Raw genomic sequence first — 288,358 nt, forward strand, 5'->3', positions numbered from 1 at the left:
TTCTGTTTAAAAATGGAAAAAATGTTTCATCTTTGTAACAACTGAGCTGTGCAAATATTGGGGGAGCATTTCTATTATTGGGGTTCATTAACCTGCGTTATTGTGAGTTGTGCTCAGGCAGCCCATTGAATTGAATAGCCTAACAATACACCCGAGCATGCTGAAAATCAAACCACAACAGCAGGGTCCCTCCTTACATCAGTGTCCTCAGCAGAGTCCCTCCTTACATCAGTGTCCTCAGCAGAGTCCCTCCTTACATCAGTGTCCGTGTCCCCACCAGGGTCCCTCTTTTCATCAGTGTCCCCATCAGAATCCTCCTTACATCAGTGTCCTCACCAGCATTCCTCCCTTCATTAGTGTCCCCATCAGAGTCCCTCATTTGTTCAGTGTCCCTCCTTACATCAGAATCCCCCTTACATCACTGTCCTCGCCAGAGTCCATCCTTACATCAGTGTCTTTCCTTATATCAGTGTCCCCAACAGAGTCTCCTCTTTCATCAGGGTCCCCATCAGAGTACCCCCTTTCATCAGGGTCCCCATCAGAATTCCCCCTTACATCAGAGACCCCACTGGAATTCCCCCTTACATCACTGTCCTCGCCAGAGTCCCTCCTTACACCAGTGTCCCCTTCAGAGTCCCTCCCTGCATCAGTGTCCCCAACAGAGTCTCTCCTTACATCGGTGTCCCCAACAGAGTCCCTCCTTACATCAGTGTCCCCAAAAGAGTCCCTCCTTACATTAGTGTCCCCAGCAGAGTCCCTCCTCATGTCAGTGTTCCCAACAGAGTCCCTCCTTATGTCAGTGTTCCCAACAGAGTCTCTCCTTACATCAGTCTCCCCAACAGAGTCCCTCCGTACATCAGTCTCCCCAACAGAGTCCCACCTTACATCAGTGTCCCCAACAGAGTCCCTCCTTACATCAGTGTCCCCAACAGAGTCCCTCCTTACCTCAGTGCCTCTGCTTATATCAGTGTCCCCATCAGAGTACCCCCTTTCATCAGGGTCCCCATTAGAATCCTCCCTTTTTTCAGTGTCCCTCCTTGCATCAGAGCCCCCACTGGAATTCCCCCTTACATCACTGTCCTCACCAGAGTCCCTCCTTACACCAGTGTCCCCTTCAGAGTCCCTCCCTGCATCAGTGTCACCATCAGAGTTCCTCTATACATCAGTGTCCCCAACAGAGTCCCTCCTTATATCAGTGTCCTCATTAGCTCATCAGAGTCCCTCCTTACATCAGTGTACCCATCAGAGTCCCCCCCTTACATTAGTTGCTGGTTGGGGGTGGGGGAAAAGTGAAGCCTGTGCACATCAGCTGCTGGTAAAATATGCAGTTTGGAGACCACTAATTTAAAGCGAATGGCACTGCAATGCATGTAATTCCTTAACGTGTGTGTGACCCCAACACAGAGATGTAATTGGGACTTGCATGTTATTGACAGGAAAAGTAGCTATTTACAGGCCTCAATGCTGCAGAAGTTGTAGACGGAATGGTGTTTCGGCTTAAAAAAAACCCCCAAAAATAAACCTTTGCATTATATACAGTAAGAGACCAGCTTATAATGTAGCTGTCTATTGGTGCCGGTCTGTTGGATTCTACCCATATCTGCTACCCCAGGTTTTATTTTAATTTTTTTTAAAGATACATTTGGGTACCATAATATTTAGCCTTTTCATGCAGTTTTAAGATTTGACAAATTTAATATCCATTTATTCTGCATCTCATCTTTTATATGTACAAATTGGGGAATAAATTGTGTTTGTGCGCCCTAAAATTCATTTAGTGTATATTTTCCTATTTCCTATGTATTGCGCAAATTTCGTTTAACAGTAACAATTTCAACAACCACTTTTTTTTCCCTTTCTACCGGGTCTCTGCTTTCATAAAATATATAATGTTCTCGGGGTTTAGGTAATTTAAGCGAAAAAAATGCAGATTTTAATGTGTGAAATATGAAAAAAAAAAAAAAATGCTCGGAAGTAATTAAAAGAGGACCTGTCTTGAGACAAATGTGGCGTCGTCCATCGCTCCGCCTCCTTCCGGGAAGGCCAGCTCCCTGGCTGTCATCCTGTAATACTTCACAATCTCTGACCCTGAATGAATGGAAAGGAATGCTGACTTTTTCTCCAGCCTTTTACGTGCTGTATAAATGTTTGGGGGTGCCTGACATACTACAGTGTTGGTACCGGGCACAGCCAGGCAATTGGCATTTTTCAAGAAGGCCAGCAATGGCAGCACTGACAGGTACACTTGAAAGCAAAAACAAAGTTGCCTGTCTAAATAGTTCCTGACCCCCCATTTCCTTGCGGTGGACGGTTTGTTCTCCCTGGTTGGGATGAAGCATGTAATTCCAAGGTTAATGGATTAGCAAGACTGTATGACAATTCAGGTGACGGGCGTGATGGGCATTTGTGGTTTGCCAGGAAGACGGAATTTTATAATTAGATGTGACAGGTGTCTAGACCCCCTAGGGTGACACCAATCAGCAATATATAATTATATGTGGCATGAAAACAGCTGATTGGGTGTTTGTATTATCCTCTGTTAGACAATCTGCCTCTTAATGCCTTCTGATACCTAATTGGATACATGTTAGAATCACTTCCAGCGATACTTTGTTACCGAAATATTGTACAAAAACTTTATATTACACTGCATGTCATCCTGATTCCTGAACATCATAGAGAACATAAATGAATTAATTTAAATAATATGTATAAAAAAAAAAGAAAAAGTGTGTATGTATGTGTATATATATATGCATGTATATATATATATATATATATATATATATATATATATATATATATATATATATATATATATATATATATACACATATATTTACTTACATACACATATATATATATATATATATATATATATATATATATATATATATATATATCTATATATCTATACACACACATGTGTATATATATATATATATATATATATATATATATATATATATATATATATATATATGTGTGTGTGTGTATATGTATATGTATATATATATATTATTATTATTATTAAGGATATATATATATATATATAGATATATATATAGATATATATATATATATATATAGATATATATATAGATATATATATATATATATATATATATATATATATATATTATATATATATATATTACACATACATACACACACACACACACACACACACACACACACACACACAGTGCCTTAAAAAAGTATTCATACCCCTTGAAATTTTCCACATTTTCGTCATGTTACAACCAAAAACATGAATGTATTTTATGTGATAGACCAACACAAAGTGGCACATAATTGTGAAGTGGAAGGAAAATGATAAATGGTTTTCAATTTTTTTTTTTTTTTTTTTACAAATAAATATCTAAAAAGTCTGGTGTGCATTTGTATTCAGCCCCCTTTACTCTAATACCCCTAAGGGTCCGTTCACACAGGGGCGACTCAGGTCCGACTTCAGGTCACCCCTAGTCGCCTCAGGTCGGACAACATGTAAAAATCAATGTAAGTGAATGAGAGCCGTCTTAATGCACACTACTGAAGTCGCTCCGACTTCAGAAAAGGCTCCTGTACTACTTCAATCCGACTTGTAGGCGACCGGTACTCGTTGATTTCAATGGAGGTCGTCTCCAAGTCGGATCTCCGTCTATACGGAGGCAGCTCTCACAGAATTATCAGCTCTCAAGAGGGAACTCCACGCCAAATTTATGAAAAAAATTTGGGGTGGGTTCCCCCTCCGAGAGCATACCAGGCCCTTAGGTCTGGTATGGATTTTAAGGGGAACCCCCCTACGCCGAAAAAATGCCATGGGGGTCCCCCCCAGATCCATACCAGACCCTTATCCGAGCACACTACCCGGCCGGCCAGGAAAGGGGGTGGGAATAAGGGCCCCCCGCCCGCAGACCCCGACAACCAACGGCCAGGGTTGTCGGGAAGAGGCCCTTGTCCTCATAAACATGGGGACAAGGTGCTTTGGGGTGGGGGGGGGGGCGCTCGCTCGTCCCCACCCCCTTTCCTGGCCGACCAGGTAACGTGCTTGGATAAGGGTCTGGTATGGATCTGGGGGGACCCCCACGCCGTTTTTTCGCCGTAGGGGGGGTTCCCCTTAAAATCCATACCAGACCTAAGGGCCTGGTATGCTCTCAGAGGGGGAACCCACGGCAAATTTTTTTCATAAATTTGGTGTGGAGTTTCCCCTTGAGAGCTCATTCTCTGATTGGCCGCGACAAAAGTCGCCTGGCCTGGGGCGACTTTAAAGTCGTGTTGTAAGTCGCCCCAAGTCGTGTTCAGGTCGTGTCCAAGTTGCCTCCAAAAGTAATGTTAAAAGTCGTGTTGCCCCTGTGTGAACGGACCCTAACTAAAATCTAGTGGAACCAATTGCCTTCAGAAGTCACCCAATTAGTAAATAAAGTCCACCTATGTTTAATTTAATCTCAGTATAAATACAGCTGTTCTGTGAAGCCCTCAAAGGTTTGTAAGAGATTCTTCGTGAACAAACAGCATAATGAAGGCCAATAAACACACCAGACAGGTCAGGGATAAAGTTGTGGAGAAGTATAAAGCAAGGTTAGGTTATAATAAAAAATCCCAAGCTTTGAACATCTCACGGAGCTCTGTTCAATCCATCATCCGAAAATGGAAAGAGTATGGCACAACTGCAAACCTACCAAGACACGGCCATCCACTTAAACTGACCGGCCGGGCAAGGAGAGCATTCATCAGTGAAGAAGCTAAGAGGCCCATGGTAACTCTGGAGGAGCTGCAGAGATCCACAGCTCAGGGGGGAGAATCTGTCCACAGGACAACTATTAGTCGTCTCTCCACAAATCTGCCCTTTATGGAAGAGTGACAAGAAGAAAGACATTGATGAAAGAAAGCCATAAGAAGTCCCATTTGCAGTTTGTGAGAAGCCATGTGGGGGACACAGCAAACATGTGGAAGAAGGTGATCTGGTCAGAGGAGACCAAAATTGAACTTTTTGGCCTAAAAGCAAAACACTGTGTGTGGCGGAAAACTAACACTGCACATCACTCTGAACACACCATCCCCACCGTGAAACATGGTGGTGGCAGCATAATTTTGTGGAGATGCTTTTCTTCAGCAGGGACAGGGAAGCTGGTCAGAGTTGATGGGAAGATGGATGGAGCCAAATACAGGACAATCTTAGAAGAAAACCTGTTAGAGTCTGTGGTGAAGATTCACCTTCCAGCAGGACAACGACCCTAAACATACAGCCAGAGCTATAATGGAATGGTTTAGATCAGGGATATGCATTAGCGGACCTCCAGCTGTTGCAGAACTACAAGTCCCATGAGGCATAGCAAGACTCTGACAGCCACAAGCGTGACACCCAGAGACAGAGGCATGATGGGACTTGTAGTTTTGCAACAGCTGGAGGTCTGCTAATTGCATATCCCTGGTTTAGATCAAATCATATTCATGTGTTAGAATGGCCCAGTCACAGTCCAGACCTAAATCCAATTGAGAATCTGTGGCAAGACTGTAAAATTGCTGATCACAGACGCTCTCCATCCAATCTGACAGAGCTTGAGATATTTTACAAAGAAGAATGGGCAGAAATGTCCCTCTCTAGATGTGCAAAGCTGGTAGAGACATCCCCAAAAAGACTTGCAGCTGTAATTGCAGAGAAAGGCGGTTCTACAAAGTATTGACTCCGGGGGGCGCCATACAAATGCCCCCCACACTTTTCACATACTTATTTGTAAAAAATGTTGAAAACCATTTATCATTTTCCTTCCACTTCACAATTATGTGCCACTTTGTGTTGGTCTATCACATAAAATCCCAATAAAATACATTTATGTTTTTGGTTGTCACATGACAAAATGTGGAACATTTCAAGGGGTATGAATACTTTTTTTAAGACACTGTATGTTTGTATATATAGATATATATCTCTATATATAGATATTTTGATATATATCTATATATACGCTCATCTGAGTATTTCAAAAACTTTTCACACACAACCATCTCTTGTGGTTTACAGAGAATGGTCAGAAAAAGAGAAAATATCCAGTGAGCGGCAGTTGTGTGGAGGAAAATACCTGAGGTCGGAGGAGAATGGGCAGACTGGTTCCAGATGATAGAAAGACAACAGTAACTCAAATAACCACTCGTTACACCCAAGGTGTGCAGAATACCATCTCTGAACGCACAAAACATCCAGCCTTGAAGCAGATGGGCTACAGCAGCAGAAGACCACACCGGGTGCCACTCCTGTCAGCTAAGAACAGGAAACTGAGGCTACAATTGGCACAGGATCACCAAAACTGGATAATAGAAGATTGGAAAAATGTTGCCTGGTCTGATGAGTCTCGATTTCAGCTGCGACATTCAGATGTTGGGGTCAGAATTTGGCATAAACACCATAAAAGCATGGATCCATCCCGCTTTGTATCACCGGGTCAGGCTGGTGGTGGTGGTGTAATGGTGTGGGGGGGATATTTTCCTGGCACACTTTGGGCCCCTTAGTACCAATTGAGCATAATTTGAACACCACGGCCTACCTGAGTATTGTTGCTGACCATGTCCATCCCTTTATGACTACAGTGTCCCCATCTTCTGATGGCTCCTTCCAGCAGGATAATGCACCATGTCACAAATCTCCGATCATCTCACCACTGGACAATGAGGTCCCTGTCCTCCAAAGGCCTCCACACTCACCAGATCTCATCCAATAGAGCTCCACACTCACCACATCTCATCCAATAGAGCTCCACACTCACCACATCTCATCCAATAGAGCTCCACACTCACCAGATCTCATCCAATAGAGCTCCACACTCACCAGATCTCATTCCAATAGAGCTCCACACTCACCAGATCTCATCCAATAGAGCTCCACACTCACCAGATCTCATCCAATAGAGCTCCACACTCACCAGATCTCATCTAATAGAGCACCTTTGGGATGTGGGGGGCATCATGGATGTGCAGCCGACAGATCTGCAGCAACTGCGTGACGCTATCATGTCACTTTGGAGCAAAATCCAAGAATGAAGGCAGTTCTAAAGGCAAAAGGGAGTCCAAACCGGTACTAGCTAGTTGTACTGAAAAACCGGTGAGTGCAGGTCCACCTGTTCCCACTTACATCCACCTACCTCCAGGTCTGAGAAAAAAACTGAGATAGCACTGCAAGTCTGTTTCCATCTGGCTGCCCACAGATCCAACACAGGTCCGCTGTCACAATGTGGGCCAAAACTGAAGGACAGAGATCCTTGATCTCTTCACCAATCCCCTGCAGAACGGAGTGAAGCACACTTTTGTGAAAGGACCCTTATTTCAAAATCAAATAAAGTGAATGGTCACCAAGCCAACGCGTTTCGGAAGGCCAAAGCAGCACCCTATGAAAGCGGACCTTCACTAATTTTTTCAACTTTCCATCTATTAAATATTCTGCCCTTGTTGTCGTTTTAGCTTTGGATAGTAAAACATTTTTTTTCTCTGCCAGTAAATCCCTTATACAGCCCACTTCCTGTTTCTTGTCTGGTCATTAGCCTAGGCTTATGACATCATGCAAAGCTCTCTCTCTCTCTCTCTCACTCTGGTGAGAGTTTTCCAGGAAGGGGGGGGGGGATGAGTCATAAGAGGGCCAATGAGAGCTGCAGAGCTGGAGGTGTGTCTCTGTGTAAATCCGGGAAGTGAACAGGCAGCAGCTTCAGCTGCCCACAGTTAAAATGGCTGCGGCCAGACTCAGTGGAAGGAGATTTTGGCAGCATATTTGGCAAGTACAGAATAACAGTATATATAAAATAATATGCAAAGTGATTGGAGGGAAGCTTCAGAAAGGCAAAGATGTTTTAATTACAAATTATGTGAGCAGACCGCAGCTCCTCTTTAATCAGGGCTTTAAAACTGAGCTCTGAACTGGAAAGTGCAATTGCTGTGAATGTCGGTGATTTTCATCCAATTTAATATTGGAATTCATAGTCCGTCAGCAGCTAGTTTAGGCTTCATGCACATTTGCCTGCAGTTTTATTTAAAAATCAGATAAAAAAAAACAAAGGTCAACGCGTTTAAGGGGCTAAAACAAAAGCCGCTTATTGTTTTATAATTTGCTCATAATATTTCGGCCTTGCAAGTTCACAATTTGTAGAAGAGTAGTAGTAGAAGAGCCTGATGTCTGCATTTGAAGGAAATCAACATTGTGGCACGACACCAAAATTTTGCACCTCCGGATACAGTTTTATTCCCAAGCCAATGCGTTTTAGGGACCAAAATACAGAAAGGCACTCAAGGCTTTGTACTAGAGCTGCACAATTAATCGTTAAAAAATCGTGATCTCGATTCAACCCCCCTGACTATCTCTATTGCCGATTCTTTCATATAACAAGTGGAGAGACTTATCTGCTCACTCAGCCGTCAAAAGAAAACATCTGGGCAGTCTGCCAAGTTTTTAACATGAAACATTGTAACTAACTCTTCCTTCTTAGATCAAAGGGATAACCTTCTGTGTGTAATGAAAACATCCAGGCAGTCTGCCAAGTTTTTAACAACGTGTAAATGCAGGAAGTTTAACCACTTAAAGTCTAATGCCGCGTACACACGATCGGAATTCTGGTCAGAAAAGCCTTGGATGTTTTTTCTGACGGAATTCCACTCAAGCTTGTGTTGCCTACACACAGTCACACCAAATTCCGACCGTCAAGAACGCGGTGGCGTACACCAACACTACGACGACCCGCGAAAATGAAGTTCAATGCTTTCGAGCATGCGTCAAATTGATTCAGAGCATGCGTCGGAATTCTGCGTGTAGGAATTGCCACAGACGATCGGAATTTCCCTCGGAAAAAAATTGAGAACATGCTCTCAATCTTTTGCTGCCCGAAATTCCGCCAGCAAAAGTCAGACGGACCGCCTTTAAAAACGTCCATGACAAAACGCGTAGGATGGAGCTTCGCACTTACGTCCATTTCCGGTACGCAAGGAGGGAGCTTGGAACGCAGATGGAGCGCACGCCGCAAACCAGCCCCTCTAGACGCTCTATGTGCTTGAGTGTAGATGTTTCGGGACCTTACCCAATTTACTGGGAAGGTCTTTGTTTTTACTGCGTTTATTTTTAATTGTTTTACATAAATTTTTTACGGTAATCACTACACTATGGGAACTACATCTCTTCCTTATGAGGACCTATCCCTGGGCAAGCTCGGATTTTCTCCCTGGATATTGCGAGTGGGAAAGTGCACAAGAGGAGATCGTTGTGGATATCTCGGGTTTGCCGAGGGAGCTGGAGAAACCAGTGAGAGTGGCTATCGCTAAATGAGCCACTAAGAGAGACCACCTAAGGTTATCCTTACATGCCCATCACCCCTGTAAGGGTAACAGGAGCTGCTGAGTGGGGACCCTTGAGGGGAAGCACAAGCGTCACCTGATCTGCTGGGCACAAGCAGGGCCGCTGATAGAAATCATGGGGCCCTGTACAGTCGATCTGACGGGGCCTCCTTCATCCCCAACCTGGTCCCACCCCTGGCCCCTCCTTCAGCCCCACCCTGGTCCCGCCCCTGGCCCCTCCTTCAGCCCCACCCAGGACCTGCCCCAGATGGTCAGAGACTGCAGACATAGTACAGCAGGAGATGATCAGAGACTGCAGATATAATATAGGAGATTATCAGAGACTGCAGACATAGCACAGGAGATAGTCAGAGAATGCAGACATAGCACAGGAGATAGTCAGAGACTGCAGACATAGTACAACAGATGATCACAGGCTGCAGACATAGTACAGGAGATGGTCAGAGACTGCAGACATACTGCAGACATACTACAGGAGATGATCAGAGACTGCAGACATACTACAGGAGACAGATCAGAGACTGCAGACATACTACAGGAGATGATCAGAGACTGCAGACATAGTACAGGAGATGGTCAGAGACTGCAGACATAGTACAGGAGATGGTTAGAGACTGCAGACATAGTACAGGAGATGGTTAGAGACTGCAGACATACTACAGGAGATGATCAGAGACTGCAGACATAGTACAGGAGATGGTTAGAGACTGCAGACATAGTACAGGAGACGGATCAGAGACTGCAGACATACTACAGGAGACGGATCAGAGACTGCAGACATACTACAGGAGACGGATCAGAGACTGCAGACATGCTACAGGAGACGGATCAGAGACTGCAGACATACTACAGGAAATGATCAGAGACTGCAGACATAGTACAGGAGATGGTCAGAGACCGCAGACATAGTACAGGAGATGGTTAGAGACTGTAGACATACTACAGGAGATGATCAGAGACTGCAGACATAGTACAGGAGATGATCAGAGACTGCAGACATAGTACAGGAGATGATCAGAGACTGCAGACATAGTACAGGAGATGATCAGAGACTGCAGACATAGTACAGGAGATGATCAGAGACTGCAGACATAGTACAGGAGATGATCAGAGACTGCAGACATAGTACAGGAGATGATCAGAGACTGCAGACATAGTACAGGAGATGATCAGAGACTGCAGACATAGTACAGGAGATGGTTAGAGACTGCAGACATAGTACAGGAGATGATCAGAGACTGCAGACATAGTACAGGAGATGGTTAGAGACTGCAGACATAGCACAGGAGATAGTCAGAGAATGCAGACATAGTACAACAGATGATCACAGGCTGTAGACATACTACAGGAGATGGTCAGAGACTGCAGACATACTGCAGACATACTACAGGAGATGATCAGAGACTGCAGACATAGTACAGGAGAAGGTCAGAGACTGCAGACATAGTACAGGAGATGGTTAGAGACTGCAGACATACTACAGGAGATGATCAGAGACTGCAGACATAGTACAGGAGATGGTCAGAGACTGCAGACATACTACAGGAGACGGATCAGAGACTGCAGACATACTACAGGAGACGGATCAGAGACTGCAGACATACTACAGGAGACGGATCAGAGACTGCAGACATACTACAGGAGACGGATCAGAGACTGCAGACATACTACAGGAGACGGATCAGAGACTGCAGACATACTACAGGAGATGATCAGAGACTGCAGACATAGTACAGGAAATGATCAGAGACTGCAGACATAGTACAGGAGATGGTCAGAGACAGCAGACATAGTACAGGAGATGGTTACAGACTGTAGACATACTACAGGAGATGATCAGAGACTGCAGACATAGTACAGGAGATGATCAGAGACTGCAGACATAGCACAGGAGATGATCAGAGACTGCAGACATAGTACAGGAGATGATCAGAGACTGCAGACATAGTACAGGAGATGGTTTAGAGACTGCAGACATAGTACAGGAGATGGTCAGAGACAGCAGACATAGTACAGGAGATGGATCAGAGACTGCAGACATACTACAGGAGATGATCAGAGACTGCAGACATACTACAGGAGATGATCAGAGACTGCAGACATAGTACAGGAGATGATCAGAGACTGCAGACATAGTACAGGAGATGATCAGAGACTGCAGACATAGTACAGGAGATGGTTAGAGACTGCAGACATAGTACAGGAGATGGTCAGAGACAGCAGACATAGTACAGGAGATGGATCAGAGACTGCAGACATACTACAGGAGATGATCAGAGACTGCAGACATAGTACAGGAAATGATCAGAGACTGCAGACATAGTACAGGAGATGGTCAGAGACAGCAGACATAGTACAGGAGATGGATCAGAGACTGCAGACATACTACAGGAGATGATCAGAGACTGCAGACATAGTACAGGAAATGATCAGAGACTGCAGACATACTACAGGAGATGATCAGAGACTGCAGACATGATACAGGAGATGATCAGAGACTGCAGACGTAGTACAGGAGATGATCAGAGACTGCAGACATACTACAGGAGATGATCAGAGACTGCAGACATAGTACAGGAGATGATCAGAGACTGCGGACATAGTACAGGAGATGATCAGAGACTGCGGACATAGTACAGGAGATGATCAGAGACTGCAGACATAGTACAGGAGATGATCAGAGACTGCAGACATAGTACAGGAAATGATCAGACACTGCAGACATACTACAGGAGATGGTTAATAAAGTATATAAACGCAGGTAGTGATGAAATAAAGTCCATAAATTAATGTGCAGACATAAGTCCCAGCTAAATATGATGAAAGCCGGGATCCCAATCAAATGTAGCTGTGAAAATTCAACCACCGTGCAATTCCCACCACCTTACGAAGCGCAGGCTTACCAAATGGAATTGACCCGAGTAGACATATATCTAAGGGGTCAACAATCGCTTGTAGTTCCACCTGTTGCAGTGCTGGCTCCTCATTTCATGGTTGTATGAATTCCAAGGGAAGACTCTACCACTGCCTATTTTTCCTGATATGCTCGTTGTTAACCACTGGAATGTGAGTTTGATATTTTATTTTTATTAAAAATTATTTTAAACGTTATCACACCATTTTGGCTCTATCCTTCCATTTTCATGTCGGGGTTGATGCCGGAGTTGTCTCTCTAAAAATTGTTACTACACATAATCGATTATATTGAAAGAACCACTTGCTTCTTGGAATTCATACAACCATGAAATGAGGAGCCAGCACTGCAACAGGTGGAACTACAAGCGATTGTTGGCCCCTTAGATATATGTCTACTCGGGTCAATTCCATCTGGTAAGCCTGCACTTCGTAAGGTGGTGGGAGTTGCACGGTGGTTGAATTGTCACGGCTACATTTGATTGGGATCCCGGCTTTCATCATATTTAGCTGGAACTTATGCCTGCACATTAATTTATGGACTTTATTTAACCCCTTCCCGCCGAGCGTACGCACATCTGCGTACTCGGCTTCCGGGGGGTATACCGGGATGATGCCCGCACCTGCAGGCATCATCCCGGTACCGTTTTGATCAGCGGGCGATTGGCTATCCAGCCATAACAACCGATGCGGCTAAAAGCCGCTCGGCTGTTATGCCGGAGGAGCGGAAGGGGACGTCCCCCCCTTCCGCCGCTGTTACCGGTGCTCCCGCTCGATCGGGAGCACCGATTCCTTCTGCGCTGCCTCCGGCCGCTGGGGAGGAACTGGAACGAAGCCGTAATCGGCTTCGTTCCAGTCTCCTCATAGTAAACACGGAAGCGACGTCATGACGTCACTTCCCGTTTACTCGGCTGCCAATGGCGCCGGTTTTTAAAAAATATCCGGTATTCAGAATCGCCGTTTTCGGCGATCTGAATACACTGAAGTGTAAAGGAGGGGTGGGGGGTCTTTTAGACCCCCGATCCCTCCATAAAGAGTACCTGTCACCACCTATTACTGTCACAAGGGATGTTTACATTCCTTGTGACAGCAATAAAAGTGATCAAATTTTTTTTTTTTTATTTTAAACAATTTAGTCATTTTAAAATAAATAAAAAAAATTTTTTTAAAGCGCCCGCCGTCCCCGCGAGCTCGCAAAGCAAAGAAAACGCATACGGAAGTCGCGCCCGCGTATGTAAACGGTGTTCAAATCACACATGTGAGGTATCGCCGCGATCGTCAGAGCGAGAGCAATAATTCTAGCACTAGACCTCCTCTGTAACGCTAACCTGGTAACCGTAAAAAATGTTTAAAGTGTCGCCTATTGAGATTTTTAGGTACCGTACTTTGTCGTCAATCCACAAGTGCGTGCAATTATAAAGTGTGACATGTTTGGTATCTATTTACTCGGCGTAACATTATCTTTCACATTATGCAAAAAAAATGGGATCATTTTACTGTTTTGTTTTTTTTTAATTCATGAAAGTGTCCCTTTTCCCAAAAAGTTGCATTTAAAACGCCGCTGCGCAAATACCGTGTGACATAAAATATTGCAACAATCGCCGTTTTATTCTGTAGAGTCTCTGTTAAAAAAAATTTATATAATGTTTGGGGGTTCCAAGTAATTTTCTAGTAGAAAATATGGATTTTAACTTGTAAACACCAAATTCCAAAAATAGGCTTAGTCATGAAAGGGTTAATCACTACCTGCGTTTATATACTTTATTTTACATCGCTATGTTTATGGTTATGCTTCACAAAAAGTTCATAGACATATGAACACACCGTATAGTTTTTTTTTATCTTTTTTTCCAGTGTATAAGGTTTTTTTTCACATTTTATCCTTTGTCTGCACTTTATAGTTTTATCATGGTGACATATGTTTAGCGCTTACACTTTTCATTTAACATTTCTGTGGCTAAAAAAATCCCAGTTTTAGCGTGTTGGCAGCTTTTTTTTTGTTATATATTTTTGGATATTGCGCAGTGTTATTGTGTGTATAAAGCTTCTGGCCTAAACCAGCAGTAAATCCTCAAAAAAAAAAAAAAAAAAAAAAAAAAAAACAATCTGTGCAGCACACACAGAGCTCTGGCTAAATAGCTGATTATAAACTGAAATGGTTAACAGCTGCTGCAGAGTCTTCCAGAGATCATATCATTGTGATCAGACAATGTGCAGGTCAGGTTAGGCAGATAAAAGAAAAATAAAGTAACCAGCAAGACAAGAGGGAGGGGAGGCTGATCTTCCTGTTCACTGACACAGATATCTGGAAGACACTGCAGCCGATTAGCGTTACTGTGGTCCCGACTACCCTGTTTCCATTCAGCCACAGCTGCGTGTCCTTGCAGAACTTGTATTGCTGTTGTCATACCTCATATGTCTCCCTCCTCGCTCTCACATTCAGCCCCACTCCAGCACTGTTTAGAGTGAAATGTGAGCGGGCTGTAAAAAGGGAGGGAAACACTTTTTTTTACTTTGCATTCTTTTATTCCCTTTTTACAGTATATTGCCGGGCCCCCCTGCTGGCCAGGCCCGGTACTACAGGGCCAGTTGTACTGGCATATCAGCGGCCCTGGGCACAAGGGTCGCTTTTAATTTTTTTCTACTTTTTTCTTTTTTACTGAACACTTGGTCATTTTTTCACTTTTTCGTTTTTTTCAATGTGATTGAACATCCGGTCATTTTGGAGCTTCACTATTTTTTACAAAATTTTTATTGGTTCTTTGGACTTATTTATGGTTTTTAGGGGCTAACTCATTTTTCTAACTGGTGTGGTTGGCATTACTCACACACCACATTTGTGGGTGGTATATTTATCACAAATTTGGTTGGATACATATTTTCTGTATTATTGTCCGGACTGGAATTTTCAGTTATTATTTTTTGTTATTATTTGTTGTTATTTTTTTGGTATACACAGTGTTATTCACAGTATTAACTAGATACATGTGTATGTATACTCATGTTGGTTTGGGTACTTAGTATTAATCACTTATGCTGTTTTGGAATTTTTTTTTCTTTTTTTTCTTGCACGTTATAATTAATTATTGCACGTATAAGGTATCATCCTATTACGTCACATTATAGCCCTTTATTATAATTTCAGAGGGATATTATTGGTCAGGGTAAGTTGTGGTCCCCAACCTATAGGTAGCGCCATTCACCCCATTTATTTTTTTATATATTTTTTATATTAAAAGTCAGAGCATACACACGGTCGCATTTTCCGATGAAAAGCTCTCATCGGTCTTTTGCTGGCCGAATTTCCGATCGTGTGTACGCGGAATAAAGATCTTTTTCTGACACTTGTCTCTTAAGTTAAAAAAATCTATATTTTTTGCTGGAAAATTACTTGGAACCCCCAAACATTATATATATTTTAGCAGAGACCCTAGGGAATAAAATGGCAATTGCTGCAATATTTTATCTCACACTGTATTTGTGTCAGGGCTGGCTTAGCCCTTCCTTCTCTGGGCTGGCTGCTCAGCTGTCGGCTGATTGCCAGCTCTCTTCTCTCTCCACAGTTACTCAGCTGTTCATGATCATGCTTGTCTGACCTGCCTACTTAAGCTGGCCATACACCATACAATTTTCTTATTCAATTTCCTTTAGATTTACCTTCAACTGTGTAGTACAAGGGCCTGCCTGATTGCACACAATCTGAAAGTGTTTAGATTTGACCTCATATTATATGGATTTGGTAAATCTAAAGGAAATCTATAGAAGAAAATTGTATAATGTATGGCCAGCCTTAAAGTTGTCCAGCTCACTTCACCTCTGCCTTCGCCTTGGTCACATCACAAGAAACCATCTCCTGCGGTTCTGTTTAAAGACTGGCTTGCTGACATCCCTTCTGGCTCCTTATCCTGCTTGCTGTGGCTCTACTTGGATCCTGGCTGACTACCCAATCTGGTTATTGAACTCTGGCCTGGCTGACTACTCGATCCGGTTACTGGACTCTGGCTATGCTTTGGCTACGCTTTTTCTATTTACCTTTTTATTTTTATTAATAAACGAGTGTGATTTAATTGTACATCTGTCTCGGTCTGATTCATGGTTTCTGACAATTTGCCCAGCGTTCTTTCAAACGCAATTTTTTTGGGAACAAACACACTTCAATGATTAAAAAAAAAAAAAAAAAAATACGAAAGTGTAAAGTTAGCCCAATTTTTTTTCGTTTTAATGTGAAGATGATGTTACGCCGCGAGGATCGTGATCTATCTTCTAAGCAAAAAAAAAATTGTGATTCTCATTTTAGCCAGAATCGTGCAGCTCTACTTTGGGCACAGGGGCACATTAGTCAGCATGGCTGACATTCCTGGTGCCCGGGATATCCTGAAGATGCGTATAGCCATCCATAGACATGAGTGGGTGACGGCAGCTATACCTTCACCTTCGCCCATCTATTGGTTGCTGTACGCAGCATTAGGACATCCCAGGCACCAGAAATGCGCAGTTTCCTCATTCTGCATGGACTAATATGCCCATGTGCACAAAGCCAGCAAAAGGGCTTTTGTTTTGACCCTCCTGAAACGCGTTGGCTTGGTGGCCTTTGCTTTTACCTGATTTTGGAATAAAACTGTATCTGGAAACATTTCGCTGTCATGCCACAATCTTGTTTTTTTGGTTGTTTTTAAAACACAGACATCGGGGCTCTTCTAGTAGTTGGAAGCTTGTAGCAGATTTACTGCAAATTGTGAACTTTTGCAAGGCCAAGAAATGATGAGCAGATTATGAACCAAATGGATTTTACAGCCAGACGCTGGAGTCAGTCTGGGGGAGGGGACGCCGCCAGTAATGTCTTCTGCTGAGACCCCGGAGGAACCTGTGTGCTGGGGGAACGGGGCGCGGGATCCACGGTTCATATTTATTGTCTCATCAAACAATAGAGGAGCCGGACTGTGCCGGCGATAAAGGTCATCTTCGTTCGGTCTCTGGGATGATCACGCGCTTCAAAGTTTCATCTTAAAATAATGACAGAGGAAGTCAACAATGTCAGCTGAGCAGGAGGATCCAGTGTTAAAGAGGACCTGTCACAATGAAGCCCCCCTATCCAATACTAAAGGCTGGCAATGTTTTCCTCCCGGGGCAATGCTAGATCCAGGATAGACCTGGGAGTGGTAAAGGGAACGCCTTTAGAACTGGGTCTGAGCGGCCGGGGACATATTTATTTTAACCCTTTCCAGTGGCGGCTGGTGCTCAAAATTTTTGGGGAGGCGCAAAATATTTTTGAAAAAAAATCATCAATTGCAGCCACTGTGCCATCAAACACTGCCACTGTGCCATCAATTGCAGCCACTGTGCCATCAACTGCAGCTACTGTGCCATCAATTGCAGCCACTGTGCCATCAACACTGCCACTGTGCCATCAACTGCAGCCACTGTGCCGTCAACTGCAGCCACTGTGCTATCAATTGCAGCCACTGTGCCCATCAAACGCAGCCACTGTGCCATTAAACACTGCCACTGTGCCATCAAATGCTGCCACTGTGCCTATCAAACGTTGCCACTGTGTCCATCAAGCAAACGCTGCCACTGTGCCATCAAACGCTGCCACTGTGCCATCAAACGCTGCCACTGTGCCCATCAAACGCTGCCACTGTGCCCATCAAACGCTGCCACTGTGCCCATCAAACGCTGCCACTGTGCCCATCAAACGCTGCCACTGTGCCCATCAAACGTTGCCACTGTGTCCATCAAACAAACGCTGCCACTGTGCCATCAAATGCTGCCACTGTGCCCATCAAACGTTGCCACTGTGTCCATCAAACAAACGCTGCCACTGTGCCATCAAATGCTGCCACTGTGCCATCAAACATTGCCAGTGTGCAGGGCCGCCTTTACTATTGATTGGACCCTGGGAACACATTTTCTTGGCCCCCCTCACCATGTAAATTTTGTGCTCCACCTGCTCTGAGACATACAATAGCAGATAGACTCAAAATCGGTTTACTAAATCAGATCAGGCAGTGATTGCTATTGGTTGCTAGAGGATACAACATATCATTACCACTCACTGACTGGCTGCTAGAGGTCACAGCACACATTATGGATCACTGATTTGGTTGCTAGAGGTTACAGCACGTGACTTCTGCTTGTTAATTGGTTGCGAGAGATTACTGTACATCAATACTGCACTTTAGTACTGCTCACTGATTGGTTGCTAGACTGTACTTAGGGAGGCATGATATACATATGAATGCCGCCTCTATTTACATATCAGTGTAGACGGTCCAGCGCTATTACCATATTAATACTGCCGCTATTTACATGTAAACACAGGGTCTGCAAGTGAGTCATCTGTACATGACAATAGGGCAGAGCTGGGCAGCATTAGTAACAGAACTTCACACTGAGATATCAGGACACAGTACAGGACTAAAACCTCAAGGGACAAGGGAATTTAAACTGGGATAGTTGGCAAGTATGAGGCAGCTGCTTTGCCCTGCCTTAAAAACGGCCCTGCCAGTGTGCCCATCAAATGCTGCCAGTGTGCCCATCAAATGCTGCCAGTATGCCCTTGAATGCCCCCAGTGTGAACCCCTCCCGCTTTCCATCTGCACTTACCCTGTCTTGGTGGGGCAGCGGGTGACGGCGACGAGTGGGGTCCTCCATGCGTCTCCTGCTGTCCTCACCTTCTTCCTCTCCTCCTGATTGGCTGAAACGACAGGTGCCGCTATTGGACACCTATCAGGTGACAAGTAACAGACCCGAGCATCTGATTGGCGGAGGGTTGGTTTAGTGTTAGGAAAGTGAATATTAATTCGCTTTTCTAACACAACTGAGTGACCTGCGAGTCCCCAGCATGGCGCTCACAGGTCACCTTTTTTGACGCCTGTGGCTCTAATCAGGCACTTCAAAAACACCCCCCGCCGCTGTGATTCAGGCGCCCTGCGCCCGAAAAGGGTCCGGGGCGCCTGAATAGGGGGTGGCAGTGGCGGCCATAGATAGATTCATACAATGCATGAATCTATCTATTGGTGATAGAGGGGTGGCAGGAGAGAGGGGGCGGCGCCCGTGCTCCCTTAATGCACGGGCCGCCACTGACCCTTTTGCTGCCAGAGCTATTTTAGCATTATTATTTTTTTTTCCATGCATATTTAAAAATTATTTCCAAGATTACATTTTTATATGTCACATAATATTAGCACAACAGTTTATGAAATGCAAAATTTCAGTAGAGAATACATTAACCGCTTAAAGACCGGCCACTGTCGTTTGATGGCGGCACAATGGCTCTACTGCTCGAATCGCTGTAGGTGTACAGCGGCTCGCCCAGGCTCAGTTGCGGGCGCGCGCTCGCTCCTGCTGCGTGCTGCGGGAGCGTGCCCGCGGGTCGGGAGGACTCAATGTCCTCTGGCAAACCGCGATTGCACAGGTAGAACGAGGAAATGCCTGTGAACATGGCATTTCCTCGTTCTGACAGGAGACATGACCCAGTGCTCGGGAACAGTGATCGCTGTCATGTAAGCCCACCCCCCCCCCCAGTTAGAGACACCTCCCAGGGAACACAGTTAACCCCTTGATCGCCCTCCAGTGTTAACCCCTTCCCTGCCAGTGTCATTTACACCGTAATTAGCGGCTATTTTTAGCTCTGAGCACTATATAAATGTCACTGGTCCCAAAAAAGTGTCAAAAGTGTCCGATCTGTCCACCGCAATGTCGCAGTCACGATAAAAATCACAGATCACCGCACTTAACCCCTTGATCGGCCCCTAGTGTTAACCCCTTCCCTGCCAGTGACATCTACACAGTAATTAGTGGCTATTTTTAGCTCTGATCGCTGTATAAATGTCACTGGTCCCAAAAAAGTGTCAAAAGTGTCCGATCTGTCCGCCGCAATGTCGCAGTCACGATAAAAATCACAGATCACCACCATTACTAGTAAAAAAATAAAAATAAAATAATCAAAATGCAATAAATCTATTCCCTATTTTGTAGGCGCTATAATTTTTGCACAAACCAATCAATATACGCTTATTGCAATTTTGTATTTATTTTTTGCCAATATATGTAGAAGAATACGTATCGGCCTAAACCGATGAAGAAATGTGTTTTAAAATAAATAAATGTGGGATATTTATTATAGCAAAAAAGTAAAAAATATTGTTTTTTCTTTTTCAAAATTGTCGCTCTTTTTTTGTTTATAGCGCAAAAAATAAAAACCTCAGAGGTGATCAAATACCACCAAACGAAAGCTCCATTTGTGGGACAAAAAGGATGTCAATTTTATTTGGGTACAGCGCCGCGCGACCGCGCAGTTGTCAGTTAAAGCGACGCAAGTGCTGTTTTCGCAAAAAATGCTCAGTCATTAAGGGGGTAAAACCTTCCGGGGCTGAAGTGGTTAATTAAAGTGAAATTTAGGGCACAAAAACGCAAAATACTACCATTTCAAAAAAAAATTAAAAATAAAATTAAATATAAAAGTTGAGGTAGCAAGGAGTAAAAAGATACCAAACATGTTACGTAAACCCCCCAAACATTATATCTTTTCTGAAAGCACACACCCTAGAGAATAAAATAGTGGTAGTTCCAAGTTTTTAGGTCGCACAATATTAGCGCAAAAGTTTATGAAATGTGAAATGTCCGTAAAAAATACACTAAAGTGAATTTTAAGGCACACAAACGCAAATACTATCAATTTTTTTTTTTTTATGAAATATAAAAACAGGAGGTTGCACCGAGTAAATAGATACCCAACATGTCAAGCACAATTACGTGCAGTCAGTGAAATGGCAACAAACTCTGGTACCTCTCTTTAAAGCCTTAAAATGTAAAGAGGAACTGCAGGCTGCTCACATAATTTGCAATAAAAACATCTTTGCCATTCTGAAGCTTCCTTCCAACCACTTTGCATATTATTTTATATATACTGTGATTCTGTACTTGCCAAATATGTTGCAGAAATCTCCCTCCACTGAGTCCGGCTGCAGCCATTATAACTGTGGGCAGCTGAAGCTGCTGCCTGTTCACCTCCTGGATTTACACAGAGGCACACCTCCAGCTCTGCAGCTCTCATTGGCCCTCTTATGACTCATCCCCCTTCCCTTCCTGGCAAACTCCCAGGAGAGTGAGAGAGCGAGAGAGAGCTGTGCATGATGTCATAAGCCTAGGCTAATGACCAGACAAGAAGCAGGAAGTGGGCTGTATAAGGGATTTACTGGCAGAAAAAAAAAAAATGTTTTACTATCCAAAAGTTCAAACAACAACAAGGACAGAAGATTTAATAGATGGAAGGATGAAAAAATGACTGCATGTCTGCTTTGAATGCTTCAAATTTAATTAAAAAAATGCTAAAATTATTTCATTATAAGATATAAATTATTAAAAATATATATATATATTAAAATAAAGGAAATATATGTTAAATACATTTATAAGTAATTTAAAATGGAAATGTTTTAAAGCCTTTTAAATTGTGTGCGCCCATGAAATGGCAACAAACTTATTTTTTATTTTTATTATTTTATAATTATATTATTATATTTTATTATTATTTTTATTATAGTACCCTATATTTTCCAGAGGAGTTGCTTTAACCCCTTCGCGCTGACCCACCTCCCGGCCCTTTAAGAAAAAAAGCCAGGAGGCGGAGGTGGGCATTTGGCTCAGCGTTAAGCTCCTACAGGTCATCAGTTTAGAGTTAAAGTGGTAGTAAACTCTGTACTACCAGTTGCACCTACAGGTAAGTCTATAATAAGGTCTACCTGTAGGTACCGTGAACATCTCCTAAACTTGCACCGTCTAGAACAGTGATGGTGAACCTTGGCACCCCAGATGTTTTGGAACTACATTTCCCATGATGCTCTTGCACTCTTCAGTGTAGTGGAGCATCATGGGAAATGTAGTTCCAAAACATCTGGGGTGCCAAGGTTCACCATCACTGGTCTAGGAGATATTCAGAGTATATGCAGCCGGAAATGGTGGATGCCGCATACATGCATAAGATAGACGGGGGGAGGGGGAACATGTCAGCCCTCTCAGCGGTGACTTTACAGCGCTGGAAGGCTTCGTTCCAAGGTGAGTACGAACCCACGCACCCCTGACATCACTGCAAGATGGCTCTACCTAAAAGGGTCTAGCACCCGTGGACCTCACTTACTGCAACATGACACCATTCTGGTACAGAAAGTTGATAACTGCACCTTCCTTCAATTTCCGCCCCTATAACTATGGCATGCCCTTGTGCCATGGGGGAAACCCACACACCCCTGACATCGCTGCAGGAGTGCTCTACATAAAAGGGTCTAGCACCTGAAGACCTTACTTACTGTAACATGACACCATTCTGGTACAGAGCCACCTAGTGGCAAAGTTGCTAGATGCATCTGCCTACAGCCCTCCCCTTTAACTATGGCACATCCTCATGCCAAGAGGGAAACCCACACACCGTTGATATCACTGCAGGAGGGCTTTATCTAAAAGAGTTTGGCACCTAAAGATTTTACTTACTGCAACATGACACCATTCTGGTGGAGAGCCACCTAGTGGCAAAGTTGCTAACTGCATCTTCCTTCAATATCTGCCCCTATAATTATGGCATACCCTTGTGCCGTGGGGGAAACATACACTCCCCTGACATCACTGCAGGAGTGCTCTACCCAAAAGGGGCATAGCACCTAAAGACCTCACTTACTGTAACCAGACACTATTTTGGTACTGAGCCATCTACTGGCAAAATTGCTAACGCCACCTGCCTACAATTCTCCCTCTTTAACTATTGCACACTCTTGTGCCCTGAGGGGAGCCCACACACCCCTGGCATCACTGCGGGAGGGCTCTACCTAAAAGGGCCTAGCACCTGAAGACCTTACTTACTGTAACCTGACACCATTCTGGTACAGAGTCACCTAGTGGCAAATTTGATAACTGCACCCGCCTACATTTCCGCCCCTTTAACTATGTCATGCCCTTGTGCTCTGAGGGGTACCCACACACCCCTGGCATCACTGCGGGAGGGCTCTACCTAAAAGGGCCTAGCACCTGTAAACCTCACTTATTGTAACCTTACACCATTCTGGTACAGAGCCAGCTAGTGGCAAAGTTGCTAACTGCTCCCACCTACATTTTCCGCCCCTTTAACTAGGGGGGAAACCCACACACCCCTAACATCACTGCAGGAGGGCTCTACCTAAAATGGTCTACTGTAGCATGACACCATTCTGGTACCTAGTGGTAAGTGGTACCTAGTGGCAAAGTTGCTAACTGCACCTGCCTACAATCCCCCCCTTTAACTATGGCACATCCTCATGCCAAGAGGGGAACCCACACACCCCTGACATCACTGCAAGAGGCTCTACCTAAAAGGGCCTACCACCTGAGGACCTCACTTACTGCAACATGACACCATTCTAGTACAGAACCACCTAGTGGCAAAGTTGCTAACTGCACCTGCCTTCAACCCCCCCCCCCCTTTAACTATGGCACGTCCTCATGCCAAGAGGGGAACCCACAAACCCCTGACATCACTGCAAGAGGGCTCTACCTAAAAGGGCCTAGCACCTAAAGACCTTACTGTAACCTGACACCATTCTGGTACAGAGTCACCTACTGGCAAATTTGCTAACTGCACCCGTCTACAATTTTCGCCCCTTTAACTATGTCATGCCCTTGTGCTCTGAGGGGTACCCACACACCCCTGGCATCACTGCCGGAGGGCTCTACCTAAAAGGGCCTAGCACCTGTAAACCTCACTTATTGTAACCTTACACCATTCTGGTACAGAGCCAGCTAGTGGCAAAGTTGCTAACTGCTCCCACCTACATTTTCCGCCCCTTTAACTAGGGGGGAAACCCACACACCCCTAACATCACTGCAGGAGGGCTCTACCTAAAATGGTCTACTGTAACATGACACCATTCTGGTACAGAGCCACCTAGTGGCAAATTTGCTAACTGCACCTGCCTACAATCCCCCTCCTTTAACTATGGCATGTCCTCATGCCAAGAGGGGAACCCACACAGCCCCGACATCACTGCAAGAGGCTCTACATAAAAGGGCCTACCTCACTTACTGTAACATGAAACCATTCTGGTACAGAACCACCTAGTGGCAAAGTTGCTAACTGCACCTGCCTACAACCCCCCCTCCCCTTTAACTATGGCACATCCTCATGCCAAGAGGGAACCCACAAACCCCTGGCACCCCTGCAAGAGGCTCTACCTAAAAGAGCCTAGCACAGGAAGCCCCCACTTACTGTAACCAGACATTATTCTGGCACAGAGCCACCTAGTGGCAAAGTAGCTAACAGCACCTGCCTACACGCTGCGCAAAAGACAAGATATGAACAAACCCTAAAAAAATCTGAACCCCAATTAAAAATGAAAATCTTTTGTAAGCAGAAGAGGAACACAAATGAGTTACTCTCCCAAGCCAAAAATAATGATGTACTGTATGTGTTATGTGGCATTTATACTTTATATATCTCTGTATCTCTACTGGCGGGAGCAGGGCTCCTCTATCCCTCTTGTTCTGAACTGTACTGTTGGTATTGTCTCCCTTTTTACGTTGTAAAGCGCTGCACAAACTGTTGGCGCTGTATAAATCCTGTATAATAGTAACGTTAAAGTCATTTAGGTGCAGCCAGGTTCCAGAATTCTCAGCTTTGGTTAATTTTGCTCAAGGCCGTCGGTAAATAACGGTAAACCTATTGAGCCCGTTTCACACTCCTGTTTCGCAAAGGGCTCGCGGCACCGACTCCCACCAGGGTTAGCGCTTTTTTTCTTTTTTTTTTTTTCCGATGGAGCCAAACTCCTGCCAAAAGGTGTGAAAACACTTGCGATCACCTCGCTAACAAGTAGTCAGCGGGGAACCCCCGGCGTGTCAGCAAAAAAGGGTTTTCAGAAAACGGCGACCTTCTCAAGGTCATTGCGGAACGCAAACCGTAACGTGGCTCTCGGCGGCCGATACCATGTAGCGTATTTTCGCAAAGCTAACACCGCAACGTCCTTCTAAGAAAATGTTATTATTTCCCTCGACCTCGCGTTCCGGCGCTCAGAATTACATTGGGTGGGTTTTTTTTTTCCTTAAAAACCTTTGACCTCGCCGGACGCGTTCTTTTTTATTTTTACCCTACCCATGCCTTTACATCTGAGCCGGATTAAAAGTAATTACGTTTTTTTTTCCTTTCCTTACGGCTACATTGATCTTAACTGGATGCGAAGACTCGGAGGAATCAAAGTTCTCTTTTTTTTTTTTTTTTGATGAAAAAGAAAAAAGTTCCGTTCAAAAGCTTGATGAATTCCGTGTGTGTATTTAATAAATAATTCAGCGGAATACAAAACAAGCCGCCTCGCTGTAACAAGCTGTTTGTGATATTAAGATCTAAAATGCTAACATTTAGAGACAGGAAGCCGTCAGCGGGACGACGTCGGTGGCAATGCCCCCCCCCCCTCCCGGCAATGGGCTCCCCCTCCCCCTAATTTGTATTGCCTGCCATTGCCCGGGCATTATTGTCCGGTGCCACCGACGTTGCCGACTGTCTCTGCGGTCCAACAGAAAGGTTACATTTGTTGTTCTACAATATCACCTCTAGGTAGAATTTTATTCCAAGCCAAATAACCTTTTAATTCCACCCCCCTCCCCCCTCCAGCCCCTTCCAAAGAGCAGGTCTTAAAATAGACTCGGTGGCGGGGCGTCCACTATGACTTGCCGCGCGATGATTGTGCTCTTCTCCACTTTCCCGAACATTTTGGCATTTTCCAAAAACGGAGTGGTCGATCAGGTTGGATACAATATGCACTGTATTGTCAAAAGTATTGGGACACCTGCCTTTACACGCACATGAACTTTAATGGCATCCCAGTCTTAGTCCGTAGGGTTCAATATTGAGTTGGCCCACCCTTTGCAGCTATAACAGCTTCAACTCTTCTGGGAAGGGCATAGTTGCCAACTGTCCCAAATTTCCCGGGACATTTCCGGGATTAGGACATTTGTCCCGGGAAATGTCCCGGGAAATTCGGTTTGTCCCGGGAAATTGAATTTCCCGGGTTTTTGCCGCCGGCCGCTAGGGGTCGGCGGCCGGCGGAGACAATGTCTCCGCCGGCCACCATTTTTAAGAAGACCAGAAGTTGGTCTACACCTGTGGCGCCGCCCATCCCCGCTGCCAGTGTGTGTTTGTGTCAGTGTAAAGTGCGGTGGGCGGCGCCACAGTTAAATGTCTCCGCGCGGCAACGGCGGCATGTCGGGGGCCAGTCTGTCAATGTGGATGTCGGGGCGGGAGCCAGTCGGATGTCGGGGGCCAGTCATGGTATGTGGATGTCGGGGGCCAGTCTGTGAATGTATGTGGGGGCCAGTGGTATGTCGGGGGCCAGTCTGTGGATGTCGGGGGCCAGTCTGTGGATGTCGGGGGCCAGTCTGTGGATGTCGGGGGCCAGTCTGTGGATGGTGGGGGCCAGTCTGTGGATGGTGGGGGCCAGTCTGTGGATGTGGGGGGCCAGTCTGTGGATGTGGGGGGCCAGTCTGTGAATGTGGGGGGCCAGTCTGTGAATGTGGGGGGCCAGTCTGTGAATGTGGGGGGCCAGTGGTATGTCGTGGGCCAGTCTGGAGATGTGGGGGCAGGTCTGTGCAGGATGTGGGGGGGCGGTCTGTGGATGTGGGGGGGCCGGTCTGTGGATGTCAGAGGGGCACCAGATGTAAGGAGGGGCTCCGCTGATGGACACAGATGTGAGGAAGGTACCTCTGATGGGGCACCTGATGTAAGGACAGATTCCGCTTGGGACACCTGATGGCAGGCAACGTGGCTAGTGACGCGCTCATGGCTCCCACTGATTCTGCATTATGGTGAGTTGAATGGTTTCATTTTATATTACAATGTAATAATAGAAATAATGCGCTTCAATCATCCTGACACCATAACAATCATGGCGCCGGGATGATTGAAGCGCCAACACCAGGTATTTGGAGTATCTTTATCTGCTGATTGTCAAACTCTGGAAAACACATATTGCTATTGTGGTGTAGGATCGGGGGGCTGCTGTCCCTCCTTTCCCTCTCCCCCCCTCCTTTCCCTCTCTCCCCCCTCCTTTCCCTCTCTCCCCCCCTCCTTTCCCTCTCTCCATCCCCCTCCTTTCCCTCTTCATCCCGCATTCATCTCGCGTGCCGTATTTTTACCATTTTCGATGCCACACCTATAAACGCATGCCCCGCCCCCTAATTATACCATGACTCCGCCTACTGACAAAAAAGTGTCCCGATTTTTTTTTTTTACAATGTTGGGAACTATGGAAGGGTTCCCTAGGGTGTGGACTCTAAGCCCCAGCCTGCTGAGGCCAACGTTCACGTGTGAATTTAGGCTAAAGCCGCGTACACACGGGCGGACTGTCTGGCCAACTTAGTCCGTCGAAACACATTTCAGCGGACAGTCCGCTCGTGTGTGGGCTTCAGCGGACTTTTTCAGCGTGCAGTCTGGCGGACTAAGTGTTTCGGAATTTCCGTAATATTGTCCGTCGTACTTTGGTTTCAGCGGACAATCCGCTCGTGAGTAGGCTAGTTGGACAGACTAAGTATGGCGCATGCTCAGAAAGGATTTACACGGCGAAAGGTTGCATTGCTGTGTATTGGACTTCCTATTTCTAGTCCCGTCGTACGTGCTGTACACGTCATCGCGCAAGCTTTCGACGGACTGTTTTGCATCCGTGTGTGGTCAAGTCCGTTCATTCGAAAGTAGGACGGACTGTCCGTCGGATTGTCTGACGGACTAAGTTGGCCATACAGTCCGCCCGTGTGTACGCGGCTTTAAAGTGATTGTAAAGTGTCATTTTTTTACCCTATAAAAATAACAAACATATTATACTTACCTGCTCTGTTGCAGTTTATTTGCACAGAGAAGCCCCGGATCCTCCTCTTCTCGGGTCCCTCCTTTGTGATCCTGGCTCCTCCCTCCTGTTCAGTGCCCCCACAGCAAGCAGCTTGCTATGGGGGCACTCAAGCTGAGTCACAGCTCTCTGTGTCCATTCAGACATGGAGCCCTGGCCTGGCCCCACCCTCCCTCTCCCCTAAATGGCTAGCTGACTTTGACTGACGACAGCGGTAGCCAATGGCAGCACTGCTTTGTCTCAGCCATTCAGGAAGGAGAATCTGGATGGCTGAGACACTCATGGACATCGCTGGACAAAGCGTGACTTCAGGTAAGTGTTGGGGGGGGGGGGGGGGGCTGCTGCACACAGAAGGCTTTTTATCTTAATGCAAAGAATGCAATAAAGTATTACATTGTTACACATGTTACATAGCAGGTGAGGTTGAAAAAAGACACAAGCCCATCAAGTCCAACCCATGTGTGTGATTATATGTCAGTATTACATTGTATATCCCTGTATGTTGCGGTCGTTCAGGTGCTTATCTAATAGTTTTTTGAAACTATCGATGCCCCCCGCTGAGACCACCGCCTGTGGAAGGAAATTCCACATCCTTGCCGCTCTTACACTAATGAACCCTCTACACAGTTTAAGGTTAAATCTCATTTCTTTTCATTTTAATAAATGGCCACGTGTCTTGTTAAACTCCCTTCCGCGCAAAAGTTTTATCCCTATTGTGGGGTCACCAGTACAGTATTTGTAATTTGAAATCATATCCCCTGTTGGAAAGCAACATGGTTTAATATCATATTTCTGGAGTTTCTCTTTCTGGTTGATACCAGGTGACTGGAATGCAACAAGTTGCACATCAAAGCTTTGTAGAACCAAAGCTTGGCTCCTGACCAACTGGTGTGATGAAAATCCCTGATTAGCTCTGCAAGCAAGCTTCAAATAGGACCATGGCTGACAAGATGATTGATGAATGTCCTGCTACAGAAGATCAAAGGGCAAGCTAAGAACTGCCCCTGGAGGCCAATACAGCAGGATGGACAGAAATATAATATATTAAAAGGACTACCTCTTGGTAATATCTCATTGGGCAGGAGGGTAGTGGGGTGTGGTTACGAGTGGGTCTGAACGAATGTGTAAAAAATGCACACAGAAGGGAAAATCTTAATTTTTCCGCTCTTGGCTTATGCCTGATGGCTCTCTGAGCCTCATGCCTCTCTCTGCTACCATCATCTTCAGCCCAGCTGATGAGACCGTGTCTAGGGGGACAGCCTTGCGATAAGTATCTTTGATGTTCTTGTGCTATATGCTCTATAGTATTTTCATGTTAGCATCTTCCTATTTTCTTGGGAAATAAATAAGACATTGTTTTATTAAGCAGTAGGGGTGCAACGGATCGTCACTGATCCGCTGAGCGCTCCACTGTCTCGGCCTTAGGAAAGGCCGCGGCTTCGGCCTAGTTCCGAAGCGGCGGCCATCTTGGTGCACCTGTCGGCATTTACAATGTGATTGCTCCGTCAAATGAGGGAACGATCACTTGTAAACAACCGGCGCCATGATGACGCCGGTTCCTCTCTCCCCTCTGTGTACAGATCTGTACACTGGAAGGGAGAGATCCGATGCCAGCAGCGCTGTGGGCTGGATCTGTAGTGCCCACAGTGCTGCTCTGTGACAAGTGCAGTCACATCCATCCATACTCTGCAATACCGTGCCAATACTCTGCAATACCGTGCCAATACTCTGCAATACCCTGCCAATACTCTGCCATACCCAGCTAATACTCTGCCAATACCCAGCCATATCCTGTAATACCCAGCCATATCCTGTAATACCCAGCCATACTTGGCGATACCCAGCCATGCTCAGCCAATATTACAGTGGGGGAGATGACGTGGATATTACAATGGGGGAGATCTATATTGCAGTGGGGAGATTGTGGATATTACAGTGGGGACTATATGGTGGTGGAATTTTCACAATTTTCAAAATGATCCGATCCGTGACTCTGATCCGAGGAACGATCCGATCCATGAGTTTTTTGATCAGTTGCATCCCTATTAAGCAGTGTGTTTGTTTTCATAGCTAACCTTATATTATTGTGCTGTCAACAGTAACTATCAGAGTTTTATAGACTAGCTAACTATAGGAATAGACAAATTAATACATATATGGAATAAATAGAGGGAATCCGTAACCACCCTCAGATATACTTATTTTAGAAGGTATTTCATCCCATCTCAAGCGTCTCTTCTCCAGAGAGAATAAGTTCAGAGCTCCCAACCTTTCCTCATAACTAATATCCTCCAGACCCTTTATTAGCTTTGTTGCCCTTCTTTGTACTTCGCTCTATTTCCAGTACATCCATCCTGAGGACTGGTGCCCAGAACTGGACAGCATACTCCAGGTGCGGCCGGACCAGAGTCTTGTAGAGCGGGAGAATTATCGTTTTATCTATGGTTTAATGATTGGCCCATCACAGAACCCTGGGGGACCCCGCTACCCACCCCTGACCATTCCGAGTACTCCCCATTTATCACTACCCTCTGAATTCGCCCTTGTAGCCAGTTTTCAATCCATGTGCTCACCCTATGGTCCATGCCAACAGACCTTACTTTGTACAGTAAACGTTTATGGAGAACCGTGTCAAATGCTTTTGAAAAATCCAGATACACCACGTCTACGTGTCTCTCTTTATCTAGATGGCAGCTCACCTCCTCACTAAAGGTTAATAGATTGGTTTGGCAAGAACGATTCTTCATGAATCCATGCTGATTACTGCTAATGATACTGTTTTCTTTACTAAAATCTTGTATATAGTCCTTTATCATCCCCTCCAGGAGCTTGCATACTATTGATGTTAGGCTAACTGGTCTGTAATTCCCAGGGATGTATTTTGGCTCTTTTTTAAATATTGGTGATACATTGGCTTTTCTCCAATCAGCTGGTACCATTTCCGCTAGTAGACTGTCAGTAAAAAATAGGAACAATGGTCTGGCAATTACTTGACTGAGTTCCCTAAGGACCCTCGGGTGCAAGCCATCTGGTCCCAGTGACTTATTGATGTTAAGTTTTTCAAGTCTATCTCTAATTCTGTGCTCTCTTAGCCATGAGGGGGCTTCCTGTGCTGTGTCACGAGGATAAACCCTGCATTTTTGGTTACTGAAACCCATGTCCTTCATGAAGACTGAGGAGAAGAATAAATTTAATATCTTCACCATCTCCTCATCCTTTGTAAACAGATGTCCTTCCTCATTCTTTATGGGGCCAATATGGTCTGTCCTCCCTTTTTTACTGTTTATATACTTAAAGAATTTCTTGGGATTTCTTTCATGTTCTATCTTAGCCACCCTAATTGCACCCTTACATTTCTTGTTGCATTCTTTGTAAAGTCTGAATGCTGATGATGATTCCTCGGCTTTGTATTTTTTGAAGGCCTTCTCCTTTTATATGCATTTTTACATTGGAGTTAAGCCATCCAGGATTTTTGTTCGCTCTTTTACATTTATTTCCCAATGGGATGCACTGCCTCATGCCCTTTATTTAATATACTCTTAAACCAAACCATCTCTCCTCCGTGTTCCTTGTTCCTAAGATTTTATCCCAATTTATATCTTCTAGCAAGGTTTGTAGTTTAGGGAAGTTGGGTCTTTTTTTAAATTCAACGTCTTTCTATTCCCCTTTTGTTTCCTATTTGTGTGATTTATACTGAAGCTAATTGACTTGTGATCACTGTTTCCTAAATTGCCCTTTATTTCCACATCTGTAATCAGTAGGTCTAGTAAAGCTTTGGTTCTAGTTGGTGTGTCTACCATCTGGCCCATGAAAATTGTCATGCAAGAAATTTAGGAACTGGCGAACCTTAGCCCTTGTACACACGGTCGGACATTTCGACGACCAAATCCGTCGGATTTTGTCCGTCGGATCTTGTCCGAAACTGTTGCATACACACGGTCGGACAAAGTTGTTGAAAAATCCGATCTTTCATAACGTGATGACGTAATTTCGTTACGATGGAACTACGTTCAGGCTAGTAGCCAATAGCTTTGATGTAGGAATTTGATCTGAGCATGCGTGGCACTTTGTCCGATCGGAATTCTCTACACATGATCGGAGTATGTCCAATCGGACCAGTTGGTCGGAAAATATTTCCAACATGTTGGAAAATTTGGTCCGACGGATATTACGACGGAAACAGTCCAATGCATACCACACACAGTCGGATTATCCGACAAAACGGTCCGATAGGACACATTCCGACGGATTCTCCGACCGTGTGTACAAGGGCTTAGATGAATGCGCTGCTTCTTCCACCCAGTCTATGTCTGGATCATTAAAATCCCCCCCCTCCCCCTTTTTTACTCTCTCTATCCCTGCGATAAAAGGAATACCCTTGAATGGTTGCCAGCCAATTACGAGAGTTGTTGAACCAGGTCTCTGAAATTCACACAAAATCTAAATCCTCCTCGTACAACAGTATCTCTAGTTCTCCCATCTTGTCCGCCAGGTTCCTGGCATTGATGAACATGCCACGTAGTTTAGACCTGTCGCATACTGTCCTCTTATTGGGTGTTCCGAGATTGCAAATAGGACTTGTTACTATACTTACCCTGGGTTTGTGTGCTTTAGGCAACGTACCACTAATGCCCCCAATGCTACCCTCTGGAATATGTTGTGCGCTGACTATCTCTACCTCTGGACCCTCCCCCCGTCGCCTAGTTGAGACTGAGAAGTCGTTCCAGTTCTCCAGGAACCCAAACCCCTCCTTACTACACCAGCTCCTCAGCCACTTGTTTACTTCCCTAATCTCCCTCTACCTTTCTGGTGTGGCTCGATGTACCTCTAGTATTTGTGAGAATACTACCTTGGAGGTCCTTTTTCTCAATTTAGCTCCTAAATCCCTAAAATCGTTCCTTAGGACACTCCATCTGCCTCTGACTTTGTCATTGGTGCCAACGTGCACCATGACAGGCAGGTCTTCCCTAGCCCCTCCCAGTAATCTGCCCATCAGATCCGTGATGTGCCAAACCCGAGCGCCCCATAGACAGCAGACAGTTCGGCGCTTCAGGTCTTTGTCAATAAGCCCACTACAGTAAAATATGTCTGTATATGCAGAATGGCATGCTTATTATTATCACTGTGGAACTTAAATGCATTCTGTAAAAATGGTCTTTGATCCTGTATGGAAACATCCTCCCACTCCTGCAGGGTCACTCTGGGCAAGGCCAGATAAGACACAGTCAGAGTAGTCCTCCTGCACGTGCTCAGTTTGGTCTCTATTGCTGGAGAGAACATTTCCTTGTTGAGCTGTACAGGTCACATGATCTTGACATCACACATTTGGGAGTGAATACAGATCCTAAATGACAGCTCAGTCCCTCCCTCCCCCTCCATGCCCAGTAACTAAAAAAGAACACAATGGGTGGGATGTCCCATCTTGATTCCCGAGGACGCGGGCTGTACTGGAAATCTCCTCCTACCTGAACACTCAGCACTCAGGTGGACCCTGCAGGTTATCACGTGGTCATGGTATACAGATCAGCCAAAATGGTATATAGTGGCAGTATTTTAATTTATAAGCTGTGGGCACTGTGGGGGGTGAACTATTTTATTATTACTGGGCTTAGCAAAACTTTAAGATAAAACACCTTCTGCCTTTACAACCCTTTAAAGCTGAAATCCAGCCATAACAACTTAAAGCTGACCTCCAGGAATTAGACAAAATCTACCCATGCAGTGGGGGCCCCCCACACTTCAATAGTTAAATGCCCATTTAGTCTTTGGGTGCAAGGATAAGGTGTACTTCTCACCCTATTGTGGGATCTGATCAGTAAACTCGTACGTGCGGGGTGATGTCACAAGCATCTGATGATGTCATATTTCACAAAATACATTGGGCGGAGTTACCACTATATCTATCTGGGCACATTTTGACCACTCATGTGTAGCACCCTCTAGTGCTAAAATAGGTGTAGGAAAATTTACTTCTCTTGAAGTAGTTGCATGAGTCTGTTAGGTTCAGATTCAGGTCAGATTGGAAGGCTCAACAGACCAGGCCTCTATCGCCTCCCCCTGGTTCTGGAGGTTTCATGGAAACTTCTAGAAGCTAGTGGGCGTGCATATAGGGGTAGGGATCTGAATATTTATGGAAATCTGGGCAATTTCCAGGCCAGAGGCCTGGCAGGGGGGCTGAACCAGCCCAGAAATATTGTGGAGCCTGGCCAGTAGGTGAGTCTGGGGGAAGATGGAGTGCTGAAGTGCTGCTGCTTGTGGCCAGGGAGGGTGCTCCGGAGAAGGGGGTTCTGCCTCCAGGCTGGAGGTTGGAGGAAGGAATCTGAAAGAAGGATCTTTAATGCCCTGTCCACCAGGGGAAGGACAGCCTGCATAGCCAGGAAAGAAACTAGCCCAGCAAAAGGCCTGAAAGCAGTTTCACCCAGAGCTGAAGGACAAGGACAGTGTGAGTACTTCTACATCCCCAGGGCCTACAAGGGAGGGGGCTGCAAGGTGCCATACCCAACCAGTTCTCACCAGGACAGTGCTGCAAGTATGTTTTGGAATCCGATGCCTTAGAATACTCTTTGAGACAGCCAGGTGGATGGGCAGTTTCTACCTGGGGTCTCACGAGGTTAATTTAAAGGGGACCAAGTGCTCCGTGCTCCTTACAAGGACTGCGCTACTGATCCGCTAAAAGACTGAAACCACTCCGGAGGAAGTAGAAAGTCCAGGATCCATCTTTGTGGGGTTTTTTTTGTATAGAAATAGGAAGTTTTGTCCTCAAAGTTGTGGTTTCCCACATACCCCTAAACCCTATCCAAGTTGTTTACCCCCAAATAAAACAACAAAAACAAGCCCATGGACTGGCTACTGACTATGAAAGCAATTTGGAAAATGTGTGTTGCTTGGCTGTTGAGACTGTAGGCGGACCCAAAAAAAATCAGCAGTTCCTTAGAGGGTAACATACATGTATTGGGGGGGCCATGTTTTTTCAGTAAGCCTATATATGTGGCACGTAGGTAGACTGGAATTGTGTGGTGGAGCACATATAAAGATCTAATTCTGTTTTCCATGTGGTTATACACGAGGACTCTCTATGATTCATGCATGGACTTTATTTTTAAATTATTGCTTATTACAGATTTAGGACCTTGATCCGGCACGTTACACCGTTCCCCCTTACCCCCCCCATCTATCTTCACACAATAAGCTCTAACCCCTCACCAGTATATTCAATACTAAACCAAAAAACTGTCTGGTTTTGGATTAAGTTTTAGGGCTCGTTCACACTCGCGGCAGCCTCTGCTGCTCCTCTGAACGGTGATCTGTGATCTGGATTGCTTTTTGTAGTGTGGTTAGCAAAATATGGGATAACATTTGTGTCATTTAAAGTGTAACAGCGCTGAAAGCTGAAAACTGGCCTGGGCAGGAAGGGGATGAAAGTTCCCAATATTTAAGTGGTTAAGGTGGGCAATTGGGGCAACAAAACTGCAGCTCAATCACCTCTTTTTTTTTACTGACCCCCCCCCCCCCCCCGAGCCGCAAATGTGAATAAGGCCCGGTAAAGGCAGAAGAGGAGATAAAATGTGGCTACAGAAAGACAGCAAAGCAAATGAAAGCAAACTTATCCTAAAATATTTTATCAGACAGGAGAAGAGTAAGAAAGATGGCTACACGGTGACACCGCAGGGCACATTTATACCGCGGCACAGACAGCCATTACTCCTGAATATTACTTATCCCTAAAGGATGTTCTGGAAGGTGGCGGGCAATGAGCGGGAGAGATCCATCATTTCCTGTTATTGTAAGTAAGTCCGAACACAACGATCTGTTTTCTATGAGGAATCAGTCACCCTACCCCCCCCCCCCATTACAGTTTACTGATCAGACGCTCGTCAGTCCTGGGAGACGAGGCTCATTCCTTACAGAGTCCCCGGCGCTGTCAGGGGCCCCAGCGCTCGTTCATAACTGTCTTATAACTGTCCATCCCATAAAAGTACAAAAAAATTGAACTCCAGCTTACAGGCAGTGCAGAAACCGCAATTTTTTTTAAAATTATCTTAAAAAGATTTTAAGTCGCTTGATGGATTGGTGCCGACACAAGAATCTAAAAATCTGGCCAAGGTTAGAGCAGCCACAGGGCAGTGTTCTATGACATCGAGCTCCTTGGTGCTTCAGGGACCTCCTCCTTATTATTAAGACACATTCATTGATAGGACCTACCTGTCAGGACTGGGCTCAGCCCTACCTTCTCTGAGCTGGCCGCTCAGCTATCGGCTAATCGTCAGCTCCTATCTCTCTCCACAGTTACTCAGCTGTTGATGATATCCTGCTCGTCAGTCCTGCCTACTTAAGCCGTCCAGTCCAGAGGAGCTCTGCCTTCGCCTTGGTCAACATCACAGAAACTATCTCCTGCGATCCTGTTCAAGACTTGCTTTGCTGACATGCCTTCTGGCTCCAGATCCTGCTTGCTGTTCCACTACATTGATCCCTGACTTCTGGCTTGGCTGACTATCCGTTCCGGTTAATGAACTTTGGCTATGTTTTGACTATGTTTCTTCTTTTCACTTTTGTTATTAAACAAGTGTGATTTAACTGTACTTCTGTCTCGGCCTTATAATTTAGACACATCCATTGATAGGACCTACCTGTCAGGACTGGGCTCAGCCCATCCTTCTCAGAGCTGGCCGCTCAGCTATCGGCTAATCGCCAGCTCCTATCTCTCTGCACAGTTACTCAGCTGTTGATGATATCCTGCTCGTCAGTCCTGCCTACTTAAGCCGTCCAGTCCAGAGGAGCTCTGCCTTCGGCGCCTTTCATGGTTTCTGACAGTACCTTACGAGTGTTCTATGAGCTCATTTCTAGAGGTAAACTATCATCAATAGAATCTCTTTGAGCTAGGTTTGGGGGGGGCAACCTTTGGGGCATTGTTGGTTCAGGGGGTTCTTGCAGGCCTCTCATTTTATGACAATGGGAACATGGCCCACGTTGCAGGAGTTGACATCTGGATCAAGCCCCTATCAACTGGACATTTGGCAGGCGGTGCGGTTGAGACATTTTCTTAAAAAATGTATCCCTTCTGACAGATTTGTGCATAATTTAACTCCATTCAAAGAATACTATGCTGGGAGAGAACCACTTTCACAAGATTCTTCCAAAGATGCTAGCCGGATATATCCAATAGCTGTTGGCTCTGCCGGAAGCAGTGTGGGACAATCGCTCTGAAATTAAGGGTTTTTGGAGAGGGGTCCGGAGACTTACTCAAAAATGTAGTGACCATGATATTCCTGAAGATCGGGCTTTTTTCTTAATACACGATTCCAAAATCCCTGTTAAAACGTATAGGAAATCTATTTTATGCCATTGTGTGAATGCGGCTAAGTCCTGTATTCATCTTACCTGGAAGCAGACACAACCCCCTTCTGTGGGATTGGGGCTCAAAAAAGGTGGAGGAATTGAACCATATGGAAGATCTGGTTTGGACGACCCGGCAGAAAACAAGAGATATATCTGAAAACATGGTCCTTATGGAATCTTTTTATTAATTCAGAGGAGGGAAGGAAGGACTCTTAGCCCTTGTACACACGGTCGGAGAATCCGTCGGAATGTGTCCTATCGGACTGTGTTGTCGGATAATCCGACTGTGTGTGGTATGCATCGGACTGATTCCGTCGGAATATCCGTCGGACCCAATTTTCCAACTTGTTGGAAATATTTTCCGACCAACTGGTCCGATCGGACATACTCCGATCATGTGTAGAGAATTTTGATCGGACCAAGTGCCACGCATGCTCAGATCAAATTCCTACATCAAAGCTATTGGCTACTAGCCTGAACGTAGTCCCATCGTAACGAAATTACGTCATCACGTTCTGAATGATCGGATTTTCGGACAACTTAGTCCGACCGTGTGTATGCAACAGTTTTGGACAAGATCCGACGGACAGAATCCGACGGATTTGGTTGTCGAAATGTCCGACCATGTGTACAGGGGCTTATAGATGTGGGTTCCAACAATTGAAGAGATAAGAGTGTTTAGCCCCCTGATTGTGACTGATTGCTCAAGTGAGTAGGCCCCTGGTGGCTGGCAAGGGAGGAGATGAGATGGGAAATCTTTTTTTTTTTTTTTTTTTTTTAGTAAAATGGGAGGGAGGAGATGGTTTGACAGTTTTCAATTATATTATTCTTCATGGGCTGGGACATAAGATCCTGCACATAGTCATTTTTGGAGGACCAGGTCGATACAGCTGTGCTCATAAGTTTACATACCCTGACAGAATTTATGATTTCTTGGCCATTTTTCAGAAAATATGACTGATAACACAAAAACTTTTCTTTCACTCTCGGTTAGTGTTTGGCTGAAGCCATTTATTATCAATCAACTTTGTTAACACAAAGGGGTTTAAATGGCTAGTAAAGGTAACCATCCTCACCTATTATCCGTTTGCTTGTAAATAGTGTGTGTATATAAAAGGTCAATGAGTTTCTGGACTCCTGACAGACCCTTGCATCTTTCATCCAGTGCTGCACTGACGTTTATGGATTCTGAGTCATGGAGAAAGCAAAAGAATCGTCAAAGGATCTGCGGGAAAAGCTAGTTGAACTGTATAAAACAGGAAAGGGATATAAAAAGATACCCAAGGAATTGAGAAAGCCAATCAGCAGTGTTCAAACTCTAATCAAGAAGTGGCAAAATGAGGGGTTCTGTTGAAACCAAACCACGGTCAGGTAGACCAACTAAAATTTCAGCCACAACTGCCAGGAAAATTGTGGCCAATGAGCGCTCTAGCTCTGCAGCTCTCATTGACCCTCTTATGACTTATCCCCCCCTCCCTTCCTGGCAAACTCTCACGAGAATGAGAGAGAGAGATCTGTGCGTGATGTCATAAGCCTAGGCTAATGACCAGACAAGAAACAGGAAGAGGGCTGCATAAGGTATTTACTGGCAGAAACAAGATGTTTTACTATCCAAAGATAAAAAACAACAAGGGCAGAAGATTTAATAGATGGAAAGTTGAAAAAAATTACTGAAGTTCTGCTTTTTATTGTAAGGTTTTGTACCATGTTAATGTTCTGTGATGATGGTCGGCAGTGCCTGTCACTCCTAACTCCCCCACGTATTGATTACCCATTGATTCCATGTGTAGGGACCCTGCCTTAAAGAGGAGCTTCAGCCCCTATTTTTAGTGTCTCTGCTCCCCCACTTTGACACCATTATCATGGTGCATGTGGAGCAATGCAGAAGACCTCTGCCCAGTTATTGGGTGCTGTCAGAAGTCTTAGCCCTTGTACACACGGTCGGAGAATCTGTTGGAATGAGTCTTATCGGACCGCGTCATCGGATAATCCGTGTGTGGTATGCATCGGACTGATTCCATCCAAATCTCCGTCCGACCCAATTTTCCAACATGTTGGAAATATTTCCCGACCAACTGGGCCGGTCGGACATACTCCGATCATGTGTAGAGCATTATCATCGGACCAAGTGCCACGCATGCTCAGATCAAATTCCTACATCAAAGCTATTGGCTACTAGCCTGAATGTAGTCCCATTGTAACGAAATTACGTCATCACGTTCTGAAAGATCGGATTTTTCGCCAACTTAGCCCGACCATGTGTATGCAACAGTTTCGGACACAATCCGTCGGACTAAATCCGATATGAAAAATCCGACGGATTTGGTTGGCAAAATCTCCGACCGTGTGTACAGGAGCTTAGGCACATTTCCACATGCACAGGATTTTTCCTGCATGTCCGCAAATGTGGTAAAGTTTTGGGACTTCCGTGCTACCTGTCTTTGCGCATTGGCCAGGAAAACCCCAATGCTTGTGCAGATGTACAGGGCAATCCATGTGATGGGGAAATTTTATATTAAATTTTATATTTCCCTATGAAAGTTGTCTCACAATATCTAAGCCCTTGTACACACGGTCGGAGATTCCGACAACCAAATCCGTCGGAGTTATTCCGACGGATTAATTCCGGAAGTGATGTTGCATACACACGGTCGCACTAAGTTGTCGGAAAATCCGATTGTACATAACGTGATGCCGTTATTTCGTTATGACGGGACTACGTTCAGGCTAGTAGCCAATAGCTTTAGTCTATGAATTTGATCTGAGCATGCGTGGCACTTTGTCCGTCGGAGTAGGCTACACATGATCGGAGTATGTCCGATAGGAGCATTTTGTCGGAAAATTTTACCGGCAAGTTGGAAAAGTTGGTCCGTCGGATATTCCGATGGCAACTTTCCGATGCAGACCACACACAGTCGGAATATCCGACAAAACGCTCCGATAGGAAACATTCCGACGGAATCTCCGACCGTGTGTACAAGGGCTAAGAAAGCCTTTAATATCCTGGTTACCTGAGCTCACTTCATACCAAAGGAATATCATTGCAAACTGACCAAGTCCTTAAAAAGGTCATATTGTTGCTTGCAGTGGGATTTGACCATTTTCTTACATTCAAGTCCTATATACAGTGCCTTGAAAAAGTATTCATACCCCTTGAAATTTTCCACATTTTTTGTCATGTTACAACCAAAAACGTAAATGTATTTTATTGGGATTTTATTTGATAGACCAACACAAAGTGGCTCATAATTGTGAAGTGGAAGGAAAATGATAAATGTTTTTTTTTTTTTACAAATAAATATGTGAAAAGTGTGGTGTGCATTTGTGTGGCGCCCCCCGGAGTCAATACTTTGTAGAACCGCCTTTCACTGCAATTACAGCTGCAAGTCTTTTTGGGGATGTCTCTACCAGCTTTGCACATCTAGTGAGGGACATTTTTGCCCATTCTTCTTTGCAAAATATCTCAAGCTCTGTCAGATTGGATGGAGAGCGTCTGTTAACAGCGATTTTCAAGTCTTGCCACAGATTCTCAATGGGATTTAGGTCTGGACTGTGACTGGGCCATTCTAACACATGAATATGCTTTGATGTAAACCATTCCATTGTATCTCTGGCTGTATGTTTAGGGACATTGTCCTGCTGGAAGGTGACCCTCCGCCCCGGTCTCAAGTCTTTTGCAGACTCTAATGCCCTGTACACACGACCGGTTTTCCCGTCGGAATAAACTCTGAAGGTTTTTCCCGACGGAATTCCGCTGAAGCTGTTTTGCGTACACACGGTCACACCAAATTCCGACTGTCAAGAACGCGGTGACGTACAACAGGACTATAAGACGGAAGTTCAATACCCAGTGCACCACCCTTTGGGCTCCTTCTGCTAATCTCATGTTAGTAGAAGTTTGGTGAGAGAAAATTTGCGCTTTTCAGACTCGTGCTTTTCAGATCGTTTAAACTGCTGTTCAGTTTGTGATCATTTTTCAACAATCCAAAAAAAAAAGGAGATCTTGATGGGAAAAAAGAAAAAAAAAAGATATAAAATAAAATATATAAAAAATAATTCTAAACATTATTATGGAGATCTGGCTTTTAAAAAATAAAAGATTATTCATGAAATCGCGAGAAATAATAAAGAAATACGCTTGTGTGAATATCAGCAGCAAAACGACTTCATTATTCTAGCATTATAAAGAACAAAAGAATGCGCTGCATTAAAAGATCACAGAATTAGCAGCGTGAGGAATGTGCTATCTAAATTTACGAACACTTGTTTTACAACACTGAGAGCTTCTGCCTCGTACTCGCTTCAGAGCATGCGTCGTCTTTGGTACGTCGGAACAGCATACAGACGGGCGGTTTTCCCGATAGGAATTTGTTCCATCTGAAAAATATAGAACATGTTCTCTAAGTCCATCAGATTTTTCGACATAAAAAGTCCGATGGGGCATACGCACGGCCGGAATATACGATGAAAAGCTCCCATCTGACTTTTTCTTTCGGAAATTCCGACCGTGTGTACGCGGCATAACAGGTTTTCTTCTAAGATTGTCCTGTATTTGACTCCATCCATCTTCCCATCAACTCTGACCAGCTTCCCTGTCCCTGCTGAAGAAAAGCATCCCCACAACATGATGCTGCCACCACCGTGTTTCACAGTGGGGTTGGTGTGTTCAGAGTGATGTGCAGTGTGGGCGGTTTAGGTGGCCCCGATCAGTTTAGGTGGACAGCCATGTCTTGGTAGGTTCGCAGTTGTGCCATACTCTTTCCATTTTCGGATGATGGATTGAACAGAGCTCTGTTAGATGTTCAAAGCTTGGGAGATTTTTTCATAAACTAACCCTGCTTTAGATTTCTCCACAACTTTATCCCTGACCTGTCTGGTGTGTTCCTTGGTCTTCATGATGCTGTTTGTTCACGAAGGATCTCTAAGAAACCTCTGAGGGCTTCACAGAACAGCTTAATTTTATACTGAGATTAAATTACACACAGGTGGACTCTATTTACTAATTAGGTGACTTCTGAAGGTGATTGGTTCCACTAGATTTTAGTTAGGGGTATTAGAGTAAAGGGGGCTGAATACAAATACGCACCACACTTTTCACATATTTATAAAAAAAAAATGAAAACCATTTATCATGTTTCTTCCACTTCACAATTATGAGCCACTTTGTGTTGGTCTATCACATAAAATCCCAATAAAATAAATGTATGTTTTTTGGTTGTAACATGACAAAACGTGGAAAATTTCAAGGGGTGTGAATATTTTTTCAAGGCACTGTATACTACAGCTAGAATTTGCAATAATTGTCTCGTATCAGAGCTGCCATCATGCATGCGTCTGATTTTGGTCATCTGGGCCATGCCATATCATGGAGGGATCCATGGTGGAAACAGCATCTTTAGTTAAGTATTCTTGGTATATTTTCTAATATTATTTGTACATTTGTACATGTCATTACTTGATTAAATGTTATACTTATAAGTATTTGTGTGAACTCTCAAATAAAACCCCCAAAACATAAACTATTACGTATCCATGATTTAATACCATGCTGTTGGGACCCGAAGCCCTGCGACGCGTATGCGCATTCACTAGGGGTGCAACGGATCAAAAAACTCACGGATCATTCCTCGGATCAGAGTCACGGATCGGATCATTTTTCGGATCAGCAAATAATTGAATTTGCAAAAACCTGTGAAAATTCCACCACCATATAGTCCCATACTGTAATATCCACAATCTCCCCACTGTAATATCCACGTCATCGCCCCCACTGTAATATTGGCTGAGCATGATGGCTGGGAACGGCTGTTTATCGCTGGGTATGGCAGGGTATTGCAGAGTATTGGCAGCGTATTGCTGGGTATTGCATTGCAGAGTATTGGCAGGGCATTACAGAGTATTGGCAGAGTATTGCATTGCAGAGCATTGGCAGAGTATTTGCAGAGTATTGGCAGGGTATTGCATTGCAGAGTACCGTTGGCAGAGTATTGGCAGAGTATTGCATTGCAGAGTATTGGCAGGGTATTGCATTGCAGAGTATTGGCAGGGTATTGCATTGCAGAGTATTGGCAGGGTATTGCATTGCAGAGTACCGTTGGCAGAGTATTGGCAGAGTATTGCATTGCAGAGTATTGTCAGGGTATTGCATTGGAGAGTATTGTCAGGGTATTGCATTGCAGAGTATTGTCAGGGTATTGCATTGCAGAGTATTGTCAGGGTATTGCATTGCAGAGTATTGGCAGGGTATTGCATTGCAGAGTATTGGCAGGGTATTGCATTGCAGAGTATTGGCAGGGTATTGCATTGCAGAGTATTGGCAGGGTATTGTATTGCAGAGTACCGTTGGCAGAGTATTGGCAGAGTATTGCATTGCAGAGTATTGGCAGAGTATTGCATTGCAGAGTATTGGCAGGGTATTGCATTGCACAGTATTGGCAGGGTATTGCATTGCACAGTATTGGCAGGGTATTGCATTGCACAGTATTGGCAGGGTATTGCATTGCACAGTATTGGCAGGGTATTGCATTGCACAGTATTGGCAGGGTATTGTATTGCAGAGTATTGGCAGGTTATTGTATTGCAGAGTATTGGCAGGGTATTGAGGGATGGCTGTGACTGCACTTGTCACAAAGCAGCCCACATCTGCTTCCATACGATCTCTCCCCTCCACTGTACAGATCTGTACACAGAGGGGAGAGAGGAACCGGCGTCATCATGACGCTGGTTTGTTTACAAGTGATCGCTCCGTCATTGGACGGAGCGATCACATTGTAAACCCCAACGGGTGCACCAAGATGGCCGCCGCTTCGGAAATAGGCCGAAGCAGTGGCCTTTCCTAAGGCCGAGATTGTGGAGCGCTCCCCGGATCGCGGCTTGTGTCGATACGAACGGGGTGACCCATTCGGATCACGGATCGGTGACAATCCGTTGCACCCCTAGCATTCACAGAATCCGGGAGGGACAGGGGTACAGATGTTATTCTTGCCTCTGCAAGAAATGAAAAAGTGCTGCTTTGCAATTGTAGCGCTGTCTCCTGAAGAGTGTGTTTTTGAAATTTAAAGTTACACCTAAACTGCAGTTTGGTTTGGGTATTATTATTACAAATTTTATCCTCAGCATCAGTCTGACTGAACTATAGGGTGTTCAGCCTGGCCATAGGGGGCGCTGTCTCCTCTGGTAGGCATGGAAACACAGTCTGGTTGGGTGCTTTAAGGTTACTTTCTCTGAGAACCAGCCCAGTGGGAGTGTCACTCTTGCTGTGCTTTCTGGGAGAGGGTACTTAAAATGCGGATATCACATGGTTCGGGGTTCCGGTCCAGAAGTATGTTCTGACTCCATGGTCCTGGTCCTCCTGACCAGCCCCCAGGACGCCTATGGCCTGGGTTGCAGATCCACCCGACTTTACATCTCGGGGGCTGGCTAGCCTGAGGCGAGGAGACTAAGGAAGGGATTCGGAGGAGGTCCGGTGCCGTCTCAAGTTGTGGATAGGCCCAGCAACTTCATAGTTATCCAGGGGAGAAATCTTCAGAAGGAGGCCACGCGAGGGTTGGCTTCTTAGCAAGAGCCTGGTAAAGCTGAAGGACCTAAGTGAATCCAATCTCATGCAGTATTGCCGGACCGGCTGTAAGATACCGGTACCACACGAGTGTTCTACAAGTTTTCAAGTTTCCTTGTTCATGTTTTACAACAACTTGTTCTTGACTCAACACCTTGTTGGCTGCTAGGCCTTGTGAGAGAAGGACTATCCAACTAGAGTGAACATCCAGCTGTGAATGGCGATTCTCTGGATTTATTCAAAGTAAGAAAGTTCTTTATACTGGCTTTGACACTACAGCCCTTGTACACACGGTCGGAGATTCCAACGGAATGTGTCCGATCGGACCGTTTTGTCGGATATTCCGACTGTGTGTGGTCTACATCGGACTGTTTGCATCGGAGTATCCGACGGACCAAGTTTTCCAACTTGTTGGTAAAATTTTCCTACAAAATGCTCCGATCAGACATACTCCGATCATGTGTAGAGAATTCCGATTGGGCAAAGTGCCACGCATGCTCAGATCAAATTCCTACACCAGAGCTATTGGCTACTAGCCTGAATGTAGTCCCGTCGTAACGAAATAACGTCATCACGTCGGATTTTCCGACAACTTTGTCCGACCGTGTGTATACAACAGTTTCAGACAAAATCCGTCGGACAAAATCCGACGGATTTGGTTGTCGGAATCTCCGACCGTGTGTACAAGGGCTAAGAGTACCTGGACTTTTTACCTAACCCTCTGATCCTATACTGAGAGACTGTTGTTAACTACGTTCTTGCAAATAAAAATCCCTTTGAGCGGATTTGTCGTCAGTCTCTAAAGTTTCTGGGCCATCTACCACGGGAAACCCCTAGACGCAAATTGAGGCGAAGAAGGTAACGGTAAGCCCATTAAAATCAGCCGCTCCTTCGGGAGTCAGTGCTACACAATGAATCTTAAAAAGAAAAATAAAATACACAAGTATATTGGAAGAGGAAAGGAGAAGGAGGCAGGAAAAATGGAGATTAGGTTTAGGAGGTCAGTGGAACATTGGTGGGCAATGTTCCCCTTAGCCCTTGTACACACGGTCGGAGATTCCTTCGGAATGTGTCCTATCGGACCGTTTTGTTGGCTATTTCCGACTGTGTGTGGTATGCATCGGACTGTTTCCGTCGGAATATCCGTCGGACCAAATTTTCCAACTTGCTGGAAATATTTTCCGACAACCTGCTCCGATCGGACATACTCCGATCATGTGTACAGAATTCCGATCGGACAAAGTGCCACGCATGCTCAGATCAAATTCCTGCACCAAAGCTATTGGCTACTAGACTGAACGTAGTCCCGTCGTAACGAAATTACGTCATCACGTTCTGAAAGATCTGATTTTCTGACAACTTTGTCCGACCGTGTGTATGCAACAGTTTCGGACAAGATCCGACAGGCAAAATCCGACTGACAAAATCCGACGTATTTGGTTGTCGGAATCTCTGACCGTGTGTACAAGGGCTTACAATGGTGGTCAGAATGCCACCTTTAAGGTCAAGTAAAAACACCATTGGTGTCCTGTTGGCTCTGCCAAGTGGCATTGCAGGCACCTTTAAATGGGAGGTGAGTCAGCCACAGCTCAAGGAACCTCTAGCAACCTTTGAAGAAACCCTAGTTGCTGCCCAAGACAACTGAGCCAATAAAATTAGCAAAAAGAAGATTGGAGACCTGAGATTGGTGCTAAAGAACCTGAAGGTGAAAATGAACACTGGAGGTTGGGGGGGATGGGGTAAGGATTGGGTGCTCTCGATTGGTGGTCCTATTCCTTATGTTTCAGGTGGATGTGGTTTGGAGAGAACTTTTTTCTGGTTAAAGTGAAACGTTAGCCCTAAGTTTTATAATGGGCGGACAGGCAGAGATTTGAATGCAGAAGAGACATGCTTTGTCTCTTCTGCATTAAAGTTACTTACCTGCCTGTCCACCGCTTTACAGTGAGCTGTGCACGCATGTGCGGGAGTGATGTCCTCCACGCCCCGGTCAATAACAGCGTCTGGAAATCGAGACTCGAAAGACGGCCCTTGAAGAAGTCAGCAGCCGGGCAGGGAAGCTTGGGGATGCTGCATCGCTGGATCCTAGAGGAGTATTGTTCCGCGTCAAGCTCATGGGTTTATTTATGAAAGATTCACTGGGTACCCAAGAAAGTGTCAATTGCATTTGCGCAGTCACATTCACCCTATTTACAACAACACATATATCGACTAGAGAATGCCGCAGCCAATGAATGTCTTTGAAAGCCAGAGGTACAGTAAGCTGCACAAGTAGCTTTTTAAAGGTCCCCCCGTTTAACTCACCTGAGCCCGTTCGCTCCCTCGCCGGAGACGCGCTCTCCCTCTCTGCCTGGGGTTCTCGGCTCTTGATTGGATAGATTGATAGCAGTGCAGCCATTGGCTCCCGCTGCTGTCAATCAAATCCAATGACGTGGGCGCCGGGGCCGAGTCCAGCATTCTGTGTCTATGGACGCAAAATGCTGGACTTGGGAGCATGCCCGCAAGGTAACCCCCAGGGAGAGCGCTTCTCCTAGGGGGTTTACCGTTGTGAGGAGGAGCCGCAAGCGCCGTTGGGGGACCCCAGAAGACGGTGATCGGGGCCACACTGTGCAAAATGAACTGCACAGAGGTAAGTATGATATGTTCATTATTTTAAAACAACGAGGGTTTACATCCATATTCTATAGTTACATTTTAACTTTGACCTACAGGTAAGTCTATAATAAGGCCTATAATAAGGCTTACCTGTAGGCAAAAAGAATATCTCCTAAACCTGTACGGTTTAGGAGATATTCCCCTCGCAATAAGCCACTGACTTCACCGGCGCCTGCATACTGGGGATTTTCGGCTGAAAGTCCGGCAGACGCCAGACCCTGCCGGGAAGAAAACTCCCGTGCGCATGCACGTGAGTGACGACATCGCGGCTCCGGCCACTCACAGCACCGGAGCCCTGATACCCGGAAAGACACACCGAGGGAACATGTCAGCTCCCTCGGCGTGGACTGAGTGAGATGCCGGCGCCTCGTTCTAGGGTAAGTATTTCATAATGAGCTAGTATACGGTGCATACTAGCTCATTATGCCTCTTCCTCTGTCCGGGGTTCTCGGCTCTTGATTGGATAGATTGATAGCAGCGCAGCCATTGGCTCCCACTGCTGTCAATCAAATCTAAAGACGCGGGTGCCGGGGTTGAGTCCGGCATTCGTGTCTATGGATGCAAATGCTGGATTCGGGAGCGCGCCCCCAAGGTAACCCCCCTGGGAGAGCGCTTCTCCTAGGGGGTTATCTGATACGGGGAGGAGCCACGAGGCCCCAGAAGAGGATGTTCAGGGCCACTCTGTGCAAAACGAGCTACACAGTGGGAGGTAAGTATGATACGTTTGTTATTTCAAAAAAACGAGCCTTTACAACCACTTTAAGTCAGTAGGACAATTTGCCAGCAGTAGGAGCTCTCCATAGTGCTGAAACTGGGTTTATATACCATTTCAGCGTTAGGACAGCACCCTGCCCCGGTACTCCTCTCAAGAACCTTCACCCCAATGCAAGCAGTGGGCCTTGAGTTATTCAAATATCAAAATGCCTTGATGGGTGGGATAATCCTTGTGAATACACTTAAAGTGGTTGTAAAGCCATTACAACCACTTTAACCTACAGGTAAGCCTAGATTAAGGCTTACCTGTAGGTGCAAGAAATATCTCCCAAACCTAAAAGGCTTAGGAGATATTTACAGAAATAGCGGCACCGTGTCTACGGCGCACTGAGCGTGCGGTTTCTAACGGCGATCATGCCGTTAGTGGCAGCACTAGCGCGCATGCGCGGGAGGGATGTCATACCCATTAGTCACTCCAGGATAGATTGCGGCGTCGGAGGAGGTGAACGAGGGCCAATGCAGGGGCTTCGATCTCAGGTAAGTGATTCATAATCAGCTACCCTGTTTCCCCCAAAATAAGACCTAGCGTGATTGTCGGTGATGGCTGCAATATAAGCCCTACCCCCCCCCCCCAAATAAGCCCTAGTTAACGTTCTTGTAGGTCTTATTTTCAGGGTAGGGTTTATTTTCAGGGGAAGCAGGGTAGGGCTTATTTGGGGAGTAGGGTTTATATTTCAGCCATCACCGACAATCACGCTAGGTCTTATTTTGGGGGAAACAGGGTAGTATGCTATGCATACTAGCTCATTATGCCTTTGTCTTGCAGGGTGTATTTTTTTTCCAGAGGCTTTACTTCCTCTTTAATCGCGAATCCTGTGCAGGAAATGAAGTGACACTCGTGCCCCTCTTCGGTTCCACACTCACCAGATCTTTGTGCCCCTGCAGTGGTAAAGCGCGTGTAATCAAGTTTACTCTAATAATAGCAGTATCCAGATCGATCGCCTCCTCCGTGGCACACCAAACCGATGGGATATCCTCATATTTGACTGCAGCTTTCCAGGTGCATCCACTTCGGGGTTGGTTCTTTCTCTAGGGTGTTTATACAAATACCTCGGGTGCCAGTCACTTTGTAAAACAAACTAGAACAACTTTATTACAGAAGTGTGGTAAATGGGGACAAGAGTGAGGATACCCCAAATCACACACCTTCAAAATGAAGCCTGATTTCTCACCAAATACTCATGAGGTTGATTTACAAAAACTGGAGAGTGCAAAAATCAACCCCAGTAGGTATTTGGGGTTGTAGCGCTGCACGATTGTGGAGGGGAGGCTGAAGGTCAGATTTGAGGGATTATCAGGTGTCTGTGCAGGTAAAGCTCAAAAAATAACCAAAAAATCAGTTACTTTGTTTTGGATTTTCGGATTTGGCGAATTACTATAACAGACTTTAACCCCTTCATTACCGTGCTATAGGCGAAAGGTGGCTGCAGCGCGACTCTGTTGTTCTGGGAGGGCGTCCATGTCCGTCCTCAGAAAACAACTTCTCACCCCCACAAACCCCTTGCATTGCTGTGTACTTCGGACACAGATGATCACAGTTCGCAATAAAGGGCCAATCACAGCGATCCTTTACCATGTGAACACGTTAACAGACTTGCTGGTTATTGGCAATACTTTCTCACGTGTTGTCACAGTGTGAGGAAAGCAGAGCCGATAACTGGCAAGTGTGACAGAGGACATGTGCACAGATAAGCAGGGCACTGATCATCAGTGCAGCCCCATCAGTGCTGCCTATAAGTGCCCATCAGTACTGCCAATGAGTGCCCATCAGTGCAGTCCTATCAGTGCCTCCTCATCAGTGCTGCCCCATTAGTGTCCATAAGTGCAGCCTCGTCAGTGCCATTCAGTGCCGCCTATTAATGCCCATCTGTGCCGCATAGTGGTGCAGCCTCATCAGTGCCTCCTCATCAGTGCAAATTAGTGCCACCCTATTAGTGTCCATCTATGCTGCATATCAGTACCACCCCTTCAGTGCTCTTCAGTGCCTATCAGTGCCTCCTCGTCAGTGCCGCCTCATCAGTGTCACCCCATCAGTGCCGCCTATCAGGGCCGCATATCAGTGCAGCGTCATCAGTGTCTCCTCATCAGTGCAGCGTCATCAGTGTCTCCTCATCAGTGCAGCGTCATCAGTGTCTCCTCATCAGTGCAGCGTCATCAGTGTCTCCTCATCAGTGCAGCGTCATCAGTGTCTCCTCATCAGTGCCGCCCCATCAGTGCTCTTCAGGGCCGCCCCATCAGTGCTCTTCAGGGCCGCCCCATCAGTGCTCTTTAGTGCCTATCAGTACCTCCTCGTCAGTGTCGCCTATTAGGGCCCATCAGTGCAGCGTCATCAGTGCCTCCTCTTCAGTGCCCATCAGTGCTCTTCAGTGCCTATCAGTGCCGCCTATTAGTGCCCATCAGTGCAGCGTCATCAGTGCTCTTCAGTGCCCATCAGTGCCGCCCCATCAGTGCTCTTTAGTGCCCATCAGTGTCTCCTATTAGTGCCCATCAGTGCAGCATCATCAGTCGCTCCTCATCAGTGCCACCTCATCAGTGCTCTTCAGTGCCCATCAGTGCTCTTTAGTGCCCATCAGTGCAGCCTCATCAGCGCCCATCAGTGAAGGAGAAAAATTACTTATTTGCAAAATTTTATAACAAAAACTAAAAAAAAACTTTTTTTTTTTCAATATTTTCGCAAACTTTTAGCAAAAAACAAAAATCCCAGTGGTGATTAAATACCACCAAAAGAAATCTCTATCCGTCGCCCAAAAAATTATAAAAATGTCACATGAGTACAGTGTAGCATGACCGCGCAATTGTCATTCAGTGTGTGACAGCGCTGAAAGCTGAAAATTTGCCTGGGCAGGAAGGGGGTGAAAGTGCCCCAGTATTGAATTAATTATTGGTTAAAAAAGTTTTCTCGCTCCGTTCTGTCTATTGGGAGGTTTGTGTGTGTGTGTGTGTGTGTGTGTGTGTGTGTGTGTGTGTGTGTGTGTGTGTGTGTGTGGGGGGGGGGGGGGGGGGGGAGGGCACATAAATCTTGTTTTTCGGTACCTCCTTATAGAAATAGTTGTAGTTGTTCTAGAACAATTCATTAGATAGAATTAATGCTGAGTGCGTTTCCTCGTTCTCATTTCCAATTCTTCCCGTGATGTCGCTCGCCCTTAATTTGGAGTACAGCTTCTCCTCAAATACCTTTTCTGCTTAATTACAGCTCAGTACGCGGTAGATGGGCTCTGCCGATAGTCGGGCGGAGTGCCTCCTGCTCGTACAAGGAAGTCCAGCTGTGCGCGCACATTATTACGCGGCGATAAAGCAGAGGAAAGCAGATGGCAGGTGGAAGAGGCTGGCGTAATGTTTTACCTTCTTCCGTACGGCGAGGACTATGTGAAGGCCAAATCCAATTTGGTGTCTGTCCCGAGCTTCACCACCTTTCCCTGGTAGTTGACAAATTAAAGAGAACCTGTAAGGCCAGAAATATTGGGGCTGCCATTGTGTGCTATCCGGATCCGGCCATCACTACCAGGGACAAGCATGCAGCCAGTGAAAAAATCTAAACTCTAATCCTGCATGCTTGACTTGGGCTGCGCTAGAGGCCACGGGGGAAAGGGGCCAGATTAGGAGCATCATGCGCTTGGTGCTGAGGATTTTGGTGGACCTTTTACTGGGCACCCTTCTGCGTTCCCAAGAGCCTGTGCTGGGGTGCAGCCGCTCAGGCGCAACTAGACATGGGCGCCGTAAAAAAAATCGTTTTGTTTCGTTCCGTTTCCTATGAAAAAAAATTTGCATTTCGTAATTCGTGTACGAAATGCAATTCAGATTCGTATGAAATACAAATTTTCGTTAGATTCGTAAACTTTAAAATAACGTTAAAATAACGAACGTTCGTTATGATGAATTTATCATTATGTGGGGCTCCCACCATCCCTGTGCTGTGCTGACTTCCTCTGATTGGTGAACCACACACCAGACACAATTCTGTTAATTTGGGTCCAAAATTTCGAAATTCAGAAATTCGTTAACGAAATTTCATATTTCATCTAAATTCGTAAGCATAGAAATTCCCCATAGGGTTCCCACCATCCCTGTGCCAAGTTCCCAGGTCTGTAACCTTCTGTGCCCATTATGAGGGGCTCCCACCATCCCTGTGCTGAGTTCCCAGGTCTGTACACCCGCTGTGCCCATTATGAGGGGTTCCCACCATCCCTGTGCTGAGTTCCCAGGTCTGTACACCTACTGTGCCCATTATGAGGGGTTCCCACCATCCCTGTGCTGAGTTCCCGGGTCTGTACACCCGCTGTGCCCATTATGAGGGGTTCCCACCATCCCTGTGCTGAGTTCCCAGGTCTGTACACCTACTGTGCCCATTATGAGGGGTCCCCACCATCCCTGTGCTAAGTTCCTTGGTCTGTATACCCGCTGCGCTCATTATGAGGGGTTCCTCACTATCCCTGTGCTGAGTTTCCAGGTCTGTATACCCGCTGTGCCCATTATGAGGGGTTCCCACCATCCCTTTGCTGAGTTCCCAGGTCTGTACACCTGCTGCACCCATTATGAGGGGTTCCCACCATCCCTGTGCTGAGTTCCTGCGGTCTGTACACCCGCTTTGCCCATTATGAGGGGTTCCTACCATCCATGTGTGCTGAGTTCCCAGGGCTGTATACCCACTGTGCCCATTATGAGGGGTCCCCACCATCCCTGTGCTGAGTTCCTTGGTCTGTATACCCGCTGCGCCCATTATGAGGGGTCCCCACCATCCCTGTGCTGAGTTCCCAGGTCTGTACATCCGCTGTGCTCATTATGAGGGGTTAATTTTGTTTATTGAAAATCTTACAAACAACAACTTATATACAATAAAACCATAATAAATAAATAAAACATATTTACAAAATAATTGAATATGACTATACAAAACAAGAACATAATAAATGATGCAAACCAAAATGCATACAACATAATCCCTATGGGAGAGCCAGACTAAGAAACATCACCGTCATCATGCATGGAGCCTTCTATAGAAACGGAGTGGGAACTGCCATTAGGGTAGTTGAGGCAGACGCTTCTTAGCCTGACTACTCCCTCTGCCGGGAGAACCAGCGCGCTTCGTTGCACCCTGACACTCATCGTTCATAGAGGACGCTGAACTGAACGAGTCCCACTCATCATCATCGGGCAGGACCTCAAACTTATTTTCTACATGCAAAACCTCAGGACTTAAGGTAACTGCACCTCTTTTCTTCCCCTTCCTTTTGCCCCTCTTCCTTTTATCCTCCAACCACTCCATATCATCCTTGGACAAATCAGAGTCAACAGCCTCCCCACACCTATCCTCCCCTTATCTACCACCAGGCCAGCCTCTTCACCATCCACCCCACTCCTCTGCACCCCATGACCCATAATAGAGACCCTGCAGCTTCGGGGGAGGGGGACTGGCACCGCACTTGATGCACCTGCCTCAGCACCTCTGCAATTTTAGAAGACAGAAGGATTGGACACATTCTTGGCAACTGAAACCTTACCTACAGACTGGGGAGACACAGACACATTGGGTATTGGCACAGACTGGGGAGACACATTGGGTATTGGCACAGACTGGGGAGACGCAGACACATTGGGTATTGGCACAGACTGGGGAGACACATTGGGTATTGGCACAGACTCAGATGGACTCACAGGCCCTCCAGCTGATGAGCTCTGTGCATCCTCCATGTCCAGGTGGAAGAACTCTCTCATGAGCTCCGACTTGTTGTGCATTGCCTCAGGACATTGACTGTAAGGATGTCCCACTGCATTGCACAGATTACACCTTATAATATTACAATCCTTTGCCAAATGTCCTATACCCTGACACAGAGAGCACTTCATCACTGGACAGGAGGATGCAAGATGCCCTTTATCTCCACATTTATTGCAGAGCTTTGGCTGGCCCGGGTAGAAGATGGTCAGCCTGTCCCTCCCCAGGAAAGCTGAGGATGGCAGATGTTGGACAACATTGTCAATGACCTTTAGTTTCAGCTGCACAGACCATCCCCCTGTCCATATTCCCCGATCGTCCAAAATCTTTTTTAGGGGGCTCAGGACGTCCCCATACCTCCTCAACCATACAGTCAGATCCCCTTGTGGTATAGATTCATTGCGCACAAGAATTGTCACCATTTTAATGAGGGGCTGGCGCGAAATAAGTTTGGGGATGAGCCCTTTCCAGTCCGGCAGGCCCCTACACACGTGTTCAAACTTCTCCCAAAATATGTCCAGAGACTCGGGACGGATAAAGGACAAATCATATTCATAGGAACCTGCCGGACTGATCAGGGCGAAGATATCTGCAGGCCTAAACCCCATCTGCAGGATTTTATCCACCACTGTCCTCCTTTGTGGGGGGTTTCCATCACCTTCCCATTTCAACTGGACAACATTCCTCCTTTTAAACAGGGAAGATAGAACGTCCCCATGCTCCCTCCCTGCTTGTTCCCCCTTCCCAGATCCTGTGGCAGCAACACCAGCAAAAGTTTTTCTTCCACCCCCAGCATTTGCAGTCTTGTCCTCAGATACATTCAAACCTGCTGGCAGAGAGTCTGAATCAGCTGGGATAGCAGTCTTCTGATTAGCAGGACCCACCCCCTCCCCCAAACACTCTGCTTCAATCCTGGGAGCCATCACAGTCTTGGCTGCTGTAGACTCCTGGAGAGTTGTAGCACTACTACTCCCAGCATCTCCTCCACCATTCACAGGAACAGCCTCTGTGCCTGGTCCAGGCAAAGTCACTGTATTGTCCATGGACCTCTCTGCAGACTGAAGCTGACAGTTATTAGCAGATGTTATAGCTTGATGTACATTGTCTATGGGTCTGGGCTGACTGTCTGAAGCACTACAACCCTCAGCAGGCCCATTGTCATTAAAGTTCACACCATCCTGCACACACACTGTACCTGCACCTGCTCTCTCCACGGGTCTTTCTTCCACAGGGCTGGGAACGGTGTCCATCTTCTCACCTTCCTGGGGAGCTGCATTAGGACTGGTCTCCAGTTTATTGATGAACTCCAACATTTCAGAACCTTCATCCTCCTGCTCAGATGTTCCACATTGCTGGGGAGGGAAGGGGACAGAGGCCTCCGCCATTGAGGGCTCAGCAGGTGTCTGAGGTGTTTCAGATCTGCTTCAGCTTCCCAACAATCCTCTGTCTAAAGGCAGGCAGGGACTCGTCACTCCTTTGGCCAGGCCCAGAATCTTCCACAGGCCTAGCCAGGGGGCCCCCGCCGGGGTCCTCCCCAGGATCCAGCATCCCTCCTGGGGCAGAGAAGCAACTCTAGCCCCTGGTCTCTGGAAGCACAGGAGCAAAGGGACTAGCAACCTCTCACCTCGCTGTCAAGGAGAGGAATGGCAGTTTCCCACCATCCCTGTGCTGAGTTCCTGCAGTCTGTACACCCGCTGCGCCCATTATGAGGGGTTCCTACCATCCATGTGTGCTGAGTTCCCAGGGCTGTATACCCACTGTGCCCATTATGAGGGGTCCCCACCATCCCTGTGCTGAGTTCCTTGGTCTGTATACCCGCTGCGCCCATTATGAGGGGTCCCCACCATCCCTGTGCTGAGTTTCCAGGTCTGTACACCCGCTGTGCCCATTATGAGGGGTCCCCACCATCCCTGTGCTGAGTTCCTGGGTCTGTACACCTTCTGTGCCCATTATGAGGGGTCCCCACCATCCCTGTGCTGAGTTTCCAGGTCTGTACACCCGCTGCGCCCATTATGAGGGGTCCCCACCATCCCTGTGCTGAGTTTCCAGGTCTGTACACCCGCTGTGCCCATTATGAGGGGTTCCCACCATCCCTGTGCTGAGTTCCCAGGTCTGTACACCTACTGTGCCCATTATGAGGGGTTCCCACCATCCCTGTGCTGAGTTCCCGGGTCTGTACACCCGCTGTGCCCATTATGAGGGGTTCCCACCATCCCTGTGCTGAGTTCCCAGGTCTGTACACCTACTGTGCCCATTATGAGGGGTCCCCACCATCCCTGTGCTAAGTTCCTTGGTCTGTATACCCGCTGCGCTCATTATGAGGGGTTCCTCACTATCCCTGTGCTGAGTTTCCAGGTCTGTATACCCGCTGTGCCCATTATGAGGGGTTCCCACCATCCCTTTGCTGAGTTCCCAGGTCTGTACACCTGCTGCACCCATTATGAGGGGTTCCCACCATCCCTGTGCTGAGTTCCTGCGGTCTGTACACCCGCTTTGCCCATTATGAGGGGTTCCTACCATCCATGTGTGCTGAGTTCCCAGGGCTGTATACCCACTGTGCCCATTATGAGGGGTCCCCACCATCCCTGTGCTGAGTTCCTTGGTCTGTATACCCGCTGCGCCCATTATGAGGGGTCCCCACCATCCCTGTGCTGAGTTCCCAGGTCTGTACATCCGCTGTGCTCATTATGAGGGGTTAATTTTGTTTATTGAAAATCTTACAAACAACAACTTATATACAATAAAACCATAATAAATAAATAAAACATATTTACAAAATAATTGAATATGACTATACAAAACAAGAACATAATAAATGATGCAAACCAAAATGCATACAACATAATCCCTATGGGAGAGCCAGACTAAGAAACATCACCGTCATCATGCATGGAGCCTTCTATAGAAACGGAGTGGGAACTGCCATTAGGGTAGTTGAGGCAGACGCTTCTTAAGCCCCATACACACGGTCGGACTTGTACAAACTTTTCCGTGGACTTTTGTACAAAGTGTGTTGTCCACAAGTTTGTATTGCATACACACGGTCGGACTTTTTGACAACAAACACGAACGTGGTGACGTCACAACGTACTGACGCCGCTTCAAAAGAGGACGTTCAATGACTCCAGCGCCACCTTTGGTCAACTTCTGTATTGTAGTCTGATCGTTTGCATTGGTTCTGAGCATGCGTGTTTGTACCTTGTACAAAAGTCCGATGCTTTTGCATACACACGGTAGGACTTTGCTCCATCGGACTTCTGTTGTCAAAAAGTTTGTCCGTTCGCAGAGCCAACAAAAGTCCGATGAAAACAGAAAAAGTTTGTCCGATGGAGCGTACACACAGTCGGATGTTGCTCCAAAACAGCTAATTTGCATGTTTGTTGTCAAAAAGTCCGACCGTGTGTACGGGCCTTTAGCCTGACTACTCCCTCTGCCGGGAGAACCAGCGCGCTTCGTTGCACCCTGACACTCATCGTTCATAGAGGACGCTGAACTGAACGAGTCCCACTCATCATCATCGGGCAGGACCTCAAACTTATTTTCTACATGCAAAACCTCAGGACTTAAGGTAACTGCACCTCTTTTCTTCCCCTTCCTTTTGCCCCTCTTCCTTTTATCCTCCAACCACTCCATATCATCCTTGGACAAATCAGAGTCAACAGCCTCCCCACACCTATCCTCCCCTTATCTACCACCAGGCCAGCCTCTTCACCATCCACCCCACTCCTCTGCACCCCATGACCCATAATAGAGACCCTGCAGCTTCGGGGGAGGGGGACTGGCACCGCACTTGATGCACCTGCCTCAGCACCTCTGCAATTTTAGAAGACAGAAGGATTGGACACATTCTTGGCAACTGAAACCTTACCTACAGACTGGGGAGACACAGACACATTGGGTATTGGCACAGACTGGGGAGACACATTGGGTATTGGCACAGACTGGGGAGACGCAGACACATTGGGTATTGGCACAGACTGGGGAGACACATTGGGTATTGGCACAGACTCAGATGGACTCACAGGCCCTCCAGCTGATGAGCTCTGTGCATCCTCCATGTCCAGGTGGAAGAACTCTCTCATGAGCTCCGACTTGTTGTGCATTGCCTCAGGACATTGACTGTAAGGATGTCCCACTGCATTGCACAGATTACACCTTATAATATTACAATCCTTTGCCAAATGTCCTATACCCTGACACAGAGAGCACTTCATCACTGGACAGGAGGATGCAAGATGCCCTTTATCTCCACATTTATTGCAGAGCTTTGGCTGGCCCGGGTAGAAGATGGTCAGCCTGTCCCTCCCCAGGAAAGCTGAGGATGGCAGATGTTGGACAACATTGTCAATGACCTTTAGTTTCAGCTGCACAGACCATCCCCCTGTCCATATTCCCCGATCGTCCAAAATCTTTTTTAGGGGGCTCAGGACGTCCCCATACCTCCTCAACCATACAGTCAGATCCCCTTGTGGTATAGATTCATTGCGCACAAGAATTGTCACCATTTTAATGAGGGGCTGGCGCGAAATAAGTTTGGGGATGAGCCCTTTCCAGTCCGGCAGGCCCCTACACACGTGTTCAAACTTCTCCCAAAATATGTCCAGAGACTCGGGACGGATAAAGGACAAATCATATTCATAGGAACCTGCCGGACTGATCAGGGCGAAGATATCTGCAGGCCTAAACCCCATCTGCAGGATTTTATCCACCACTGTCCTCCTTTGTGGGGGGTTTCCATCACCTTCCCATTTCAACTGGACAACATTCCTCCTTTTAAACAGGGAAGATAGAACGTCCCCATGCTCCCTCCCTGCTTGTTCCCCCTTCCCAGATCCTGTGGCAGCAACACCAGCAAAAGTTTTTCTTCCACCCCCAGCATTTGCAGTCTTGTCCTCAGATACATTCAAACCTGCTGGCAGAGAGTCTGAATCAGCTGGGATAGCAGTCTTCTGATTAGCAGGACCCACCCCCTCCCCCAAACACTCTGCTTCAATCCTGGGAGCCATCACAGTCTTGGCTGCTGTAGACTCCTGGAGAGTTGTAGCACTACTACTCCCAGCATCTCCTCCACCATTCACAGGAACAGCCTCTGTGCCTGGTCCAGGCAAAGTCACTGTATTGTCCATGGACCTCTCTGCAGACTGAAGCTGACAGTTATTAGCAGATGTTATAGCTTGATGTACATTGTCTATGGGTCTGGGCTGACTGTCTGAAGCACTACAACCCTCAGCAGGCCCATTGTCATTAAAGTTCACACCATCCTGCACACACACTGTACCTGCACCTGCTCTCTCCACGGGTCTTTCTTCCACAGGGCTGGGAACGGTGTCCATCTTCTCACCTTCCTGGGGAGCTGCATTAGGACTGGTCTCCAGTTTATTGATGAACTCCAACATTTCAGAACCTTCATCCTCCTGCTCAGATGTTCCACATTGCTGGGGAGGGAAGGGGACAGAGGCCTCCGCCATTGAGGGCTCAGCAGGTGTCTGAGGTGTTTCAGATCTGCTTCAGCTTCCCAACAATCCTCTGTCTAAAGGCAGGCAGGGACTCGTCACTCCTTTGGCCAGGCCCAGAATCTTCCACAGGCCTAGCCAGGGGGCCCCCGCCGGGGTCCTCCCCAGGATCCAGCATCCCTCCTGGGGCAGAGAAGCAACTCTAGCCCCTGGTCTCTGGAAGCACAGGAGCAAAGGGACTAGCAACCTCTCACCTCGCTGTCAAGGAGAGGAATGGCAGTTTCCCACCATCCCTGTGCTGAGTTCCTGCAGTCTGTACACCCGCTGCGCCCATTATGAGGGGTTCCTACCATCCATGTGTGCTGAGTTCCCAGGGCTGTATACCCACTGTGCCCATTATGAGGGGTCCCCACCATCCCTGTGCTGAGTTCCTTGGTCTGTATACCCGCTGCGCCCATTATGAGGGGTCCCCATCATCCCTGTGCTGAGTTTCCAGGTCTGTACACCCGCTGTGCCCATTATGAGGGGTCCCCACCATCCCTGTGCTGAGTTTCCAGGTCTGTACACCCGCTGTGCCCATTATGAGGGGTCCCCACCATCCCTGTGCTGAGTTCCTGGGTCTGTACACCTTCTGTGCCCATTATGAGGGGTCCCCACCATCCCTGTGCTGAGTTTCCAGGTCTGTACACCCGCTGCGCCCATTATGAGGGGTCCCCACCATCCCTGTGCTGAGTTTCCAGGTCTGTACACCCGCTGTGCCCATTATGAGGGGTCCCCACCATCCCTGTGCTGAGTTTCCAGGTCTGTACACCCGCTGTGCCCATTATGAGGGGTCCCCACCATCCCTGTGCTGAGTTTCCAGGTCTGTACACCCGCTGCGCCCATTATGAGGGGTCCTCACCATCCCTGTGCTGAGTTCCTTGGTCTGTATACCCTCTGTTCCCATTATGAGGGGTTCCCACCATCCCTGTGCTGAGTTCCCAGGTCTGTACATCCGCTGTGCCCATTATGAGGGGTGCCCACCATCCCTGTGCTGAGTTTCTGGGTCTGTACACCTGCTGTCCCCATTATGAGGGGTTCCCACCATCCCTGTGCTGAGTTTCTGGGTCTGTACACCTGCTGTGCCCATTATGAGCGTTTCCCACCAACCCTGTGCTGAGTTCCCGGGTCTGTACACCTACTGTGCCCATTATGAGGGGTGCCCACCATCCCTGTGCTGAGTTCCCAGGTCTGTACGCCTACTGTGCCCATTATGAGGGGTTCCCACCATCCCTGTACTGAGTTCCCGGGGTTTTAACTTTTCGGAACAATTACAAATTTTCGTTATGAATTTGGATCCGAAATTCGTAAACAAAATTTCGTATTTCGTAGGAATTTTCGTTTCGTACAGAAGGAATCGCACATGTCTAGGAGCAACTCTAGGGAAGTCTGGCATTAGATTTGGAAGGCTGGGCCTATATTAATGTAGGAGCCTGGAGCCGTAACTCCAATAGCCCCGAGATGAATCCAGCCCTGGGACTTGACAAAGCTTTGCTGCGATGAAGGGCCAGGATCTGTCTGCCGGGGGAGGGGGGCTGCTTGGATCGTAAAACGAGCTGAGCTGAATGACAAATCCTTTGGAAGGTGAAGTAATTGCTGTCTGTGAGCTTCAACCATCTTTTTACCTGTTGGCTGCCTGGAGTCTAGCTTCGCAGAAAGGCTAAAAATCAATAGTCAGTATCTCTTCGGGGCTACCCTAGCACAGCCATGGAGTGCCAGCATAGGCGTGCACACAGGGTGTGGTGGGTGTGTCTGGGCACACCCTAATCACCCTGTGTGGTGCAGATTCCCCCTGCTTCTTGGCGCCCCCCCCCCCTCCCCCGCAGTGCTGCCAGCTTCCCTCCTCTCCCGCCAACTGCTGTGGGGGAGGATGTTTCAGGATGGATGAATGAATGAATGAACACAGTGAGTGATCTGTACCGACCACTCTCGTATTCATTCTTAATTGAAGCATGGTAAACCATTTGCTATGCTTCAGTTTGTAAATGAACAGGAAAGCCGCTCAGCACCGAGAACTTCCTATTCACTCACTGTGCAGCTGAGGCTGCAGAGAATGGGACTCGGGAATCTCTGTCCTCAGTCCCGTTTTCTCTGTTTCAAATCAAATTCTCTATCAAAAGTCAAATATAATCAATTCGAATTTGAATAGAATAGAAAAGAATAGAGTAGAATAGAAAATAACACAATAGTATAGAAAGAAAACAACAGAATAGAATAGAATGAATATAAACATCTTCCTATTCTAATCTATTCTAATTAAATTGATTCTATTTGAGTTTTGGGAAATTATATTCTTTCTATTCTAATCTATTTTAGTCTATTGTTTTTTTAAATTATATTGCTTTTTTATTTGTTTATTCTATTCTTTTCTATTCATTTTTTTTCTATTATTTTCTATTCTATTCTATTCTATTATTTTCTATTCATATGTATTCTATTTTAAATTCGAATTTTGGAAGATGGTTATATTCTTTATCACTTTATATATTCTTTCTATGCTGTTTTTTTTCTATACTATACTATTCTGTTATTTTATAGTCTATTCTAATCTATTCTTCTCTATTCTATTCAAATTCGAATTGATTATATTTGAATTTTGGGAAATGGTTATATTCTTTCTATTGTATTCTTTTCTATTCTATTCTTTCTATTTTATTTCACATGTACTCTACTTGAAGTTTGAATTTCAGAAGATGGTTATGTTCTTTCTATGTTATTCTATGTGTTTCTATTATATTCTAGTTTATTCTGTTCTTTTATATTTTATTCTATTTTGTTCTGTTTTACCATATTATATTATATTCTTTTATTTTCTGTTTTATGCTTTTTTAGTTATTTTTTTCTATTCTATTCCTTTATTTTTTATTCTATTTTATTCTCTTTGGAAATTAAAAACTTTTTATTGAAAAATAAATTCTTTATTTTACATTTTATGTGTCACAAGGAAAACAATACAAAATTCAACCCCCCCCCCCCCCCCCTTCCAACCCCCTCCCCTATGTATCAGCAAAAATCCCCTCCCCTAAAAAATAAAAATAAAAAAGAGCATTAATCTGCATGCTTGCCTCCTAAGCATACATCGTTCTCCCAATAAAAATCCACCCCCTGCTGAAATCCCATTCCCAGTACAAGTCTTTTGCCCCCCCCCCCCCGCTCAAATCCTACCATTTCAAATATACCTCCAGCATAAGTCCACCTCCCCAAAATAAATCCCCCCCCCCCCCCAGTACAAATCCTCTACCTCTCAAATTTCCCCTCTGAGCTCAAATCCACCTCCTCAATACCCCTCTTTAAATGCAATAAACACTTTGTGGTGTGATAATAAAAATATGCAGAGCTTTTCCTCCTTTGAAACATCATCCACATTCATTCTGTACAAATGGGGCAAATCAGATGTTACTACGAGGCTTTTTTCTTTCTAGGTTAAAAGTTATTCATTTATAACAATAGAATGGTTATGGAATTAACTGCATTATGGCCTCCAGAAAACAATGCCTCAAGCTTAGTGTTCAGTGGGAGTAATCACATATTGCCTGTGGTCGTTAGGAGGAAGAGAAAGTGATCCTTTGTTGTGGGAGGAATAGTACCCCATTGTTGGTGTCAGTGGGAGGATTAGTACCCCATTGTTGGTGTCAGGGAAAGAAATTATGCCTCATTGTTGGTGTCAGTGGGAAGAATAGTGCCCCATTGTTGGTGTCAGTGGGAGGAACAGTGTTCCATTGTTGGTGTCTGTGGTAGGAATGGTTCCCATTGCTGGTGTCAGTGGGATGAATAGGGCCCCATTGTTGGTGTCAGTGGGAGGAATAGTTCCCCATTGTTGGTATCAGTGAGAGGAATAGTACCCTATTGTTGGTGTTAGTGGGAGGAATAGTGCACCATCATTGGTATCAGTGGGAGGACTAGTACCCCATTGTTGGTGTCAGTGGGAGGAACAGTACCCCATCGTTGGTGTCAGTGAAAGAAATTATGTCTCATTGTTGGTGTCAGTGGGAGGAATAGTACCCTATTGTTGGTGTCAGTGGGTGGAATAGTACCCTATTGTTGGTGTCAGTGGGAGGAATAGTACCCTATTGTTGGTGTCAGTGGGAGGAATAGTACTCCATTGTTGGTGTCAGCGGGAGGAATAGTACCCCATCATTGGTGTCAGTGGGAGGAATAGTACCCCATCATTGGTGCCAGTGGGAGGAATAGTGCCCCATCATTGGTGTCATCATTGATGTCAGTGGGAGGAATAGTGCCCCATCATTGGTGTCAGTGGGAGGAATAGTGCCCCATCATTGGTGTCAGTGGGAGGAATAGTGCCCCATCATTGGTGTCAGTGGGAGGAATAGTACCCCATTGTTGGTGTCAGTGGGAGGATTAGTACCCCATTGTTGGTGTCAGGGAAAGAAATTATGCCTCATTGTTGGTGTCAGTGGGAAGAATAGTGCCCCATTGTTGGTGTCAGTGGGAGGAACAGTGTTCCATTGTTGGTGTCTGTGGTAGGAATGGTTCCCATTGCTGGTGTCAGTGGGACGAATAGGGCCCCATTGTTGGTGTCAGTGGGAGGAATAGTTCCCCATTGTTGGTATCAGTGAGAGGAATAGTACCCTATTGTTGGTGTCAGTGGGAGGAATAGTGCACTATCATTGGTATCAGTGGGAGGACTAGTACCCCATTGTTGGTGTCAGTGGGAGGAACAGTACCCCATCGTTGGTGTCAGTGAAAGAAATTATGTCTCATTGTTGGTGTCAGTGGGAGGAATAGTACCCTATTGTTGGTGTCAGTGGGTGGAATAGTACCCTATTGTTGGTGTCAGTGGGAGGAATAGTACCCTATTGTTGGTGTCAGTGGGAGGAATAGTACTCCATTGTTGGTGTCAGCGGGAGGAATAGTACCCCATCATTGGTGTCAGTGGGAGGAATAGTACCCCATCATTGGTGCCAGTGGGAGGAATAGTGCCCCATCATTGGTGTCATCATTGATGTCAGTGGGAGGAATAGTGCCCCATCATTGGTGTCAGTGGGAGGAATAGTGCCCCATCATTGGTGTCATCATTGATGTCAGTGGGAGGAATAGTGCCCCATCATTGGTGTCAGTGGGAGGAATAGTGCCCCATCATTGGTGTCAGTGGGAGGAATAGTGCCCCATCATTGGTGTCAGTGGGAGGAATAGTGCCTCGTTGTTGGTATCAGTGGGAAGAATAGTGCCCCATTGTTGGTGTCCATGGTAAGAATAGTGCCCCAAGGAACAGTTAAAGGCATGCTAAGGGCCACATCTGGCCAAGTTTGAGACAAGTGATATACAGCAACAGAGAATGTTTTCAGGAAGGGCTCCACCTTTTATCACTAAAAAGCCATTCTGGAGCTCTAGTCCAGTGATTTTTCCTAGGCTGAAATGATCAGTGAACTGCAGGCAGAAGGAAACATTTCCTCAGCCCCCCCAGTGTTCAGATTGCTACATTGTAACTTCATAGAAGTCAAGAGGAAACATTGGACTGCAACATTGTAATGTTTTAGCAAGTCACGAGGTGAGAGGCTTCAGCAGACGCTGATCTGTGTCAGACATTTGTGAACACAGCTAAGAACACAGGCACCATGTTTGAGCTGACTCCTCAGTCCAGAAGGTAGACGGTGACCCTGGATGACGCCTGAACAAAGATGGCGCCATCCTTCTGCATTGTCAGGGGGAAGTACTGTGATCTCTGTGGAGGTAATAAATACCTGTTACACCTCACATGCACCTTGCATCACATCTATTTATATTATGTTCCACTTGAGCAATGATCGGCCCAACAAATTATATTTGATATCACGGCAGACACTGAAATTGGGGTTGTTATCCCTGAAAAGTTGGACGCAAATATTTTTCTGAAGACAAGCCAATCGTGTCTCTTGAGATACCTTCAAAAAACATCTGAGCCTTTGAATCCGTCTTCCCGGCACAGTTGGGGCCACAATTATACAGCCGCCCGGTGTGAGGGGGGCCTCTGCCAGCAGACGGGGACGCAGATAAATAAGCAGGTGACGTGTAGCGTGCAGACAGGAGGGTCGGAGGTCCGGGATCACCCTGTGATCACACAGGATGCGGCGAGGTTCACGGAAAGGCAATTAGTTTAGTATTTGAAAATATCAGAGAAACTTTCATCGGAATTCCAGCAGGCAGCATGAAAAGGCCAACCCATGAATGGGGAGGGAGCCGCTGTGATCTTATAGATTACATTCTACATGGGATGGATACCCAGAATTCTCAGCTGTCCATCACAGTTTGCTCTGACTCTGGGATCCGAGCGCTGTTTGGTTTTCGGAGTGTTTGCAGCGCAGGAAGGGGGGGTGCTGGAGGCGGATGGAGTGAGCATGCAGGACAGATGCAGAATAGGAGTTAGAGCCCGTTCTCATAAGCGCTTGGATCGCTTTTCAGAGGACACAGGCATCTCCTGCCACCTAGAGTTCATGGTTGCTAGGATGCAGACAGCCCCTGTTACCTGGTGTTTTAGGTTGTTAGGAAATAGCAAGATCCTACCTAAAATCTTGTCCATAAGCTGTGCGCATGCAATGTTTCTGCTAATATTTACATAGAATAAATGTATCCTTTTGGTTGCTAGGACACCGGAGGCTCCTGCCATCTAGGGTTCATGGTTGCTAGGATGCAGACAGCCCCTGCTATCAGGTGTTCTAGGTTGCTAGGAAATAGCAAGATCCTACATAACATCTTGTCTATAAGCTGTGCATATGCAATGTTTCTGCTAAGCTTTACATAGAATAAATGTATCCTTTTGGTTGCTAGGACACCAGGGGCTCCTGCCACCTAGAGTTCATGGTTGCTAGGATGCAGACGGCCCCTGTTACCTGGTGTTTTAGGTTGTTAGGAAGTAGCAAGATCCTACCTAAAATCTTGTCCATAAGCTGTGCGCATGCAATGTTTCTGCTAATATTTACATAGAATAAATGTATCCTTTTGGTTGCTAGGACACAGACTGCTCCTGCCACCTAGGGTTCATGGTTGCTAGGATGCAGACAGCCCCTGTTTTCTGGTGTTTTATGTTGTTCAGAAGTAGCAAGATTCTACATACAATCTTGTCCATAAGCTGTGTACATGCAATGTTTCTGCTAACATTTACATAGAATAAATGTATCCTTTTGGTTGCTAGGACACCGGAGGCTCCTGCCATCTAGGGTTCTTGGTTGCTAGGATACAGACAGCCCCTGCTATCAGGTGTTCTAGCTTGTTAGGAAGTAGCAAGATCCTGCATAATCTCTTGTCCATAAGCTGTGTGCATGCAATGTCTCTGCTAACATTTACATAGCATAAATGTATCCTATTGGTTGCTAGGACACCGGCGGCTCCTGACACCTAGTGTTCTTGGTTGCTAGGATGCAGACGGCTCCTGTTACTGGGTGTTCTAAGTGGTTAGGAAGTAGCAAGCACCTACATAAAATCTTGTCCATAAGCTGTGCACATGTAATGTTTGTGCTAACATTTACATAGAATAAATGTATCCTATTGGTTGCTAGGAAGCAAACGGCTCCCGCCAGGCAGAATCCTTGATGGCTAGGACGCAGGCAGCTTCTGCAGGCTAGTGTTCTTGGTTGCCAAGATGATTACATGTTGTTGATATTTACATGTTAGCCCTGAGCAAGCCAGTAGATTTACATTTGTTCTGTACATTATACATGTCAGTGTGTAGGGGTAGGGTGGTGGTTGTTTGTCACGTCCTCCATACTTCCCCATTAACTCGTTGGGCCCCGAGTAGTGGGTCACATACACCTCTTATCATGAGATCTTCCAATCGGGGATGGAAACCCTTTTCAGGAGCTAATTACAAAACAGTCACAAGTTGTTCACGTGAAAAATTGCCGGGCAAAGTCTGGACAAGTTCTAACGAACTAACTAATGCCCTGGCCTGCAAAAGAGACCCACGATGAAAATGTCAAACTAAAGATACCAACATCCCAAACAAAACAGAGAGAAGGGGCGCAGACGAGGCTGTAAGGTAACCAGCCTCAGGGACTTTTAACGGTATCAAATTGAACTTCTAACACATTCCATAAGACCCCTTTCACACCACACTGCCCATTGCGTCGGCGGTAAAACGCCGCTATTTTTAGCGGCGGCGGATTTGCAGCGCATTTCGGCCGCTAGCGGGGTGCTTTTACCCCCCGCTAGTGGGCGCGAAGGGGTTACAACCACCGGCAATACGCCGCAATATCGGCGTTTTGCCGGCGGTAATACAGCGCTGCCCCATTGATTTCAATGGGGAGCAGCGGTGGAGGAGCGGTAAACACACCGCTCCTCCACCGCTCCAAAAAAGCTGCTGGCAGGACTTTTTTCTGACGTCCTGCCAGCGCACCGCTGTAGTGTGAAAGCCCTCGGGGCTTTCACACTACAGACAATGGTGCAGCTTCTTTAGGGCGGATTGCAGGCGCTATTTCTAACGCTATAGCGCCTGCAAAACGCCCTGGTGTGAAAGGGGTGTAATAGAAATGTACACAATTCTTTTTATTTTGAACACAAAATTCATTAAAAACATACACCAACAAGGACATAATGAAACATCCAAACAACTAATTAGTGTATTTATACAGACATGAGTATGTTAAGACACTACCACTCTCAACATGTTTCGCTCAAATTAGAGCTTCCTCAGGAGATTTGTGGTGCAGCTTGTTCCTGCTCTCTTATGCCCGCAGTGGGCTGCTATTGGAGTAAATAGAGCACAAAATCCCCCCCCTCCAGCAGTCATTCATATAAATCAACAGAAAGTTAGAGAACTGATAATGACTCCGGGAGAGTCATTTAGATAAGTCAAGAGGACAACTCCAGCCTAAAGCCAACAACCTTCCAGGTATAAATATATGGGGGTTTTAGTGATGAGTTTACATCTGCTTAAAACGGCCTAAAAAAAAACCCATTCTGGGCTTTCTACATAAAGAGACACTTGGGGGGTCTATTTAAAAAATATTTTGCGGACCCCAGATCGCGGAGATTGCTGTCATATGCTGACCTTCAGTCCAAATTCGACCTCCCGAGACAGAGCTTTTACAGCTATCTGCAGATACGACACTACGCCCAGACCATATCCTCTGACCTGCGCTTCTCCCCGCCCACCGCTTTTAGAGACCGTAATCCTCGAGGGCACGGCCCAAAGGGGATTGATATCTGCTATATATAAAATACTCAACGCCCCCCCTATAGCTCTAAATGGCAAACACGCTTATATGCTCAAATGGGTGGAGGAGCTGGGTGAGGAGATCACGGAGGAGCAATGGCAGACGATATGGTCCCAGGCCTCAAAAAGCTCTCTATGCACGCTCTACAGGGAGAACGCGTACAAAATCATATTTTTCTGGTACATGACCCCGGACGTTCTTCACGCCATTCACCCCACCACTTCCGACAGATGCTGGCGGTCCATGGCCCACAGGGGTACGCTGTTCCATATTTTTTGGCAGTCTCCCCTTATAGTTCCCTTCTGGGAAGGGGTCCGGCACCTCTTGTCTGATCTCTTGGATCGGCGAGTGGTGCTGGACCCTAAGACCTTCTTGTTGGGCATCCCCTTCCCTAAGCTGACGAAGTCCCGTAAGAAATTTGTCACGACACATTCTGACAGCGGCGAGATGTCTAATAGCCCTACATTGGAAGAAGGTGCTGCCCCCCACTCTCGGTGCACTCCATACTAGAGTCAAGGACGTGGAGTTGATGGAGAGGATGACCGCCAGGATACAGGACCAGCTCGAGGCCCATGATGCTGTCTGGAGTCCATGGAACTCCCGGGAGGACCGGATGTGATCGAACGCAGGGACCACACACGGTGATTGCCCCTTCTTCCCTTCCCCTACCCTCCCCCTCCCCACCCCCTCCTCCCCCCCTTTTTTTTTTTTTTTTCTTTTCTCTTTTTCTCTTTCGATATGTTCTCTCTCTCTTTCCTTACCCTTCCTATCTCCTATCCTCCCCACCTTTGTTTTCTCTTCTCTTCTCTCCTTACCGCTCAGTTTTACTATTCCGTTTTGTTTGCCTCTCTTTCCTCTATTCTCTCTGGCTTGCGCTTTCGCATGCTTCATTGCTCCTCTAGAATGCTGCTTTTAGGATAACGCTTGGAATGAGAGGTTAATATCATTTGTAGATGTTTATATCTAAGTATTGGGCTACCCTACTGGACCCTACGATGGGCAACGCCATTTTTCTACCTCCAGGGTCGGCCCGGATGTTCGCGGAGGAGCCCCCCCTGGCCTGGTCTGTGCCGGCCCCGGGAGGCTCCCTGTGATGGGCCATTGGGCGGGAGGTCCCTAAAGTCTACTCATTTATTTTCTTGCTGATTTAATGTGACGCAGTAATGCATGATGTGTAATGCACTGTTTGAAAGAATAAAAAGTTAATTGATAAAAAAAATATATATATATTTTGCATGTAGCGCATCCCCAAAGGAGCTGCTGATAGCAAGTAGATTCCTCCCCCAAACTCTACAACACACACAGCATTTTCTCCTTCACACTACCTCGAAAAAACAGTCTAGGGGTGTGTTTTTACATTTTATAAAAAAAAAGAAAAGAAAGAAAAGGGGGCGCACCAACCTAGTGCATTACCACTAATAGGGCTTTATTCAATAAAACACAGCAAAATATATACTCACAAAAGGAGTATTGATAGAAGGCATAATGAATAAAGCAGGGTCAATTTTTCCGAACATCGACAAGCCTGGACCTGACATCGAGTGGATCAAATGATACCCCAAAAAATGGCTGACGCGTTTCAGGGTAGAACCCCTTTCTTCGGAGCCTGCATATAAATAACTCAAGGGGACTTATTTAGAATGACTCCCTTCAGAGAAACCATTGCATAGACCAATAAGCATAGTGTTACAGAAATACAAAAATACAAAAGAAGAAGAAATAATAATAAAAAAAAGAAAAAAAAAAAGAAGGGGCTAGTGCGAGATCTGTTTTGTGATTTTTGATTTATTTATGCACTATTACTATTACTATTATTATATTATATACACAAAAATGGTCCTATTGCCATATAATAATAACTTTTTACAATTTAATTTAGTAAATTAATTTATTTAATACAATTTTTTTTTTTTTGGGTGTGGCCTGTAGGGGTGGTTCGGGTGGGGTTTGGGGCATGTGACAGCACACACACTGAGACACACACATATATATATAGGGCTGTCTTTATGTGAGAAACCATTGCCCGTTTAGGCTCTGAAGAAAGGGGTTCTCCCCCGAAACGCATCAGCCATATTTGGGGTATCTTTTGATCCACTCAACGCCAGGTCCAGGCTTGTCGATGTTCGGAAAGGTTGACCCTGCTTTATTGATTAAGCCTTCTATCAATACTCGTTTGTGAGTATATACTTTGCTGTGTTTTATTGAATAAAGCTCTATTAGTGGTAATGCACTAGGTCGGTGCGCCCCCCTCCCCCCCTTTTCTTTTTTGTTTCTTCTAGTATCTGAATACCCATTATTCTGAGGAGGGCTGCAAGACGATAGACATTACTATGTGAAAGCTGGTTACACCACATACTGAGGACCTAGACACCAGAGCGCAGGAGAAGTTTGTTCTTTTCCTTCTTTTGCTTTTTACAATTTATTGCAGATTTAACTAGAATGGGGTGAAGGGAGCATGGAATACCCCAGAAACGCTGAACTGAGTATTTGAGAAGCCTTCGCTTTCCACTGATCTGATAGAAATTTCCTTCAGGATTCTCTACTGGTTGAGGCCTAGGACCTCCTCTTGCAGAATTGACCACAGTCACTAGGTCACAGAATTTAGGATGGTACTCACTATGCCACAGGATCATTGGTTGCCTTCTTCTGATATCCACCTCTTCAGTGGGGGGAGATACAGGCTCACAATACCACAGGACAGCCAAATACTCTCCCCAAACATCCACTGGGTGCTCTCAGGCATGTACTGGCCATTGGGACTACAGGGAGTTTCCCGGTGGGCCGATGGCTCAGTGGGCCGGTCAGGTGCAGTCCTGGAGCCGCTCCTCTCTGACTGTGAGTGATCACAATTTCACTTCTGTTAGGCGGAGCAGCTGCCGTCACTTGCTGGAGAGAGCATTAGGCTTTCTGCTCCCTCCAGCGTGCAGGGGGAGATAGACAGCTGGCAGACGTTCCATCCTCTCTCCCCTTATCACTTGTCACTTATCAAATGGCTGGAGAGAGGAACGAGAAGCTGCCTTCAAAACTGTGAGTACAGGTGGGAGGGGGAGGAGAGGGAGGACACTCTGATGCAAGGGGAAGTGCTGATGGAGACACTCAAAATGAAAGTGGGCCGTTCATGATGAAGTCCAGGCCCAAATTTTGTCCCAGTCCAGCCCTGGGTACTCTTCAGTGAGCTCTCCAGACCACAAAAATCCCAGACCAGACTTCTTGAAAATAGGCCTCCGAGCTAAACTACAGCTGGGACCTCGATGACCTTCTGGCAGCATTTCCAGAAGACTGCCCTTGGGGGCAAAGACCCTAGGAAGGGGATTCCTCTAGCAGGACCCAGGACCTGCGCACATAGCTCCAGGCCTCAGGCTATTTATGGGCTTTCCAGCCACCTACTTAACACACCGACCCCAGAGAATAAACTGGGTCCCCATAAATTTTCAAGCTGTCTTTATGTCTTTTCTCCCTCTGTGCTTCTAGAATCCTCCAGAATGCAGGAGAAAATAATCAGATCAGCAGCCTGAGAAACACTGGGAAGACTAAAGCAATCAACCACTGCTACAAAGAAGCCAAACTAAATTCGCCTAGCAACCTACACTAACCAGGAACAATGGCCTGGTCCTGTCAGTGCTATTGTGGATAATACCTGTAATGTATCTAAAAGTTTCCCAACATCTTCAGCTCAATCTAGTGGCCATGATGCAGTATTTTCCTGAAATACTGCAAAAAAAGAAAATACTTTGTTATGGCCACTAGATGGAGCTGACTATCTTAGGATATCATCATATTACAAACAATTCACACAGTCAATGCTTTATATACAGACCACTTGATCTTTCTTTCTCGTATATATAATATATATTATACAGTGCCTTTGCGAAAGTATTCGGCCCCCTTGAACTTTTCAACCTTTTGCTATATTTCAGGCTTCAAACATAAAGATATAAAATTTTTATTTTTTGTGAAGAATCACCAACAAGTGGGACACAATTGTGAAGTGGAACGAAATCTATTGGATTTTTAAAACTTTAACTAATAAAAAAATGAAAAGTGGGGCGTGCAAAATTATTCGGCCCCCTTGCGTTAATACTTTGTAGAGCCACCTTTTGCTGCGATTACAGCTGCAAGTCGCTTGGGGTATGTCTCTATCAGTTTTGCACATCGAGAGACTGAAATTCTTGCCCATTCTTCCTTGCAAAACAGCTCGAGCTCAGTGAGGTTGGATGGAGAGCGTTTGTGAACAGCAGTTTTCAGCTCTTTACACAGAATCTCGATTGTATTCAGGTCTGGACTTTGACTTGGCCATTCTAACACCTGGATACATTTATTTGTGAACCATTCCTTTGTAGATTTTGCTGTATGTTTGGGATCATTGTCTTGTTGGAAGATAAATCTCCGTCCCAGTTTCAGGTCTTTTGCAAACTCCAACAGGTTTTCATCCAGAATGGTCCTGTATTTGGCTGCATCCATCTTCCCCTCAATTTTAACCATCTTCCCTGTCCCTGCTGAAGAAAAGCAGGCCCAAACCATGATGCTGCCACCATGTGTGACAGTGGGGATGGTGTGTTGAGGGTGATGAGCTGTGTTGCTTTTACGCCAAACATATCGTTTTGCATTGTGGGCAAAAAGTTGGATTTTGGTTTCATCTGACCAGAGCACCTTCTTCCACATGTTTGGTGTGTCTCCCAGGTGGCTTGTGGCAAACTTTAGACAAGACTTTTTATGGATATCTTTGAGAAATGGCTTTCTTCTCGCCACTCTTCCATAAAGGCCAGATTTGTGCAGTGTACGACTGATTGTTGTCCTATGGACAGACTCTCCCACCTCAGCTGTAGTTCTCTGCAGTTCATCCACAGTGATCATGGGCCTCTTGGCTGCATCTCTGATCAGTCTTCTCCTTGTCTGAGCTGAAAGTTTAGAGGGACGGCCAGGTCTGGGTAGATTTGCAGTGGTCTGATACTCCTTCCATTTCAAAATGATCGCTTGCACAGTGCTCCTTGGGATGTTTAAAGCTTGGGAAATCTTTTTGTATCCAAATCCGGCTTTAAACTTCTCCACAACAGTATTACGGACCTGCCTGGTGTGTTCCTTGGTCTTCATGATGCTCTCTGCGCTTTCAACAGAATCCTGAGACTATCACAGAGCAGGTGCATTTATACAGAGACTTGATTACACACAGGTGGATTCTATTTATCACCATCAGTCATTTAGGACAACATTGGATCATTCAGAGATCCTCGCTGAACTTCTGGAGTGAGTTTGCTGCACTGAAAGTAAAGGGGCCGAATAATTTTGCACGCACCACTTTTCAGTTTTTTATTTGCTAAAAAAGTTTAAAATATCCAATAGATTTCGTTCCACTTCACAATTGTGTCCCACTTGTTGGTGATTCTTCACAAAAAATTCAAATTTTATATCTTTATGTTTGAAGCCTGAAATGTGGCAAAAGGTTGAAAAGTTCAAGGGGGCCGAATACTTTCGCAAGGCACTGTATATATTCTATCTTTATATACAGTATGTGTGTGTGTGTGTATATATATATATATATATATATATAAAAATATGTGTGTGGATTAGTAAACTTTAAGAAAAGGACTTAATTTATGACATTGTGTAAAGGAAAGGACATCTAAGAATTCAACGAGATTCAGAAAGACTGTAAGACCTTTGGAGGACTCCTGTCATTCTCTAGAAAAACAAAAGTGAAAAGAAAAAAAAAAGAATGAAAAAACCTCCATCAGACATCTGTCACTTTGCGGACCACATTGGACAGAGATTTAGTCATACAGTTGAAGAGGCGGCTCATCGAAATTCAGAGAGAGTGAAGTCTGCAGCACACGACAAAGACAGAGCTGCTGTTACCTTCAATATCGAGCAAGGCGAAGCTTCAAGTGAAACTTTTCAGGGGCCTCAGAGATAAAACGGAAAGGTCATCTCCTTACGCAGCTTTCAGCCATTGCGCCATCAACTAAAGCAGCAAATGTCACATGGGAAGCCGCTTGTGTCAGCAGAAAATTAAGTTGGACGTTTTTTTGGCATTCGTCTCAGCAAGTCCAGCTGATGAGAGCGTTCGCCGGAGACGTCAGCTCGTTGGCGGGATGTGGACCTTGGCAAGGGATGAGGCCGAAAAGTCAATGCATGGTGCATAACTTATGTTGAGTGGAAGAATTTAAAGTGGATATTGCATAACAGCACAAGGTTGGCTTATTCTGGTTAAAGAAGAAAAAAAAAAAAATTGGAATAAAAGTAAAAAAATATTACCTTGTGCAATCCAGCTTCTGGATGCTTCCGGTAGGTGAGGATGACATCATTGGATCTTCTACCAGGATCCTGGAAATGCTGTATTGTGTGTTCTTATGGGATTGGGAATCCTTAGCCTTTCCAGGATCATAAGAAAAGGCCCACTTACATCATCCATTGCTTCAGGGTACATAAGAGATGCTAGATCTCCTATTATTGATATCCAGTGTTATGAAAGACCATATTCTCAGTCCAGTAAGGTTACTCACATATACCAGAGCATCCCCAAGGAGAAAGGGGTCCAGAGAGTAGTCCAACTATGTAAGCAGCAGAAAGAGAGCATCACCAATGGTCAGAGTCCAAAAAGGTAATTAGATAATCACTAGAAGAAGAGAGCCAACACATTTCAGGGGTTCAGACACTCCCCTCCTCCATCACGTCAAGTGCACTAGAAGTCAAGGAGTAATATAATTAACATCCAGTTTTGTGAAAGTCACTTAGGAGGTGGGTGTCAGGAATTGGTTCACCTGCTGGTGGCACTGTGGCTCTCAGACCTATAGCATGCAGTTCCGGCGTCCACCAGTGGGTGTCTCTCAACAGCCAGAAGCTAATAGTAATCAGTCATCACCTGATGCTTGTTGCTGAAAGAGTATTTAGTCCGTCGTGTTGCCTTGGTGTTCTTCCCATGAACCCCTGACCTGCAAACTGTGTACTTGTACTCTGATCCTGATCTGTTCCCGTTCCTGATCCACCTTCTGCCTCCTCGCTTCTGTTCCTGTGTACTATCTACCTGTTCTGGTTTGCCCCCTTTCTCCCTCTGCCTGATTGCCTGTGTATGACACCGGCTCTGACACTGACTACACTTCTTGCCCATATCCTACTGTCTGTATATATTTTGTTTAGGTTGTTGCTCATTGTTTGTTCGTTCACTCATTAGATTCTCTAGTTTTGGTTCATGCAGTTCTGGTATATTGGGGGTGCGTTTATATTGTTGTTGTTAACTTTTAGTCTTAATAAATTACATTATTTTATATCATATTTGTGCCTGGTGTTCTCCGTGCAAGTCCACACATTTCTGGTTACGCCTGTTTAACAGGATACCTACTCTCAGTATCCTTGACGGTGGGGCTGCTCACTAGTACCAGAGCATCCCCAAAGGAGAGGAGCTGTAGAGAAGTTTAATTATGTAAGAAGCAGTAACAGAGCCAAACCAATGGCCAAAGATTTCAAAAGGTTCTTAGATAACCAGTAGAATAATAGACCCAATGCCTTTCAGGGGTTCAGACCCTTCCCTTTTATCAAGTCGAGGTGTAATATTATTAAAATCCAGTGTTGGAAAAGACCATCTTGTCAATCGAGCTGAATCACTTTGCTGAAGCTGCTCACACGTACCAAGAGTAAGGGGTCTAGAGACACATCCAACTATGTAAGTAGCAGTAAAGTTGTCACATCAATGGTCAAAGAGTATACAAAGACTGGTGGACAATGAGTAGAAGAGAGTCAATATATTCAGGGGTTTAGATGCATTCCCTTCCATCAGGTCAAGCGCACTAGAAGTCAAGGAGCAATATTATTAACATTCAGTGTTTGGAAAGATTGTATTGTCAATCAAGTTGAGTCACTTTGTTGGGGCTGCTCATACGTACCATAGCATGCGTGAGTTTTTGCGCATCGGAATTGCATACACACGATTGGAATTTCCGATAGAAAGTTTTTCCTTCGGGAAAATGAAGAACATGCTCTCAATTTTTTGCTGGCGGAAAGTCAGACAGCTAAATTGGAGCATACACACGGTCGCATTTTCCGATGAAAAGCTCTCATCAGTCTTTTTGTGGCCGGAATTCCGATCGTGTGTACGCGCCATTACATATTTTATCTATGTCATTTTCTGCAAAGTTCTGCTTTGTGTAGACCAGTCCATAGCTCCCAACCGTGCCTGATTTTGAAGGTAAGGAGGTCAGGAGAAAAGTCCAATGTAAGAAGCAGTAAGGTCACCACAACTATGGTCAAATAGTCTGAAAGCACTATTGGGTAATCAGTAGGGGTTAGGCTTGGAGACCAATAGCTATAGCAATACAGAGGCTCCCACCAACCAGCAAGACAGGTATACAAGCAGGTCAGATACAAACAAACCCAAGGATAAACCGAGGAAAAAAACAAGCTTTACTTACCACCAGGGCAGGACTTAGGGTGGTGGGGGCCCCTGGGCTTGAGTCACTTTCGGGCCCTACCTTCTATACATTACCGTATTTATCTGCGTATAACACGCACCTCAAGTTTAGGAGAGAAGTTTAAGGAAAAAACTTACATACCCATCAATGCAGCCTTATCAGTGTCCATCTGCAGCCTTGTCCAGTGTCATTGCAGCCTTGTCAGTTGCAGCCTTGTCATTGCAATCTTGAAGTTTCAAAATGGCGCAGCCGAGATACAGAGTTCTGTGTATCTCGGCGGCTCTCGGGTCCTCTCAGTGGCTATCTGGTCCTCTCTGCAGCTCTCGGGTCCTCTTGGCGGCTCTCGGGTCCTCTTGGCGGCTCTCGGGTCCTCTTGCAGTCCCGAGCAGAGCCAAGAGTAGACGAGTGTACACGGCTCAGCTCACAGTCATGCCCTGTCCCTGTGTTATGTCCATCATAGGGAGTGACTGGGCGTGACTGTGAGCCGAGTTGAGTGCACTTGGCTATGTATCCCGGCAGGGCCCACGGGGCCCCCTATTGGGCAGGGCCCATGGGCTTGAGCCCAGTCAAGCCCAATGGTAAGTCCAGCCCTGCTTACCACCAGCCCACAGACAACCAAATAACCTGTCTAACAATATGCATTAAAAACAGGTGTTTAGTCTGCACACATTTGCAAATGCATGCATAAGCCACAGAGCCCCGCCAAGGCTCCCTGGTATCTGTGGTATCTGTGGTACCTAACACTAACTTATGAGTGTCCCCACAGTGGAGGCACATGCATTCTGATGGATAGGTGAGAGCAGGTGGACTGAAGGGGAGCCACCCCTTCTTAAAGGTACAGGAGCACACTGAACACCCAGCACATTGGCAACACAGGTGTCAGTGAGATGCCTGACCAAAAAACACAACAGTGATACAAAAAGATGCCACCTGCTCACACCTATAGCTGGCTATCGCAGTAAGAAGCTTGGAAGGCTAACAACAGATACAAACAAACCCAAGGATAAGCCGAGGAAAAAACCAAGCTTTACTTACCACCAGCCCACAGTCAACCAAATAACCTGTCTAACAGTATGCGTTAAAAACAGGGGTTTAGTCTGCACACATTTGCAAATGCATACGTAAGCCACAGAGCCCCGCCAAGGCACCCCAGTATCTGTGGTACCTAACACTAATTTATAAGCAGGTCACCCTAGCAGATGACGCAGGCTCACCCGAGGTGCGAGGTCTAAGCAGTAACCGATATTCATCAGAGCTCTTGATGGTAGATGGGTTTTGCTGTGTGTTAGTACCAGGTCACAGCCCACAGGATTGCCCTACAAGGAGGTGAGCAAGTTGGGGGGCAGTAGCAAATATTGCAGGTAAGGATCCAGCAGAAGTATAGTTGGTAAACAAGCCAAAGCTTGGTAGCAAGTGGTTGCAGGTTGGGATCAAGCTGAAGTTTAGACAAAGAACAAGCCAAAGGCCAGTAGCGAGTGGTAGAGAAGATATGAACCACAGCAAGAGTTACAAGAGTAATATATCAGCTGGAGAGGACACGGTATTCTGGCAAACAGAAAGTGCAAAGGCCAGGGGCGGACTGACAACTCATGGGGCCCCCGGGGCAATAGGAGATTATGGGGCCCCCAGGCAATAGAAGATTATGGGGCCCCCTGGCAATAGAAGATTATGGGCCCCCGGTCAATAGAAGATTATGGGGCCCCCGGTCAATAGAAGATTATGGTGCCCCCGGGGCAATAGGAGATTTTGGGGCCACACAGTATACACACACATACACACAGTATACACACAGAATACACACACTGAAAAGGTACTGGAGAGGCGGGGCAGCTATAATCCTGGGAATTTTGAAAAAAAACACAGATTTTTACATACTGTCCCTGATTTTATTGAGGCTGGCAACCCTGATGGGGCCCCCTAGTGGCATGGGGCCCTCGGGCAGTGCCCGAATGCCCCAATGGTCAGTCCACCCCTGGCAAAGGCATGGCTTATCTGGGAAGTTCATGAGAGGAAGAAAAAATGTTAAAGGTTCACAAGAAACAAGGTTCAAGGCAAGGCTGTCCAAGGAGCTGTTTAACATCACATGTGGCTCAACAAGAAGGGATACTGCCAGACACAGCAGAGGTTGCAGATTCAGATTTAGGTCCTGACAGAGGTTCAGAGAGGTCTAAGGCACTACATGCTAAGATGAAATATTATTTACATCCAGTGTTGGTAAAGATCATCTTGTCAAGCTGACCCGTAGAACAAGAGAGCCAACATGTTTCAAACACTTCCTCCTTCATCAGGTCAGTGCTGGGAGTACACAACTGGGCATGCTCCCAACACAAAATGCTCACGGAAGCAAAGCATAAAACCCACTACCGTGCGACCACATATATATGTAAGGCCTGCAATAACAAACAAAACCTGAAATACAGAAAAAACAGGAATTTTATAATACAGTCGATGACTTATAAGGGTTATACACACATATATTAAGCCCTGAATTCTCCCAAGTGATTGGTGTTAGCTATAGCACCCCCCTCCCCCTCTCTGCTGCAAAATAAGAGATCTAGCCACCATCCTCTCCTTTGCAGTTTAGCAGGTTGCATTAAGCGGAATGCTTTTTTTGAGTATTTTCTTGTGTAATTGCGGAAAGTATTTATGTAGCTCAGAGGCAAAATAATTTGCAGCTGAATAGATCTCTCTCCCGCATTTTCCTCTTTGTACGTTCACAGAGTGCCATAATGGGACGGGTATTACATGCATTACATCCTCTGTTCTGATTGAATAGATCAAAAGACGGGCAATCTGGTCCCTCCGGTGAATTGGGGGGGGGGGGGGGGGGCAACAATGGAGGAGTCACCGAGGTACGAAACCTTACTCACCATACACTTTGTATTTGCTGTTTTTGTTTGAGGTTTCCATGAATTTGTCTTATAGAGCACAGTATGATAATATCGACAAATCAACGCCAGTAAGTCTATGATGGATGGACAAGTGATTGTAGTTTTTCATGCTGAAAAACATTTCCATTAATGATAAAATGTTACTGATTTTTGTGGTTCCTAGATAAAAAGAACAACATACAACCCAATGTTCAAAGAGGCCCTGTCCTCGGGTTATTCGTTTCAACAGCAATCTCCCCACAAGACTATATGTACATCTTATGTCGCGTACACACGATCGGATATTTTGGTCGGAAAAAGCTCTGATGGTTTTCCCAACGGAATTCCGACGGGATTTCGCTCAAGCTGTCTTGCATACACACGGTCACACCAAATTCCGACCGTCAAGAACGCGGTGACGTACAACACGTACGACGAGACTAGAAAAAGGAAGTTCAATAGCCAGTAGCCAATCGCTTCCATCTCCTAGTTGAATCTGAGAATGCGTGAGTTTTTGCGCATCGGAATTGCATACACACGATCGGAATTTCCGATAGAACGTTTTTCCGTCGGGAAAATTAAGAACATGCTCTCAATTTTTTGCTGGCGGAAAGTCAGGCAGCTAAATTCCGATGGAGCATACACACGTTCGCATTTTCCGATGAAAAGCTCTCATCAGTCTTTTTGTGGCCGGAATTCCGATCGTGTGTACGCGCCATTACATATTTTGTCATTTTCTGCAAAGTTCTGCTTTGTGTAGACCAGTCCATAGCTCCCAACCATACCTGATTTTGAGGGACTGTCCCTGATCTGGAACAAAGTCCATCTGTCCCTCTTTTCTCCTCATTTGGGTCTGATCTATTTAGTTGTATATAAAATGTACTATTTATCTTTCAAAAAGTGTTTCCCAGTGCTAAACCTTTAATCCGATTTCTAAATTGCTGCAACTGTCAATTCCAAAAGCCAATATAAAGGAATATAAGTGGTATATGCACTGGCAAGGGGTGTGTCCCATGCCTACATACGTTTGCTAATAGGTGTTCCTCATTCCCATCTCAGTGAGTTGGGAGGTATGCCAATGGTCTCCAATTTGCAAATTTGCAGAATGAGGGGTCAGATGTGGCCCTTTGGCCACCATTACATTGCCCATGGGGCACTATTTCTTTAACTGACACCAACTACAGGGCACCATTTCTCCCACTGACACCAGCAAACGGGCACCATTTCTCCCACTAAAACCATTGGTGGGGCATTGTTTACCCCCAACAACAATGGGGAATTTTCTAATTCCACTAGCCCCAATCCGGCCCCAGGGCTGGTGCAAGGATTTTTGATACCCTAGGCGAAAGCTCATTTTGCCGCCCCCCCTGGCTCCACCCCTTTTTCCTTGCCCATGTGAACCCCACCTTTTTAATGATGTGCCCATCAAAGCAGCCTACCGGTGCCCATCAATGAATGTTTGCTTGCTTCCATTCATTCAGGAGTTGGGACACAGACACAATCCTTCCCCCGCCGCTGTGCCTCTGACACTATGTGCGAACGGTGTGCTGCTGCCTGCTGATGCTGAAACTTAGTTGCTTGCTGTAGAGAGAAGAGAGTAGGAAAACCAGTGGCCAGGCGCCCTAGGTAGCACGGCGCCCTAGGCAGCTGCCTAGTTGGCCTAGTGGTAACACCGGCCCTGTCTGGCCCCCTAAAGCTCAAAAGACAGTAAACTGGCCCTTTGTTTGGAAAGTTTGGAGACCTCTGCTGTATAAACCCAAATGGCGCCATCTTTGATGTGGTGTCTGCAACCCCAGGAAACTCAGAGTGGTCATCAGGTTACACCCTATAGTATTCCCCTTCACTAAGGTGACCAGATTTTCAAAATCTGGGGACACTCTACTGACCAGATTTTCAAAATATGGGGACACCCTACTGACCAGATTTTAAAAATCTGGGGACACCCTACTGACCATGCCCACTTACAATCACATCCACAAAATCAGAAACCCATTTTAGAACCCACTCAAACAATTGGTCATAAACTTTTGGAACAAAGGGCAGACATTCAAGATGAAAGATAAGCATTTATACCGTAGTAAGGAGGGACACCTTAAAGATATATAGAAGAAAAACAGTTAATTGTTGCTGCCGGATCCAGGTGGGGGACCTAGCTGTCACCGTGTAACAGTCATATACCAGTCAGGCCAGGGAGTCATTTTTATAAATGGGGACACATCTGAGGATGCGTTTTTGCGGGGGGACAACCTCCTCAAACCAGGGACTGTCACCAGGAATTGGGAATGTATGGTAACTTTATCCTTTGCTCCTCTCCTGGCAGCTACATTAAAGGGTATTTGGGGAGGTGGGGGGAGAGGCGAAGGAGCTGGGCCAGCACAGAAAGTAATTAGACACTCCCAGAAGAGGAGAGGACTAGGAGGAGGGAGGGGGCTGTACTCATTGAGTAGCCACATTTTCCAGAAACTTCAAAGGCACATTTCAAGTGAATAGAAAATAATTTACAGAAAGGAAAACCGCTACAAGTAAGCATTTAATTTCATTCTGTTTGTTGTTTTTTCTTGTCATAGTGCAAAAAATTACAAAACTATATCAGGTATGTAAACAATTAACATACTGTTAAAGGGGTTGTAAAGGTTCATTTTCTATTTTCTACGTAGGTTCCTTTAAGCTAGTGCATTGTTTCATAGTTCATAGTTAGTTAGGTTGAATAAAGACACCAGTCCATCCAGTTCAACCTGAGTGAGTGTCTACAATTGTCCCTATCCTTGTACATTGTACACTCACATCGGTCCCTACCCTCAAGGAGCCCACAATCCAAGGTCCCCATTCATATACTAGGGCCAATTTTGGACAGAAGCCAATTAACCTACCTGCATGTCTTTGGAGTGTGGGAGGAAACCGGAGTACCCGGAGGAAACCCACACAGGTACAGGGAGAACATGCAAACTCCAGGCAGGTAGTGCCGTGGTTGGTATTTGAACCAGCGACCCTTCTTACTGCTAGGTGAGAGTGCTAACCACTACACCACTGTGCTGCCCTTGTTGGTTCACTTACCTTTTCCTTCGATTTCCCTTCAAATGTTTTTTTTCTTTGTCTGAATATCTCACTTCCTGTTTCTCCTCAGTAAACTTCACACCATCATCCGAGCGGTGGTTAGTCAGTCAGAACAGCTTACTGAGGAGGAACAGGAAGTGAGAAATTCAGACAAAGAAAACAAAGAAAAAAAACATTTAGAAGGGAAATCGAAGGAAAAGATAAGTGAACCAACAATGCACTAGCTTAAAGGAACCTATTTAGAAAATAAAAAATGAACCTTTACAACCCCTTTAATAAGGCATATAGAGAGAGAAAACACATCAAAGATATGAAACAGTCAAAAGCCGGCCATAGATGGTTGGAATTATGGCTGGTTCAGCAGGGAATGGCCGAGGTCGAAACGTTTATGGGCAAGCTGAATGTACCCAAGTTGATGGAATGAAGTTGGCTTTTGCTGTGTTTTTAAACAATTTATGGACTTTTTTTTTTTTTGAGTCAATATTAAAAGAAAAGATCAGGTGTTTCTACTGTTGTGGAGGTCATCAAACCGCTCAATAGGGAAGCCTTGCCATCTGCTGTTGAACATTTGCCATTGAGCTATATACCTGTAGCACTAACCCCCGAAGGAGCTGCCGGATAGATTGGGCTTACCGTTACCTTCTTTCTTCTCACTTCACGTCTAGGGGTGTCCCGTGGTAGATGGCCCAGTAACTTGAGAGACTTACGATAGATCCACTCAAATGGATTTTTATTTGCAAAAAACGTAGACAATGACCAGTCTCATAAAATGGGATCAGAGGGTTGGAAAGGAAGTTCAGGTACTCTTCATGTCAAAGTCAATGTTGAAGAACTTGGATACTTTGACTGCATCCAGAGAATAGCCATTCACAGCTGGATGATCACTCAAGTTGGACAGTCCCTCTCTCACAAGGCCTAGCAGCCAACAAGGTGCTTAATTCAGGAACAAGTCTCTGCCACAGATGTTGTTGTAGAACATACAAGGATAAGTCTCTGCCACAGACGTTGTTGTAGAACACGTAGGAAAACTAAACTTGTAGAACACTTGTGTGATACCTGGATCTTTCAGCCAGCTTGGCGATATCCACGAGACCGGATTCTCTTGGGTACTTCAGCCCTTCCAGGCTCTTACTAAGAAACCAACCCGTACGTGGTCTTCTTCTGAAGAGTCCTCCCCTGGAAGGCTTGAAGTCACTGGGTCTCTCCCAAACCAGAGACGGCACCCAAACACCTCAGAATCCTCCTTTAGTTTCCTTACCTCGGGCTAGGCAGCCTCGAGACAACAAGATCAGGTGAATCCACACCCCAGGCCATAGCCTTCCTGGGGGCTGGTCAGGAGGACCAGGACCATGAAGTCAGTACATCCTTTTGGACCGAAACCCTGAAGCACGTGACATCCGCATCTTAAATACCCTCTCCCAGAAAGCACAGCAAGAACGCCACTCCGACTGGGCGGGCACCGAGAGAGAGTAACTTAACCACTTCAATACAGGGCACTTTCGCCCCCTTCCTTCCCAGCCCAATTTTCAGCTTTCATCGCTCTAGCGCTTTCAGTGACAATTGCGCGGTCGTGCTACACTGTACCCAAATGAAATTTTTATCATTTTGTTCGCACAAATAGAGCTTTATTTTGGTGGTATTTATTCACGACTCCGTTTTTTATTTTTTGCGATATAAGCGCAAAAAAGCGGAAATTTGGAAAAAAAACAATATTTTCTTTTTTCGATTTTAAAAGGAATCCAATAAAATCAAATTTTGTCATAAATTTAAGCCAAAATGTATTCTGCTACATGTTTTTGGTAAAAAAAATTCCGTTAAGTGTATAATAATTGGTTTGTGTGATCACGGACATATGTACGCAAATGATCATGTACATATGTGTGCAGGTGATCACGTACATATGTGTGTAGATAATCATTGGAACATGTGATTTTAGTGGGACATATGTGGGGGACATGTTTTTATTATTAGGGACATGTGTTTTTATTTTTTGGGGATATGTGTGTTATGGGGACATATGTGGGGACATGTGTGTTTACACTGTGTGGTGACACTAGACTGCTGATCAGTGAGTAAAAAGCTGTAAAAAGCAGCCCATACTCACTGATCATCAGCCGGCTGCAGCAATCTGCTCTCCTCTCCTCAGCGATGACTTGTGTGTGAGGAGAGGACGAGCCGATTGCCTAGCAACCGGCTGTTTGTTCACATCACATGACGGCCGTGATTGGACACGGCCGTCATGTGATCAGGAGGGCCAATCACAGAGCCCTCCTGCCGATCTGAGATGCGCCGTGTCCCGGTGATCCCGCTCCTCCTGATGGACGTTCCTGAACATCCTATCAGGAGTAGACGGCTCCCACCCGGCCGTATATGTGCATTGGCCGGGTGGGAAGTGGTTAAGTACCCAACCAGACCATAGTTCCATGCCTGCCAGAAGAGACAGTGCCCCCTGTGGTCAGGCTGAACATCTCATAGTCCAGTCAGACTGATGCTGAAGTCCAAATTTAGACAATTGTACCCAAACTAAACCTTAGTTCAGGTGTAACCTTAAATTTGAAAAACACATATCGCGTGCTCTTCAGGAGCCAGCGCTACATACCCCTATATTTTTCAACAGTTTTTGTGAACATTTTTTTTTTTTTTTTTAAGATTCATATCTTTGGATACATTTTAAAGAAATAGATAGGATTTTGTTGAAGAGGTGATAACAAACCTTGCACATGGGTCTTTTGATCTGCGATAAAATGTTCTGACTTTAAACTGGGCTTTATACATTTCAAATTCTTCTTTGTTTTTATGGAGCTGATTTCTGAAATATGGGTGATTTTGCTTCCAACCGTCATCGTGGACTTTATGTGGAACCTTGTTAAGAGGCACTCAGACCTGACTATTGACATCCAGATCTCTGAACTATGACCACTCTTAGCCAATAAAGATTTTTATGACCCGTTTTTTAATGGTCAGTTTTAAAACAGGTCAGCAGTGGCATTGCTAGGGGGTGGCTTTTGGGGCTATAGCCCAGAATCTGGGGGCCATAGCCCAGAGTCTCTGCAGGGGTCTCCAAGGGGAGGGGAGCTTCTCTTGCGGCCCTGATTATGTGGGGGGCTTTATGGGGACCCTGATTTCAAGGTGAGGCTTTCTGGGGACCCTGATTTAAGGGGGAGGCTCTCTGGGGACCCTGATTTAAGGAGGAGGCTCTCTGGGGACAATAATGTAAGGGGGACTCTTTGGGAACCCGGATGTAAGTGGGGGGCTCTCTGGGGACCCTGATGCAAGGGGGAGGCTCTCTGGAGAATCTGATGTAAGGAGGAGGCTCTCTGGGGACCCTGATGTAAGGGGGGCCCTCTGGAGACCCCTTATGTAAGGGGGGGTGCTCTCTGGGGACCCTGATGTAAGAGGGGGCTCTCTGGGGACCCCGATGTAAGTGGGGGGCTCTCTGGGGATATATACACACACACATGTATATTACTGTATATACATGTGTATGCCTGCTCAAACGTATGACTTTCTTTAACATGCTGCTATGGGCTCTAAGCCCTTATCTTTTGTAGACCCTGCAGGTCAGACATTTGGATTTCTGACCAAAACCCCATCCATGTGAGGGCTGAGCTAGATTTGAACTGGGTTTTCTCCATTTGCATTTGAAATGTCTCGTTATTTAGGCTTCTTCTGCATGATCCTTTTTGGGCCAATTTGGAAAGAGTAGTCTCTACCTCGTCATGACGTCTTGGACCTTTTGAGGGTCTACTTAGGTGTGTATCTCTTGAAGTTCTGTTCAATGCTTCGCTTCTTCTTAGCTTTTCTTCTTCTTCAAGCTATTTCTGCCCTTCTTTTATTGTTTTTTGGATCAGTTTCCAAAGGCTGATGCCTGGAATTTTTCATTCTTAGTGTTATCACAGAGGGGAATCGCCAAAAAAGCTAAATCGGGGACCCCTTGATCTTCAGTAAAAAGGTCTAATACCGAGTTATAACCCTTACATTTTTCAAGCTTCAAATGCAATGTCTTTAATTTATTAAGAATGACCCTCTTTGTGCCAATTGCAGAAAAAAATATTAATGTTTCATTTCTATCAACCACAAACGACTTGGTGAACCTAGTGAAGGGATACATGGATTTAGGGCAAGAACCTTTATAGGCTGTCAAATGTACACCTACTTATTATTTATTTTCCCAATTATTTTGGAACGAGGTATCTAAAGGGTAAAACCAAAGCTCGTGTACAAGCCAATGTTTATGTTTGAGAGAAATGAAAGGGGGCCATCCACTCCTTAATTTTAATGTACTAATTTGCGTTGTTGTAACATAGCCCATTTACTTTGTGTCTTTATTGAGTATGAGAACATGAAAAAAAATGAACCCATCCTAATTTGGGCAATGGAGGGCATCGTAACACGCAATTTCACATTGCGTTCTGGTGTGTTGTAGTACAGGGGCTTGTGTTCTTTGCTTTGGAGGTCCATTGGGAATGAATGGCAGATCACCACAACACACATGTAGATTGCACTGTAGTGTTTCACTGCAAGTATTTAGGTGCAGAGACAAATTTGTGGGGTGTGGGGTAAATTGTATTACTATTGTTTCGTTTTTTATTGTTGCCATGTACCAGGTTACGAGATGGGCTCTCTGTGGTTTCCAATGGATGGTGCATACTTACTTAGATACACAAGAATTAAGGTAAGCCTTGTCTTCACACTGAAATGCCATTTAGGGTGTGGTGGATTCCCCAAGGAAATGAACCCCAGGCCTGCCCCTCTGGAGACAGATGACAGCGATCACAATGCAAAGACTATTATCAAATCACTTGGCAGATGTAGAGTCAGTGACAGGCCGGAGGTCAGGGTGGGTGGAAAGCAAGCATAGTTGGTAAGCAGTAAGCACAAACAAGCCTAGCTGACAGCCCCCCCCCCCCCCCCAGGTGTGTGGGTGCAGGTCTATAGCCACAAACACATGTCTGCAAGTGTGCGCCTGCGCATGTTGAGTTTCTAACTGCACCCTTAAATCTCCAAGTATGCCCTGTGTGCCCATGACTCTAAGTGCACCCTTGTGCACCCCTATGTCTCCCAAGTGTGCCCCATGCCTCTAAGTTCACCTCTGTGCACCATGAGCCTCCAAGTGCACCTCTGCACACCATATGTCTCCAAGTGTGCTCCATATCTCTAAGTACACTCCTTTGCACCCCTAGTCTTCAATTGTGCCCCTATGTCCCCCAAGTCTCCAAATAAGCCACTGTGTGCTGCAAGTTTTCAAGTGCACCTCTGTGTGCTCCATGGCTGAAAGTGTGAACCAGGGTTCCAATATGGATAGTTGAAATGACAATAAAAACCCCCCTATGAGTGGGACTTTAATGGCACTACCAATACACATATAACCAAAAGGAAATGTACTATATATAATTAAATTTTATTATACACAATAGAAAAACACATAGAAAAATAGTTATATACAAAAACACGGATGCATCAAAATACAGACAAAAGAAGTTAACCGGATAAAGTACAGTTGCCTGAACCCAAAGACGTTTCGGAGATACAACATATTCTCCTTCATCAGGGGTTAATTGCAGGGAAGAACTGTCTATAAGATTCAAATGTACAGTAATTAGCCCAAAAAAATTCTTTATACACATATATGATTGTTTCATGATCATTCGAATAACAAACATAGTTATACTTACATCACAATCACTTAGCAGGGTGTATCTAAGCAACAAAAGTGGTCCCCTCTGCAAACTATGTTTTCAAGTGTGTCCTGTTTACCCCATGTCCCCAAGTGCACTGCTTTGTGCGCAAAGTCTGCAAGTGTGCTCCTGGCCACATTGAGTCTTTAACTGCACCCCGTATCTTCAAGTATGCCCTGTGTGACTCATGTCTCCTCATGTGTGAACCTATGAACCCCATATTTCCAAGTACTATATGTCCTGTGCACCCTGTGTCTCCAAGTGCACCCCTGGGCACCCCGTGTTTTTAAGTGAGCCTTGTTTGCCCCTTTTTCCCCAGTGTACAGCTTTGCACATCGAGTCTGCAAGTGTGTCATTGTGCATGTTGAGTCTCTAACTGCACCCCTGTGCACCCCATATCTTCAAGTGTGCCCTGTGTGCCCTGTGTCTCTAAGTGCACCCCTGTGAGCCCCATATATCCAAGTATGCCCTGTGCAGTCTCCAAGTGCACCCCATGTTTCCAACTGTGCCTCATGCCTCTACGATCACCCCTGTGAACCTTGAGTCCACAAATGCACCCTTGTGTATCCCATGCTTTCAAGTGTTGTTTGCGTGCCCCATGTCTCTAAGTGCACTCCTGTGAACCCTAATGCCCTGTACACACGGTCGGACTTTCCGACGGAAAATGTGCGATCGGATTGTGTTGTCGGAAAATCTGATCGTGTGTGGGCTCCATCTGACTTTTTCTGTCGGAATTTCCGACACACAAAGTTTGAGAGCAGGATCTAAAATTTTCCGACAACAAAATCGGATCGTTTAAATTCCGATCGTGTGTAGACAATTCTGATAGACAAAGTGGCACGCATGCTCAGAATAAATTACAAGGCGAAAGCTATTGGCTACTGGCCTGTTTATAGTCCCACTGTACGTGTTTTACGTTACCGTGTTCAGAATGATCGGATTTTCCGACAACTTTGTGCGGCCGTGTGTATGCAAGGCAAGTTTGGGAAAAAATCAGACGGATTTTGACGTCGGATTTTGTCGTCGGAAAGTCCAACCGTTTGTACAGGGCATTAGTCTCCAAGTGAGCCGCTGTGTGCCCCAAGTTTACAAGTGCACCTCGGTGTGCTACAAGTCTCCAGATGCACCCCTGTATACCCTGTGTTTTCAAGTGTGCCCCTGTATGCCCTGTGTCTTCAAGTGTGCCCCTGTATGCCCTGTGTCTTCAAGTGTGCCCCTGTATGCCCTGTGTGCCTTTATGACTACTGTGTCTTCTCACAGCCTTCCGTACATCTTTGTATTGTCTAGTCTGCCTCCGTTGGTACCCTCTCTTGACTTTCTACCCTAAGGGGTGCAATCACCACAACTACCCTTCTCTTTGATTTGATAGACTAATATAAAATAATATAATGTCTATCACATTGGGGAAAAACAGTAAAATCTACAAAGAATATATAAAATTTGTATGAAACATATTTACTTATCCAGTTAAAATGTTGTTGTTTTTTCTTTATATATAAAATAATACACTATACTTTAATTTTTATGAAAAAGCTGACCATGAAGAGCTAGCTGTACTTTTTAACCCCTTGTGTCCACATTGGGAACATCTCTTGGTCTTTTCTGGTTCTCATAGGGGGTAGTACAGATTAGAAAAGAATGGTCGGGACATCACTTATTAGCAATGAACAATTTCCTCCCCCCTCGGGAAATGTGCGACAGGTTTATAATTCCCCCCCCCCCCCATCTTGGCACGCTCCTCTCCTATTGTTAGCAATTATCTAGTTAACTTACCCAGAAGACCTTCGAAGTTCAGGAAACAAAATGCTAATTGCTTGTCTGATCCCAGCGGTCGGCTTCATTCCTGAGCACTAATTGGTAGGACGTTTTATTGTCCTGGAATAAACACACAAAACATCCTCAGCGACCTCCAAAGCGAAAATGGATATTTTTAAAGATATGGGCCAAATTTTTTGCGTTTTCTTCCATCTGGTAAGATGACATTGATGGGCTGATTCATCATCAGTAGGGAACCTTCTTGAACTTGCTTTGCTGATAAATCCAAAGCTGCATTCCACCACACAAGTTAGATTATCTGCTGAGAATTGACGGTGTTAAAGCCGAACTCCGGGAGAAAATTGAAAATTTCCCTTGTAGTCAGGGCCGTTTTTAAGGCAGGGCAAAAGGGGCAGCTGCCCTGGGCCCTGTCATATTTGTGGGGCCCAAAGCAGCTGACTCATACTTGCCAACTATCCTGGTTTAAATTCCCTTGTCCCTCGAGGTTTTAGTCCTGTGCTGTGTCCCGATATCTCAATGTGAAGTGCTGCTACTAATGCTGCCCAGCTCTGCCCTTTTGTTGTGTACAGATGACTCACCTGCAGACCCTGTGTTTACATGTAAATTACCGGCATTCATATGTAAATAGTGGCGCCCGGCGGCATTGATATGTATATCCTGCCCCCCTGAGGTCATATCCACAGTAATCTCTAGCAGCCAATCAACAAGCGCAGATCATGTGCTGTAACCTTTACCAACTAATCAGTGAGCCGTAATGTGTGCTGTAACCTCTAGAAACCAGTCAGTGAGCGGTAATGATACACTGTAACCTCTGGCAACCAATCGCAATAGCTGCCTGATCTGATTCAGTAAACAGATTTTGAGTCTAGCTGCTATTTATTGTTTGTCTCAGTGCAGGTGGAGAGCAAAACTGATTGGGGGGGCCCCAGGAAAAGTTTTGTCCTGAGTCCAATCAATATTAAAGTCGGCCCTGCTTGTAGTGGGGCTATCCCATGCACTGCACAGGTTCAATTATCTTTTTTTGGCTAGGGTACCTTTAAATGCAGCTTTACTTACCTTATCCCTCAGCCCTGCAGGATCCTCCTCTCCGTGAGACTGGTCCTACAAATTCTCTTTTCTTCAGGCCGCCGTAGGCCAAACTCTGATGTAATCCTGCAAAATGCAGGGCTGGTAGCCCTGCATTGTGAGCATAAATGCAGAGGGCATGGCCGCAAACCAGGCCACCGGAGGGAAGAGGAGAACACAGACTGTGAGGGGATCAAGGGGCAAGGTAAGAGAAACTGCTTTTTAACGCTACCCTAGATTAGAGGTCTCCAAACTACAGCCCCTGGGCGAAATCCGGTCAGCTACAGGATTGTATGTGGCCTACAGAAAGGGTCAGGTACCATCTGCTATGCTGTCTTTCCTCCTGTCAGTTGGTTGATAGGACCGATGATGTACAAAGGAAAGAGAATGGACAAGCGCAGAGACCATGGTGCACTTTTTCCAAGACAACAAGTAAATTTAGGCTAAAAGCTAGGCCTGTTTGTTTATGATCTGTGGGCTGGGAGTGGCCTAGATTAGGCTGGTGACTCACAGCTAGTTTCACCTTTTCAGTTACCTCCCTTCTGCTTCTAGAGGCTTTCGAGAAGGAAGGTGGGGAAGAAAAGTGGAGCTGTCTGGGGTGTTTTAAAGAGCCCTCACCAATCCCCAACTTGGATTGGCAGGGGGCAGGCCTCCTTAACCACTAGAGATCCGCGCTATGACGAATGAGACTCGCTGGATCACAGATCGGAGTAAGGGGTCGATCCTGACCCCTTAGCACATGATCAGCTGTCAGCCAATGACAACTGATCATGTGATGTCAACACAGCGGCTATTTTTTCTCCTTGCTCTGTCAGCACGAGGAGAAAAAAAAAAAAGCTGATCACCGGTGGCAGTGAGAGGGACATCAGTCCCGATCACTGCGATGTGCTGCCAGCTCCTCAGTGCCCACCTGTGCCCCCTACAAGTTCCGCCTACCAGTGCCCACCAGCACCATCTGTCAGTGCCCACAGCACCATCTGTCAGTGCCCACAGTGCCCCCTGTCAGTATCCACAGTGCCATCTGTCAGTGTCCAAAGTGCCACCTATCAGTGCCCACAATCAGTGCCTGAACAGTGCCACCTATCAGTGCCCACAATCAGTGCCTGAACAGTGCTACACATCAGTGCCACCTATCAGTGCCCATCAGTGTCACCTACCAGTGCTCATCAGTGTCACCTATCAGTGGCCATCAGTGCCATCTATCAGTGGTACCTATCAGTGCCCATCCGTGCCACCCATCCATGTCACCCTTCAGGGCCCATCAGTGCCATCTTATCAGTGGCCATCAGTGCTGCCTTATCTGTGCCCATCAGTACCGACTTATCTGTCCCCATCACTGCCACCTTATCTGTGCCTATCAGTGCCGCCTTAACTGTGCCTGTCAGTGCCCATCAGTGCAGCCTATCAGTGTCCACCAGTGCTGTCTCATCAGCGCATATCAATGAAGCAGAAACATTACCTGTTTGCAAAATTTTATAACAAACTATTAAACAAGATTTTTTTTTTCTCAAAATCTTCCATCTTTTTTTGTTTGTTTAGCAAAAAATAAAAACTCCAGCTGTGATTAAATACCACCAAAAGAATTTCCCCTATTTGTGGGGGAAAAATGATAAAAATTTAATTTGGGTACAGTGTTGTATGACTGCAATTGTCATTCAAAGTACGTCAGCACTGAAAGCTGAAAATTGGTCTGGGCAGGAGGGGGGTTTAAGTGCCCAGTAAGCAAGTGGTTAAATACCTAGATTCAGCCCGGGGGGAGTTGTTGTACGGGTGGAAAAACTGGAGATGGAGTATTAGGCTGTCGGGGCCTTGAAGGGAGCCCCCCAGTCTGGGGCGAGGGAGACTTTGGGCCAGGGGCTCGGAACTGAACAGGAACCCCATACAACTCAAGGGGTGTCCTGAACAGGAGCAGGAGAGGCAGCTGGGAATACTGCTGGGCAAGTCTCCAGGAGGGATCCATCAGAGGTCAGTGAGTGGCAGGCACCGTTGGGAAAGACATGGCGGAGAGGACAGGGAGTGTGCAGTCAGAGATGGATGTAGAGCCAGCGGGAGAGACTGTGATGTTACAGGCAGTGAAGTCAGCCCGCTGCAGTCAGGAGGGCTGTCAGGGTTTGCAAAGGGCTGACTGGGATCATTAGTCCACCAAAGAGGGCGGCTAGCACCGGAACTTTATTTTGCTACACCATAGGGGCCCCTGGTCCCTGCCGGTAATAAGGAACTTTGCTAAGGCCTGGTTGAAACCAGAGTTAGGCCCAACCATGTGCTAGCTGCGCTCGAAGAAATTGTGCTGGAAGGAGAGATAGTCTGCAGCAAGTGTTGTGCAGGAGGAGAATATCTAAATTGTCCCAAACCATGCAAGATTAGTTTTCCTGGGCATGCTATGAATTCCTTAACCCCATCCAAGTTCTAATCCCTCAATAAAAAATACAAAAAACAAAGCTGATGGACTTCATTGTCTTGGAGTGCCTGGAAGTGAATGCCGGGCTGGGCAGGGTGACAGGCGGGCCACATCCCTCAGCAGCCCCTATGGGGGTACGGCTACAATAAGATAAAATACGCTCACAAAAGTAATTGACAGTGAGAGCGGGTAGCACAGCAGCGGGGAACAGACACCCTAGTGAGGAGGATCCTCACATCCAGCACAGCCTATAGGTGGTGACGGTGCTGAATGACACTGTGTTGAAACAGGTCTCATCCATCCAACCAGGATACAGCTGTGATGGCAGGCACAGCCCATATCTGACGCCACTCCTGGAACATGTGCAGTCAAGACGTGTTTCGAGGCTTACGCGCCTCTTTCTCAGCCTGGATGCTAGGAGGTTACTCACTCATATATATACACACACACACACACACACACACACACACACACACACACACATAATGGCATCCCATTCTTAGTCCGTAGGGGTCAACATTGAGTTGGCCCACCCTTTGCAGCTATAACAGCCTCAACTCTTCTGGGAAGGCCGTCCACAAGGTTTAGGAGATGTGTCTATGGGAATGTTTGACCATTCTTCCAGAAGCACATTTGTGAGGTCAGGCACTGATGTTGTATGAGAAGGCCTGGGTCGCAGTCTCGGCTCGAATTCATCCTAAAGGTGTTCTATTGGGTTGAGGTCAGGACTCTGGGTAGGCCAGTCAAATTCCTCCACCCCAAACTTGCTCACCCATGTCTTTATCGACCTTGTTTGGTGGACAGCTTTCCCAGAAGAGGTGAAGCTGTTATAGCTGCAAAGGGAGGGCCAACTCAATATATTGAACCCTACGGACTAAGACTGGGATGCAATTAAAGTTCATGTGCGTGTAAAGGCAGGCGTCCCAATACTTTTGGTAATATAGTGTATATATAAGGGAATTTATCAGATGGGAGCCCCTGGTGGTGGGAGGAAGAACAGCAGCACAAACAGGAGCTCCGAGGTATGACATGCTTGTACGGAGACCCTGGTGGCTAAAGATGGAAACACAGCGCACTCAGGTCGTCGAAGGTCACGCCATAAAGTACACCCTATTGCCTCGCACACACGGTCGGACATTCCGACAACAAAATCCGTCTGATTTTTTATGACGGATTTTGTCTGAAACTGGTGTTGCATACACACGGTCGGACAAAGTTGCCGGAAAATCCGATCGTACGGAACGTGATGACGTTCGGTCGTTATGACGGGACTACGGTGAGGCTAGTCGCCAATAGCTTTGCTCTCGTAATTTTGATCTGAGCATGCGTGGCACTTTGTCCGATCGGAATTCTCTACAAACCATTGGAAAAAGTCAGATCGGATCATGTTGTTGGAAAATTTTATATCCAGCTCTCAAACTTTGTTGGTCGGACATTCTGACGGAAAAAGTCCAATGGAGCCCACACACGGTCGGATTATCCGACAACACGGTCTGATCGGACATTTTCCGTCGGAATTTCCGACCGTGTGTACAAGGGCTTAGGGTGCAAGGAGATCAAAAAGAGATTAAAAAATACTTATGCCGCGTACACGCGGTCGGACTTTCCTGCAGAAAAGGTCAGACGGAATCATTCCATAGGACAGTGATGGTGAACCTTGGCACCCCAGATGTTTTGGAACTACATTTCCCATGATGCTCTGGCACTCTGCAGTGTAGTTGAGCATCATGGGAAATGTAGTTCCAAAACATCTGGGGTGCCAAGGTTCGCCATCACTGCCATAGGATATTCCGATCATGTGTGGGCTTCAGCGGACTTTCTTTTTAAAAAGAAAATCTGACGGATCTAGAAATAGAACATGGTTTAAACCTTTCCGATGGAATCAATTCCTATCGGGAAAACCGTTCGTCTGTGTGCTGGTCCGACGGACCAAATACGACGCAAGGGCAGCTATTGGCTACTGCATATTGAACTTCCTTTTCTAGTCCCGTCCAGGCCCGGACTGGCCATAGGGCATACCGGGCGTTTGCCCGGTGGGCCGCGGTCCCTGGGCTGCATGTTGGAGCAAGAGTGGCCTCTTGATGACTGGGCGGCACGGCGGGAGTTAAGCAGCGACCGCGGTCAGGACGGGGTTAACACAGACCGCGGCCGCCGCTCACCTCGCGCTATACGTACATTCCTAAAGGAGGAAGAGAAGGCTCCTGTCATGTGACATCCAGGAAGTGCCTGCAGGGGACAGACACCGCGCGGGCCGGCCGCGCTGGAGTTGTATCTACAGCAGCAGCCTCTCTCCTAACACCAGCCGGGACACTGTGATGGCTGCACAGGGAGGAGCGGGGTGAGTGGTGGTGAAATGGAGTAGATTGGGGCTGCCTCTTTACTGGTATGGGGATGTCTGTTTGGGGCTGTCTCTTTACTAGCATGGGGCTGTCTCGTCACTGGCATGGGGCTGTCTCGTCACTGGCATGGGGCTGTCTCGTCACTGGCATGTGGGCATGTGGCTGTCTCGTCACTGGCATGTGGCTGTCTCGTCACTGGCATGGGGCTGTCTCGTCACTGGCATGTGGGCATGTGGCTGTCTCGTCACTGGCATGGTGCTGTCTCGTCACTGGCATGGGGCTGTCTCGTCACTGGCATGGGGCTGTCTCGTCACTGGCATGTGGCTGTCTCGTCACTGGCATGGGGCTGTCTCGTCACTGGCATGGGGCTGTCTCGTCACTGGCATGGGGCTGTCTCGTCACTGGCATGGGGCTGTCTCGTCACTGGCATGGGGCTGGGGCTGTCTCGTCACTGGTATGGGGCTGTCTCGTCACTGGCATGGGGCTGGGGCTGTCTCGTCACTGGTATGGGGCTGTCTCGTCACTGGTATGGGGCTGTCTCGTCACTGGTATGGGGCTGTCTCTTTACTAGTATGGGGCTGTCTTTTTACTAGTATGAGGCTGTCTGTATGGGGCTGTATTTTTACTGGTATGGGGCCGTCTTTTTACTGGTATGGGGCCGTCTCTTTGCTGGTATGGGGCCGTCTCTTTGCTGGTATGGGGCCGTCTCTTTGCTGGTATGGGGCCGTCTCTTTGCTGGTCTGGGGCCGTCTCTTTGCTGGTCTGGGGCCGTCTCTTTGCTGGTCTGGGGCCGTCTCTTTGCTGGTCTGGGGCCGTCTCTTTGCTGGTCTGGGGCCGTCTCTTTGCTGGTATGGGGCCGTCTCTTTGCTGGTCTGGGGCCGTCTCTTTGCTGGTCTGGGGCCGTCTCTTTGCTGGTCTGGGGCCGTCTCTTTGCTGCTTTGAGGCTGTCTCTTTGCTGCTTTGAGGCTGTCTCTTTGCTGGTCGGGGGCTGTCTCTTTGCTGGTCTGGAGTCATCTTTGCTGGGGATGTCTCTTTGTAGAATTGGGGATGGTTCTGGGGATGAATATCTGGTCACCAACCACCCCCGCGAACGCCTGCCCCACATCTCCGACCTACTCCCCCCAGGGACTGGGCTGCCCAGTTTAAAATGCCCGGGCCTATTTCTTGTCCCAGTCCGGGCCTGGTCCCGTCGTACGTCATCGCGTTTGAAACGAACAGACTTTGGTGTGATCGTGTGTGGGCAAGTCCGCTCAGTCGGAAATCCGTTGGCAACTCCATCGGAAAGACCGCCAGAGTTTATTCTGACGGAAAGTCCGGTCGTGTGTATGTGGCATTATGCAGGCAGTCCCCGAGTTATGAAACTGGTTTGTTCTGAAGTCGGATTTGTTAGTAATCCAGACACGCATGCGCAGAACGGCGTTTCTGATGTTTTCAGCTGTTTTCCGACGTTGTTTTCCGCTGTTTTCCGATGTGCCCGCCGGCGCCACCTGCCATTTATAAGTAGGAGTCGTTCGCAAGTCTGATGATCGTAACTCGGGGACTCCCTGTAGATGGTAATTCTCAAAGGAAATAAAAAACATAACACACATAACAGTAAAATAGTTAATAAAAGATATATGTATTAAGTTAATAAAATACCTCTGTACTTGTGGTAATGAATATAATTCATATATAAAATTCAATATTGAAATTATATTACTGAATAGTACATAAAAAAGGATGAATCACTAAAATGACCTCTATGCCAACCATAAAGATACCGATGTGTGTACAACCCTGTGGGCATGTGTGTTTCCAGCCAATGATGGGATAACCCCACCAGGAGGACCAAACTTCCACTTCCACCAAGGTTCCCCTCCTACTGCTACACTGGCTACAGCCACTCTGTAAGCAAAGTACCTAATACCTGTCCTAGGCAGAGCCCAGAGCCACCATGATCAAAGCCACCCTCACCTGCAATAACCAAGGCAAGCCCCAGCTTTTGTAGTGTTGCCCTCAGGACCCCTACAGACACTAATCTGTGTTTCCTTTTTGCTTTGTTATAGATGTGAATTCTAGCAGTCTCATGTAATGTGTCTCCAGCCTATGACTGTCTCCTGAAGCATGTCCCCTGTCTCCAAAACTTCTAAAGCATATTCACAATCTGTGACCATCTCCTGTAGCATGTCTGCAGTCTCTGATCATCTTATGTATCATTTCCGTAGTTCCTGACCATCTCCTGTATCATGTCTGCAGTCTCTGACCATCTCCTGTACTATGTCTGTAGTCTCTGACCATCTCCTGTATCATGTCTGCATTCTCTGACCATCTCTTGTATCATGTTTGTAGTCTCTGACCATCTCTTGTATCATGTCTGCAGTCTCTGACCATCTCTTGTATCATGTCTGCAGTCTCTGACCATCTCCTGTACTATGTCTGTGGTCTCTGACCATCTCCTGTATCATGTCTGCAGTCTCTGACCATCTCTTGTATCATGTCTGCATTCTCTGACCATCTCTTGTATCATGTCTGTAGTCTCTGACCATCTCTTGTATCATGTCTGCAGTCTCTGAGCATCTCTTGTATCATGTCTGCAGTCTCTGATGATCTATTGTATCATGTCTGCAGTCTCTGACCATCTCCTGTATCATGTCTGCAGTCTCTGACCATCTCCTGTATCATGTCTGCAGTCTCTGACCATCTCTTGTATCATGTCTGCAGTCTCTGACCATCTCTTGTATCATGTCTGCAGTCTCTGACCATCTCTTATCATGTCTGCAGCTCCACCCACCTTCTACAACCTCCGCAGTGGCGGCCCCCCTGCTCAGAAAGGAAAGGGAAGTGGATTTGAGAGTCTGAGGTCAGGCCGGAGATGGAACCTGAGGGAGCCGGGCAAAGATGCAAGGACAGAAAAGATGGCAGCTGAGCTGGTGCTGGATGACCTTGGAGGGATAGAAAGGGGAGGAGGAGGTCACATCCTTAGATCTCAGGGGTTCATGCTGGGTCTTGTAGTCCTTCACTTTTCAGTGATGTGACCACCCAAAAGTGAAGGACTACAAGTCCCAGCATGAACCCCTCAGTGCTGAGGACGTGACACTCCCCCAACTAGTGAAGGATATACTGAACTTTGATTCTGATGATTTCATCGACAGAGTTGCAGAAACCAGTCAACTTCTACGAAACTTGCTGAATCCATAGTGCAGGTATTCTGTACTGCGATTATAAATATAAAAAAATATATGCCAAAAACTGTAAGAATTTTGCTATATTTGTTATTGTTTTGAATTGTTCATTAACCACTTTCAGACCGGACCATTTTGCTGGTAAATGACCAGAGGTCTTTTTACACTTTGGCACTGCGCTGCTTTAACTGGTAATTGCGCGGTCATGCAATGTTGTACCCAAACAAAATTTGCGTCCTTTTCTTCCCACAAATAGAGCTTTCTTTTGATGGTATTTGATTGCCTCTGCGATTTTTATTTTTTGCGATATAAACGTAAAAAGACCGCAAATTTTGAAAAAAAATGATATTTTCTACTTTTTGTTATTAGAAAAATCCAATAAACTCAATTTTAGTCATACATTTAGGCCAAAATGTATTCAGCCACATGTCTTTGGTAAAAAAAAGTCAATAATTGTATATTTATTGGTTTGCGCAAAAGTTGTCACATCTACAAACTAAGGTACGTTTTCTGGAATTTACGCAGCTTTTAGTTTACGACTGCCTATCTCATTTCTTGAGGTGCTAAAATGGCAGGGCAGTACAAAACCCCCCCAAATGACCCCATTTTGGAAATTAGACCCCCTAAGGAAATTGATAAGAGGCATGTTGAGCCCATTGAATATTTTATTTTTTTGCCTCAAGCGATTGAATAATGACAAAAAAAAAATTTTTTTTTTTTTTTACACAAAGTTGTCACTAAATGATATATTGCTCACACATGCTATGGGCGTATGTGAAATGACACCCCAAAATAAATTCTGCTGCTTCTCCTGAGTACGGGGATACCACATATGTGGGACTTTTTGGGAGCCTAGCCGCGTACGGGGCCCCGAAAACCAAGCACCGCCTTCAGGCTTTCTAAAGGCGTAAATTTTTGATTTCACGCCTCACTACCTATTACAGTTTTGAAGGCCATAAAATGCCAAGATGGCACAAAACCCCCACAAATGACCCCATTTTAGAAAGTAGACACCCCAAGCTATTTGCTGAGAGGCATGTTGAGTCCATGGAATATTTTATATTTTGCCACAAGTTGCGGGAAAATTACAAACTTTTTTTTTTTTTTTTTCACAAAGTTGTCACTAAATGATATATTGCTCATGCATGCCATGGGCATATGTGAAATGACACCCCAAAATAAATTCTGCTGCTTCTCCTGAGTACGGGGATACCACATATGTGGGACTTTTTGGGAGCCTAGCCGCGTACGGGGCCCCGAAAACCAAGCACCGCCTTCAGGCTTTCTAAAGGCGTAAATTTTTGATTTCACGCCTCACTACCTATTACAGTTTTGAAGGCCATAAAATGCCAAGATGGCACAAAACCCCCACAAATGACCCCATTTTAGAAAGTAGACACCCCAAGCTATTTGCTGAGAGGCATGTTGAGTCCATGGAATATTTTATATTTTGCCACAAGTTGCGGGAAAATTACAAACTTTTTTTTTTTTTTTTTTTTTTTTCACAAAGTTGTCACTAAATGATATATTGCTCACGCATGCCATGGGCATATGTGAAATGACACCCCAAAATAAATTCTGCTGCTTCTCCTGAGTACGGGGATACCACATATGTGGGACTTTTTGGGAGCCTAGCCGCGTACGGGGCCCCGAAAACCAAGCACCGCCTTCAGGCTTTCTAAGGGCGTTACAGTTTTGAAGGCCATAAAATGCCAAGATGGCACAAACCCCCCCCCCAAATGACCCCATTTTAGAAAGTAGACACCCCTAAATTTAGGGGTACACTAGTGAGACTAGGTAATAAATGGCGGGTGCCCTGAAACTATAAAAAAATAACTAACCAACCAGCGTCACCTGTAACAGTTATATGGTGATCACTGGTGAAAGGGTTAACTAGGGGGCAATCAGGGGGCTTTATGCGGTAGTATATGGGGGTCCCTGGCGCTATAAAAAGCTGCGGCGAACCTAAATACCTACCTGCCTAACTAGCGTCACCTGTGACACTAATACAGCGATCAGAAAAACGATCGCTTATTAGGCTGGGTTCACACTGGAGCGATGCGGGAACGCCACGAATGCGCGGCGGGTTCCCGCATCGCATGCCTCCCGGCGGCAGTTCACACTGCCCTATGCGAACTGCTGGGAGTGTCAGTGAAATGTTAATGACACCCCCAGATCAGTTTGCATATCGCAGTGCGATCTGCAAACTTGGATCGCATGGTGTGAACACCCATGCGATCCGATTCTGCTGCGGACCAAAAAAAGGGTCCCGTGCGAGTTTGCGGCGGGTGCGGCGGGTGCGACACGAATTCAGCCATACTATCTGTATAGCTGAACTCGAATCGCACAGAGATCGGATGTGATTTGCACTGCAGTGCGGTGCGAATCACATCCGTTCTCATAAACCGCTGCAATGTGAACCCAGCCTTAGTGACACTGGCGACGGGGGGTGATCACGGGGTTAAACCTTTATTGGGGGGGTTAGGGGGGTACCTTAGAACTAAAGGGGGCTAACCCTAACTGCCCTAACAGTTCTTAGTCACAAATGACACCCGCCGGGTGATCAGGGGGTTAAACCTTTATTAGGTAATAAATGGCGGGTGCCCTGAAACTATAAAAAAATAACTAACCAACCAGCGTCACCTGTAACAGTTATATGGTGATCACTGGTGAAAGGGTTAACTAGGGGGCAATCAGGGGGCTTTATGCGGTAGTATATGGGGGTCCCTAGCGCTATAAAAAGCTGCGGCGAACCTAAATACCTACCTGCCTAACTAGCGTCACCTGTGACACTAATACGGCGATCAGAAAAATGATCGCTTATTAGGCTGGGTTCACACTGGAGCGATGCGGAAACGCCGCGAATCCGCGGCGGGTTCCCGCATCGCATGCCTCCCGGCGGCAGTTCACACTGCCCTATGCGAACTGCTGGGAGTGTCAGTGAAATGTTACTGACACCCCCAGATCAGTTCGCATATCGCAGTGCGATCTGCAAACTCGGATCGCATGGTGTGAACACCCATGCGATCCGATTCTGCTGCGGGCCAAAAAAAGGGTCCCGTGCGAATTTGCGGCGGGTGCGGCGGGTGTGGCGGGTGCGGCGAATGGCTGAACTCGAATCGCACAGAGATCGGATGTGATTTGCACTGCAGTGCGGTGCGAATCACATTCGTTCTCATAAACCGCTGCAATGTGAACCCAGCCTTAGTGACACTGGCGACGGGGGGTGATCACGGGGTTAAACCTTTATTGGGGGGGTTAGGGGGGTACATTAGAACTAAAGGGGGCTAACCCTAACTGCCCTAACAGTTATTACAGTCACAAATGACACCAATGCAAAAAAAAAAAAAAAATGACATTGGTGTCACTGTGACTGGGGGGCAGGGGTAATTGGGGGGGTGATCGGGGGGTAAAGGGGGGGTGTGAGTGTGCCTGGCATGTTCTACTGTGTGTGGGGTGTGTTGGTGCAACTCACCGATCCGCTCTCCTCTGTGTCGGAACTAAAAATACCGACACGGAGGAGAGAATACATCACTTCCTCTCCTGTGTTTACATTACAGGAGAGGAAGTGATGTCACCGGGGATTTCCATTCGTCGGGAGCGATCGCGAGGGGGTGGCCATGAATGAATGGCCGTCCCCTCGTCCGGGATCGCTCCCGAACGAAAACCGACCGCCGCAGGCACCGGGCGGGGGCCCGATCGGGCCCCCGACCCGCGGGAGGCAAAGGACGTACATGTATGTCCTTATGCCTGCCCGTGCCATTCTGCCGACGTACATCGGCGTGCGGCGGTCGGCAAGTGGTTAATGATGTAGCACTTTATATGTTGCTTTCATCCTTTCATTTATTATCATATATTTACATCATTCCAAATGAATGATAAATGACAGTGACTGAAGCAGGCTAAATATAACTAAAAGACATCAAGAATAGTGATGGCCGAACGGTTCGCCCGGCGGTCGCTTCGCGGCGAATTTCGGCCGTTCGCGGTCCGCTCGTTCGCTCGCCTATTGCCGTCGTTCGCCCCGGCGGACTTACGTGTTTTTACTGTGTAAAGGAACTTTGACCTGATGACACATCCATCATGGGGTACAGGACAGCCAATTGAGACATGACAGCACATGGACACTTGGACATTCCCCCTAACCTATAAATACACCCGATCCGGTGGCCATTTTACATTCTTTCTTCTGTCACTATAGGGAAAGGTTGCTGTGTGGAGTAGGGACAGATAAAACGCTAGCTATTTGGTACACAAAAGTTCTTTTCAGGACTGGCATAGGTGTTAGGTGTATATAGGTTTGCTGTGCTACTGATTCTTGCAGCAGCCTGAGTGTCTTTTGTCAGTTTAGAGAAAGGAAAAGGACGGTGTGTGCTACAGGGAGAGTCAGTTTAGTCGTCATCATCATCATCATCATCATCATTAGCTGTTACTATCAGGTCCACAAAAGAGCTATTCCAGTAACCACTAATCGTTCCAGTCTCCTCTGTTTTGCCACTTTGTATAGGGACAGGAAGGAAGCAGTGTGTCAGGCAGTGAGGGTCAGTTTAAAGACTTGCTGTTACTATTAGTTCCACAAAGGTTCTTTTCAGGACTGGTATCAGTGGTATGGTAATAGGCTTGTACACGTATAATATTCTTTCTTCCAAATATAGAAAGAATATTATACTTGACTGCTGCCCTTCTGCTGCAGTCTGCTAATCATTCACAACTCACTTGTTCCACAAAGCTCTTTATCAGGACTGGTAACTTGGTCTGTGTAGGGTGCTACAGTACATAGGGTTGAGTGAGGTACAGTCTGCTGTTCTGTAAGGACCGCTATCGGTCCACAATAGATAGGGTTGAGGTGCACCACTGCTGACCGCTGCCCTATACTGCAGCAGTCCTTCAGCGGTATAGGGACTGAAGTACAGTCTGCTAATCACTAACACACAACCTGCTTGGTCCACAAAAGTTCTTATAAGGACTGGTAACTTGGTCTAGGGTGCTACAGTACATAGGGTTGAGTGCGGTACAGTCTGCTGTTCTGTAAGGACCGCTATCGGTCCACAATAGATAGGGTTGAGGTGCACCACTGCTGACCGCTGCCCTATACTGCAGCAGTCCTTCAGCGGTATAGGGACTAAGAGTTTTGTCACAGGGTGATTTAAAAAATGACAGGCAGAGGAAGAGGCAGGCCCTTCCGCAGGGGTGGTAGGGGTAGGGCAGGAGCAACAGCCTTGAGCCAAAGTGGGAAGTTGCAGAAGGTGCGTTTAATTACTTTAAAGGACGCACCAGACTTGGTTGAGTGGCTCACTCAGCCTTACTCTTCTGCACCCTCCTCATCCTCTCGATCTGCACCCTCTTCTTCACTCTCTGCTATGTGCACCCCCAAAGACACTACCACCAACAACACCACCACCACCACCACATGCCTTCCGCTTGAGTCACAGGAATTATTTTCCGATCCATATCAAGAGGACATTTCTGATGCGCAGCCACTCTTGGTATTGGATCAGGAAGAGGAGGTAGCAACAACCGCTACTCAGCAGTCTGACGACAGTACCCAGATCAGCCCAAGGAGGAGGTTGGTCCCCGGTGTTGCTGTCTACTCCGAGATCTCTACTTATAGGGGTGGGGAAGGTGACGTTGATGATGACGTGTCTAGTGATGTCACGTGGGTGCCCACAAGAGAGGAAGAGGAGGGGAGTTCAGAGGGAGATGGACCAGCAGATAGGGAGGAGAAGCAGGAATAACTTACATTGCACAGGAGGGACAAAGCAGACTGCAAATGTATCAGGAGCGAGTCATCGACCATGTACGGTCACATCTGGCGCTCCCAGGACACCGGCACATGGCTCCGCAGTGTGGGCTTTTTTTAACGTGTCCGCTGCTGACAATAGCGTTGCCATCTGCAATCTTTGCAGTCAACGCATTAGTCGCGGTAAGCCCAACACTCACCTAGGGACGACCGCCTTAAGAAGGCACATGAGCAGCCATCACCGAGCCCAGTGGGAGCAACGGAACACACAAAGCCACACTGCAGGCTCTCACCGTCCAGCCTCGTCTTCTACTTCTCCTTCTCCTCTCTCCTCACAATTATCCTCCACTCCACCTTCCATCGCGCCAAGCTCACGTTTTTCTGCAAAAAGGCAGGCTTCCGTGGGCCTAATGTTCGAGCGTAAAAAAATGATGACGCCGGATAACCCTCTTGCCCAACGGTTGACGGCTGGCTTGTCAGAACTCATTGCCCGCCAACTACTGCCATATAAACTGGTGGACTCGGAGGCCTTTCGCAAATTTGTGGCCATTGGAACACCACAATGGAAGGTCCCAGGAAGGAAGTATTTCTCAGAGAAGGGCATCCCAGAGCTATATGGCCATGTTCAGCGGCAAGTGAATGTATCTCTGGCACACAGTGTCGGTGCCAAGATACATCTGACCACAGACACGTGGTCTAGCAAACACGAGCAGGGAAGGTATATCAGTTTTACTGCCCACTGGGTGAACCTTCTGACGGCCGTCAAGCATGTAACCCGTGGCACCCGTGTAGATTTGGTTTTACCGCCACGGATTGCATGCAGGCCTAACTCTTCTTCTCCTCCTCCTCCTACTCCATCCTCCTCCCTCTCCTCCTCAGCTGCCTCCTCCTTTTCCGCTGCTAGCGTCTCTTCCGCTGCACCGCCCAAGCTCCCCAGAACCTATTCCACATGCCAGGTGAGATGTTGCCATGCGGTGCTGCGTCTGTTGTGCCTGGAAGCCAAGAGCCACACTGGCCCGGCACTCCTTTCAGCTTTGCGTTCACAGGCAGATCAGTGGCTAACACCGCTCAATTTGACAGTTGGTAAAGTGGTGTGTGACAACGGTGCCAATCTGCTTAGCGCATTGAAACAGGGCAAAATCACGCACGTGCCATGCATGGCACACGTCTTAAACTTGGTCGTGCAGCGATTCCTTGTCAAATACCCTGGGGTCCAGGACATCTTGCGGCAGGCAAGAAAAATCTCGGCCCATTTCAGAAGATCTTACACGGCCATGGCTCGCCTTGCTGACATTCAGCGGCGACACCATCTGCCGGTCAGACGTCTTATTTGCGATTGCCCGACGCGATGGAACTCAACCTTCTATATGCTTGATAGGCTGCTCCAGCAGAAACGTGCAGTTAACGTCTACCTGTATGAACTCTGCGAAAGAAACGGTTCTGGGGAGCTGGGTTTTTTTTCACCGCGCCAGTGGCTGCTCATGCGCGATGCATGCAGACTTCTGCGGCCATTTGAGGATATCACCAAACTGGTCAGTCGCAGCCATGGCGCCATCAGTGACATGGTACCTTATGCCTTCTTTATGGAGCGTGCATTGCGTCGTGTCATTGATCAGGCTGTGGAGGAGCAGGAGCGGGAAGATGAGGAAGTCGCAATGCTGGATGAATTCCCAGGGGGGGCTACTCTATCTGAGACAAGTCAACAACAGGAGTCTGATGAGGAATCAGAGGAGGATGGTGCCGGGGCGGATGAGGAGGAGCAAGAAGAGCATGCTTTAAACCTTTCTGGGATCCCTGTTGTGCGTGGATGGGGAGAGGAGAATGAAGAGGACGACATTATCCTGGATGATGAGCAGGAGCCAGGCCACCACACCGCTTCCACTTTAGTGCAAATGGGGGCCTTCATGCTCCAGTGTTTTAATAGGGACCCCCGTATAAAAAGCATAAGGGTCAAGGACCAGTACTGGCTGGCAACGTACTTAGACCCCCGGTACAAACACAAAATGGCAGAAATGTTACCGCCGTCGCAGAGGGCTGTCAGAATGCAGCACTTCCAGGCCTTGCTTCCAGAAATGCTGCATTCTGCTTTTGCGTGCGCTGGCAGAGGAGCAATTCCCACTCCCAGAGAAGGATTTGCGGGTACCAATCCAACAGCGCCTGCAAGAAGAGGCCGGTTTGAAGATGTGTTGGTGACTTCGGATATGAGGTCATTCTTTCAGCTGACCCATCGACAGGTGTCATCCGGATCCAGCATCAGGGAACGCCTAGACCGTCAGGTGTCCGACTACATTGGGTTAACGGCCGATGTGGACGCTCTGAGGAGTGATGAACCCCTGGACTACTGGGTGGGCAGGCTTGACCTCTGGCCAGAGCTTGCCCAATTTGCAATCGAACTGTTGGCTTGCCCCTCATCCAGTGTCCTGTCCGAAAGGACGTTCAGCGCAGCAGGGGGGATCGTGACCGATAAGCGTACTCGCCTAGCTCACGACAGTGTTAACTACCTCACATTTCTAAAAATGAATGAGGCATGGATCTCGGAGGAATTCAACACATGTGACCAGTAGACCATGTATATGTCTATAAACAATTTTTTTAATCAAGCACACAGACCTTCTTTCTTCATTTGGCTCACTTCCTTGTCCCAAAAAAGCACACCGTACTATATGCCCCTACCCTCCTCTTTGAAGAGGTTGAGCGGTGTCATATTTCTACTGGGGCTGCTTATGACATCTCTGTGCTGTGCTGACTTCCTCCTGGGGGTTCTTATTATGAGGGGATCACACCATCCCTGTGCTGTGCTGACTTCCTCCTGGGGGTTCTTATTATGAGGGGATCACACCATCCCTGTGCTGTGCTGACTTCCTCCTGGGGGTTCTTATTATGAGGGGATCACACCATACCTGTGCTGTGCTGAGTTTCTCCTGGGCCTGCTTATTATGAGGGGATCACACCATCCCTGTGCTGTGCTGACTTCCTCCTGGGGGTTCTTATTATGAGGGGATCACACCATCCCTGTGCTGTGCTGAGTTTCTCCTGGGCCTGCTTACTATGAGGGGATCACACCATCCCTGTGCTGTGCTGACTTCCTCCTGGGGGTTCTTATTATGAGGGGATCACACCATCCCTGTGCTGTGCTGACTTCCTCCTGGGGGTTCTTATTATGAGGGGATCACACCATCCCTGTGCTGTGCTGAGTTTCTCCTGGGCCTGCTTATTATGAGGGGATCACACCATCCCTGTGCTGTGCTGACTTCCTCCTGGGGGTTCTTATTATGAGGGGATCGCACCATCCCTGTGCTGTGCTGACTTACTCCTGGGGCTGCTTACGGTGCTGCTGTCAGTGCTGTATATCACGGTGCTGGTGTGAGTGCTTAATGTCACGGTGCTGCTGTCAGTGCTGTATATCACGGTGCTGATGTCAGTGCTGTATGTCACGCTTCTGATGTCAGTACTCTCTATCACGGTGCTGCTGTCAGTGCTGTATATCACTGTGCTGATGTCAGTGCTTAATGTCACGCTTCTGATGTCAGTACTCTCTATCACGGTGCTGCTGTCTGTGCTGTATATCACGGTGCTGATGTCAGTGCTTTATGTCACGCTGCTGATGTCAGTGCCCTCTATCACGGTGCTGTTGTCAGATGCCTCTATCACGGTGCAGATGTCATTGCTGTATGTCACGCTGCTGATGTCAGTGCCCTCTATCACGGTGCTGTTGTCAGATGCCTCTATCACGGTGCAGGTGTCATTGCTGTATGTGACGCTGCTGGTGATCATTTCCTGCACCCATTCTTTGCCTACCCTGGTCCCTGACCTTCCCTCTCCTCCATTGCCTTCATGCGCTCCACAGTCCTGAATTGTCAGAACAATTTCCCATATAAAAAAAGAATGCTTGTAGTTATCGATCCCAAATTCACCTCATACATGTATTATGTCATTGGCCATGTGGTGGGACTATGTGTGCCCAGCTAATAATTATCTTGTGGCTGCAAATTTGACCTAAAGGTTGGCGAAGTTCGCCTCCCATTGAAGTCAATGGGGCCGGCGGCGAACGTTCGGTTTTGCGAACGGTCGGCCTCGTTCGCGGTCCGCGTTCGCGAAACGTCCCGTCGGAAGTTCGTCCATCACTAATCAAGAAACCGGTAGTTGTTATTAGTTGTAATTTGGTTTAACCACTTGCCTACCGGGCACTATTACCCCCTTTCTGCCCAGGCCAAATTTCCTCTTTCAGTGTTGTCGCACTTTGAATGACAAATTAAGCGGTTATGCAACACCGTACACCAATTACATTTTTATCATTTTTTTCACACAAATAGAGCTTTCTTTTGGTGGTATTTAATCACCATTGTTTTTTTTTTGTCTGTTTTTTTTTTTTTGCAAAATAAACAAAAATTTTTTTTTGAAAAAATAGAAAAGTTTTTCATAATTACTTATAACATTTGGAAAACAGGTAATTTTTTTCCTTCACTGATGTGCGCTGATGAGGCTGCACTGATGTGAGCTGATGAGGCTGCACTGATGGACACTGATAGGCTGCACTCATGATGCTCCACTGATGGGCACTGATAGGCAGCACTAATGAGGTGGCACTGATGGGGCTGCACTGATGGGCACTGATAGGTGGCACTGATGGGCACTGATATACGGCATTGAAGTGCACTGATAGGCGGCACTGATGAGGCTGCACTGATAGACGGCATTGGAGTGCATTGATAAGCAGCACTGATAGGGGGCATCGATAGGCAGCACTGATGAGGCTGCACTTATGGGCACTGATAGATGGCATTTAAGTCCACTGATAGGTGACACTGATGAGGAGGCACTGCTACACTGTACCCATATAACATTTTTATAATTTTTTTCACACAAATAGAGCTTTATTTTAGTGCTATTTAATCACCACTGGGGTTTTTATTTTTTTGCTAAATAAACTAAAAAAGTCTGAAAATTGAAATAAAAAAAAGTTTGTCATAGTTTGTTATAAAATTTTGCAAACAGGTTATTGTTTCCTGATGGCCACTGATAGGCTGCACTGATGGGCACTGATGAGATGGTACTGATAGGCTGCACTGATGAGGTGGCACTGATGAGGAGGCACTGATGAAGCTGCAGTGATGGGCACTGATAGGCTGCACTGATGGGCACTGATGAGGAGGCACTAATGAAGCTGCACTGATGGGCACTGATAGGTGGCACTAATGAGGCTGCACTAATGAGCACTGATAGGCTGCACTGATGAAGTGGCACTGATGGGCACTAATGAGGAGGCACTGATGAGGCTGCACTGATAGGTGGCACTGAAGTGCATGAATAGGTGGCACCGATAGACGGCACTGAAGTGCACTGATAGGTGCCACTAATCAGTGGCACTGATGGACACTGATAGGTGGCACTGATTGGCGGCACTGAAAGGTGATACTGATTGGCAGCACTAATGGGCACTGTTGGTTCTGCACTGATAGTCAGGAATCTTATAATCAGTGTCCTGATTATCAGTGTAGATGTCCCTTTCACAACAGCCAGTTACCGGCTTTCCTCTCCTCATGCTGTCAGCGTGAGGAAAAGAATGCTAATAACCGGCTTGTGTTTACATCATAATCAGCTGTGATTGGACACAGCTGATCACTGTGATTCGCCCTTTACGCGATCAGAAAGCGCACTGCAGGCACACTACAGCGGGCACGATCCCGGGAGGATGTGATATGATGCCCTCCCAGAACTGGCCGACTGAGCTGTAGCCGTCATTTGGCTATAGCGCGGTCAAAAAGTGGTTAAAAAAAACAAAACAATGGACTGTTCAGTCTAAAATATCCGGGCCTATTTTTTGTACCAATCCGGCCCTGTTTGACACAGATCAGCCCCTGCTGCATTCTGACTTGGAAGTTAGAATGTTGCAGTGTGATCCGGAGTGGGGAGAGGAGACTGAGGAAATGCTTCCTCATGACATCATCTCAGCCTAGGCACCTAAGGCCTCATGCACACGAGACGCAGTTAAACGCGCGTTCAGATGCAGTTGGACAGTTTTTTCAACTGCACCTGAACTCATTCAATGTTATCCTATGTGTCCATGCACACAGTCTCGTTTTTTTCCGTTTATATGCAGTTGCGTTTAATCTCGTTTTTCCAGAAGCAAAAAAATGCGTTCAGAAACAAAAATTTCTGCGTTTCAGACGCAAAACGCGGCTAAACGCGGCTAAACGCGGCACCCGCGTTTAGCCGCGTTTGCGTTTATATGCGTTTTTAAAGGTGACCTTTTTTTTACATTAAAAATCTCAAAAATGATTGCAAATGATGAAAAACCATTAGAAAAATATTTTAAACAATTGCAATTGCAAGTGGACAATCCACAACTTGTGGCAAGTGACGTGGCAAGTGGACAATCCACAACTTGTGGCAAGTGACATGGCAGGTGGCAAGTGATGTGGCAAGTGGACAATCCACAACTTGTGGCAAGTGACGTGGCAGGTGAAGTGGCAAGTGACGTGGAAAGTGGACAATCCACAACTTGTGGCAAGTGACGTGGCAAGTGACCTGGCAGGTGACGCGGCAAGTGACTTGGCAGGTGACGTGGCAAGTGGAAAATCAACAACTTGTGGCAGGTGACTGGCATGTGACGTGGCAAGTGGACAATCCATAACTTGTGGCAGGTGACGTGGCAAGTGACGTGGCAAGTGGACAATCCACTTGTGGCAGGGGACGTGGCAAGTGATGTGGCAAGTGGACAATCCACTTGTGGCAGGTGATGTGGCAAGTGACGTGGCGAGTGGACAATCCACAACTTGTGGCAGGTGATGTGGCAAGTGATGTGGCAAGTGGACAATCCACTTGTGGCAGGTGACGTGGCAGGGGACGTGGCAAGGGACGTGGCAAGTGGACAATCCACAACTTGTGGCAGGTGATGTGGCTGGTGACGTGGCAAGTGGACAATCCACATCTTGTGGCAGGTGACGTGGCAGGTGACGTGGAAAGTGGTGTGGCAAGTGGACAATCCACAACTTGTGGCAGGTGATGTGGCTGGTGACGTGGTAAGTGGACAATCCACAACTTGTGGCAGATGGCATGGCAGGTGACGTGGAAAGTGGACAATCCACATCTTGTGGCAAGTGACGTGGCAGGTGATGTGGCAAGTGACGTGGCAAGTGGACAATCCACAACTTGTGGCAGGTGACGTGGCAGGTGATGTGGCAAGTGATGTGGCAGGTGATGTGACAAGTGGACAATCCACATCTTGTGGCAAGTGACGTGGCAGGTGACGTGGCAAGTGACGTGGCAGGTGACGTGGCAAGTGACATGGCAAGTGGACAATCCACATCTCGTGGCAAGTGACGTGGCAGGTGATGTGGCAAGTGACGTGGCAAGTGGACAATCCACAACTTGTGGCAGGTGACGTGGCAGGTGATGTGGCAAGTGACGTGGCAGCTGACGTGGCAAGTGACGTGGCAGGTGATGTGGCAAGTGACGTGGCAAGTGGACAATCCAAAACTTGTGGCAGGTGACGTGGCAAGTGACGTGGCAGGTGACGTGGCAGGTGACGTGGCAAGTGATGTGGCAAGTGGACAATCCACAGCTTGTGGCAAGTGACGTGGCAAGTGGACAATCCACAACTTGTGGCAGGTGACGTGGCAGGTGACGTGGCAAGTGAACAATCCACAACCTGTGGCAGGTGACGTGGCAAGTGACGTGGCAGGTGATGTGGCAAGTCACGTGGCAAGTGGACAATCCACAACTTGTAGCAGGTGATGTGGCTGGTGACGTGGCAAGTGGACAATCCACAGCTTGTGGCAGGTGGCATGGCAGATGACGTGGAAAGTGGACAATCCACATCTCGTGGCAAGTGACGTGGCAGCTGACGTGGCAAGTGACGTGGCAAGTGGACAATCCACAGCTTGTGGCAAGTGGACAATCCACAGCTTGTGGCAGGTGGCATGGCAGATGACGTGGAAAGTGGACAATCCACATCTCGTGGGAAGTGACGTGGCAGCTGACGTGGCAAGTGACGTGGCAAGTGGACAATCCAAAACTTGTGGCAGGTGACGTGGCAAGTGACGTGGCAGGTGACGTGGCAAGTGATGTGGCAAGTGGACAATCCACAGCTTGTGGCAAGTGACGTGGCAAGTGGACAATCCACAACTTGTGGCAGGTGACGTGGCAAGTGACGTGGCAGGTGACGTGGCAAGTGATGTGGCAAGTGGACAATCCACAGCTTGTGGCAAGTGACGTGGCAAGTGGACAATCCACAACTTGTGGCAGGTGACGTGGCAGGTGACGTGGCAGGTGAACAATCCACAACTTGTGGCAGGTGACGTGGCAAGTGACGTGGCAGGTGATGTGGCAAGTGACGCGGCAAGTAGACAATCCACAACTTGTGGCAGGTGATGTGGTAAGTGACGTGGCAGGTGATGTGGCAAGTCACGTGGCAAGTGGACAATCCACAACTTGTGGCAGGTGATGTGGCTGGTGACGTGGCAAGTGGACAATCCACAGCTTGTGGCAGGTGGCATGGCAGATGACGTGGAAAGTGGACAATCCACATCTCGTGGCAAGTGACGTGGCAGGTGATGTGGCAAGTGACGTGGCAAGTGGACAATCCACAATTTGTGGCAGGTGACGTGGCAGGTGATGTGGCAAGTGGACAATCCCCAACTTGTGGCAAGTGACGTGGCAAGTGGACAATCCACAACTTGTGGCAGGTGCCGTGGCAAGTGACACGGCAAATGCAAGTGTACAACTGCTCTCTATGCTGCTGCTGCTCACTCTGATCAAAATAGCAGAAATAGTTAAAAAAAATGCTTTGAGAGCTTGGGGAGGGTCTACATGATGTTATCTTTATAAACGCGTTTAAACGCAAACGCGTCTAAACGCGTCTAAACGCGGCATGCAAACGCGGGAAAACGCGCGTTTCTAAACGCGCGTTTCAGCTTTTTTTTAACAGAGGTTTCATCTGCGTCTCGTGTGCATGAGGCCTAACTGGAGGTCTTTCTGAAAAATGATGATGTTGCTTTATATTGTAACATTTTTAAAAAATGTATGTGTTTTTATTTTTGTGTTTTTTTTTAAATAGTCTAATTTTAACACATGGGTAAAAATGAAACAAATGGTGAAGGGGAAAAAAATGTAGCATGTTCTCCCACCGGTCACCTCTGTCGGCCTGTCAGATGTTTTGTACGTTCTGCTTTCTAGTGGTGAAGCCAAGTTCTAATGAAGATTCCATGAATTAGTCTGCTGGCAGTCCCAGAGCCCCTCCAGGGGAGGCACCTGTCATGCAGGCATCACCTTTTTAATTAGTGCCCGTGTCAGATCACGTTGGGAGGAGCACCGGGGCACACATTAGATGGAAGCTTCCAAACGCCAGTCGCTTGGTGTCGGCAGTGCTGGGATGGAGCCTGGCGCACAAAAACCGCACAGAGGTGTGATGGATTCGCCTCGTCGCCTGCGGAGTTCACGTTAAAGTCGCTCGCACATCCACTTAATTAGACCTCAGACAAGCAGAAAAGGTCATTGTCGCAGATTAATACGAGGTGCCGGCGGTCTTTAGCATGATCACTTAGACGTCACCGCTATCATCAATGTGACATGTTAAACTAAGTGAGATGACAAGCCGCGCGGCACCCGACGCGGGAAAGAAGGAGCATGCAAAGGGGCTTAGTGCGGATCTACGGCCTTTCCCTTTCCTTATACACAGTAATGCGATCAGCTTAACCACTTACAGACCGGAAGATTTTCCCCCCCTTGATGACCAGGCCAGTTTTTTTTTTTTGCAATTCAGCACTGCGTCGCTTTAACTGACAATTGCGCGCTCGTGCGACGTTGTACACAAACAAAATCGACGTCCTTTTTTTCCCCACAAATATAGCTTTCTTTTGGTGGTATTTGATCGCCTCTGCGGTTTTTATTTAACAAAAAAAAAAGTGACAATTTTGAAAACAAAAAATCTTTTTTTATTTGCTATAATAAATATCCAAAAAATATTTGAAAAAATTCATCGGTGTAGACCAATACGTATTCATCTACATATTTTTGGTAAAAAAAATAAAAAAATCACAATAAACGTATATTGATTGGTTTGTGCAAAAGTTATAGCGTCTACAAAATAGGGGATAGATTTATGGCATTTTAATTTTTCTAAAATTTTTTTTTACTAGTAATGGCTTCAAATGCCATTTTTAGCAGGACTGCGACATTGCGGTGGACAGATCTGACACTTTTTTTTTAACCAGTGGCATTTATACAGCGATCAGTGCTATAAAAATGCACTGATTACCAGTGTTCATTTTAACGACTAAAACATTTTAGTAGACTAAATGAATACTATTTTACTAAAACAATTGAGATGACCAAAATACGACTAAAACTAAAATGGCATTTTAGTCAAAAGGCTATAATGGGACTAAAACTAAAATGCCATTTTAGTCAAAAGACTTATGCCGCGTACACACGATCGGAATTCTGGTCGGAAAAAGCTCTGATGGTTTTCCCGTCATAATTCCGATGGAATTCCGCTCAAATTGTCTTGCCTACACACGGTCACACCAAATTCCGACCGCCAAGAACGCGGTGACGTACAACACGTACGACGGGACTAGAAAAAGGAAGTTCAATAGCCAGTAGCCAACAGCTTCCATCTCATAGTTGAATCTGAGCATGGCGTGATTTTTTGCGCGTCGGAATTGCATATGCGCGATCGGAATTTCCGATAGAAAGTTTTTCCATCGGGAAAATTGAGAACATGCTCTCAAATTTTTGCTGGCGGGAATTCGGCCAGCTAAATTCCGATGGAGCGTACACACGGTCGCATTTTCCCGATGAAAAGCTCTCATCGGTCTTTTGCTGGCCGAAATTCCGATCGTGTGTACGCGGCATAAGACTAAAACTAAATTGAAATTTGACTTCAAAATGAACACTGGTCTGTAGTGCATGTTCATACCTCGATGCCATAAATAATATATGAGATTTTTCACTCCAGCCGTATATAATGAGTTTGGAAATTGTAGAGAAATGTTAACTAATGCATTACAATTTAATTACACCCATTCGATTTTAAATGACTAAAATGAGTTTTAGTCGACTAAAACGTGCTGGAGGTTTATTCGCCTAAATACGACTAAAACTAACACAATTGCAGAAGACTAAAATGGCTAATGACTAATGCCATTTTAGTCCTAAGACTAAAACTAAATCGAAATTTGCTGAGAAAATTAACACTGCTGTTTACTGTGTAAATGTCACTGGCAGGGACGGGGTTAACACCATAGCTCCCAACTGTCCCTGATTTCAAGGGACTGTCCCTGATTTGGAGCAATGTCCCTCTGTCCCTCTTTCCTCCTCATTTGTCCCTCATTTTGGTCTGATCTATATAGTTGTATATAAAATGCACTTTTTATCTATCAAAAAGTGTTTCCCAGCGCTAAACCTTTCATCCAAATTCTAAATGGCTGCATTTGTAGATTTTAAAAGCCAATATAAAGGCATGGTAGTGATAAATAAAAAGCCCTTGTGGATGTAAGTAATCTTTTTTTAGGTAATTCTCCTTTAAGGGGGTGTGGCAGGGGGCGTGTCATATGCCTACATACTTTTGCTAGAAGGTGTCCCTCATTCCCATCTCAAAATGATGGGGGGTATGGTTAACACTAGAGGGCGATCAAGGGGATAAATGTGTTCCCTGGGAGGTTTTTCTAACTGTGGGGGGGAGGGCACTGAATGGAGGAGGAGAGAGATCGTTGTTCCTAATCACTAGGAACAGCAGATCTCTCTCTCCTCCCCTGTCAGAACAGGGAGTTGTCTGTTTACATTGACAGATCCCCATTCTGGCTCTCTTTCCCATGATCGTGGGTGGCCGGCGGACGTCGCGGCCGCCGGCCACGTGCATCGGGCCCCCCGCCGTGCAGCAGGCACACGTGAGAGCGCCTGCTATGGCTCTTGAAGGAGTCGACGTACACCTACGGCGATTCGCAGAAAACGAGCCAACCTGCTGCAGTATAATGATAGCGGCTGGTCGGCAAGTGGTTAAAAAGAGATTAAAATATATTTTCCGTGTCCACATATTGTAAGATATTTTAATGGCAACTGCAAAGTCATTTTTGATGTTTTTTTTTTGTTTTGTTTTTTACAAAAAGATAAAAAAAGCATATTGTCATGCACCCTCATCCAATTCGCACTAGTGTGAACCCAGCCTTAAGTGGGTTTAGTGATCCTAAAACCCTCTGCTGGATTGCGCGGCCGTGTGACGTGGCTGCCAAACAAAATTGACGTCCTTTTTTTCCCACAAATAGATCTTTCTTTTGGTGGTATTTGATCACCCCTGCGGTTTTTATTTTTTGCGCTATAAACAAAAATAGAGCGACAATTTTGCAAAAAAAAAAACATTTTTTACTTTTTGTTATAATAAATATCCCCCAAAAATATATAAAAAAAACTTTTTTTTCCCTCAGTTTAGGCCGATACGTATTCTTCTACATATTTTTGGTAAAAAAAAAATCGCAATAAGAGTTCATTGATTGGTTTGCGCAAAAGTTATAACATTTACAAAATAGGGGATAGATTTATGGCATTTTTAGTAATAATTAGTTTTTTACTTGTAATAGCGGTGATCAGTGATTTTTATTGTGACTGCGACATTGCGGCGGACACATCGGACATTTTTGACACATTTTTGGGACCATTGTCATTTATACAGCAATCAATGCTATATAAATGCAGTGATTCCTGTGTAAATGACACTGGCAGTGAAGGGGTTAACCAGGGGGTGGCAGTGTAGGGGTTAAGTATTCCTAGGGGTGTGTTACTAACTGTGGGGGGGTTGGGCTTTCATTTAATGAACACTGATCTCTGCTCCAATCACATGGAGCAGAGATCAGCGTCACTAATTGCTAGGCAGAATGGGGAAATGCTGTTTACAACGGCATTTCTCCATTCAGCCGCCCCGTGAGACAATTGTGGGTATGCCCGCGGCGATCGAGTCCACGGGACTCGCGACCGGACTCACGGGGGTCCCGACCGACACGCGAGTGCGCAAATTTAAAGGGATGTACATTTGCCTGCCCGTGCCATTCTGCCGACGTACATCGGTTAACCGGTTAATATATAATAATATATATATAAAACTAGTGAGAAGTAATTTAATATATAAATAAGTAATATATATGTACTAGTCAGAAGTAATTTCCTTGTTCCTCATTCCTGCCATTTTTATATGGACAACCACCTCTACATATCATCTTCTTTAATAGAGAAGCTATCTTGTCAATACTAGGTTTAGTATATTGTATATGCATAGTATATTTTTATATAGTATGTTTTTTAATTCTGCTGTAGTACAATGCACAATCAAAAAATAAAGCCCACATCTTTGGCTCAAAAAGAATCTCACTCAGAATTGTCCATTAGGTCACTTGTTTTACATATGTTAAAAATTGTGTTTTTATATGAAACTTGTACATAAGGCCGCGTACACACGCGCGGACTGTTCGCCCAACCTTGTTCGGCAAACAGTTTGGGCAAACAGTCCGCTCAAAATTTGCATGAGCGGACTTGCCCACACACGAGCGGACTGTTTCAGCGAACTGTTTGCCAAACAGTTCGCTCAACTTTTGAAATGAACGGACTCGCCCACGTAAGGAGGAGGCAAATCCGCCCATTTCGAGCGCGTGTACAGGTAGGCGGGGCCCGCGAAGGAGACGTCGCGGGCTCCGCCGCCTGGAATGGGCTTAAAGGGGAACCCCAACGCCGAAAAAAATCGGCGTGGGGGTTCCCCCCAAGTCCACACCAGACCCTTGTCCGAGCACGCTACCCGGCCGGCCAGGAAAGGGGGGCGAGCGAGCGCGCCCCCCCTCCTGAGCCGTACCAGGCCGCGTGCCCTCAACATGGGGGGTGCCTTGGGGAAGGGGGGGCCGCGCGGCCCCCCCACCCCAAAGCACCTTGTCCCCATGTTGATGAGGACAAGGGCCTCTTCCCGACAACCCTGGCCGTTGGTTGTCGGGGTCTGCGGGCGGGGGGCTTATCGGAATCCGGGAGCCCCCTTTAAGAAGGGGGCCCCCGCATACCGGCCCCCCACCCTATGTGAATGAGTATGGGGTACAATGTACCCCTACCCATTCACCTGTGAAATAAAGTACAAAAAAAAAAAACACAACACAGGGGAAAAAATATTTTATTGCACAGCTCCGGGGGTCTTCCGTCTTCGGGGGTCTTCTCGCCGGACTCCTCCGCTATGTGTGTGTAGCTCTTTTGCTAGCGGAGGAGTCCGGCTTTCTTCCTCCCCGCCGCCGGCCTCTTCTCCCGACTTCGGGGGTCTTGTCCCCCTCTTCGGTTCTTCTGCCGGGCCACCGCGCCTTCTTGTAGCTCTTTTGCAGGCGGTGGCCCGGTCTTCTGTCGCCGCTGCCTTCCGTTCTTCTGTTGCCGCCTTCGGTTCTTCTGCCGGGCCACCGCGCCTTCTTGTAGCTCTTTTACAGGCGGTGGCCCGGTCTTCTGTCGCCGCTGTCGCCGCCGACTTCCGTTCGTGTTCTTCTTCTTATTCTTCTCCAGGCGATGTTGACACGTCGCTCCCTCCGGCCGGAATGCCAGGGACACGCTCCGCTGCCACTTATATAGTGACAATGGGGCGGTGTCACATGGTATATGTCACGTGGGTTGGTCACATGGTGACCCCGCCCCCTTACGATGTCATAGTCCCCATGTGACATCAACCCATGTGACCAACCCATGTGACATATACCATGTGACACCGCCCCATTGTCACTATATAAGTGGCAGCGGAGCGTGTCCCTGGCATTCCAGCCGGAGGGAGCGACGTGTCAACATCGCCTGGAGAAGAACAAGAAGAACAAGAAGAAGAACACGAATGGAAGTCGGCGGCGACAGCGGCGACAGAAGACCGGGCCACCGCCTGTAAAAGAGCTACAAGAAGGCGCGGTGGCCCGGCAGAAGAACCGAAGGCGGCGACAGAAGAACGGAAGGCAGCGGCGACAGAAGACCGGGCCACCGCCTGCAAAAGAGCTACAAGAAGGCGCGGTGGCCCGGCAGAAGAACCGAAGAGGGGGACAAGACCCCCGAAGTCGGGAGAAGAGGCCGGCGGCGGGGAGGAAGAAAGCCGGACTCCTCCGCTAGCAAAAGAGCTACACACACATAGCGGAGGAGTCCGGCGAGAAGACCCCCGAAGACGGAAGACCCCCGGAGCTGTGCAATAAAATATTTTTTCCCCTGTGTTGTGTTTTTTTTTTGTACTTTATTTCACAGGTGAATGGGTAGGGGTACATTGTACCCCATACTCATTCACATAGGGTGGGGGGCCGGTATGCGGGGGCCCCCTTCTTAAAGGGGGCTCCCGGATTCCGATAAGCCCCCCGCCCGCAGACCCCGACAACCAACGGCCAGGGTTGTCGGGAAGAGGCCCTTGTCCTCATCAACATGGGGACAAGGTGCTTTGGGGTGGGGGGGCCGCGCGGCCCCCCCTTCCCCAAGGCACCCCCCATGTTGAGGGCACGCGGCCTGGTACGGCTCAGGAGGGGGGGCGCGCTCGCTCGCCCCCCTTTCCTGGCCGGCCGGGTAGCGTGCTCGGACAAGGGTCTGGTGTGGACTTGGGGGGAACCCCCACGCCGATTTTTTTCGGCGTTGGGGTTCCCCTTTAAGCCCATTCCAGGCGGCGGAGCCCGCGACGTCTCCTTCGCGGGCCCCGCCTACCTGTACACGCGCTCGAAATGGGCGGACTTTCCGAGCGGGAACAGTCCGCTCATTTTGAAAGTACAGCGGACAGGCCCACACACGGGCGGACTGTTCGCTCAAACACAGTTTCAGCGGACAGTTTTTCGGAATTTCCGAAAGACTTTGTCCGTCCAACTGTCCGCCCACACACGAGCGGACTGTCCGCCCAAACACTGTTCAGCGGACAAGGTTGGGCGAACAGTCCGCCCGTGTGTACGCGGCCTAAGTGCTAGCTGATGCAATCACAGTGATTATCACACTGACCTGCACTATAATTAAATGCTATTTTATCAGGGAATAATGCAGAGGACACAACTACCACTGACTATAAATGTATAGGGTGCTATTTACAAAGTATATTAAAACCCTAAAACTGATCCATTGCACACCCCCATATCTGGCATGTTAAGTGGCTATTCTCATCACCATTCAAGTGTCCATATGTTGGCATTGTGTCCACTGATTTAGATGTTAAAATACTTTGTTATTAGTTTGAAGTTCAAACTTTGAACTTAGTTATTTTCCCCCTCAGCAAGGACTACATTTTTTTCAGGCTTGTTGGCTATTTAATTGCTGAGTGTTCTGCTCCTTGTCTGCTGTTTGGGCATTCAAAGTGTTTCTTTAACCACTTCAATACAGGGCACTTAAACACCTTCCTGCCCAGACCAATTTTGAGCTTTCAGCGCTGTCGCATTTTGAATGACAATTGCGCGGTCATGCTACACTGTACCCAAATGAAATTTTTATCATTTTTTTCCCACAAATAGAGCTTTCTTTTGGTGGTATTTGATCACCTCTACGGTTTTTATTTTTTGCGCTACAAATAAAAAAATACCGAAAATTTTGAAAAAAAAAATGTTTTTTTTTGTTTCAGTTTCAAAACTTTGTAAATAAGTACGTTTTCTCCTTCACTGATGGGCACTGATGGGGCTACACTGATGGGCACTGATAAGGTGGCACTGATGGGCACCAATTTGGCACCAATGAAGTGGCACTGATAGGCGGCACTGATGGGCGACACGGATGGGCGACACGGATGGGCGACACGGACGGACACTGATAGGTGGCACAAATTGGCACTGATAGCTGGCACAGATGGGCGGCACGGATGGGCGGCACGGATGGGCATGGATAGGCGGCACAGGTGGGCATGGATAGGCGGCACAGGTGGGCATGGATAGGCGGCACAGGTGGGCATGGATAGGCGGCACAGGTGGGCACTCAGGCGGCACAGGTGGGCACTCAGGCGGCACAGGTGGGCACTCAGGCGGCACAGGTGGGCACTCAGGCGGCACAGGTGGGCACTCATAGGTGGCACAGGTGGGCACTCATAGGCGGCATCGATGTTATAGTAATGGATGCCAATCAGTGCCAAACAATAATGCATGCCAATCAGTGATGCCCATTGTGGCCACTGATTGGCATCCATTATGGGCACTGATTGGCACCCATTGTGCTGACTGGCACCCTGGTGGTCTAGGGAGGATTATGGATTTTTATTACCTTTTCCCTGGTGGTCTAGTGGTGTCCCTGGTGGTCCAGTGTGGGCATCCTCGGGGGGGCTGTGCTGATAATCGATCAGCACAGACCCCCCCTGTCAGAGGAGCAGCCGATCGGCTCTCCTCTACTCGTGTCTGACAGACGCGAGTGAGGGAAAGCCGATCACCGGCTCTTCCCATTTACACTGTGATCAGCCGTGATTGGACACGGCTGATCACATGGTAAAGAGTCTCCGTCGGAGACTCTTTACTGAGATCGTAGTTGCCGGGTGTCAGACTGACACCCCGCAACAACGATCGCCGCGATGCGCGCCCCCGGGGGCGCGCAGCGGCTCATAATCCTAATCACGTCATATGACGTCCGGTTAGGATTATGAAACCACTTTGCTGCCGTCAATTTGTAATAGGGCGGGCGGCAAGTGGTTAAAGCGGGATTCCACCCTAAAGTGGAACTTCCGCTGATCACAACCCTCCCCCCCTCCGGTGTCACAATTGGCACCTTTCAGGGGGGAGGGGGGGGTGCAGATACCTGTCAAAGACAGGTATTTACACCCACTTCCGGGCATAGACTCCCGTGGGAGTCTATGCCATTTCCTGTCCTGCCGCGCTGTCTGCTGGGACACACACGGGTCCCAGAGACAGCGTGGACAATTCCTATTGCGCTGCGCGACTCGCGCATGCGCACTAGGGAACCGGGAAGTGAAGCCGATTCGCTTCACTTCCTGATTCCCTCAGCTAGAATGGTGGCAGCAGCAGCCGAGAGCCGAGCGATTGATCGGCCTCGGCTGCCGGCATCGCTGGAACCCGGGACAGGTGAGTGTCCATTTATTAAAAGTCAGCAGCTGTAGTATTTGTAGCTGCTGGCTTTTAATATTTTTTTCCGCAGTACAGTCCCGCTTTAATATGCCAAGAAGAAAAGCACAAAGCAGTTTTGTTTTGAAAATAAAACAAAATCTTTCCTGAACACTGACTTTTAACTCATTTAACCACGTGCTTACTGGGCACTTAAACCCCCCTCGTGACCAGACCAATTTTCAGCTTTCGGTGCTCTCACACTTTGAATGACAATTACTCAGTCATGCAACACTGTACCCAAATGAATTTTGTGTCCTTTTTTTCCCACAAATAGAGCTTTCTTTTGGTGGTATTTGATCACCTCTGGGGTTTTTATTTTTTGCGCTATAAATGAAAAAAGACCGAAAATGTAAAAAAAAAACGCATATTTCTTTGTTTCTGTGATAAAATTTTGCAAATTATAATTTTTTTTTCATAAATGACAGATGGGGCTGGCAGATGGGGCTGGCAGATGTCGCTGGCAGATGGGGCTGGGGCTGGCACTGGGGCTGGCACTGGCAGATGGTGCTGGCTATTTGCTCTGGCTAATTGCTCTGGCAAATGGGGCTGGCAGATGGCACTGCGGCTGGCAGATGGCACTGGCGCTGGCAGGTGGCACTGGGGCTGGCGGCACTGGGGCTGACGGATGGCACTGGCGCTGGCAGGTGGCACTGGCGCTGGCAGGTGGCACTGGCAGGTGGCACGTGGCACTGGCACTGGAGCTGGCGGCACTGGGGCTGACGGCACTGGGGCTGACGGATGGCACTGGCAGGTGGCACTGGCGCTGGCAGGTGGCACTGGCAGGTGGCAGGTGGCACTAGCAAGTGGCACTGGCGGCACTGGCACTGGCAGCACTGGTGGTGGCAGGTGGCACTGGCAGGTGGCACTGGCGGCACTGGCACTGGGGCTGACGGATGGCACTGGCGCTGGCAGGTGGCACTGGCGCTGGCAAGTGGCACTGGCAGGTGGCACTGGCAGGTGGCACTGGCACTGGCGGCACTGACGGCACTGGGGCTGACGGCACTGGGGCTGACGGATGGCACTGGCAGGTGGCACTGGCAGGTGGCACTGGTGCTGGCAGGTGGCACTGGCAGGTGGCACTGGGGCTGACGGCACTGGCGGCACTGGGGCTGACGGCACTGGCGGCACTGGGGCTGACGGACGGCACTGGGGCTGACGGACGGCACTGGGGCTGATGGGCGGCACTGGGGCTGACGGGCGGGACTGGCGCTGGCAGGTGGCGCTGGCAGGTGGCACTGGCGGCACTGGGGCTGACGGTACTGGGGCTGACGGCAGGCGCTGGCAGGTGGCACTGGCGACACTGGCACTACTGGCAGATGGCACTGGGCTGACAGATGGCACTGGCACTGGGGCTGACAGATGGCACTGGGGCTGACACAGGCACTGGGGCTGACACAGGCACTGGGGCTGACACTGGCACTGGGGCTGACACATAGATCGCTCTCCCTCCTCACACGCTGTCTCTGTGTGAGGAGGGAGAGACACGGCAATGGGAGATGATCTCATATGTTTACATATGAGATCATCTCCCATTGGCAGCTGCGATCGCGCTGTGAACGGCCGCTTTGATTGGCCGTTCACGGCGATCTGTATTTCCCTGTCTCCGGGATACACGGCAAATACAATACTTCAGCGATGCGCGCCACCGGCGGCACGCATTGCGGAAGTAAACACAAGGCCGTCCAGGCGAAGGAAGCCGCCCGCTCTAAGGCCGTCATTCGGCTATAGGGCGGGCGGGAGGAGGTTAAAGGTGGAAATGGGGTAGATCAGTATTTTGACTTGATTTGTGACTTGACCAAAATAAATGTCTTGACTTGACTTGCTTGACTTCTAGCAGGGACTCGACTTGACTTGCTTGCTTTTTCGCCACAGTAACTTGGGACTTGTTTGAGACTTGAAGGTTAAGACTTGAGACTTGCTTGTGACTTGCACATGTGTGACTTACTCCCATGTCTGACTTAAGTCATCCAGTCCAGAGGAGCCCTGCCTTCACCTTGGTCAACATCACAGAGACTATCTCCTGCTCTCCTGTTCAAGACTGGCTTTGCTGACATCCCTTCTGGCTCCAGATCCTGCTTGCTGTTCCACTACATTGTTCCCTGACTTCTGGCATGGCTGACTTTCCGTTACGGTTACTAAACGTTGGCTATGTTTTGACTACATTTGTTCTTTGTACTTTTATTATTAAACAAGTGTGATTTAACTGTACTTCTGGCTTGGCCTGATTTCATGGTTTCTGACACAACCACTCTGCAAATCAAGGGGGCGCCGCTCACAGAGATCAACCAACTCTATAAAGAGGCGGTATGGGGGAGCATAGGTGATAACCTATGCTGGGCCCAATCATAAGGAGGTTTTGACAACCTTATCAGCAGCCATCTGATCTTGCTTTTAGTTTAACAAGGAAGAAAGGTCTACAATTTCTGGAGGTGGCAGCGCCTCTTCGGAAAGCTCAACCAACGTGGTGTGTCAACAACCGCACTAGAAAAAAAAAATGTGGACTTCTGGCCAGACCTGATGGTAAGAGTTCCATTTATGGTCTTTGAACCGGTGAAAAGGTCAGAAGTGCCCCCAGGAATTAAAACAAACAATCAGTTGATCCTTCTCACTAACAGATAATCAATACCCCCTCAAATACGATAGTGCGTATAATGCTCACAAGACAAAAGAATCCATCAGCTGATTATGATACAAGATTAAAGTAACTGTCCAGGAATTACCCAAATGTACCTCCCAGAGCTCCCTCTCTCTCCCTCTAGATCAGCCTTTCTCTATCTTTTCACCCCAGAGGAATCTTTACAAATCATTTTTAGGTCTCGGGGAACACCTCCTAAAATAAACAAATCAGAAGACAATGGGGAGGAGTGGCTTCCCATTGCCAGTGAGAAGAATCCACCCCTCACAATGGTGGTCACAATGCCAGCCTTAAAAAACATATAAAGGTGCAGTGCCAAAAAAAGCATGAAAAGAGTCCTTATCGTGGCTCATTTAGAACTTCAAGGTGAAGAATCCAATAGGTGTAGATTTCAGGCAAAAAATCTTGTGAAAGATCTTCCACCGACAAAAGTGCACATACTGACTTTTACCATAAGGGGTGGATCACTACATATGGTGGTCAGATACCCTTATTACAAAACCCAAATGGCAATAACGCCTGGTATCAGCAATCTTCCACGCTATAAAGGACTCCACTTCATATGGACCTCAATGTTTAACAGGGTTCAGGGATAGGCAAAGAAACACTTCATTGTGTAGTATTAAAAATAATCAAATGTATTTAAGATCCAGCAAACACACTCCCCAAACATCAGATAAAATCTTGCATGTAGATCAGTATTATGAAGGAATATTTCCAACCATCAAAATGGACAACCTCCATGAACGGCGACGTCACGTGATCTACCTCCACTCAACGCGTTTCATCATACAGATGTCATCAGGGGAAGTCAATGTATCCAAGTAGAGAGGGACAAAGAGTGATAGGGGAGTTCTGTAGTCCAGCAGGCAGGGCGGACAACACTGCTTTGGATTTCAGTGCAGCAGAGGAACATCCAAAGAAAGGTGGTGCTGCGTTGTTCCGATGGTAGCGTAGGAATAACTATCCACTTCATAGCAGAGGAACATTGATGTCAGCCCAAACAGGACACTGGATTTCTAGCAGATCAACGGTATTTTTTTGTACTTACAGTGTAATGCAGACAAAATGTGCATGTATTGCAGAGATGTACTGAATATGTATTTTGGCCAGACATACACTTTTAGGCTCCTGTGGTCTAGCATGGCTAGCCCTCTGTTTTGTCATATATGGCGACTCATCACATTTGGCTACCCGCTGGACTGCACATGCGCGACGCCGCCATATGCTTTCCAACACTGTGGCGATCTGTGCTTGCTCAGAATTTCCCACCGTCCAAGTGGAAATAGAGCTAGATTATAATTATGCCGAGGGAAGTGAGGCCACGCCCAAAGCGTGGCGAGCGAAGCGAGGCCGCGCCTGAATCGTGGCGAGCGAAGCAAGCCTGCGAAGGGCTCTGTGTTGGAATGCATGTGGCAGCGCCGTGCGTGCGCACTCCAGCGGGTAGCAAAATGTGATGGGTAGCCGAATGTGACGTGACACCTGCACCAGGCAGCTTGCCCATGTAGAATCTTCTAGCTCACAGTACCATGGTGCTTTTGCTTTTCTTTCCCACCCATCACAAGCTTTGTACACGTTAAAGTGGACCTTCGCCCAGGACAAAAATTTATTTTTATCTTGCTATCAGTGAACAGGACAAATAGAGAGGGGAATCGCCCTCATAAAAACAGCAATAAAATCCTCACGGGGGTTCTAATCCCTCTCCACTTCATCCAAAACAAAAAATATGTTTTTCCTTCAGTTATACTTTATTTAGGGCTGATAAAGATAAAATAATGCCGTGTACACACGTTCGGAATTCCGGCCAGAAAAAGACCGTTGAGAGCTTTTCATCGGAAAAAATGCGACCGTGTGTATGCTTCATCAGAAAATTAGCTGTCCGAATTTCCGCCAGCCAAAAATTGATAGCATGTTCTCGGAAAAACGTTCTATCGGTAATTCCGATCGTGTGTAGGAAATTCCGACACGCCAAAAATCACGCATGCTCAGATTCAACTACGAGATGGAAGCTATTGGCTACTGGCTATTGAACTTCCTTTTTCTAGTCACGTCGTATGCGTTGTACGTCACCGCGTTCTAAACGATCGGAATTTGGTGTGACTGTGTGTAGGCAAGACAGCTTGAGCCGAATTCCATCGGAATTTCGTTGGGAAAACCATCAGAGCTTTTTCCGCCAAGAATTCTGATCATGTGTACGCGGCATAAGGGGTTTGTAAGAGTTTAAAGTGGTTGTATAGTCAAATTGGGGACTTTTACCTACAGGAAAGCCTATAATAAGGCTTACCTGTAGGTAAAAAAAATATCTCCTAAACCTGTACGGTTTAGGAGATATTCCCCTCGCAATGCGCCGCTGACTGCAGCGGTGCATGCACACAGGGGATTCCCAGCTGGAAGCTCGGCAGACGCTGGACCCGGCCGGAGAAAAATCTCCCGCGCACATGCCCGGGAGTGACGATATTGCGGCTCCGGCCACTCACAGCGCCGGAGTCGCGATACCCGGAAGAAACGCTGAGGGAACATGTCAGCTCCCTCGGCGTGGATTGGGACAGATGTTGGGGCCTCGTTCTAAGGTAAGTATTTCATAATGAGCTAGTATGCGGTGCATACTAGCTCATTATGCCTTTTGCTTTGCAGGTGAGCAAAAAATAAAAAATTTCAGCGGGTATACAACCGCTTTAACTAGAAAAACATTTTAATTAAAAAAATCTTTCTTTTACTTGTCAGGTTGTTTTAACTGGTGTCATATGAAGATGATCTGCAGGTGAATGAAATGAAATGAAAACTCAAAAGTAACAATGTATTTCCAGTCTGATCAATGTTTATAAACAATGTTACTTTGTATCTCTCTATCTCATGTCTGATCAATGGTTATAAATTACGTTACTTTGTATCTCTCTATCCCCTGTCTAATCAATGTTTATAAACAATGTTACTTTGTATCTCTCTATCCCCTGTCTGATGAATGTTTTTAACCACTTCAATACCAGGCACTCATACACCTTCCTGCCCAGACCAATTTTGAGCTTTTAGCGCTGTTGCACTTTGAATGACAATTGCGCGGTCATGCTACACTGTACCCAAACTAAATTTGTATCATTTTGTTCCCACAAATAGAGCTTTCTTTTGGTGGTATTTGATCGCCTCTGGGATTTTTATTCTCTGCTAAACAAATAAAAAAATCTGAAAATCTTAAAAAAAAAACATGTTTTTTTTGTTTCAGTTACAAAACTTTGTAAATATGTAAGTTTTCTCCTTCACTGATGGGCACTGACGGGGCTGCAGTGACGGGCACTGATAAGGCGGCACTGATGGGCACCGATGAGGTGGCACCAATGAAGTGGCACTGATAGGTGGCACTGATATGCGACACAGATAGACACAAATAGGCAATGATAGGTGGCACGGATTGTCATGGATAGGTGGCACGGATTGGCATGGATAGGTGGCACAAATGGGCATGTATAGGCGGCACAGATGGGCATGGATAGGTGGCACGGATGGGCATGGATGGGCACTGATAGGCGGATAGGATGGGCACTGATAGGCGGCATTGTAATTTAAAGTTTTGTAGGGATGGATGCCAATCAGTGCCAAACAATAATGCATGCCAATCAGTGATGCCCATTGTGGGCACTGATTGGCATCCATTATGGGCACTGATTGGCATTCATTATGGGCACTGGCTGGCATCCCTGGTGGTCTAGGGGGCATACCTGGTGCTGGGCATACCTGGTGGTGGTCTGGTGGCGTCCCTGGTGGTCCAGTGTGGGCATCCTCGGGGGGGGGGGGGGCTGTGCTGATAATCGATCAGCACAGACCCCCCCTGTCAGAGGAGCAGCCGATCGGCTCTCCTCTACTCACGACAGACAGACGCGAGTGAGGAAAAGCCGATCACCGGCTCTTCCTATTTACAATGTGATCAGCCGTGATTGGACACGGCTGATCACGTGGTAAAGAGTCTCCGTCGGAGATCGTAGTTGCAGGGTGTCAGAGTGACATCCCGCAACAATGATCGCCGCGATGCGCGCCCCGGGGGCTTAATATCCCGATCACGTCATATAACGTCCGGTCAGGATATTTCAACCACTTTGCCACTGTCATTTTGCTATATGGCGGGCAGCAAGTGGTTAAACAATGTTATTTGTTACAGGAGCCAGGAGGTGGCGGTGGTGGGGGTGCGCAAGGTCTCTAACATCCACCAGCACCGTGATGTTGTCATGGAGGAGGGGAAGAGGACTCCAGTGGTAACCTGTGAAGCTCTGGTGAACTCCATACCCAAGAGGGTTAAGGCAGTGCTGGAAAATAATGGTGGCCACCCAAACTATTGACACTTTGGACCCAATTTGGACATTTTCACTTAGGGGTGTGCACAGCGTCGGGCTGTCTCCCAGGGGCATGTCTCCCAGGGGCATGTCTCTTTGTTTCATCACACATACATCTATCTTTAGCTGCTGACTATGCTGACTGGTGTACATTACCTGTTACCAGTATCTGCTAAGCTCCACTTGGATGGGAATCTGGGCTTTATGGGCTGTTCCTGTTGATGCTACAATGTGGAATGAGACTCTTTTTGCCCCTGCTATAAGCAATTATTAACTATTTTCTTGAACGTGCCACGTGCGGTTTATCTTATCACAGCTTGGCAGACTCTCCCCATATATTTGGACTTGTCCGGGTTGCCGTGACATTTGTACTTGAGGCATAGCCCATTTGAAGATAGTGAGATTTATTCTGCTCTTTCTTGTTGTGTCTTTGAACCTTTTTCCATGTCCTGAGGAAGCCTTTAAGGCGAAACAAGTAGACGCAACGCACAGGGGCTCAATGTACAAAATGTATCATTTTATATGATTTTTATTTATTTTGAACACTGTTATGATACTATGTATTTTTCATTAATAAACAATTTTTTTGCTACTTTCTCATTTGTTTCCATGCCTTAAAAGTCCGACCTGTTGGTACCTATTTGGTATCCTTTTTGCTTCCCTTGATATATACGGATGTGGCATTGTGGGTACTGCTCCCTTTTTCCCTATTTCTCACGTAGGGGTGTACTCACTTTTGTTGCCAGCAGTTTAGACGTTAATGGCTGTGTGTTGAGTTATTTTGAGGGGACAGCAAATTTACACTGTTATACAAGCTGTACACTCACTACTTTACATTGTAGACAAGTGTCATTTCTTCAGTGTTGTCACATGAAAATACTTGCAAAAATGGGAGGGGTGTACTCACTTTTGAGAGATACTTTATATATGTGGTTTTCCACTTTCGGGTTGGGGGGTGAGCGTGCGCCACAAGCGCCGCTTCTACTGTGATTAGTCACCGCAGAAGCCAGTCAGTGGGTGACGGTCAATGGATGTCTGCCAGCACCTGCTGTTTCCTGTCTGAACAATGTTTATAAACAATGTTACTTTGGATTTCTCTATCTCCTGTCTGAACAATGTTACTTTGTATGTCGAGTCTGAACAATGTTTATAAACAATCTTTGTTGTTTGTTCAGAGACAATGTTACTTTGTATCTATCTATTTCCTGTCTGAACAATGTTTAAAAACAATGTCACTTATACATTCTCCATCTGAAAAATGTTTATAAACAATATTACTTTGTATCTCCTATCTGAACAATGTTGATAAACAATCTTACTTTGTATCTATTTCTTGTCTGCACAATGTTTAAAAAACATTACTTTGTATCCCCTTATCTCCCATCTGATAATTTTTTTAAAAATAATGTTACTTTGTATCTCTTAATCTGCCGTTTGTTTATAAACACTGTGTCTGTTTTTCACCGTAGCAGCTGTTAAAACTGCTGTATTATACAGCAATTCCTGGCTGTCATTTTGACAGTCAGGAATAGCCGACAAGTGGGGGGAAGGGGGAAGCGGAGGGACAAAATATAGGACATAATACTCACACCCTGTGTATTTCCATGAAGATTTTTGGGTGTGTCTGGTTAAGAACAGTTGACACAAGTTCAGTTAGTTTCAGGTTGGTCATAGAAAGGTACAAATCTAGATATAATAAGCCATAAAATGTATTTATTTTCACAGAAGTGTCATAGCTATTGTGCAATCATAGGGTGATGTGTGATGAGGCTATTTTAGATGTAAGTAGTGCTTAGAGGAGTTAGTGACATCACTAGGGCATGAGGCAGTGCTGGAACTACCAGTGTCGCAGCAGTCGCACTTGCGACTGCGGGCATAGGGATCACATATCCCTATCCCCACCACCTCCACTGATGTTATCCCTATCCCAACCACCACCACCTCCACTGATCACTGATGTCATCCCTATCCCCACAACCACTGATATAATTCCTATCCCCACTGCCACTAATGTCACCCCTATCCCCCATCACCACTGCCACCGATGTCATCCCTATCCCCCATCACCACTGCCACTAATACAATCCATATCCTCCCCACTGCCACTGATGTCATCCCTATCCCCATCACCACTGCCACTAATATATTCCCTATTCTCCGCGCTGCCACTGATGTCATTCCTATCCCCACCACCACTACCTCCACTGATGTCATCCCTATCCCCCATCACCACTGCCACTAGTATAATCCCTATCCTCACCACTGCCACTGATGTCATCCCTATCCCCACCACCCCTACCTCCATTGATGTCATCCCAATCCCCAATCACCACTGCCACAGATGTCATCCCTATTCCCTCCACTGATGTCATCCCTATCCCCACCACCACCCCCTCCACTGATGTCGTCCCTATCCCCATCACCACTGCCACTGATATCATCCTTATCCCCACCACTGCCACTGATGTCATCCCTATCCCCACCACCACCCCCTCCACTGATGCCATCCCTATGCCCCTATTACCATTGCCACTGATGGCATCCCTATCCCCACCCCTGCCACTGGTCCCATCCCTATCCCCACCACCATCCCCTCCACTGATGTCATCCCTATCCCCACCACTGCCCCCTCCACTGATGTCATCACTATCCCCCTATTACCATTGCCACTGATGTTATCCCTATCCCCACCACCACCGCTGCCACTGATCCCTTCCACCCCAAGTGAACTGATATCATCCCCACTTCCACTGCCACTGATTCCCCCCAACACCCTCAGTGGACTGATCCTATCCCCCCCTCATCACTGCTGCAACTGATCCCATCCCCCACCACCATTGGTGGATTGATCTTATCCCCCCACCACCACTGCTACTGATCACAACCCCCACCACCATCAGTGGACTGATCCTATCCCTTCCCCCACCACCACCGCTGCCACTAACCCCATCCCCCCACCATCAATGGACTGATCCTATCCCCCCCACCACCTCTGCCACTGATCCCACCCCCCCCCCCCCCACCATCAGTGGACTGATCCTATCCCTTCCGCAACCACCACTGCTGCCACTGATCCCATCCCCCCACCATCAATGACCTAATCCTATCCCCCCCATCACCTCTGCCACTGATCCCATCCCCTCCACCACCATCAATGGACTGATCTCACCCCCCTCACCTACACCACTACTGCTGCCACTGATCCCACCCCACCCATCAATGGACTGTTATTATCCCCCGCCACATCACCTCTGCCACTGATCCCATCCCCTCCACCACCATCAATGGACTGATCTCACCCCCCCTCACCTACACCACTACTGCTGCCACTGATCCCACCCCCCCCCCACCATCGCAGCCACTGATCCCATCCCCCCACCACCCTCACTGGGCTGATGCCATCCCCATCACCACCACTGCTGCTGATCTATTCCCCCTCACCACCATATCAGTGGACTGATCCCACCCCCCTCACCACCACCTCTGCCACTGATCCCATCCCTCCCACCACTGCTGCCACTGATCCATGGAGGGTAGGGGGCCTTCATGGTTTCTTGCTCTGGGGCCCTGAAGGTTCTAGTTACGCCCCAGGCATGAGGTCCAGAGTGCCCCATACCTCAGTAGCTCCCAATGAATCCAGAGCCTGAATGTTGGCTCTGTGCATTCTATCCAGCCATTATATTCTCTGATCGTTTTACTTTACTAAGCTGTTCTATTCGGATCCATCCTTAGCTCTGTCCTAATTTATATCTTTCTCCAATAAAACAAATACCATGAAGGGCTCAACCCCCCTCCCCCCCCACGGATCAATCCATTTCACAGCAGATAGAAACCAAACGCGCCGTTTCCAAAAGACAAAAGCCGAGCGAGAGATCTTTATCAGCGTGATGGAGAGGCTCGATTTGACGAACTCCCATCAAAATTAATTGAAGGAATATAGATCGCTCACCAATCAGCGTCCAAACCGGCGCAGGACAACAACAATCGAAAAGCAAAATATTGATTGCGTCCCGCAATCCCGCCATTATTCACCGGCCGCTTTTACTACCTTTAGTGCCATTAATCTCCAGACAATATTTTTGCCATTTCCAAAATGTCCAATCCTGCGAGACGCCGGGCACAGACAATCTGCAGGTAGATTAGACCGGCTGTGTTTTTAATAGTATTTTATTGACTTTTCAATTACACGGCGGTGATAAAAAGAGGAACACACTGCAACAAACTAACAGAGAGCCCATTATATCAAGAAGGCGGCCGGCGCGGGACGCCGCAGCTGCGTATTTTACTGAATGCTAAAATAAATAAATAAATAAATCAGCTGACAACAAAATCAGACAAAGAACATGAGATTTACCAGAGGCCATAATAGGAAATGGAGGTTGGTGGCCCATTCACGCCATTGTGGCGCGGTGACCCACGCGTTACGGCATCGTGCGCTAAATGCATTGGCGTGATGCAGTGCCTTTCATTCGGACTGGCACCGCAACTAACCTTGCCAATGAATATGCATTTCAGGGCAACATGCAACTATCGTGCATTTAGAGGTGGTGCGCTGCCAAAAAAATGGTGCGTCCCTTTTTTTGACAGCGCCCCCCTGCAAAACCATCCATCGTTTTACAATGCTCAGCAACAAATGTTAGTGTGCTGTGACACAATGTATATCCATCGCAGTGCCATTCAGAATTGATTTAACATGCATTGCGGTAAAGCGGGCGCACTTCCGCCACGCGCTGCACAGTTTCATTTTATTTTATTGTTAAAGCGGAGCTCCACCTATTTTGACATGTTCTTGTGATTGCAATGCGCACCTGCAGTACAGTCAGTAATATAAAAAATTAAATAAAAATTATATTTAAATAAATATACAGTGCAACCGGAAAGTATTCACATCGCTTCATTTTTTCCACATTTTGTTATGTTACAGCCTTATTCCAAAATGGATTAAATTAATTATTTTCCTTAAAATTCTACAAACAAAATACCCCATAATGACAACGTGAAAGAAGTTTGTTTGACATTTTTGCAAATTTATTAAAAAAAAAAAAAATTCCATGTACAGAAGTATTCGCAGCCTTTGCTCAATACTTTGGTGAAGCCCCTTTGGCACCAATTACAGCCTCAAGTCTTTTTGAGTATGATGCCACAAGCTTGGCACACCTATTTTTGGGCAGTTTCTCCCATTCTTCTTTGCAGGACCTCTCATGCCGCGTAAACACGACCGGACTTTACGGCAGACTAGGTCCCACGGTCTTTCTGACGGACTTTCGGCGGAGTTCCGACGCACTTTCCAAACCAATTGATCGCCCCCCTAGTGTTAACCACTTCCCTGCCAGTGTCATTTTTACATTGATCAGTGCATTTTTTGTAGCACTGATCAATGTAACAATGTCACTGGTCCCCAAAAAGTGTCATTTGGGGTCAGATTTGTCCACCGCAATGTCACAGCCCCGCTAAAAATCACAGATTGCTGCCATTACCAGCAAAAAGAATAAAAGTCCCTAAATCCTACCCTTTTTTTGTAGACGTGATAACAATACTTTTGCGCAAATATATATATATATATATATATATATATATATATATATATATATATATATATATACATATATACACACACACACACATATATATATATATATATATATATATATTATCAATATACGCCTATTGTGATTTTTTTTTACCAAAAATATGTAGAAGAATATATATCAGCCTAAACGGGTGAATAAATTTGTTTTTTTTCCATATATATATATATACATATATATACATATATATATATATATATATATATATATATATATATATATATACATACATACATACATATATACATATACATACATATATACATATACACACATATATATATTATTTTTTTGGGATATATATTATAGCAGAAGGTAAAAAAATATATATATTTTTTTTTTGGGCTCCACGTCACGCGACCATGCAATTGTCAGTTAAAGCGACGCTGTGCTGTATTGCAAATAATGGCCTGGTCATTAGGTGGGCAAATCCTTCTGGGGCTGAAGTGGTTAAGTGCAATATAAAAATCTAAAATAAAAAAGTGAGCATGGCATCTTTATTCTATTTACTGTATTTATCAGCTTATAACATGCACAGACGTATAATACGCACATTCATTTTAAGAGGGAAGTTTCAGGAAAAAAACAAAAATTTTACATAAGGAACTTTGAAGAAAAATAAGGGTCAGTGTCCATCTGCAGCCTCACAAGTGCCATCAATGCAGCCTCATCAGTTCACATCAATGCAGCCTTACAAGTGCCATAAATGCAGCCTCATCAGTCCACATCAATGCAGCCTCACCATTGCCATCAATGCAGCCTGATCAATGCCCATCTGCAGCCTCACAAGTGCCATCAATGCAGCCTCATCAGTCCACATTAATGCAGCCTCACAAGTGCCATCAATGCAGCAGCCTCACAAGTGTCATCAATGCAGTCTCATCAGTCCCCATCAATGCAGCCTCACAAGTTCCATCAATGCAGCAGCCTCACAAGTGCCATCAATGCAGCCTCATCAGTCCACATCAATGCAGCCTCACAAGTGCCATTAATGCAGCCTCATCAGTCCACATCAATGCAGCCTCACCATTGCCATCAATGCAGCCTCATCAGTCCACAACAATGCAGCCTCACCCTTGCCATCAATGCAGCCTGATCAATGCCCATCTGCAGCCTCACAAGTGCCATCAATGCAGCCTCACAAGTGCCATCAATGCATCCTCATCAGTCCACATTAATGCAGCCTCACAAGAACCATCAATGCAGCAGCCTCACAAGTGCCACAATGCAGTCGCATCAGTACACATCAATGTAGCCTCACAAGTGCCATCAATGCAGCAGCCTCACCATTGCCATCAATGCAGCAGCCTCACCATTGCCATCAATGCAGCAGCCTCACTATTGCCTTTAATGCAGTTGCCATCAATGCAGCCTGATAGATCCCCATCTGCAGCCTAGAGGGGACAGGGAGGCGCTGACAGATTACATACAGTGAGGATCTCCTATGATAGACAGAACAGTGGTCCAATGCGACCCAGGAGACGGGACTTCCTATTATAGAGGCCACCAAGTAAACAGGAGATTCTCACTGCATGTAATCTGAAGGCGCTCGTCCCACCCCCCTCACTGTCCCCTTCGAGGTAGCTAAAATCGAAGTATTGGCGTATAACACGCACACACTATTTGCACCCGATTTTCAGGGTGAAAAGGTGCGTGTTATAGGCCAATAAATACAGTATCTGTATATCAGAGCTGACGGCGGCACGTAGCAGTTTGCGGACTGCAAATAACTTCTTCCCCATTCATAGGCCCCGCTCCTGCGTTGGTATTGGCAGGGGAGTCGGTAGGGAATGTCAAAGTTTTCATTAGGTCTCTATTGGGCGCTGACAGTGGATAAGGAGCGATAACGATCGCCTTTGGTTAATATGTGAAAGAATTTTCACCTGCAGCCTATTCTGCTGATTTATCCGTCACTTATTTTGAATTAAAGTCTCTACAAGCCTCTTTCCCTCGGCCGTTTGTATCGCCGTCACGTTAAATATTAATGCTTTGACATTTACTATGTGCGTTCCTAACGCTTGCCGGGCTATGAAGGAGTATTCTGTTTTTCTTATCCTCTCTTAAATTTTCTTATCTGCGGGACTAATGTAATCACAAAGGATTTTATTAACCCGTATTGGGATTTTGGCAGGAATCGGCTCTGTGATTAAAGGTGTTGTGTCAGGCATAATAGACAGTTTAACAGTTTAACTTATGATTTTATCAGGCGATGACTGTCAGATGAATATCAATGAGTGGAAAGCTCGGAGAGAAAGCAAATACCTTTTTTTTTTTTTTGATGTTCTGCTGTATAATGAATAACATTATTCTGCAACATATGTAACTGGGCAAAATCTGAAATGATATACAGTATATGATGTAGCCTGTCATTGACATTAACATTAGCAATTTCTATTTATATAAGTCCCCCTGTAATGGTGGAGGCTGGTGATAAACTTTTTTTTTAGGGGGGCAGCAAACAAACCCTCCGAGGTGCACACTCACCCCTCCAGGGTCGCGGCGCCGCGGCTTCCCCGGCTTCTCCTCCGGGTTGACCCGGTCTTCTTTAGATCCGACTCCTGTCCTGATTGGCCCAGGAGGATAAGCTAGGAACCGATAGTGTCATAAGTGGGTGGCTCTAATCGTGCTCTTAAAAAACAAAAAACAACCTCATAGAAAGCTGAGTCCGGTGCCCCGCATGCAAACTAGGGGTGCGGTGCCCTTGCACCCATTATGGACTGCCCTCTAATATATTTTTTATTGTTTGTTGATCCTGCCAGTAAATCATTTATTTTTCCTACTTTCTTTAAATGGCCAAATTTGACTAGGGAAGCCAGATAACTTACATCCCCACCAATACATGCATGCACTTACTGTTACCTTAAAATGAATACACGGACACCTGCTTGGATGTAAATGGCCTCAACGGCCTTTATTAATAACAATAAAAAACTAAACTTTATTTTAAATATTTTCAAAAATTAAAAAAATTGTAACATCTTCCAGTTACCCAAAAAACACTAATGCCGCATACACACGACCGGACTTTTCAACATCAAAGGTCCGACGGAATGATTCCGGCAGACCATTCGATCGTGTGTGGGCTGCAGCGGACTTTTGATTTGCAAAAATCCGACAGACTTTAGAAATGGAACATGTTTCAAATTTTTCCGCCGGAACTCCGCTGGACCCAGTTCCTACCAAGAAATCCGCTCGTGTGTATGCTAGTCCGACGCACAAAAACCGTCGCGAGGGCAGCTATTGGCGTTCAAATCCATCGGACTTTGGTGTGATTGTGTGTGGCCAAGTTCGGAAAGTCCGTCAGAACTCTGTCAGAACTCCGTCAGAACTCCGTCGAAAGTCTGTCGGACCTAGTCACTCGAAAAGTCCGGTCGTGTGTACGCGGCATAAGTGATTTTCCGGCTGGTCCCTGACGACCCCTTATTACTTTGAGCCTGTGATCCCTCTTCGTCAGCATCTCCCCAGCCGCCAACTCGCCTCGGGGACTCACTAACTGACCACAGACCCCCCAACACATATTAGCCATTAATCTGGACTGACACCAGACCAAACATAATGACTCCATATCTGGTATGGGTCCCAACCTTTTCAAATGACCCATGGATTTCTATATATATATTTCCATATATATATATATATATATATATATATATATATATATATATATATATATATATATATATATATACCAGTCGTCAAAGACCCAACGCCACACCTCGCAGCGACCAGCCCCACCAAACCAAACCAGTTTATTTAGGGAGGGAGGGCAGGATTGTTTCTCCTCGCTTGCTGACCCCCAACTGCTAACTTGCTCCACCCCAGCACATGGAAGAAACAACCACACTCCTCCCCTCTGTGACCATCCACCAATGGGGTAAGTACATCTGCCTCCTAACCACCCCCACGCTGCCTTTTTCCTCTAACACTCTAACCCTGTCATGTATGTCCTGCGCTTCCTTTTCAATACAGCTGCGTACATGTCTGTCCAGCTAAAGTGACAAGCAGAGGTGTAACTAGAACCTTCTGGGGGCGCCAGTGCAAGAAACCATAAAGGGCCATGCTGACCCCCACGCTGACCCTACGGTGGCGGAATTCCAGGGCCCAGTCATAAGTGCGACCTTTGCGACCCTGGTAGTTTCGCCACTGGTGTCAGTATTTTTTTATTTTTGTTATTTCATTCTTTTAATTATTACCATTTTATATATATATATATATATATATATATATATATATATATATATATATGTGTATATATATTAGTGCTGTTACTGATTAAAATTTTCGTGTTCGATTAATCGATAATCTAAATTAGTCGATTAATCGATTAAAAATATAAATTATAACGCACATACAGATCCAACTACTTTTAGCTGATCTCCTTGCATTGCAACTCTGCATTAGTCAGTGGTAAATGTGGTATACACTATATACAATAACCTGACACTAGTTAGTTTCCACAATCCATGACTTAACTTCACAGTTCACACAAATACATTTTAAATTCAAACTGTAGCACTGACGTAAGTCATTTTTTTTCCCACAGTAGCGTGACAATCCCTCCACCTCCGGTCTAACTAATCACTCTCACCTTATGGCATGGACCCCTGTGCAAACAGGAGGTCATGCATGCGGGTATCAAAAGGGTTAACATGGACCATAAACTTCTCTCACGTCTCCTTAGATCTCAGCAAGGACGCCAGGTCATGGGTAGAAAGAAAAGATCGAAGTGCTCACCGCTTAAGTATAAGATTTCATTTTTGTGTTCAAAACACAAACTACTCACATAAAGATGATAAAAACGCAGCATGTAAAGCCGACAATCGTGTTAGTTCTGTAGGGCAGCAGCGGGGGACGTCATGCGTAGCTCCTCCCCCGTACGCGTTAAATTCAATCAGAACTTCAACGACACCGGATTCCTCCCCCCTTCCCTTTGTTAGCAGACGGAGGCTCTTGGGGAAGGGGGGGAGGAGTCCGGTGATGTCGATGTCTGTGACGTCACCGGATCTTCGACGGAACTCTCTGAAGACCCGGAAGGCGGCGGAGAGGTGAGTACCGATCAAAAGAATTTTGATAAATCCAAAAAATTCATAGATTAATCGAGGAATTCATCTTTAATTTCCACAGCCCTAATATATATATATATGCCCCACAGATGCTCAATAGGATTTAGGTTTGGAGACATGCTTGGCCAGTCCATCACCTTTACCCTCAGCTTCTTTAGCAAGGCAGTGGTCATCTTGGAGGTGTGTTTGGGGTCATTATCATGTTGGAATACTGCCCTGCAGCCCAGTCTCTGAAGAGAGGGGATCATGCTCTGCTTCAGTATGTCACAGTACATGTTGGCATTCATGGTTCCCTCAATGATCTGTAGCTCCCCAGTGCCGGCAGCACTCATGCAGCCCCAGACCATGACACCCCCACCACCATGCTTGACTGTAGACAAGACACACTTGTCTTTGTCCTCCTCACCTGGTTGCCCCCACACACGCCTGACACCATCTGAACCAAATAAGTTTATCTTGGTCTCATCAGACCACAGGACATGGTTCCAGTAATCCATGTCCTTAGTCTGCTTGTCTTCAGCAAACTGTTTGCAGCTTTCTTGTGCATCATCTTTAGAAGAGGCTTCCTTCTGGGATGACAGCCATGCAGACCAATTTGATGCAGTGTGTGGCGTATGGTCTGAGCACTGACAGGCTGACCCCCCCACCCCTTCAACCTCTGCAGCAATGCTGGCAGCACTCATACGTCTATTTCCCAAAGGCAACCTCTGGCTATGACGCTGAGCACGTGCACTCAACTTCTTTGATTGACCATGGCGAGGCCTGTTATGAGTGAAAACTGTTAAACTGTTGTATGGCCACCCTGCTGCAGCTCAGTTTTGGGGTCTTGGCAATCTTCCTATAGCCTAGGCCATCTTTATGTAGAGCAACAATTCTTTTTTTCAGATCCTCAGAGAGTTCTTTGCCATGAGGTGCCATGTTGAACTTGTATGACCAGTATGAGAGAGTGAAAGCGATAACACTAAATTTAACACACCTGCTCCCCATTCACACCTGAGACCTTGTAACAAACTGAACACGTCACAAACTGAAGCATAGTAAACACCGTTTACTATGCCTTAGTTATGAATGGATAGAGTCAGTGGTTGGTACGGATTGCCATTAAGACAAGGAAGGGGCAGATAAATGTGTAATTTACCGGCCCTTTCCCCACTTTCCATCCTGACATCCCTGCATTAAGGGGATAGGGGTGGGGAGGGGGGACACAGCAGCACTGTGGGGGATGGGGGGGGGGGGGCAGGGGAGTACAAAAGTGCTGAGGGCAGCAGGAGGTGGATAGGTTGGGCGGCATGTAGAGGAACTGACCCTCTCCATTTTTTTTTTGTACAGCTGCTGAAAGGCTGCAGAAGGAAAATGGAGGGGAGCGGTTTCTCTCCCCCACCACCCCTCCTATCCAGGTGTACTGGGGGTTGAATGGCAATCCTGAAGCATGGGGCTGGGCTGTTATTGTGTCCCCTATGCCCACTAAACGTACATCCCTGGTTACAAGTACATGTTTGGGAGAGACCATATGACACTGTCAGGGGTGCTTACAACAGCCTTCCTTTAATATTCCTACTTCAGTACCGGCCTGTATATACCCCTTCATTATCAGACCATTGTTCATTTTCCAGTACTGTGATGGTTTGACTGCTACTGACTTGGTCATGCAACTCTGTAACCAAATTAACTTTCTATACTTTTACTATGTTGCTGTAGATGCGAGGGGGGACAAGCAAGGAAAATAAAAAACAGCATTTTAGCTTGCACATGATTGGATGATAAAATCAGCAGAGCTTCCCCTCATTTCAGATCTACCCCTCAGATTTACAGCAACTGCACTTCCAAGTGCACTTTCAGTGCAAAGTGGTTTTGCCTTTCGTAAATAACCCCCATTGTGTCACAAAAGGCGCATTCCTGTGCGCAGAGTACCAAGAAGCTCTGCCCATATCCAATTTGCAGATGCGTGAGCGGGCCTGCTATTGAAGCTGCACTATGGCCTCGAGTCAATGCCTTTTGGTCTGCTATATTTCCTAAGTATCTGCTACCTCTTCCTGTGTTGACTTCCTGCTACCGACTCGATCTGCTCCTGACTCTGCCTGAATGCCACATGTACCGACCCTTGGCTTGTCTTTGGATTTCGTCCCTGCCTGCGCCTTCTGCTCGAGGGTTGCCACCTTTTCTTCAAGTCAAATCCAAACACATTAGCGCCGCACAGCAATTTTTTTTTACAGTATAAATTATACATATATTTAGCTATTAAATAACATTCCGAATCATATCAAGTTAATAACAAGAGTCCCCCTTTACATCAGAGTCCACAGAGTTCCCCTTTACATCAGAGTCCACAGAGTTCCCCTTTTACATCTGAATCTACAGAGCTCCTCTTTTACATCTGAACCCACAGAGTTCCCTGTCACTGTAAGGGGTGGACTCTGCAGACTCTGATGTGAGGGAGAACTCTGGGGACTCTAACATAAGGGATCCTCTGGGAACCCAGATCTAGGTGCCCCAGACAACGTCATCTTAAGACGAAACGCGCGTCGGGTAGACAGGGTGTGCTGACGTTATCGCATTTGATCTTCTGAATGAACGGGCGTTCGCAAGTCGGCCGGCTATCCGTGCTATTTTATTCTTATGTTTGTAAGTGAGCTTTTAACCTTTTTTATTAAAACGCTTATGCCAGTTTTACACTATGGGAGGTTCCCTTCTTTCTATTTCTGGGTGACATCTGTTACACACTCGAGAATTTTCGCAATATCCTATTTCTGGTCCACCGGTCGCATTGTGTTCCTGTGGTTTGGTGCCCTCTGAGCTGTTTTCCCCAGACTCTCTAGGACAGTGATGGGGAACCTTGGCACCCAAGATGTTTTGGAACTACATTTCCCATGATGCTCATGCACTCTGCAGTGTAGTTGAGCATCATGGGAAATGTAGTTCCAAAACATCTGGGGTGCCAAGGTTCGCCATCACTGCTCTAGGACAAAGGCTCTGTACATTGTCTTTGATCGAAACCATTCAATACCGGTTAGTTTCAGCCAGTCATAAACAGCAGATACACGGTTAAACTTTTTTTCCAAAGAAAAAAAAAAGAACCACGGCTTAGTGTTATCTGGAGTTAGGCTGTATCTCTTATGTAATGTATATGTGTGGTCACAAAGAGGGTGGGCTCTTATGCTCTTCTGTGCTAAGGTGCTCACTCACTGCATGCTCCTAGTACAGTGACCAAGTTGTCATAGACAGCTCCCAGACAGTAGTAATGATCGAGAGCCAGTTGGATGCACCAGCCAATCACAGTGGTGACATGACGACATTCTTTTCCAAACTTCTTTGGGAGTAGAGACCTAGTTAAAAGGATGCTGAGCTGGGTGGAAAGAGGTTGAAGTCCATTTAAAACCAGAATGGGGACAAGGGGTGGACAGGAGGGGTACTGTGGTACCATGTAAGATGGGGGGGGGGGGCACGAGGAGATTGAAGGGATGGGTATTTATACTTGGAGGAGGAATTTGGGTGGCAGCAGAGGATAAGAATTGTTATCGGAGGGGAATTTTTTGGGGGGGGGGTGCTAGGAGTGGTGATTTAGGGGGATTTGTTTTGGGAGGGAGATGGGGAGGAGGATTTGTGCTGGGGTGGGGGATTTGGGGAGTTTCTGCTGAAGAGATGATATGGTAGAGCGGATAGGGCAGGGGAGTTGCTAGGTCTGCAAAAGATCTGGGGCTAGAGCCCATAGCAGCGTTCACCAACCATTTTGCATACCCGCAGGGGAGGGGGGAGAGACCGGTGGTAAGCAATTTTTCATGGTCGATGGCTGGTGTTGGCACTTCAATCATCATGGCGCCTCTCTCAGACAGCCTGCCCGCCACAGCAGCCGCAACCCCCTGGTTAGGCAGGGACACTGCGGCAAAAGACTCGGGGCTATGGGCCCCAGATTCGGGGCTATAGCCCCAATAGCCACCCCCTAGCAATGCCACTGGGATAGGGGAATTGTGCTAGGAGGGGACATTTTTTGGAGTAAGGGACTTGTGTTAGTAGGCATTATTGGGATTTTTTTGTTCTAGGAGGGGTGGAGGGGGGTTTGTGCTGGTAGGTGGATTTGGAGGCAGGGAGAGGATGTGTACTCAAAGGGGAAATTTGAAGGGTAGAGGATTTGTGCTAGGAGGGGTGATTTTTTTTTTGGGAGGGGCGAATTTGTTTATTGGATGGGGTATTTTGTTCTGGGATGGAGGATTTCGGCAGGGGGGTGGATTTGTACTGGGAGAAGGAGGGATTTAAGCTTAGGGGTTAGCATGCAGATTAGTGTTCAGTTTTTCTTTTGGGGGTGGGGGGGGGGATTTGCATGAGCATCTTGGGGCTGGGGGAGGTGGGGGCAGGGTGGGGGGTGCAGTTTGGCATGTTCGCCCTGGGCTCTGGATGGCCTTGTCCCAGCACTGTTTAAAATGATATTTCCATCTTACTCTGTCCATATGATGAGTGATAAGCAGGCATGTACTGGCCATTGGGACTACCGGGAGTTTCCCGGTGGGCCGATGGCTCAGTGGGCCACTCTGATGTAAGGGGGCTGGTGATGGGCCACTCTGATGTAAGGGGGTGCTGATGGGACATGCTAATGTAAGGGGGTGCTGATGGGACTCTCTAATGTAAGGGGGTGCTGATGGGACACTCTGATGTAAGGGGGTGCTGATGGGACACTCTGATGTAAGGGGGCTGGTGATGGGCCACTCTGATGTAAGGGGGTGCTGATGGGACACTCTGATGTAAGGGGGTGCTGATGGGACATGCTAATGTAAGGGGGTGCTGATGGGACTCTCTAATGTAAGGGGGTGCTGATGGGACACTCTGATGTAAGGGGGTGCTGATGGGACACTCTGATGTAAGGGGGCTGCTGATGGGACATGCTAATGAAAGGGGGTGCTGATGGGACTCTCTAATGTAAGGGGGGGCTGATGGGACACTCTGATGTAAGGGGGTGCTGATGGGACACTCTGATGTAAGGGGGTGCTGATGGGACATGCTAATGTAAGGGGGTGCTGATGGGACACTCTGATGTAAGGGGGCTGCTCGTGGGACACTAAAAGTAAAGGGGTGCTCATGGGACACTCTGATGTAAGTGGGCCGGTCTGGATGAAGTCCAGGGCCAAATTTCTGTCCCAGTCCAGCCCTGGTGATAAGAGAAGACTTCTACTGAGCTGAAACCTCTCCCCCTTCTTCCCTTTTGCTCCCGTTACATTGTATCTCTGCTGATATCATCTGAGAAGTTTTTAGGATGTTGAAGATCTAATCTGCAGATGTGACCTTTCCTTCTAAATAGTATTGATTCCCGCAGACACTCTCAGGCTTCCTAAAAGCATGATCAAGCACCGGGACACGGCCTCGGGTTCTCCGTGTTGATAGCTTTTCATGTAATATCTCACCTTAACTCTACATTGATTAATTTATAGATGTTTTTAAAGGGGAACTGCAGTAATCTTTATTATCTTTAGATAGTTATGTGAATGAGATCAGTAATCGTTTGTGATAATGTCTGCCAATGTACAGTGCATCTGGAAAGTATTTACAGCGCTTCACTTTTTCCACATTTTGTTATGTTACAGCCTTATTCCAAAATGGATCAAATTCATTACTTTCCTCAAAATTCTACAAACAATACCCCATCATGACAACGTGACATAAGTTTGTTTAAAATCTTTACAAATTTGTTAAAAATAAAAAAGAAATAAAATCCTTTGCACGCAGCCTTTGCTCAATACTTTGGTGAAGCACCTTTGGCACCAATTACAGGCTCAAGTATTTTTGAGTATGATGCTACAAGCTCGGCACACCTATTTTTGGGCAGTATCTCCCATTCTTCTTTCTTCTTTGCATGACCTCTCAAGCTCCATCAGGTTGGATGGGGAGCGTCGTTGCACAGCCATCTACAGATCTCTGCAGAGATGTTCAATCGGGTTCAAGTCTGGGCTCTGGCTGGGCCACTCAAGGACATTCACAGAGTTGTTCAGTAGCCACTACTTTGTTATCTTGGCTGTGTGCTTAGGGTCGTTGTCCCAGTCTGAGGTCCAGAGCGCTCTGGAGCATGTTTTCATCAAGGATGTCTCTGTATATTGCTGCATTCATCTTTCCCTCGACCCTGACTAGTCTCCCAGTTCCTGCTGCTGAAAAACATCCACAACAGCATGATGCTGCCACCACCATGCTTCATTGTAGGGATAGTATTGGCCAGGTGATGAGCGGTGCCTGGTTTCCTCCAGACATGACCCTTGCCATTCAGTCCAAAGAGTTCAATATTTGTTTCAGCAGACCAGAGAATTTTGTTTCTCATGGTCTGAGAGTCCTTCAGGTGCCTTTTGGCAAACTCCAGGTGGGCTGCCATGTGCCTTTTACTGAGGAGTGGCTTCCGTCTGGCCACTCTACCATACAGGCCTGGTGGAGTGCTGCAGAGATGGTTGTTCTTCTGGAAGGTTCTCCTCTCTCCACAGAGAAATGCTGGAGCTCTGTCAGGTCGGGGTTACCCCCTGACTAAGGCCCTTCTCCGTTTGGCCGGACGGCCCCCTCTAGGAAGAGTCCTGGTGGTTCCAAACTTCTTCCATTCACAGATGATGGAGGCCACTGTGCTCATTGGGACCTTCAATGCTGCAGATTTTTTTCTGTACCCTTCCCTAGATCTGTGCCTCCATACAATCATATCTCAGAGGTCTAATTCCTTGGACTTCATGGCTTGGTTTGTGCTCTGACATACACTGTTAACCGTGGGACCTTCATATAGATAGGTGTGTGCCTTTCCAAATCATGTCCAATCAACTGAATTTACAGGTGGGCTCCAACCAAGTTGTAGAAACATCTCAAGAATTATCAGTGGAAACAGGAGGCACCTGAGCTCAATTTGATTGTCATGGCAAAGGCTGTGAATACTGTGAGTACATGGGATTGTTTAGTTTTTTTATTTTTAATAAATTTGCAAAGATTTCAAACAAATTTCTTTCACATTGTCATTATGGGGTATTGTTTGTAGAATTTTAAAGGAAAATAATGAATTGAATCCATTTTGGAATAAGCCTGCAACATAACAAAATGTGGAAAAGTAAAGCGCTATGAATACTTTCTACAACTTCTGCTTAGAAAACAGTGGACCCGTGGGTCGTTTCATCCTGGACTCTCCTTTTTTTGTACATACTTGGAAGACATTTGATTTAAATAATCTGCTTGCCATACAATTAATTATATCAAGTTGGAATTTGGCCACAACTCTCACAACTATATTCTCTGTGCTTTCTCCTGAGGAAGCGAGGTTTTGAACTTGCGAAACACGTTGAGAATACCAGCACAGATTTTCCAGGCTGATGGTGGATATCAATACAGACCATATAGGTTCTATACAAAATTTTCACTAATTGAACTGTACAGTATTTAGAATGTACTTCTATCTTTGCTATACATATGACTTGCTGCTTTTAAATAAATGTAAATAAATTTTTGTATATTTTACCTGTGTTTGAGGTGTGACTCAAAAAGTCCCATGGGCTTTAAGTAAGTTGTTGTTCAATACGTTTTGGGACTGAGACACTACCTCTCATACCGATTTCATACCAGCCTCCTCTTTTTGTTCATGCATTTACTATTTTTTGACTTCTACTTTACTTTAGGGTAAATACCGTATTTATAAGGGTATAACACGCACCTTTTCCCCCTGAAAATAGGGAGAAAATAGCGGGTGCGTGTTATACGCCGAGAGCGTACCTCGGAAGGAAGGAGGGGGAAGAGTGCCGCCGGAAATCACAGAGCCGTCATCTCTTCTCCACTCGACTCTCCAACATGCAGTCCCGCCTCCGCCACCGGCATTGGACCAGTGTTCTGTCTATCACAGGAGCTGGTCCAATGCCTATGGCGGAGGCGGCACTGTGTATGTGACTGCTGACTGGGCACACCAGTGCACAAAGCAAGGTCCATAAAGACATGGATGAGCGAGTTTTGGGTGGAGGATCTTGACTGACCTGCACAAAGTCCTGACCCCAATAGAGCACCTTTGGGATGAATTATAGAGGAGACTGCGAGCCAGGCCTTCTCATCCAACATCAGTGCCTGGCCTCACCAATGCGCTTCTGGAAGAATGGTCAAACATTCCCATAGACACACTCCTAAACCTTGTGGATGGCCTTCCCAGAAGAGGTGAAGCTGTTATAGCTGCAAAGGGTGGGCCAACTCAATATTGAACCCTACGGACTAAGACTGGGATGCCATTAAAGTTCATGTGCGTGTAAAGACAGGTGTCCCAATATTTTTGATAATATAGTGTATGTCTTTTTTGATTTTTTTTCCCATAATTCCACTTTAACTGACACTGCCCTTGTAGTTCCCTTTATGGTGAAATGGTTGTCGCCCCCTAATGTCCACATCCCAGTACAGCAATGCAGCATAGGTGTACTAGGAAAATAAAAATCACTTCTAGAAATTGAAGTTCTTCAGCCGTACACAAGTAGCTTTTTCTCTTTTAATAAATAAAAGCTAGGAGTGTTCTATAATCAGCATCCCCGGAGCACGAGAGTCGTTCTTTAGCTTTGATAAATGACCACTTTTGAGTAAGTTCGGTGGCGTGGCTCATGGCTTCTCAAAAACCACATTATTCCACAAGTGCGGCTTTAATAAATCAATTATTACAAATTGCTTCTATCATGTACAATGGCTTGGTGCCTTAAGTATGCATTTTCCTTTTTATATTGTATCATGATTAAATAACACAGCAAAGAGATTCTGTACAGAATGTGGAAGGGGGAGAGGCAGCTCTGTGATAAATATTACGACTATTATTTTCCTCCTCGGCTCTAGGAAGGATCTGATGTTCTGTAGAGCTGTAGACTGTGCAGAGAGGAAGGGCTTAAAGGGACTCTCCGCTTCAACCTCAACATTTAGGAGAAGAACACATGTAGGGGGCGCTGCTTTTTCTTTGTCATGCCCTAGAAAACTAGTTTTGTAAAACAATTTAGAAATCAGTAACTTGATGGTTAAAGAAAACCCCACAAGACTCTGACACAGATAAAACGGGGGATGTTAGCTCCGCCCCCTCTGAGTTTCGAAGCCAGCGTTTCTCAACCTCTTTTTAGTCCTGGCATCCTTTGAAAGCATGCGAAATCTCGATGCATCCCTGTCTGTAAAAGACATAAATGTTACTTATCAATGGGAAACCTGAGCCTGGGACAAGGAACACAAGCCCCTTTAAGAAATTAACTTCACATCAGAGCCCCTCTTCACATCAGAAGTCCGCCTATACATGAGAGCTCTGCATCTTATTAGAGTACCCCCATGACGGAGGTCCCCCATCACAACAGAGCTTCCCCATCACCACAGAGTCCCCCTTCACTGAGCCCCCATACATATTTTCTCCAATCACAGAGTTCCCCTATCACCACAGAGTCCCCCGATCACAGGGTCCCCCGATCACAGAGCCTCCCACTCACACAGTCCCCCAATCACACAGCCCCCCAATCACACAGCCCCCCAATCACAGAGTATCCCAATCACACAGTCCCCCATCACAGAGCCCCCCAACCACACAGTCCCCCACTCACACAGTCCTCCTATCACAGAGCCTCCAATACCACAGTCCTCCATCACATAGCCCACCATCACAGAGCCTCCCAATCACACAGTCCCCCAATCACACAGCCCCCCAATCACAGAGTATCCCAATCACACAGTCCCCCAACACACAGTCCCCCAATCACAGAGCCCCCCAATCACACAGTCCTCCCATCACAGAGCCCACCATCACAGAGCCTCCCAATCACACAGTCCCCCAATCACACAGTCCCCCAATCACACAGTCCCCCAATCACACAGTCCCCCAACACACAGTCCCCCAACACACAGTCCCCCAATCACAGAGCCTCCAATCCCACAGTCCTCCATCACAGAGCCCACCATCACAGAGCCTCCCGATCACACAGTCCCCGAATCACAGAGCCTCCCATCACAGAGCCCCCCAATCACACAGTCCCCCACTCACACAGTCCTCCTATCACAGAGCCTCCAATCACACAGTTCTCCATCACAGAGCCCCCCAATCACACAGCCCCCCAATCACACAGACCCCACTCACACAGACCCCACTCACACAGACCCCACTCACACAGACCCCACTCACACAGACCCCACTCACACAGACCCCACTCACACAGACCTCCTATCACAGAGCCTCCAATCACACAGACCTCCTATCACAGAGCCTCCAATCACACAGTCCCCCTATCACCACAGAGCCCCCCAATCACACAGTCCCCAATCACAGAGCCCCCCAATCACACAGTCCTCCATCACAGAGACTGCAATCACACAGCCCTCCATCACAGAGACCCCCAATCACACTATCCCCATCATAGAGCCCCCCAATCACACAGTTCCCCACCACAGAGCCCCCCAATCACACAGTTTCCCATTACAGAGCCCCCCAATCACACAGTCCCCCATCACAGAGCCCCCAATCACACAGTCCTCCATCACAAAGCCCCCCAATCACATAGTCTTCCCATCACAGAGCCCCGCTAATCACACACAGGATCATACACACACACACACACATAGGACCATACCATTGGTAAGCATGTTATTGCTGTCTGTGTCCCTTTCACAGATTTCCTCTCACATCCTGTCTGCTGGAACTGTTGTCAGCGGGACAGGAAGTCGGGTTAAATCTCTCTAACAGAGCCCAAGATAGCTGTCAAAATCCAACAGGGGTGCTCCAACCTTTCCCCAAGGCTACATTCATTTTGCAATTTAGCCGAAGATCGTTTGCCGAGTTCAGAGGCAGCTAAACGCCACGTCTGAATGCAGCACTCATTAACTGCGGCCAAAACTCTGCAGAAATCCCGACCCTGGATGTACACCATCTACGCCCAGAGTCAGCGGAGGCTTTATTCGCATGTAACCGCGGTCTCCTGTCATTTTTCAAAATTGGCGCTACCGTGCATGGCTCTGCCGCACAGCCGCATCATTCATTCACAGGAAGTCCCACCTGCCACTGCAGCAAGAGGGACAGTCCTCCATCACAAAGCCCCCCAATCACACAGTCCCCCATCACAGAGCCCCCCCAATCACACAGTCCCCCATCACAGAGCCCCCCCAATCACACAGTCCCCCATCACAAAGCCCCCCAATCACACAGTCCCCACATCACAGAGCCCCCCCAATCACACAGTCCCCCATCACAGAGCCCCCTAATCACACAGTCCTCCATCACAGAGCCCCCCAATCACACAGTCCCCATCACAGAGCCCCCCAATTACACAGTCCCCCATCACAGAGCCCCCCAATTACACAGTCCCCCATCACAGAGCCCCCCAATCACACAGTCCCCCATCACAGAGCCCCCCAATCACACAGTCCCCACATAACAGAGCCACTGCAGCAAGAGGGACAGTCCTCCATCACAAAGCCCCCCAATCACACAGTCCCCCATCACAGAGCCCCCCCAATCACACAGTCCCCCATCACAGAGCCCCCCAATCACACAGTCCCCCATCACAGAGCCCCCCCAATCACACAGTCCCCCATCACAAAGCCCCCCAATCACACAGTCCCCACATCACAGAGCCCCCCAATCACACAGTCCCCCATCACAGAGCCCCCCAATCACACAGTCCCCCATCACAGAGCCCCCCAATCACACAGTCCCCCATCACAGAGCCCCCCCAATCACACAGTCCCCCATCACAAAGCCCCCCAATCACACAGTCCCCCATCACAGAGCCCCCCCAATCACACAGTCCCCCATCACAAAGCCCCCCAATCACACAGTCCCCACATCACAGAGCCCCCCCAATCACACAGTCCCCCATCACAGAGCCCCCAAATCACACAGTCCCCACATCACAGAGCCACTGCAGCAAGAGGGACAGTCCTCCATCACAAAGCCCCCCAATCACACAGTCCCCCATCACAGAGCCCCCCCAATCACACAGTCCCCCAATCACACAGTCCCCACATCACAGAGCCCCCCAATCACACAGTCCCCCATCACAGAGCCCCCCAATCACACAGTCCCCCATCACAGAGCCCCCCCAATCACACAGTCCCCCATCACAAAGCCCCCCAATCACACAGTTCCCACATCACAGAGCCCCCCAATCACACAGTCCTCCATCACAGAGCCCCCCAATCACACAGTCCCCCATCACAGAGCCCCCAAATTACACAGTCCCCATCACAAAGCCCCCCAATCACACAGTCCCCATCACAGAGCCCCCCAATCACACAATCCCCATCACAGAGCCTCCCCAATCACACAGTCCCCCATCACAGAGCCCCCCAATCACACAGTCCCCACATCACAGAGCCACTGCAGCAAGAGGGACTGTAGTTCTCAGTAGAACGGGGGCATTATTGACAGCCCATTGATACTTCCTCCAGCTCCAGAGTCGAAGGTCTGCACCTCCATAGGGACCAGGAATTGGAGGAACAGGCTGCAGGGGCCAGAGCATTGCACCTGCCATCCACTAATCACAATTCTAATGCTTTACAGGCTCACATAAAAATAAAATTAATAAAGATGGGTGCATTATTTATTCATTTTTTTAAATTTTATTTTGCAAAAAGTAGAATCCTCCTTTAATCTCATGCCACTAAGTGAACAAGGCTCCCAATTTTGTAGTTAGATTTTCAGGCCTCTCTGTCCCGGATCTCTCAGGGCTCCCGAATTTGCAGCATGATGCCTCATTGTTTTATGTACAGAGGAGAGCTGCTTGTTCTAATAAGGTTTGTGACTTGAGGCTGATGTTTGTTTAATAACTGCGCTGACACAAGGTCAGTCGCCTCATAAATTATTGTACAGATTAATCATGTTGCAGCTAATGGGACACTCTGTCTGAGACAGTGAGAGCTTTATTCAATACACGGCAAAAAACTGCTTAACTGGATGTCCCTTTCCCAGTCTACTGGGATTTAAAGTGGACTTCATCCTGCAAAAATGTGCTATCTTATAGGGAACATTTGTGAAATATTCATTGTGTCTAAGCATCACCGGCAAAAATCTACCTTTTATCTTGATTTTGCCCCAAAAATGGCAATGCGCTTCCTGCGCCTTAGAATGCATTGGACTCATAGCTATAAAACTGCAGTGTGAGATCATCTAAGGCACTTCTGCCTCTGACTGATGGTCTCAGCAAATACAGAATGAGATTTGGTGATGTCCCTACCATACCTCTTTTAGGGTAGGGGCATAGAGGTGCCCACTGTAGTTCCCCAAATTGACCAGTAGAAGTTGCCATAGGTAGGAACCCTGTAGTGAAGAGTAGGCAGTGTAGGTGCCTAGAAAGCCACAACGCAGGGGCGGACTGACCATTCGGGCACTCAGGCACTGCCCGAGGGCCCCATGCCACCAAGGGGCCCCAACAGGGTTGCCAGCCGCAATAAAACCAGGGACAGTATGTAAAAATCTGTGTTTTTTAAAAAATCCCAAGATTATAGCTGCCCGCCTCTCCAGTACATTTTCAGTGTGTGTGTGTGTGTGTGTGTATTCTGTGTGTGTATACTGTGTGTATATTGTGTTTGTGTGTGTATACTGTATGTGTGTGTGTGTGTATACTGTGTGCCCCCATAATCTATTGCCTGGGGGCCCCATAATCTTCTATTGTCTGGGGGCCCCATAATCTCCTATTGCCTGGGGGCCCTATAATCTCCTATTGCCTGGGGGCCCCATAATCTCCTATTGCCCAGAGCAGAGGTAGGAGTACAATGCATAGTGAGGAAGTGATAACCCTACCCCTGCCAATGTGGGGCGTCTTATGGAGAGGCCTTTGTACAAAAAGCCTGATGGAGTTGGTCTTGGGGCATTTAGGTGGAGGGCCCTGTATAAATAATCTGGCGGGAGTACACCTGGGGAGTTGGTCATGGGAGTGCAAGGACCAGGACAGTTAATTCACATATAAACCTCCTTTTTCGTCATCCCATTGTTGAACTGGAGAGTTGAGAGTCAAGTCAAGGAGCAGCAACCCATTAAGGGTTTTGCTGGAGTCCTGCATCCCAATCCACAGGGATGTGAGTAGTCTCATTAGTCCTGCACCTCTCTTCTCTTGCTTCCATCCAAAGAGGAAGCTCTCATAGGTTAGAACCTAAAAAATGATATCTTTGCATTCCCTGGTCCATGCACTGTTTACCATACCCAACTCCCCAGGTGGACTTCCATATGCCTATTTGTACAAACCCCTCTACCCAAGATGCTCCACACTGGCAGGAGACCCACTCGCTACTCTCTTGCAGTTACCTAGGCACCTACTTATTCTTCCCTACAGGGTTCCTAACTATGGCGACATCTAGTAGCCAAATTAGGTAACTACATCGGGCACATTTGAGCCTGTACCCTATAAGAGGTATGGTAGGGAAACCACCTCTCTCCTCATTCACAGACTTTAAATATAGTTCAAGTGTCACGGTCAGGCTTGGAGGCCAGTAGCTATAGCAGTAGAGCACCTCCCACTTACCAGCTGGATAAGTATACAAGCAGGTCACCATGACGGATGGCTCACCCAAGATGCAAGGTCTAAGCGCTCACCGGTGTTCACCAAATCTACTGATGGTGGAGATTTTGCTGCGTATTAGTACCAGGTCACCGTCCTCAAGATCTCCCAATCAGGAGGTGAGCAAGTCGGGGTGCTATAGCAGGTAGGGATCAAGCAGAAATGTAGTCAGTAAACAAGCAAAGCTCAATAATAAGTGGTTGCAGATTTGAATCAAGTTGAAGTGTAGTCAAGAAACAAACCAAAAGTTGTAAACGGGTGGTAGCAGGGATACGGATGGCTGCAGAAGTGACAAGAGCAAGATAATGGCTGGAGAGAGCACAATAATCTGGCAAACAGGAAGTGCAAATGCATGCTTAAATAAGGGGTTCATGGGAGGAGCTTCTGCCATGGTCATTTCATTCAACAAGCACTTTATACTTCACTTTTCTGTTAGCCCTTGTACACACGGTCGGAGATTCCGACAACCAAATCCGTCGGAGTAATTCCGACGGATTAATTCCCGGAAGAGGTCCGGAAGTGATGTTGCATACACACGGTCGGACTAAATTGACGGCAAATCCGATTGTACATAACGTGATGACGTTATTTCGTTACGATGGGACTACGTTCAGGCTAGTAGCCAATAGCTTTGGTCTAGGAATTTGATCTGAGCATGCGTGGCACTTTGTCCGTCGGAGTAGGCTACACATGATCGGAGTATGTCCGATAGGCGCATTTTGTCGGAAAATTTTACCGGCAAGTTGGAAAGTTGGAAAACTTGGGGGTTGCTATGAATAGATCTGGCGCTATACCTATATGTGAAAGTATGTCTCCAGGGACTTAATGGTGTAATAAATTAAAAGTGTTACTTCAACCTGATATATAAGTGACAATGTGCAATGTGCTGTTCTAGTATGAAATATATATAAGTAAAGATTGGAAAATGTATAAATAGAAATATTTGCCACAGTAGATATTTGCCAGCGTGCTGGCTATAAAATAAAATTATGTGCAATGTAAGACTTAAATTAGTGATCACTTCTTAATGTCTAAAAACATATAAATACCCAGAACATGTAAGGTGTTAGTGCTAGTTCTACTTAATATATTAGTGACAAATATGAAATGTAAACACAGAATTAACCAAACTATAAAGTTTAAAGTGCACAAATGTGACGGTAAAATATATGCATGCAATAATAAAATACACAGTAAATATGTGATAGATGTCAGTACATCAGGTGGAACATGCCAAAAAATTGGGAGTGAAAAAAGGGTAAAAATCAAAATAAAAATGTTAAATATTTGTCCAAAAAATATAAAAATATATAAAAAAATATAAAAGAGATAAAAATGTAAAAAAGAGCAAGAAGTCTTTGGTGCAGTGCAATTAATGGGGTTTTTTCCGTGGATAAAAGGAGGGGATGTGATAGATCCAAATCTATTCTTCATGCATTGTGGACACTTCTAGGTTGTACTCTCACCAGAAAAATAACCCCATCCGGGGAGGATCAGCCTTCACAGTATGAGCTACTGTGTCGCTCTCTGGCTTGCTTCTGGTGGGCTGCTGGGGATCCCTCGTTATTTCCAGGTGGAGTGTGCCACAGTATGTATATGTTAAAAGAGAGGACCATCCATAGTGTGATACCGTATAAATCAATTTATTAAACAAATACTTAAAACTACTCACAATTTTAGATATAGGTAATGGCATAAAAAGTTGCTGTATAAGAAGTAAGGAAGCTGCTGCGAGCGTTCCGTTCGGCTTCCACGCCGTCTGTGTTGAAAGTGTGTGTTCGATAAGCCACGCCCTACGCGTTTCGTCACTGGGACGTCATCTGGAGTTGGAAAACTTGGCCCGTCCGATATTCCGACGGAAATAGTCCGATGCAGACCACACACAGTCGGAATATCCGACAAAACGGTCCGATAGGACACATTCAGTCGGAATCTCCGACCGTGTGTACAAGGGCTAAGTGTTATATACTTTTAAATAAAATCTGTTTTTAATGGTTTTACACTATGTGTGACTACTTGGTTTGATTTCACATAGTGTATGTATTTGATATGAGTGACACGGTCTATCCTAGTAGAGGACCATTCCTGTTTGTGTGACTCACTGCCGTAAGGTATTTGGGTCCACACTCTCTGGTAAGCTCATTATTACCATTCATGGTGGTGGGATTGCCACGCTGGGGGCCATCGGTATCTGTGGACTATCACTCCAGGCACCACTGTGGATTTTGATTATATACGGACACAGCATTGATGGCTCTTTGTCCGTCTCGATCAAGTGGTGTGATTTTCAAACATTTTTTTGTGACATGTTCATTTATACAATCACTTTATGAATTATTTAGCACTGCATTTTTGTGTTCTTTAGGTATATGCAATGTTTGCCAATTGTTTTGCTAGCAGCTTTTTTCTATCCATTAGCGCTGTATTTCTTTCTTTTTCACTGCACACCAGTGCCAGAACAAGGCCATCCAGAGCCCAGGGTGAACATGCTAAGCTGTGCCCCCTCCTCAAGATGTATGAGCATAATTTCCCCAGTACAAATCCGCCCCCCCTGCTGAAATCCTCCCCCCACCACAAATTTTTGCCCCCCATACCCCAAATCCCCCCAACACAAATGCCGCTCTCCAAAAAGAGTCACCACTCCTGGCACAAATCTTCTATCCCTCAAAATTTCCCTTCCGAGTACACATCCCCTCCCCTCCAATCCGAATCCCCCGTCCTAGCACAAATCCACCCCCCCACATCTCCCCTCCTAGCACAAATCCCCCCCACTAACAATACAACAAGTTCCCCTTCTAGCACAATTCTCCTACCCCTTCACCATATTACCTCTTCTAGCACAGACCCCTCCAAACCCCCCTCCTAGCACAAATCCTCTTCCCCCAACTCCCCTCCCAACACAAATCCTCCTAAATCGCCACTCCTAACAATTCTTACCCCCTGCCACCCTCACCATTGCCCCTCCCAGCACAAATTCTCCTGGCCTTGCTGCACACATATTCCCCAGTCTGTGCACCCTCAAAGTACTCCTGTACTACAAGTGAGAATTTCACAGACACACATAAACCCTAAAGGATCATCTTTAAAAATAAAACAGAACATAGACAAGGAGCTAAAAAGTAGAGATTCACTAACACTGGAGAGTGCAAAATCTGGTGCACCTCTGCATAGAAACCAATCAGCTTCCAGATTTTTTTGTCAAAGTTTAATTGAACAGGCTGACGTTAAAAGCTGATTGGCTACCATGCACAGCTGCACCAGATTTAGCACTCTCCAGTTTTGAGTACATCAACCAATTTTTCTGAGCTTACGTTAAAGTGGTTGTAAACCCTTACAAACCACTTTGACCTACAGGTAAGCCTAGATTAAGGCTTACCTGTAGGTCCAAGAAATATCTCCTAAACCTACACGGTTTAGGAGATATTTGCCAAAACACAGGCACCTCTGTCTACAGCGCATGCGCCGTCGACAGCGGCACGCAGGCGCACTGAGCGCGCCGCTGTCAACGGTGATATGCCGCGAGTGGCGGCTCCCGTGGGCATGTGGGTGGGAGTGACATCATCACAGCTTCGTCAAATGACAGCGCCGGAGCAGCGAGACCCACCGAGAAGATGGAGGCTCCGTACACAAGGGGACAGCGGTGACTTCGCTGGCTCCTCTGTCAGGTAAGTGACACATAATGGACTACTATGTGATGCATAGTAGTCCATTATGCTTTACCTTTGCAGGGAATCAAAGAGGAAGTAAACCCATCAGGGTTTACTTCCTCTTTAAAGAAGAACATTCAAATAGTTGGGAACTACTAAGCAACCAGCAACTGGCACAAGAAACACTTTGGTCAAGAGTATGTAATGTGCAGTGGTAGCAAAAAAAAAGTTTTAAAAAACGGCGGAGCAGTGATTGTAATGCTTAAAGTTAAACAATCAAAGTGAAATATTCCTTTTAAATATTGTACCTGGGGGGTGTCTATAGTATGCCTGTAAAGTGGCGCATGTTTCCCATGTTTATAACAGTCCCTGCACAAAATGACATTTCTAAAGGAATAAAAGTAATTTAAAACTGCCTGCGGCTGTAATGTAATGTTGCCCCCCCCCCAGCCCATTACCAAGCCCTTTGGGTCAGGTATGGATATTAAAGGGAACCCCGCACCCAAATTTTTTAAAAAAAGGCTTGGGGGCCCCCAGGCCCTATATACTCTGAACAGCCGTATACAGGCGGTCCCCGGGTTAGACAAGAAAGGGACTGTAGGTTTGTTCTTAAGTATAATCTGTTTTGGAACAGGTACATTTTGTAAGTGTAGCACCAGCCAAAAAAATCAATTTTTAAGCTTTTTGGATAACATAGGGAAGGGTTATCATCACCCCTGTAACATTTGTTTTGCTGTTTGTGCCCCTGTTCAGAATATTTCACCTCACTTTCTGTCCCAATGACAATTGGATTTAGAAAATTTGGGGTTATTAGGGAAATTGGTGATTGGTGATAAAGCATCAGTGGAGACACCTTTTTCCCATATTAACTCTTACAAGAGAGTTTTTCCTATACTGGGGGTAGATTTCCTCTCACTTCCTGTTGTCTCCCTCCATTTCTAAGTGGGAGTCGTTTGTAAGTCGGATGTTTGAAAAAAAGGGGACCGCTTGTATATACTATACGGCCTGCCCTATATACTCTGTGGAAAATTGGGCCTTAGGTGTTGGTGGTACCAGAACACTGTAAAGCCTCCCAGATACTTTTGTTGAGCACAGGAACAAGCCCTGCTGTGAAATATTAGATCAAAAATTGTAATTATGCGCCCCTGTTAAACAGGGGCATACAAATTGGGCCTTAGGCAGTGGTGGTGGTGGTGGCACAACACTGTAAAGCCTCCCAGATACTTTTGTTGAGCGCAGGAACAGGCCCTGCTGTGAAATATTAGATCAAAAATTGTAATTACGCACCCCTGTTAAACAAGGGCATAAAAATTGGGCCTTAAGCAGTGGTGGTGGTGGTGGTGGTGGCACAACACTGTAAAGCCTCACAGATACTTTTGTTGAGCACAGAAACAGGCCCTGCTGTAAAATATTAGATCAAAAATTGTAATTACACGCCCCTGTTAAACAGGGGCAGAAAAATTGGGCCTTAGGCAGTGGTGGTGGTGCCCTGAACTGAAAATATTCCTAGAAGCTATCATCATGAAGATTGAGGAGGAATAGTATAGTCACTCAGCATAATAGGATAGTCCCTCAGCATATGCAGTCTTCAAGGGATACCACATCCATAGTAAAATCAATCATTTACATCAGCATCAGGTGTTTGGTAGCTGGTGATCCAAGACATTTTTATTAATGTGAGCCGTACAAGAGAGTCTGTGGACAGGCGCACTCTGTGATCAGTTACAAAGCCTCCAGCAGCACTGAATGTGTGTTCAGAAAGAACGCTGGATGCCGGACAGGCCAGTAGTTCAATTGCATATAGAGTAAGCTCTGGCCAGTGGTCCAACCTCAAGACCTAGTAACCCAGTGGATGTTCTGGTGGAAAAGTCTCCAAGTCTGATTTTGTCCCTAGATATTCCTGCACCATGTAATTCAGATGCTGGCGATGGTTGCTGGAACCAATCAGACCGATCAGACCTGGGCGCTGAGGAATGAGGAATTGTCCGAAGGCATCAGTCAGCCGGCCACCTTCTCTACCGCTCTTTCTGTGACTGAACAAAGCCTCAGCAGCACGTTGTCCAGCACCAGGAAATTGTAACCTCCCAGGCTCTGGAAACGCATCGCACAAACCTTTCTGCAAGGCCTCCTGAAGATGTTTCATCCTCTGCTCCCTCTGCGAAGGCTGGATAAGTTCTGCAACTTACCCTTGTAACGTGGATCAAGGAGGGTTGCCAGACAGTAATGAACCCTCTCCTTGATACTACAAATCCTAGAGTCCTTTCACAGGCTTTGCAGGATCAGGGAGGTCCTCTGGGTCACTAAGGATCACATGATCCTCAACCACCTCCTCCAGCCACGTACAACTCCATGGGTTTCTGGGGACTGCAAACGATCCCTTGAAGACTGCTGCTGATGCTGAGTGTTATCCTCCACCTCCATGCTGACACAATCCTCCTCCTCCTCTTCTTCTTCTTCCTGTGTGATCAGCGGGCCTGCAGGAATACTAGTATCTGGATAAAGGGGGGCTTGAGAAGTAAGGAAGTCCTCCTCTTCCTCCAGCTGTTCTGCCTCAAGTGCCCTGTCCATTATTCCATGAAGCGTGTGATCCAACAGGAAGACAAGAGGGACAGTATCACTGATGCATGCACTGTCAATGCTCACCATCCTCGTGGTCACCTCAAATGGTGACAGGACAGTGCACGCATCCTTGATCAGTAGCTACTGGCATGGCAAAAAAAATCCAAGCTCCCCTGACCCTGTCCTGGTACCATACTCACAGAGGTACTCATTGATGGCCCTCTGCTGCATGTGCAGCTGCTGCAGCTTTGCCAACGTTGAGTTACACCTGGTGGGCATGTCACAAATGAGGCGGTTCTTGGGGCAGGTTGCATTCTCTTTTAATGTCAGCCAGCCGAGCACTGGCATTATATGACCGGCGGAAATTACCACAGACTTTCCTGGGCTGCCTCAGGAGATCCTGTAAGCCAGGGTACCTGCTCAAGAACCACTGCACCACCAAATTCAGGACGTGAGCCAATCAGGGAACATGGGTCAAGTGTCCTGGTTGGAGGGCGGAGAGGAAGTTGGTGCATTGTCGCATACAACCATTCCTGGCTGAAGCTGGCATGGCGTCAAGCACCTCTGAGCCTGCCCCTGCAGAGATGCCAGAATCTCTGCCCCAGTGTGGCTCCTGTCCCTTAAGCTGACCAACTTAAGCACCGCATGGTATCTTTTTGCATGAGTGTTTGCGTAGCCCCTTGAACACCTACAGAGCACCGCTGGTTCAGAGGAGAAATCTGCAGAGGAAGAGGCCATAGAGGAAGAAGAAGAAGAGGGGGTGGAGGAGAGAGCTGTGGCAGAATAACCACTAGCATTTTGGAGGCGTGGTGGTGGAACAAGCTCCAACAATACTGAACCCTGTCCTGCATCCTTCCCAGCTGCCAGCAGCGTTACCCAGTGCCCCGTGAAAGAAAGGTAACGTCCCTGTCCATGCCTGCTGGACCATGAGTCAGCAGTAATATGCACCTTACTTCTGACCGCCCTGTCCAACGAGGCCAAGACATTGTCTTCCACATGCTGGCAGAGAGCCGGAATGACCTTCCGTGAAAAGAAATTACGTTTGGGAGCTGCCACTGAGGTACCGCACACTCCACAAATTCACAAAAGGGGGCAGAGTCTACCAGCTGAAAAGGCAGCAGTTGCAGTGCTAGCAATTTGGCCAAGCTAGCATTTAGACGCTGAGCATGTCGATGGCTGGGAGTGAATTTCTTTTGACAGTTTAGCAACTGGGGTAGGGAAATTTGCCTGCTAAAATCCGATGTTGGTGTACCGCTAGCAGATTGGCCGCAAGTACTTGGGACACCTATTTCTATACCTTCATTCCTCTCAGTGCAGGTTTCTGAGAGGACTGGAAGTAGAGTGGTGTTGGAGATCCCAGGTGATGAGGAGCAAGGAGAGGTCCGCCTTGTTCTTTGATGTGGGTCTTTTAAGTGCTGTTGCCAAAGGACTGCATGGGAGGTCGTCATATGTATGGTCAAGCATGTGGTGCTCAAGCGGCTGCTGTTTTGGCCACGCTTGATATGCTTCAGACATATGTTGCAAACAGAAACGGTGCGATCTGCTGCACACGTGTCAAAATAGGCCCACACCAAAGAACTTTTCAAAATATGTGGGGAGTCAGCACTGCCCTGCACCTGCGGTGTGATGCAATAGGGTGGCTGCCCTTAAGTTGCCCCCTGGAGGGCATCCTGCCTTGTTGGAGATGTGCCTCCTCCTCTCTTCTATCAGGCACCCAAGTAGAGTCAGTGACCTCATCATCCCCTTCCTCCTCATCACTGGAGCAAACTTGGTATTATGCTGCAGCTCAGGGAACATGACTGACAGTTTCTTGACCTTCTTGGGCACCCCCTCTCTCTAGGCTCATGTTACTTCCTTCCTCAATCTGGGTACCATCATCAGAGCCTTCAAATCGCTGCTCATCCTCCTGTAGCATGTTCCCAACACTGTGGTTGAATAGTTCGGGGGACTCCTCCGTGCATGATGGTGGGGCTAGGGAAGGAGTGACTGTTGTATTCTGATGGAATAGGCCGCTTTGGCAGCTGCATTGGCAGGCAAACTACTCTGAGCCTAAGTGCCAAAGGATGAGGAGGGCTTTCTTATCTATTCCACCAACTCTTCTGCATGTTGTGGCTCAATAACATGGCCAGCTGCAGAAAAAAAGGACAAGCGTGCCCCATGGCCACGTGCTGAGGATGCACCGTGTCCATGACCAGCACTGTAGACACAGAGCCTGCTTGCCCTTTTTTAATGGCCGGTGAGCGTCTGCCTCTCCTTGGTGGCCTTCCGGACATGCTGTAAAGTCTGTTTAGCATAACCACACTGTATTGTGTTCTGTGTACACCACCAGAAAAGTAGTAGCAACTGCACTAGGGGTGCACGGTACTGTGTACACCAACAGAAGTGTAATAACAACTATGGGTGTACTGTATTGTGCACACCACCAGAAAAGTAGTAGCAACTGCACTAGGGGTGCACGGTACTGTGTACACTAACAGAAGTTTAACAACAACTATGGGTGCACTGTATGTATTGTGTACACCACCAGAAAAGTAGTAGCACTAGCAACTGCACTTTGGGTGCACGGTACTGTGTACACCAACAGAAGTGTAATAACAACTATGGGTGTACTGTATTGTGTACACCGCCAGAAAAGTAGTAGCAACTGCACTAGGGGTGAACGTATTGTGTACACCACCAGAAGTCTAATAGCAACTATGGGTGCACTGTATGTATTGTGTACTGTGTACACCACCAGAAAAATAGTAGCAACTGCACTAGGGGTACACGGTACTGTGTACACCAACAGAAGTGTAATCACAACTATGTGTTCTGGTGGTGTACTGTATTATGTACACCACCAGAAAAGTAGTAGCAACTGCACTATGGGTGCACAGTACTGTGTACACTGCCTGAAGTATATTAGAAAAAGTAAACCAGGAATGGCCTGCAGTCAGATGTAGCTAAACTGTATGCAGTGGAGATATATATATATATATATATATATACCGTATATACTCGAGTATAAGCCGAGATTTTCAGCCTCTTTTTTGAGGCTGAAAGTGCCCCCCTCGGCTTATACTCGAGTCATCGCTGTCTGCCTGCTCGATCAGCGTGTCGAGCAGACAGACAGCGGACATTCTACCCTTCAAACGCCGCGCCTCCGCCTCCGCCTTCGCCTGTGATAGGCGGAACACTGAATTTCCCAGCAGCCTGTGTTCCGCCTATCACGGACATCGTCTCATCCTCGTACTACGGACGAGGATGAGACGATGTCCGTGATAGGCGGAACACAGGCTGCTGGGAAATTCAGTGTTCCGCCTATCACAGGCGAAGGCGGAGGCGCGGCTTTTGAATTTTAGAATGGCCGCCGAGGCGCCGACGAAGAGCGGCGATCCTGGCAAGGCACGGGACGGAGGCAAGGCAAGGCACGGCACGGGACGGGACGGAGGCAAGGCACGACACGGGACGGAGGCAAGGCACGGCACGGGACGGAGGCAAGGAGGCAAGGCACGGCACGGGACAGAGGCAAGGAGGCAAGGCACGGGACGGAGGCTCGGGACACAGGCTCGGGACACAGGTAGGCTGGACACACACACACACACACACACACACACACACACACACACACACACATGGACACACACACACAGGGATGGATGGATGGAGACACACACACACAGGGATGGATGGATGGAGACACACACACACAGGGATGGATGGATGGATGGAGACACACACACACAGGGATGGATGGATGGATGGACACACACACACACAGGGATGGATGGATGGATGGACACACACACAGGGATGGATGGATGGATGGACACACACACACACAGGGATGGATGGACGGACACACAGGGATGGACGGACACACAGGGATGGACGGACACACAGGGATGGACGGACACACACACAGGGATGGACAGGCATGTCTCACCCTCGGCTTATACACGAGTCAATAAGTTTGCCAGTTTTTTTGGGGGTAAATTGGGGGCCTCGGCTTATATTCGGGTCGGCCTATACTCGAGTATATACGGTATATATATACACACACACACACACGAGACTGTCTGTGTGTATATATATATATATATATATATATATATATATATATATATATATATATTAAATACAATGCAGCTAACTGAATAACCTGCCTGCCTGCTCAATCTAAATGACCCTCTCTCTCCGTCCACGGCAACAACACACTACATGGGGCCAACGTGCAGCCGGCCTTATATAGTGTGGGGCGTGGACTTAGTCTCCATGAGCCTTGATTGCCAAAAGGCCTTTGACCAATTATGGCTCTCTTAGCTGAAGGCGCTGGGATTGGCCAAAGCATGCAGGTCACGGTGCATGCTTTGGCCAATCATCATACAGCAATGCACTGCGCTCCCACAGTGCAATATGTACCGTTACGCGCTGCTTGAATTTGGCGCGAATGGCCAATAATGTTCGGTTTTCATTGAACGGGCGAACAGCCAATGTTCGAGTCAAACTCATGTTCAACCCAAACAGAAAGCTCATCCCTAATTAATATGTGAAAGATTATATGAGATTTTAGTGATTATGTTTCAAAACAATGTTACAATGAAGTTGCTCTAAAGAAAATCTACAATATCAAAAATTTGAGCGGGTTGCACCAATAATAGCATTATTTCAAAACAAAAAAAAAAAGGGTTACTGTCATAGAAATCGTTTTCAGTATACATGTAATTACCTGGTTACCAGAGCAACATACTGTCAGGAAGGAGAAGCCGGTGCTTTTTATTCAGCGGAAAATAAACAGACTGATCTACTCACATCAAGCAGTATTGTGGGTTTGTTATCTATACATAATGCGGAACGGGTAAGATAAATGCTGGAGATGATGACAGTAAGAGGAACTAGAGAGGGATGGAGTTATATCGTGTCTATCGTTCTCCATTAGAGAATTTTAGCTATAAAGGTCCAGGGCCATCCCAGGTAATGAGGCTTTCATAATTATCCTCTATAAAGTTCTGTAATGACAATGTGGGTTTTATGCATTTTTTAAATCTATGGTCACATCAGCCTAAATTCCTTTCCTTCTCCTGACACATACAGTATAGTACCCTTTCGTCTAGCCTCTCATCCCATCGCCTCCTCTCTTCCCCTCTCCTCCTCTCTTCTCCTTCTATCTATCCTCTCTATCGCCTCCTCCTCTCTATCGCCTCCTCCTCTCCTCTCCTCCTCTCTATCGCCTCCTTCTCTCCTCTCCCCTCCCCTCCCCTCCCTCTCCTCTCTATCTCCTCTCCCTTCCCCTCCTCTGTATGACATCCTCCTCTCCTCTCCCCTCCCTCTCCTCTCCTAGCCTCCTCCTCTCCTAGCCTTCACCCTCTGCCTTTTCTATCTCCTCCTCTCTTCTCCCTCTCTTCTCCACTCCCTCTCCTTCTCTTCTTCTCCCTCTCCCTCTCTTCCCTTTCTCTCTACTCTCCCTCTCCCCCCCCCCCCCCCCCCCCAGCTTCCTCTTCTTCTCTGTCTCTCTTCTTATCCTCTCTTCTCTTCCTCTCTTCTTTTTCTCTCCTCTCTTCTCTTCCACTCTTTCTCTCTCCTCCCTCTCCTCTTCCTACACCTCTTTTTCTTCGGCTTGGTTCACACAGGGGCAACCCGACTTACAGCTCGACTTTGCAAAGCAATTTGGAGGTGACTTCAGTGCGACTTCATTGTGACTTTGCGCAACTTACAACACGACTTAAAGTTGCCTCCAGGATAGGCGAGTTTTGCTGTGGCCAATCACAGAATATTCAGCTTTGTGGGAGGGAGGGGGTTGCCTGGGTAAACGTGGGAAATACCTGGGTAAATTATTTTCTTCTTCCTGTAAAGTCGCTTCAATATAGATGGAGATCCGACTTGGAGGCAACTTCCATTGAAATCTATGGGTACAAAGTTGCCTAGAAGTCGCCTTGAATTAGTACAGGGACCTTTTCTGAAGTCGGAGCAATTTCAGTAGTGTACATTAAGGCGGCTCTCATTCACTTCAATGGAATTTCTTATGTCCAGCGACTTAGGGCAACTTGAAGGCTGACAAGTCGGATCCCAAGTTGCTGTAGTGTGAACCGACACATCCTCTCCTCTTCCTCCTCCTTTCTGTTTCAATATTTTTATTGAAGTTTTTCACACAGAGTAGAAAAATTACAATATAGGTACTTGAGTAATGTATAGTTCACATAATCTAAAGTGCTTGTATACCAAGAAAGGAAAAGGTTTGCATTATCGATCAAACGAAGAGAGGCAGAAGGCCTCCTCTCCTTTCTTGCTCTCTCTCCCTTACTTTCTCTCTTTCTCTTTCTTTTACTCTTTCTCTTTTTCTTTCCCTCTCTTGCTCATTCTCTTATTTTTTTCTCATTGTCTCTTTTTCTCTTTCTCTGTCACTCTTTTAATCTCCCATTCTTTTCCTATTCCTCCTTTTTGCCCTCCTTCTTCCTTCCTTCTTCAGAATACTACATAGTGTCTAAAGTTGTAAAAAGATAATTGGCAATCTATTTAAAAAAACATACCTTGCACCCTCAAAAATTTGAGAAATTTCCTTCCTGATCCATGGGCGTCCGCAGAACTTTTTTTAGGGGGGGGGGGCATAATTTTAGGGTCACTCATGCACAGCCCCTTTTTAACAATGTCATTATCACATTATCATGGTCAGAGTCTGCAGACAGAGTACAGTCCTTAGGATAAGTAATGGATAATGGCCAACAGGCCCTCTTACCAGACCCAGCAAAACTACAGCAGTGATCCCTCCGGCTGGACGATCGCTCACTCTTGGTTCCCCACGGGGGCGACTTTGGTCAGTAGTTTAGTATGTCATTACCCTGGTAGTGGCTCAGCCTTTCTCTCCCTGGTGGTGCTGGGCAGTGTGGCTCTCTCTCTGGTGTCGCTGGGCAGTATGGCTTTCTCTCTGGTGGCGCTGGGCAGTGTGGCTCTCTCTCTGGTGGCGCTGGGTAGTGTGGCTCTCTCTCTGGTGGCGCTGGGTAGTGTGGCTCTCTCTCTGGTGGCGCTGGGTAGTGTGGCTCTCTCTCTGGTGGCGCTGGGCAGTGTGGCTCTTTCTCTGGTGGCGCTGGGCAGTGTGGCTCTCTCTCTGGTGGCGCTGGACAGTGTGGCTCTCTCTCTGGCTTCCGCCCAGCACACTCCTTATTCTTTGTCCTGTAGCTCTCTCCCTCAGCTTTTTTCCAGGCTGCAGTCTCTCAATCTCTCTCTTGATAAAGCTGTAGTCTCCTCCCTGTGGAAAATGGGGCTGCCAATCTTTGGGACTACATGTCTCATGATGCTCTCCTCTCCTAGTCTCCTGCGATTGGCCCTCAGTTATGGCCAGTAGGGAAGGAGCGGGCAGGAAGCTAGGCGGGGAACCTGGTGAGAGCCACCATCTCTTCTCCCTGACAGGAGAAAGGAGGGACGAGCTGGGGAAACCTCTGACAGCCTGCAGCCCGCCTGTCACAATGCCGCAGACTTCTCTGCTGGACTGAGCAGGGAAAAGAGCCAAAGTCCCACTACACTGATGGGGGGCTTGACAGCACCTTGATGGTGTCACCCCACTGGCGGGTGGCACCCGGGTGAGGGCTGCCCGCACCCCGATAGCAACGCAACTCTGCTGAATTTAAGATCCAATCCCTGATTCCAGGGGGGGGAGCTTGACCTCCCTTGCCCCTACCTGCGGACGCCCATGTCCTGATCCCAAAGGGCTGACCAGACACTCCAGATCAGCATTTCTCAACTTTCATTTAGCCCAGAGGAACCCTTCAAATAATTTTCAGATCTTGATGGAACTCTTAACTAAAACCAGTTAATTAGGAGTCAATGGTCCTTACATTGGCGGTCAGTAGGAATCATGCTAAAACAAAAAAAAAAAATGTAAAGAAAGACAGAAATAATCCTAAAAAAATATAATTGGCATACTGCTGACTCTGCCAAGTGTTGTTGGCCCGGGATCTATGCAGGCACCAACAAATGGAAGGTCAACCAGCCACAGACCAAAGAACCCCTTGTAACCTCTGGAGGATCACTAGATTTCCACGGAACTCCACGCTGAGAATGGTTGCTACAGATGATCTCTGGATTTCCATCACCATTCTACAATATTATTTCTTATTCCACATAAGTAGCCATTTATATTATTCGCCATTTAAAACACATGCAGCCCTTTCTTAAAGTAATTAAGTGAGTTGACTAGAGTTTGCTCCTGCAAAAGACCATTTTACATTTTTACAGTTTCTACAGCAAAGACCCCCTTCTGCACGTGGCAGTTCAACCTTTTTTCCCCCTCCAAGTCCAAAGTGCGCCTTTTTGCGATGATCATTAAAAAAAACAGAACGAATCCAAAGTTCCCATGCAGGGGAAATAAGCATTTGACACAATATTTTTGTCAAAAAGACAGAAGATAATGAGTCATTGTGTGTGAACTATGAACAAAGACCCTCCAGGTCAAGGCTATATGCCTGAACCCACAAGCTCAGGGGCTAAAGGTGGGTGGAGGGAGGGGATTCACCCGCTAAAAAGGGATTAACAAAACCAGACTAAACATGGGGGGGTGAAAAAAAAAAGGGGGGGGGGATAGCATAAGGAGAGAATGGGAAGGAGATTGAAAAAACAGGAAGAAAGGCAAGGAGCAAGGAAATGGAAGGAGGAGAAGGGTACCCCTGGGCTGGGGATACAGGTAGGTCAATTTGAGAGGCCTACGCTGGTTGGGTGTAAGGTTGGGAGAGCATAAGACCACAATGGGGCCCACACTTTGAGAAATTTAGCATAAGTGTTGTAGAGGACACTCCTCATTTTTTCATGAATTATAAAGGTCCTCAAGGCGCTCTCCACCACTGCAAATGGAGCAGCCGTCTTTTTCTAGGCCCTGGCTATTGCATGTTTCGGTGCAATAAACAGATAAGTGACTCATTTCTGCTGGTAGGAGACGAGGCCCAGGATCAGGCAATGGAACAAGGTAGATTTGGTGTCCTTGCGGATTGATACATGGATAAATGTGAACTGGAGGCCAAAGACCCTTCACCAAAAACGAGACGGCGGCAGGACCACAAATATGGAATTCATCTCCTCGATGACCGCAGCCCCAGAAGCATCTGTCACTAAAGTGGAAAAAAAAATTCATCACACATAATAAATAAGTAATTTGTTTATACCAGGTGATCATATCCTCCTTAATAGTGTCCTTCCTTACTTCCTACCTGTATTGATTATTTAGTAGAGTTGCACCGATACCACTTTTTTAAAACTGATGAAAAGTACCAATACTTTTTTCAAGTATTCACCAATACCGATTACCAATACTTTTTTTAATGTCATGTAACATTGGCACTAATATGCAGCACTGATATGGCGTGAACCGTGTCAGTAGTTTTTTATAAAAAAAAACGTAACAATTTTATTTTTTACAATTAGTTTTTTTAATTATTTTTTACAAAATATCATATATATATATATATATATATATATATATATATATATATATATATATATATATATATAACCATGCTTTTTTTTTGGGCTGGGGTTGGAGGGAGGAGTGGACAGTCAGTGTCAATGTTTATTTTACTTTATTTTTTATTATTTTTACAATTTTACTTTAAAATATTTATTACAATGTTTCTTTTTCTTTCATTTTTTTTTTTTATTAAACCCTGTTGGGGGATAGGGAGGCTTTGGTGAGATGTGAGGGGTCTAAACAGACCCCTGACATCATCCCTTTGAGACATGGAAAGGGATTGAGGATAGAGATTCCCCAGTCCCTTTCTCAGCAGCCTCAGCTGCACTGAACATGAACGGACAGGAGACAGACGTTCCTCTCACCATTCACAAACGGAAGCATCGTAAACACAGTTGCTCAGTTATGTGAATGGACAGTCATTGATCACTGACTCTGTTCATTCAGAAAAGGAAGGAGCCGGTAAACGACCTATTTATCGGCTCCTTCCTCCGCTCTCCATCCTGAAAGATCTGGGACAGGGGGGTGGAGGAGAACACGGAGGGGGACAGGGGGAGGATGGGGGGGACTGGAGGAGCACACAGAGGGGGACTGGAGGAGGATGGGGGGACTGGAGGAACACACAGTGGAGGACCGGAGAAGGGCGTGACCGGAGGACGGGGTGGAATCGGAGGAGGATGGGGCGGCAGGACCAGAGGAGGACGGGGGCGAGACCGGAGGAGGACGGGGGGCTAGAGGAACACACAGTGGGGGACCGGAGGATGGGGGCGGGACCAGAGGAGGACTGGGGGGCGAGACCGGAGGAGGATGGGGGATAGTCGGAGGAGCACGCGGAGGGGGCAGGACCGGAGGAGGACGGGAAGGTCGGAGGAGCACACGGAGGGGGACCGGAGGAGGACGGGGGGACCGGAGGAACACACAGAGGGGGAACAGAGGAGGACGGGGGGCGGAGGAGCCCACGGAGGAGCACAGAGGAGGACACAAAGGGGAGCCGAAGGAGGATACAGAGGACACTCAGGGATGATCGTTGCGGTGGCAGGGGAGCAATATAACAATAATCTAAATTATACATAACATGTGGCTCCCGCTTTCTTCACATTCCTATTTTGCTTATTTAAGATCTAGATACATCCAGAGCTGCTGAAGTAGTGAAATATATCACAGTAGCCATAAACCTGAAAGAAGGTCACGTGTGTCCCCAAGCCACAAAAAAAAAAAAAGCCCAAAATATATCAGGAGAAATAAACATCATAAAAGTAAGATTATACCTGACACATTAGCTGTTAGTATTTAAAGTTAAATAACCAATACGAGCGGTTAGGCCGGGAAAATTTGTCAGAAGTCCAATAATCTCTTGGAACGAGCATACGCGCTTCATGCAAACACAGTTATTTGCACAATAAATATCTTTTTTATTGTCCTGCTTTTTCCATTTTCTTTTATACTCATTTGCTTTTTAATTTAGAGGCGAGTTCCTGATGCTTTTCGGTAGCTGTGAAAGCGTCACTGGATGGAAAACTTTGAAAACTTATGAGGCAATACTGCTGATTTCAACGGCTTTCCCTAAAGACATTCGCCACGGTGCATAATACGGGTGCTTTATGTCTGCAAACACAGCGAATCCACACTGTTCTTTCCTTATTGGTATCTGGAAAGAATACAATTACTTTGAATATGCTTTCAGCTCCGAAAACCCCACCAATAGCGCAACTCTAAAACACGTTAAAGGCAGGGGCGGATCCAGTGCCTAGTCTCGGGAGGGGCACTGCCAGAAAATTGTGCAGGCAATTTGTCAGGGCAATGGCTGGTGTTGGTGCTTCAATCATCAGGGCGCCATGGTTGATATGGTGTCAGGATGATTGAAGCGCATTATTTCTATAATTACATTGTAATATAAAATTACATAATTCAACTCACCATAATGCAGAATCAGTGGGAGCCCTGTGCGTGTCACTTGCTACCGTTGCCTGCCACCACATGCAGCATGTCACTTGCCACCATTGGCTGCCACCAAATGCCGACTGTCACTTGCCACATCCCCTGCCACCAGATGTGGATTGTCACTTGCCAATGTCGCCTGCCACAAGATGCGGATTGTCACAAAGTGATGCTGCATTGCAGCCATCTTGGTACACCCCCACTTGTCTGCAGTAAGCCTAGAGTTAGAAGTCGGCAAGCGGACATCTTTATACACCCACCAGAGTCTTGCTTTTCATGGTTATTTTTAACAGTAAATTCAGCTTATTTCGTGAAATATAAGTTGAGTTTACTTTTAAAAATACCTATGAAAAGCAAGACTCCGGTGGGTGTATAAAGATGTCCACTTGCCGACTTATAACATTAGGCTTACTGTGGACGAGCGTGGGAGTACCAAGCTGGCCACAATGCACCGTCCCTTCAGTCACATATTCAGATGGGTAGAGGCTTCCTGACAACACCTGCCTGCTTGCTCAGTCACACGCCAGCCCACTCGCTCATTATTTTCTCGGGGGGAGCAATTGCCCCCCCCCGATCCTCCCCTGAATAAAGGAAACCTTGACGTAAGAGAAATGCATGGGCGAGCACCGCTGACCAATTTCTCAAAATTCTCCATGGTACCTTGTTGGGAGTCAACATGTTTTAATGTCATACGTTTATGGGTTTTTATTGGGCTGTCATCTGGCCTGCTGGAGGTCATCTTGGAATGCCAGGAGAATCAGATTAGACAACAGATCCAAACACAATGTTCCCTACACACACACACATTCAAGAAAACCAGCCGTTCAGTGTTGCTGGGTGCTGTAGTGACCATAGGCTAGAAACCATGGATAATCAAAGTGAAGTAATGTCATCAGCACACCAAGGAAAAGGGTCCAAAGCTTTATTCCGAGGTCACATGATAAATATAAAGCAATAAGATCAGGACCCTGATGTGGACTAGACTAGGCATTTGCTCACAGGGTACCAATGCTACCTAGTGGAGGACAGCAACATACTTCCTGGAGGATGTTCAGGGTAATGCCATACGTTCTGGTGATTAGGAAGGACAGCCCCTTATAGCTTAGGGATTGTGGCTCATTGGACAAAGGACTACACACGGCGGGCAGAGGGTGTTTGTATGCATTGTGTCTGTGAGTGCTTTAAAAATGCGAGGGCAATTTATGAGCGGTCTCTTTCTCAGGGCCGCTGATAAGGCAGTACAGCCAGCCCTCCTGTACTGGGCCCGGACCCCATCAGTTCAAATGGGGGGCCCAGGCAGTAGGCAGGAGGGCTGGCTGTACTGTCTTATTGTAGACACCAACCTTCTTCTGTTTCCCACTGAAATGCTGCCAGCTTCTCCTCTTCTCCCTCCTCCCGGGTGCACTGCAAGGGGATTGGTTCTAGCACATGCACCCCTTCCATTTGCTGTCTGGGCCCCCTTGTGTGCCACTTTCCCCTGCAGCACTGCCAGCTTCCCTCACCATCATGGGTAAGACCAAAGAGCTGTCATAGGACGTCAGGGACAAAATTGTAGACATCCACAAGGCTGGAATGGGCTACAGGAACATCAGCAAGAATCCTGGTGAGAAGGAGACAACGGTTGGAGCGATTATTCGCAAATGGAAGAAATAAAAAATATAACCATCAATCGCCCTCGCCCATTTCAAGGCAGTTGGGACCACAGTCACCAAACAAACCACTGGTAACAATATGCCACCATGGATTGAAATCCTGTAGTGCCCCCAAGGTTCCTCTCCTCGAGAAGACACATGTACAGCCCGTCTGAAGTTTGCCAGTGAACATCTAAATGATTCAAAATGAGAAGGATTGGGAGAAAGTGTTGAGGTCAGATGAGACCAAAATTAAGCTCTTTGGCATTAACTCGACTCGCTGTGTTTGGAGGAAGAAAAATGCTGACTATGACCCTAAAAACACCATCCCTATAGTCAAGCAGTGAGGTGGAAACGTAATGCTTTAGGGCTGTTTCTCTGCTAAAGGTACAGACCAACTTTGCCACATTAAGGGGCCAATAGACAGGGCCATGTATTGTAAACGCTTGGATGAGTACCTTCTTCCCTCAGCCAGAACACTGAAGATGGGCCATGGATGGGTCTACCTGCATGACCATGACCCAAGTTTGCTGATTTCCCCTAGCTGTCAAAAACACGGAAAATCATGTATAATATCACTTCCGTGATCAGGTGTCTCCTTCCCCATCCTCTCTGGCTGGGGAAGAAGCTAATGGCGTGTAATCTGTGCCCTATTAGCATAAATGGAGGGCAGATGAGATATCTGGGGTCTAATAGACCCCTGATGTCTCCTAAAGAGATTCTGTCACATTATATCAAATATATATTCGAGACATTATATCACAGGGACTTTTTGTTTACTATTAGATATAAATAAAAGCTTACTGAAAAAATAAAGTTACATCTAAGCACTTAACCCCCCTCCCTCTACCCGACCACAAAAAAATGCAAGCCTGTCCCGCTCCCATATACATGCACATACATATGTAAACATACCCATTGTGGGCCTAGATACAAAAATGTGGCTTGAGCTACAAATTATAAATGAGTGACAGCAATAATTATACGGTTATTTTATACGGTTAACTCTAAAGTGATGACCTGTAGGGGCTTTTAATGCGTTGTCTATGGAAAATACAGTTTTGCATTGAAGTCAATGGGAGGCGTTTTTGCAGTTACGTCAATGGGATGCGATTTTTTTTCATTGAAGTCAACTCGACGTGATTTTGCATTTGAAGTCATTAGGGGGCGTTTTTGCATTGAAATCAATGGGAATGCGATTTTGTATTGAAGTTAATGGTATGCAGCATGCCATTATCAGTAACTTTTTTTTCCATCAGCGCTCCAATAACCTTATTTTTGGCCAATAATTTTTTACGGGATATATATCGGTGCATCCCTAGCAAATCTCATGGGACATAATTGACCAACCACTTTTTTTATTCTCCGTGGTCTCTGTTTTCAGATAATATATAATGTTTGTGGGTTTTACGTAATCTTCAGACCCAAAATTATTTTTTTAAATATAGTATATTACCAAAAGTATTGGGACACCTGCCTTTACACGCCTATGAACTTTAATGGCACCCCAGTCTTAGTCCATAAAGTTCAATCTCCTCAATACCTATGTGAGAAAATAAAACACTAGACACCCAATCGCAGCCTTCGGCTAGCCAAAACCTCCTCCTCATCCCTAAACCCCCGCTACAAATCCAAGGGAGAACGTAGATTCACAGTCCAAGGACCTTGGCTATGGAACGCTATACCCACTGACATCCGCATGGAAGAAAACCATCGGGCCTTCAGAAAAAAACTCAAGACCTACCTCTTCTAACAAGTAGGACCACACAGGACGGATCAAGCACCTTGAGGCAATTCAGTTCACAGTTGCAGTGCTATACAAGTCTTTTATTCATTCATTCATTCAATATTGAGTTGGCCCACCCTTTGCAGCTATAACAACTTCAACTCTTCCGGGTAAGCCATCCACAAGGTTTAGGAGTGTGTCTATGGGAATGTTTGACCATTCTTCCAGAAGTGCATTTCTGAGGTCAGGCACCGATGTTGGACGAGAAGGCCTGGCTCACAGTCTCTGCTGTAATTAATCTCAAAGGTCTTCTATTGGGTTGAGGTCAGCACTCTGTGCATGCCAGTCACGTTCCTCGAACCCAAACTCACTCATCCATGTCTTTATGGATCTTGCTTTGTGCACTGGTGGGCAGTCATGTTGGAACAGGAAGGGGCCGTCCCCAAACTGTACCCACAAAGATGGGAGCTTGAAATTGTACAAAATGTCTTGGTATGCTGACGCCTTAAGAGTCAAGCCCCAACCCCTGAAAAAAAAAAAAACACGCCATAATCCCCCCTCCACCAAATGATTTAGACCAGTGCACAAAGCAAGGTCCATAAAGACACGGATGAGCGAGTCTGAGGTGGAGGAACGTGACTGGCCTTCACAGAGTCCTAAACTCAACCCGGTAGAACACCTTTAGGATGAATTAAAGCGGAGACTGCGAGCCAGGCCTTCTCGTTCAACATCAGTGCCTGACCTCACAAATGCTCTTCTGGAAGAATGGTCAAACATTCCCATAGACACATCTCCTAAACCTTGTGGACGGCCTTCCCAGAAGAGTTGAAGCTGTTATAGCTGCAAAGGGCGGGCCAACTACGGGCTAAGACTGGGATGCCAGTAAAGTTCATGTGCGTGTAAAGGCAGGTGTCCCAATACTTTTGGTAATACAGTGCATGTATGCAAAAAACACAAAAACACCTCTAGCGGAAAAAGGATTAAAGCCCCTGTGTATGAGAATTTTTTTTTTTTTTTTAATAATGTTTTAATTTATTATTTATTGAAATGTTGTGTAAGGCCAGAGTGCTCTCTTTGTGTATTGCAGTGTAAGACGTTCCAATAAGGAGCATTTGCTGATCCCTCCCATGACGCGGCATTTTTTTAATGTCAATTCACAAAATAATCTGCGCTTTTTTTTTACTGACATTTACCGGGTTAACACTTAATATATTTCATTAGGAGATGAAATCATATCATGCTTGTTTTGAGTTGCCATCTTATAGCACTTAATATACCAAAGAAAATGCATATTACATTTAATCTTCCGAATTGATTAGAATGCAATACTTGACACCGGGATGGTTTTCTCACTTCCTCGGTTCAGAAGCATCTAATGCCTCGTATACAGGCAGCTTCCGTCATGCTGTAATGAGGTTTTCTACACTTTGTAAATTAAACTTAATTTCAGTTTCTTATGATTGTCCATGCAGAGAGCTGCCCTTCGTGACGGGGCTGGTGCTTGCTGAATATTCATACATCGTCCGGAGAGTCCAAAACGGCTTATGCAAATTTATACAAATGTATTGTTCTAATTCCGTATGCAAGTACCCCCTGACATACGTCAATATCACGTTCCTGTTTAATATTAAAGGCATAAACTAGGCAATTGTGATTAGGGATTAGCAAAGTGATTACAGGAATTTTTTTTCTTTTTTTTACAAAATTATTAATTTTGCCCAAATTTGCTCATCCAGCTACTTAGGTGAATTTTGAGATTATATATATATATATATATATATATATATATATATATATATATATATATATATATATATATATATATATAATTTTTTTATATTTATATATTTTTTTTATATTTTTTTTTGTTCTTTTTTGGATGGGTTGGGTATATATATCTAAGATGGATTTATTTATTTATTTCAGTTTTTTTTCCTTTCCTTTTTTCAATCAAATTTTTTTATATTTTTTAATATGTCTTTTTTTGTTCTTTTTTGGATGGGTTGGGTATATATCTAAGGCGGATTGATTTATTCATTTCAGTTTTTTTTTTCCTTTCCTTTTTCAATCAAATTTTTTTTATATTTTTTAATATGTCTTTGTTCTTTTTTGGATGGGTTGGGTATATATCTAAGGCGGATTGATTTATTTATTTCGTTTTTTTTTTTCCTTTCCTTTTTCAATCTAATTTTTTTTATATTTTTTAATATGTCTTTGTTCTTTTTTGGATGGGTTGGGTATATATCTAAGGCGGATTTATTTATTTATTTCAGGTTTTTTTTTCCTTTTTTCAATCTAATTTTTTTATATTTTTTTAATATGTATTTTTTTTGTTATTTTTTGGATGGGTTGGGTTTATATCTAAGGCGGATTGATTTATTTATTTCAGTTTTTTTTTCTTTCCTTTTTTCAATCTAATTTTTTTATATTTTTTTAATATGTATTTTTTTTGTTCTTTTTTGGATGGGTTGGGTATATATCTAAGGTGGATTGATTTATTTCAGTTTTTTTTTCCTTTCCTTTTTTCAATCTAATTTTTTATATTTTTTAATATGTCTTTGTTATTTTTTGGATGGGTTGGGTATATATCTAAGGCGGATTGATTTATTTATTTCAGTTTTTTTTCCTTTCCTTTTTTCCATCAATTTTTTTTTATATTTTTGAATATGTCTTTGTTCTTTTTTGGATGGGTTGGGTATATATCTAAGGCGGATTTATTTATTTATTTCAGTTTTTTTTTTCCTTTCCTTTTTTCAATCTAATTTTTTTATATATTTTTAATATATATTGTTTTTGTTATTTTTTGGATGGGTTGGGTATATATCTAAGGCGGATTGATTTATTTATTTCAGTTTTTTTTTCTTTCCTTTTTTCAAACTAATTTTTTTATATTTTTTTAATATGTATTTTTTTTGTTATTTTTTGGATGGGTTGGGTATATATCTAAGGCGGATTGATTTATTTATTTCAGTTTTTTTTTCCTTTCCTTTTTTCAATCTAATTTTTTTTATATTTTTTAATATGTCTTTGTTCTTTTTTGGATGGGCTGGGTATATATCTAAGGTTGATTGATTTATTTATTTCAGTTTTTTTTTTCCTTTCCTTTTTTCAATCAAATTTTTTTATATTTTTGAATATGTCTTTTTTGGTTCTTTTTTGGATGGGTTGGGTATATATCTAAGGTGGATTGATTTATTTATTTCAGTTTTTTTTTCCTTTCCTTTTTTCAATCTAATTTTTGTATATTTTTTTAATATGTATTTTTCTTGTTATTTTTTGGATGGGTTGGGTATATATCTACTATACATCTACTGCGCATGCTTCGCAGACTCATCCCTTTTATCCCAAAGAATGACAAAGCAGTGGTAGTTGGAACAATCATTAATTCAGGACTGGACTACGCAAACTCGCTTTACATAGGATTACCACAATACCAACTTGCGCGATTACAACTGATCCAAAACACGGCGGCAAGGCTGATAACAGGAAAAAAACCCTGGGAATCCATCTCTCCTTCACTGAGGAGCTTACATTGGCTAACCGTAAAAAATCGGATAACGTTCAAGACCCTTTGCCTCACCCACAAATGCGTGCATAGAGAAGCTCCGCAATACCTAATGGAGAAAATAAATCATTACACACCAAACCGCAGTCTTCGATCAGCCAACAAAAACCTCCTCCTCGTGCCCAAAGCCCGGTATAAATCCAAGGGTGATCGGAGATTCGCTGTCCAAGGGCCTCTGCTATGGAATGCTCTACCAATCAACATCCGCCTGGAAGAAAATCACCTGGCTTTTAGGAAAAAACTCAAGACCTTCCTCTTTTAGCAGCTGATCAAAGCTCGCCACAGCGCCTAGAGGCGATTCAGTTCGCATTGTGCGCTATATAAGTATTTCATTCATTCATTCATTCATATCTAAGGTGGATTGATTTATTTATTTCAGTTTTTTTTTTCCTTTCCTTTTTTCAATCTAATTTTTTAATATTTTTGAATATGTCTTTTTTTGTTCTTTTTTGGATGGGTTGGGTATATATCTAAGGTGGATTGATTTATTTATTTCAGTTTTTTTTTTCCTTTCCTTTTTTCAATCTAATTTTTTTATATTTTTTAATATGTATTTTTTTTGTTATTTTTTGGATGGGTTTTTGGATATCTAAGGCAGATTGATTTATTTATTTCAGTTTTTTTTTTCCTTTTTTCAATCAAATTTTTTTATATTTTTGAATATGTCTTTTTTTGTTATTTTTTGGATGGGTTGGGTATATATCTAAGGCAGATTGATTTATTTATTTCAGTTTTTTTTTTTCCTTTCCTTTTTTCAATCTAATTTTTTTTATATTTTTGAATATGTCTTTTTTTGTTCTTTTTTGGATGGGTTGGGTATATATCTAAGGTGGATTTATTTATTTATTTCAGTTTTTTTTTCCTTTCCTTTTTTCAATCAAATTTTTTTATATTTTTAAATATGTATTTTTTTGTTCATTTTTGGATGGGTTGGTTATATATCTAAGGCGGATTGATTTATTTATTTCAGTTTTTTTTCCTTTCCCTTTTTCAATCAAATTGTTTTATATTTTTGAATATGTCTTTTTTTGTTATTTTTTGGATGGGTTGGGTATATATCTAAGGTGGATTGATTTATTTATTTCAGTTTTTTTTTTCCTTTCCTTTTTTCAATCTAATTTTTTTATATTTTTTTATATGTCTTTGTTCTTTTTTGGATGGGTTGGGTATATATCTAAGGCGGATTGATTTATTTATTTCAGTTTTTTTTTTCCTTTCCTTTTTTCAATCTAATTTTTTTATATTTTTGAATATGTATTTTTTTGTTCTTTTTTGGATGGGTTGGGTATATATCTAGGGTGGATTTATTTATTTATTTCAGTTTTTTTTCCTTTCCTTTTTTCAATCTAATTTTTTTATATTTTTTAATATGTCTTTTTTTGTTCTTTTTTGGATGGCTTGGGTATATATCTAAGGTGGATTGATTTATTTATTTCAGTTTTTTTTTTTCCTTTCCTTTTTTCAATCTAATTTTTTTATATTTTTTTAATATGTATTTTTTTTTGTTATTTTTTGGATGGGTTGGGTATATATCTAAGGTGTATTTTTTTATTTATTTTAGTTTTTTTTTTCCTTTCCTTTTTTCAATCTAATTTTATTAAAAATATGTATAATATAAATACCCACAATAATGCTGCGTACACACGATCGGACATTCCGACAACAAAATCCATGGGATTGTTTCCGACGGATGGTTCAAACTTGTCTTGCGCACACGCACGGTCACACAGTGTTGTCGGAAATTCCGAACGTCAAGAAAGCGCTGACGTACGACGAGCCGAGAAAAATGCAGTTCAATAGCCAGTGCGGCTCTTCTGCTTGATTCCGAGCATGCGTAGAACTTTGTGCGTTGGAATTGTGTACACACGATCGGAATTTCCAACAACGGATTTTGTTGTCCGAAAAAAAATTGAGATCAGGATCTCAAATTTTGTGTGTTGGAAATTCCGATGGAAAATGTCAGATGGAGCCTACACACGGTCAGAATTTCCGACAAAGAGCTCCCATCGAACATTTACCGCCGGAAAATCTGACCGTGTGTACGCAGCATAAGAGGTATGCAACAAAAAAAAAAAAACAACAAAAATTTTTTTTGTGTGTATGCCATTGTTATTTGTGTACTTTGACTTTTATGCTTGTAGTCGATTTTTCATGAAATTGTCTCTTACCCATTTTTTGTGCATTAAATTGAAATACAAATAAGATACAAACAGAATGCACAAAACCAATAAACACACACATGTTGGATAAATCCTTAGGTTCTGGGTTTAGTAGCCAACAGGTAATTCTAGCATTCAAAGTCTCTCACGCAGACTTGGTTGAAAACTTGGAAACTTAGTTACAACTGGAAGGGTAGAAGTAGAAACTTTTCTCACTGTACCAGAATCTTTCAGCGAGTCCAGCGATACCGTAAGAATTGTGGATTCAATCAATGTCCATGGCAGCTCAGCTTCCAGGCTCTTATTGAGCAGCCAACCTTGTGCATGACTCTCTCACCGAAGAGTCCTCCCCTGGTCGCATGTAGAGTTGCTGAGCCTCTCCCAAACCCGAGATGGCACCAAAACACCTTAGAATCCTCCTTCCAGTTACTGTGCCTCGAACTAGCCAGTTTCGAGGCTCAGAAACGGAAGGATCTACACCCCAGGCTATGAGGGGCCCCCCCCGGGGGCTGGTCAGGAGGACCAGGACCACGGAGTCAGCAATAACTTCAGGACCGGAAACCCCGAACCACATGACTTCGGCACCTTAAGTACCCCTTCCCGGATTACGCAGTGAGACAAACTCCCACTGATTGGTTCCGAGACAGAGATGCGTCCAACCAGACTGAGTTCTAAAGCCTCCCACAGGTGTACAACCCCACCTATGACCAGGCAGAACTTCTATACAGCCCAGCCAAACTGATGCCAAAGTAAAATTTAGCACAATTAGTCCCAACATTCATTACAGTTTTGGGCAAAAAAAACGAAATTTAACAAATAGCGCATACTCGTTAGGAGTACCGGCGCTACATATATATAACATAAAACAGAAAAATTGTGAAACCAAATAGTGAAGTGACAATAATACAATCAAAGTAGAAAAAAATGTGTATAAAACTACCAGTCAGTAGACTTGGGGAAATCTGACCTCAACCCTATCCACACGAATAGGGTGAAGGCAGGGCCGCTGATAGGCCAGTACAACTGGCCCTGCTGTACCGGGCCTGACCAGCAGGGGGGCCCGGGCAACCTGAACTGCAAAATTTTATGTATAAAAAAAAAAAAAGAAAAAAAGTTCCTCCTCCACCGATAGTTACCCTGCTAATACCCTGCCAATACTCTGCAATACATACCCCCCCAATACTCTGCAATACTTACCCTGCTAATACCCTGCCAATACTCTGCAATACATACCCCCCCAATACTCTGCAATACTTACCCTGACAATACCCTGCCAATACTCTGCAATACTTACCCCGCCAATACTCTGCAATACATACCCCACCAATACTCTGAAATACATACCCCGCCAATTGTTTCAAGGCGGGTCTGGGGAGGGGCAATGAGTGGCCCCAGGGGTGGGGCTGAAGGAGGGACCAGGGGCGGGGCCAGGGTGGAGCTGAAGGGGGCCCCATTAGGTAGGCTGTACGGGGCCCCATGATTTCTATCAACGGCCCTGGGTGAAGGACCAGTTTGTTGGCTTGGGAAAGCTGGGAGTTTAACCACATCTAAGAGGATGAAGAAACACCACAGTTCTTTGAAGCCAAAGACTCAGGAATCAGCATGTGAACGGCACTACACATTGATGAGCACGTGCAGGGTGAAAGATACCCTAACATGCAGGGCCTCTCATGTGACCCTTGCTTGCCGTTTAACAAGAAGGGAAACATGGGGGAAGTGACGACCAACCACCCACCTACCCTTACACTTTGTGCCCAAAATGGGACTGCGCCTACTGCATACATCTGAAGACCAATCCCCAAGAGACCATGTCGTTAGCTAGTTATTCAGAACTTGTTTAGGCTTGCCTGGCAACCTTTTCCGTAAAAAAAACTCCTTTAAGCAGTATCAACCCGCCTACAGGTTCGCCATCGGGATGTCGGGAGTCCGAGAATAACTCAGAGTCCTATGCCCCAGCTACAAGAGATGCCTTGCCATCATGTCTCCATTGGCTTGCTGCGGCATGTGCGGAGTTCTGCTGTTTCACCTGATGTTGGAGGAGGAACCCCGCTGTGAGATTGGACTTGATTGCCTGCCCATGCCTGATCCCCTGTTTCCAGAGAAGAGTCCACCTCTTAGCCTCACATGAAGATCCTACAGTATAGCCTGCAGTGAAGGCCTCCCCTGAGGGAACTGGGGTGAGCTGCCATCCCGAAGCACTCCCACGGTGCCTGCACCCACCCGGGTTAAATAAAACTGCCCTTTGGAGGCTACCTTCGAAGAGTTCCCACCTCCACGCATTGTTGACTCTGGTGATAAGGAGGAAGGACTGTACAGGTTTGATCCATTGTTGGACTTGTCACCACTGGATTTATTTGCTGTACCCCTGCGGGAAGATAAGCCACAGCCACAGACTGCTCCTAAGTTAACGCCCTCCTGGAGCTTTCCAAGATGGAGTTCCTGGAAGAAACTGATTTTTGACCTGGATGAGGAGTTAGCCCTTGTACACACGGTCGGACATTCTGACAGAAAATGTCCGATCGGACCGCGTTGTCGGATATTTTTAATTTTTCCAGCTTGGCTAGAAAACTTTCCGACAACATGATCCGATTGGACCTTGTCCGATCATGTGTAGAGAATTCCGATCGGACAAAGTGCCACGCATGCTCAGATCAAATTCCTACACCAAAGCTATTGGCTACTAGCGTGAACGTAGTCCCGTCGTAACGAAATAACATCATCATGTTCTGAACGATCGGACATTCCGACAACTTTGTCCGACCGTGTGTATGCAACAGTTTCGGACAAAATCCGTCGGACAAAATCCGACGGATTTGGTTGTCGGAATGTCCGACCGTGTGTACAAGGGCTTACCCCGGTCTCCGGAGCCCGAGGTCCCTCGTTCATGTCCTCCTCTTCCATGGGAACCTCAGGCTGCTGCCCTGATAGAGCATACTGAGTACAAATATTACTAGCCACCCAATGCCTATATTCCACAAGGGTGCCTTCACTACAAAACACAGATTACACACTTGACCAAATTACAACGCTACATGGAAAAGTACGTAAGTGCCTAATAACGCAAAACATTTCTTTTATGTGCCTCAACAGTTATTTTTGCAAATGGAGGAAGAAATGCCCAAGATTTACAGTAGAGCCGTGTGGGAGAAAATGTTTGTTCCTGAACACATGAGGAGCTTTGCTAAACAAAACAAGTCCCACAAGTACTATAACATCGGACGCCATATCTAGATGGACTGGGTGGAGATAGTAAAGCCTGATGGTCATCACCCCACTTCAGAGCTTCCACTCTTTCTCCCCGATCCAGACTATTATGTTTGAATTGCTGCCGTTGTGTTTTACATATTTATGCACTTTACTGTATTGCTGAAGCCATTGTAATAAAAAGTTTTTTCCCCTGTTTTGACGCAGCTGAGGTGGCTTGCGTCTAAGTGGGGAAGGATGCCAGATAGCCAGAAAGGGGGGGAAGGAGCCAGATAGCTCCCAACTGTCCCTGATTTCGATGGACTGTCCCTGATTTGGAGCAATGTCCCTCTGTCCCTCTTTCCTCCTCATTTGTCCCTCATTTTGATCTGATCTATATAGTTGTAAAAAAAAAATCACTTTTTATCTTCAAAAAGTATTTCCCAGTGCAAAACCTTTCATCCTAATTCTAAATTGCTGCATTTGTCAATTTTAAAAGCCAGTATAAGGGAATAGTAGTGGTGGTAATAGCACTTGTGAATTTACTCCCCCCCCCCCTTTAAGGGGCGTGGCAGGGGGCGTGTCCTATACCTACATGCGTTTGCTAGTAGGTGTCTCTCATTCTCATCTCAAAAATTTGGGAGGTATGGAGTAGGAGTTAAAGTGGAGGGCCACCCTGAAAAAAAAAAAAAAATATTAAAAATTACAAAAAAATCTAAAAAAAAAAAAAAAAGAATTTTTTTTTTTTTACTTACCAGAAGTGCCTGTTGCTAGGCACATAATCCTAATCTTCCTCTTCCTCCTCCGCGGAGATCTTCTGTCTTCTCTCCTCCGTGCGGCGTCTTCTGGGTAATGGGTCGCGCTGTGTTCTGGGAACTGTGTGTTCCAGAACACAGCGCGTCCCATTCACAAAACGCTGCTTGACTCGCGCATGCGCAGTAGGAAACGGGCAGTGAAGCCGCAAGGCTCCACTGCCTGTTTCCCTTACAAGGAATGGCGACGCCGGGACCCGAGAGCCGCGGGACGACATCGCGGGCGCCCTGGACAGGTAAGTGGGCTGATTAAGTCAGCAGCTGCAGTGTTTGCAGCTGCTGACTTTTTTTTTTTTTTAAACGGCCCTCCTCTTTAATGCCTTTCTTGGTTCTTTGGTCTTTTTAGCAGGTTCTTCTCTGGGTCTGGCTCACTAGTCCTGTGATATATAAATATGGGACAATGGGTTAGTAAGTGGAGAACCCCCCTTGAGTCCTGTGCGCTCCCGACACAGTTACTGGCAGCTAAAAAGCTTTCCAATCATATGATCTCTGTAACAGTCAATCACAGCAGTCACGTGTTCAGAAACCCTGCCTCCGGGCATCTGAAACCACTAAAGTGCATGCGTGGAGCCCGCACAGAGTACGCAGCGGGCACTCCGCTACTGTGGAGTAGTAGTGGAAAACACTGGACAGGTGGATGTGGACAGAGCTCGCCACGTCCCTACTAAATGCAGATTACAGAGAAGGTGTCCATTGTCATGTGCAACTGAGAGTTAACAGGAGAACAGTTGCAGTGCAAGTGTACATGGTGTACGTTCAGGACCGTAGAGGCCCGCCTTAACGTCAAGCATTCCCCCAAGGCAGCCTCAGCCTGCTGCCAGGGCATTGATGAAGATGGAACAAAGCAAAGGTACCCCATGTGTAGTAAAGCCCATGTGTAGTAAAGTGACCCTGTATAAAGTGCCTAGCATAGCCCAGAAGAACCCACTCCGGTGTAGACTTCTCATGTGACCCTTGCTTGGTGCCCAACGAGAAGGGAAAAATGGGGGATGTGATGACCACCTGCCTACTCTTACAGGCTTGGCATTACATCCATTGGCGGCCACCCCTGAAGCTGGCTGCTGGGGAGATAACGTGACCGGACTGGAGCGGATATTCTGTAGCTGTCATTTAAGCACAGAAGACCAGCACATAATTTGTAGACCATCTTCACGCTCTACCTCCTCTCTCCTTGGGAGCACCACAGAGTTGGGAACACTTCTCCATGTATACCAAGTCTACAGCATTCGCTTTCATCATCGAGTACAATCAAGGTGCCCTCATCAGTCTCTCCCAATGTTCCTTTCTATAGCTCTGCCCAGCCGGGCAAGCTCCTAGATGGCACTTTCACACACAAGCAGGGCAGGACTTACCATTGGGCTTGACTGGGCTCAAGCCCATGGGCCCCACCCAATAGGGGGCCCCACCAAGATACATAGCCGAGTGTACCCGGCTCGGCTCCGCTCACAGTTACTGGGCGTGACTGTGAGCCGAGCCGAGCCGAGAACACTCGACTACTCTCGGCTCCGTTCAGGACTGCGAGAGGGCCCGAGAGCCGCCGAGATACACAGGACTCTGTATCTCGGCAGCTCCATTTTTAAACTTCGAGACTGCAATGACAAGGCTGCAAATGACACTGGACAAGGTTGCAGATGGACACTGATAAGGCTGCATTGATGGGCATTTAAATGTACGTTTTTTCCTTAAACTTCCCTCCTAAAAGTTTTTTCCTTAAAATTCCCTTCTAAACGTGGGGTGCGTGTTATATGCCAGCACTTGTTATACGCCGATAAATACGGTAATGTATAGAAGGTAGGGCCCGAAAGTGACTCAAGCCCAGGGGCCCCCGCCACCCTAAGTCCTGCCCTGCACACACGTGTAGTAGTATTCACTTCAGAGGACTCTAGAAAGGCCTAAAGGGCCTTTTGTATCCCACTTACAGCCTGCGGAAGACCATAAAGCAATCAGGACAACTATAACTGTTCCTACTGAGTGTTTAACCTCCTCACCTGGGGCTTTAGACTTCTTAAGGGCCCTTGGCAGTAGCTGACTACATCCAAATAGCTCTGGCGTGTTGGCCTCTCCCATCCTGCCATATATATATGGGCACTAACTCCATCCATAAAATCACTAGAAGAAGGAGTTCTCTAAAAGGGACCTAACACCCAGTTACCTCTTTCCCTATACCAGATTATATTTGGATATAACATAGCTATTTGGTGGCAAGCTAGCTAACTGCACCTGCTAACAAAACGGTTAGGCTTATTTTTGCAAGGACCACAGTCTCCCAAATGTTCTACAGTTATTATGTTTTGTGTCTAGTTCAGTTCCCCACATCTCTGAATGAAGTTCCTTTAATGAATAGAACACCAGGATCAATTTTCTACAAAGACTTTTTTTCGGACCAGAAATAATACCTCTAAGCAAGGCACTTATAGCTGCTAAAAATCTGATTAGGTATTAAAGAAGTAACGGAAAAATATTTTACTGCCATAAAATGGATTTTCCTTTATGACTTCAGAATCCCGCGGTTTATTCACAAGGACTTGTTTTTTATGGCATTTGTCAAAATCTTAAATAATAGAAATAAATTTGCCTTCGTCTAACCTTCAGCTAAGGTTCTCTACTCCGACTACACAGTAAAATAGACAGACTCCAGATTTTTTTCACTGAAGGGAGAAAATTCAGAGAATTTAAAGTTCTGTTTTTTTATCTAACAGGAAATATATGAGTATAATTCTAGGAGGAAATGGGGAGCAGAGGAAAAAAAAATATTTTTTGTCTACATTTGAGGGAAACAAGGCTGAAGAGAGGCAAACATAAAATGTCAATATCTGGAAGGGTTGGAATGTCGCCCCCTAGGGGCACCTCGAGTGTAGTATAAGCCCCATCACTCTCCATGACCTCAGTTCGGTGTGGGTTGGTGCCACCAACAGGTCTTGACCATACTGTACATCTGGGCCCCAGTCACTTACAGAACGACAGCATTTTCCTCCTCAGTCAGTGGTATGGTCTGTTCCTACCTTCCCCGACATACGATTAGGAAGCCATTTTAAGAAAGTTGCGTGAAGCACACACTTATGCTGGCCATACACGGTTAGAATATCGTTCGGAAAAACGTCCGCTACGCTCGATCGTTCGACATTCGAAACGTTAGTGGTTACATTTCAATTCTCGAAATGCAAATTTTGTGCCGAACAAAAAACCCAACATGTTGGATTTTTTTCGCAAAAACGATTGATTTTCGAACGATTAGTAGTGTAATCGAACGAAAATAGTTAGAAAAATCAACAGCGCATGTGCGTTTCCACTGCTTATATAATCGATCGAGGGCAATTGTACTATTGATGTTGTTATCGATTGCTAATATGTCAAATATTGGGCCGCATCTATTGATACAATGTTGGCGTTCACGCATGCACGTTCGACAAATTTTAAAATTTGCGAACGTTTTTTCCGAACGATATTCTAACCGTGTATGGCCAGCATTACTCCACTAGATTGCTGTTCTCCCAAGGCATTGCACCGTACTGTATTTATTGTGCCCGAAGGCCCAGAGATAAGCTCTAAAATATTTTCCTTAACAGCCACAAAGCATATAAATCCCCATAATCAGCACCAAATGCCTTTGCAAACACAGTCTTAACCCCTCAAAGGTAGTAGTAGTGCTGAAACAAGGCCATCAAGAGCCTAGGACGAACATGCCAAACTGTGCCAAATGGCAAATGGTAAACAATTTTATAAGCATATTTTCCTCAAATGATATATGCAGTGTATGTGGTTTGTGTTTATGGAATGATTGTATGATATATACGTTATTTCTTACATTTCCTCCATGAAATAAAAAAAAAGATATTTATTTAAATTTTTGGGGTTATGACTACCAAAAGTTAAGAAGATAAGATAGAGAAAAAATTTTCAATGCATATTTTGTATTTTACTCTTACTAAAGAATTTTGGTTCAACAACAACAATATAAATGATCAATTCAGAACAGTAATGCCGCGTACACACGATCAGACTATCCGGTGGACTTAGTCTGGCGGACAAACCGCCGGAAAGTCCACCGGACTTTCCGAACGAGCGGACTTGCCCACACACAACCGGACTAGGTCCGCCTGACTTTTGGCGGGAGTCCGCCGGACTTTTGAGAATGAACGGACTTGCCCACACACGGAGGAAAGTCCGTTCAGGTAGCCGGGACTAGCGAAGGAAGTCAATGTCGCCGCCTTCGGCGTCGAGATTGACATGTCGCTGGCCCCGTCACCTGGTATGGACTTAAAGGGGAAGCCCTACGCTGAAAAAATGGCGTGGGGTCCCCCCCAAGGTCCATATAAGACCCTTATCCGAGCACGCAACCCGGCCGGTCAGGAAAGGGGGTGGGGACGAGCGAGTGCCCCCCCCTTAAGCCGTACCAGGCCGCGTGCCCTCAACATGGGGTGGTGCTTTGGGGAAGGGGGAACTTTAGAACCCCATTAAAGTCTATGGGACACGAACATTCGGAATCAAAAGTGCTAATTTTAAAGGCTAATATGCAAGATATGCAATAGACAACACCAGCAATAAAGGGTAAATACAGGTGTATACTGTGCTGGAGGCACACAACACCCACTAACTCCTGCAGATGCCTGTATTAGAGAACACCAGCAATAAAGGGTAAATACAGGTGTATACTGTGCTGGAGGCACACAACACCCACTAACTCCTGCAGATGCCTGTATTAGAGAACACCAGCAATAAAGAGTAGATACAGGTGTATACTGTGCTGGAGGCACACAACACCCACTAACTCCTGCAGATGCCTGAGAAAAGAACACACTGTACCTGCCTATCTTGCTCTTTCCCTGCACGCCGGAACACACTACACAAGGCCGCCGCGCTGGCAGCCTTATATAGTGTGGGGCGTGTACTAAACCCCCTGAGCTATAATTGGCCACATGCATCCTGTCTGTGCCAATTATGGCTCTCCTCGCTGCCGGCGATGTGATTGGCCAGGCATGTGGGGTCACAGTGCATGCTTGGCCAATCATGAATCATGAGCCAGCAATGTACTGCGATGGTGTAGTGCATTTGTGGGCCATTCATGCCATCCCTAATAGTAATGGACAACTTACTTAAAAAATAAAAATAAATGAAATAAATATATATAATAATATAATAATAATAGTAATAATAATGACCGAACAAGTATCTATTAAAGTGGAACCATCAGTAAGGCCGGATTCACACTGGTACAACACGACAGTCGTAACTTTTTGGATACGACTTTTCCCTGCGACTTGAAGTCAGACATGCGTCCGACTTCAATGAAAAGGGATTTAACAAGGGGGCCCCCAGATCCCAGCCCCCCACCCTATGTGAATGAGTATGGTGTACATTTTACCCCTACCCATTCACCTAAAAAAAAAATGTCAAAAATAAAACACTTTACACATTTTTGTAAAGTAATTCATTAAGCAGTTCCGTCGTCTCTTCCGATCTCTTCTCCCCTCTCCGGCTCTTCTGCCTCCTCCGCTAACGTCTTCTGCCTCTGATGGCTCTTCTCCCCTCTAGGGGTCTTCTCCGCTCCCCGCTGATGTCTTCTAGCCCTCTCCGGTTCTTCTCCCTCTGTCCATTGTCTTCTGCCTTTGCTGGGTCTTCTCCGCTATCGTCTCGCTCTTTTGCTGGGTCTTCTCCGCTGTCTTCTGCCTCTTCCGATGTTGACCTGACGCTCTCTCCCGCTCTAATGCTGGGTGCATGGTGTGCCACAACTTATATTGGCATCCAGAGGCTCCACCCCTTATAACATCACCACCCTATCATGCCCCGGACGGTGATGTCATAAGAGGGGTGGCATCCAGATGACATTACCCGGTGACCTCGCTCCATTCCAGTATAAGTAGTGGCATACCGTGCACTCAGCATTAGAGCAGGAGAGAGCGTTGAGTCAACATCAGAAGAAGAACAGAGGCAGAAGACAGCGGAGAAGACCCAGTAAAAGAGCGAGAAGATAACGGAGAAGACCCAGCAGAGACAGAAGACAGCGGACAGAGAGAGAAGAACCGGAGAGGGCTAGAAGACACCAGCGGAGAAGACCCGGAGAGGGGAGAAGAACCGGCAGAGGCAGAAGACATCAGTGGAGGAGGCAGAAGAGACGGAGAGGGGAGATGTCGGAAGCGACGCCAGAGCTGCCATAAAAAAATTACTTTAAAAACCTGTGTACTGTGCTTTAATTTTTAAACCTTTTTTTTTAGGTGAATGGGTAGGGGTACAATATACCCGATACTCATTTAGATTGGGTGGGGGGCCAGAATCTGGGGACCCCCTTGTTAAAGGGGGCTTCCAGATTCCGATAAGCTCCCCGCCCACAGACCCCGGTAACCAATGGCCAGGGTTGTTGTGAAGAGGCACTTGCCCTCATCAACATGGGGAGAACATGCTTTGGCACCCACCCCCCCATGTTGAGGGCATGCAGCCTGGTACGGTTCGCCCCGCCCCCCACCCCCTTTCCTGACCTGCCGGGCCGTGTGCTCGGATAAGGGTCTGGTATGGATTTTGGGGGGACCCTCACAACGTTTTTTCAGCTTGGGGGTTCCCCTTAAAATCCATACCAGACCGAAGGGCCTGGTATGCTCTTGTAGAGGGAACCTATGCCTTTTTCAGATAGGACGGTGATCCAACTTTGATCCGAATTCTGTGATATTCAATGGGCTGAAGTAGGATCAAAGTCGGACCAAAGTAGTGCAGGGAGCATTTGCCAAGTTGGACCGACTTGTGTCGGACCAGTTAAGACAGCTCCCATAGGGAAACATTGATTTTCACACGTCATGTGACATGAGCTCCCAATGTCGGAGCGTTTGTCGTACCAGTGTGAACCCAGTCTATTTACTCTCAGTCTATAAGTATAAATTACTGACATGTTACAGTATATGGCAACAGTATCATTCTTCAGAGTTTCTGCCTTCCAAAGTCCCATAGAGGAAAATGTTCTATTTTATATCTGATTTAGGGCTGTGGGCAGCAACTCCTTTTCCATAGACCTATGGCACAACCATAATATACATTACTTTTTCGGTAGAACCCGGCAACCAATGGCCAGGGTTGTTGTGAAGAGGCACTTGTCCTCATCAACATGGGGAGAACATGCTTTGGCACCCTCCCCCCATGTTGAGGGCATGCAGCCTGGTACGGTTCGCCCCGCCCCCCACCCCCTTTCCTGACCTGCCGGGCCGTGTGCTCGGATAAGGGTCTGGTATGGATTTTGGGGGGACCCTCACAACGTTTTTTCAACCTGGGGGTTCCCCTTAAAATCCATACCAGACCGAAGGGCCTGGTATGCTCTTGGAGGGGGAACCTATGCCTTTTTTTTTTTTTTAATTCGGCGTGGAGTTCCCCTTCAAAATCATCAGAGCATAAGTCGCATTCAAAAGTCGTATCAGATAGGACGGTGATCCGACTTTGATCCGACTTCAGTGATATTCAATGGGCTGAAGTAGGATCAAAGTCGGACCAAAGTAGTGCAGGGAGCATTTTCCAAGTCGGACCAGTTAAGACGGCTCCCATAGGGAAACATTGATTTTCACGCGTCATGTGACATGAGCTCCCAATGTCGGAGCGTTTGTCGTACCAGTGTGAACCCAGCCTATTTACTCTCAGTCTATATGTATAAATTACTGACATGTTACAGTATATGGCAACAGTATCATTCTTCAGAGTTTCTGCCTTCCAAAGTCCCATAGAGGAAAATGTTCTATTTTATATCTGATTTAGGGCTGTGGACACAACCATAATATACATTACTTTTCCGGTAGTAGGTACCCACTCCTCGTCTTGTGTGCCATAGATCTGTGGAACTTAACCCATCTATATTTAACCTACTTTAATATGACTAATTATGTGGGTACTAAGTGAGACTCTACAATGTTAGGGTTCTACAAAAATTTCACAAAGAAGGAACATAAGGATACTGAGTTATCATCCATATTTTTCAATCTCAAAAAAATGCTAGAGAAGAAATCTTCCCATCATTGACACATACATTCTTTTCAACAATATATTAAAAACAATATGAACCCCTTCGGTTTACGTATTCAGATCTTTCCCACTTGGGAAAATATGAGTACGACCTTCAAAAATGATTGGGAGAAAAATATCTCTACGTGTCCTACTGGTGTGATGGTGCGAAACTCAGGGAAGTTGATAAGGAAAAAGAATCCATATTTAAACAATTGTCAGTTTTCAAAAATCATGCATCATACGAACAGTACGATAAAGATCTTAATAAACATCTAGAACAGTTCAATAGGGAAATCTTGATTAAAAAAGAAAGTACACGTTATAGAGATAAAAATGCATTTCAGGAAAGCAAAGCCTATATTTGGAAGAATACTTAAAAAAAAAAATTAAGTACCAACAAAATATTAAAACTAATTCGGGGCTATCCGATGCCTCTTCCATGTCCTCTATCTCTTCTAAAGGGTCAACGAAACACAAGCAATCACGAAAATCCAAAAGGAAAGAAATCCAAAAATCCAAAAGGAATTCACAAGGAAACGGATCACATGAGAAGTCAACTAAAAAACGCATCACTGAATCACTCACGGCATCGGGATCGCACAGTCCTCAATTGGTGTCAGGTAACATAGCCGGTGGTGGTTCTTCTTCTTCTCACTTAGAAACTAACACTCTTCTTCCTAGACTAATGGTATCAGCACAGCCACCCAATGTAACACAGGACAATTTTTTTGTCAAGCCGATCGACAATGTCAAGATATGACCGATCAAGGATCACAGCAACACGAGCTACCCACCCAACCACAATCATCAATTTCCAATAATCTTAAAGCGGAGTTCCGGCGAAAAAAATAAATAAAATTAATATATATATATATATATATATATATATATATATATATATATATATATCATTTTTTTTTGGGGATCCTAGCATTATTGCTAATGGAGTTCAAAAAACAGTGTACAATTATCATGATCGATTGCTCAATAATATAAATTTCTTACTGTAATTATTTATTCCTCCGTTTGTGGCTGTTTCCATCATGAATGTGGGCATGTGAAGCCCAATCGAGACCGCTTCCTGGAATAGCTTTTGAGAGGTGCATGCTGGGTAACCAGCATGCACCTCTTGATCTCGTGCATGCGCAATTCAACGGCGGCCATAGAGTAGATTCCTGGGAAATGATGTGTCATCATTTCCTAGGAGCATGGGCAGAGCATAAAGGGGTTGCAGGGGTCACAATCGCAACCCCGGCCCTAGATCCAGGGGGCCCCTGCATATCCTCCACAAAGTACAGCTTCAATCTGCCCTAGGGCCCCACAGCCACGCTCCAGTACTGGGCTTCCACTTTGCCTTCCACAGTCCACGCCCCTCTGTTCCCATTGGCTGGGGAGAAGCTGTGAGCCATTTTCTGAATGGAGAGGTGCATGGGGGGGGGGAACAGCTTAGGATGGGGGAAGTGTCTGTGCTGTGTGCTGGCAACATGGAATGGTAACCAAGCTCAGCGAGGCAAGAGGAGGAGAGTGCCGTCCTGTAGCCACGATGGGACTGATGTCACTGGTGAGGTATGACACCACTTAGTGTCTTCTAGTCACTAGCTAAGATTCCCTGTACCCTCCCCCCCCAGCTGGGGATGTCCGCTTACCCCACTTCCCTGACAACTGGTGAAAAGACACGCACCTCCAGGAGGTGACCTTCCCCCAACACCTGCCAACACTGACAGAAAAACCTTCAGAAATTGCTAAAACAAATCCCTTAACACCTCCCGTGGGTCCCCTGAGGGACTGCAGGCTCCATATTTCATGTCACATGACTTTGCCCCCACAGATATAAGTTCCCCCCCCCCCCAAGCCCCCTGACCACCCCCTCTGTACCTGGACGCTATGCTCCTTTCCCTTTACAGGACTCTATACTGCTTCTCCTCTGCAGGGCTGAAATCAAATTCCTTTACAACACAGCCAGTCAGCCACGATCTGCACAGGGTGTATCTGCCTATTGCAACTACACTGCCGTTCCCACCAGAGAATTTCAAAGGTCAGAACGCAACATAAAAGCCAGATACACCCTGTGCAGGCTGATAGACTGTGTGTAAAGGAATGTGATTTCAGGCCTGTGTATGGGGGGGGGGGGGGGCTGTATACAGTGCTGGAATGGGAAAGGAGCTCTGCCAAATGACCTGCCAGGGGTCCCTGTCCTTTGATTATCCAGCAGTGATCCCTGTCCTCTGATTCACCAGGGGTGATCCCTGTCCTCTAATGTAAGGAGGAACTCTGGGAACTCTAAACTCTTAAGCCACTTTGAGTATCTTGGCGTGCGGTGGGTGTATCTGCACACACGGTGAAATTGGTGGGTGGTAGTGGGGGGTCCCACGTCAACTTTTGCATTGGGGGGCCCACAAGCTTCAAGCCACGCCTCTGCCTAGGAGCATAGGCGAGGAAGGAAGTCACAAGGAGCTCCCCGGACCAGGAAGTGGCAGATTACGAGGACTACATAGCAACAGGGCCTTTCTGGTAAGCATAAAAACATTTTTTCCTCCAAATGTATTTTTCTAGATTAAAAGGAGTCTTAATGCAAAAAATTTTTGTTAGGGTGGAACTCTGCTTTAATTTGATTAATCTTTCCTCCTATAACCATAGTGAATAAGACACGAGAACTGACACATGGTTTGAGTTTTTATCCTAATCAGGACATGGAAAAGTTTGAGGTGACCAAAGATATTCAACTCTTTGCATGAAAACTCATCCTTAACCACTTCCCGACCAGCGCACGCCGATGTCCGTCGGCAGAATGGCACGGGCAGGCATATTGGCGTACAGGTACGTCCAATCTTTAATGCCGCCCGCTGGTCGGGACCCCCGTGAGTCCGGTCGCGGGTCCCGTGGACTCGATCGCCGCGGGCTTACCCGCGATCGTCTCACGGGGCGGCTGAACTGGGAGATGCCATTGTAAACATTATCTCCCCGTTCTGCCTAGCAACAAGTGACGCTGATCTCTGCTCCATGTGATTGGAGCAGAGATCAGTGTTCGCTAAAACAAAGCCCAGCCCCCCCACAGTTAGTAACACACCCCTAGGAACACTTGACCCCTACACTGCCACCCCCTGGTTAACCCCTTCACTGCCAGTGCCATTTACACAGGAATCACTGCATTTGTATAGCAGTGATTGCTGTATAAGTGACAATGGTCCCAAAAATGTGTCAAAAATGTCCGATGTGTCCGCAATAATGTCGCAGTCACAATAAAAATCGCTGCCATTACTAGTAAAAAAAAAAATATTAATAAAAATGCCATAAAACTATCCCCTATTTTGTAAACGCTATAACTTTTGCGCAAACCAATCAATAATCGCTTATTGCGATTTTTTTTTACCAAAAATATGTAGAAGAATACATATCGGCCTAAACTGAGGGAAATTTTTTTTTTTATATATATTTTTGGGGGATATTTATTATAACAAAAAGTAAAAAATAATGCATTTTTTTCAAAATTGTCGCTCTATTTTTGTTTATAGCGCAAAAAATAAAAACCGCAGGGGTGATCAAATACCACCAAAAGAAAGCTCTATTTGTGGGAAAAAAAGGACGCCAATTTTGTTTGGGAGCCATGGCGCAATTGTCAATTAAAGCGGCGCAGTGCCGTATCGCAAAAAGTGGTCTGGTTTAAGCCAGCAAAATGGTCCGGTCTGAAAGTGGTTAAACAGATGTATTCTAAAGATGTACCGAAGCAACCTACATTCAAATCCCAAGAACTCGCTGCTCTGGACAATCTAATTGAATTACTGGAGGAAAATGATCCCCCAGGTCTGATAGATCGGATCGACCTTGAGCATTTGCTCGGACGCTTCGATCAGAATTACCCGCTACGTCCTTACAAACATTTAAAAAGAAATCAGTCAAATTTCCCAGCCTTAATACCAATTCAAATGTGTTAGCCTTTGTCAAGTTGACGTAATGAAATTCATAAAATCAACACTTTTAATGATAGACAGCACAATCTAGGTGACGAGGAACAAGAGGCGCTAAAATCATTAGCCTCCAATTCCTCAATCACGAATGAAACCTTCCGACAAGGGGGGGAAATATCGTTATTATGAACAATGAGCATTATGAAGAGCTCTGCAATAGAATTGTATCCAACAAGCTATGGTTACTGTAAAATTTCTTCAACAAAAATTGATAAATTCTATCAATATACTCTCCAAATTAGAATGGGACTATGTAAGAACTGCATTACTCCGTACCCCAAATTTTCACGCTTTGCCTAAACTGCATAAGAACATACACTGGCCCTTGGGCAGGCCCATCATATCTGGTAACACGTCGCTGACGGAAAACATTAGCCAGTTCATAGACGGTCACTTGCGCTCACACGTGTTAAGCCTACCAAGCTATGTAAAAGATACCATGCATCTATTACAAATTATTGATGGCCTATGCGTCCCACCAGCATCAATCCTTGTGGCATTGGTCGTTGAGGCCCTATACAGCTTAATACCACATGACAAGGGGCTGGCATGCATCAATCATGTCATCTCACAAAATAGTCGTTTTGAGAAAAAGAGAAATCTATTTTTGATAGATGCTTTGGACTATATACTCCATCATAATCACTTCACTTTCAATGGTGCACATTTCCTCCAGGTACAGGGGGTAGCATCTTGTGCCCCGTCCTATGCCAACCTGTGGAAATGGGAGCGGATGCTCACTCAATCTGAGCACATGCTTCCATATATTGAAAATGTAATTAAATGGTATCGCTACATTGATGATATTCTATTCATGCAGGATGGACCCTCTGACGAGCTACGAAGTATTCTCTGTGAATTGAATATCAATATATTCAATTTGACTTTAACCATGGCCTACGACCATAGCTCCATCACCTTTTTGGATGTAACAATCCAAAAGGATCAAGATGGTTTTCTAACCAGCTCCCTTTACCGGAAACCCACAGCCGGGAACTCTAAACTGCATGCAAGCAGCTTCAACCCCAAAATTATAATCTCCTCGATTCCCTACAGTCATTATCTACGGGTCAGAAGAAATAGCTTTCAAAAAAGAAGCTGACTCATTAAAAGAAAGGTTATTGGCACGAGGATACTCCATCACGTGCCTAAAAAAAGCTTTCAAAAGAGCCTGCTTAAGAACGCGACATTAGCTTATTTATAATCCCATGTCTGCGAAAAATAAAACCAATCCAATACGGATCGTTACCAAATTTTCAAATCAACACAAGACCTTTAAGAAGATCATTGAAAAATACTGCCACGTGCTGAAACTCGATCCAACTATTGGCCCATTCGTATCAGATAATCCCTCATTCACATTCAAACGGGCTAAATCTTTACTAGATCAACTAGTCACGAGTGAATACTGAATGAACCTAGCAACGCCCCTGGTTTCGGCCTTACATAATGGTAATTTTCCTAAGATATCTTTTTTGATTCTAGATCGTGTACATTTGGGCATGCGTGGAGGCGATTGGAATAAGATCCTCTTGCAACACGAACAGAGATGGATCTTTCGCCTAAATGCAACTAGACCCCCAGGCCTGAATGAATCTATTTCGTTCAGACCTTTTTTGGAAGGTTTCACGTCAGGGGGATCTGAATGGGATCCCAATGACGCGAGTCTGACCCTCTAAGCCCCTGTACACACGGTCGGAGAATCCGTCGGAATGTGTCCTATCGGACCGTGTCGTCGGATAATCCGACTGTGTGTGGTATGCATCGGACTGATTCCGTCGGAATATCCGTCGGACCCAATTTTACAACATGTTGGAAATATTTCCCGACCAACTGGGCCGATCGGACATACTCCGATCATGTGTAGAGAATTTTGATCGGACCAAGTGCCACGCATGCTCAGATCAAATTCCTACATCAAAGCTATTGGCTACTAGCCTGAATGTAGTCCCATCGTAACGAAATGACGTCATCACGTTCTGAAAGATCGGATTTTTCGCCAACTTTGTCCGACCGTGTGTATGCAACAGTTTCGGACAAGATCCGACGGACAAAATCCGACGGGCAAAATCCGACGGGCAAAATCCGACGGATTTGGTTGTGGAAATCTCCGACCGTGTGTACAGGCCCCTATGTTTCGGTACGCTTTGTTGTCCTTTGAAGAATAAAAACTATCTGTCATTATATTAAGCTTTAAGTAGGAATGATACATATCAATGGTATTTACTTCTTTGCAATTTCCTATCTGATGCATTTCTTCAATGTGGGTTTGTTTAGATATTGCATATGTTTGGATCATAATTCATCGGCTCTGTTTTCCTCTCTTTTTGATCCCCTCTATATTTTCTCTGACCTATATAATCTATCTATCTGTATTTCTAGTCTGTGGCTCTTTTCTGTGATCTTCAGGGTTAATCTCCACTGCCTGTCATAAATCCAGCCACTGGGGGGCAGGACATATTAGGCCCATCGCTTTGTCACTCACTCAGCGCATGGAGGGGGGGGGGGGGGCTACCTGCGTCTTTTTCCCTTGATGCAGCTGGCCTCTGTCTTTCTGGGCATACCTGGCCGAGTATTTTTTTTTTCTTGTTGCCATGGCGCTCGTTTTGCGTTGCGGGCACCAGTCACCTGGGCATCACATCTCCACCCCTCTCCAATGGGCGTGTGATGTCATGACGCTGTCTCTGAGCAGCGCGCTCCATGCCTCCTTAAGCTTTTTACCTATTTTGTTACATTACAGCCATTAGTTCAATGTTTTTTTTAATCTGAATTATATATGATGGATCAGAACACAATATTGTAAGTTGGTGAAGTAAAATTAGAAAAATATATACATAAAACTATTTTTCAGAAATAAAAAAATAATTGGCATGTGCGTGTGCATTCACCCCCTTTGTTATGAAGCCCATAAAAAGCTCTGGTGCAACCAATTACCTTCAGAAGTCTCATAATTAGTGAAATGACGTCCACCTTTGTGCAATCTAAGTGTCACATGACCTGTCATTACATATACACACCTTTTTGAAAGGCCCCAGAGGCTGCAACACCTAAGCAAGAGACACCATTAACCAAAAACTCAGATGAAGACCAAGGAACTCTCCAAACAAGTAAGGGACAATGTTGTTGAGAAGTACAAGTCGGGGTTAGGTTATAAAAAAATATCCAAATCTTTGATGATCCCTAGGAGCACCATCAAATCTATCATAACCAAATGGAAAGAACATGGCACAACAGCAAACCTGCCAAGAGACGGCCGCACACCAAAACTCACGGACCGGGCAAGGAGGGCATTAATCAGAGAGGCAGCACAGAGACCTAAGGTAACCCTGGAGGAGCTGCAGAGTTCCACAGCAGAGACTGGAGTATCTGTACATAGGACAACATAAAGCCCTACGCTCCATAGAGTTGGGCCTCATGGCAGAGTGAATACAAACTCAAATATGTGTCTACCGGCGCAAAAAAAAATTATATCTAGAAGTGCAAAATATTGTGATACACCCCTACTAAAAAATCAGTTTGCTGCAGTCAAATATGGTTCCACTTAAAGTGAAAACCTGAATAAAACAAAAAAGATTATATGCTGACTGTGCTAACTTTTATACTTTATAACCTTATACCCAAACAATACACTAATATGTAAAATATCTCTGTAAGAAAATATCACTCTAGAAAAAAACACTGTGAAAAAAAAATATATATATACCATATATGTATAAATATATATAAAATATCACTCTAGAAGAAACCACTGTAAAAAAATATATATATACCACTGTGAAAAATAAATAAATATAATACTGTATTTATACATGCCTGTATCTAAATAATCCACCTGTGTCTATATTTCACGTGCAACTATTGTCGCTATTTATACAGAAAATGTTTAGGTTGGTATCTGAAAACCAACATATAAATAAATCCTTCTTTCAAATTTTCTACTGTGAAAAAAGTCCAACTTCTTATATCCGTGATTCTGTGCGTTTCATATCCACCAATCCAGTGACAACACCACCACCATAAGCCCCTGTACACACGGTCGGAGATTTCCACAACCAAATCTGTCTGATTTTGTCCGAAACTGTTGCATACACACGGTCGGACAAAGTTGGCGAAAAATCCGATCTTTCAGAACGTGATGGGACTACATTCAGGCTAGTAGCCAATAGCTTTGATGTAGGAATTTGATCTGAGCATGCGTGGCACTTGGTCCGATCAAAATTCTCTACACATGATCGGAGTATGTCCGATCGGACCAGTTGGTCAGGAAATATTTCCAACATGTTGGAAAATTGAGTCCGACGGATATTCAGACGGAATCAGTCTGATGCATACCACACACAGTCGGATTATCCGACGACACGGTCCGATAGGACACATTCCGACGGATTCTCCGACCGTGTGTACAAGGGCTAAGAATTGGCCACTCACCAGATATTATTGTGAAAAGCGCCTTTGGTTCATTAATAGGGATAATAAATCCACGCAGGGTCTATACTGCTCCCAATTTACCAATCCACTCAGGGTCTATACTGTTCCCAGCTTACAGGTATTAACCACTTTCAGACCGGACCAATTTGCTGGTCAAAGACCAGACCACTTTTTGCGATTCGGCACTGCGTCGCTTTAACTGACAATTGCACGGTCGTGCGACGTGGCTCCCAAACAAAATTGACGTCCTTTTTTTCCCACAAATAGAGCTTTCTTTTGGTGGTATTTGATCACCCCTGCGGTTTTTATTTTTTGCGCTATAAACAAAAATAGAGCGACAATTTTGAAAAAAACGCATTATTTCTTACTTTTTGTTATAATAAATATCCCCCAAAAATATATAAAAAACATTTTTTTCCCTCAGTTTAGGCCGATACGTATTTTTTCTACATATTTTTGGTAAAAAAAATCGCAATACGCGATTATTGATTGGTTTGCGCAAAAGTTATAGCGTTTACAAAATAGGGATAGTTTTATAGCATTTTTATTAATAATTTTTTATTATTTTTTTTTACTAGTAATGGCGGCGATCAGCGATATTTATTGTGACTGCGACATTGTGGGGGACCCATCGGACATTTTTGACACATTTTTGGGACCATTGTCATTTATACAGCAATCACTGCTATACAAATGCAGTGATTCCTGTGTAAATGACACTGGCAGTGAAGGGGTTAACCAGTGGGTGGCAGTGTAGGGGTTAAGTGTTCCTAGGGGTGTGTTACTAACTGTGGGGGGGTTGGGCTTTCATTTAGTGAACACTGATCTCTGCTCCAATCACATGGAGCAGAGATCAGCGTCACTAGTTGCTAGGCAGAATGAAGAAATTCTGTTTACAATGGCATTTCTTCATTTGGCCGCTCCGTGAGACGATCGTGGGGATGCCCGCGGCGATCGAGTCCGCGGGTCCCGCGACCGGACTCACGGGGGTCCCGACCAGCGCGGGAGCGCGCCACCGGCGGCGCGCTCCCGATGGCAGGGCGGCAAATTTAAAGGGACAGACATGTACGCCCATTTGCCTGCCCGTGCCATTCTGTCGACGTACATCGTCGTGCACTGGTCGGCAAGTGGTTAAACAACGTTCACCCTCATAAAAAATGAACAGCAATCATTGCGCAGTATATCTATCATGCTGATAGCGTGAGGAGAAAAAAAAAGCCGATCGCCGGTGGCTGTGAGAGGGACATCAGTCCCGATTGTCGAGAGGCTTCTGTGCCCACTAGCCTCGCCTACCGGTGTCCACCAGCGCTACCTACTAGTACCCACAGTGCCACCCATCAATGCCCACAGTGCCACCCATCAGTGCCCACAGTGGGTCATCACCAGTGCTGCCTATCAATATCACCAGTGCCACCTACAAGTGCCCATCAGTGCCAACTATCAGTGACAGCTATCAGTGCCACCCACCAGTGCCACCCAGTGCCTTCTTATCGGTGCCCATCAGTGTCGTCTTATCTGTGCCTATCAGTGCAGCCCATCAGTGCCCATCAGTGCAGCCTCACCAATGAATATCAATGAAGGAGAAAAATCTTCATGCAAAATTTTATAACAAACTATTAAACGTTATTTTTTATTTTATTTTTTTTAAAACAAAAAAACCCAAGTGCTGATTAAATACCACCAAAAGAAAGCTCCATTTGTGTGAAAAAAAAATGATAAAATGTCATTTCAGTACAGTGTAGCATGACAGCGCTGAAAGCTGAAAATTGGCCTGGGCAGGAAGGGGGTTTAAGTGCCCGGTAAGCAAGAGGTTAAGGACTTTGAAACTGTTATCCGAAGGCAACAAATAATTTATTGGAAAAAATTAAAGCCAACAACATGGGCACACAGCGGACTCCTCGAATATCTTGTATTTTATTTTTATAAAAGCGAAGTGTCTTCTTTTTCAATCGCTACACAGGACCCAGAAAACAGGTGTCGCATATCAAAAAATGTCCCCCCCCCCCCCCCGCCGAAGTCCTATATCACCGCGCAGCCGAGGAGAGCGCAAAACAGTGTCATTCTATTTACTTACCTCTAAATGAGTTATCCCAGCTCAGATCCGCGCAGTCGGCGGTTTTACTCGAAGGCTTCAAAAGAAGTAAATTGAGATTTAATAGAAGCGATGCGAAACCTAAATTCACATTACTGAAATGTTCTTTAACGTTCTCCCGTTGGGCGCTCCATAAATATTTAGTAAACGTCTCACTTCTTTTGGGCGCGGGCGGGTTGAAGCTCAGCAGCGACTGTGAGCCGCGCGTTTTTTGCGTGATATTACCGCCGGTGAAATGCATTCTAAGTTTGGCGCGGGGTATGACTATTGATTTTTGCATTTTGGCAATGAAAGTCAAAATGCGACTGGGTGGTTAAAATGTTTTTTTTTTTAAATTATTTTCTTGTTACGATAAAATATAGAACGGCGTTAAAGTTTTATGGCGAGATTACAACGGTGACGCTTTTCTTTGTTAAAGCTCAAGGAAACTTTCAGATAACATCAGCCCAATATATTCCAAACGCCGCAAAGCCTTATGCCCCCCGTACACACGATCGGAAATTCCCCCAGCAAAAGTCCGATGTGAGCTTTTGGTCGGAAATTACGACCGTGTGTACGCTCCATCGGGCTTTTGCTGGCGGAATTGCTGCCGGCAAAAGATTGAGAGCAGGTTCTCAATTTTTCAGTCGGAAAAAGTTCAGATCGGAAATTTCCGATCGCCTGTACCAATTCCGACGCGCAAAATTCCTACGCATGCTCGGAAACAATTCGACGCATGCTCTGAAGCATTGAACTTAATTTTCTCGGCTCGTCGTAGTGTTGTACGTCACCGCGTTCTTGGCGGTTGAAAGTTCAGCGAAGTTTTGTGTGACCGTGTGTATGCAAGCCAAGCTTGAGCGGAATTCCGTCGGAAAAAATCTTGGCTGGTTTTTCCGACGGAATTCCGCTCAAGCTTGGCTTGCATACACACGGTCACACAAAAGTTCGCTGAACTTTCGACCGTCAAGAACGTTCCACTTGTGTGTACGGGGCACTACCGAAACAGGTCAAAGTACAGATAAGTGTACAATTCAAGCAATATTTGGGGATTTTTAGGGTGCACACTTACAACAAAAGTGACTGCAATTTTTTTATTATGTTTCTGATTCAGAGGTCGTGATCTGACTTTATGAAATTTCAGAAATCCTCTCATCTTATCTCTCTCACTATCTTTTGTCATTTTATCCATTTACCTTGGGATTGGAAATGATCGATCATTTTGGAACACATCAGAGGATTCTTTTTGTGGGGTAAAGTTATTGATTATTTTCCCCTTTTGGGATTTCAATGAAAATTGATTTGGGGATTACCTTTTTTTGCCCGGTCTAATTGTTCTCATCGCTCTCCCTTATAGTTTGGACCATACCAACGGCTGCATTTTAACCACTTAAAGTGGAGGTTCGCGCAAAAAATGAACCTCCGCTTTTCGGAACCCTCAGGGGTCACATTTGGCACCTTTCAGGGGGTAGGGGGGTGCAGATACCTGTCTTAGCCATTGTACACACGGTCGTCGGAATGTGTCCTATCGGACCGTGTTGTCGGATAATCCGACTGTGTGTGATATGCATCGGACTGATTCCGTCGGACCCAATTTTCCAACTTGTTGGAAATATTTTCCGACCAACTGGTTAGATCGGACATACTCCGATCATGTGTAGAGAATTTTGATCGGACCAAGTGCCACGCATGCTCAGATCAAATTCCTACATCAAAGCTATTGGCTACTAGCCTGAACGTAGTCCCGTCGTAACGAAATTACGTCATCACGTTCTGAATGATCGGATTTTTCGACAACTTAGTCTGACCGTGTGTATGCAACAGTTTCGGACACAATCCGACGGACAAAATCCGACGGGCGAAATCCGACGGATTTGGTTGTCGAAGTCTCCGACCGTGTGTACAGGGGCTAAGACAGGTATTTTCACCCACTTCCGGGCATAGACTTCCACGGGAGTCTTTGCCTCTTCCTGTCCCGCTGTGCTGTCTGCTGGGTCACACACAGGTCCCACAGACAGCGCAGACCATTCCCATTGCGCTGCGCGACTCGCGCATGCGCAGTAGGGAATCCGGGAAGTGAAGCCGCAAGGCTTAATTTCGTGATTCCCATACCGAAGATGGCGACGCCAGCATCCGAGGACCGAGGGACGGTGTGGCCTAGGGTGCCGACATCGCTGGACCCTAGGACAGATAAGTGTCCTTATTTTAAAAGTCAGCAGCTGCAGTATTTCTAACACCCTAGAGAATAAAATGGAGGTCGTTTCAATACTTTCTGTCACACCGTATTTGCTCAGCGGTCTTACAAGTGCAATTTTTTTGAAAAAAAAATTAAGACAACGGTACAGTTAGCCCAATTTTTTTTATATTGTGAAAGATAATGTTACGGCGAGCAAATTGATACCCAACATGTCACGCTTCAAAATTGCGCCCGCTCGTGGAATGGCGACAAACATTTACCCTTAAAAATCTCCATCGGCAACTTTTAAAAAATGCTACGGGTTGCATGTTTTGAGTTACTGAGGAGGTCTAGGGCTAGAATTATTGCTCTCGCTCTACCAATCGCAGCGATATCCCACATGTGTGGTATGCAGGCGCTACTCACGTATGCGTTCGCTTCTGCATGCGAGCTTGACGGCGCATTTAAAAAAAAAAAAATTCTTATTTATTTTACCTTTATTTTTATCTTTATTATATTAGAAAGAAAGCATGACAGGATCTCTTAAATATGAGATCTGGGGTCAAAAAGACCTCACATCTCATATTTACACAAAAATGCAATAAAAAAAAAAATTGTCATTTAAAAAAATTATTTTAAAAAAAATGTCCCTTTAAGAGATATGGGCGGAAGTGACGTTTTGACTATATCGGCGCTCGGCGCTCGGCAAGTGGTTAAGATACATCCCCCTTTATGGTTATACCTGATGATCCGTTTTTTTTTTTTTGTGTTTTTTTTTTTTTTTACACCCCTATGACTCTGGAGCCTCAATGTACATACAAATAGTTTTTGAATACACAGGTAATCTATATGACCGATTGTGGTTTTGGTGCCATGCATTTTGCCAATTCATGAATGTTTCCATTTGTAACTTTTTGTCATATACTTATGATGCATTGTTTTGTTACTTTATGTTTCTTTAAAATTCTTTCTATTACCAGTTTTGCCTGATATCAATAAATTCTCCTGAAGAAGCCAATAATCAAGGCGAAACACATAGAGATGAAATCAGTCTGCACTTGTAAAAGTACTGTGATATCAATACCTATTTTTGGATGTTTGTTTTTAATATTTTCTAATAAATTTAAATTTTTCTAATAATTGTGTTGTAAGTGTGCATTCTAAAAATCCCCAAATATTCCTTGAATTGTATACTTATCTATTAAGGGATGTGGTGCAGTATCTATGTTAGATGATAAGCAAAAATCTTTTCTCCTAAGGTCAAAGTACAGGTCACAGGAGGGTCAGAAAAAAAATTCTGCTAAAAAGTCTGCTAAACACGAATATGGCAATATAACAGTCAATGTGAAACTGTATTCAATGATCAACATAGATAGGGTATGCAAACAGGTGCACAGTGGGACATGAACCCAATACCAATCAGCAGCTATATTAAAGTGGTTGTAAACCCTTACAACACACTTTGACCTACAGGTAAGCCTAGATTAAGGGTTACCTGTAGGTCCAAGAAATATCTCCTAAACCTACACGGTTTAGGAGATATTTGCCGAAAGACAGGCACCGCTGTCTACGGCGCATGCGCCGTAGACAGCGGTGCGCAGGCACACTGAGCGTGCCGCGGACAACGGCGATATGCTGCGAGTGGCGGCTCCCGTAAGCATGCGCGGGAGTGACGTCATCGCGGCTTCGCCGGATGACAGGGGCAGAGCGGCGAGACCCACCGAGAAGATGGATGCGCCGGACTACAGGGGACAGCGGTGACTTCACTGGCTCCTGTGTCAGGTAAGTGACACATAATGGACTACTATGTGATGCATAGTAGTCTATTATGCTTTACCTTTGCAGGGAATGAAATAGGAAGTAAACTCATCAGGGTTTACTTCCTCTTTAAGCACCTTCCCACTGAAACCTCCGAGCACACACATATACCAAATCTGCAGCACAATGCTATGAACATACAACAGCACAATACACAATAATACAATATAACTTTGTATCATATACTCAAGGGCTCCTCCTAGCTTGCAATACACTGTTCACTCTGCAAACCAAAGTTGTGCTGTTTTATAGCAAATGACAAAAGTCTGTTGTCTTCTTCCTCTTCAGCTAGCTCAAGGTATTAGACTTCAGTATTTGTAAATCCAGGTAAGAAACAAGTAGGTAGAAAATTATAGTAGAAATGCCTTGCTGGCAACCGAGACACCTGTAGAACTTCTTCCTTAATCAGGGACACAACTCAGCATTTACTTTGCAGTACAGGGAAAATAAACCCTGAAGTTCCACTATACACAGTCTGTGGATGAATGAGAACACTTCTGTGGGACTTCAAATCCCACCAGCAGTCTGTAACTAAATAACATGACAACAGTACACTATATTGATCTGGGCAAGTGCCCGCTCACCACAACAGTCCCAGATGCTTGCAAGATTCCTTTCCTGGTATCTCAGTCCCGATCCAAGCTGGCGCCGTCACACCGCACTGCTCCTTCTGATGGCTGATGTCCCTGAATGCAGGAAACTTTTAGATGCTTTGGATCCTCCGGTCCATCTGCACGCTGGTCCAGCTGACTGTGCTCTGGAACTCCTCAGAGGCCAAACGATTCCGAACTGCGCTTTCCAGGCCGCAGGCAGGATTTGAGTGTTCTGAAAACGCAGACCGATCCTCCTGCTCAATCAGCAGGACTGTCCACAAGGATCCCTCTAGGGCAGGCGATCCGCTCTCCGCTGTAGGCCGCAGACTCTTTCAGCCCTGGGCTCACACACAGACCTCCTGCTGTGTGCTGAATGGCGATCTGGATAGAGAAAAAGCATGCCATGCCTGTCCCTTTTATATGCTTACCCAGCAGGCTGTTCTGTGGCTTGGCCTTGTGGGTAAGTTAATTGGGCATTGTGGGTCAGTAGTTCCTTGACTGAGTTAAACACATGAGTCACTTGAACATTGAACTACATTTCCCTTAATGCTTTGCAACGCTGCTCAAGAATTGTAAGAAAAGTCCCAACAGCATTAACATCAAAAGGACACTAGAGGGAGCCAAACTCTTATTTAACCACTTCCCACCCGGCCAATGCATATATACGGCCGGGTGGGAGCCGTCTACTCCTGATAGGACGTTCAGGAACGTCATTCAGGAGTAGCGGGATCGCGCGCGCGCCCGCGCAGCGGCGCGATCCCGATGTGCTCGTGTCACCCGGACACGACACATCTCAGATCGGCAGGAGGGCTCTGTGATTGGCCCTCCTGATCACATGACGGCCGTGTCCAATCACGGCCGTCATGTGATGTAAACAAACAGCCGGTTGCTAGGCAATCGGCTCTCCTCTCCTCACACGGAAGTCACCGCTGAGGAGAGGAGAAGAAAGAACGCTGCAGCCGGCTGATGATCAGTGAGTATGGGCTGCTTTTTACAGCTTTTTACTCACTGATCATCAGTGTAGTGTAAACACACAACACACCACACAGTACAAACACAGTCCCCACATATGTCCCCAAAACACACATGTCCCCAAAACATACATGTCCACAAATAATAAAAACACATGTCCCTAATAATAAAAACATGTCCCCCACATATGTCCCACTAAAATCACATGTCCCAATGATTATCTGCACACATATGTACGTGATCACCTGCACACATATGTACATGATCATTTGCGTACATATGTCCGTGATCACACAAACCAATTATTATACACTTAACGGAATTTTTTTTACCAAAAACATGTAGCAGAATACATTTTGGCTTAAATTTATGACAAAATTTGATTTTATTGGATTTCTTTTCAAATAGAAAAAAGAAAATAGTTTTTTTTCCAAATTTCCGCTATTTTTGCGCTTATATCGCAAAAAAAAGTCGTGAATAAATAACACCAAAATAAAGCTCTATTTGTGCGAACAAAATGATAACAATTTCATTTGGGTACAGTGTAGCATGACCGCGCAATTGTCACTGAAAGCGCTAGAGCGCTGAAAGCTGAAAATTGGGCTGGGAAGGAAGGGGGTGAAAGTGCCCTGTATTGTAGTGGTTAAAGAACACATCACTTAGCATTGCGTCACAACCCCTGTGCTACATAGTGATAACCAAATTTTGTCAATGACATCATCTAGGATCCCTGCTGGCCTGTTTACATACAGAAGCTAGCTGGAGATCTGTCATTTAGTCTGCATTCAGATCTACAAATAGACCCAACTCCATTTACATGTGAGAACCTCAGCGGGGGTTCTCAGCGATTAGCTGTGTAAGGATTAAGGGGTGTCAAAACAAAATGGTTGACAATATGTCTTTCTAAATACTTGTCTTTCTCTATCCTTCTCTGTAAAATAAGGACTCGTCATCTTTAGTCACGTACGCATAAGGAGAGGCCGCATCAGCCCTAAAAAGCAGTCTACGCCCAGAAGATTGTCTTATCAGCTGATAACACCCGGAGAATTGTCTTTTCTTTAAAAATGTTGTTTTTTTTACATTTGCTGATGTTTGCCCTTTTCTGTCTATAAAAGATGTAATAAAGAAGCCTCAGAGCCAGAGAAAGTCAGAGACAGTCAGAGTTAACGACGGACTTCTGAGCAGAAATACTGAATAATACCTCTGTGTCTCTTTGCTTGGATAAGAACTCTAACTAACAATTGGGAAACGGTAACATAACCTGACAAATAGGTGACTTGTTGAGGTCACACCTAACATTTCTGGCGCCGCGAACAAGGGACCTGCAGAAAGAAACTACAAGAGGCGAACGAACATAAGGACGGAACAAAGAGGCTGGGCACATCAAGAACCACAGACAAATCCTGCGCAGGTAAGAAAAGCTTTATTTTCTTATAAACTCTGTGCTTCTTAGATTTGTGCCCACCTGATCTGTCTGAATTGTTCTTCAGGTAAACACCAACCTCTGTAGTAAGCGGGTCTTGAACTTAATATTTTGGCTTATGTTACCATTGTTTCTTGTCTGTCTACTTGTCATCTGTCTGTTGTGAATGAGATAAGCCCTGTTTGTATGGTGTGAATTGAAACATATATCATCCCAATGGGTAACGGAATGCGCCCTTAACTCGTAAGAGTACTTTGGGGGTCCGACACTTAAGTTTGATATACGCTTTTTGATTCATGAGCCTAAAAACGGGTTGAAAGTATAAGTCCTGACTGCCTCAATAAAGCAGGAATAAGAAACGAATGCTGAGAGATTCCATGGTAATGGGAGGGAAATAAGGTCTCCACAAAGTCCCGGAGACCTAGTCATATGTGTTTGGCCACCAAAAGGGAATGCTTGTATATGTTGTAGCCGTCAGTCTGGTCATAATATTTGTCAGTTGGCTAGCATATAAGGTAATTCGATTTCAGAAATCTCATCCAGGAGAGGTTTTTAGTATTTTGGCACCCTAGGAGGAGAAGGCAACGAGACACTTAGTAAGTGATCCAAACGCCACCTAGGCAGGACTGTCAAAATGGGCCAGACACATGGTAAACCCCAGGAGGAATCTCAGAAATGTTATGCTGTTAAAGACATAATTACAATGTTGTATGGGAAGGATAAGGCACAGGGCACAAATAGGATTCTCAAGAAATTGGGGATGGATGGAGAAAATGGATTAAGTGTAGAAGGTTGGGAAGAAATAAAGAAAGACAGACAGGGAGAGATATTGAAGAACGGATGGGTATCACAAATACAATGTTTAATTAAAGTTTCCAACAGGGCTAAAGAGGAGGGATGGGAGTATTGTCAGGAAAAGGGTGGATGGGATATGAAGGTCCGACACAAAAGTCTTCCTTCTGCTCCCGGCGATAGGGTAAATACGGGAGATACTCCACCTCCTTATAACACTACCACACCAGGTAATGAAAGACCAAAACTTTATCCTTCCTTAAGAGGAAGAGGATGGGTATGCCGAGTATGCGGTACCCAGAACCCAGACTGGGCACAGGAATGTGTGCATTGCGGCGCTCAAAGACCAGAGCCCGTAGCTCCAGTCCATAGTCGGACTAGGGTAATACAAGTAAATAATCCAAATGCGGGTCAAGCAGGACAGCCACCTACAGTGACCCGACAAGTCGTTCTGAGGACATGGACACCTTGGTCGGCTGACACTCTTATGGCATTAATACAGAATGCTCCTGATCCCGTAGCAAAACCTGCCGCATTCTGTAGATTCGTGACACAATTACTAGACACACATGAAGCAACTTGGCAAGATGGGGAAGATATATGTAGACATAAAATGACACTAACGATGTTTAATCAATTTATGAATGAAATTGCTCCACATAGACCACAAGGGGATCCAGCGGCAGATCCACCAGGAATACATCCTCGTCATATAGATTCTAGACCCCTGTTTATAGCTCAGTTACGAGAATTTTGCCAAGGGAAACAGCAGGAAAGGGGTTCGACAGCGCCCATAAAACAGGCCCCAGGTCAGACTGTTACAGAATTTTACCTCAACATGGAAAGCATGATGGCTGACGAAGGTCTAGATTTAGCCTTACCCGTCACCATTAGGGCTTTCAATCGACAGTTTATGGAAGGACTAGTACCCCAAATAGGTGACAAACTGAAGGCATGTACTCCCGAATGGAGAGCCATACAGGACAGAGGAACATTGTTGCAGAAAGCACAAGGCATAGAGGCTGATTTAGCAGAAACTAAACCCAGAAGGACACCGGGAGTTAACACTGTTGCCCGGGTCAATGAAGGAGGGAATTCCTCCCGTAAACCTCTTACCTGTTATTACTGCAACAAGGTGGGACATATAAAAAGAGACTGTAGGAAAAGGATAAAAGACGAACAGGAAGGAAACACGGACAGAGACACGAGGGACTACAGACAGAGGCGTACCAATGATAGGGACGATCCGACCGCATGACTTGCCCCAGTCCTAGCTGAATCAGAGAACAAAATGCTCCACATGTTGATGAAGGTGGAAGGTAAACATATTCCTTGTTTGGTTGACACAGGAGCGTCACGCAGTCTGTTGTCTGATTCAGTAGTCCCTCCACACATGACGTCCCGTGACACCATACCCATAAGTGGTTATGACGGACTCCTGACTGATGCCCCACTGACTGACTAAACCTTTAAAAGTAAAAATAGGGGGAATGGCTACCACCTGACACTTGTGTATTGTTGCAATATGTAGATGACCTATTGTTATGTTGTCCGGATAACGATACTTGTTTAAAAGCCACTCTATCATTGTTACAATTCCTGGCTGAAAAAGGGTGCAAGGTGAATAGAACTAAGTTACAGGTATGCCAGAAAAAGGTTGTCTTTTTGGGCCACTGTATATCCCAGGGTACTCGACATCTCACTGAAGACCGAGTCCAGGCCATAAGACAAATGAATATCCCACGCAATTTTAAGCAACTTCGTATGTTTCTGGGAATGGTGTCATATTGTAGACAATGGATACCACATGCCAGTTCTCTGATGCAGCCATTATATGATTGCTTGAAAATAGTACCCTATGTACTCACAGAAGCAGGTCATGAATCTTTTAGCACCTTAAAAAGGTTACTAATTTCGGCACCTGCGATCGGGATCCCTGATTATACCAAAACATTTCATTTGTACATTGCTGAAATCACGGGACACGCAACAGGGGTGTTGACACAACAACACATCAAACAAAGGCCGGTAGCATACTTCTCGGCGGCCCTCGATCCTGTCTCTAGAGGATCACCGTCCTGTGTACGAGCAGTTGCAGCAGTGTCAATTATCATTGACAAATCCTCAGAAATTGTCTTAGACAATCCTGTAGTGGTACATACCACACATGACATACACGCCATCTTGTCACAGGTCCAACCAAAACACATATCAATGGCAAGGCAGCTGCGTCTACAATGCACTTTGCTCCTACCCCCCAATGTTACCTTTCAGCGATGCACTTCTTTTAACTTAGCACAGCTTTTACCATTACAGACAGATTTGACAGGGGGGAGTAATGATGATAATGGTGTAGATACAGCACAAGATACTCAGGATTCTGACACACTTTCATTTCATGACATAACATCTGATGAACACGATTGTTTCCAACTTATGGAACAAGAAACCACGGGGTTCCCACATGTCACAGACATACCCATTACAAATGCAGAACACACACTGTACATAGATGGTAGTAGATTTGCCGATGACAAAGGTAAATATCACACAGGTTATGCTGTGGTAACGGACACACAGGTAATTGAGGCAAAGTCACTACCAGTACACATGTCGGCACAAGAAGCGGAACTAACCGCTCTAGAGAAAGCCCTAGAACACTTAGAGGGACAAGAAGGGAACATTTACACTGATTCCGCATACGCCTACGGTGTTGCACATGATTATGGCCACATATGGAAAGCTAGAGGTTACCTTACAGCAGCAGGCACACCTGTTAAACATGGTGAAGGAATCAAAAGAGTCCTGAACAATCTTCAAAAGGTTATAAGAGTAGCCATCATGAAGATAGCGGCACACACGAGCGCAAAAACAACTGAGGCAAAAGGAAACGCATTTGCAGATTTAACTGCAAAGAAGGCAGCTCTAGGGGAAGTAAGCCCTGAGACCTTAGCCACGGTACAGGTGAGTATGCCCGAAACCACATGGCAGCAGCTAATCGAACTACAGGAACAAGCAGGGGCTATTGAGAAGGACCGTTGGGTTAAGGAGGGAGCTGCACCAGGCCTTGACAATGTATGGAGAGAAGGAGACAAAATATGTCTACCCGCTTCTCTATACCCAGCAATGGCAGCGGCTGTTCACTTACCCACTCATGTCAGCTCCAATTCTATGTATAGGATTGTAAGCCAAGGATGGCTAGCCCCTGGATTCAGTAGTACTGCAAGGAACTACTGTGCTGCATGCCAAATCTGTCTGATTAATAACCCAGGACAGAGAGTGAAAACCCCACGTAAACATCAGGTCCGGGCCCAATATCCTTTTCAGAGACTGCAGATTGACTACATACAAATGCCTAAGAGCGGCCCCTTTGAATTTGTTCTCGTGTGCATCTGCCTATTTTCAGGCTGGCCCGAAAGTTATCCTGTGAAATCAGCTACGGCAAAAGCCACCGCCAAGAAACTGATTACTGAGCTGATACCTAGGTTTGGTCTCCCAGAAACAATAGAATCAGATAGGGGGACACATTTCACGGGAGAAATAATGCAAAATGTGATGGCAATGTTAGGGGTTCAACAAAGTTTTCATACTCCTTACCACCCACAGAGTTCATGATCAGTAGAAAGAGTAAATGGTACAATCAAGCTGAAAATACAAAAAGCTATGCAAGAGTTAAATAAACCATGGCTTGAGTGCCTACCCTTAGCTTTGTTCTCTATTAGGTACACTCCAACAGGAAAAACTGGGTTATCCCCATATGAAATACTGTTTGGAAGTGCACCTAGATTAGGTTTATATTTTCCTCAAAGTATGCAATTACAATGTGATAGTTTAACTACGTATGTAATACAGTTGCAACAGCGTCTGACTAAAATCCACAAGAGTGTGTATTCTTCTCTTCCAGACCCTAATTCTGTCACAGGTACACACGATCTACAACCAGGAGACTATGTGTATGTAAAGAAACATACCAGAAAGACACTGGAACCAAGGTTTGAAGGTCCTTTCCAGGTGCTATTGATTACAGCAACCTCAGTGAAATTGGAAGGGAAACCTACCTGGATCCACGCTTCTCATTGTAAAAAGGAGCCAGTTGGCAAATGACAACATGTATCTTTTTATTGTTTCAGTAATCCTGGCTAATAGTTTGGTTACCTCACAGAATAAAATACACAAGGATGAAGGATTTTCTAAAAAAATGTTATTACTGAAGTTTAAATATGCTTATGCCCAGAAGTCAGGATATGAGAAATGTTGGATTTGTAGCAAATTACACCCCAGCACAGCAAGTATACCACTGATGGCAGTTCCTATAAACTATACTGATCTTGCTAACAGTAGCATTAACATAATTAAAACAAATACCAGTGAGACAGTAATGTTTAAGTCGAATGGTCTCGCCTTTTTCCCTGATTGGTGTTTCAACTTAGGGAACACAACGGGAGGAAATGGAGAATGCCAAGACAGCAAGTTTAATTTGTCCATTGTCGTATTAAATGGAAGCTTCTATCCCAGTAATTCCAGCACACACCAGACATTATCTGACTTCCTCACTAACATTGTGGATAATAATGTTAGGTGGTTAGTATCCAACTTATCCCTCTATGGATACACCTCTCGTTATAGAAATGATATCAGTTCAAGATCAGTAGCTCTAGGAAACAATATATACATCTGTTGTGAGGATAAATGTTATACTTGGATACCTAGAAAAGCTCAGGGATGGTGCTACCTCGCAAGTTTAGTACCAGTAATGGGAGTAGTAGGTGATGAACGAGGTGATCACCTATTAGAAGCTAGCATGCATCCTAGATATCCCCTCAGGTATCGTAGTAAAAGAGAAATATTCCTGAAGAAGGACATGGCATGGGCTTGGTTCCCGTCCTGGACAGGATGGGGTATAGACTTAATGAAACGACTAAATAACTATACAGGAATTATTAATGATGTTTTGGAGAAAAACTCTGATGACATTACTAAGTTAAATCTGGAGACCAGAGCCATCAGACAACAATTAGAATTACATGAATTAGCAATTGAAAGTATGAGTGCAGCACTGACAGGACTCTGTGAAACTACTGAGGACTATGAGTGCTGTACTTGGATACATAACACCAGCATTGAGGTACCTGATTATTATGACATCATTGCACAACACCGTACGGAAGTAAAGAATTTACAAGAGAAGGCCCGAAATATTGGTCGCGACTGGGATCCGTTTGGTGGAACTTTTAGTTTCTCAGGGTTATTCTCTTGGGTTAAGAAGGCAGCAATGACGATTATAGTGGTGCTCTTATTCGTATTTTTCTTTTATGCATGCTTTAAACTGCTCATGTGCTTTTGCAAGAAAGCCAAGGTAAATGATGCGGAAAAGATGGAACTTTTGTGAAGATAGGTAGATTTAGATCCTTGACTAGTGATGGACGAACTTCCGACGGGACGTTTCGCGAACGCGAAACGCGAACGGACACAAACGTTCGCGAAAACGACCGTTCGCCGCGGGCTCCATTGACTTCAATGGGAGGCGAATTTCGCAAACCTTTAGGTCGAATTTGCGGCCACGGGGTAATTATTAGGGGGTAGCACGTAGTCCCACCACCTGGACAATAGCATAATACATGTATGAGGTGAATTTGGGATCGATAACTACAAGCATTTTTTTTTTATTTGGGAAATTGTTCTGACAATTCAGGACTATGGAGCTAATGAAGGCAATGGAGGAGAGGGAAGGTCAGGGACCAGGGTAGGCAAACAAGAGGGTGCAGGAGATACAGAGCACTGACAGCAGCACCGTAATACAGAGCACTGACATCAGCACCGTGACATACAGCGCTGACAGCAGCTCCGTGACATACAGCGCTGACAGCAGCTCCGTGACATACAGCGCTGACAGCAGCTCCGTGACATACAGCGCTGACAGCAGCTCCGTGACATACAGCGCTGACAGCAGCTCCGTGACATACAGCGCTGACAGCAGCACCGTGACATACAGCGCTGACAGCAGCTCCGTGACATACAGCGCTGACAGCAGCTCCGTGACATACAGCGCTGACAGCAGCTCCGTGACATACAGCACTGACAGCAGCTCCGTGACATACAGCGCTGACAGCAGCTCCGTGACATACAGCGCTGACAGCAGCACCGTGACATACAGCGCTGACAGCAGCTCCGTGACATACAGCGCTGACAGCAGCTCCGTGACATACAGCGCTGACAGCAGCTCCGTGACATACAGCGCTGACAGCAGCTCCGTGACATACAGCGCTGACAGCAGCACCGTGACATACAGCGCTGACAGCAGCTCCGTGACATACAGCGCTGACAGCAGCTCCGTGACATACAGCGCTGACAGCAGCTCCGTGACATACAGCGCTGACAGCAGCTCCGTGACATACAGCGCTGACAGCAGCTCCGTGACATACAGCGCTGACAGCAGCTCCGTGACATACAGCGCTGACAGCAGCACCGTGACATACAGCGCTGACAGCAGCTCCGTGACATACAGCGCTGACAGCAGCTCCGTGACATACAGCGCTGACAGCAGCTCCGTGACATACAGCGCTGACAGCAGCTCCGTGACATACAGCGCTGACAGCAGCTCCGTGACATACAGCGCTGACAGCAGCACCGTGACATACAGCGCTGACAGCAGCTCCGTGACATACAGCGCTGACAGCAGCTCCGTGACATACAGCGCTGACAGCAGCTCCGTGACATACAGCGCTGACAGCAGCTCCGTGACATACAGCGCTGACAGCAGCTCCGTGACATACAGCGCTGACAGCAGCTCCGTGACATACAGCGCTGACAGCAGCTCCGTGACATACAGCGCTGACAGCAGCTCCGTGACATACAGCGCTGACAGCAGCTCCGTGACATACAGCGCTGACAGCAGCTCCGTGACATACAGCGCTGACAGCAGCACCGTAAGCAGCCCCAGGAGGAAGTCAGCACAGCACAGGGATGGTGTGATCCCCTCATAATAAGAACCCCCAGGAGGAAGTCAGCACAGCACAGGGATGGTGGGAGCCCCTCATAATAAGAACACCCAGGAGGAAGTCAGCACAGCACAGGGATGGTGGGAACCCCTCATAATAAGCAGCCCCAGTAGAAATATGACACCGCTCAACCTCTTCAAAGAGGAGGGTAGGGGCATATAGTACGGTGTGCTTTTTTGGGTCAGGGAAGTGAGCCAAATGAATTAAGAAGGTCTGTGTGCTTGATTCCAAAAATTGTTTATAGACATATACATGGTCTACTGATCACATGTGTTGAATTCCTCCGAGATCCATGCCTCATTCATTTTTAGAAATGTGAGGTAGTTAACACTGTGGTGAGCTAGGCGAGTACGCTTATCGGTCACAATCCCCCCTGCTGCGCTGAACGTCCTTTCGGACAGGACACTGGATGAGGGGCAAGCCAACAGTTCGATTGCAAATTGGGCAAGCTCTGGCCAGAGGTCAAGCCTGCCCACCCAGTAGTCTAGGGGTTCATCACTCCTCAGAGCGTCCACATCGGCCGTTAACCCAATGTAGTCGGACACCTGACGGTCTAGGCGTTCCCTGATGCTGGATCCGGATGACACCTGTCGATGGGTCGGCTGAAAGAATGACCTCATATCCGAAGTCACCAACACATCTTCAAACCGGCCTCTTCTTGCAGGCGCTGTTGGATTGGTACCCGCAAATCCTTCTCTGGGAGTGGGAATTGCTCCTCTGCCAGCGCACGCAAAAGCAGAATGCAGCATTTCTCGAAGCAAGGCCTGGAAGTGCTGCATTCTGACAGCCCTCTGCGACGGCGGTAACATTTCCGCCATTTTGTGTTTGTACCGGGGGTCTAAGTACGTTGCCACCCAGTACTGGTCCTTGACCCTCATGCTTTTTATACGGGGGTCCCTATTAAAACACTGGAGCATGAAGGCCCCCATTTGCACTAAAGTGGAAGCGGTGTGGTGGCCTGGCTCCTGCTCATCATCCAGGATAATGTCGTCCTCTTCATTCTCCTCTCCCCATCCTCGCACAACAGGGATCCCAGAAAGGTTTAAAGCATGCTCTTCTTGCTCCTGCTCATCCGCCCCGGCACCATCCTCCTCTGACTCCTCATCAGACTCCTGTTGTTGACTTGTCTCAGATAGAGTAGCCCCCCCTGGGAATTCATCCAGCATTGCGACTTCCTCATCTTCCCGCTCCTGCTCCTCCACAGCCTGATCAATGACACGACGCAATGCACGCTCCAGAAAGAAGGCATAAGGTACCATGTCACTGATGGCGCCATGGCTGCGACTGACCAGTTTGGTGATCTCCTCAAATGGCCGCAGAAGTCTGCATGTGTCGCGCATGAGCAGCCACTGGCGCGGTGAAAAAAAACCCAGCTCCCCAGAACCGTTTCTTTCGCAGAGTTCATACAGGTAGACGTTAACTGCACGTTTCTGCTGGAGCAGCCTATCAAGCATATAGAAGGTTGAGTTCCATCGCGTCGGGCAATCGCAAATAAGACGTCTGACCGGCAGATGGTGTCGCCGCTGAATGTCAGCAAGGCGAGCCATGGCCGTGTAAGATCTTCTGAAATGGGCCGAGATTTTCCTTGCCTGCCGCAAGATGTCCTGGACCCCAGGGTATTTGACAAGGAATCGCTGCACGACCAAGTTTAAGACGTGTGCCATGCACGGCACGTGCGTGATTTTGCCCTGTTTCAATGCGCTAAGCAGATTGGCACCGTTGTCACACACCACTTTACCAACTGTCAAATTGAGCGGTGTTAGCCACTCATCTGCCTGTGAACGCAAAGCTGAAAGGAGTGCCGGGCCAGTGTGGCTCTTTGCTTCCAGGCACAACAGACGCAGCACGGCATGGCAACGTCTCACCTGGCATGTGGAATAGGTTCTGGGGAGCTTGGGCGGTGCAGTGGAAGAGACGCTAGCAGCGGAAAAGGAGGAGGCAGCTGAGGAGGAGAGGGAGGAGGATGGAGTAGGAGGAGGAGAAGAAGAGTCAGGCCTGCATGCAATCCGTGGCGGTAAAACCAAATCTACACGGGTGCCACGGGTTACATGCTTGACGGCCGTCAGAAGGTTCACCCAGTGGGCAGTAAAACTGATATACCTTCCCTGCCCGTGTTTGCTAGACCACGTGTCTGTGGTCAGATGTATCTTGGCACCGACACTGTGTGCCAGAGATACATTCACTTGCCGCTGAACATGGCCATATAGCTCTGGGATGCCCTTCTCTGAGAAATACTTCCTTCCTGGGACCTTCCATTGTGGTGTTCCAATGGCCACAAATTTGCGAAAGGCCTCCGAGTCCACCAGTTTATATGGCAGTAGTTGGCGGGCTATGAGTTCTGACAAGCCAGCCGCCAACCGTTGGGCAAGAGGGTTATCCGGCGTCATCATTTTTTTACGCTCAAACATTAGGCCCACGGAAGCCTGCCTTTTTGCAGAAAAATGTGAGCTTGGCGTGATGGAAGGTGGAGTGGAGGACAATTGTGAGGAGAGAGGAGAAGGAGAAGTAGAAGACGAGGCTGGACGGTGAGAGCCTGCAGTGTGGCTTTGTGTGTTCCGTTGCTCCCACTGGGCTCGGTGATGGCTGCTCATGTGCCTTCTTAAGGCGGTCGTCCCTAGGTGAGTATTGGGCTTACCGCGACTAACGCGTTGACTGCAAAGATTGCAGATGGCAACGCTATTGTCAGCAGCGGACACGTTAAAAAAAGCCCACACTGCGGAGCCATGTGCCGGTGTCCTGGGAGCGCCAGATGTGACCGTACATGGTCGATGACTCGCTCCTGATACATTTGCAGTCTGCTTTGTCCCTGCTGTGCAATGTAAGTCATTGCTGCTTCTCCTCCCTATCTGCTGGTCCATATCTCCCTCTGAACTCCCCTCCTCTTCCTCTCTTGTGGGCACCCACGTGACATCACTAGACACGTCATCATCAACGTCACCTTCCCCACCGCTATAAGTAGAGTAGGCAGCAACACCGGGGACCAACCTCCTCCTTGGGCTGATCTGGGTACTGGCGTCAGACTGCTGAGTAGCGCTTGTTGCTACCTCCTCTTCCTGATCCAATACCAAGAGTGGCTGCGCATCAGAAATGTCCTCTTGATATGGATCGGAAAATAATTCCAGTGACTCAAGCGGAAGGTATGTGGTGGTGGTGGTGGTGGTCGTGTTGTTGGTGGTAGTGTCTTTGGGGGTGCACATAGCAGAGAGTGAAGAAGAGGGTGCAGATCGAGAGGATGAGGAGGGTGCAGAAGAGTAAGGCTGAGCGAGCCACTCAACCAAGTCTGGTGCATCCTTTAAAGTAATTGAACGCACCTTCTGCAACTTCCCACTTTGGCTCAAGCCTGTTGCTCCTGCCCTACCCCTACCACCCCTGCGGAAGGGCCTGCCTCTTCCTCTGCATGTCATTTTTTAAATGACCCTGTGACAAAACTCTTAGTCCCTATACCGCTGAAGGACTGCTGCAGTATAGGTGAGCGGTCAGCAGTGGTGCACGTCAACCCTATCTATTGTGGACCTATAGCGGTCCTTACAGAACAGCAGACTGTACCGCACTCAAGCCTATGTACCGTAGCACCCTATACCAAGTTACCAGTCCTTATAAGAACTTTTGTGGACCAAGCAGGTTGTGTATTAGTGTTTAGCAGACTGTACGTCAGTCCCTATACCGCTGAAGGACTGCTGCAGTATAGGGCAGCGGTCAGCAGTGGTGCACGTCAACCCTATCTATTGTGGACCGATAGCGGTCCTTACAGAACAGCAGACTGTACCGCACTCAAGCCTATGTACCGTAGCACCCTATACCAAGTTACCAGTCCTTATAAGAACTTTTGTGGACCAAGCAGGTTGTGTATTAGTGTTTAGCAGACTGTACGTCAGTCCCTATACCGCTGAAGGACTGCTGCAGTATAGGGCAGCGGTCAGCAGTGGTGCACGTCAACCCTATCTATTGTGGACCGATAGCGGTCCTTACAGAACAGCAGACTGTACCGCACTCAAGCCTATGTACCGTAGCACCCTATACCAAGTTACCAGTCCTTATAAGAACTTTTGTGGAACAAGCAGGTTGTGTGTTAGTGATTAGCAGACTGTACGTCAGTCCCTATACCAATGAAGGACTGCTGCAGTATAGGGCAGCGGTCAGCAGTAGTGCACGGCAACCCTATGTATTGTGGACCGATAGCGGTCCTTACAGAACAGCAGACTGTAACGCACTCAGGCCTATGTACCGTAGCACCCTATACCAAGTTACCAGTCCTTATAAAAACTTTTGTGGACCAAGCAGGTTGTGTGTTAGTGTTTAGCAGACTGTGCGTCAGTCCCTATACCGCTGAAGGACTGCTGCAGTATAGGGCAGCGGTCAGCAGTGGTGCACGTCAACCCTATCTATTGTGGACCGATAGCGGTCCTTACAGAACAGCAGACTGTACCGCACTCAAGCCTATGTACCGTAGCACCCTATACCAAGTTACCAGTCCTTATAAGAACTTTTGTGGACCAAGCAGGTTGTGTATTAGTGTTTAGCAGACTGTACGTCAGTCCCTATACCGCTGAAGGACTGCTGCAGTATAGGGCAGCGGTCAGCAGTGGTGCACGTCAACCCTATCTATTGTGGACCGATAGCGGTCCTTACAGAACAGCAGACTGTACCGCACTCAAGCCTATGTACCGTAGCACCCTATACCAAGTTACCAGTCCTTATAAGAACTTTTGTGGAACAAGCAGGTTGTGTGTTAGTGATTAGCAGACTGTACGTCAGTCCCTATACCAATGAAGGACTGCTGCAGTATAGGGCAGCGGTCAGCAGTAGTGCACGGCAACCCTATGTATTGTGGACCGATAGCGGTCCTTACAGAACAGCAGACTGTAACGCACTCAGGCCTATGTACCGTAGCACCCTATACCAAGTTACCAGTCCTTATAAGAACTTTTGTGGACCAAGCAGGTTGTGTGTTAGTGATTAGCAGACTGTACGTCAGTCCCTATACCAATGAAGGACTGCTGCAGTATAGGGCAGCGGTCAGCAGTAGTGCACGGCAACCCTATGTATTGTGGACCGATAGCGGTCCTTACAGAACAGCAGACTGTACTGCACTCAGGCCTATGTACCGTAGCACCCTATACCAAGTTACCAGTCCTTATAAAAACTTTTGTGGACCAAGCAGGTTGTGTGTTAGTGTTTAGCAGACTGTGCGTCAGTCCCTATACCGCTGAAGGACTGCTGCAGTATAGGGCAGCGGTCAGCAGTAGTGCACGGCAACCCTATGTATTGTGGACCGATAGCGGTCCTTACAGAACAGCAGACTGTAACGCACTCAGGCCTATGTACCGTAGCACCCTATACCAAGTTACCAGTCCTTATAAGAACTTTTGTGGACCAAGCAGGTTGTGTGTTAGTGATTAGCAGACTGTACGTCAGTCCCTATACCAATGAAGGACTGCTGCAGTATAGGGCAGCGGTCAGCAGTAGTGCACGGCAACCCTATGTATTGTGGACCGATAGCGGTCCTTACAGAACAGCAGACTGTACCGCACCCAAGCCTATGTACCGTAGCACCCTAGACAGACCAAGTTACCAGTCCTGATAAAGAGCTTTGTGGAACAAGTGAGTTGTGAATGATTAGCAGACTGCAGCAGAAGGGCAGCAGTCAAGTATAATATTCTTTCTATATTTGGAAGAAAGAATATTATACGTGTACAAGCCTATTACCGTACCACTGATACCAGTCCTGAAAAGAACCTTTGTGGAACTAATAGTAACAGCAAGTCTTTAAAATTATCCTCACTGCCTGACACACTGCTTCCTGCCTGTCCCTATACAAATTGGCAAAAAAGAGTAGGCTGGAACGATTAGCTGGAACAGCTCTTTTGTGGACCTGATAGTAACAGCTAATGATGATGATGATGATGATGATGAAGAAAGACTAATCTGGCTGAGCTGTCCCTAAAATAGCAGCATACAGCGCTCTGTCCCTTTATCTAAACTGACAAAAGAAACTCAGGCTGCTGACCTAACACCTATACCAGTCCTGAAAAGAACTTTTGTGTACCAAATAGCTAGCGTTTTCTCTGTCCCTACTCCACACAGGATCCTTTCCCTACAGTGACAGAAGAAAGAATGTAAAATGGCCACCGGATCGGGTGTATTTATAGGTTAGGGGGAATGTCCAAGTGTCCATGAGCTGTCATGTCTCAATTGGTTGTCCTGTAACACATGATAAACGTGTCACGAAAGGTTAAAGTTCTTGTATACATTAAACACGTAAGTCCGCCGGGGCGAACGACGGAAAAAGGCGTTCGAACCCGCGGACGGCGAAAGTCGGAAATTCGCCGCGAAACGACCGCCGGGCGAACCGTTCGGCCATCACTATCCTTGACATCACCCATCTGTCAGAAAAGCCACTCTTCCTGAATTTTAGATGTTGGTACTGTCCAGGGGGATGGGTGTATACCCCTCTGACAACTCGCGGTCAGGGAGAGTACTCTGGATATAGGCCGACTAGAACTTGTTCAGGTGGACCCAGGGCAAGAGGGAGGGGTGATGTCAAAGGGGGAAATGTAAGGATTAAGGGGTGTCAAAACAAAATGGTTGACAATATGTCTTTCTAAATACTTGTCTTTCTCTATCCTTCTCTGTAAAATAAGGACTCGTCATCTTTAGTCACGTACGCATAAGGAGAGGCCGCATCAGCCCTAAAAAGCAGTCTACGCCCAGAAGATTGTCTTATCAGCTGATAACACCCGGAGAATTGTCTTTTCTTTAAAAATGTTGTTTTTTTTACATTTGCTGATGTTTGCCCTTTTCTGTCTATAAAAGATGTAATAAAGAAGCCTCAGAGCCAGAGAAAGTCAGAGACAGTCAGAGTTAACGACGGACTTCTGAGCAGAAATACTGAATAATACCTCTGTGTCTCTTTGCTTGGATAAGAACTCTAACTAACAATTGGGAAACGGTAACATAACCTGACAAATAGGTGACTTGTTGAGGTCACACCTAACAGCTGCGAGAGGCAGCCCCATTGAAAGTAATAGGAGGCTACTGCAGGGTTGTCAACCTCCAGCAGGAGTAGTGCCAGTTAGGTGGAGCGCAATAAGTAGTGTCAGTAACGTGGAGTGCAGTGAGTGGGCAAATTCAGATCAGTTTCACTGCCTTAGTAATTAGCATAGCCATTTCATCTGAGGGAAATCCTGAAAACATTACCTGCTGGGGCGCCTTGAGGACTGGAGTTGAGAAACACTGTGTTAGTGGGATGTGACTAAGGTTGCCACCTCATCCCTTTAAACCCGACCACATGTGAATTACACAAGTTCTGTGGCTGATTAAGGTGGTAATTAAACTCACTTGGTGCCTTATCTGCATTAAATTAGCCTCAGAACCCGTGTAATTCATATGTGTTCAGGTTTAAAGGGATGAAGTGGCAACTCTATCAGGCATGTACTGGCCATTGGGACTACAGGGAGTTTACCGGTAGGCCGATGGCTCAGTGGGCCGGTCAGGTGCAGTCCTGGAGCCGCTCCTCTCTGACAGTAAGTGATCACGATTTCACTTCTGTTATGCCGCGTACACACGATCAAACAATCCGGTGGAAAAGTCCGGCAAACTCAAGTCCGCCAAACAATCCCCCCGTGTGTAGCCTCCGGCATACTTTTTTGACCCGAAAGTACGGCGGACTTAGAATGCCGTGTTGCACACCAATCTGCCCGCCGTACTCGCATTTCGGCGGACAATCCGGCCGTGTATATGCCAGTCTGCCGTACTTTTAAAATGAGCAGACTTTTCCCGCCCGGAGAAAAGTCAGCTCATTTCGAGCGGGTCCTGCCACCTGGTATGGACTTAAAGGGGAACCCCAACGCCGAAAAAAATCGGCGTGGGGGTCCCCCAATGTCCACAACAGACCCTTGTCTGAGCACGCTACCCGGCCGGCCAGGAAAGGGGGGCGAGCGAGCGCCCCCCCCCCCTCCTGAGCCGTACCAGGCCGCGTGCCCTCAACATGGGGGGTGCCTTGGGGAAGGGTGGCCGCGCGCCCCCCCCCACCCCAAAGCACCTTGTCCCCATGTTGATGAGGACAAGGGCCTCTTCCCGACAACCCTGGCCGTTGGTTGTCGGGGTCTGCGGGCGGGGGGCTTATCGGAATCCAGGAGCCCCCTTTAATAAGGGGGCCCCCGGATACCGGCCCCCCACCCTATGTGAATGAGTATGGGGTACAATGTACCCCTACCTATTCATCTGTAAAATAAAGTACAAAAAAAACACAACACACGAGATAAAATACTTTATTGCACAGCTCCGGGGGTCTTCCGTCTTCGGGGGTCTTCTCGCCGGACTCCTCCGCTATCTTCTTGTAGCTCTTTTGCTAGCGGAGGAGTCCGGCTTTCTTCCTCGCCGCCGGCCTCTTCTCCCGACTTCGGGGGTCTTGTCCCCCTCTTCGGTTCTTCTGCCGGGCCACCGCGCCTTCTTATAGCTCTTTTACAGGCGGTGGCCCGGTCTTCTGTCGCCGCCGCCTTCCGTTCTTCTTCTTATGCCAGTCCGCCGTACTTTTGAAATGAGCAGACTTTTCCCGCCCGGAGAAAAGTCAGCTCATTTCGAGCGGGTCTCCAGGTAGGCGGGGCCCGTGAAGGAGACGTCGCTGCGAGAAGACCCCCTAAGAAGCGAGAAGACCCCCCGAAGACGGAAGACCCCCGGAGCTGTGCAATAAAGTATTTTATCTTGTGTGTTGTGTTTTTTTTTGTACTTTTATTTTACAGGTGAATGGGTAGGGGTACATTGTACCCCATACTCATTCACATAGGGTGGGGGGCCGGTATCCGGGGGCCCCCTTATTATTATTATTATTATTATTATTATTATTCCAATAAGCCCCCCGCCCGCAGACCCTGACAACCAACGGCCAGGGTTGTCGGGAAGAGGCCCTTGTCCTCATCAACATGGGGACAAGGTGCTTTGGGGTGGGGGGGCCGGGCGCGCTCACTCGCCCCCCTTTCCTGGCCGGCCGGGTAGCGTGCTCGGACAAGGGTCTGTTGTGGACTTGGGGGGACCCCCACGCCGATTTTTTTTATGCGTTGGGGGTTCCCCTTTAAGTCCATACCAGGTGGCGGGGCCAGCGACGTCTCCTTCACCCCGCCGCCTGGAGAAATGAGCGGACTTTCCTCCGCGTGTGTGGGCGAGTCCGTTCATTTCGAAAGTACGGCGGACTTAGTACGGCGGACTTAGTACGCCGTATTAGTCCGCTGAAAAAGTGCCGTGTGTGGGCAAGTAGCCCGTTCGGAAATTCCGACGGACAGTCTGGCGGACGTCCACCAGACTAATTACGTCGGACAGACGGCTACGTGTGTACGCGGCTTTAGGCAGAGCAGCTGCCGTCACTTGCTGGAGAGAGCATTAGGCTTTTTGCTACCTCCAGCCTGCAGGGGGAGATAGACAGCTAGCAGACGTTCCATCCTCTCTCCCCTTATCACTTGTCACTTATCACATGGCTGGAGAGAGGAACTAGAAGCTACCTTCAAAACTGTGAGTACAGGTGGGAGGGGGAGGAGAGGGAGGACACTCTGATGTAAGGAGAAGTGCTGATGGAGACACTCAAAATGAAAGTGGGCCGTTCATGATGAAGTCCAGGCCCAAATTTTGTCCCAGTCCAGCCCTGCCTTAGAGGTGTTGTGCCCTTTCCCAAGTGCCACCAGTAAAGTGTAGCAATCCTATTTATGGGTTCTTTCCTTGGGAATTTTAATGTCAACGGGCGGGAATGTCATGTGGAGGCCTCTGGTATGGAGTGGGGCACAATTTGGCTGAGGTTACCGTGCCTTGAAAAAGTATTCATACCCCTTGAAATTTTCCACATTTCTTCATGTTACAACCAAAAAACGTAAATGTATTTTATTGGAATTTTATGTGATAGACCAACACAAAGTGGCACATAGAAAAGGAGAAGTAGTTGGGACTAGGGATGAGCCGAACATCCCCGGTTCGGTTTGCACCAGAGCCTTCGAACGGACCGAAAATTCATACGAACTTTAGAACCCTATTAAAGTCTAAGGGGACTCCAACGTTCAAAAACAAAAGTGCTAATTTTAAAGGCAAATATGCAAGATATGCAACAGAACAACACCAGCAATAAGGGGTATCTTCAGGGGTATACTGTGCTGGAGGCACACAACACCCACTCTAACTGCTGCAGATGCCTGTATTAGAGAACACCAGCAATAAAGGGTAGATCCAGGTGTATACTGTGCTGGAGGCACACAACACCCACTAACTCCTGCAGATGCCTAAGAAAAGGCCGGAACACACTACACAAGGCCGTCACGCTGGCAGCCTTATATAATGTGGGGCGTGTACTGTGTCCAATTATGGCTCTCCTCGCTGCCGGCGATGTGATTGGCCAAGCATGCGGGGTCACAGTGCATACTTGGCCAATCATGAGCCAGCAATGCACTGTGATGGCGTAGCGCATTGTGGGGCGTTTGTGCCACACGAATTTGGTGCGAACGGTCCACAAAGTTCTGAATTCACTGAACATGCATTTGAGTCGAACACCGAGCTCATCCCTAGTTGGGACTTTGAGTGAGGCCCGCCATGTCAAATAAGAACAAGATCAACACATAAATGAAATTACATTACATGATTTATTACAAAGTGGCATATAATTGTGAAGCGGAAGGAAAATGATAAATGGCTTTCCATATTTTTTACAAATAAATATGTGAAAAGTGTGGGGGGTACATTTGTATGGCGCCCCCCGGAGTCAATACTTTGTAGAACCGCCTTTCTCTGCAGTTACAGCGACAAGTCTTTTTGGGGATGTCTCTACCAGCTTTGTACATCTAGAGAGGGACATTTCTGCCCATTCTTCTTTGCAAAATATCTCACTACTTGTTTTTTAGAAGTAGTGGGGTCCTCGGTGAAGGGAGGTGGTATGTAGTTAAATTTTAACAGTAAGCTATTGAGAGAAAAATACAATTTCATGAGAGACAGAGGCTCCCAACTGTCAAATGTTGATTTCATGTGCAAAAAGAATTGTTTTTAACTTTTGAGATTTAAACATTTTTATGCAAAAAATGTGATGAGATAAACCAATGAACTAAAAAAAAAAAAAAAAAAAAACTCGTATGGCTTTGTGAATGAATGCCATTGTTATTAGTATATCCTTCTGCGGCTGTGGGTACATGCCGGGTCTTGTAGTTCCCCCCCCCACTCTTTCCTTTTTGGATAAGGTGGCTCGCAGCTGGCTCCTGGCAGGACACAAGCCTTGTCCTATCAATTTAGCATTTCCTAAAGGAGAAGCAGCAGAGTTATGCCATGACTGAGCTTCCTATCCACACATCAGATTGCGGCACATCAAAGCAAATAATGGATTTTTCATCCACCCCGGACCTCTACTGCAGCCTCATTTAATCAATCAGTGTGAAGGCTGAACTCCGACCTCCATGCTCCCGAGGGGGCGCCTCCCATCAAATGAGTCCTGTGACTTCCACGCTTGGGTTTAATATTGGTCACAGCATAGATAGGATTTGTCTAGAGCTATAGATGAAGCCTTGTGTGTGACCCCTGTGTTTAACATGGATGAGATTATTCGGCCAAATTTAATGTGTTTCTAAATTGAAAAAAAAAAAAGCCTTTTTCTACGACTAAAGTAGCCAAAGCAGCCCAAAGTGGGGTACCTTATGCCCATCATAGAAGAAAGTTGCAAGGATAGGGTATCTAGTGCCCATCACAGAAGAAGGTTGCAAGGGTGGGGTATCTAGTGCCCATCACAGAAGAAGGGTGCAAGGGTGGGGTATCTAGTGCCCATCACAGACGAAGGGTGCAAGGGTGAGGTACTTAATGTACATAGCAGAAGAAGGGCGCAAGGGTCAGGTACCTAACATCCATCACAGAATAAGAGTGCAAGGGTGGGGTACCTAGTGCCCATCACTGAGTAAGAGTGCGAGGGTGGGGTAACTTTTGTTCATCACAGAAGAAGGCTGCAAGGGGGAGGTATCTAGTGGCCATCACAGAAGAAGGGTGCAAGGGTGGGGTACCTAGTGTTCATAGCAGAAGAAGGGTGCGAGGGTCGGGTAGCTAGTGTCCATCACAGAATAAGAGAGCGAGGATGGGGTACCTAGTGTCAGTCACAGCATAAAAGTGAGAGGGTGGGGTACCTAGTGTCCATCACAGAAGAAGGGTGCAAGGGTCGGGTACCTAGTGTCCATCACAGAAGAAGGGTGGGGTACCTATCATCCATCACATAATAAGAGTGCAAAGGTGGGGTACCCAGTGCCCATCACAGAAGAAGGGTGCGAAGGTGGGGTACCTAGTGCCCCTCTGATAGTAGAAGGGTGCAAAGGTGGGGTACTTATCGTCCATCACAGAAGAAGGGTGTAAGGGTTGGGTATCTAGTGCTCATCACAGAGGAAGGGTGCAAAAGTGGAGTACCTAGTGCCCATAATGGAAGAAGTGTGTGAGGGTGTGGTTACTAGTGCCCATCACAGAAGAAGGGTGCGAGGGTGAGGTATTTAGTGCCCAGCATAGAAGAAGGGTGCAAGGGGGAGGTATCTAGTGGCCATCACAGAAGAAGGGTGCAAGGGTGGGGTACCTAGTGTTCATAGCAGAAGAAGGGTGCGAGGGTCAGGTACCTAGTGTCCATCACAGAATAAGAGAGTGAGGATGGGGTACCTAGTGTCAGTCACAGCATAAAAGTGAGAGGGTGGGGTACCTAGTGTCCATCACAGAAGAAGGGTGCAAGGGTCGGGTACCTAGTGTCCATCACAGAAGAAGAGTGGGGTACCTATCATCCATCACAGAATAAGAGTGCAAAGGTGGGGTACCCAGTGCCCATCACAGAAGAAGGGTGCGAAGGTGGGGTACCTAGTGCCCCTCTGATAGTAGAAGGGTGCAAAGGTTGGGTACTTATCGTCCATCACAGAAGAAGGGTGTAAGGGTCGGGTATCTAGTGCTCATCACAGAGGAAGGGTGCAAAAGTGGAGTACCTAGTAGCCATAACGGAAGAAGTGTGTGAGGGTGTGGTTACTAGTGCCCATCACAGAAAAAGGGTGTGAGGGTGAGGTATTTAGTGCCCAGCATAGAAGGGTGCAAGGGGGAGGTATCTAGTGGCCATCACAGAAGAAGGGTGCAAGGGTGGGGTACCTAGTGTTCATAGCAGAAGAAGGGTGCGAGGGTCAGGTACCTAGTGTCCATCACAGAATGAGAGAGCGAGGATGGGATACCTAGTGTCAGTCACAGCATAAAAGTGAGAGGGTGGGGTACCTAGTATCCATCACAGAAGAAGGGTGCAAGGGTCGGGTACCTAGTGTCCATCACAGCAGAAGGGTGGGGTACCTATCATCCATCACAGAATAAGAGTGCAAAGGTGGGGTACCCAGTGCCCATCACAGCAGAAGGGTGGGGTACCTATCATCCATCACAGAATAAGAGTGCAAAGGTGGGGTACCCAGTGCCCATCACAGAAGAAGGGTGCGAAGGTGGAGTACCTAGTGCCCTTCTGATAGTAGAAGGGTGCAAAGGTGGGGTACTTATCATCCACCACAGAAGAAGGGTGTAAGGGTCGGGTATCTAGTGCTCATCACAGAGGAAGGGTGCAAAAGTGGAGTACCTAGTGCCCATAACGGAAGAAGTGTGTGAGGGTGTGGTTACTAGTGTCCATCACAGAAGAAGGGTGCGAGGGTGAGGTATTTAGTGCCCAGCATAGAAGAAGGGTACAAGGGTGGGGTACTTAGCCATCCCCATGATTAAGCCTCAAGTGGCGGAGCAAAGTGCGTTGGGGCTTGGGTCCGGGCTGAGGCTGCCATTCATCTCACTTCATGCACATGGGTCTGCTTCATGATGTGCGGCTTATGGACCATTTCCTTTGACATTTGAAGCTTGGAGCTAGGACGAGCTCCCTGTCCATGCCTGCACTTTACCTCTCTACCTGAGCAGTAACTAAATTTTGTCTTTTTGGGTCACAGTGGGGTACTTAGTGCTCATCACAGAAGAAGGGTGTGAGGGTGAGGTACTTAGTGACTTCCTTGCTTGGGTTATAAATAAATGAAGGCTTCTGTGTGACCTCTGTGTTTAGCATGGATGATCTTTTTCGTCCAAATTTAATGTCTTTCTAAATTGAAAAAAAAAGCCTTTTTTTCTACAACTAAAATAGCCAAAGCAGCCCAAAGTGGGGTACAGTATGCCCATCACAGAAGAAAAGTGGAGAAGTGGGGCACAAGGTGCCCATCACAGAATAAAGTTGCGAGGGTGGGTATCTAGTGCCCATCACAGAAGGGTGCAAGGGTGGGGTATCTAGTGCCAATCACAGAAGAAGGGTGCAAGGGTGGAGGACCTAGTGTCCATCACAGAATAAGAGATTGAGGGTGGGGTATCTAGTGTTCATCACAGAAGAAGGTTGCAAGGGTGGGGTACCTAGTGTCCATCACAGAAGAAGTGTGCGAGGGTGGGGTATCTAGTGGCCATCACAGAAGTAGGATGCAAGGGTGGGGTACCTAGTGTCCTTCACAGAAGCAGGGTGCAAGTGTGAGGTGTCTAGTGCCCATCACAGAAGAAGGATGCAAAGGTGAGGTACCTAGTGCTCATCACAGAAGAAGGATGTAAAGGTGGGGTACCTAGTGCACAGCACAGAAGAAAGGTTACCACCCTTTGCCTTCAAACCAGCATCAAATCTTCTAAGTACACTTACACACAGTTTTTGAAGGAAGTCAGCAGGTGAGTTGTTCCAAACATCTTGGAGAACTAAGCACAGATCTTCTCTTAATGTAGGTTGCCTCAAACCCTTCTGTCTCTTCAAGTAATCCCAGACAGACTCCAAGATGTTGAGATCAGGGCTCTGTGGGGGCCAAAACATCACTTCTTTACGCTGAAGTTTGTTCTTAATGACATTGGCTGTATGTTTGGAGTCATTGTCCTGCTGCAGAATACATTTTGGGGCCAATCACATGCCTCCCTGATTGTACGACATGATGGATAAGTATCTGCCTGTATTTCTCAGCATTGAGAACACCATAGATCCTGACCAAATCTCCAATTCCATTTGCAGAAGTGCAGACCCAAACTTGCAAGGGACCTCCACCATGCTTCACAGTTGGCTGCAGACACTCATTATTGTCCCACTCTCCAGCCCTTCACCAACAAACTGCCTCCTGCTACAGCCAAATATCTCACATCTTGATTCCATAGCACCTGCTGCCATTTTACTGCACCCCAGTTCCTATGTTTTCCTGCATAGTGGAGTCACTTAGCTTTGTTTCCATGTCAGAGGTATGGCTTTTTGGCCACAATTCTTCCATGAAGATCACTTCTGGCCAGACTTCCTCAGACAGTAGATGGGTGTACCTGGGTCCCACCAATTCTTCCCAGTTCTGTGCTGAAGCCACTGCTGGATATCTTCTGACGTCGAAGGGAAGTAAGCATGACGAGTCTTTCATCTGCTGCATTGTTTCCTTGGCCGACCACTGCGTCTACAGTTCTCAACGTTGCCCGTTTCTTTGTGCTTCTTCAACAGAGCTTGAACAGCACATCTTGAAAGCTCCAGCCTGCTACGAAATCTTTGCCTGGGAGAGACCTTGCTGATGCAGTATAACTACCTTGGGGGTCATTTACTACAGCATAGATAAATGATCCTGGAGTCCCAAAAAATAGCACCCAATTAAAGCGAATTAAAACGTCAGAAACTGGGCACTAATGCAAATGGAAAGCAGCGCTATTGCCGGCAAACAACGGTGTAGGTTCCCCCAACCAGTCCATATCAGGTCCTTTTTGAGTCTGGTATGGATATTAAGGGGAACTCCACACCAAAATGTAAAAAAAAATGGCATTGGGATCCCCCCACAATCCATACCAGACCCTTATCCGAGTAAGTATCCTGGCAGGTCAGGAAAGGGATGGGATGAGCGAGCGCCCCCACCCCCTCCTGAACCAGACCAGACCACATGCCTTCAACATGGGGAGGGTGCTTTGGGGTCCCCATCCCCACAACCCTTGCCCGGTGGATGTGGGGATCTGCGGGCAACCCCTTTAACAAGGGGGCCCCGGATCGCGCCCGCCATGTGAATGGGTATCGGGTACATTGTACCCCTACACATTTACCAAAAAAAGCAGTAAAATGTGACAAAAGACAAGACGGTTTTTGACAATTCCTTTATTAAAAATGTCTTCTTTTTTGTATGTGCACGGTGTAATATTTTGTTCTGTTGTATGGTCTTATGGCTGCATCATCTTTAATGCATCTTTTAGGGTGTGCCCCCCAAATATCTTGTTTGTTTGTTTAAATTTGGTGTTATCGCTCTCACTCTTTCATACTGGTCACTGGAAGTTCAACATTGCACTTCATGGCAAAGAACTCTCGGAGAATCTGAAAAAAAGAATTGTTGCGCTACATAAAGATGGCCTAGGCTATAAGAAGATGGCCAAGACCCCGAAACTGAGCTGCAGCACGGTGGCCAAGACCATTCTGCGGTATAACAGGACAGGTTCTACTCACTACAGGCCTCGCCATGGTCGACCAAAGAAGTTGAGCGCACGTGCTCAGTGTCATATCCAGAGGTTGTCTTTGGGAAATAGACGTATGAGTGCTGCCAGCATTGCTGCAGAGGTTGAAGGGGTGGGGGGGTCAGCCTGTCAGTGTTCAGATCATACACCGCACACTGCATCAAATTGGTCTACATGGCTGTCATCCCAGAAGGAAGCCTCTTCTAAAGATGATGCACAAGAAAGCCCACAAATAGTTTGCTGAAGACAAGCAGACTAAGGACATGGATTACTGGAACCATGTCCTGTGGTCTGATGAGACCAAGATAAACTTATTTGGTTCAGATGGTGTCAACTGTCAAGCGTGTGTGGGGGCAACCAGGTGAGAAGTACAAAGACAAGTGTATCTTGCCTACAGTCAAGCATGGTGGTGGGAGTGTCATGGTCTGGGGCTGCATGAGTGCTGCCGGCACTGGGGAGCTACAGATCATTGAGGGAACCATGAATGCCAACATGTACTGTGACATACTGAAGCAGAGCATGATCCCCTCCCTTCAGAGACTGGGCCGCAGGGCAGTATTCCAACATGATAATGACCCCAAACACACCTCCAAGACGACCACTGCCTTGCTAAAGAAGCTGAGGGTAAAGGTGATAGACTGGCCAAGCATGTTTCCAGACCTAAACCCTATTGAGCATCTGTGGGGCATCCTCAAAGGGAAGGTGGAGGAGCGCAAGATCTCTAACATCCACCAGCTCCGTGATGTCATCATGGAGGAGGGGAAGAGGACTCCAGTGGCAACCTGTGAAGCTCTGGTGATCTCCATGCCCAAGAGAGTTAAGGGAGTGCTGGAAAATAATGGTGGCCACACAAAATATTAACACTTTGGGCCCAATTTGGACATTTTCACTTAGGGGTGTACTCACTTTTGTTGCCAGCGGTTTAGACATTAATGGCTGTGTGTTGAGTTATTTTGAGGGGACAGAAAATTTACACTGTTACACAAGCTGTACACTCACTACTTTACATTGTAGACAAGTGTCATTTCTTCAGTGATGTCACATGAAAAGATAGAAGAATATATTTACAGAAATGTGAGGGGTGTACTTACTTTTGTGAGATACTGTGTATGTATGTATATATATATATATATATATATATATAGGCATCAAATATATGTAGCATTTTCTGCTACAGTATTATTTTCTAGACAGCTGACCTAACAGAACCTCTGCAATGTTATCCCAGCGGTATACAACTGCTGTACAGACTTCTCCTGTGCGCTGTGCCCTGACATGTACAATCCCGGCTGTCTGGAGCTTTGACATATTGAACCTGTTGGTGACTGGGCTGCAGGCTCTGAACACAACTCATAATCCCCGGCTGCACTGCGATAATTCATGCACAACCCTGTACTCCGTCCTGCTCTCCCGTCCAACTGCTACTGGAAAAAAACAAACATATAAAAAGACATATTATATATTTATGCAGTGTTGTCACCAGTAAATAACACAACGGCGCATTTGTTAGTCTTGAAATCTTGCTATACCAAACAAGATGTGCGTATTTTTTGCGTCTTTTGCAGATGTAACGGGTTCCGTTATCGGAATATTTGAAGGATCTGCTAGCTGTCCAACCTTCATCTGCGAACTGCTGACATTGTCCAGGAAACACGGCATCTGTGCTAAAGTGAAAATGTATTTAGTTTAAGCCCTTGTACACACGGTCGGATATTCTGACAACAAAATCCATCGGATTTTGTCTGACGGATTTTGTCCGAAACTGGTGTTGCATAGACACGGTCGGACAAAGTTGTCGGAAAATCCGATCGTTCGTAACATGATGACATTATTTAGTTACGACGGGACTACGTTCACACTAGTAGCCAATAGCTTTGGTCTAGGAATGTCATCTGAGCATGCGCGGCACTTTGTCCGATCGGAATTCTCTACAAACGATCGGACAAAGTCCGATCGGATCATGTTGTCGGAAATTTTTTATAGCCCAGCTCTAAAACGTCGGTCGGATATTCCGACAGAAACGGTCTGATGGAGCCCACACAAAGTCGGATTATCCGACAACACGGTCCGATCGGACATTTTTCGTCGGAATGTCCGACCGTGTGTACAAGGGCTAAGGGCTCATGCACACAGGACGTTTTAAAAATGGCACTACAGCAGTGCTAAAAACAATTATTTTTTCCTGCATTTAGCTACGGTTTTACATTAGCGTTATTGCGTGTTCTCCCACGTTTTTGCACGTTTTCCCACGTTTTTTGGCCTTAGCCTTTTTGGGTGTTTTTTCATTAAAAAGACTCTTTATAAAAACACCTAAAAACGGCAAACACTGCTTGACTCGTTTAGCCGCGTTCAGACAAGTTTTTGGGTGTTTTTTTTCGCTTTTACAGCTTGTTTTTACAGCTCCTGGAAGCACAGACTGTCAGTTTTATCTACTGCCCCTAAACTCTTATGCCTCCAAACGCCTCTGACAGTTTATGTGTGCATGGACACATAGGCTAACATGGAGGGGCGTTTAGAGGCAGTTAAAAAAACAACGGCAGCTGTAAAAACGTCCTGTGTGCATGATAGTCAGTCGATCTCACCATCTGCTGCGCATGCTTCGCAGACTCATCCCTTTTATCCCAAAGAATGACAAAGCAGTGGTAGTTGGAACAATCATTAATTCACAACTGGACTACGCAAACTCGCTTTACACAGGATTACCACAATATCAACTTGCGCGATTACAACTGATCCAAAACACGGCGGCAAGGCTGATAACAGGAAAAAAACCCTGGGAATCCATCTCTCCTTCACTGAGGAGCTTACATTGGCTAACCGTAAAAAAAATCGGATCACGTTCAAGACCCTTTGCCTCACCCACAAATGCGTGCATAGAGAAGCTCCGCAATACCTAATGGAGAAAATAAATCATTACACACCAAACCGCAGTCTTCCATCAGCCAACAAAAACCTCCTCCTTGTACCCAAAGCCCGGTATAAATCCAAGGGGGATCGGAGATTTGCTGTCCAAGGGCCTCGGCTATGGAATGCTCTACCAATCAACATCCGCCTGGAAGAAAATCACCTGGCTTTTAGGAAAAAACTCAAGACCTTCCTCTTTTAGCAGATGATCAAAGCTCGCCACAGCGCCTAGAGGCGATTCAGTTCGCATTGTGCGCTATACAAGTATTTCATTCATTCATGATCCCTTAAAGTAAACCTGCCACAAACCAACTGAAAATGAGCCAATGATGAAAAAATATATAAGCTCCTATAGTAAAAAAAAAAAAAAAAAACGCACATAGATTCACAGATGTAGGCAAACTTATTTGTCTCCATCCATCTTCCCATCAACTCTGACCAGCTTCCCTGTCCCTGCTGAAGAAATGGACGGTGTGTTCAGAGTGATGTGCAGTGTTAATTTTCCGCCACACATACCGTTTTGCTTTTAGGCCAAAAATTAAAATTTTGATCTCATCTGACCAGATCACCTTCTTCCACATGTTTGCTGTGTCCCCCACATGGTTTCTCGCAAACTGCAAACAGGACTTCTAATGCCGCATACACACGATCAAACAAGCGGGTGGAAAAGTCCGGCAAACTCAAGTCCGCCAGACAATCCCCCCGTGTGTAGCCTCCGGCATACTTTTTTGACCCGAAAGTACGGCGGACTTAGAATGCCGTGTTGCACTCCAATCTTCCTGCCGGACTCGCATTTCGGCGGACAATCTGGCCGTGTGTATGCCAGTCCGCCGTACTTTTGAAATGAGCGGACTTTTCCTGCCCGGAGAAAAGTCCGCTCATTTCGAGCGGGTCTGCAGGTAGGCAGGGCCCGCGAAGAAGACGCCGCTGGCCCCGCCACCTGGTATGGACTTAAAGAGCAACCCCAACGCCGAAGAAAATCGGCGTGGGGGTCCCCCCAAAGTCCACAACAGACCCTTGTCCGAGCACGCTACCCGGCCGGCCAGGAAAGGAGGGGCGAGCGAGCACCCCCCCCTCCTGAGCCGTACCAGGCCGCGTGCCCTCAACATGGGGGTGCCTTGGGGAAGGGGGGCCGCGCGGCCCCCCACCCCAAAGCGCCTTGTCCCCATGTTGATGAGGACAAGGGCCTCTTCCCGACAACCCTGACCGTTGGTTGTCGGGGTCTGCGGGCGGGGGGCTTATCGGAATCCGGGAGCCCCCTTTAATAAGGGGGCCCCCGGATACCGGCCCCCCACCCTATGTGAATGAGTATGGGGTACAATGTACCCCTACCCATTCACCTGTCAAATAAAGTACAAAAAAAACCACAACACACAAGATAAAATAATTTATTGCACAGCTCCGGGGGTCTTCCGTCTTCGGGGGTCTTCTCGCGGGACTCCTCCGCTATCTTCTTGTAGCTCTTTTACTAGCGGAGGAGCCCGGCATTCTTCTTCGTCGCCGCGGCCTCTTCTTCCGACTTCGGGGGTCTTGTCCCCCTCTTCGGTTCTTCTGCCGGGCCACCGCGCCTTCTTCTAGCTCTTTTACAGGCGGTGGCCCGGTCTTCTATCGCCGCCGCTTTGGGGGGGCCCCCACGCTGATTTTTTTCGGCGTTGGGGTTCCCCTTTAAGTCCATACCAGGTGGCGAGGCCAGCGGCGTCTCCTTCGCAGGCCCCGCCTACCTGCAGACCCGCTCGAAATGAGCGGACTTTTCTCCGGGCGGGAAAAGTCCGCTCATTTCAAAAGTAAATGCGAGTCCGGCGGGAAGATTGGAGTGCAAAACTTCTTTCTAAGTCCGCCGTACTTTCGGGTCAAAAAATATGCCGGAGGCTACACACGGGGGGGATTGTCTGGTGGACTTGAGTTTGCCAGACTTTTCCACCCGCTTGTTTGATCGCGTGTACGTGGCATAACAAGCCTATGAACAGCTGGATTTATACTGAGATTAAATTACACACAGGTGGACTCTATTTACTAATTCGATGACTTCTGAAGGCAATTGGTTCCACTAGATTTTAGTTAGGGGTATCAGAGTCTGAATACAAATGCACGCCACACTTTTCATATTTATTTATTTGTAAAAAGTTTAAAAAATAATTTATCCTTTTACTTCCAGTTAAAAATTATGTGCCACTTTGTGTTGGTCTATCACATATCACTTTATTAGTTGTAACATGACAAAATGGGGAAAATTTCAAGGGGTATAAATACTTTTTCAAGGCAATGTATATGGAGGTTTCTATTTATTTATTCTATTTACTTATTTTTTTTCTATTGGTTGAAGTAGTTGGACTTGTGCCTTTTTCAGTACAACTATGTAAAGTTAATTTAGTGCACAAAAACACAATATACCCAATTATTTGGTAAAAATAAAAAAGATAAGGTTGCATTGAGTAGTTAGATTAGATGTTTGCCTTCCTGTAGATCAACAGTGGGTACAAGATTTGGTATATGGAGGTTTTCTATTTATACATTCTAATTACCTATTTTTTCTATTAATTGAACTAGTTGGACCTGTGTCTTTTTTTCAATCCAACTATGTAAAGCTAATTTAATGCACAAAAACACAATATAGCCAATTTTTGGGTAAAATATAAAATATAAGATTGCGTTGAGTAATTACATACCAAACATGTCAAGCCTTAAAATCGCATGTGCCCGTCAAACTTTGGTACTCAATTGCCCAAAGGCAATGCCTTAGAAGCCCTTACAAGTCATCAATTTGCCATGTAGAGCAAATAAATGCTATTTTTAAAGGCTGCCCCTCAAGATGCTTTTTTCTTGATTTCCTATGACCATTAAGAGAGATTTCCACCCCTGTTGGATTTTTATTTATTTTATATGATGGAAAATGTAACAGGAGGAGCAGGAACACCCGAACCTCACAGCAGGGCAAGATCAGAGGCTGTTGGTGTATTCAAGACAAGTAGCCGAGGACACACACAGCCCATAACTAAAATATGAATTTTCAATGGACTGGCCCTTTATTCTTTGTTATAGAGAATGTAACAAGAAGATCGAGATCACACTAAGGTTGGCAGGAACACCTAAACCACTCAATTGAGTCAGGAATTTTGGCAAGGAGGTCTTGCTGTTAGTAAAGCCAGGACATCTAAGAAACTATGGGTTCACTCAGCGCAATAAGCTTCACCCATAACTAAAATATGATTGGCTGTTATTTTATATTATGTAGAAGTCAACAGGAAGATCCAGAGCACATAAAGATGGTCAGGAACACCTGGGCCCCCAAGTTGGGCAAGAACAGAGTTAGAAATTATGGCAAGGATGTCCCACTGTTGGTGTACCCAAGACATATAATAAACCAAGGGCTCACTCAGCCCAATAAGCATCCGCCATAACTAAAATATGATATTTCAATGGACTGGCCCAGGAAGATCCAGACAACATAAAGGTAGGCGAGAACATCAAAACCCCTCAGTTGCTAAAACAGAGTCAGGAATATTGGCAAGGAAGTCCCACTGTTATGCCGGCCATACACGGTTCGAATTTCGAAAGAATTTTCTTTCGAAAATCGTATCTAAGAATTTTCATATGAATTTCGCACCATTAGTGGGCTGCAGCAACAGCCGATTTTCGTGCGGAAATAAAATTTGAGGAATCGGACATGTTGGAAATTTTTAGAAAAACGAACGATTTTCTAATCAATGATGGGAGAATCGTGCGAGAAACGTAATAAGAAAAGAAAATGTACGGAGATAAAAGAAAATGTACGGAGATAAAAGAAAATTTACGGAGAGAAAAGAAGATTCCCAGCCAAGAAAATTCTTTTCTGTAGTAACATGAGGTGAAATTGAAGGCTTGGTCGGCCGAATTTCGAAAATCAATGGTGGCATCATCGGATCACAAAAAAAATGAATTTTCTGATTTTGAAAAGAAAATTCGTTCGAAATTCGACCGTGTATGGCCTGCATAAGAAACCAGGGGCTCTCTCAGACTAATAAGCTTCACCCATAGCTAAAATATGAACTTTCAATAAACTGGCTGTAATTTTATATTATGTAGAATGTAACAGGAAGGCCCAGAGCACATAAAGATGGACGGGAACACCTGAACCTCCCAGTTGGGCAAGAACAGAGTCAGAAATTATGGCAGATCTCGCTGTTGGTGTATCCAAGACATTTAGACATATGAAAAGCCAAGGGCTCACTCAGCCCATCAAACTGAACCCATAACTAAAATATGAATTTTCAATGAACTGAATGACCGAAACACATAAAGGTGGCCAAGTACACTTAGAGAATGTAACAGGAAGATCCAGATCACACAAAGGTAGGCAGGAACAACTAAAAACCCCAGTTTGGTATAAACAGAGTCAGATATGGGAGATAGGGAGGTTTTGCTGTTAGTGAATCCAAGATATATAAGAAGCCAAGGGCTCACTCAGCCCACTAAGCTTCACCCGTAAGTAAAGTATGAATTTTCAATGTACTGGTCCTTTATTTTATATTATATAAAAGGTAACACAAAGGTCTGGAACATAAAAAGATGGGCAGAAACACCTGAACCTCCCAGTTGGGCAAGAACAGAGTCTTAGATTATGGCAGATAGATCCGCCTGTTTGGTGTATCCAAGACATATAGACGAATAGGAAGCCAAGGGCTCACTCAGTCAACCAAGCTGAAACCATAACTAAAATATGAATTTTCAGTGGACTGGCCATTTATTTTATAAGATGGAGAATATAACAAGAGGATCCAAAACACACAAAGGTGGCCAGGAACACCAGAATCTCCCAGTTGGATAAGAATAGAGTTGGGAAATAGGTCAGGAAGATCTTTCTGTTGGACATCAGCTGTTTCTACTTACGCTCTCCTGGCCATAAAGTGGAGATTCCACTCTCTCTGTTGGATTTTGAATAATTTTATATGATGGAGAATGTAACTGGAGGAAACATCCAAACCTCCCAGGTGGGCTAGAACAGAATCAGGATTTATGACAGGGAGGTCTCGCTGTTGGTGTATCCAAGACACAAAAGAAGCCAAGGGCTCAATCAGTCCACCAAGCCTCAGCTATAATTAAAACATACATTTTCAATGGACTGGCCCTTTGTTTTATATTATGGCGCATGTAACTGAAGGATCTGCAACACACAAGGGTGGGTGGGAACCACTGAATCTCCCAGTTGGGCAAGAACAGAGTCAGCAATTATGGAGGAATGATCTTCCCGTTGGTGTATCCAAGATAGATAGACCCACCAAAGGTGGCCAGGAACACTTGGAGAATGTAACAGGAAGATCCAGATCACCCCCCCCCCCAGTTGGGTAAGAACAGAGTCAGGAATTATTGCAGTGAGGTCTCGCTGTTGATGAATCCAAGACATATAAGAAGCTAAGGGTTCACTCAGCCCACTGAACTTTACCAATAACTAAAATATGACTTTTCAATGGACTGGCTCTTTAAAGGAGACAGAATCCCCCACTGACGCTTGATGACGTAAAAGTAAAACTTGCACTTTATAATATATAGAATATATATTTATAATTTATACCCAAATTCCAATTTCTGCTATCTCAGGGCACTTTTTAACTGGGTTTTTAAATTATTAATAAAAAATCATTTTTATTTAATTATGTTATTTCTAAAGCTCAGGTTAAAAGGCGCACCTTTATATTTCAATTTTGAAAACAAAAAACAAAAAAACACAATAGTGTAATATTATACCTTAATTCATATTCTTGATATCTTAAGGCACCTTTTAACTGTTTTATTTTTTTTAATGTTTAAAATAATAATTATGTTGATTATTATGTTATTATAAAGCCATGTTAAAAGGGGAATTAAGCATTTAAAATTTTGAATAAAAAAAACTATAATAATTATAATGATCATATTATTTATTATTATTACTATTATGTTATTATTATTATTATTATAATCATATTTTTTTTTTACAAAAGGGAAACATTTATTCTAAAATTCTCTAATTTATTTCTGGGGAACAGATGTGTTGTTTGAAGCTTAAGTGATTCTGGATCTCCTGGCGGATTAGTTTGTAAATTCAGGTCTATATTTCTCTGAATTCCCCATAGGCTGAAACAATTACAAACTGTGTACATGTTCCAAAGCGGCAAAATAAGGAATTGGGATAAATTAGAGGTTTGTTTTTGCAGCCAGTCCCTTTTCGTCTCCCCCTACCCCCCCCCCCCACACCTCCCTGCGTACGGCCAATTATGCTCCTTTTCTGTGAAAAATACATACGATTGCCGCACTGAAGCCTTAATGACTTATGCAATCAGGGGAGCACTAACAAGAAACAATGCTCAATAAAAAGAGAAAGATACCTAGGAAATAAAAATTCACATAATTACATATATTTCCAATTCGGTTAAAAATCTCCCAGGATGAAAAGGTTGAAGCTGCGCTCATTTAATCAGTTATTGCTCGTGAACCTGAGCAAAGTAAAAATAAAAAATACATTTAACTGGAATAAAAAAATCCAGAGACGGATAGGGCCAAGGTTAAAGACGCTGATAGTTGTTTGGTGTGAAAGCTAATGAGAATGGTCACTGTCAATTTGCAGCATAAATATTTGTTCATGGTTATGTACAGAGGGGACTGTGTCAGGAAGACTTGTGGAATGTGGAAAAACACATGGACCCGTAGAGTTATTTAATCGGTATTGCTATCTTAAAGTATTAATGCCGATGAAAATCATCTAGTTCCTGGGCAGCAGCTTCTTCGCTCCAGAAGCTGTCAATCAAGCCCTGATGAAAGGGGCATTCATTGAACCCCCGAAACATGTTGACTACCCTTTGGATTGTCCCTCTGACTTTTATTGAAATAAAGTTGTACCTGGACCTCTTAGCAGTGGTGTGGTGCTTCAATTTCCATTTTTGTCAGGAAGATGACCATTTTATTACAGTGAGCCTACCTACCAATGTAACAAAAACTGCCCATGTGCCTGTTGCCTTTGGTGTTACGCTAGCTAAATATACTCACTGTTGTGATATGGCTGAACCAGAGTGGCTCCATCTTTGTAAGTTCATATAGGATTAACCTGGGTAACTTTGCTAGTTGGCTTAGACTCTGTATCTGCAGACATAGGCAGTTTTTCTGTGGACATGCACATAAGGAAATATAGCTTGCAGAGGCAGTTTTGTTCTATGCTGTCTAAATAAAGAAATTGTGTCACAATATGTCTGAGCCACATATCCCATGACTGTGATTCAGAAGCAGATGACATGAGTAATGATATGTAATGATGATGTGTAATGTACGCCTCTGTATTAACCACACCCATGTTCTATACAATGATTGGCTGATAAGGGTGCATATAAAATCCAGCCCCTCCCACAATACATTAGACAACTGCTGAACTACAATCTTGACTGGTCTGTTTTCTTGTTGTCTCCTTATCACTGCAGTGTTAAGTAAAGGGTTTCGTGAGTATTGTAATTGCGTTAGTTATACCTCTAGCTGGTCTTTGTCAGGTATATAGAAATACCATTTTAATCACGACACTCACAAGTCCAGGGCATGCAGTGATATCCTTTTTCATTTACACCCCTTGCCTACTACAAGTTCCATATAGTGGCGCCATCTTACTATTGTATGCCATGGAAAGCTTGCTGTCTCCTTCTGGCACTTGGGGCTGGCCACCAATTTCACGGCACCAGATCTTGCACAAACACAAAGATCAAGTGCTGTGTCATTTGTTTATATGTTGCCATGCCAGAAACAAACTATGGTGGGAATTTATAGGAGGTGGAAAGCAATGCCTCCTGAGATAGCTGACGTGGGTATCTCAGAAGGCGTTGGGAGAACAATGCATAGGTCACTCTTGATTAGGAAAGAAATTTGGAAGTAGGAGAATACTGGGGGGGGGGGGGGATTGAATGTATTTGAAAAAATTGGTGATGTGTTCAATACTTATTTTATCCACTGTATATAAAGTATCTATCTATCTACAGAATCTCACACAAGTGAGTACACCCCTCACATTTTTGTAAATATTTTATTATATATTTTCATGTGACAACTCTGAAGAAATTACACTTTGCTACAACGTAAAGTAGTGAGTGTACAGCTTGTATATGGTGTAAATTTGCTGCCCCCTCAAAATAACTCAACACACAGCCATAAATGTCTAAACCACTGGCAACAAAAGTGAGTACACCCCTATGTGAAAATGCCCAAAGTGTCAATATTTTGTGTGGCCACAATTATCTTCCAGCACTGCCTTAACCCCCTTGAGCATGGAGTTCACCAGAGCTTCACAGGTTGCCACTGGAGTCCTCTTCCACTCCTCCATGACGACATCACGGAGCTGGTGGATGTTAGAGACCTTGCGCTCCTCCACCACCTTCTGTTTGAGGATGCCCAACAGATGCTCAATAGGGTTTAGGTCTGGAGACATGCTTAGCCAGTCCATCACCTTTACCCTCAGCTTCTTTAGCAAGGCAGTGGTCATCTTAGAAGGGTGTTTGGGGTCCTTCTCATGTTGGATTACTGCCCTGCGGCCCAGTCTCAGAAGAGAGGGGATCATGCTCTGCCTCAGTATGTCACAATACATGTTGGCATTCATGGTTCCCTCAATGAACTGTAGCTCCCCAGTGCCCGCAGCACTCATGCAACCCCAGACCATGACACTCCCACCACCATGCTTGACTGTAGGCAAGACACACTTGTCTTTGTCCTCCTCACCTGGTTGATGCAGTGTGGTGTAAGCATTAACAGGCTGACCCCCCCCACCCCTTCAACCTCTGCAGCAATGCTGGCAGCACTCATACGTCTATTTCCCAAAGAAAACCTCTGGATATGATGCTGAGCACGTGACCTCAACTTCTTTGGTGGACCATGGCGAGGCCTGTTCTGAGTGGAACCTGCCCTGTTAAACTGCTGTATGGTCTTGGACACCGTGCTGCAGCTCAGTTTCAGGGTCTTGGCAATCTTCTTATAGCCTAGGCCATCTTTATGTAGAGCAACAATTCTTTTTTTCAGATCCTTAGAGATTATCTATATATATATATATATATACCCCACACCATTTTTTTTCCGATTTTGGCATGAGGTTCCTCCCCCCTCAAGATCCATAATAGACTCAAAGGGCCTGGTATGGTTGGATCAAAGTCAGATTCTGTTTATTGAAGCCGCATGGAAGTTGGACATGAAGTCGTAGGGCAAAGTCAAATCAGAAGTCGTATGACTTTCGTGTCAGATGTGAACATAGCCTTATACACACGGTCGGAAATTCGGCCAGCAAAAGACCAATGAGAGCTTTTCGTCGGAAAATGCGACTGTGTGTATGCCCCATCAGAATTTTGCTGGCCGAATTTCCACCAGCAAAATGTTTAGAGCACGTTCTCAATTTTTCCGTTGGAAATTCCGATCGTGTGTATGCAATTCCGACGCGCAAAAAGCCAAGCATGCTCAGATTCAACTACGAGATGGAAGCTATTGGCTACTGGCTATTGAACTTCCTTTTTCTAGTCCCGTCGTACGTGTTGTACGTCACCGCGTTCTTGGCGGTCGGAATTTGGTGTGGCCGTGTGTATGCAAGACAGCTTGAGCGAAATCCCGTCGCGAAAACCATCAGAGCTTTTTCCGACCAAAATTCCGATCGTGTGTACGCGCCATTAGTTCCACTTTGAGCCGGGATGCTGTCTGCGCTTTCCAGCGCACAGATGGCTATTCAAAAGCTCTCAAGTCACATGCAGGCAAAATGATCAGGAAAAATAATCCCGAGGAGGTAAATAAAAATATTAAAACTGTGTGGAAAACGATAGCACATCAGAATAAGCACTCGGCGAAAATACGTTGCGGCTCCTTTTAAGCATTTGTTTTGCAACAGCATTCAAAGGACTTAATTTGCAGCGTGCAAACAAATTTCCAAAGCATAATAGCTCATTGTTAAAACCGCAAAAGTTCATCGGAGCGAGCAAATGGAGCTGTTATTGGACCGAGCAAACACAGCAGAGAGCGTAAAAAGACACTTAATAAGCTGGCTGGGCGAAGAACGCTGACGCTGCACCCAACACATCGCATTGAAACGGTCCGCCGTGATAACATCCACCTTCTGCTCCTTCAAAGAGAAACACAATGGTATCTCAGAGGCGGATGATGAAATAGAATTGTGCGCCCGCAAATTAATCCAACACGTTTAAGAAAGCAAATAAGACCCCCCCAGTTTAATTATTGGGCGAATAAAAGAAATTAAAAAAACGTTTGCCCATCGATTTTGTTAATAACCTGCGCGGAAAACACAAACACGAAACGTTCTCATTTGAATTCTTGTTTCAGTAGAGTAATTATTCCACAAAACCTGTTATTGCCGGCTTCTGCGCTGCCACAATTAACCGCGGAGTATACATTGTCTATATGACCGAGTTAATTAACTATTTATGCCGCTTTTTTGTGTAAGAAGGGAATAATGGACGCGTCTTGGGTTCTGGCACGCTCTGCGTTAATTAGGAATTGAGTTGTAGTGCGCAATTCACCTCTTAACTGTGAAAAAAGTTATAAAGCGGCAAAAAAAATAAAAAACGGTCCGATCTCAAGTATATCCTTCCATAGGCTGCATTTGCAGCATTGCAGATCTTTCTGGATGAAAAGTTCCATGAACATTATACAAAGTAGATGAGAACTCAGCCGCTAATATCTTATATAAGCATGAACGTGTTAAAGGGGAACTCCGGCTTTCCCTTCAATCTTGCACAGTTGTACCAGCTCCTCTCCTGTACTGAAATAGCTTCCTCTGATTTCATTTCGCACTGTGAGATTCTCACAATGTGCATTAGAAGCTACAGCAAACAGAACCCGACTCATTTTCTGCAGGGGGTGGGGGGACTTCCAGCATTATATAGCCATTTCCTCCCCCACCTGACTGTTCTTGGCCTGTCCCTTTCATTTATTGGATTTCAGTTCTGTCAATCATGGAGGCTCAGCATCACATGTGGGTGTTACCTAGGGTGGTTTGCATTCAAATACAGTCTACCTAGGAACGCCCACTACTCTAGATTGACAGCACCCATAAAGATATTTTTTTAAATATTAATATTAGCATAGTTAGCAAAGTTAGCATAGTTGTGCAAAATTAGCATAATATTAGCAACTCTTCCCAAGATCCAGCCCACTGCTTGCATCAGGACCAGTGGCGGGACAATGCCATCCAGTGCCCAGGGCAAAGATGCCAAACTGCCACCCCTCCCCATTCATGATGTGCAAGCTTAGAGCATCCTACCCTCAGCAGTCTCTCACTTGTCAAAATCACTGTGCATCTCAGTTTTAACACTGGATACATGCATGTGTTGCATAGTTGCCAACTGTCCCGAATTTCCCGGGATTAGGACATTTGTCCCGGGAAATTCGGTTTGTCCCGGGAAATTTAATTTCCCGTTTTTTTGCCACCGGCCGCTAGAGGTCCACAGCCGGCGGCGCCATTTTTAAGAAGACCAGAAGCTGGTCTTCAATAGAGAACCTGTGGCGCCGCCCACCCCCGCTGCCAGTGTGTGTGAAGAGCCGTGGGCGGCGCTACAGTTCAAAGTCAGCGTGGCTATGACAGCTGCCGCTTGGAGGCCAGGAGATGTAATGTCCTCCGTGCAGTGAGTATGTAGGGGCCAGAATGTGGGGGCCAGTCTGTGGATGTGGGGGCCAGTCTGTGGATGCGGGGGCCAGTCTGTGGATGGGGGGCCAGTCTGTGGATGCGGGGGCCAGTCTGTGGATGCGGGGGCCAGTCTGTGGATGCGGGGGCCAGTCTGTGGATGCGGGGGCCAGTCTGTGGGGGCCGGTCAGTCTGCATGTCAGAGGGGCACCAGATGTAAGGAGGGGCTCTGCTGATGGACACAGATGTGAGGAAGGTACCTCTGATGGGGCACCTGATTTAAGGACAGACTCCACTTGGGACACCTGATGGCATCTGGTGGCAGGCAACGTGGCTAGTGACGCACTCATGGCTCCCACTGATTCTGCATTATGGTGAGTTGAATGATTTCATTTCATATTACAATGTAATAATAGAAATAATGCGCTTCAATCATCCTGACACCATAACAATCATGGCGCCGGGATGATTGAAGGGCTAACACCAGGTATTTGGAGTATCTTTATCTGTTGATTGTCAAACTCTGGCAAACACATATTGCTATTGTGGTGTAGGATCGGGGTGCTGCTGTCTGTCCTTTCCCTCTCCCCCCCCGAATCTCAGACTCTAACAACACCCCTTTGAGCCACGCCCCATGTAAGCCACGCCCACTATTTTACGTAAACCCCGCCCATACGGAGGACGTTGCTGAGGACGTCTATGACGAAATGCGTACAACGGAGCCACGCACACTACGCCACTTCCGGTCTGTTCAGTTTGTGGAGCGCAGCTGGAATGCACGCCGCTCGCCCGCAATCTCCTTTGACAGAGCCAGGAACCCTAACTACATAGCGCTACGGCGGGACGTTCTTTCCAGCTGAACTTTTTATCTTTTGACTTTTGTTTTTTAATTATAGAAATAAGGACTAACAATTTTTTATAAAAAGCTGTCTGGCAAATTGTGGTATTAACCATCTGGCTCCTATAGGAGAACTTTAGCCATATATAGTAGTCCTATTTCGGTCTGCCCAGCAGGATTGTTATTGTACGGTAGCCTGTGAGGCACATGTCATTTTTGGACTAATTAATTGTGTTTTATTACGTTTTTTTAATTGATTATTTTTCTGCTATACTGGCATCTTTTTAATAAAATACTGTTTCAATTTAAGGACTAAACCCTCTTTTTAAAGAGTTCTCATTTGTGAGTTCTCTTTCGCTTCATATACACAATCCTATAAAGAAGTCATACAAACTCTCTTTGGGAGTGTATGTCAAAGACTTTTTCATTAAGGCTGGGTTCACACTGCTGCGGGGGGAGATCCGGATGTGATTCGCACCGCAAATCACATCCGATCTCCGTAGCGCTGCGAGTTCAGCCATACAGATAGTATGGCTGAACTCGCAGCGGTCCCGCAGCAAACTCGCACAGGACCCTTTTTTTGGTCCGCAACAGAATCGGATCGCATGGGGGTTCACACCATGCGATCCGATTCCTGTGCGAGTCGGCAGATCGCACTGCGATATGCGGACGGATCTGGGGGTGTCATTAACATATCATTGACACTCCCAGCCGTCCGCATAGGGCAGTGTGAACTGCCGGCGGGAGTAATGCGATGCGGGAAAACGCCGCGGATTCGCGGCGTTCCCGCATCGCAGCGGTGTGAACCCGGCCTTAAACATACTCCGTGGTGACAAAACATACTTCACTATGAGAATTGATCTTTCTCCCCCCTGAGGAACTATCTGCCTGCTGAATACCATCAGAGTACCAACCACACAAGTCGGGAGGTGGAAGTATTCGATGCAAGTCGCACAGAGACGGAGAGTCTACATGCCCATAACCCCCTAGGGGGATAGGAATCTGGTGAGTGGGGATCCAAAGGGGCACAAGCACAGAAGTCACTGGATTCATGTGATCACGAAAGTCACCTTTTCTTCCTCTTCTGAGTCGCCTTTTGAGCCGTTTGGAACTTTATAAGTTAACAATTGAACTTTATAAGTTACACTGAGCACTTTTGTATTCGGAACATTACACGTATATTGTTTGTGTTCTTATAACGTTTACAATTATGATGGCTGTGGACTGCTGATCATACATACAACTTATTGAGGTCATCTGCATAGGTTACATATATCTTTATACATTTTGTTTTTGTTTTTTCACTGTACACTTTATTTCCGTATGAGGTTTTTGATTGTTGGCTGTAGAGTTCTATTTGTACAAACTTTTTTGCACTGTTTTGCACTTTGCAGCACTTTTTGCACTTGTGCACTTTATTATTAGTATACAGTATATTGTTTATATCTGTTGGAAGTCCTAGTATTAGCACTAAGATTAAGACCTGAAGTCTCCTTGCATCTACAGTAGAATAGAACTGTGTATAAGGGAATACAACCAGGTTTCTTAATAACTTATAGGAGGATACACTACGTACACGTATCATTTTATTTTTATAATCTCACCTTTTATTTATCCTTTCTTCCCCCTCCCTTCCGGGCTATCATCCTATTCATAATAATAAGTACACATACAGCTGACAATGTGGTGTGCACACTAACTGACCCCATTGTCCACAAGGAGTATTGTCAAATAAAATTTGGACATTTCATAGATAAGATAAGTAGTCTGACAAAGGTAGCGCCATTATCCCTATATCAACATTACAAACAGCTATATAGCCACAGACTCCTAACAGAGACTGAGGAATTAAAGGGCGGCAGCAACCTGAATCCCCCTTTCCTAAGCGCGGCCTCCTATATATTTTTTCTCAGTCACCTTGGGTAGCCCATGTAAGTGAAAGATCTCCTGAGCAAAAATGGAAGCCAGTTCCTTAGAAGTAAGCAACTTCTTAAAGAGGAAGTAAACCCTGATGAGTTTACTTCCTCTTTCATTCCCTGTAAAGGCAAAGCATAATGGACTACTATGCATCGCATCGCATAGTAGTCCATTATGTGTCACTTACCTGACACAGGAGCCAGCGAAGTCACCGCTGTCCCCTGTAGTTCCGAGCGTCCATCTTCTTGGTGGGTCTCCGTGGGTCTCACTGCTCCGTGGCTGTGATTCGCCGGAGCAGCGATGACGTCACTCCCGCGCATGCGCACGGGAGCCGAGACTCGCGGCATTGCCGTCATCGACGATGCCCCGCTCAGTGCGCCTGCGCGCCGCTGTCTATGGCGCATGCGCCGTAGATAGCGGTGCCCGTCTTCAGGCAAATATCTCCTAAACCGTATAGGTTTGGGAGATATTTCTTGGACCTACAGGTAAGCCTTAATCTAGGCTTAGCTGTAGGTCAAAGTGGTTTGTAAGGGTTTACAACCACTTTAAGTGGAATACAATGGGACATATTCGAGAACCAGTGAACCGCTATAAGAAAAACTGTGTTGCTCAGGGAGTTCGGTAACTCCAAAATGAAATCCATAGACAGGTGGGTCCAGGGCCTCTCACTATTGGGTATGGGTTGTAGGAGGCCCACTGGAAGGTGTTGTGGAGTCTTACTCACCCAAAGGAGAAGTGAGACCGGTGCGAACCGTAGCCAGAATATGATCAGGAGGAATCACAGGAACCGAAACCAACGCGAACTTGAAAGTGGGGGAAAATTGTCTTGATAAAGCGTCTGCCCTTACATTCTTAGTACCGGGTAAGAATGAGACAATGTAATTGAAACTTGACAAGAAAAGAACCCATTGGGCCCCTTCTGGGAAAGCGGCGCTTAGCATCAGACCAGAATGTGAGATTCTTATGGTCAGTAAGAATGAGAACCGGCACAGTGGCACCTTCGAGGAGAGCTAACAGCTCTCTGTCACCAATCTCGTACTTGCATTCCGCAGGTTACAATTTCTTGGAAAAGTAGCCACAAGGATGCATAGTGCTCTCAGAGGTAGGACGTTGAGACAGAAGGGTCTCAACTCCAGTCTCAGAAGCATCAACATCAAGGATAAAAGGTAACGTAGGATCAGGATGTGCCAACACAGGAGCAGAAACAAAGGCATCATTGAGACTCTCAAAGGCCTTAATGGACTCTGGAGACCAACTCTTACAAAGCCACCTAAGGTCTGTCTGTGACAGGACCTCAAGGTTCGGGCGTTCCCTGGACAGGTAGGACAAGACTTCAAAAAGTGACCTGCCTGGCCACAATAAAGGAACAATCTCTCCCTCCTCCTAACGGTTCTCTCATCTGCACAGAGACGCGTGAAGCCCAAGTGCATGGGTTCATCTTCACTGACCGACTTGGTACCAGGAGGCATGTGAGGTGAAGGAGGCAAGGGTGGGACTGCAAAGCTCGGAGACAAATGACAGGAGGCTTCTGCAGGCGCTCCTTAAAAGACAGTCTTTCTATGAGTTTGGAGTCAATGGAGTCAATGAGAAAGGCAAACGTGATCAACTTCTCCAGCTCAGTGGGTACATCTCGGGCTGCTATCTCATCCTTGATGGTATCCGAGAGACCATGCAAAAAAGCAGCCACAAGAGCCTCATTGTTCCACATAACCTCTGTTGCCAGAGTACGGAATTCAATGGTGTAATCGGCAACAGTTCTCGTACTCTGTTTGATGGACATGAGGCACTTGGCAGCAGAAGCGGAGCGTGCGGAAACGTCAAAACCCTTTTAAAAGAAGCCACAAACTCAGGGTAACTCAAGACAACAGGTTTTGCGTCTCCCATAGAGGGTTTTCCCAGGCCAAAGCTCTCTCAGAAAGCACAGATATCATGAAACCTACTTTGCTTCTGTCCGTGGGAAATGCCTGGGGCAGCATCTCAAAGTATATCTCAACCTGGTTGAGAAACCCTCTACATTGGACTGGATCTCTGCCAAATCACTGGGGAAGTGGAGCAGACCAGACATTCCATTTAAAGAGGTAATACTCGAGGTGCCTGCACAGAGACTGTAGCAGCAGCAGGGATGGCCTGCAACACAGGTTGTATCAGAGCAGCAACAGTGGGAGATTTCAGGTGAGCCATGTGACTCAGGAGTGTTTGTAACACCATGGCAAATTGATCCATGCGGTGATCCTACTCATCCAATCTGGATTTTTTTTTTACCAACAAGTGGACTGACTGCATCTGCTGAATTCATGGCCTTCGCCTACTGTCAGAAACCAGTCAGAATGAATAAGACCGAGACAGAAGTACAGTTAAATCACACTTGTTTAACCACTTCCCGACCGGCGCATGCCAATGTACATAGGCAGAATGGCACAGGCAGGCAAATTGGCATACAGGCACGTCCATTTGTATTTGCTGCCCTGCCATCGTGTGCGCGCGCCGCCGGCGGCGTACGCACGTGCCGGTCGGGGGCCCCCGTGAGTCTGGTCGCGGGTCCTGTGGACTCGATCGCCGCGGGGATACCCACGATCGTCTCACGGGGAGGCTGAATGGGGAGATGCCGATGTAAATGTTACCGGCCTCAAAATGTGAATTAAGAGAGCCGATGATTGCAGACGCGATGAGATAAGGTGATCAGCTTGGCGTGGACTGCAAAGAATCACACAAACAGCATGAGATATGACCACTGACTTTATGGCTGGAAGTAGTTTTTTTTTACATAACAATACATCTTTTACATTTTTATAGTCACATGTTTATAACCATTAACAATATATATAATACAGATTTTAACTAAAGTATTTTAAAACGTAGTTACAACAATGAACATTACTATATTTTAATAACATATATATCCCTGTTATTCAGTGTTATAGATAATTATCTTTATCTCTCTGGTACACTTTAAGTGTGAAATAATCATACTAGCAATGCATTGCTTTAATACAAATATTTTCATGGTAGTACTCTTTTTTAACCACTAGATGGTGCACATTGCATGTCTGTATGATGCAATACATAAGCTTTACATACAATAGGTTTTTTTCTATATTAAATAACAGAAAACATGTGCTTCTATAAATCTATGCCATTTCCAATAAATCAGGTTTAAATATACCTATTTAGAACGGTTTAGTGTTTATCATAGACATTTGTTTTGACTAATGCAGTATTTTCATGTTCTTATGCACTTTTCACTTGTTTCTGACACATGCTGTTCTAAACTTCTAATTACAGCAAAACTATAGCATAAAATCTGCTGAGACTTTTTCTGCATCTGCTCAAGATGTTTAGGAATCTTTCTATCACAGGTTAATACAGATTAGGAACAATTTAGAGTACATACCTGCAAAGAATCACACAAACAGCATGAGATATGACCACTGACTTTATGGCTGGAAGTAGTTTAATTTCCAGTCACATGGTGTGTGGCCTTATATAGACTCTGTTTGTGTACCTTCTCTGCCATCTACTGGTTATTAATAGAATAGAAGGGCCATGTTTAGAAATATAAAAAAAAATGAATATGTACTTTGCTTTGGGGTGTCTGTTTTGTGACCATATAAACCCCAGTCCGTAACACTCTCCCCTCCTTCAGTTAATGGCTCCCGACATTAAACTCAATTGGTATCTGAACACTATTTAGTGATTTAAGTAACCCAAATAGGTACTTGTTGCCACCAAGGAGCTACGTTAACTACCTGGCATGTCATGGGAGTAGCTAGCATTGTAGGAGTTTGTATGGTGTGAATCTGACTTGGTATGTATCTTGGCTGACCTAGTGTGTCATACGTAAAGATCTCTTTAGGCTTAGCTTGTCTGGTAGATCTTCTGACAGGAGTTGAGTCTTCTCCATCAACATCATTATCCATTTGCATATCTTGGTTCACAGGTAAGTTTTGACTTAATGAGGGTAATTCTGCAGCGTCTAGTCCCAACATATCTGTAGCCCAGATTTGGTCGCCAACTACTGTTCCATCATTTTGTTCTTGTTCAAGATTGGGTGTGGTAGTTGTAGGATAGAACTCTTCAGCAGAAACTCTTAATGGGATTTTCTGTACGTTTTGAGAGTTTGGTTGAGACACAATACAATCATGACTTTCTGTAGTCTCTGGTGTATAAGGATAATACCATCTTTCTTCATCTGAACATTCCTCCTCCTGGTCCACATCCATTCTGGTATCCTTTCTGTTACTTGATTGCCTTTGTTTCATCATTACTCTTGGAATGTGTCCTTCAATTGGTAGGTCATTTACTGGTAGTAAAAGATTTCTGTGCAGTACTCGAATAGTCTTTTTACCACTTTCAGGCTGAATTTTGTACACAGGCCCATCTTTGATTCTTTCTACCACTTTGTGTACTGATTCTTCCCAGTATGAACGAAGTTTACCAGGTCCTCCTCTTTCAGAGAGATTTCGTACTAAGACCCGATCACCCGGTTGAAGAGGTGCTCCTTTTATCTTTTTGTCATAGTACTTCTTCCCTTTAGCAGATGATTTTTTGCTATTCTCGGATGCGATTTTGTAAGCTTCTTGCATTCTAGATGCCCATTTCTGAGTAAATGTTGGTTGACTTTCTGATTCCTTTTCCAAATTTAGGTTGAGCATTAGGTCAATTGGCAAACGAGGAGATCTTCCATACAATAGAAAGAATGGCGAGTATCCTGTGGCTTCATGCCTGGTGCAATTATATGCATGAACCATATGTGGAAGATGTTCTTTCCAATCTGACTTTTTCTCTTCCTCTAAGGTACGAAGCATCTGTAACAAAGTACGGTTCAGTCTCTCCACTGGGTTACCCTGTGGATGGTATGGAGTAGTTCTTGAATGAGAAATCCCTGCCAATCGTTGCAATGTCTGAAATAAGTTGTTTTCAAATTCTCTTCCTTGGTCATGGTGGAGTTTCTCTGGATAGCCAAAACGTGGTATGAAATCTTGAAAGATCTTTTCTGCCGCCGTTTTTCCAGATTTGTTCTTAGTTAGATACGCTTGTGCAAAGCGTGTGAAATGGTCAACTATTACAAGTATATACTCATATCCTCCTTTGCTTTTCTCCAAGTGAAGATAATCAATGGATACTAACTCCAAAGGTGAACTGGTAGTAATCGAACCCATAGGTGCTCTTTCGGTGATATTTGGACGCTTTTGTTTGATGCAGCTGCACTTCTTCAGCACATATTCATCAATGTCTTTTTGCATAAATGGCCAGTAAAATCGTTCACGTGCTAGGTGGGTTACCTTGTCAGTACCAATGTGACCCATGTCATCATGAAGATTTCTTAAGACCAATGGTTTTAACTTTTCTGGTAGAACTAGCTGTTTTCGGGTTCCAGAGTGTCGGTAGAGGGTTCCTTCATCGACTCTGAGTTTATTCCATTCATGTATCAAACGTCTTGTTTTGCTGGTCATACTCTCCTTTTCTTTGTGGTTTGGAATCCAGTCGTTCTCCTTAAGCCAGACCACTTCTCTAATGTTGGTATCGTCTTGTTGTAATGCTCTGATATTCTCCTGAGTCATTGGGCAGATTGTCTGTCCTTTCAGCAATTCTTCGGCCACATCACTTTCTGAGTGAAGAGTCAATGAAGCCACCCATAATGCCTCTTCTTCGTCAACAGCTTTGCTCCCTTGCCACATAGCTGACACAACCTCAGATGGTACAAGCTCTGTGTACTCACTCAGATTCTTCGTGAGTTCCACCGGAAATCGTGACAGTGTATCTGCATCTGCATTCTGTTTACCTGGCCTGTACTTGATATCGAAGTGGAAATCAGCCAACTCGCCAACCCAGCGATGACCCACAGCATTCAGTCTGGCAGTACTTAATACATATGTCAATGGGTTGTTGTCTGTGTAAACGGTGAATGTTGGAGCGTAGTACAAGTAATCTCTGAATTTGTCACAGACTGCCCACTTGAGAGCTAAAAACTCAAGTTTACCAGAGTGAAGATGGTAATTGCGCTCTGCTGGAGTCAATGTTCTGGAGCCAAACCCAATAACACAAAGTTTTTCTCCTTGTCGTTGGTATAGTACAGCACCTAGGCCTTCATTGGAAGCATCAGTGTGTAAGACGAAGGGTAAATCAAAATCGGGGTATGCTAGAATTGGTGGATTGGTTAGCATGTCCACCAGTCTGGATACTACAGCTTGATGTTTGGGTGTCCATTGAATCAGTGTTTTAGATGGCACTTGTGCTTTGTTCCCGTTTTTCTTTATAGATTCCCTCCGATTGTTTTTGGGGATGGATGTAGCAGATTCTTTCTCAGTGTTCTGCAAAAGCTCATACAGTGGTTTAGCAAGTCGAGAGAAATCTTGAATGAAGGACCTGTAGTAGCTCAGGAATCCTAACAAAGATCTGACTCCTCCCACTGTTTTTGGTTCTTTCCTTTTCAAATGTAATACCGCTTCAAGATCTTTTGGGTCAATTTTTATGCCTTCTTCTGACACCATTCGTCCAAGGTATCGAATCTGTCGTTTAAAGAGTTCACACTTCTTCGGTCTAAGTTTGATACCATGCTCACGCATTCGACTAAGCACTTGCCTAATATCATTGACATGCTCCTGAAAAGTTTTGGAGTAGCAAAGTACGTCATCCAAGTATGGAGAACAACATTTGTCTCTGATGCCCTCTAATACATTCTCCATGCATCTCTGAAAAGCTGCTGGGGCATTCGTTAATCCAAATGGAATACGGTTCCACTCCAGGAGTCCCCAGGGGGTGCTGAAAGCCGTCAGATGTCTGGAGTCTTCATGCACAAAGCCTTGATGATACGCACTACCCTGGTCCAGGATTGAGAACCACGTAAATCCTCCTAAACTATCCAGCAGATCTTGTATTCTGGGTAGTGGATGTCTATCTGGGATAGTCTTTCGGTTTAACTCCCTAAAGTCAACACATAGTCGTAGGCTACTGTCCTTCTTTCGAACACAAACAACTGGTGATGAGTATGCGGAAGAAGATTTTGTTACCCAACCTCGGTCAAGAAGGTTTTGGATATATTCTTTCACTTCTTTGTATAGGGGTTTCGGTATCGAATTGTAGCGTTTCTGGACAGGAGTTTCATCTTTCAGATTTATCCTCAGTTTCAGGTTAGGGATGCATCCTATGTCTCCCTCATCTCGAGCAAAGACATCTGATTCATCATATAACATTTTTCTCGCTATCTCCTGTTCTTCTTCTGAGAGATCTTCCAAATTGACAGGTGGGTGCCACTTAACAGATTTGTTAGTGGGTAGCTGATTTCCAGTGTCCACTTGATTCAACTGGTTTACATGAAACACCCTTTTCTTCTGGTCAATTCCCTTTCCATTGTCTTTGTTTGGAGACAATGGTAGAATCTCAGCTGCTGGAGAAATGGTACCCAATACTGTTCTGGGTGGAAGGTAGATGTCATGTTGAGCACGGTTCAGTATAGGTATCTTCACCAGTTTAGAGAACCCATTTGGCACATCTACCACTGAAGGAATTAGTTCAAGTCCTTCCTCAACTGGATATTCGGGAAGTGGTTCAAATGGCATGATTTCTCCTTTCGGCCACGCTCTAATTCTGCATTTGACTTCACAGAGCTCGCCTCCTTTAATCTGGAGTCCCTTCTTCCCCACTTTGACCATACGACTATCGAATATTTCTCCTGGGTCAGTTACTTGACTGACAGCATTGCCAATGTTATTTGCTACACTCTGTCTTACTTTCATAGCTTCACTCAGCAAGATAGTCAGGTTTTGGGTGCTGTTTGGTCGGTCACGGTTTTCTCTGATCAATTCTTCGATAACATTAAACCCAAGAATTGGATTGTCATTACAGCAGTCACTCACCAGCATTGGCACATAAATGGCTAAGTTTCCATGTCCACTACTTTTGAATTCCAGGCAGACTTCAATCCATCCGATGAATGGAATGAGAGAACCATTTGCAGCTGTAATGGATAAGTTGTCATCACAAAGTAAATCTTGTATGTGCCTAATGGAGACACTGGGTAGAAACTTTTCTAACCATGCCTTCCCGACAATGCTGACCTGAGCTCCTGTATCCATCAACATGTCAACCGGTACACCATTCATCCGACATGACAGTAGGCATTTTCCTCCAATTAATTGTGCTACGTGTTGTTTGGAGAATCCATTCTCTTTTGGGAGTGTTCTAGTTGACCGGTGGGTGAATACCCTGTTTACCTTAGCATGGGACAGATCATTTGAGGTGGTCACTGGTTGTCCCTTTCCCAGTGACCGTCTGTCGTTTCCCGACTGCCTTCTTTTCTTCAAGCAATCAACCGCTCTGTGTCCTGTCCAACCACAGTAGAAACAATGGTAGCAGTTCTGACTCTCTCGTTTAATGCAATCATCACACCTGGGCTTGCAGTGAGTTGTATCTGGAACTTGAACATTGGTTAGTGTCTTAGTCATTTGGTTTCCAACAATAGGAGTTTGCTTCATCATCTTTTCCAGGTTCTTTGTGAGAGCAGAGACCTGTGTTGTTAGTTCCATTAATGCAGTGTGATTTGCTCTAGCATCTCCCTCAACTCCCTTTTGGAAGGTGTCTTTTTCACTATTACCTGGTGTCTGTGATGAATGAACAGTAATAGGTTTATGTTTAGGTGCACTGTTTAAGCGTCTCTGCCTTTCTGTTTCCTCATCAACTGATCTGGTGACTTGCTCTATGATAAAGTCATCCGTTACTGTCAAATCAGACACATAAGGCTTGATATCTCGTCTAACATTAGAATTTTTCTCATTTAGTCCCTGATACAGTGTATGAAGGAATATGCCTTGCACCAGTTTTTTGTCATAGTTACCGTATATACTCGAGTATAGGCCGACCCGAATATAAGCCGAGGCCCCCAATTTACCCCCAAAAAACTGGAAAAAATTATTGACTCGTGTATAAGCCGAGGGTGAGACATGCCTGTCCATCCCTGTGTGTCCGTCCATCCCTGTGGGTCCATCCATCCCTGTGTGTGTGTCCATGCATCCGTGTGTGTGTGTGTGTGTGTCCATGCATCCGTGTGTGTGTGTGTGTGTGTGTGTGTGTGTCCGTGCAGCCTACCTGTGTCCAGCCTGCCTGTGTCCGTCCAGCCTGCGTCCCGTCCAGCCTGCGTCCCGTCCAGCCTGCGTCCCGTCCAGCCTGCGTCCCGTCCCGGCCCGTCCCGGCCCGTCCCGGCCCGGCCCGTCCTGTCCCGAGCCGAGCCTCCGTCCTTCAGCTCTTCGTCGGCGGCCATTCTAGGATTCAAAAGCCGCGCCTCCGTCGGTGATAGGCGGAACACTCAATTTCCCACTGACTGCTGTTCCGCCTATCGGATGTCCGTGATAGGCGGAACACTCAATTTCCCAGCAGCCTGTGTTCCGCCTATCACGGGCATCGTCTCATCCTCGTTCGTAGTACGAGGATGAGACGATGCCCGTGATAGGCGGAACACAGGCTGCTGGGAAATTCAGTGTTCCGCCTATCACAGGCGAAGGCGGAGCCGGAGGCGCGGCTTTTGAATTCTAGAATGGCCGCTGTCTGTCTGCTCGACACGCTGATCGAGCGGGCAGACAGCGATGACTCGAGTATAAGCCGAGGGGGGCACTTTCAGCCTCAAAAAAGAGGCTGAAAATCTCGGCTTATACTCGAGTATATACGGTAAGCTCTTGCCTGTCATGTTGTGATGTAGACAGAACTTTTTGTTTTAACCCCACTAGCCTGTAAACAAATTGTTGTGCTGTTTCTCTTTCTTGCTGGGTAGCATTGCTAAGGTCCTGAAATAACTCATTACCACTTCGTTCTCTCATATGTGACTTCAAAAACCTTTTCAATTCAGCAACAGTAAGATCATCTTTGTCAGTCAACATATCTTTAAAATTACCAGGTTTGATTATTCTCAACACTGTGCGTATAATTTCAGATTCAGGGAATTTTTCTGTTAGACCCTCGTCAATTTGTCTGCACGCGCTACTGTAACTCATGTCCGAACCATGATCTGAAATTACACCACCATGCATTTTAAATTCTCTACGTGGCAATAAAGCAACAACATCAGTTAATCTCACCACCTCCGATACCTGTTCAGTCCTTGCAGTTCCACTACTTATTTTTTTTGCAGCAGTTGCAATGTCCACAGTTGGTGTACTTTCCTTGTTAAGTTTTAGTTCATTGATCTTGTCTTGGATGATGAGTAGGTAAGACATACCTTGATCTTCCAACTTTTCCAGCTGATCACTTCTCAAGTAGTCTTCAATAAATTCAACAAGTTCCATTTCGTTGGTACCAGTCACTGATGGAACGTCCACGTCTCTTTCATCTTCCAGCATAATAGCGAGGCTATGCAGCTGTTCTTCATTAAGCAGATGAATTTGTTTCTGGATATCCCACATCAGCGCACGACGAGGAGACGCCATCTCTGTTGCAATCTGAAGACTTGCACTCACGAGGCAGATGACTCTCACGACTCTCCTTGTAGCTCTGTAGCAGGCTCACGCTTGTCTCGCGCTTCCTTCTCACTGGTAACACAACGAATCCCGGCACACGAGCCCCCAAAATGTTACCGGCCTCAAAATGTGAATTAAGAGAGCCGATGGTTGTAGACGCGATGAGATAAGGTGATCAGCTTGGCGTGGACTGCAAAGAATCACACAAACAGCATGAGATATGACCACTGACTTTATGGCTGGAAGTAGTTTTTTTTTACATAACAATACATCTTTTACATTTTTATAGTCACATGTTTATAACCATTAACAATATATATAATACAGATTTTAACTAAAGTATTTTAAAACGTAGTTACAACAATGAACATTACTATATTTTAATAACATATATATCCCTGTTATTCAGTGTTATAGATAATTATCTTTATCTCTCTGGTACACTTTAAGTGTGAAATAATCATACTAGCAATGCATTGCTTTAATACAAATATTTTCATGGTAGTACTCTTTTTTAACCACTAGATGGTGCACATTGCATGTCTGTATGATGCAATACATAAGCTTTACATACAATAGGTTTTTTTCTATATTAAAGGGGTTGTAAAGGTTTGTTTTTTATTTTCTACATAGGTTCCTCTAAGCTAGTGCATTGTTGGTTCACTTACCTTTTCCTTCGATTTCCCTTCTAAATGTTTTTTTTCTTTGTCTGAATATCTCACTTCCTGTTTCTCCTCAGTAAACTTCTCACCATCATCCGAGCGGTGGTTAGTCAGCCAGAACAGCTTACAGAACAGCTTACTGAGGAACAGGAAGTGAGAAATTCAGACAAAGAAAACAAAGAAAAAAAACATTTAGAAGGGAAATCGAAGGAAAAGGTAAGTGAACCAACAATGCACTAGCTTATAGGAACCTATTTAGAAAATAAAAAACAAACCTTTACAACCCCTTTAAATAACAGAAAACATGTGCTTCTATAAATCTATGCAATTTCCAATAAATCAGGTTTAAATATACCTATTTAGAACGGTTTAGTGTTTATCATAGACATTTGTTTTGACTAATGCAGTATTTTCATGTTCTTATGCACTTTTCACTTGTTTCTGACACATGCTGTTCTAAACTTCTAATTACAGCAAAACTATAGCATAAAATCTGCTGAGACTTTTTCTGCATCTGCTCAAGATGTTTAGGAATCTTTCTATCACAGGTTAATACAGATTAGGAACAATTTAGAGTACATACCTGCAAAGAATCACACAAACAGCATGAGATATGACCACTGACTTTATGGCTGGAAGTAGTTTAATTTCCAGTCACATGGTGTGTGGCCTTATATAGACTCTGTTTGTGTACCTTCTCTGCCATCTACTGGTTATTAATAGAATAGAAGGGCCATGTTTAGAAATATAAAAAAAAAATGAATATGTACTTTGCTTTGGGGTGTCTGTTTTGTGACCATATAAACCCCAGTCCGTCACACAAACAGCATCCCCCCGTTCTGCCTAGCAACAAGTGACACTAATCTGTGCTCCATGTGATTGCAGCAGAGATCAGTGTTCACTAACACACAGCCCAGCCCCCACAGTTAGTAGCACGACCCTAGGACACCCTTAACCCCTACACTGCCACCCCCTGGTTAACCCCTTCACTGCCAGTGTTATTTACACAGGAATCAGTGCATTTGTATAGCACTGATTGCTGTATAAATGACAATGGTTCCAAAAATGTGTCAAAAATGTCCGCCATAATGTCGCAGTCACAATAAAAAAATCGCTGATCGCCGCCATTACTAGTAAAAAAAAAATTATTAATAAAAATGCCATAAAAATATCCCCTATTTTGTAAACGCTATAAATTTTGCGCAAACCAATCAATAATCGCTTATTGCGATTTTTTTTACCAAAAATATGTAGAAGAATACATATCGGCCTAAACTGAGGAAAAAAAATGTTTTTTTTATATATTTTTGGGGGATATTTATTATAGCGAAAAGTAAAAAATAATGCGTTTTTTTCAAAATTGACGCTCTATTTTTGTTTATAGCACAAAAAATAAAAACCGCAGAGGTGATCAAATACCACCAAAAGAAAGCTCTATTTGTGGGAAAAAAAGGACGTCAATTTTGTTTGGGAGCCACGACCGCGCAATTGTCAGTTAAAGCGACGCTGTGCCGAGTGGTCTGGTCTTAAGCCAGCAAAATGGTCCGGTCTGAAAGTGGTTAATAATAAAAGTAAATCAAACAAACATAGTCAAAACATAGCCAAAGTTCGGTAACCATAACGGATAGTCAGACTAGCCAGAAAGTCAGGAAGCCAGAGATCAGCGTAGTGGAACAGCAAGCAGGATCTGGAGTCAGAAGGAATGTCAGCCAAACAAGTCTTTAACAGGAACGCAGGAGATAGTCTCTGTGATGTTGACCAAGGCGAAGACAGAGATCAACTGGGCTGGATGGCTTAATTAGGCAGGACTGACGAGCAGGACCGTGGAACAGGAAGTGATGTCACCATCATTTGATTGGACCTAGGCAGGGCTGGAATCTTGTCAATCAGGCCTGCAGTGATTAAAGGCTACACGCTCGGAGCTGACTGCTCCTTATATTGGTCTCTTCTTTTTCTTTTCTTTTTCAAGGGGCAAGGTGAAGCAGGGGTTAACAGTCTCTCTCTCTCTCTCTCTCTCTCTCTCTCTCTCTCTCTCTCTCTCTCTCTCTCTCTCTCTCTATATATATATATATATATATATATATATATATATATATATATATAGAAATAAAATTAAAAATAATAATAATATATGTATATATAAAAAAAATTATATAACATAAAATTGAAAAAAAAGGAAAAAAAAAATTTTTTTTTAAAATGATACACATGGAAATATTTGAAAAATAGTTCTCTTCTATATGTATAGAAGCCTATTGAAGAGGTTGATGATGTATGAAGGGCCAAGCAAGTAAAATAGAAAAAAAGGAGGTTGTATGTATAGCACCCTGCTCCTGATGAGCAGACGCTATTGTTTTTTCTTAAATTTAATTATCTGAAGCTGTAATTTGGCTCAGACCAATTTCTCTAAAGTTCTGGTTTCTGTACCAGTTCAGCTGGGTTGCACTGATTCCCACCTGACCGTAGGTGTCACTGTCACCGTCAGTGGGTGTGGAACAGCAGCAGGTTGGATGTATTGAATACTGCCTCTTGCTCAGTAATGGTTCAGTGGGTGTGGTTTCCCTGCTGTGCATTCTGGGAGAGGGTATTTAAGGTACTGATGCCATTTTTTGGGGGGTTTGTTTGTTTTTGCTTTCTGGGGTCCGTGATCCCAGGGCCCTCCTGGCCTGGGGTCTGGGACGCATGGTCCTGCTCCTTGGGCCTGCTGGCCTGAGGCTTTGCAGCTGAGAGTGTAGGCCCAGGAATGTCTTGGGGCCTACTGATCTAGGGTTGGTCCTGTGCTGTCTCGCCTGCGGGGAGAAGCCGAGGAAAGCTGAAGGATCCAGGGGAGGGCTTTTCCAGTGGAGGACCGAGCGCAAGGCTGGTGTCTCTGGAGGAGCCTGGAAACTCAGTTTGAGGACGCATCCCAGATCAATATCCTTACAGTATCACTGGGTCGGCTGAAAGAATCTGGTACTGTATGGAAGTTCTTTCTAAAAACTCTCAAGAATCTCAAGAAGTTCAATTAACAAGTCTGTGGCAGAGACTTTGTTGTGCATCTACTCTCAAGAACCACTAAGTTCATTAACGAGTCTGTGGCAGAGACTTTGTTTGGCATATCATTGTCTGCTAGGTCAAGTGAGAGGGGCCTATCCGGTGACTGATTGATACCTCTAACCCGCAATTACCAGGTGCCTGAACTCCCCCTCATCCTCTAACCCTCTATTGAAGGACTGTGTCTTGCGTCTTTCTTTGAAGTTACCCCTAAATAAATCTTCAAAAAGGACCACGTGTCTCATATATCTTGGGCTACTTTCCACGGGACACCCCTAAGATGAAGAGGCAGGCAGAAGAGGTAACGGTAAGCCCGAATAAAACCAGCAGCTCCTTTGGGGGTTAGTGCTACATATGCATGTAAACATGAAGGGGTGATGGAGAGGGAACAGGCTGTAGTGTAAAGAATTAAAGGAGTTGTAAAGGTAAACATTTTTTCACCTTAATGCATTCTATGCATTAAGGTGAAAAAACATCTGACAGTGCTGGCCCCCCCGGCCCCCCCCCCAGCCCCCCCAGTCCCCCGTTTTACTTACCTGACCCCTTGAAAGTCCCGCGCTCGCCTCCGACATCCTCTTCGCCGCTCAGCCTGGCCGTTGATTGGCCAGAGTGGATGGATTGAAAGCAGCGCAGCCATTGGCTCGCGCTGCTGTCAATCACATCGAATGACGCGGTGCGGGGGCGGGGCGAGTGATACAGTGAGCGGCTATACCCGCTGGCTGTGCCCGCTAGTACTTCTCACCAAGGCGAGGGAGCTCGCATGAATGTGAGAAGTACTTGCGGGGGGAAGCCAAGACAGCCGCCGAGGGACCCCAGAAGACCAGGTTCGGGGCCACTCTGTTCAAAACGAGCTGCACAGTGGAGGTAAGTATAACATGTTTGTTATTTAAAAAAAAAAAAAATAATTCCCTTTACAAACCCTTTAATAATAATAATAATAATAATGAACAGTAAAGATAAAGTTGGTGCTGTGTTCCACCTAGTTGGTATACAAGGGATGTATATATTTGTGTGTCCCCTCATGGTGTGGCTATGGTAAGGATTACGTCATCTGGAGCGCCAGATAAACACTGACTATACTGTTAACTGATGGGATGGAGGGGCCTCTGATGTGATGGGGGAAGCTCTGATGGGATGGTGAGCCCTGTTATGTGATGGGAGACCTCTGATGGGATGGGGGGCTCATGTATAGGGGGCTTTGATGTATAGGGACAACTCTAATTTGATGGATGATTTGTTGGTGATAGGGGAGGGGGGGGGGGGGTTTCTGATGTGAAGCAGGGGCCTCTGATGTGAAAGAGTGACTCTGATGTGAAGGGGTAACTTTAATGTGAAGGGAGGACCTCTGGCAATGATGGGGAACCTCAGATTTGATAGGGGCCTCTAATGTGAAGGGGAGACTCTGTGTCACGCCACCTGAGGCCAGGTGACAGATGCACACCGTTGGGGTCAGGAGTGCACCACAAGTTAGTGGACCCTGCGGCTGACTGCTGCGGATGGGAGTCTGGGTGGTAAAGTAAGGCAGGGCCACTGAAACACCAACACAGATCCCACTGGGGTTAGAGCGTAAGATTACCAAGGGCGCGGCATCTAATGCCGCGTACACACGATCGAATTGTCTGGCGTACTTAGTCCGATGAAACCCATTTCACCGGACAATCCGATCGTGTGTGGGCTTCAGCTGACTTTTCCAGCGTGAAGTCCAGCGGACTAAGAAAGTATTTTTGCACTCCAATCTTCCCGTCGGATCTCGGTTTCAGCGGACAATACGTTCGTGAGTATGCTAGTCCGGCGGACTAAGAATGACGCATGCTCAGAAGCAAGTACGAAAAAGGAAGCTATTGGCTACTGGCTATTGAACTTCCTTTTTCTAGTCCCGTCGTACGTGCTGAACGTCATTGCGCTAGCAAACGCCGGACTTTCTGTGTGTCCGTGTGTGGCCAAGTTCGTTCGGTAGAAAGTCCGCCGGACTATCCGCCGGATTGTTTGCCGGACTAAGTACGCCGGACAATTCACTCATGTGTACGCAGCATTAGAGCTAGCAGGTGTTCACCAGAGCCTCTAATGGTGAGGATGGACTGGGCTGCAACTGGCTCCGGGTTGCGACCCCCAGGGTCCCCAGCTCACGCTGGGATAGGAGGATAGGGATAGTAAGGGAATAAGCCAAGGTTGGGGCCACAAGCAGACAAGGGCAACAGAGTACACGCCAAAGGTTAAGGGTCACAGGCAAACAGGGATAGTCAGGGACAGGCCAAAAGGTCAGGGTCATGAGCAGACAGTAATAGCCAAGAACTCGTCAAGGTCTGTAACAGAGACAAACGAAGCGCACACGGCAGGCAGAAAACAGGAAGCCAAACACACAATGTTGATCAGCACAGCTGGCCTGCAGTGCACAGGTTAATATAGAGTTCTCTGATAGGGCCTGGGGTGGAGCCATGCTTAGAGGAGAGATTATAAAAGCAGTCAGGTGAGAGTGTCTGGTCTCTAGAGATGAACACATGGTGAGAGGTAAGCTGACAGACAAACTCTATTGCATAACCATGACACTCTGATTTGAAGAGGGTAACTCTGATGAAAAAGCCTCTGACAAGATGTGGGACCTCTGATGTGATGCGGTCTCTGATGTGAATGAGTAACTATGTAACTCTGGTAAGATGGAAGGACCTCTGAAGTGACAGGGACCTCAGTGAAAATAACCTTCTTGACCCATTACAGTCTGGCTTTCGCTCTCAGCACTCCACAGAAACTGCCTTACTAAAACTCACTAACGATCTACTAACTGCTAAAACCAACAACCAGTACTCCATACTCCTACTACTTGACCTCTCTGCTGCCTTTGATACTGTTGACCACCCGCTCCTCCTCAATAAACTACATTCCCTTGGCCTCCGAGATTCTGCGCTCTCCTGGTTCTCTGCCTATCTATCACAGCGCTCCTTCAGTGTCACCTACAACTCTGTATCCTCCTCTCCATTGCCCCTTTCTGTGGGGGTCCCCCAAGGCTCTGTTCTTGGACCCCTTCTCTTCTCTATTTATACCTCCTCCCTTGGTCACCTGATAACCGCCCACGGCTTCCAATACCACTTATACGCCGATGACACCCAAATCTATCTGTCTACTCCTCACCTCACTCCTTCAGTCTCCTCTCGCATTACTAACCTGCTAACTGACATATCAGCATGGATGTCACACCATTTCCTTAAACTAAACCTCTCTAAAACTGAGCTATTAATAATCCCCCCTGCACATGCCCCCCTCCATGACTTTTCCATCAAAATCAACAATGCAACCATCAGGCCCTCCCCTCACGCCAGGGTACTAGGTGTAATCCTAGACTCTGACTTGTCATTTCAGCCCCAAGTCCAATCGCTGTCGAAAGTTTGTAGATTTCACCTCCGTAACATCTCTAAAATTCGCCCCTTTTTAACAATTAAAACTACCAAGATCCTCATTCACTCCCTTGTTATATCTCGCCTTGACTATTGCAACTCCCTTCTCATTGGCCTGCCTCTACATAGGCTATCTCCTCTTCAGTCTATCATGAATGCTGCTGCCAGACTTATCCACCTTACCAACCGCTCAGTGTCTTCCAACCCTCTCCTCCAATCCCTACACTGGCTCCCAATCACCCAGCGAATTAAATTCAAAATACTAACCACCACATACAAAGCCATTCACAACTCTGCCCCGAGCTACATCACCAATCTTGTCTCCAAATATCACCCAAACCGTCCCCTCCGTTCTTCTCAAGACCTCCTACTCTCAAGCTCTCTCGTCTCCTCCTCCCACACTCGTCTCCAGGATTTCTCCAGAGTCTCTCCAATCCTCTGGAACTCGCTACCTCCACCGGTCCGGCTATCCCCTACTCTTGCTACCTTCAGACGATCCCTGAAAACTCATCTATTCAGGGAAGCCTATCACGTCTCAAACTAATCTCCTACCACTTCCATAAACTCATTCCCAACAGTTATAACCTTCTGTACCACCTGCCCCACCCTTTTAGATTGTAAGCTCTTCTGAGCAGGGTCCTCTTAATCCTTTTGTATTTAATTGTATTGTAACTGTATTGTCTCCCTCCTATATTGTAAAGCGCTGCGTAAATTGCTGGCGCTATATAAATCCTGAATAATAATAATAATAATAATGTGATAGTGGTGTCTCTGATGTGATGATGGGCCTCTAACATGATGGTGGGCCTTTGATGTGAAGGAAGGCTCTGATGAAATGGAGAGACCTCTGATGTGATGGGGTCTCTAACATGAAGGAGAGGCTCTGGTGAGATGGAAGGACCTCTGAAAGGACAGGGACCTCTAATGTGATAGGGGTGTCTCCGATGTGAAGCGGGACCTCTAATATGATGTGGTGCCTGTAATGTGAATGGGTCTCTGATCTGGAGGAGTGACTCTGGTGAGATGGAAGGACCTCTGAAGAGGCGAAGACCTCTGGTGTGATTAGAGGTGGGGAGTCTTTGATGTAATGGGGGTCTCTGATGTGATGCGGGACCTCTGACATGATGGGGAGCCTATATTGTAAAGGGGGACTCTGATGAAATGGAGGGACGTCTGATGGGATGGGGAACCTCTGATGGGAAGGAGGACCTGTAATGTAATAGAGAGACCTATGATGGGATGGGAGAACCTTTGATGTGAAGGGGGGACTTCTGATATGAAGGGGGGCTTCTGATGCTAAGTTAATTTTATCAAAGCCGTTGTGTGCATTGCCCCAGGCTCAGGTTTCCTATTGATAAATAACATTTAAGTTTTTTTTACATTTTAGACTGGGATGCCTCAAGATTTTGCATACTTTTTTGCACTGAAAATTAGATTGAGGAACGCTGGACTAGAGTTCGAAGGATAACGGTGACCCCTCCTTCTTAGCAAACTTTTCATACATCTTTTCTTCATCTTCCTTTCGTTGAACCCGTGCCATTTAAAGCACATAATACTGAATAATTGGTTCTTTCAAACAGATTTATTATGCAGGTGGCAGGCTGAGAACGTATGGTTCCTCATTACTCTCTGCATCAATTTCAGCAATGCCCCTTTCCATTAGCGAAATATATTTTATATTCGGGAAAAACAAACCCGTGAACGGCAAAACCTGCGGAAGTTTATCCGGCTAATTGCAACTATTAGCAATTCATTTTTCGTTATGCATCTTGCACGCAGAGTTTGACAAAAAGTGATTTTCTCTCATAGGTTTGTGATTTATTATTTGTATTTATTTGCAAATGGTTCTGCCGCATATTTTTTTTTTCCAGGCACCTGGATAGGATTCATTTATATGCAATCAAAAATGCACAAATCAAGTTGACAGCATATTTCCTACCTTGGGTTACCTTAAGTTTAATTTTCAATAAATGCAGAGCAATAATTTAAACAGGGCAGCGTAACGTCATTTGTTTCCATATACCATTCACCTTCAGATTAATTCTCCCTCTCTTTGAGCAGATCTCAAGTTTAAAGTGGTTGTATACTCTTTTTTTTTTTTTTTACTTTAACCTACAGGAAAGCCTATAATAAGGCTTACCTGTAGGTAAAAAAAATCTCTCCTAAACCTGTACGGTTTAGGAGATATTCCCCTCGGTATGCGCCGCTGACTGCAGCGGCGCATGCGCACAAGCGGATTCTCGGCTGAAAATCCGGCAGTGGCCGACCGGCCGTAAAGAAATCTCCCGCGCGCATGCGCGGGAGTGACGATATTGCGGCTCCGGCCACTCACAGCACCGGAGCCGCGATACCCGGAAGAAACGCCGAGGGAGCATGTCAGCTCCCTCGGCGTGGATCGGGCCAGATGTCGGGGCCTCGTTCTAAGGTAAGTATTTCATAATGAGCTAGTATGCGGTGCATACTAGCTCATTATGCCTTTTGCTTTGCAGGTGGTAAAAAAAAAAAAAACATTAACGGGGTTACTACCGCTTTAAAGTGTAAGTCCTGAGAAAACTTTTCCTAGTGTTCGGTTTCAAATCAGCTTCCAGTTTTTATTGTCAAATCTTAAATGAACAAGCGGAAGTTAGAGGCTGATTAGATATGGGAGTAAGCAGTGCCTCAGGCTTAGTAGGCAGTGGGGGTAGTGAGGGGAGAAATAGTGCCCCATCATTGGTAATAGTGGAAGGAATAGTACCCCATCATTTGGCTCAGTGGAAGGGATAATACAGCATAGTTGGGCTTAGTGAAAGGAATACTGCCCCACTGTTGGCGTCAGTAGAAGGAATAAAGTCCCATCATTGGTGCCAGTGGGAGGAATAGTGCCCCATCGTTGGTTCACTGGGGGGGATATTGACTCATCGTTGGTGTCAGTGGGAGACATAGTGCTCCATTATTGGTGTCAGTGGAAGAAATAGTATCCCATCATTGGTTTACTGGGGGGGATATTGACTCATCATTGGTGTCAGTGGGAGAAATAGTACCCCATCATTGATGTCAGTGTGAGAAGTAGTTCTCCATCATTGGTGCCAGTGGGAGGGATAGTGACCCATCATTGGTGTCAGTGGGAGGGATAGTGCTCCATTATTGGTGTCAGTGGAAGAAATAGTGCCCCATAATTGGTTCAGTGGGAGGGATATTGACCCATCATTGGTGTCAGTGGGAGTGATAGTGACCCATCATTGATGTCAGTGTGAGAAGTAGTTCCCCATCATTGGTGCCAGTGGGAGGGATAGTGCTCCATTATTGGTGTCAGTGGAAGAAATAGTGACCCATCGTCGGTTCACTGGGAGGGATATTGACTCATCATTGGTGTCAGTGGGAGGCATAGTGACCCATCGTCGGTTTCAGTGGGAGAAATAGTACCCCATCATTGATGTCAGTGAGAGAAGTAGTTCCCCATCATTGGTGCCAGTGGGAGGGATAGTGACCCATCATTGGTGTCAGCAGGATGAATAGTGACTCATTGTTGGTGTCAGTGGAAGGAATAGTGTCCCATCATTGGTGTTAGCTGGAGGGATAGTAACCCATCGTTGGTGTCAGTGGGAGAAATAGTGCCCCATCATTGGTTCAGTGGGAGGGATATTGACCCATCGTTGGTGTCAGTGGGAGGGAAATAGACTCATTGTTGGTGTCAGTGAGAGGGATAGTGCTCCATTGTTTGTGTCAGTGGAAGGAAAAAGGCACTGCGTGCCACAAGTTTGCAGACCATTTTTGGACACAGTTTGAAGAGGAAGAGTTACTCTACCAACATGTGTACGTTTAAAAAAAAAATTATACCCACTTTTGCATTACGTTCAACAGAGCCCTCATATTGTAGGTCCTTGCTTATCAATAAAGACATATCAGGAAGTCCAAAGAGTCCAAATTGTTTCCTACTCTATTCAAAACAAAACAAAAAAAGGCCTCTATATAAACTGTAACTTTAGCCCTGTTAGGTTTTTCCATTGGCGACACTGTGACCCAATCTGCCCAAAAATGGCCATGGGATCGAATGATGGTGTCATTCTTTTCAGGGTAAAGCAACCCAATACCACATGGGACACAGAAAACTAACAGAAATAGTCAAGTGTGACACTTGGTAAAAAAAAAAAAGTTGGATACTCATTAAAAAAAAAAAAAAAAAAATGTTGTAGTTGCCGCTAAACTGTTTCCTTTTTTTTTTTCCCTACTGAAGAGTGTCTTTAATGTGCACGGTGATATTTATCTCAGTTAAAAGAGCCTTTGATAAATATGAATGTCAGTCTTTGGCAGACTTGTTACAGAAAGCGAACCTGATTTTGTCTTCCGTCAGTTTTCTAATGAACTTAGACAAAACTGTTGTAAATACACGGGAAATAATTACTCTCCTGAATATTCAGCTCTTTCAGCTTTTCTCCGCTGCTGGCAAACCGCAATATCCCAAAATATCAGCCCTGGCGTTAGCCAGCGGACCGTGTATAAATCAATCGGCTAGCTCCTGCGATGAGATGAGGTTTTTTTTTTTTTTTTATGTTTCACTTAGAAAGAAAATAAATTACTTTTCTCCAACCAAATGCTAAAAACATATTAGTACTGCCTAAAATACATTCGGATTTTGAATCCAATATCCATATTTTTTGCATCATAAACTCTCTCCATTTAAGACATATTGCCTATATCGGTTCTGAGCCTTGGATTACTTCGTAAATTGTGTGATGGACCAAGAACTTGTCCTGATTTTTTTTATATCCTCCCCCAGGATCTAGGAAAATGGAGGTCCAAATAATAAAGAATAAACTCTCTGTAATCTGCTGGAATAATCAGCCACTTCCCCATCCCCCCACCTTCCCAAGAGAGCCCAACACCACCATATTGAAAATTTACAATCAAGAGCCCAGCAGTGGTAATTTAACTGCAATACAGAAACAATAACCAAGTGGCACGCCTCAATTATGAATGCCAATATCTCTGAATCTATAAATACACTTTACTATGTTTAGATGGTACTTTTCAGGCATTCTGCCTACACACACATCGGGGTAAAGGGCCAATCTGTAAAATTACATTTATTAGAAACATTAAAAAAAAAAAAAAAAAAACATAGATAGAATGCAATACACTAGACCAGTGATGGCGAACACTGGCACCCCAGATGTTTTGGAACTATATTTCCCATGATGCTCTTGCACGCTGCAGTGTAGTTGAGCATCATGGGACATGTAGTTCCAAAACATCTGGGGTGCCAAGGTTCGCCATCACTGCACTAGACCATGTTGGGTACAACTCCCCTTACTCCCAAACACATTTCTACTTGAAACACGTTAGGAGTGAAGATAACTGTACCCCAACATGCGCTGATCATTAACCACTTCAGCCGCGGAGGATTTTACCCCCTTTCCTGACCAGAGCACTTTTTGCGATTCGGCACTGCGTCATTTTAACTGACAATTGCGCGGTCGCGCGCGACGTTGCACCCAAACAAAATTGATGTCCTTTTTTTCCCCCCCACAAATAGAGCTTTCTTCTGGTGGTATTTGATCACCTCTGCGGTTTTAATTTTTTGCGCTATAAACAAAAAAAGAGTGACGATTTTGAAAAAAAAAACGCATTATTTTTTTACTTTTTGCTATAATAAATATCCCACAAAAATATATTTAAAAACATATTTTTTTCCTCAGTTTAGGCTGATATGTATTCTTCTACATATTTTTGGTAAAAAAAAAATCGCAATAAGCGTATATTTATTGGTTTGCGCAAAAGGTATAGCGTCTACAAAATAGGGGATCGATTTATGGAATTTTTATTATTAATTATTTTTTTTTGTTAGTAATGGCGGCAATCTGTGTTTTTTATCGGGACTGCGACATTATGGTGGACACATCAGACATTTTTTTTAACTATTTTGGGAGCATTGCCATTTATACAGCGATAAGTGCTATAAAAATGCATTGATTACTATGTAAATTACACTGGCAGGGAAGGGGTTAACCACTAGGGGGCAATGAAGGGGTTAAGTGTGTCCTAGAGAGTGATTCTAACTGTGAGGGGGATAGGCTTCAAGTCACATGAATCTCGATGACAGGGAGCAGTAGATCTCTGTCATGACACACGCTAGAATGGGGAAATGCCTTGTTTACATAGGCACTCCCCCGTTCTGAGGCTCTGTGACACGATTGCCGGGAGACATCGAGTCTGCCAGTCCCCCGGGCACGTTCACGCTGTACGCCTGCAATGCCTGGCCCTTAAAGGGGACGTACAGGTACGCCCATTTGCCCACCGCTGCCATTGTACCGACGTATATTGGCTTGCGGCGGTCGGCAACTGATTAAGCTTAGAGAATTATGAGCTACATGGATACCTCATACTATAAGATACTTAGAAATTTGGAAAAGAACAGCTGATGGACTTTAACGGTACCAGAAGAGGACAATGAAAATCCAATAGATAAAATATTGTCTTTATTACAATAGTTAAAATAGTTTAACATACTTATTCTAAAAGAAAACCATTAGCTCAATGCGTACATAACATGTCAATTATTACTCTTATGTGACTCTATTACTGCTATGTCAAGAGGTTGACGCATTTCACAATTATAGCTTCCTCAGGACCTCTATATCTTGACCCCAGATAGAGATGGCCTATCCAAAAAGAAAGTCATGGCTGTTACTCATATTCAGGGCAGGACTTAGGGTGGTGGGGGCCCCTGGGCTTGAGTCACTTTCGGCCCTACCTTCCATACATTACCGTATTTATCGGAGTATAACACGTACCCCAAGTTTAGGAGGGAATTTTAAGTATAAAAAACTTTTAGGAGGGAAGTTTAAGGAAAAAACATTTAAATGCCCATTAATGCAGCCTTATCAGTGTCCATCTGCAGCCTTGCCCATCCATCTGCAGCCTTGTCCAGTGTCATTTGCAGCCTTGTCATTGCAGTCTTGAAGTTTAAAAATGGCACCGCCAAGATATAGAGTCCTGTGTATCTCGGCGGCTCTCGGGTCCTCTTGGCGGTGTAATGAGATATTCGGCGACCCATCACAGTTTGCTACAGAAGTGGCGTTCCGTTGCCACCATCTTGGTACACTTGTCCACAGTAAAGCCGCGTACACACGGGCGGACTGTCTGGCCAACTTAGTCCGTCGAAACACATTTCAGCGGACAGTCCGCTCGTGTGTGGGCTTCAGCGTATTTTTTCAGCGTGCAGTCTGGCGGACTAAGTATTTCGGAATTTCCGTAATATTGTCCGTCGTACTTTGGTTTCAGCGGACAATCCGCTCGTGAGTAGGCTAGTTCGACGGACTAAGTATGGCGCATGCTCAGAAAGGATTTACACGGCGAAAGGTTGCATTGCTGTGTATTGGACTTCCTATTTCTAGTCCCGTCGTACGTGCCGTACACGTCATCGCGCAAACTTTCGACGGACTGTTTTGCATCCGTGTGTGGTCAAGTCTGTTCATTCGAAAGTAGGACGGACTGTCCGTCGGATTGTCTGACGGACTAAGTTGGCCATACAGTCCGCCCGTGTGTACGCGGCTTAAGGATACACTAAGAAGGGGTAAAGCGGACATGTTGTTACACCCACCGGAGTTTTGCATTTTACATGTATTTATAACAGTAAAGTCAATTTATATAGTGACATACAGGACTTAGAACTCCGTCTGACTACTTAGATCTTGAATTTTAAAAGCAGCGGCAACCCTGCCCATCTCACAGGTTTGCTAATCTGACAGAAGTTCACTGCTTTTAAAATTCAACATCTAAGTAGTCAGACGGAGTTGTAAGTCCTGTATTTCACTATATACTAACTTTAATGTTATAAATACGTCTAAAATGCAAAACTCCAGTGGGTGTAACAACATGTCCGCTTTACCCCTTCTTAGTGTATCCTTACTGTGGACGAGTGTGGGGTGTAGCAAGATGGCGGAGAAGGAATGTCACTTTCGTAGCAAACTGCGATGGGTCGCCGAATATATCCTTACAGTGGCTGTCGGGTCCTCTTGCAGTCCCGAGCGGAGCCGAGAGTAGCCGAGTGTACTCGGCTCGGCTCACAGTCAAGCCCAGTCCCTGTGTTATGTCCATCATAGGGCGTGACTGTAAGCAGAGCGGAGCCAAGTACACTCGGCTATGTATCTCGGCAGGGCCCGTGGGGCCCCCTAATGGGTGGGGCTCATGGGCTTGAGCCCAGTCAAGCCCAATAGTAAGTCCTGCGCTGCTCATATTGTATCAAAACATCAGCATAATACACATATCAACCTGCTTTTGGAGTTCCCTTATGGGAGTTCCCATATTCTCTTTGGATAAGCTATTTCTATCTGTGGTCAAGATATAGAGGTCCTGAGGAAGCTATAATTGTGAAATACATCAATCTCTTGACATAGCAGTAATAGAGTCACATAAGAGTAATAATTGACATGTTATATATGCATTGAGCTAATGGTTTTATTTTAGAAAAAGTATGTTAAACAATTTTAACTATTGTAATAAAGACAATATTTTATCTATTGGATTTTCATTGTCCTCTTCTGGTACCGCTAAAGTCTGTCAGCTGTTCTTTTCCAAATGTCTAAATGCTCTGATCATTATCATGGGCTGACATATTGGGGTGACACTCATGGGGTGCACACTGTGATTGCTGTGTCCTTCAGACACCGCTGATCACAGACCGAGGTAAAGGGTTAATCACAGTGGCCCTTTATCATGTGATCAGGTGAATGCAAGTAAACAAATGCTGGTTATTGGCATTTCTTTTCCCCAGCACATTTACACTGATTATCAGTCCAGCCCCATCAGTTCCAATCCGTGTCCATCACTGCAGCATTTCAGGGCGCATCCGTGCAACAAATCAGTGCCCTTCAGTGCAGTCCAAGCAGTGCCCACAAGTGCTGCCAATCAGTGCCCACCAGTTCTTCTTCATTAGTTCCACCTACCAGTGCCCATCAGTGCCACCTATCAGTGCCCATCAGTGCTGCCTATCAGAGCCCATCAGTGCCCACCAGTGCTGCCTCATCATTGCCCATTAGTGTCACCTTTAGGTCCCCCACAGAGCCACCTATTTGTTCCCATTAGTGTGCCCTCATCAGTGCCCATCAGTGCTGCCTATCAGTGCCAATCAGTGCTGCCTCATCATTGCCCATTAGTGTCACCTTTAGGTCCCCCACAGTGCCACCTATTGGTTCCCATTTGTGCGGCCTCATCAGTGCCCATCAGTTCAGCCTCATCAGCAATCATCAGTGAAGGAGAAAAATTACCTGTCTGCAAAATTTTATTACGAATTATAAAAAATGTTTTTTTTTTTCCAGTTTTCCATATTTTTTTCAGGAATTTTCTGTCTTGAAAAAACAGCGGTGATTAAATAGCACCAAAAGAAAGCTCTATTGGTGTGTAAAAAATTGTAAAAATGTCATATGGGTACAGTGTAGCATGACCGCACATTTGTCATTCAAAGTGTGACAGCGCCGAAAGCTGAAAATTGGCCTGGGCAGGAAAGGGGTAAGACCCCTTTCACACCGAGACAGTTTTTAGGTGTTTTAGCGCTAAAAAAAGTGCCTGAAAAGCACCTGAAAACTGCCTCCCATTCATTTGAATGGGTGCACTCACACTGGGGCGGTGCGCTTGCGGGGTGGTAGAAAAAGTCCTGTGAGCGGAATCTTTGGAGCGTGTTTGGAGCGCTCCAAAAATGCCCCTGCTTCCTTAAAAGCGTTTTAAAAGCGCCGCAAAACTGGTGTTTTTTTAAGGTCACGTGACCTTAAAAAAGCGTCCGATAGCGCCTGAAATGTGCCACTAAAGCGCCGCTATCGAGAAGTAACATAATTGTATACAGATTTGATACTTTATACAACTTACATTTTATATGGAAGCCTGTCTTTATCTATTGATATATTATGTACTATAAATGTTACCTCTCTGGTTGTTTTGTAAACTTTTTTCCATAAAAAAGTTTGTAATAAAAAAAAGAAAAGACATGAAAAGATCTTAACATTTTACATGTTGCAAATTAAAAAAACAAAAACAAAACATATGCATTCGTTTATGTTCCTGACCCTAACAATGAAAACAAAGGAAGGTAAGAATGTTGACGTTTGTCAAAGTGTTACATTAAAGGTACGTTTATTTAATACATAATGGATAATGTATCAGTGTAATCATTGGATGTGATAAAAGAACAGCGACTCCTGAATCTTCATTGCAGGAGGTGAAAGGAAACGCAGGCCCGAGGTGTGACTCAGCTTTGCGGAATATTTTACTCGCAGAGCTAATGACTTTATCACAATTAGTAAAAGTGCTATTGTCACCTCACTAATTATGGCAATCAGGCTTTCACTTCCCTCCCTGTGGAGACATCTTTGTATGAAGGCGAAGGAAACACAGGAGAGTCGGAGCAGATAATGGAGCTGACGATGATGTCCGTGATTAAGAGCAGGGGGCTACAAATAGATGACAATTGTGCATTGTCCTCCAATCAGCTACCCAGATACAGCACAGAAAATCTTGTTCAAGAGATGTCATCTCATCTGTCTGGATAGGCTGAATTCCCATTGATGTCACCCATCTCTAGTGAATGGATAGGCTTCATTTTCAGTGATTTCACCAGTCTCTAGTGAATGTATAAGCTGCATTCTCAGTGATGTCACTGGTCTCTAGTGAATGGATAGTCTGCATTTTCAGTGATGTCACCGGTCTCTAGTGAATGGATAGGCTGCATTCTCAGTGATGTCACTGGTCTCTAGTGAATGGATAGGCTGCATTCTCAGTGATGTCACTGGTCTCTAGTGAATGGATAGGCTGCATTCTCAGTGATGTCACTGGTCTCTAGTGAATGGATAGGCTGCATTCTCAGTGATGTCACTGGTCTCTAGTGAATGGATAGTCTGCATTTTCAGTGATGTCACCGGTCTCTAGTGAATGGATAGGCTGCATTCTGTGATGTCACCGGTCTCTAGATAATGGATAGGCTGCATTCTCAGCAGGGGCGGATCCAGAGTCTAGTCTCGGGAGGGGCACTGCTATAAAATATGTTTTTTTGGGGGCAATTTATATGGGAAATGGCTGGTATTTGCGCTTCAATCATTATGACACCATGGTTGTTATGGTGTCAGGATGATTGAAGCGCATTATTTCTATTAATACATTGTAATATAAAATTAAATGGTTCATATCACCATAATGCAGAATCAGTGGGAGCCCTGAGGATGTCACTTGCATTGTCGCCTGCCACCAAATGTGGATTGTCACTTGCCACGTCACCTGCCACACATTGTGGATTGTCACTTGCCACGTAGCCTGCCACACATTGCGGATTGCCACTTGCAACGTAGCCTGCCACACATTGCGGATTGTCACTTGCCACGTCACCTGCCACACAATGTGGATTGTCACTTGCCACGTCGCCTGCCACCAGATGTGGATTGCCACGTAGCCTGCCACACATTGTGGATTGCCACTTGCCACGTCACCTGCCACACATTGCAGATTGTCACTTGCCACGTTGCCTGCCACACATTGCGGATTGCCACTTGCCACGTCACCTGCCACACATTGCGGATTGTCACTTGCCACATTGCCTGCCACACATTGCGGATTGCCACTTGCCACGTAGCCTGCCACACATTGCGGATTGTCACTTGCCATGTCACCTGCCACACATTGCGGATTGCCACTTGCCACGTCACCTGCCACACATTGCGGATTGTCACTTGCCACGTTGCCTGACACACATTGTGGATTGCCACTTGCCACGTCACCTGCCACACATTGCGAATTGCCACTTGCCACGTAGTCTGCCACACATTGTGGATTGCCACTTGCCACGTAGTCTGCCACACATTGTGGATTGCCACTTGCCACGTAGTCTGCCACACATTGCGGATTGCCACTTGCCACGTAGTCTGCCACACATTGTGGATTGCCACTTGCCACGTATTCTGCCACACATTGCGGATTGCCACTTGCCACGTAGTCTGCCACACATTGTGGATTGCCACTTGCCACGTAGTCTGCCACACATTGCGGATTGCCACTTGCCACGAAGCCTGCCACACATTGCGGATTGTCACCTACTGTGTCCCTTTTCTGCTAAGGTGGTCTTTTGTTGGGTCCCAGAGTGAAGATAGGCAGCAGAGAGATGATGCAATCTCTCTGCTGCACACAGCTTCCTACACAGTGAGGGCAGGACTGGAGGGATGCAGGGCAGTGAGAGATGATGTCATCTCCCTGCTCCCCTGCCTGCTGGCTTCCTGATTGGCCAGCAGCCCTCCTAAGCTGCCCAGCTGCCCCCCCCCTCACCCATCCACTCAGCGCGGGTACCCGCGGAACCGGCCGCGATTGGACCCGCGGAACCGGCCCGCTGGTACCCGCGGAACCGGCAGCGATTGGACCCGGGGAACCGGCCCGCGGGTACCCGCAGAACCGGCCGCGATTGGACCCGCGGAACCGGCTTTGCCGGTATACTCGGAGGGGGCAATTGACCCGTTGCCCCCCCCTGGATCCGTCCCTGATTCTCAGTGACGTCACTGGTCTCTAGCGAATGGATAGGCTTCATTTTCAGTGATGTCACTGGTCTCTAGTGAATGGATAGGCTTCATTTTCAGTGATGTCACTGGTCTCTAGTGAATGAATAGGTTGCATTCTTTGTGATATCACCAGTCTCTAGTGAATGGATAGGCTGCATTCTTTGTGATGTCACAGGTCTCTATGGAAAGGCTGCATTTTCAGTGATGTAAGCACTTTGCCTTGTTTGCAATATCACTCGTCTACAGTAATTGGCAAGTTGGACAAGTTGCATTCTCAACACTCTTAAGTTGAAATAAGTAAAATAAAAATACTTGTTGAGAGTTTTCTGATTGCACCCGTCAAGCACAGTAACGAGAGACTCCTTCCCATTTCAGATAAATGTGCCAGATCGTTAATCGGAGACGTAAACAGAACAATCCTTCTCTCATCTGTCAAGTATCTGGTATTTGTTAGCGCTCGGCAGCTCCATCTAATTGGTACCTTCTGCTCCGACCCGCCGCTGTGAAGTACCCAGCTCACACGCACTGCGGCGGTTCCAAAATGAATGCTGAGCAGAAACATTCATAGGCAACTGGATGACAGTCCAGGAAGGTGAGTATATCCCGGATATATCAGAACCATTAGAGATAGAGAGAGAGGAGGAAGAATTTCACAAATGCATTCATTTTATTACACCTTCGCTTCTTGACCCCTTCATGCTGGGGGGGGGGGGGGGTGTGAAGCTTAGATGTGCAAAACAACATTGAGCAGCATCAGTATGCATTAACTTAGCAATAGCTGTAACTAATTTGCTTACCTTAATCCCTTCTTGCCCAGCCCCCGCATCCCTTTGACTGGGCTATTACACCCCGATTACGGCGACCACAGTGATTGCTGTCACAGTGGTCACATGATCAGGAGCCACCAGCTTCTAATCATTATTGGAAACCAGGAGCTGTCTTTGACAGCTCTGTCACTGTGCACAAAGCATGCAGTGAACTGTCTGCTGACGGCTTTCTTGGCAGCTTGTGGACAAGCACTGTGCTGCTGTGAAAGATGGGACTTGTAGTTTCTTCATTCACAGATTGCTGTGAATAAATGACACGGCCGTGCAGGTTGAGCCACGTGGATTTTAAAATGTGGTAGCAGCTGCAGGGGAGAAGAACCTCTGTCCACTGTCACAGGAGGGGGCAGTTCAGGGGTGTGGGGGGAGGTGCTGGAGCTTTTTTACCTGTTATACACTAAATACGGATGTAAGATGTAACATGCTCTAAAAGTGAACTTAGCCTGTCCAGGATATTGGGTGCACAGGGTTCTGTTTCAAGCACTGCTTTAAGCATTCACATATCTCCTTTAGACCTCAGTCCATTTGCTCAGTATGGTCACTTGCTAAAAAAGCACCTTCCACAGACAGCTCCACTCTCTAATAAGACACAATCATTTAATCCAATGTAGTTTTTCTTGTTTAAATGTAGTTGTAGCACCTTGGACTTTGGGCAGGGTTGCACCACACAATTTACCAGGAGTAGTTGTCCTGGTTGATTGTTAGAGATCTATTGATTTCTCCCAAAGTTTGGACTTGTTGCACTTTTCTCTTCTACCACTAGGTGGCCGGGTACTTGGTGGTACTAGAGAAGGGCAACACAAGGTCAGGTTATGGGTTTGTTGGGTGTTGCAGCCAGTGGGCAGGGGTTTTCTTGGAACCATTGGCCTGCTGGGAGAACCTATATATTTGGGTGGGGTCGGGTGATCTATGTTCTGTGCCACCTGGACGGCTGTCTGGGTGGACATGTGTTGTATTGCCCGGGCTGCTAGGCCAGAGAATGGGCCTATCCCAGGCACATTTGGCTGTCAGGCTGTCTGAGGGCCTATCCAGAAGCAAGAGAGCAGCGCAGGGTTGGGATTGTGGCTTGCAGTCCAACCAAAAGTGACGGTTCTGCCAGCTGGAGAACGTGTCGTGGTCGGAGGTAGAGGGGAAGCTGTCGCCAGTAAGGAACTATCCGCCTTATTGCCAGGGACCACAGTGAGTAAGCAAGTACTGGAGCAGTATTCTCACCAACCAGGGGCAGTGAAGAATCTGGAAACTTTAGTGGGTATCAAGCCAGGGACCCAACCAGCGGAGGTGGCACTTGCAGAGCAGCCTTGTGTGTCAAGCCCGTGAGCGAGCACGCCAGTGGGGGTGAAGCTTGAGAAGTATCCATTCCTGAGTGACAAGCTAGGGACCCAACAGAGAGGTGGGGGTGACGCTTGAGGAAGATACCGCCCTGAAGATTGGAGGAGCTCAAGGGATTCAGTGGCAGTCAATCATCTAGTCTAGTGAGAGAGAGAGACCGGGAGCTCAGTGGTCTGAAGAAGTACAAGAAGTGATTGTAGTGAAAGCGAAGGAAATGTTACACTTTCTGTTAGAAACTGTTAAAGACTGTTGCCATAGGAGACACCATTCCTGCACATTCAGATGTGGCGTCTTGCTGGATGCCTTTCACTGCATGGCTGTCCTCCTATTGAAGTCTGAGTTTGCCAATTGAACTCGCAACTACCTAAGGGTGTCCTGGCCCTAACCCTCTTTCCCCCAAAAGTTTGTTAAAAGAAATAAACTCTATTTTACATTCAAGAAGGGCATTTTTTTTTTTTTTTTTTTTTTTAGTACCCTGCAAAGTAATGTCATAATGTGCTAGTATACATTGCATGCGTGCGGGAGCCACCATTTACGGCACAGGTGGCTGTTCCTTCGGAGCGTATGCGCCAGTGATGTCACTGGTTGCATGTACAGTAAATATAGATATATACACTATCCATAGGTAAGCCTTATTATAGGCGTACCTATAGGTAAAATTCAGAGATGGCGGTTTACTTCCACTTTAAAGTGGTTGTAAACCCTTACAAACCACTTTGACCTACAGGTAAGCCTAGATTAAGGCTTACCTGTAGGTCCAAGGAGATATTTACAAAAGACAGGCACATCTGTCTACGGCGCATGCAAAACACAGCAATCCCACCTCCACCAAATGATTTGGACCAGTGCACAAAGCAAAGTCCATAGAGACATGGATGAGCGAGTTTGGGGTGGAGGAACTTTACTAGCCAAGTCCTAACCTCAACCGAAAATAATTCCTTTGAGATGAATTAGGGCAGATACTGAGAGCCAGGTCTTCTCATCCAACATCAGTGCCTGACCACACAAATGATCTTCTGGAAGAATGGTCAAACATTCCCATAGACACTCTCCTAAACCTTGTGGACGGCCTTCCCAGAAGAGTTGAAGCTGTTATAGCTGCAAAGGGCGGAGCCAACTCAATATTGAACCCTACGGACTAAGACTGGGATGCCATTAAAGTTCATGTGTGTGTAAAGGGCAGGCATACCAATACTTTTGGTAATATAGTGTACATCCAACACAACAGTAATGGATATACAATAAGTGTTCCAGAACACACATTTATGGATCCGATCTTTCTTTATGCACCTCCTTCCATCTAGAAGGAAAACGTATATCCACTCCATTCCTCCTTTGGAGTAGTTTACAGGTTGTGGCATTGGGGTCTCCTCATAACTAAAGAGCAAACATTGCGTTCATCCCATCCTCCTAGCACAAATCCCCCCCCCCCCCCATCCTCCTTCCTAGCACAAATCCCCCCCCAGTGCAAAATCCCTCCAATTCACACTTCTAGCACAAATCCCGTTTCCCCTTCCTCCTCCAACCCGCACCCCCCCCTGTACAAATCTTCTCACCCCAGCACAAATGTTAATTACCCCCCAACCACCCATTGGGGTTGATTTACTATAACTGGAAAGTGCAAAATCTGGTGCAGCTCTGCACAGAAACCAATCAGCTTCCAGTATTTTTGTCAAAGCTTTATTGAACAATCTGAACTTAGAAGCTGATTGGATACCATAAAAAGCTGCACTAAATTTTGCACTTTCCAGTGTTAGTTAATTAACGCCATGTGTCCCCAGTACAGTACTCTACTCCTTCCCTGAAACCTACAGACCTCAGATGCTACTGCGGTGAGAACTTGCTATAGGAGTAGTCACAGTGAACTTGTTAAAGGAGTAGTGATAGCAGAGAAGGAGAGTATACAGGAGTCCGTATACAGGAGTTGACATAGGAACGCTGTCTGGGCAGGGTTTGATTACCCACTAACTACCCTTATTTTCTGCTTCTGGGAGAGCAGAGGTCTAGGGAGGAGTTAGGGGGTGGGGAACCCAACCATGCACTGCTCTGATAGGAGGGAGTAGCTGGAGGGTCACTTCTGCTGTCACTACTTCTGTAAGGAGTTCACTGTCACTATTCTTGCAGGGAGTTCACTTTCACTACTCCTGTAAGGCGTTCACTGTCACTACTCTTGCAGGGAGTTCACTGTCACCACTCTTGTAAGGAGTTCACTGTCACTACTCTTGTAAGGAGTTCACTGTCACTACTCTTTCAGGGAGTTCACTGTCACTACTCCTGTAAGGACTTCACTGTCACTACTCCTGTAAGGAGTTCACTGTCACTACTCTTGCAGGGAGTTCACTGTCACTACTCCTGTAAGGACTTCACTGTCACTACTCCTCTAAGGAGTTCACTGTCACTACTCTTGCAGGGAGTTCACTGTCACTACTCTTGTAAGGAGTTCACTGTCACTACTCTTGTAAGGAGTTCACTGTCACTACTCTTGTAAGGAGTTCACTGTCACTACTCTTGCAGGGAGTTCACTGTCACTACTCTTGCAGGGAGTTCACTGTCACTACTCCTGTAAGGACTTCACTGTCACTACTCCTGTAAGGACTTCACTGTGACTACACCTGTAAGGAATTCACTGTCACTACTCTTGGAGGGAGTTCACTGTCACTATTCTTTACAGGGAATTCACTGTCACTACTCTTGCAGGGAGTTCACTGTCACTACTCTTGTAAGGAGTTCACTGTCACTACTGTTGTAAGGAGTTCACTGTCACTACTCCTGTAAGGCGTTCACTGTCACTACTCCTGTAAGGAGTTCACTGTCCCTACTCTTGCAGGGAGTTCACTGTCACTACTTGTCATGAAAAGGTTCGCCTGTTGGTGGCACTGTCGGTTTCTTGGATCTCAGTACCAGTGTCCACCAGTGTGTGTCTTCTAACACCCAGGGCCTGTAATAAGAGGACTTACCTGTTGGTGGCACTGTTGGATCCTTGGGCCATAGTACCGGTGTCCACCAGCGGGTGTACTCTGGCAGTGTGGAGCAGACACCACCTTCTGCGCTCAGCTGTTACGTGAGGTTAATTACTGGCAGTCTTATAAATACCCGGCAAGCCCTCATATGCTTGCCTTGGTATCTCTCTCCTTGGGCTCTGACCGTGCTGCCTGTTACCCGACCCTGCAGCAGACTTGTTCCCGAGCGTACCCTGACCTGGTCC

Source organism: Lithobates pipiens, unplaced genomic scaffold, assembly GCF_037356315.1.
Source record: "Lithobates pipiens isolate NorthernLeopardFrog02 unplaced genomic scaffold, aLitPip1_a1.2 Scaffold_23, whole genome shotgun sequence".
Classification (NCBI taxonomy): domain Eukaryota; kingdom Metazoa; phylum Chordata; class Amphibia; order Anura; family Ranidae; genus Lithobates; species Lithobates pipiens.